At 48.2% G+C, this 286,851-nt stretch overlaps 1 protein-coding gene across 7 annotated transcripts; it reads left to right on the top strand.

The window, feature by feature from the left end:
• Positions 1–133,295: 133,295 nt before the first annotated feature.
• On the top strand, positions 133,296–284,050 carry TOX2 (TOX high mobility group box family member 2). 7 transcript variants are annotated; one of them, XM_056353951.1, is made up of 9 exons: positions 133,296–133,486; positions 194,016–194,081; positions 221,824–222,069; positions 257,373–257,612; positions 262,145–262,372; positions 272,496–272,576; positions 274,474–274,881; positions 276,959–277,089; positions 282,901–284,050. In XM_056353951.1, exons 1-9 carry the CDS (start codon positions 133,385–133,387, stop codon positions 282,935–282,937), a joined length of 1,539 nt encoding a protein of 512 aa, XP_056209926.1. In that variant the 5' UTR covers positions 133,296–133,384; the 3' UTR covers positions 282,938–284,050. The 7 variants fall into 7 exon arrangements, with proteins under 7 accessions (XP_056209926.1, XP_056209925.1, XP_056209932.1 ...); XM_056353950.1 differs by lacking the exon at positions 133,296–133,486 and adding an exon at positions 134,319–135,332; XM_056353957.1 differs by lacking the exon at positions 133,296–133,486 and adding an exon at positions 138,742–139,552.
• The last annotated feature ends 2,801 nt before the right edge of the window (positions 284,051–286,851 follow it).

The raw sequence follows: 286,851 nt of genomic DNA, 5'->3' as shown, positions 1-286,851 counted from the left end.
AGAAGCGGTGAAACCATGGCAGCGCACAAGTCAGCACGTGCTCGGTGAAAGTATTTCCCTGTTTTCAGCTCACCCCTTCTGTTTACCTCTTTGAGCTGCCATGACCCCAAAATTGTAGTATAGGCTAACACTGAGTCTGGGGAAAAGAGTAAGCTTGAATATTCATGCTGTGGTTGCAAGGAAAGCTGTGCAGAGAATAACTGACATGAATGACACAACACACCCAACATCTTGTCTGAAGCACTCAGAAATGAAGCTTGAGCATGCAAGGCATTTTGAAACCTAAATGTGAATGTTTGTGTAAGCTCAGGTGACAGTCAAAGGAGACGTGATGCATCTTTGGGGTTAGTTTGATGCAAATGGGCACTTGAAAAGAAATGTGATGGTTGGTTAGCCAAAGGCAAGGGGTAATGTGTGCTAAAAAAGCTATTGTATTGATTGAAATGCATCTAGAAAACATCAGTCTGATGTAAAACATGAGTAATCAGCAGAAGCTAAAGGCTATTTCATAGAGCTCATGAACATGTGTTTTTGAACACCCTTCATTAATAAATCAATGAAATGTTCATGTTGGTGGAGGGTTCAAAGCAGCCTTCAGTGAGCTGCTGGAGGAGGCGGTTGTACCTCAGGCTGCTGGGGGAGGTGGCTGTGCCTCCAAAGGCGTGATGCCTGCTGGGGGGCTCAAGGACACTGGGGTCTCCACTGGCAAGTGACCAGCAGTCACGGAAGACGGTGGTCTGGGCATCTGTCAGGGACAAGATGCCACAGAGCACTAATTGCGGAGGAGGGAGGGATGTGGCTGCAGCGCCGGGGCTTGCTCAGGATCAGCAGCCAGTTCCTGCTGCGATGTCGACCCCTGGGCTGTGAAATCCCTCCACCCCATCAGCACGAAGGAAGTCTGATTTCAAAGAATAAATCCATCACTCTCATTCTGTATCCATTGCAAAGGAGATCTCCAGTGGCCTCTTAGAGACGCCTCTGATCCTGACAGCTTGCAGAGAGTTGGAGAGATGCTGTGGGTTGCGTGAGGCAGGTGTTTAGAAGATACAGGCAAACTTGTGTGCCAGAGAGACCTGTGATGTGGCCCTTAAAAAGAGTATGTTTTCTGATAAAAACTGACCTTTCACTGCCTCCCGCTGGTGCCTCCAGCCACCGGCCCCTCAGTGCTTCTGCTGCTGGCTACCCACCAGACTCAGAGTCTTTCTGTCTACGGGATATTCTGTGCATCCTGGGGACCAAGTGGGCTCCCTATGTCCTGAAGGACAGGCAGGACCTCTTCCTCTCTCCCACGCTGGGACCACACAAAACCCTTGGGAGGTTTCCCTACAGAACTGATGAGCTGGATCTGCCCCAAGTCATGGGTGAGGTGCAGACCCCCTGCCCTGGTGCAGACCCTCTGTGAAAATTTTTCCATAGGGAGTGATCCTGCTGCAGCTGTTCTGCATCTTTCATGGCCTCGGAGCTTGACTTTTGCTCTCCCCCAGCCCAACGAGGTGCCCTCAGTGCTGGGCTGGAGATCTGATTTCCCTCCACGGTTTCTTTCTTACTGATTTGTGTAAGACCAGCATCTCTAGAGCTGGTTTGGGAGGGAGAGGCCACAAGTGAGTGATGGGACTGACTTCTTTTCCAGGGCACGGGGTACTGATTCATGGATCTTTGCCTGCGTGAGCTGGAAGCAGGACCAACTAAGGTCAGAAATAAAGGTGTTTTCTGGCTGCCTTCCCCTCCACAGCACCCACTGCTTGCGGAACAAAGCACCTTCTAAGCGCTTCTCCATGCTGCTGAAGAGCTCCTGTCCTGGCAGCATTTTTAGCTACTGCATCCTTCCACTCCTGGGATTTTCAGACTGTAAATGTGAATTAAAATATTCACTGGTGTGAACTGCAGCTCCCTGTTCCTGCGCCTGCCTGCCTGCATCTCCTGGATGCTCCAGTCCAAGGGGGAGCAAGGCTGGGAGCAAGCTGTGCTGGCAGCTCGAGAGAGGTGCAACAGCAAGGCAAATGGCTTCGAGATCTTGGGAAATACTGCTTTCTTCATGCTGTTGGGTCATGTAGCATGAGCTGCACTCAAGCTTTCCCCCTCCTGATGGTAATGCAGGCTGATGGACCTGTCATGGCAAAAGGCTGTGACTCCGGCTGACTCTGATGTGGCCCTGGGGTGTAACTGTGCAGTGGGTGTGCACTGTGGCAGGGGTGTCACTGCATCATGACAGCGATGCTGTAGGATGCTAGGTCATTGCAGCAAGACAGTGGTGGCCTGCGACAGCTCCTTCACAGGGACTGGCAGCAGTGACTGGAGAGCTCTGCACCATGACACTGATGTGGGAGGAGCATGATGGCACCGCGGTGTCAGGTGGTGTCCATCATCTGTGGTGGGTGAAGAAATGGATGTAACAGGTGTATTGGGTTGTGAAGACCAATCTCCTCCATCAGTGACCTCCCTGTGCAGCTGTGGGCATGGCTCCAGTGGTCAGTAATTGGTGGGGCCAGAGGACCACATCCATGCTGAGCTTGCCTGAAGGAGCCTGAGCCATCCTCCAACACCAGGTCTCAGCACAGAGCACAGGATGCATGCCCTGCAGAGCTCTTACGGCTGTGACCTCCCTGAGTTTGGAGTCTAAAGCTTAACTTTCCTAGTGATTCTAGAAATTATTGTATAAATTAAAATTCACTTTGGTGCTCATGGCTTCATGCCTTTGTGGTGAGCAAACCACATGCTGAGGACTCGTGCATCTGAGCAGCGGATCCCGGTGTCTGTGGTGTCAGTCAGGTACAAGCAACACTGTCCGACAGAAAAGCCATTGCAAGCTGAATTGCTCTTGGCTCGGCGCCACAGCCAACCTTGGTTTCCTTGGGGGCTTCCATCAAGAAGAAATGCCCACATCCCCGTTCATGGCAAAGACCCAACCCCCCCCCCTGCTCCACCCGCCCCGAGCACGTGCTGTAGAGGTAACGCTGAGCCACCTGGGCATGCCAAGGCCGGAGGCAAAGTCATCCTGAACATCCCATGGCTGCTGGTCAGCTCATGGCCCGTGCACTCCTCACCCAGGGGGGAACAGGGAGCTGGTGGGAGCCCTGGGGGTGAGGTCTTGCCCATGTGTAAAGCTCTGTTTTTCTGACCTTTTAGACATAGAAAAATTTGGGAGGGTAGTTTTTTGGGGAAGAGTTGCAGTTCAGTTGCACACGTGATGCCCCTTGCAGAGACCACCAAAAGCAAGATACTAAAAAATGCAGCAAACTGACTATTCTTGTCCCTCTCCCTCCTTCTACTACCAATTTGTACAGTAAAATAGAGGTTTTACTTCAAGAACTATGCATTTTTAATAGATTTTATTTACATAATTTTTCTGTTTAATAAGATGGGTTTTAAATGCATTAACTGCAGCATAGTTCTCTCAGACCTTTGGAGAAAAGAAACTACAATAAAGATTCTTGTCTCCTAATGTTCTGGGTTTCAGGCAAAAATTATACTGTGATAGGAATGCTTAAAAAAAACATAGTTCCACTGAACAAGAAAATCCAGTTAGAAAAAACTGTATTGGAAAACATCTATTTGCCCACAAAATAATGTAAAAATAATGAGTCCATATTCCTCTTTGATGTGTGTGGCACATGCTCCTTTAAGGAGAAATTCTGTATTTCAGAGATAGTGTGCATATCGTGGAATGAAACGGTTGTTATGGCAACAACTCTCAAAAGCAAGTACTTAACTGAGAAATGTGTTCCACATAGCCATAGAAAAATGAAAACATGAAAACAGAGACAGGAAGAATGGACAAACAGAAGCAGTATGAGATGGCAAAGCCATTTCTGATTTTCAAGCGCACAGAGAAGCAGCACCGAACTAGCTTTTGGGATTTTTTTTTTCTTTTTTTTTAATTTAAAGCCAAAGTTTAAAGCTGCATCTGTTCCTGGAAGGTTTAATATGTCTTCTATTTGATGTTGATGATCTAACAATTAAAAAGTGCCATGTTATATCAGTCCACCCTTATTGTTGTGGACCAAAGGATGGGATGCAGTCGGGCTGGTGTTTGTTGTCGCTGTATTCAGCCGGCATCCCAGGGCAGCTGCATCTCCAGGATCACTGGGGTGGCCATATCGAGTGTCCTACAGCTTGGAGCCTGTAGCCCTGGGATCCCTGCCTGACAGGTCACTGGAGGGTGTTGTCACCATCTGCTCTTAACCAGCTCCCCGCAGGCTCGTTGCAAGGCTGAACCCCAAAGCCTGGGGCCAAGCCTGGTCCATGCAGCCCCTGCCCATCACCTAAAAGCACTATGGAAGAGAGACGGAGAAGCCCGAAGCATTGACTGCCCTTGGCATTGCTGGTGTCTTCTCCCATCACATTCACATAGTCTGGAGAGCAGAGCATCTCCCATGCTACAGAGAAAACCCCTCTGGTCTGTCTCTTGCTGGGAAAAATGTCATTGCTGAGCCCAAATCTTGTCATGGGTTTAGCCCAGGACAAGAAAGAGAAGCAGAATATACTGTGGCCAGACTCTCTTTTATTTTGGTATCTGTTTCAGCATTTGCAGTATGGAAATCTGGACTCCCTCAGCACTGGCAATACCTTCTAACTTCATCATATCCCCCATCCCATAAGTACACACCTAACTTTTGCATGAAGACCCCCAGGCTGGTCCCTGAGCAGCATGGTTCAGTGCTGCTCTCCAGGCTGATCATTTGGTTCTGTGCAGCCTTCCCTTTAACTGGATCCACATCCACTTTGTAACTCCTGCAACTCCTTCAGTGGAGATTCTTCCCAGAATCTCTGTTGAAAGACTAATTTCCCATCAGGCTCTGTATGCAATATTTTGTTTAAACCTAGATAGATTAGCTCCTCTGCTCCTCTCTGTTTTCCTATTAAAATTATATTAAATTAGTCTAATGTGATCTACTTTTGATAAAACCTTCCCGATTTTTTTCCTTTCATTTTGTATTTGTCTCCGTGTCCTCAGAGGTCCATGTCTCAGTAAAATTTTCTACAATGAATGGAAGGGCCTGAAACCAGAAAGTGAAGCAGCATAGAAAAAAAAAAAAAGAGGTAAAATCCTCTAGTATTTGAGGTAACCCAAAGTGATGATCCTGATTTCTTTAACTACCCTGTTACATACTGCTTATCAAAGCACCTATAGAAATGACAGAGCCATAGGAACGGGCTCAGCTGCAAAGGGAGGCGGGTGGGTGTGTTTGGCTGAAGGATTTTACCTTGCAGCCAGGGTGGATTAAACCCACGAGCAGGAGCCATGCTCGCTGCTGCAGCGCAGCTGCTTTCCCTGCATGTCCATACCCGTCCTTACCTTACCTGCAGGACTGCCTCTTCCCAGCAAAAGATAAACCCTGCTGGAAGCCTGACTTTCTTTGGGAAAACCTGGGTTTGTGGTCTGGGTGACTTTGCCCAGCCTTACTCTGGCTTTGCCCGGCCTCGGCTGGATTTGGGAAGGGGCTAGGATGGGATCTTGCTCGTGCGGTGTGGGCTGTGGGTGGCTGCTGCTGCACACGCTGCCGTGGCTTGGTGCACTGAGGCACTCGGGGGGTGTGTGTGTGTGTGAAAGGGCATCGCTAGTAGGTGGCATCTTCTGTTTAGCGATGCCAGATGTACCCACAGCCAGTGGAGCCCCTCTAGAGCCATGTGCAGGAGGAAGAGCAGCAAAAAGACGGGGAGAAGTGAGAGTGGCACCACCTGGCTTCATGACTCTTACCCTCAGACCTCCTCAGACCAGATTTCTGAAGGTGTTGGTGATGCTGAGGTTCACATTAGGGCAGGGTGCATCTCACCCAAGCTCTCTCACTACGAAGCCTTTCCTCTGAGCTATGTGTCCTGCTCCCTCTGCGCTCGGTGGGGAGAGGAGGATCTCCAGAGCACAGGCTTCCTGAGATGGAGTCTAAACGGTGAGGCTGACACCCCCGCGCCGCCCCCCCCCTCCCCGCCCCCGGAGCATCCATTCCCCTCCATTGAGTTTTCTGGAGCTCATTACTAACCCCAGAGTTCGTTTGGGAGACAGATACAGGCTGGCTGGCTGAGGATTTATCCTGTATTGTGTGTGATGAGTGAAGGGAAGGATTTCTCAATCTAACCCAGGTCTGCCGAATCTTCCTTTGCAAATAAGTCACTTACATGTCCCAAAGGCAAAGCAAGAATTTGTAAATGAAAACTTTTTCAGATAAATCTTTTGTAGGATTTACAAACCTTCTGATCGGATTTGTAACTCCAGACACAGATTTGTATACTTGCTGTGAGATTTGAAGGATTTAAAAATCCCTCTCTTGACTTGTGAAACAATCTAACGTTTTAGAAACCAGGTAGCTAAACCTAAGACTAAAAGCACACAGCACTTGGGCCTGAAGGTTTAGTGACAGGATTTATACATTAGAACAGGGAGATAATGTAACTCAGGTGTATTAAATCCTGATTTATTAACAAACTCAGAAGTAATAGCTTTACAAATAACTCCCAAGACATTTAAAAGAGCTTAACCCTTAGAGTACTAGCATTTGTCAGGCTTCCACCTCTCTGAATGCCAAGCAATATGTTTAAATATACCAGGGAAAACGCGACGGCACCGCAGGCAAGCCCTGCAGCCCCCTCCCCGGGGAGCCGGGAGCGACTCCCGAGGGGCTGGGAAGGGGCTGCCCCCGGTGCTGCAGGCACCCCGGCATGTTCCTGGGGTGCTTTTCGGTCCCACTGTGCTTGGACACTCATCGCAGCTGATGTCCCTGCCCGCTTGGTGGGATGGGGCTTTGTCACATCCCTCTCCTGACATGTCCCAGTGCCTCCGTGGTCCCGCTGCCTTGAGGGGGGTGGCTGGGCTCAGAAACCCCTGCAGGGAGGGTGCTTTGGTGGGCTGAGAGGTGCGGGGAGAGGGTCGGGAGCACGTGGGGACCAGGGCAATCTGTCTACATTATCAAGGGCTCTGTGAAAAAAGGCTCTTTCTGGGGATGCTCTCCTTGCATCATCTCTTTCTCCTCTCCAGCAGTCTCAGTGTTTTTCCAGTTACCTCCTATCTAGGCTACCCAGCTTTGAGCTCCACAGGGAGTGGAGGTGGGGGATCTCCACTCTGGGGTGATGAGGAAGGATTTCATCCAGCTGTTCAAGAGGTCTGCATGCTCTCGTATATTTAAATCTCTTGGGTTCGGCAATAACCAGAAGCTGATTTCTTCCTGGTCACAATCAATTCTGCAGTAATTTTACCTTGGACAATCCTGTTCGAAGAGAAAGGTTTTAACTGCAGAAACAACTCCTCTTTTCATGTTTATGCCAAATGCACCAGCATAATAAAACGGCATTTCCAGAACAGTTGTAATTTTTAGATAGAAAAACCATAATTACCTGAAGGATTCTGACAGGGCTGCTAATTCCCCTTTCCTCTTTCCTCTGGTGCCCTATTAGCTTTTGTTTAGCGTAATTGAGTTCTCACAGCAGTGGCATGCCCCAGTGAGCAGCGTGGTTTGGGATTGCCCTGGGCACTTGACAAGCTCCACGGGTATCCAAACCCTCGTACAGGGAGAGAAGCCCAGGGTGTTTTCAGCTGATAAAAGAACTTGATGCTGTTTGTGTCCAAACTTGCTTGGAAACAAAATGACCATTCACAACAGCTTGTTCCATTAATGGCATAAAGTGCACTAGAAAATGATTGTGAAAATAATAGCTACTTCTTAATGAGAGAGCCAAGAGCAGCAGGCAAAGGCCGGAGCGCTGAGTGCATGGGGGAACTGGAATGGAAAAGGCACTTGACACCTCTTGTGGGTTCAGCTTACATGAGCAATTAAACATTTTTAAAACTTAACTCTAATTCCTTTTGGTGAGCTTTTCTCTCTTCCTTCTATTTGTCTCTTCCACAAACAACTGCTCATTATTTTTGGAGCATTTTTCTATCCTACTTTGATCAGGACTGATTATACGTAGCATGGGAGCACCCAGAAACCAGCCACTGAGTAAATGTGGCCACAGCCTTCCCTCCGCGGAGGGTACGTGACGCTGCTCCACTGGGAACCTCTCCTTGACCTCCCTTTGCTTTTACAAATATGTTTAAGATGTGAAGTACATTAGGGGTGAAGTATCTGCTGTGCTTCCCTTTATATGTTTAGCTTTTGTGTTTTTCACTTTAGACACTGAAAAGCATCGGGGAATGTTTTCATTTTCTCTCCTGAGTTGGGTTGGGTTTGTGGTGGACCAGAGACCTGATTCAATAAAGCATTCAGTACCTGCTGAACTTTAACCACATCCTTAAGCTCAATTTTATTCAGGAAAGCTCTTAAGCATGAGATAAAGTCCCAAGAGTTTTCAATAATTTGGTAAATCTCGAGTGAGGGGTTGGGTGGCTCCTTTGTCCTCCCAAAACACTCAGTGAAGCTCTCGCTGAAGGCAGGGCTGGAGTTGGGTCTCTGAGCACATTTTCTGTGGTGCTGGGCCAGGGTGCAGCTCCCAGTGGCACCGTGATGCCTGATGGCCTCACAGTGAGAAAGCGAAGAGCCTGTCCCTCCCTCCAACCATCCATCCTGGGCCACTCCACGTCGAGTTGTGCCCTACACAGGCTGGGACACCACGGCTGCACATGGCAAGCAGAAGTGCAGTTCCTCCAAACATGGCAGCAGATAGGGAAGAAGAAGAGGTGGTGATGGCACTTATCGATTTAGCCTGGAACAGCTGAAGAGCCCTTGGGTTGCCCATGCACACCCAGCTCCATCGGGACCATCTCCCAGCAGGGATGGTGCAAACACTTGGGTGGACACAGTAGCTTTGCTGGGCGCTGCCTCCACTTCCATCATCCTCACGATTTAGGTGACCAGAAGAAAGGAAGGGGTTAAAACCAGAGTAATTAATATAAGAAGACTGTTCATTACTATAAGACGTCTGTGTATCATTAAATTTCATTTGAGCTTTAATTAGACAATTTTTTTTTCATATTAAAGTCTTTGTTGTGTCAATTAGTTGATTGACTATCATCTGGTTTCTGGGTTAGTGAAACCTGATCCGTTGTGAATGAATTTGTTTATCAGGGAAAAGGGACCAGGGGATGGAAAAAAAATTCAATTAAATGTCAATGTGTGGAGTGACAAGCAGCATTCGATAGGCCTTTTAGTTTAATTGCTTGTATTTCATTAAGAGATATTTTTATCAAGAGAATTCTTCAATTTCAAAAGAACTTGGATGTCTACTTATTCACTTCTGGCTTTTTAGGTACTCTTGTAGTATTCGAAAAAACCCATAGAGAACTCTTGTTTTAATTAGAAAAAGTACTTTATTGCGACATGTCCCGAGACTGCTGCATCACTGATGTGTGGTGACAGCCTTTCGATGACACCCCCATGCAAACTGCAGGGGACAGGGTGTACCCCTGCCTCATTGGAAGGGCGATCACCAAGGACCTGCCGCTCCCTCCGCTGTTCCGCGGTCTGTGACCGCGCTGCAAATGGTGTGTTAATCCTGAAAGTTTTTGTGTGGAGGAAACCATTCAGCTCCCAGCCCTGGGAACATTTTGGAAGGTCTGTTTTAAATCTTTTAAAGGCTGTAAATCCCTTTGGGAGGCATGGTTTTCATTTGTGTTTTATTTGGATTTGAGCTCATCACTTCTGGTTGACAAATAAAAATGAAACAGCCTTTGGTAGGGGGCTGGCAGGCACCCTCATAGTACAGCATGCTTGGCCCGAGCTGGTGTAGTTACACACAGGCATCGCCTGGAGCAGAGGCACGCTGGAATGACGTGCTGAGAGCACTGAAGCTTAGTTTGATAACTTTCTGTTTCTAATCCAGCCTAAAAACTGTGAGTAGATAAACACGCAGCTGGGTTTGTTTGAGAGGTGGCAACAGAATTCCAACAAAGCTTCCCAAATGTTAAATGAATGGTTATTTTCCCGTATGTCCAGGGAAAGGGCAGGAGCAGGGAAGCCCTGCACGCCAGGTGTGGTGATGGGGGCTCGCCCGCAGCGCGGATGCTGCGCTGGAGGAGCAGTGGGAGGTGGATGCAATGGCACGTGCCCTGTTAGCACAGGACCTCCAGCAACACTGCACCGAGGCCAAGACATCAGAGCCCAGCTTTACTCTCTTAGGGTACTGGGGGCTGGATGCATCGGCCAGCAGCTTTTGTGAAAAGGAGGGTCTTTTGGCCTGGATGTAGGGCGATGCCTGGCCAAGCGATCAATCTATTGGGTATGGAGGAGAACTGGAGCAAAGGAGCTGCTCTGGCACCAAGTCCTGCCCTCCACTCCTGCAGCAAACCCTGCTGGGTATCACTTCGGTGAGGTGATCAAGCTCCACCTCAAAATGCATTTAATACCTTGCCCTTAGGAGATTTGCTTTCCCGGTATTGAGGCTTGGGAGCAGGCAGTCTCCACGGATTTGCTCAGTGCCCAGCAGAAAGCCTGGCAGGGCCTCTGGGAGTGTCTGTATAATAAGTAGCTCTAATGAGTAGTAATTACACCCAGTACATGGGTGATCAAGCTCTTTTCTAAAACGCATCAGTACAGTTCAGTGTTTTCTGCCATGTCTGTATTCTGTGCCCTCAATTGCTTGGGAAGTACAGCCAGCACACGGTCTGTTCTCAGAAACTCATTGTTTCTCTTATTCTGTAATGAGAATTCACTTTGAAAGATTTCAGGTAAGGTGTTGGGAGGCAATGCATGAAGTAACTGGTTACTAGATCTTCCCTAAACATTTTGTCTGCAATGCCACACGAGCATCAAGACAGCAAGCGGGAAGCTGGGGCTTTTAGGTAAACAAATCAGAGTGGCACAGCATGGAGAAGTGCTCCAGGTTGTTCTCTCTGGGGCAAGCTATCACTTTACAAAGGTACTTGGAGACACCCAACGTTTGGGCAGGGCAGATGAGTGCTGACATGGTTGAAGAGTATGTATTTTACCCAAACCTACTGAAGAAGGAAAAATAAAAACCAGATCAGCCTTTCCAAGAAGGCTTCGTAGCAGCAGCAGCAGCAGCAGGAGGAGGAGAAGAAGAAGAAGAAGAAGAAGAAAAAGAAGAAACTGTACAGAGCAAGGCAATACTGTATGATGTTTAGGAATAATTATGAAGAATCCTGCTTTTCCAACACTGGACAAGAGCTCTAGAGGAGCAACGGGAGCATGCTGTGAACATCATACACCTGCATCACATACTCCTCCGTGCTTCCAGCTGGGGTGGGATAGGCAAACTTGTCTTCATTTTGAAGGCTGAAGGAGGCAGCTCGGGGTCTTTAGGTCTGGCCCTGCTTAACATCTCCTCCCCTGTGCAGTGGGAGGAGGCACGCAGCGCTCATCTTCCCCACCTGCCCGTGAGTGGCAATGGTTGCACAGCCATGCAGCCCAGGAGAACCTCCAAGGAGTTCTTCTGCTGACTTTTAGGAGGTCCTGCAAGGTGCCTCCCTGTGCCCATCAGGAGCTGGATGTTCAGAGTCAGAGACCACAGGTGTTGATCCCTGGCTGGGAAAGCCATGGTCCTTTGAGATATGTGTGTCTTCATGAATGTCCAGACATGGACAGACTGTTCAAGCTGGGCCAGGGGAAGCAGAGGGACTTGTTCTCATTTGTTTGTTGCTGCAAACTGAGTTTTCATCCAAAAAAAAAAAAAAAAAAAAAAAAAAAAGAAGTCCTGTGAAAAATGTCCTAATGTCCTAACTGAGAAACGAGTACACACCTCCTCACCTCCCCTGGAGGAAGACCTGCTGGACATGCCCATACCATGTCCCTAGGAGAGGTCCCTAATCCAGGCAGGTGTCTCTATGATGTCACCCCCAGGCACCAGAACAGCCTCTTTCCTCTTTCTTTGGCAGCATTAGTGAAGCTTGTGGGGTTAATGCCTAAGGGTTTTAGCTATTACTTTTTCCTGATAACTAAAAATATTCTGTTGAGAGAGGGGAAGTTTTCCAGCCATGCCCTCTCAGTGTCCCCAGTGAGCTGCAGGCTGTGTGCAGAAATCGGGGCATTAATATTGGTCTGGAAATCCTATGCCTGGTGGAGAGCCCCACGGCGACCCTGCAGGCTGACAGCCCCATGGCTTTGAACCAGGACCTCTGGCTCATTAGACAGACATCATTACCCTGGGGACTGTCTGCGCTTACCAGCCCTTGTGGCTACTCTATCCATGTTGGCTCCTGTGACAGATCAGAGGTGTGTAAGGTTCCCCGTAAGCCATGAGACATGCCTCACCCCATCAGTCTGGGGTTTCCCTGGACAGAGGAAGGAGGGACCATGTCCCACGGGTCACCTACTAGGCATCCTCATCCCATCCCTTGCTCCACAGAAGCCCCCCTGCTGCCCCCGGAGCCGGCTGAGCTGTCTCCTGTGGTCCTGGCGGTGAGCTGCAGTGGAGGGGACCACTCTGCTGGGAGGTGCTGCGGGAAGCTTGGTGCGCTGAGCCTCTCCAGCCCCTCAGCCAAAAACGTTTTGTTTTCATCTCTAAGTAGCTGAAGAAGTGTGTGTGTATCAGTAAATCTCCATCATCCTGACTGCAGCGTGTTTCCTCAGATAAGGGTGCTGTGTAATGGCAATTATGTTTTCATTTGTTGTGAGAAAACTTAATACGCAGAGTGGCAGAAATGTTATTCATCCTCTGTTAATTATGAGCTACTTACTGTAGGGAATCATGCAAAAACAAAAAAGTGTAATCAAATGAAATAAAGGGGAAGCAGCTTGTGCACTTGTCTTCATGCTGGGTGGAATTATCTCCTGCAATGCTCTGCCACAAATTATCGTTAATAATGCTGCGTGGCCCCATGCGTGACCTTGCCTTCAGCTCCGCAGCAGCACAGCTCCCTGGGGAGGTGGGTGCCAGGGTCCCACATGTGGGCAGGCGCCCGGGGCTGCGATCCAGGGGTGCTTCATGCAGCGATGCTCTGGTGAACTCTGCCTGTGCCACCGTGGGCTCTGAAACGGGGCTGCAGGACAATCCCAGCTGGATCCAAGAGCTCAGGCCGTTGCCTTTTTTAGGTTGCCGTGTTTTCCCGCTCCAGGCTGTGGGATGCCAGGAAAGAGAAGGATGGGGTTGTGCTGGGGGTGGCTGCTGGTCCATGAGCCCCGGAGCAGATCAGGTCTCCCTGAAGGTCCAGAGCCAGGCAGGTGGATTGACATGGTCTAGCGGTCAGGATTCCTGGTTTTCACCCAGGCAGCCCAGATTCGACCCCTGTGTGGGAAAACAGTTGTAATTCATGTTGTGCTTGTTTTGGGGCTCCCCAGGACAGGGAAGATGCTGGCCTGCTGGAGCAGCTGCAGTGGGCTGCCCAGGTGGCTGTGGCTGGAGCATGGGACATACAAGGGGAGGCTGAGGGACAGAGCTGGGTCTGTCCAACCTGGCGAGAATGTGAGGGAAAGATTTTGCTGCTGCCTGGTGCGAAGGTGCACGGAAGATGGGACCAGGCTCTTCCTGGAAGCACGCAATGGGAGGATGAGAGGCATCAGCTGGAGCAAGAGAAGTTCTCCTTAGTTATGAGGGATAATTTGATCACCACATGGTGGTGAGACACTGGACCTGGGGCTCAGGGAGCTGTGGGGTCTCTGTTCCAGGAGATACTCAGAACTTGATGGAGCAAGGCCCTGAAGAACTTGCTGCAGCTGGACCTGCTGGACCATATAGGCTGGGCTAGAGACCTCCAGAACACACTTCTAACCCACAAGTTTCATTCTTGGCAGGTGTTAGGATGGTTCTAATTTCCCAAGGGACAGGAGAGTTGGTGGTTCCTCATCCCAGTTGAGCTCCCTGAACTCCCTTCACCTCTCTGGTGACCTAGGGGATGGCTCTGTTGTAAGCTGGGTTACATTAGAAGTCAGTGAGACACAAAATCTGCCTTGGAAGGAGTGAGAATTACACAAAACCATTTATTTGAGATGGCAAGGAACAGACTGTCAAGGAGGCAAGGCTGGGGCACTGCTTTCCTGATGGAGCTGCTGCTTCAACAATGCGCAGCCTGCTCCTGCAGCTAGCACATCAGTTACACCAGGCCTGTGAAATACTCATGCATGGCTATAAATTTGTCCTGTGGGTAAGAAAAGAATGAAATAACCAGGGTGTGATCTGTACAACAGCTCGGCAACTGATGAGGACTGCCAGTAATGCATTTTTTGAGCACTGTAAGCTTAACAGCCTGACATAATGTAGCAAGCGCTGTAATTCCCAAAGAAATATTTTTTTTCCCCCCAGAAAGTAATAAATAGCAACCGTAACTTCTTTAAGGGAAGTTCACCGCAGATTTATGCCATATCTAATGAGAAACTTCCTTCTGAGCTCGTACCATTAAGTATATATGAGGAGGGATGTTACCTATGTTTTGCATCCCTTAAAAGTACCTCTGCATAAAGGGAGAGACATTGACCGAGGAGTCCACCTAGTATGTGCACATGGTGTTACAAGACTTGAATTTTTCAGGGTTCAGTGCTACCACTGAATAACTTCGCCTTTGTCACCCAAGTATTCTGCCTGAGTTTCTCAGACGATAGCAGGGGTCTCACCAGACGTAAAACCCCATGAGCATGCACAAGCCTTAACATGGACACAGGCTGCAAACAATGCTGTTTGAGCCATTTTTGAATAATGACTAAATTCTTGATTACTTGGATCTTTCTGGGAATGACCAGGAACAAAAAAAGAAGTGAGATTCATCATCTCAGCCCTCAGCTGTGAATTTTCTGCTCAGCTCTGCTGCTGATACCAAGAGAGCAGATGCTTCCTTACGTTGCAGAAAAGCAGTGTGTGAAACAGTATTTTAACAGCTTTATCTGGTATTTTATATCTCACTGTCAAACATAGCAATGATTCCACTTCTATTTGGGTAAGTAATCTGAAAAGAAGGCAGCAATAATCTCTCAGGAGAGCCAGGCACGGGACTAATTACTCCAGCTAGAGATTTGTAAAGACACATTTTCAGTGCTGGGATTTTATCATTCCACAGGGTAATTAAAAGACAACCCTGTCAAAGGAAGTTTTGCAGTCTTAAATATTCTTTTTCCTCTATGAATAATAACCCTTTCCAAGCTCGGCGGTGGGATGGTTTGCTTTCCCAGTCTACCAGCCAGCTCAGCGCCGTGCTGGGGCGCTTGGGGTGGCTGGTTCTGTGTCAGTCCAGATGCCAGGCGCTGGGAAGGAGGGATGCTTCTGCAGAGAGCTACGCCCAGGGAGAAGTTACCTGCCCACTGAAGGGTTTGACGAGACACTTCTCTCGGGCACGTTGATCAGGTTGTCAAATGTTCTAAGTTGGAGCTGTGCATCAGCGGGCGACCAGAGGCAGAATTTCTGCTTGAAATTTGTTTCTTCTGGTGAAGCACTTGCTAAAATCAGAGGAAGGAAACCTGCTCGTTGCAATGGGTTATGGCTCAGGCACCTCTTGATTTGGGGTCCGCAGCCTTGGGACCAGAACTGACACCCTCAGCTGCTGCAGAAAAAGGATCGGGGTGTGCTGTTGTGGACAGATGTTGCACTTAGGTCATTCCCCTAACCCCTGGGTGGGAAACAGCCCTTGCACGGGGGGAGCAAGGTGTCGCTGCTTTGGTTCCCTTCTGGAAGTTTATACAGCACCGCACTTCTGCGCCAGACTGACGCAGTGCAACCAGCAGTGATCACAATGGGAATAGAAAGCGGAGTTCAAGGGATGACTGATTGGCAGAGGGGATTTAGACACAGGTGTGAAAAAGTCACGGAAGGACAATTTACATTCAGGGCAAACTATTTAGTTATCTGAGGTAGTTCAGATTTCTAGTCAAAGAGTCAAGCTGCTTAATATCTACGGTGTCCTCCAAGGCTGCACGGCGTTTTCCAAAACGTATCACTGAGCCATTTACTCTTTTGGATAACTTGATAATTTGGATAACTTGGATCATCTGAAAATCCGGTCCCTGTGACTCCTCTACGGAAGCAGGGCTGCTTGTGCCCAGTATGGCAGTGGTACAGGATGGTCCATGCCGATGGTCCATGTGATGCCAGGTCAGCCTGAAACCTCTGCTTCATGCCTGTGTCCTGTGCAGCCCCTTTCTGCATCTTCCTGCTTAAACCTCCCGTTTTTTTTGAGATGGGTTTTATGTCCAGTAACGAATTTGAAAGTTACTTAGAGAAGCAAAAACTTTGGAGCTGACTTCAGTGTCCTTGAGTAGAAAGGGAAACCACTGGCCATAGTTTGAGACCAAGGCACTGTGCCTGCACCTTGCCTCGTTGTCAGTTCTTCCTTCTCCTCTCTGTTAGTGCCTTTTGATGCATACGGAGACTGGGGATATGACAGGCCAGTAAGACTGATATGACATGTGTAATGGGAAAGAAATAGTATAAAATGCAGTGTATCACAAAATTAACATCACCCAACTGCTTGTTCCTTGGCATCCTGCCGGTTTCCATCTTTATCTGGGCATTGTTTAATTGCCTAATTGTTATACTTAATTAATTTAACTTGCTGTGAGCATGTAGAAATGTAAATTTAGCATTAGAAGATCACTTAACAAAAGATTCCTTTTCAGAGAGGTTGACTTCTTATATTTTTTCCCTGGGATGTGAAAATCTTGGGCTCCAGCTGTGCCAGTTCCAGCCACCCCCTGGCAGACGGCAGCTAAAGCCACATGGCAAAGGCTGGTGGTTGCATGGCGGGTCCGGCGCATGGGGGTGCGCGTTGCCCCTTCCACCAGCAGCATGCTTTGCTCGGGGTCCTCTCCCTCCTGCGTGGATCATTTCTCAGCTTGCAGCTTCTTGCAGAAACATCAGCAGGAGACCCTGAGCATCAGAGAGCTGCTCAGGCTGAGGAGGGGGATGCTGGGGCGTGAGTTTGTTTAATTGGTATAAACCGTAAAAAAGAATCCTCGAGGAGCACAGCGGTCTCTTGAGTTGAGTTCAACTCCCGTGAAATATCAGTCTCCGACCAGAGAAACACACGTTGCTGTCAGCCCTGGGGAGGGCATGTCAGTGCTGTTCGTGTGCCAGCAGTCTCCAGATTTCCAGTCTGATTTTGGGACTGGTGGAAGTGGAGGGCCTCCCTATGCCCATGGGCAAGCCAGAGCCTCTGGAGGAAGAGTGAAATAGCCAGTTGAGATGAGAATTTCCCATTTACTCCATCCCAGTCAGGCCACACAGCCTTAGTGCAAATGACATTAATCTATGCAGCCATTTACCAGTTGCTTTTTTTTCCCCCAAATCACTACTTAGAAACTTTCTTATATTTCTATGAAGATGATTCTTTATGACCGTCTTTATCTGCTAGGGAGCGCTCTGATCAACAGGAATCGACAGTAGAAATGGCCTAATTAAGCAAAATTAACATTTTATCATATAATACTAACATTTAATCCTATATTCATGCAGTCTGCTTTAAATATACTCCCTGCACATCCTTTCCTGTAAGTCTTTCATGCTATGCCAGCTCCACTCTGTTTTTATCTATAAGGAATTGAGCTCGTACCTGTGACAGGTACAGAGTATGTTAAATCTTTTGATCATCACACAAACCACTCATCCTGATGTCCTTTAATCTAAGCAATGCAAAGAAAATTCTATGCACTAGCTTTATGCTTCTTCCATCTCCCCGAGTTTAAACAGGAGGCTCCGCAGCTACAGATCAATGGACCTAAATTGTTTGTCTTTAACTTAGGTGGGTTTAAAGGAAAGCTGCTCAGCCCAGCTGTCTGGAAGTTCACGAGATGGGAAGGGCTGTGTGTGCCGTCTACTGATGGGGGAATTTGAATTACCTTTGAAACTTGGTTTAGTTTTTACAGCACTCAAGTAATTAAACAGGAGGGGAAAAAAAATCACCGCAAATCACTTACTGCTGTATTTTCCATGTTTTTCTTGTTACACTGAAGTTAATAGTGAACTTCTGTAATTTATCAATTATTATGAATTTCAGTAATTCACAAATGCGTTTAGGATTTTTTTTTTCTTCCCCCTCTGGGAATTTTTCCTGAATAACTTGTGTGGAATAGCTGGTATTCCAGTATTGCTATTGGTTCACATGGGTGGCGTGAGCCATCTGTGCGTTCCTGCCTCAAGACTGGCTGGTTCTGGTATGCAGCCAACGAGGCGTGAAGAGTGGGATGGAGGATCCCACTTAGCACGATAAAACACATCTCTGCTTTTGGTGAAGTGTCCGTTCACACATTTTCTCTCCGTTAAGTGACTGAGTGTTGCAGGAAAAGAAGAAGAAAGGGTCAGTGGAGGATCTGGGGCTGGTCGTGATGCTCATGTGCCTTGGATGCAATCTCTGTGAACCAGATATGTTTCACAAGGAAGGGAGACACTGGTTACACCCCAACCATTATTTTTTTGCTTTTTGATGCTTTCCTACAGCCTCAAGCCCATGGGCACCAAAGCACTGTCAGAAAAGCTTGAAAGGATCCCAAAAGAGAGGCATACCTTCAGGTGCCTCCATGCAATCACCTCATTTCACCGGTCCAAACAGGTGTGTGTGGAGAGCAGGCGCCCAGGAGACCCTCTAGGCTGCTGACAATGCAACCCACTGTCGCATGATAATGTTCAATATTCAAAGTACATTTCAAATAGAAATATTCTTCCATGGGTGGGGAGAAAAGTTTCTCACTCTGAGACCAAAAATTCCTTATCTGGAAAGAATAGGTTCTACTCCCTTTAATACTGTCATCAGGATGTTACAACAAAAAACCCCCAAACACAAACCCAAACAAAAACCAACCAACCCCCCCCCCCCCAAACCAAACAAAACCCAAACACAAAAAGCCCTCCATGCTATGCAAAATATCATTGAAACCTTTTTTCTATTACAGTGGTCACAGGCCATTTTGCTCTTCAGTGGTGACAGGGGACCATTAGAATACAATCCCTGATACCTGCGTATCATAATGAAAATCATATTTCTTCCTGAACTGGTACATCAATTGTCTTTTTAGTACCCTGGGAAGTACAGCTGTATGCAAACCAGTGAACGGTCCTTCACTCTTAATCTGTTCTCCTGCAAGATAAGTGATAACTTCTTAATGTAACTTTCCAGTCTGGTAAATAAGAAGTAGCTACAACATGATCCTGTGGTTTAAATAGAATCGTCTTCCTGAGACTGAGTAGCTGCTTTCCATCCTCCCCTGGGCAGGAAAACTGATTTTTATGAAATCAGAGCATTCCTCTCTGTCTCCTTCTCATTCCCTGGCACCTGTCTAAAAATCTGCAGGCAAATCCATTTGCATTTCTAAAATCATGTGCGGTGGGAACTAGTCCTAAAAGAAAAATAATAAAATAAAATAATAATTCAGTGGCAAGACTCTGTCCCAGCGCCTTGCTGGAGCACTACATGTCAGGGGGATGGATGAAGTGAGGAGCTGGGGGCTGGCACGGGAGGGGAGGCGCGGGGGCTGGCTGACACAGCGGCGGGGGCTGAAGGAGGCACAAGCCGTCCTGGCAGCTCCCTGCGGGTCCCCCACTGCCGTCCCTGCCACCAAGCGCCAGTCCACCCACATCAGGCAGCACTGATTTCTTTACCTGCGACCTGTTTGCCTGCTGAACTCTGTGTGATTCCCTGTGGCCACCAACCCACTGGCCAAAGCTGCTCCAGGGGCACCTGGCGCATCCAGACTGGGAGCGGCTGTGGGGTCGGGGCAGGCTGCAGGCACACCCTGCCTGTGCCAGGGATTGCCCACCGCCAGCCCAGGGCTGTTGGTGGGTGTCTAGTGCTCTGCATGGACTGCAGGCTCCAGCGCTGCGTTTTACTCCTGTGGTACAAATGATTCAATCAATCGGAGTGAACTTGAAAGGGAATTTCTGGCAATGGTGGGTATTTGGATGCCTTGCATGAAGGTGGTCCCCAGTCCGATCCCTGCAGCATCTCCTGTGGGACTGGGACACCTGCCCAGCTGAGGGACAAAACCCACTCATACATGAGCCTCACCTCACCCCAGAGGCAAAACTGAGGATCCAGGGGAAGAAATCTGAATCAAAAAACTGGGAACATTTTATTGAGAGCAGTATTGTAGGTGGCTCTGGAAAGGTTTCCCTCCTGGAGGCTTTATTTTTTGTGTTTCTACTTTTTTACTGTCTCAAGCTTCATTTTTTTTAAAGAGAAACTGCAAGACTTCTTTTTGCAACAACTTGCCTGGCTCCATGCAGCGAACTCTTGAGACACGTGGACCTGTCCCAGGAGAATGAGCCGGCTGAGGAGCAGTGCCAGCACCACGCGCCTGCCTGGCCGCCCTCGCCCTCGCCACTGCCGGCAGCTCCCCCAGAGCCCCCATTCCTTCACATCCCGTTTGCAGGCATCCCATCCCGCTTGGCACCCGGCTGGGAGAGGGGAGCACAGATCCTGCCTCCGGCTTTGCTGGGGTGGAGGCACTGTGCTCCACAGCACCCGAGCAGGTCGTGGCTTTTTCTCTCTTCCCCTTTCCCCTCTCATTCACGGGCACAGGGAACCTTGAGGAAGAAATAATTCAATTGGTTGCTGGATTGCCGAAGACTTTAATGAAAGTGCTATTTATTTGGCATCGTCTGATACCACATCTACAGTGACAAGGCGGGGGACTGACTAATAACAGGTCTGGAAGCAAAGCGCAGAGCAGAGCATGCCACCAGCATAGGAGTGTTCCAAAAATATATGATTTCAGTTTCTGGTTTAATTAGAATTTATTTTAAGTGGGTTTGCATCAACTAATGAAACAACTGTCATTGATGAACTGCTGCTGGGCAGGCTCGAGTAGATTTTAATCTCTAACCAACAGCTCAGGCAGCTAGTGTGAGAGGAGCCGGAGGAAAGTCTATTAGAGACAGACATCAATTTAAAATTACTCATCTTAAGGGAGTATCGATGCAGAGGGGAAGCCATTACAGAACAGAGAATTATGTCATTAGATAACTGATCCAAGTTCAGGGCTCACCTTAAAAACAAAATGATATTGTAGACAGCTTGTTGCATTAACTGCTGAAAATTGGGTGTCTTCTACCACATCATTGTGCCTCGAAAATTCATGCTGTGTATGGGGAAGAGTTTTGGAGATTGATGGCAAATGGCCATTGGCAGGCCAGATGTGCACCCCCAGGTTCCCCACAGCTGGTTTTGCAGACAGTCCAGGGAAGTGGTACCCAAGGGAGGACTGAAAATGCCACCCTGCCAGTGGGGAAACCGAGGCACAACAAACCCGTGCAAATCCATTGACTTTAACCTATCTATGGGAGACCACAGGGATAAACCCTGCTGCCCTGAGGAGTGTTCCTGCAGTTTGACACCTGTATTATCCTCCACCCTTCAAGAGCCTTAGATCCTTAATCCAGGTTATTTAGAAATAGCTGGATACTCCCATGCTTTGGAAAAAGCCCCAGTGTTTATTTGTCAGACCTGAAACTAGCAGTGCCCTGGGTGGGTGCTGGCAATGGCTGATGCAAGGACATTCCCCAGGCCAGTGGCCCCAGCAGCTACCAGGGGCAACGGGCAATTCAGCGAAGGTGTGACATCACACAGGACCACTGTCAAAATCACTGTTGGTGAGAATGATGCTGTTTCCCGTCACCTTTCACCCAGGCTTAGGATGAAACTGTCCATCAGACATCTGGAGTCAGTTCTCAAAGGTGGTGAGGGCTGCCCTGGGCTGGTCCTTGTTCCCCTCAGAAGGTGCTGGTGCCAGATGTGGCTTCTGGAGGCATCTGCCCAGTGGTGGGTACAAGCAGGAGGCCTGACCTGCAGGACTGGGGCATGGGACAGGAGCGCCCAGCTTCCCTGGGGACCTGCACAGAGCCAGCGTTCTGGGGGAGAAGCACACAAGAGACCCCAGTTGTCCCTGAAGCATTTCCCGAAGAGGAAAGTGAGAGACAACCCTAGTCACTGGGGTATGCATGGAGAGAAAAGATGAGTATATTATTATAAGGAGAGATAATTATCTATTTATGGTTATTATAAGGATGTTGTAATTGTTATAAGGACAAAAAGGCAAACAAGGACAGCCCTTCACCACACAGCCTGTCTTCTAGCCAGGGTGTGAGTGTTCAGCACAGCCTCAAAACCACCTGGCAGGTGCTGCGGTGCCACCAGCCTCCTTCCACAGCACACAGCTGAGGTGCTGCTCCGCTCGCCCTCGTGCCCACAGCCCACCCCCCCCCACACACACCCCCCGCCCGGCCCCAAGCAACCTCCACCCTGAACAGGCATGCAACACAACGGTGGCAGGGCAGGAGCATTTCCCACCCGCTCTTGAAGCGCTGTGCATGGTACTCGCAGGCACCAGGCGATGGAGACATGGGCTTGGTCCTGGGGAAGACCCAGGACCTCTACACAGCAGCTTCTGCAGCAGATCCAGACAGAATCAGGGCAGGAAGGGAAATCATCCAAAGGATGTTTGACACAGTAGAATTCGGTTTTACCTCTTTCCTTTAAAAAGCAAAGCAAAGCAAAGCAAAACAAGCTAGGAAATTACATGCATTCTTTCGGAATGAGACAGTAGCTCAGGGTCATCTGTGTTTATTTCCAACATTTTATCTTATTTCCTTGTGCACTTTTTCAAAACAAGGCTTTGGGATTTTTCCTTTTCCCTTCCATTTAGTCTGCAAGCCCAGCAGCCTGAGCTTTGAAAGGTAAGCTTAGCACTGAGCTGTCATAAACAACTCCAAATCACACAGCAAACACATTCCTCCTTCCCTACCGCTGTCACTCTGCTCTCCTGTCCACTTGCACAATGACTTTCTCTTTCACCATTTATGGTCCCGGAGAAAAACAAGGATGCAAACACAACCTGCGTTATTTGGGAGCACCCTGATGGCCCACAAATTTAGATGTCACTGTCTCTTCTTGTGATCAAAACAAGCGTCGACATGGGCATTGCTGAAATGGGCTGGAGCGCTGCAGCCAGGGACAGCAGCAGCACAGCTGGGGCGCCAGCGCAGTGCTGGGGAGCAGGGCTGGCATCCTCCCCGCACCCCAACGCCCTGCTGGGGAGCAGGGCTGGTACCCTCCTCCCTGCACCAGCCTCTGAGTCTGATGGAGGTGCTTTCTCTAAGCCCCCACGCTGGGAGTCACCAGCCCAGCCCATACCTCCTTCAAACCAAGTAGCACATCTTGGGTGGGATCTGTAGCATCAGAGCTTTGGAAAGCTTCGTTTTCCATCTGAGCTACTGCCTGGCCTGACAGCTGCTGGAGGTTTCTCCCACGGTCCCCACTCTCCTGGGTCCCTCCCCGAGAAGGCGGTTTAGAGGGGGAAAGAGTTGTGTGGGTTTGTGGGGTTGGTTTTTTTTTTTCCAGCAGAAAGACGGGAAAATTTATGTTATATATGGGGGGTTTTGTATTATTTTTTTTCTGGAATGAAATGTAGTTTTTTGATATATTGAACATATTTAATATTCAAATGCTGAGAATTTGCAGGACGAAGCAGACAGAGACTGCCTCTTGCGATAAGAGACATTATTACTGTTGTGAAGAATTCCTTTAAGATTCCATCTTAATCGGTCTGCTATTGAAATGGAAGAATAAAGTAATAAAATTAGATGTTTTGAAAAGACTTGATTAAAAAAGTAATTATCCTGCCAGCTCATGGGTTCCCACATCCTGTCAGGTTCCTCCAGCTCAGGCCCTCTCCTCACCGAGCCCCATCTCGGCTCCCCACAGGGAGATCAACCCCTTCGTGGCTGGGCATCTCCAAGCCGCAGCCCCTTCTTCCCTTCTTCCTCTGGACATGCTTTGGAGCTGTTCTGGGGTGCAACTTGCCTGCTGGTCCTGTCCCCCATCCTGGGCACCCCAGGTGCCCTTCTCCTCTCTCCCCAGCTGAGTTCTCCCACCCCAGGCAGCTGCTCCTGGCCAGCACCCCGGGGTGTCCTGCGCCGAGGCCAGGCAGCCCCCCACAGCCCACCCTCCTCTGTCAGCTGGAGGCTCGGCAGCAGGCTGGGGGTCTGGATGCCCACCAGGGACCATGCATGGGAATGCTGAGCCCACGGGCCAGGGGCACGGCTGCTTCAGGGTGCCCCACAGACCCTCCTTGTACAGGGCTGCTGCTGGGCACCGTGGTGGTGCTGCGGTCTGGCTCTGGACTTGGGCCATCAGACTGGAGGGAAAGGCACAGCTTCCTCTGGGCAGCCTCAATTCCTGCTTTGCGGCTTCACCAGCCTGTGCAAGCATGCATAGGGACCCTCTGAGGTCTGGGGCACCGTGGGGAGCACCCCCCGCACCCCCTTTGAAAGTGCCTCATGCCAACATGCATCACTTCTGCCAGCACCTTTGTGAGGTGCCAGCCTGGGGCTGGGGTCCCCCCACGCCCCAAGATGGGGCTCCCCACAGCCTGCAGGAGGTCCTGGCCCTGCACACCTCTGACCAGAACAGACAGGGGTTGCAGGATGATGCCCTATGCCTGGGAGCACCCTCCTGGTGCATGGGACGGGTGCGGGCTCTACCCAAGCACTGGCCCCAGGAACAAGTGGCCATGCTGGAGAACAGGCTTTCCCAGGGAGGAGAGGAGGCACGGCTGCACGCAGAGCTGTGCCAGACCTCCCAGACCCTCACAGCTGTAATTGTGGAGCTTGTTCATTCTGCATTTCTAATGGGGAAACACAGATGGTGACAGCTGAGTGCAAAATGCATCTATTAAAATCTGCTGCTGATTGTTCCTCATAATGGGCTTTGGGTTTTTTGAAATATGCTGCAGAGAATACACATCCTCATTTGGGGATGTAGCAGGTTACGGGAGACTGGTGCCGGTGTCTATCTTTGTCTCTTGCCCACCGCTAGCCATTTTCTGGCCATTACTTCCTATTTTCGTAGTGGGGTAACTGGAGATTCATCTCTGCTGGGACCAAATGGGAGTCCTGGCTGAATAAGCTCTCCAACGGGAGACATGAGGCCACTCAGGGAGGATGCCTTTCCCAGGAGAAGAGCTAGTGTACGCCGAGGCTGCCCTTTGAAGGACTGGAGCTCCAGCAGCAAGGCAGCAGGGTAACGCAGAAGGAAGTCACAGAAGATTCAGCAACAGAAAGTTGTTCTTTGAGAGCTGCAGGTGCTGGGAAGCCAGGTTTCCCTTTGGAAAGCCTAGTGGAAAAGACAAGTAGCATCGGGAGCTGCAATCTCCTGCCACGTGCAAGGGACAGGGTTGAGCAGGTCCCCCTGGGCTGGCTGGGGAGCACAAGGGACTTGCACTGTCCCTCCACACCACACGGGCCGGGGTGTCGTGCACCAGACAGTCATCCCACTGAGGTCCTCAAATACCTCCAGGAAGAAAAGTGAGGTGTAAGTGCTCACTGGGCCTGAAAAATCAGGGTGAGGTCTTCTGCTGGACATCCTGAATGTGAGGACATTTAGTTTAGCGGATACTCTTGGGACGAGCAGATTTGCCTGTCTCCGTGCGTGAGCTCCCCATTGGCGGTGGGTTCGTTTTCATGTGTGAACCTGCCTTCAGCTACAAGGAGCTGATCTCTTAATCACTTCAGGACAGAAGTGGAAAGGTGTTTGGTCACAGAGAGATTTGTGGAAGCCAGGAGTGTCCATAAGACCAGCCTTACGTTAACCAAGCCAGGCTTCTTCTGCTGGGGAGGAATAGACCGTCGTGCTAACATTTACTGCCTTCTGCCTGGGGAGCTCGGGTGGGTGGGTGGGAGAGGAGGGACAGTGCCACCAGGGCTGTGCTCCTGCTGAGTGCAACAGGCTGCTGAAGGCATGAGGTGCCATCTAACCCAAGCCTGGGAAGCCAGCTCAGCGCTATTAACCAGCAATGCCCTTTCATCATCCACCACCTGCAGGTCACAGGACCTGTGAGACCAGCAGAGCCGTAGAGGGACCACAAGAAAGCCTCACAGATGTGGAGAAAATTTGACACCAAGTCTAGACACCTCCACTTGTGCCCAGCGCAGGGAGCGTACCGGGCTCCCGCTGCCGGGCTGGGGTGACTCCACATCCCAGACACACTGCTTGCTCCAGCAGCCCTGCCCGGCACTGACAGCCATGCAATCCCATCCCAGGGCTTTGCTGACGCAGCCAGCTCTGCCTGCAGCCCTGCGCCGCACCGCTGCTCAGGACCTGTCTGCACTGCTCACACTGCTCTCTTGCCATGAAAACCCAGTGATTTGCTGGAGGAAATTTCCGAGCTGGCAAGATTTCTCCCAAGTCAGAGACTCAGCAAAGCTCCCACTGCTCTAGCAGTGACCTTATAATTAAGCAGTGTAGAGGACACTGCTCCCATCTGCTCCCTGAGTGCTTATATTTCAGTTTGGGCTACATCCAGCTCTAGTAAATCCATTAATTACACTTCATACAGTGGCATTTACTGACAAATGAAAGATTTCATTAAGTCTGCCTGCTTCCTAAAGCGCAGTAAGACCTCGGACAAGCTCCCCTGAGCCCTGGCCCTGGTTATTTAAGTAGCAGAGCTGTGCCTTCTTGTTACACACACGCCTCACCTGTGGGGAGGATTTAGCCAAAGATATTTTCTCTTATCTCCACTGTGCTGCTCAGTTCCAGGCAGAGAGAAGTGGGGCTGCAGAAGACAGGACTGGCTTCATCCTCCCCGGCCATGCAGCCGTGCTTTTTTACTGTGCAGGGACACAGGAGCCAGCTCACTTCCAGGGAGCGAGAGGAGATGCATTAAACTTTCATGAAAACAAGGCAGTGACAAAGGCAGAACATGAGCTCTGCCTGCTGCAGCAGCTCAGGACTCTCCAGGCACCATCCTTGCAGCACAGGAACCAGGCACTGATGCAAGGTAGAGCAGCCCCTTAAAGAGGCTCTGATCTGTGCTGCAGAGGATGTCCATGGCACCTCCATATTTCCTCCCTGAAATCTTCCTTTGTCCCATCAGCATGGGATTTTGACCATCAGAATATATTGAGGCAGTCCAGAGACGAGAAAGCTGAAAGGATGGGCTCTCAGCTCCAGGACAAGTCTGAGTGCAGACTCCTTGGCTCTTTTGGAGTTTCACTGGAGGATGTGACCTCCGTGGTTAGGGATGCTGGTGCTCCTTCCGTTGGAGGATTCATGTGGATCCTTTCCTGCATCATCTCCGGCAGCCCTCGGCCAGCACGAGCCGTGAGCAGGGCTGTTCCCGCCTGCTCTCATCCTTCACTTCTTACCGTGCTGTGCCCTGGGAGCCAAGCAGGCACGGAGGGTAGGAGGGGGGAGTCAGATTTAGTGGCTAACACAGCCACCACACAGCTGTCTTCTGCAAGCACCATCAGTCTTCTGTATTTCTTCTGTGTCAGGACTGGGGTTATCTCGCAAAGCAGGGCTGCTGCACTGCCTGGCCAAGTCCCATGTGCTCTGGAGCACAGTGGCTTTGAGAGACATGGTGTGAGCCACAATTATGCACTGTCACCACCCCACTGACCATCACCAGTTTCAGGCTCAGACACTGGTGGGTGGGAGAGTGCATAGCAAAAGTTTATCTGTGAGTTCTTCTTGCAGGGCCTTGGTATCACCAGGAGGTGCATTTCAAGCTTTTCTCCCCAAGCAGAAGGACCATTCTCAGAGCCACCAAGCTGGGACTAAAGCCCAGAAATCTTGGAAACTTGCTGGCATCGCTCGTTGCTCTAGCAGGCTCAAGGACTGGGAATCCTGTCATCCCTTCCCCTGCAGATCACGTGTTGAGAGCAGAGGAGCTACATCGTCTCCTCCACCCAAACTCACGGTCAGGCTGGGAGTGGATATCTTTCCCATCTCAAGCTCTGGGCACGCTTTTCTATGGGTATATTTGGCATGTATGCAGCAGCTGCTCACACAGAAGACATCACAGGTGAGACTTTCATTAATTTTACACTAGCGCTTGGCTTGAAAAACAAATACTATTTCTTCTGCTCCACCTGCAAAGCAGTGGCCAGTTCCAGGTAGTTTAAAGCCTCCCAAGGATGTTTCCTTGGCATGGGAACAGCTGGAAGCGAGAGTTAGAGCAAGGTAGGTACGGTTTGTCTGTTGTGTGCTAAGCTTCAGGAGAGATGCCCTGTGGGGTTATCACCATCTTGCATCTACCTTGTGGGAGTATTACAGACAGAAATGTTTTGACCTAACCAAGTTGCCTACGTAACAGCCTCCAGGCTGAGAGAGGCTTTGTGTGGTGCAGTGATAGTTAGGTAAAATTTTCTTCTCTCCAGGCTTTACTTGAGTTGCCTCTAAACCTGGACATGGAGTGTAGGTTTTCCCATATTCACATCTTCCCCGATAGGATGTCAGCGAGCAGATTGTGAGGCTGAAGAGAAGCATGAAGTCTACATGAGCAGGTTGCAATCAAATGGAGCCTGACTCAATGTGGAGGTGGTGTAAAGCCTGTCCTTCTCTCCGCTGCTTCGCCCCAGAGGCTGTGCTGCCCTTGGCTGTAATCAGCCAGCTGAAGACACTATGGTGGGAGAGGAGAAGTAGTGGGATGTAGAGCACAAACACATCTTGGGCATTATGTCTGAGCAGCCTGTGTTAGAAGCAGCTTCCACAGCAGCTTTGAACAGCCAGCTAGCTAACCACCTCCCGACACTGTATTGCAGAGCAAGTTTCTGCCTTCAGGCATTGCCCAGCAGGGCTTCTCCTGCCAGCCCTGCTCACGTCCCCTTCCCAGGGCTCCTACAATGCTCATCTTCACCTGACCCCATGACAACCCCTCCAAGCAGAACTCATCCCACATCTTCTTGGGTTCACTTCTTACCCTTCCCCAGGAGGGCTGCAGGGGCTCTGGACCATTTCCATCAGAGTGTGAGGACGTGCTGATTGCCTGTGTCCTGCAAAGGTCCACAGTGGGGACCTGCCACAAACCATACTTGGGACAACCAGGGACCACTCCCTGCAACCAAAAGCCATGAGCCTCTGACCCTCGATAGCTGCTGTATCAAGTATTATTTCTGGCAGATCGCTAGCGCTTAAATGACAGATACATTAGCTGAGTCAATGCTGAGGATGTAAATGTGCAGCTGGCAGAGCTGGTGTTTAAGCAACAAGACATGACAGCAGTTGGGTTTTGAAGTGATTAGTGCCTGTCTCAGGCACACAGAGAGGCAGGAGACTGAAGGTCAAGTGACTCGAAGCGCTTGTGGAGCACGGTAATCATCGTGGTGGGCACTTGAGAGCCCCATGCTGTCAGGAGCGTGGCCACGGTGCCTGGCCAGACCCGAGTGCTCTGAGCATCCTTCACTTTAAGGGGACCTTGCCCAATGCCAGGCACACTGAAGCTATAGATGTGACCAGAGCACGCTTGTATGGAGTGTCATTTGTTCTGTGAGAGCTCAGTTGGGCTGTACAGTCGTCTGCGCCACTGCTGTCCCCTTGCTGCCCCAGTGGCAGGCATTCACGGGTCCCGTGGGCTGGGCCCCCTCCGTCCCATCTGCTGCTGCAGTATGGAGACTGGCTGGAGGCAGGTAGTGTACAAATTGTCCCATGCTGGGATACAGCCTAACTAGTCTCCCCCTCTTCTCTCGTAGTTAGAAATCCTGGCTTAAATCCTGACTTTTCAGGCTGAACAACCCTGCCACAGCCTTGACACTGAGATGGCAGCGAGCTTCCTCATCGCCTGACCCACGCCACAGGGCAGCTGAGCTTCAGGCAGCCCTCCTGCTCCTGCTGCAGGGGACCGCAGAGGGGACGTGCCAGCCCCTCGCTGTAGCCCCTGCAATCCCGTCCTGCTTTGTCACTTTCCTCCTTTCTTCTTTCTCCACGCAGCACATGAGAGTTTTTCCACCTGCTTGACACCCTTGCTGTCCTGCTTCTGAGCCTGAAGGTGGTCCGGTGCCCTGCCCAGGGGCAGAGCTTGCTTGGACCCAGGGCAGGACAAGAGGCAGCAGCTGAGCAGCCAGGTCACAGCAGGGCTTGAGCTCAGGGGGCTGCAGGCTGCTCTTTTGCTGATGGGTGTTTCTGACCCGTTGCTGACTCGTTTAGAGAGGGCAGAGTTGCACAAGAGGGATTTTAATCCCTCCTTTAAAGAGACACTAAATCAATATAAGCCCAAGAGTCGGGTAGGTGTTCCCCAGGAGTGGGGGCTACCCAATTTATCAAACAGAGTGCAGCATCTCTAGTGACCTCCCTCTCTCCTGCGCTTGTTTTCTCCTGCCATGAGAGAGGCTCCATGGGTGGCTCAGGGGAGCGGCAGCTCCTACACGAGGTCTGCCAGGCTGTCACCGCAGTCCTGCCTCCACTGGGGCAGCCCCTGTGCTGCTGAGGAAGGTGTAAGTCCCAGAGAAGGAGGGAATCTGCTTGCAAGGGGGGGATGTCAGGTAGCTGGGAGTTGCCCTCCAGAGTCTTCTTACATCAAGAATGGTCCCACAACACAGAGGATCCCATAAGACAAGGAGACCCAGGTGGTGGTGTTAGGAAAAACAATTATTAGACACCCACAGCTGGTCTTTGGTATCGGACGGGACTCTCATGAGCATTTGTCTGCTGGGTACACAGCAGCAGAACTCAGGAGAGATCCAGATCAATTACTGGCATGGTCCTGGGGGCAGCTGGTCGTTGTGGTCCATATTGGTAGCAGTGATGTAAGCAAGAAAAGGAGGCTCTGCTGGAGGTTAAATGCAGGCTGCTTGGCAGGGGCTGATTTCCAGGACTGTCACAGCAACACTGTGCCACTGCCACTGAGGTCGAAGGGACTGGCAGGAACCAGGAGGCTTGATGTGAAGGTGAGATGGTGGTGCACAGAGGAGAGACTTGGCAGAGGTAGGAGTTTAGGATCCAGGACAGGAGGGATGGTCTGCACCTTAATCATGGAACAGCCAGGGTGGTAGCATGGTCCAAGGGGGGGTCCTAGGGATTTATTTAGGCTGGGGGATGGGGACAGCTGGCAGGTAAGGAAGAGCACCAGGTTCAGGTGACCTGTTCAGCTTGGTGGGTGTAGCTTAATGCACTTCCAAAAGGACCAGTGGGACATGAGCACAGCAGTTACCATAAATGAAGGTGGCAAACAAGGCTACCTGTGATCCAGCTGACCAACAGCCTCAGCATGAAGCAGCAGAGCTGTAGCCAAACTTCCACAAGCTCCTAGGCCAACATCAGAGGTCTGCAGTTAAAACAAAGACCTAGGCTGCTGGGCATCAACACCTTCAACACAGTAGGCAGCAAGGAGCCATGGTGGAGTGTAGGGGAATGAGGGCAGTGGGTTGATTGATGTTGATAATACACAGCTGTGGCCTTGATGTTGATGATGTGCAGCTGTAGTTCGTCCTTGCAAAGTGGAAACCCCTGGATGAAGCAAACCTGGATGAAGCAGAGACAGGGAGGAGTGTGGTCTGGCCTCTGGAGGATGGAGAAACAACGTAGACAGTAGAGTTTAACCAACAGTAAAGCTTTTAGCTGCTTGCTAGTTTTGTCTGTGCTGAGACAATTGGTGCCCTGTGTGAGGCAAACTGATTTGGATTCAAATTGCAACAGTGAGGGGAGGGTAATCCATGAAATGTAGTGTTGCTGCGTTGCTGGCATTACAGGAACAACAGGGCAGGATAGTGGGAGGGTGGCAGGGCATGTGGTAATATAAAGAAGAACAGCGTTAAAACACTGGGTGGAAAGAGGAGCCCTAGGGAATCCCTGTGGGTGGAAAACATGAGGTCTAATAAGAAAAATGTGCTACAGAATGGTACTACCCTGACAACAGTGGCAAGGAAACGTTAAGTGGGATGAGCAAAGCTGTAAATTTAGGCCAGGTAGTGACGGTGGGAAATGTCAACTACCCACGCACAGACCAGGTTGGTACCTCATTGGGCCCAGATGAAGTGATTGCACTTTTGGACGTGACAGAAGCTGCATCCTAGAGTGATCAGCCTTACAACCTGTGAGGAATGATGCTGGTCTGATTTAGTCTTGATTCAGAAGGTAGCAGCAGGGCATCCCCTCTCCTCAGACTTGGCATGGCAGCATGGGAAGCAAGCCGAATTGCCCCGCTGCATGGATGCTTGGCTGCAAGGAGGGAGCTACATAAAAATGAGGCACAAGGACAAAGGAGGAGCGCAGAGAGCAAGAAGCTGCAGAGCAGCTCAAGGGGTGTTCAATATAGCTGGTGGGAGACTGGTTTGAAAACAAGCCAGAGGAAGCACCGCTTTTCACGGCAGACTTTTGGAGTGACTGCCCCAAGGAGAGGTGGAGGCAGATGGTATCAGCAGGGTTGGAAAAGGTTGGCACGCATCCATGAACAGCAAGTCGCTGAATGGATGAACAAGACGGGGCGATGTTGCTAACATCCCTGTGACATCCCTAATCCAACAGCTGCAGGGCACCTGCCAGGGCCCACATGGATGCTACAGCCATGGGCTGCTCCTGAAGCAGAACAGGCAGCTTTCAGTGGCCCCTCACCCTGTTTCCCAGCTTTTTGCACAGCTGTTTTATTTGCAGGAAGTATTTAGGAGTGTAAGCAAAAAGTGGCTTTTTAAAATGTGTGCTCAAAACCTTGTTGTTTGTTGTTGCTGATTTTCTCTCTGCAACTTAAAAATATCTTCAGTGAAAGCAAATAAGCCTGAGCAGGTTTGTCAAATCCTTCATGAAAAAAACCACCAAAAGTAGTTATATACCAGGTTTATGGTAAGTGGTAAACAGAGCCAAATAATGGGCAAATGCTCTCCCGGTAGGAGTGGGGGTGGCGGTGCGGAGCTGTGCACAGTGCCCCAAGTACAAAATTTGCAACGTGATCTGTGCTGCCAAAACCCAAACCAAAACAGCCAAGGAAAAGCAAAGCCCTCCCCTCCTCTCCCTTGGACACCCTCCGCTATCACCTACGTCACGGAGAGCCTCATTAGCCTCGCAGACTTCCAAGGTGCTCATTAAAACCTCCACCACTGCTGCGGGAAGCAGAGGTCCATCCACCAGCGCTGTGACATGGGTGGCTGTGGGCGCCCCATGCCGCCAAGGAAGGTCTCCCCGTGGGTCCTGTTCATCCCACGCATGGGCGTAAATCAGGAGTAATCCACTCGCCTATTTATCTAACGAGGAAAAATTTCCCTTGTGCTACAGCTCCTGCCTTGGCAGTTCTGCCCTGGCACTTCATCCCTCCTTGCTGCTGTTCCTCCTCTTCCTCTCTGCATGACAGTGAAAGCTGCAGCGAGAGTGAAGCCTCCATGTGCAAGCTTATGTGGCTCTGACAGTAAAAAATGGCCTTTTATGTGCTGCAGAAGTTCATAATGTTCCAGTGTTGATAGGGATAGAGTGCAAAAGAAATAAAATCAATAAAATATTCAAAGCTTTCACATTATAAGCTCGAGCAAAACTTTTTACCAAATGTTTACTGTATAATAAATTCTATTAAAAAGCCTGAGCTTGCATGGTGAAGAGGGGTGGAACATTGTCACTTTAATTGCAATGGCATAAATATTTGATATTCAGTAAATTAGATCTGTAGCTCTGAAAACATTCTTGCAAATGGATTTTTACCTGTAGCACAGTGCCATTAGCAGGAGAAAGTCAACACAGCCCCAGGGCCTGTAATTAACTCAACCCAAGCAGAACTAAACATTTTTGACAGTTTTCCTGGTCTGGAATTAACTGTCATAGCAGAGAATGAAAGGAAGTGCATTGTCACATTATGTTTACGTAAAGTCTGTAAAATGCTGTGTTTTGTATTTTTGTTTTGTTAAGTCTGGGTTTCATGCCCCATTATTTTTTTCATCATTAGAGACAAGCTTAAAAACAACTAATGATGTATTTTATATCCTCAGACTAGTATCGAAGCCATCTGAAAAAAAGGGGGAAGACATTAGCTCTGTAATTCAATTTTTTTTTTTTTATTTTTTCTCTATAATGAAGCATGGTACACTGTGTACTGGTATAAATCATAATACTGTGACATTTGAAGACATTAGAAACTCTGGTTTTCCTATCTGATTCAAGGTTCTCAGATAATAAGCAGTTGTCTAGCCCATGTCTGTCTATTTTATTGGGACTGAGGGAAGGCGTTATGTATGTTTTTTCCTTCTTTTCTTTCCTTTTTTTTCCCCTTTTTTTGTATTTACAAAAATAACTGTCACTCTACTGAAATGCAAACCCTTGAGGGCAAATCTACTTAATGCTTCCCTGAAAGCTACTTATTGTCCAGTAGCTCAGAGAAAATCTGTACAGCAGTAATTGAAGGGATGTGTTGAGCTTTCTGACATTCCGTCCTAGAAATTACCTTACCTGAAAAAGAAAGGGGTGTTTAGCAAGAGAGCTCCTGTGCAATTTGGAAATGTAAGGATACTCATAAACAGGCTGATTAAAATAGATGTGGCTTGCTACAGCTATAGTAATAACTTGGGCAAATGTGATAGCTTACATTAAGAGCTGAAAAAACAGCCTGTTTGGATGGCAAATATATAGGGCTTTTGCTGAAAGCAGGGCTTGTGTTATAATCTTGTCTCTTTCTTGACATATTGGGAAGACAAACAAATAAGGAAACAGAAATGTCAAGATATTTTTTTTCCTAAAGATTGCCAGATAGGGAGGAAAAAATCAAGGCAAAATTAACACCGCTTTCAGATTCTGCTCTGCCTTGATGCTCACCTAAATTAAAAGCTTTTATTTTGAATTTCTGAGTATCTCAGGGAAAGAAGAGAAACCCCTCTTTTCCCAAGATACATCATGCAAGAAATGACCTCAGCTAGATGTAATTTTTATTTTGCATTCCATTTCAGCATAGAAGTCCCTCTTGTTTTGCTACACCGGTGCCAGTTGCAGAAGGGTTTTTAATGGTTTCTAATCAGTGTGCGGTTGCCTGTTAACTTCAGCCTCCTATTATGGCAGTTCCCACGTCTTTAGCTGTATCCAGAAACACTTCTTTGATGAGCACACAACATTTTCATTAAGAGGGAGAGAAAAAAGCAAGAAAGGCAGGAGAGCAGCCTCTGGAAGAGGGGGATCTGAGCAAACCCCCTTATGCTGGGAGCTTTCTAATCACGACAGGAAAGGGACTCTAACGCTGGGAGAATAAACAAGCAAGAGCAGGCGAGGGTTTAACTGCTCTTGACAATCAGAGGCTCGGTTTCAAGTGACTTCATTGAGGTTAGAAATCGCAGTGATGAGGAACGTTTATTATTTTTTGATCTGTAGCTCCGCAGGGGCTGGCCACGGCGCGGTGCTGAGCACTGGTGCGCCTGATGGGACCTGCAAGGACTTTACAGCTGCCGAAGGGTGCTCAGCCCCTGGCAGGACCAGCCCTGCTGGAAGATGATCCTTGCTAGCAGGACTTGCTGCTGCTGCGTATCTTCTTACTGAATTAGGCAAATTACAGTGCACTGTATCTTTGCTAAATTAATTAGCTCAATTAGGCTGGGAGGGATGGAAGGCATGTGTGTGTGCTGCTTCTCGCTTTCCCTCTTTGATCACTTACCTGCTCCTGGAGGCCCTGAGGTTTACGAGCAGCAGACACCAGCTTGTCCTCACCCCCCACGGGGTGACAGCCTGCGAGGCACAGCCTCCGGCCATCGCCGGCAGCACCTGAGGCTTTCCCCAGCTCCGGTGTGTTTCGGGGAGCCTGCAGCGCTCAGCACCTTCAAGCCCGAGCTTCCAGCCTCCTGGGCACAGCGTGCCTGCCTGCTCCCAGCTTAGCTTTGGGCTGGGGGCTGAGCTTTTTGGCAGCGGGGAGATTTGCCACCAGGACCACGAACTCCCATGGGGTCCTGTGCCCCGAGCGCTGCCGCTGGCATCTCGGCACAAAGCATTGCTGGTGGCAGCACATGTGGGGGAGTCTGTGCTGCCGGGGCTGGAGGGACCTTGTCCCTGTCCTCTGGGATGGGACACATTATACCTTCCTCTCCTCGCAAACTGCCCTGCCTCTGGCTTCCCTTCGGCTGTGGGTTTGTCGTGGGAAATCAGGATCTCGGAGCACATCATCTCCCAAATACAAGAAACATTGCGGCTGCTTCTGAAGCTTTTCTGTTGCCTCCTGCTCAAAGTGCTGCAGGTGAGGCAGCTAAAACTTCAGCCTCAGCAGATGAAGAGGTGCTGAGATCTCCCTTTTGGGAGCAGACTACACCTCTGCCAAGCCCTTTACCTCCCACTCAGCCGCTGTGTGAAATACCAGCAGAAAAGCTTGGCATCCTGTGAGTGAACAAGGGGCCTTGGAAATGCTGAATGTGGCCACCCAGGTCCCCTGGCCACCATGGATGGTCACAGCCTGCTTCCACCACCAGGAAGGCATTCAGGACCCCCTCCTCGAGCCCCATGTTGGGGCAGCGTTGATGTCTCCACTTGCCCATCTAACTCCTCGGGGCAGGCCACTGCCAGGAAAACACCCGCGGCAAGCTGCAACATCCAAAGCTCTCTTTTTCTCATTATTTGTACATGATAAAGGATTCAGCACATGGAGAAGAAACCAAGTTCTGATTTATTAGTAGCTGCTAAGCAGTAAAAGGCAGCACAAGGTCTATCAATACTGCTTAGCAGTAAAACCCAGTGTAATCCACTGCATGGCTAAATAATCAAGAATGTCACTTTTCATAGGATTCATCAGAAACAATAAGACATTTCACAAACAATTGTCTCCCAGCATTAATGATCAGATGTAAAGAGACCTGAGTGCAATTACTAAAGAAAACAATTATATGTCAGCAAATACATTCATCTTCATTTGATTTAAGCACCCACCTTCTATGGCTATAAAAGGTATCTGAATGTTAACTCAATTTGCGGGGTGGTAAATTGAGCCAGCACGAATCTGATTTCAGCAAGGTGGTGCAAAGGGAGGTGAGGGATGGAGCAGACGCACGGAAGAAATTAAGCTGCAGGACTCTACATGGGAACCCTTCAAAACACCTGGTGGCTTCCCTTGTGCTAGATGCACACTGTGGGATTGACCGAGTGGAGGGCTGACTGCAGCTTCTCTGTTTTCAGATGCTTAATTCTTTTTACCTCCCCTAAATCACATTTTTCTGCTGAAAAAGGACATGTTTGGCCAAAAATAATATAAATGGGAAACTGGTTTTAGATCAAAAACAATCTTCATGAAAAAAATTCTCTTAATGCAAAGGACAGTATTTTTTTCTGTAAGGAAGAATAAGTATGTTTACTTGTGCTTGAAGACAGCATCACTTTCTGCGGCTCTTTATTCTAGCCACAGCCTGGGGGCTGAGAGACATGGAAGAACCAGGGGCTTTCTGGCCTCCTCTGTGGAAACTAGTTCCTGGGCTCCAAACTTCAAATACAAGTGTGTTTTGGGGTGTTCTCCAAATCTTGAGTTTCTGCTACCCCTCCAACATGCCGGCCGTTACTTTCTCATGCCAGCTGATAGCATCAGCCCCAGTTGTGCTGCTGCGCTGCCACAAGCCACAGCGCTGTGGCTCTGCGTCTCAGTGACCTGCTGGGCAAACAGCCCCCCCTGACCCACTTACCCGCGTGGGCAGAGGACACTTCCCATCAGGCTGATCTCAGGACAAGAAGAGAAACAGTGGCAATTTGTCTACCTTTTTTAATTCTGAACTTAAACAGTTTTGATCAGGTTGAAAGAAAAGGAAAGTAATATCAGGAGGGGAGAAAAGGCCTTTTTTGTGTGTGTGTGTGTGACTGTCGCATTGAGTCCCACACAGCCAGTCTGATTTTTTTTGCTAGTTTTGAATACTTACCCTTTCCTAGTGATTAGCTCTACCTCACCCTGGCATGATGCTCAGGTTTTTTCCAAAGCCCTGCAATCAATTGCATGCTAATACATTTTCCTGCTGCCTCTGCCTGTTCCCTGCCCCATCCCCCCGGCGCGTACCAGCACAATATTACCTTTCTGAATGCAGAGAGAAATGGAGAGAGACTCACAGAACATGTGAATCACAAGGAAGTGGTTTCCCTAGTGACAGTAACCACATGAAAGCTCTCACCATTTACTCTCACGGGACCTTTTAGCACTTTGGATTATGGGGAGAGCAAGAAAGCCGGTAAAACATACTGTGGTTGGTAAAGGAACAAGCTAACCCTGAAATGCTAAATGGTGTTGGCAACCCATGAGAAGACATCATCAGCTCCTGGGGATTTTCATGAGGTTTGCCCATACCACATTGAGTTGCTCAATGGCTCTTCGGTCCCTTCTCTGGGGCAATGGACCAGAGGCCTCAGAAACCCACAGCACAGCTTGCTCAGACCCCCACCCCGACAAGCGGTCCCTGCCAGAATGACAGACAGCTCCCCAGCGTGCACTTCATTTTATGTCATCTTCCCGTGTTGGCATTTCCCCTTCGCAGCTCCATGTGGGGAGGCTGTGGGGAAGCTGGACGTGATGGTGAGTGGGACAGCGGTGGTGTGGCACCAGTGCTTGGGACACTGTCTGGGTTTCTGTGTGCTGGAGGCCAGTACAAACCCCGGTGTGGAAGTTTCAGTGTGCTTGGAAAGAGTACAGCAGTACACAGAGAGACAGATGGAAAGGGTGAACAGACAGTTATCAGTGTCTTTGGCTCCCACTCAAGAGTTTTTCCTCCTCTCTCTGAAATGTCTTCAATTTTTTGAAACATCTCTGAAAGCAAATGAGAGCAATGCCCAGAGCAGTCATACTGAGGGACCCCAGACAAGTGGTGTGCCCATGGGAAACAAAGAAGAAAGCATCCTTTACTGAAGCAGGACTGTCTTTCTCTTCTGTGTTGCCACCCTGGGCACATTAGCTTAATAACGAGCTTTTTAGCAGATTTCAGTGAACAAGAAGCAATTTATTTGTCGTCATGGCGACAAAGAAGACCTTCTGGAAAAGAGCGTTGAATGAAGAGAAGAAGGTTTGTTGTGCAGAGTTGTGCAGAGCAATGAGGCATTCACTTGGAACATTAGCATTGCACAAAGCAGACCATACAAGAGGTCTTGCTAACTTCTGGATGCATGGTTGGATGCGTTTTGGGTCCTTGCTTTCCCTGGAAAGGCCAAGAGAAGACTGGCTTTTGGTGTTTTATACATGATATTCGATGTCCAGCCCTGTTTCTAGATGACTCTGGGGGAAAGACAGAGTATTCCTTGTTGGTAGGTGGCTGAACCTCACTGGTTGCATTTCTGGTGGGTATTTCCAGGGACTGAATTTTGAGATTCAACTGCCAGCTGAACAAACCCCAAATAAGCCAAAAGCATGCATCTCAAAGTGTACTTTGTTCATTTATTTTGACAACTCTAGTGTTTCTTTAATTATTTATAACACTTCATACTTTACTGGAGTAGATTTTTGTAAAAATAATGAAGCCTTAGTAGTATAGCATCTATGATCAGATCTGCAGGGGAAGGGGTAAACAGGCAGTCACTCTGACGTGAGAGGAAAGTAAAATCTAGGTTGGAAGCAAATTCATTGCTAACAGTTTTCAAGCACCAAAGCCCAGGACAGACCTGTGAAAGCCAGCACTTCAAGAGTTAAAAGGAGACTTTTTGGGGGGTGCAAATGAATTCCAGAAGAACAGCTTCCTTCAGGAAATGGTGATTCAATGAACTCTGGATTTTTCCCCATTGTGTATTCATCTTTGGAATGCTGCCAGTGGGGAATTAAGGTAGAGAAGGAAGCTATACTGGGCAGAATGGGGTACACTTCAGTCCGGTGCACATGGGACTGGAGTTGGGCGAGGATGTTTTACTTGAAGCATCACCCTACATAAATTCCAGGACACCAGTAAGAAACACCTTGGAACACTTGATTTTGCAAAGTAGTCTGAATTTCCTCCTAAGTCAGGCCTCAATAAAATGTTGCAACCTCAGGACTCCCAGCAGAAAGGGAACACCTTCCCCAGGCCCTCCCAGTAGCAGGGCTGAGGTCACATCTCGCGTTATGTCTGCAGAGGGTGCACAGGTGAGCATCCCGAGGGATACCCAGCCAGCTGTTTGCAGCTGCTACAGCTTGCCAACACTGGCAAGGGGGTCCTGGCTGATGGGAAACCTGTCCTTTTTGCCCCAGTTCCTGGGGGTTCTTCCCCCAAGGGAGACGGGAGCATCATGAGACTTTCCTCCTTGCAACATAACCCACCACTGGGCATCTGGACACACTGCGGTTGCCCCAAAGAGGCGGAGAAGGAGGGGAAGAGCCCAAAGGTGGTGCTGCATCTCACAGGGGGCAGAGCAGACTTCTAGCAGAAATCTGGCCCCAAAGCAGGGTAGGAAAATATCAGCAGTGCCTGGCGTCAGGTGAGGGGCTGCTGTTGGCCACAAGCCCTCCCTCTGCCCAGATCAGAGCATGTCGGAGGCTACTGAAGACCCAAACCTCATTGCCAAGAGGGCTCCCTCCTTCCCACATGCAAGGCATGTGCTTATTGAAAAGAAAAGCTCATTCTAATGGGAAAATGCTGGAAGAATGCACAGCTACGAAGAGTTTATATATTTAACCCACCCAAGGAATATAATTATTCTTTTTAATCAAGTCTATTCAACCATTTATTACTTTATTCTTCCATTTCAATAGCAGAATGATTAAGATGCAATCTTAAAGGAATTCTTCACAACAATAATAATGTCTCTTATCGCAAGAGGCAGTCTCTGCTCTGTCCTGCAAATTCAAGGCATTTAAATATTAAATATATCCAATATATCAAAAACCTCCATTTCACTCCTATAAAACAATTCAGAGGATATGAGGAAGAACCAGAAAGGGTCCCATTACAGTCTGCAAACAAATTCAAAAAAAGGAGAAGGGAAAAACTCCAGCATACATGATGAGCTGCAAATGTAACTCCTGCTCCAAAAGTCCAGCTTCACAGCAGAGCAGGCCTGGGGGATAAGGACATTATCATTTTGAAGACTCATTTATTTCAGCACACGCCGTACATTATATGATCCAGACTTCTTTTAGCTCTTGATTTATTGTCATCTTGTTTTTCAATGCACCATACATTGGTAAGAACAAAACTTCATTTGTACTCTGTCCGGGACACTTTTTTCAAGCTTTTCAGAGCATATAGCAGAATAATAAAAAGGTAGAAAGTAGTGAGCTGTGAATAAAATCTGTGTCTTCTCCATCACAATGGATATCTCAGCAGTAGAGACACAGATGTTGCAGTAAACCGCAAGGCACAGCTGGGCAAGTGGAGAGGTGGCCCTGGCACGTCTGGCTGAGCCACCCCCTGGGCATCGGGGTATCCTGGCCCTTTTGGGGTGGCTCTCAGGACATGTGTCATGTTCCCACTGTATTTTCAGGCTCTTAGTCTGCTTAGCTTGCAAGATACAGTCCTTCTGGCTGAGGTGGAGGTATGGTGTATTTTCTAGGATAGTTTTTCCTTCTGCTTTTGAGTAGTCTGAAAAGATTTTGGATGGTATGAGCTGTATCTTACATAATTCTAGAAGAGGTCTTTTTGAGGCTTCAGTTACCAACATTTTATATCAGATTACTTCACGTATGGTTGATAAAGGTCTGAGTAAACAATAAATAATACAGGAATGAGCAGGGATTTCTAAGTCTGCAAATTTAATTTATTAAATAGCCCCTGGGACCAGCCTCCATCCATAACTCAATGGCCTGGCAAAGAGATTTCAAAGCTGCCACAAGTTTCAAGAGCCTGAAAGTGTTTCAGTTCATCTGTGATATGACGGGGGTCCCAAACAGGCAACAGACATGGGAGGTCATCCCGTGGAGTGGGCAAGACCAGGCAGGGACCTGCCCTGCTGTCAGCGAGCACCACTAGCCACATGAGCCCACAGCTCTTTTTGATTTATGGGGTAGCACAGCACTCCGGGGATCTCATCCAGAACATTGGGACATCAAAGCCTTTGCACTGATCTCAATGGCCTTCTGGATATGGCCTCTGTAATCCCAGTACAGGATAATGTCCGTTATTTCCCATGCATTTTTAACCCTTCATTGGCAGCTGTATCAAATATCACCAAAATCAGTGCTGCAGGGCAGTCCACTGTCTGCAGAAGTTTAAGCTGGCTGGCTTTCTGATGGCTTTCACAAGGAAGGGCATGGAGGAGGCTGAGCGTGGTCACTGGCGCAGGAGCTGAGCCAGGACACAAGGTCTCCTGTGGCAGAATCCACCATCAGCAAAAAGAGCCCAAAGGTTGGGTTGGCATCTTAATCCCTGCCCAGGGTGACATCTGAGGGTGAACTACTACAGGTCTAAGCCCTTCACCATCACATAGGTCTGCCTGAGCATCTCCTGAGCAAGTTCCTCCTGCTCCAGCTCAATTCCTCTTAACACATGGGAGTAGAGAGACCCTGAGACCACGGTCACTGCAGCATCTCCTAAATATTATCACCAATGGCCCAGAGATGGAAATGTTACAGTTTGGGCATTTATACCATTATTCATGGTTGCCCTACATCTATTTATTTTTATCTGGAAGCAAGAGGAAGAGGCTGGCCTGCCCATGCAGAGAAGGAGGAAGCCCTTGGGGAGCAGTCGGTAGAGTTCTGGCTGGGCTGGGGGCTGTGCTGGCCTCTGGGCAGGGTGACAGAGACCTCCTGGGTGTGGGGTGCACCTCAGCTTCAGGAAAAAAAATTGCGTGCAAGCTTACAATGTCCCCATCAAATTTTTCTCTTGGCAGCTCCAGCCACCCACATTTCCTTGGGGTGGGGGCTTCCTGCATGAGAGGGGTAATGGCTGAGAGCAGAGGGGGGCCCTGGAACCAGAATGCCTTTCTGTGGTTCAGGTGTTATGAACAATAGCAAAACAAATCTGACATAGCTACGGTAACCCACCTGGTGTGCAGCCCGAATTGTGTGGACAATGCACCAGCCATAGCCTAGGAGGTAAGAGCAGTACCCAGGGTGACCCTCAACCCCTCGAAGCACCCATGAATTAATCAATAAGGGTCGGGTTAATAGGCAAATGGTGAGACCATGTATTCCACCTGGGTGAGCAGGACTTTGAGTGAAATGAGAAATCAAACATTTCTTCAGCAATCTTTGCCAGGCTCATTCCCTGTCTGTTATCATTACCGGCATTGATTTTTTACCTAGTATTCAAGGTTAAGCAAACTGTCTCTACTGTTCAGCCTTGCTGGGTTGGGTATGAAGGAGGCAGGCCTAGCGGTTTCATTTGATTTTTAGGTTATAGTATTTAAAAGAGAGGCAACAGATAGGAAAAAATGGATTGAGAGTGGAGAAAACTAAAAGTACCAAGGAGAAGGGAAATGCACAGGGATGGGGATAGGAGTAGATCTACAAGGAAAAAAAGCAGGATTGGCATAGGGGGACACAGTCTGTGGGTTGATTGAGATTGATAATATGCAGCTGTGGCCTTGCTTTGACGATGGGCAGCTGTGATCCTACAGCAAAGTGGTTAAATAACTCTGAGGAGTATAGGAAAAAACCTGGATGAAGCAGAGTGAAGGAGTGTAGTCTGGCCTCTGGAGGATGGAGAAACAGCGTGGACAGTAGAGTCTGACCAATGGTAAAGCTTTTTGCTGCTTACTATTTTATTTGTGTTGTGTTATTTCATGACAGCTGTAACTCAAATTGCAACAGATTGGGAAGGACTGAGGACCTAAACCCTGCTCCTTACTGTGTGAGAAATGTGGACCACAGTCATGGGTGATGTATGGGAGTAGCATCAGTCCCTTTGTTCTGTACCTATATCTGGAGATATTTTCCAGCAAGCTTTGTCCCGGAATGGTAGAAATTAAATGCAAATTTTTGCTCTTCCTCTCAGGAAAGAGCAGGGATATGTCTGTGTAGGAGGGAGCTTTGAGAGGTATGTGAGAAGGAGCAGGGGGCTCACAGGCTTGGTGCGCCCACACTTTGAATGGGGCTGCTTCTCCCTGGTGGGAGGGGCAGAGCAGCTAATGAAGAATTAAATTAGGCTGTGAAAAGGGCTGAAACCCTTTTTGCTTGTGCCAGCATCAGTGGGAGATCTGGGTCTCTGAAGACTCTGAAAGCCAAAATAAATGGTCCCAAAGTGCTTTCTGGGAGTCAGGCTCCAGCCTGAAGCTTTTCCTGGTAAAATGCCCAGACTTGGGCTCCACAGCCAGTTGTCACTGGGTTGTTGGCCTGGGTGGGGAAGGAGGCTTTCGCTGCTGTGATGTGGTCAGCTGGGGGCTGAAGGACATTGGCCTCTTCCAGTTGATTGTCCACGGGATCAATGGAAATGGCAGAAATGAGCCCACAGGGCTGGGATGGAGCAAACTCCTCTTACCCATGCCCACCACAGGGGCTCCAAATGAGCTTAGGAGACAGGGGAGGTGGTGCTGGGCATCTGTGTGCCCTTCCCTAGCCTCCTGCAGCCCCCTGCACTGCTGCTTGCACCAGCCAACTCGCAGACCCCCAAAGGGGTGGGAACCCAGATGCATCCCAAGTGCCTGCCTGTCTGTACATCCAATGCTCTATTATTATTAATGATCATAATGAGAATTCAGCCTATTCCTATCGTGTGTTCCTGTGAAAAAGACACACACACACCCCCCAAAACCTGGATATAGTAATGAAATTTTCTTTTGGCCTCCATAAAATATTTCCAAGTCATTATACAAAGAGCAGAGTTGAAAAGGAGCTGCGTACAATTGTCATAAAATGTAATTAATTTTGAGTAATTCACAATGGAGAAAAAGTGCTGTAGAGAGTAAATTGGACAGGAGACTTCTGTGCCAGGGAGATGAGGTTTTGAAAGGCTGCTGACTAATACAGCACTGACCTGAAAGCAAATCCTTACATTCATGCTGGACCGGCTGTTTCCATGACAACAGTTGTTATTAGTAACTGAAAATGTATTGCTGTTACGAGTGGCAGCATATTTTTTTCAGTTGAATTCAAGAGCAGCTGGGTACTTTACTCATGAAGATAAAGTGCTCAGATTGCTACAACACTAATGTTATGTGCTGCACCTCTCATAACACGAACCTTATACTTACACATGATACAAAGAGATGTGTGGATTGCTTTAGGGAGAAAACCTCTGAAGTCATTGCGTAAATGGCAACTTGTATCAAAGAAATCAAAAGAAAATAACCATGGTCATCACTGTGCTTTAAATTAACTCTTTAGTGAAATTCCCTGGGGATTCAGGCTGACTGGAGTGTTCAAGTAACAGGTAAATCCTGTTAGGAGCTAGGCGAGCTAGCCTGACATCCCGGGACGTAATGCCTGCCTCCTGAGAGCCACTGAGGACATCCTACCCTTTAAATTAAGCTGCTTCTCATGCAACATCCACCCCCCCCCCCCCACCCCCCCCCCTTGTTCCTGTCCTGAGAGCAGAAAATTTTATGATCTTTGAGGGGAAAAAAAACTTGCAGAGAAAAACTCTCCCCTGGTACAGACCTGTGCGATGCCACTGATAGCATCCCCCTGATGATGAACAAGACCAGATTCCAAAGGGCTTGGGGCTGAGCTGGGGCCACCATCCTCCAGATGAGCTGGTCCTGCCAGTCGCCGTGGCCTCTCTCCAGCTCGCCACCCCTGGACGGTAACCAGAAGGCTCTGGTTGGACACCAGTGGCAGCTAAACCCATTTAAGCTCCATGAAGTTTGACTGTGGCTGTTGCACCAGTGTATGTTTCAGATGTTCCACTGTGGGTCCAGCAAAGGGGGTAAGTGAGAGAGGAGTATAGCCCAGGAAAGCATCAGTTGTTCAAAGTTGCTCATGTAGGCAAGATTGTGTGTTATATTGTATGAATGAGTCTGCAAATAGCAATAACATATTCAGGAAGCAAATAAGTTACAATCCATAATCAAAAAATGTTGCAAATTACATCCTTAATAGATTACATTTATAATCTACTTGAAAGAGATCTTTAGGCACTTAATTGACATATTCCAAGATAGCTATAACATATTGGCTAGTTAGATACCAATTGACATGCTTATTAAATATCAATTAGCGCATTCCATAATTTGGTACCTAATTAGCTCGCTATAGCTATTCTATCAAATGCCAATTAAATGCTTGAAATTTCTTACAAGTTGGCTGTACTAAGATAATAATTAAGAATGCATTGCTTAAGTCATTTTTAGTTAATTACATGGCAAACTAATTTTGGCTACACACATTAGACCTTTCAATAAAACCCTCTTTATCAATCAATTGGTATCTAATGAAGTCATTATTCTTCTGCTACATCTGAATGAAAGGCTGCTTTGCCATTCTCCTGGTGGCTGTATTTAGGTGGATCTCGGCATGGATGTGGGGCTCTGTGTGCCCCCCAGCCCAGGGTCTCCGGTAGGGGTGCAAAATGCCCCATTGCCAGCCCGGGGAGCAGTCCCTGTCCCCCCATCTGTGGAGGCAGGAGCCCTGTGGCGTCTGGGGGGAGGGTGGGTGTGCAGGAGTCGCTGTGGTGGCCCCTCGGTGCTGCCACGGCTCCAGCCATCTGCAGCGTGGAGGGCTCAGCACCAACCCACCCTGCAGCAGCTGCATGCAGGCTGGTGTGCAAGAGCCACGGTGCCCGAGAAGGGCTGGAGAGGTGTGAGCTTGTGCTGGGAGTGAGGGGCCAGTTGTCTGGAGCTGCTCTGGGGCATGGGAAGTGAGAGGGTGGAGGAGGCTGGAGCTGTTGGAGCTGCTTCAGCGAGATGGAAGAACATGTAAGCATGAACTTGTGCTGATCCAGTACAGGAACATGTCTCCCTGAGCTCTTTATGTCCCCTGCGGCAACAGAGCGCCACTCAAAAATTAAAAATAGCACACTGTATCGATGTCTTCTCCCTTTTCCTCAACAGTTATGAGTCAGCTGCCTGATTAGTCTATTGCTGTATGTAGAACATCTTTTATGTCGGAGGAATTTATTGCATTAAGGTAGGAGTTTTGTGTATACTTGTGGATGTGATGACCCCCTGGATGAACAGTTCTTTGTTGGAGGGAACTGTACAGTGCCTGCCCTGTTCCTCTGACTCACAGTGCTTAGCTGGGCAGCTGCGGGTCCTGGAACAGCCAAACTGTCATCGTGGCCCTGGGAGACCTCTGGGGGCTTCTGGCTGTGAATGGCAGGTTGGAAGTTTGGCTACAGACCGCAGTGAGTACAAAGACTTACGTGGTAAACTGTAACGCACATCACTTCAGGATGGTGCATGGGGGTGGCGGCACATCATCCAAGAACATACACAAGAGATACTGCTCTGAACCCTCTCTTTGTCTCTCATTTTGACTGTAGATTAATGGACTTCTAGTGCCCAGTATTTTGCCCACAGGTTCTAGTCTTCTTTTTAGTTACTTCTAATAATTATAATGAAAGACATGCCAAAAATACCCATATTTCCCATTTTCCAGTTTTTCTCACATGCGTGTTTGATGTGTATGTGCATAATTTAGCAAAGTGATTTCGATGGAGAGGGATTTTTCAAAATGGTATGGGATGTCTGAATTTCCTTTGGGCACTCAGAAGGTGTTGCATCCTCCTGCAGAACATGTCTCAGGATGCTGGCAGAGGTGGCCTGGGGCACAGGGAAGGGGCACACACCAGTCCAGGAGGGCTGGAATGGGTTTTCCTCAGCACTGGATGCAATCAGACTGGGTATGCTGCTTACCCTTCCCCATGGACCATCCGCTGTTGGTTCTCCGCACCAGAGCCTCATCCAAGCAGGGTCTCTGTGGAGTGACAACTCATGTCCCTTCATCCTTGTGCAGAAGTGAGGGGTTGTGTGCCCATACTAGGAGTGGGGAAGAGCAATTCACTGTGTGGGGCTTGACAACTACATTTTTTACATCAAGCAAAGCCAGAAGCTTGAACAAATGCCTTTGTGGTGACAGAATGAAAGGGCTGCACAATTTTTTCTTCGTTTTGACATAATGAAAAAAGGCTTTTGACAAAATCCATTCTGCCCTTTGAATGAAGTTATTTGTTTGACTAAATGCACTGACTCCATCCAAATTATTTATTAGACTTGCTTGACATTGCAGGCAACCTGGATTCCCACAGAGCTGGGGGCAAAAGGTGGGTGCTGGATTAATCTCATCAACAGATAACAAGGCAAACTTAGTAAAGAGCTGCTTTTTGCTTAAGGAAGAAGGGAATGGGGGGATCCAAGAATTGCACATCTTGCAGGCTTGGTCTGGGACACTCAGGTTGGGCTATTTTCTTTTGACAGGTCCATGACAGTGTCAATAAAGTCATCACTGGGTACCTGTGCTACTACTGTTGTCACTGTCAGTTTTTCAGAGGTTTCACTAGATCATGATTCGGGGGGGGGGGGGGGGGAACCAACCCTGATGCACTGGAAGAAGGATTCCAGCCCCTCTCCCTGTGGGCTTAGAAGTAAAGAAGGGAAGAGAAATCTTTGCTGAAGACAGAGGAAAAGAAGGAGGAAATAAATCATCTGAACACAGTGGAACAGAAGGGAAATGAGAAAATCAGGAGAAAAGGGCTGTATGAAAGAAAAGAGCACAGCTAGACAAAAGGATGCCACAATTACAGAAGGAGTTGGGAAAGGCCTTACAAAAAGCAGTTAAGTCATGTACTTTAGAAGGTATGAAGAAGAGAGGGAAACAGCAGTAGGGGTGGGAGCCATGCTGAACGTTATTGAGAAGTCCTTGTGTTCCCATGTTATGTTTGCGGAGGTGATGTGGCCTGGGAGCAAGAATAGAAGCCAAGTCAGCTGGTGTTCATGCTGGTTCCCCAAGCACCAGCATCATTTTCCCTCTCCTACACTCCCTGCTGTCCCCTTGATGTCAGCATTGAGGCAGCTCTGCAGAGTGCCCTGGGTGCAGGGACACGTGAGCCTGGAGACAGAGCTGAGGGGCATCTTTTAGGGACTTACTGCCCAGGTGACGGCATGCAAGAACCAGGACAACCTGAAGAGATGCAGGAGATGAGGGCACCAAGAGTGTGTACAGCCAGAGCTCAGCAGCAACCTGTGAATCCAGGGGAACCAGGTCCTCCGACAAGCCCTCACTCCTGTATACCCACTGGAGAACCCTGGGGTGCCCTTGTCCTGGAACGCCTCACCATGTGTGGGGTCACTGACTGCATGACTCATGGTACTGAGGAAATACTGCCTGTGTATGAGAAACTCTACAGAGGGGAGACCCATCCCCTGTGGCTGTCAGGGAGATAGCTGGGCCTTTAGCTAGGACACAAAGCCCTAGGCAAGGGAGGGGAAGTACAGAAACTTTTTTTCAGGATCCTCCACTATAGACATCCTTGATTATTCGCTGTTTTCACATTTGTGTTTCCCCTTTCCCCATGAAGCTACCTCCTCTCTTCCTCCCTCCCTTGGATGGTGGTACCTCACAGGTTTGTGAGGGTGGCCAGGCATGCTTAAATTGAACACAGCTTCCAATTGCCTGACATCTCCTGGTAGAAGGGATACATGGGACTCTAAAAGATGTGATTTCTCCTGGGAATGAGATGATGACATGTCACTCACACATGCACAATGTCGAGTGAACCACTGTGTTGATGGCACCTCTTGCTTACTGTGTAAGACCTTGTTGGGTTCCTTATAAGCAGACAAAATTAATCCAGGTTTTAATAATGAATAAGACAATGAGGAGGACTAGCCAGCCCCAAGAAGAAGATGTCTCACTGGGACTCTGTTGATGATCCCACCACAGCTTGTGGTGCTCCCTGTAACAGGGTTCTGAGCTGAAAGCCCTCCCCACAGCATTTCCCCTCCTCTTTAACCTGAGGATCAGTTAGTTTGCAGCCCTGTAGCTTAGGGATTTGTTAATTTAAAGCCCCTTTACAGATCAAATGCAGCCACTCTAGAGCTGTGCAAGGCTCTCCCGTATGGCCCTCACTGGGAGGGAGGGAGGCACATACCTGCCTCTGACGCTTTGAACGCAGCTGCCAAACTGGGTCACTTTGTCAGAGCTCAGCATCAGAGAGGCAGATCTTTCCTGGCAAATTGCCTTGAGCTTGCTGAGCAGAACAGTGCCCAGAAGGAGGTGGGTGATCGGAGGGTGCAAGAGCCCAGCCCCAAACACAGGGCTTGCCTGAGCAACAAGGCGTTTTGCCACGGTTTAAACACCTAAGCCCAAACCTCAAGGCTGTAGTTCTCCCCCCTGATCTTCCATGACTGCTGCTGGAGCTGCCTGTACTCTGCCACTTACTTATCTGAAATTATGCCCATACCTGCCTGACTTGGGACAGGGTTGAAAAAGTCACAGTGATGCAGGAACAAGGTGTTCCTCCGCCGCTGCAGAGTGCCCCAGCAGCAGCCCCTGCTGGCTCTGCCCCAGGCATCCCCAGCTCTGCAATGCCTCTGCTGAGCCTGGCTGTTTGTGTTTCAATCTTGGTGGCCATTGCAACAGCCAAATGTAAGTCAGTCATCTGCCTTTTCTTGGGCAAGACCTGTTCTGGCAGCCTATGTGAGGAAAGTGGGCTGGGTGGGGTGATCGTTCATCTGGGTCACCCTTTTGTTCAATTTTCCATTGACCAAACGTAAATTTTTACCCCTTTTTATCTGCATCCCTCACTGGCTTGGCCTGAGCTCAGTCACTGTCAGTGGAAATTACTGACATCTGAAATGCTGACTCTGAGGTTACTGAAACTAAACTAATACAACCAGCCACTCGTGTACTGCGCGGAGGCAAACAGCCCTCTCCCCTTCCCACCCTTCCTCTGCTGGGTGCTTTTGTGGTGCTTCTCAGGTGGGGTTTCACACCTCTGTGCTAACGGCCCCTGAGCTCCTGCCTGGTGGCGGTGGGTGGCCAGGGCAGGCTGAGATGGGCTCAATGACTCGCAGGTGACCTTGGAGTTACTTATTCTTGAAAGCCAGAATCGTGCGTCACAGGGAGCGGGACCTTCCATTTACGTAAGGGGAAAAATGAAATCAGCCTGTTTTGCGGCTCTGCGGCTATGGGAATGGGACAGCTCCTCTCCCCCCACCAAAAAACCCAGCCATGCCGTGGCCTAGTGTCACGTTGACTAAACCTGAGAGCAAAAAAATGCAGAAAATCTGTGGAAATTACCAGGCAGAATGAAACTACCGGAGGAAAATTGCACAACTTTTCATATTTGACTTTGGTGCGAGGATCCGGCGTTACGGGAAATATTTGCCACGGTGCTATTAATAAAACCTGCTGAACAAATATGGAGCTCCTAAACAGTTATCCTGCACATTAATAATCAGATACCGCATAATATTTAATCTAGCCATTTAGTCTGTGACGGGACTAGCTGTTCCTTTGCTTTTAATTACAGCTTTCATTTTAAGCTAACTGTACAAATTGGTGAGATTTATGAAGCATCACTGAACACCATAGCTCTGCCTGCCTTGTGGCTCTACAATTAAAATGCTCATTTTTGAACACTAGATTTGGTTAATCTGCTAAAGAACCCTTGAAGTCATTTAGACAAATATTTTAGCCTTCATGCCTTTCTGAATGAACACGGGGCATGGGAAATCAAAACCAGTTCAAAGTCGGTGCACAGCAACGACCATGGAGCTTTGTCCAACTCTGAAAAGGCAGCAAAGAGACCTTCGGTATCTGGCATGTGTTTGGGATGAGATGGGCATTTCCACTTGCTTTTCATTAATGCATTCTGGTTTTGTCCCCTTGCTTCTCCTGAACAAGTCTATTGCTTCTGTAAGCGAGTTATCTCAAATCTCTGGGTGAGTAGCTGCACCATGAATAAGAAAAGGACGACGTTATGTTGGTGAGCAGGATGCAGGACTCCTGTCCAGGCTGTCTGAAGACTCGATGTTTCTGTGTGTTGGTGCAGTACTCATCTGGTTTTGTGTTTTGAAGGCTCTGTCGCTGGAGCACTGCAGAAACACAGAATACAGACATCACCTTTGCCTTACAAAAGAATTTATCCTTGATGACGAGAAACACTGCTGGTTCTTCCTTGGGAGATTTAGTGCTACAGACTGAGCTCTTCACCACCCCATCAGGAAACAGCTCCATCCAAATCTCCACAATGGGCAGTGAGTTATCCAGCTAAACCTGACTGTCTTCGCCCTCTCCCTTTACATAGAAGGTCAGAGCTGGAAGTCTGCTTTCCTTTTCTGCATTGTCCCAGTAATCCCACTGTGGAAATCAGGCAGCCTCATGTAAGGGCAGTGTGGGTTTGCTGAACTCTTACCCAGCTTGGTTCTGGCTCACATACAGTCTCCACACAGCTCTGACCATGTGAGGAAGACAGCTGTTGGTGCACAGGAGTTCCTTATGGAAAAGGAGTATTGCAGGGTGATTTTTGTCAGGGCTAAAGACAGAACAATATTGCCTTGGAACAAAGCAGAGCAAGAAGCTGCATCCCCTCGTAGGGGCAATAGGAGATGATGTGTCAGCCCCGCTGTGACACAAGCAAAGCAGGCAGTTGCCCAGGCCAGCAGCCTGAAGTACGGGCACACATGGGATGCTCCAAGGCTTCTAAAAGCTGCTGCACACGCGTAACAGCTCCAAAGTGAAAACAGACTCATTCCCTCTGGCAATCCTTTCTGCAAAGACAGGTGGAGGGGAAGCCCTTTCCCTTCTAGCATCACCACTCCACCCTTCCTAGACCCCTCCTCTGCACTTGCAAACATCTTCCCCACATTTACCCTCTCCTTCAGAGCTAGGTGGGAGCTCAGCTGGTCCCACATGTTCCACAGGGCTGTGTCCGCGTTGTGCATGCCTGCCAGCAGCCACCCTGTCCCTGCATCCTATGACCCGGCATTATGGCTCCTTGCACCTCACGCAGCACCAGCTTGTCTCTCTCTAAGTTTCGTTTCTGAGCAGGGCAGCCTGTGTCTACGAGGAAATGAAAACTCGAAAGAGTGATTGCCAGTCCCAGCAGCCCCCTCACATGGCTCCTTTCTCACCCAGCCCACCTCCCGCTCATCCTGGGAGGTGGGAGGCTGACTCAGCCTCTGGCAGGCTCCTGCCGCCCGCAGGGTCCCTCTAACCTCACGCTGGGGACTTGCAGGAAAAACCTCCTGGGGCAAGTGAAGAAGTCTTGCTGTGGCCACCAGCCATGCATGCTGGTGCTGGCACTTCATGCTGAGTGATACCACTGTCACCAGCAGACAGCATCAGTACTGTGGTGCCCGCTCTCCCTCCCGCCCTGCCTTGCTCCGCTTCCCTTCAGTCCTTGCTCTTTTCTGTCACTCCTGTTTTCAGTACTTTTACCCCCTTCTCTTGGTTTTTTTGTTCTTGTTCTGCTCCAGTTCCTCCTGAGGAAGGCAGAAATGTGTTGGCCCTTAAAATGCCTCTTTCCCTGCTGATGGGGCGGTGTATGTCCTGGGGGTGAGGGTCTGGATCAAGGATCCCACTGGTTTTTGCACACAATCTGAATCTCTCTGCCATCAGCTGCCATGGGCAACCTGGAAGGCACAAAGCACGGGGAGAGCAGCCCCCATGCCATCTCCCCAAGCTGGAAGCCTTTCCAAGCCACGCTGCTACGGGTGGCAGTGGTTATCTTCATGGCAGAGGGCTGAGCTGTTCCAGTCCAGCTAAATCTGGACCACTGAGGTGGATTCCTGTGTGTCTTCTATAAAGGAGCCCAGGCCCCACCTGAAGACAGAGCGAGTTGAAGGAACCCTTCTTCCTTCGGGAATTTGTCCCAGTGCTTTTAATTGCCATATCTTCTGAAAATATGTGCCTTGTTCCCAAGTGGAATATGTCCACCTTCAGCTTCCAGCCTCTTCATCTTGTTCTGCCTTTCCCTGGCAGACGTATAAGCTCTGTAGTACCAGACATTTATATTTTAAGTTATTTTTTATTCTTTATTTTGTTAACATAAACAATGAGTTCTACAAACCTCTCATTTCAAAACATGTTCTGTTGCTGTGTTCTGATTTACTTGGCTGTTTTCTGAATATTTTGACATCTGATTTAAAGCACGGATGCCAGAGCTATGCAGTTTGGCCACACTGGTCCGGCAGCACCGGGAAGCCGGTAAGAGCACCACCCCTGTGCCCCGCGCACCCTGCTCCCCACCAGATGCACCCCGTGTGCTGCGGCAGGAACTCCTGTTCACACGTTCCACCATCCTCCAAAGAGACTTGGCTTTGGGAAGATCCTGCTTGGAGCTTCTGTTTTCCAGGCTGGCTCCGTGCTCTTTGCTCCCCATGCAACTCGCAACCGTACTAAATTCCTTTCATTGTGATCAGGCGCGGTCTATGGGGTGCCCCACACTGCTCCGTGTGCCTGTGTGGGGCTGGGTCTCCACTGCGCACCAGCTCGCTGGCCTTTGTGCGATCTGCAGGTATGAGAGACCAGTGGTACTCTCATAGTTACCTCCAGCTCTTTGATGGGAGAACTGGAACTGGACAGCCTTCTGACTACTGGTGGTCCCTGCACGTAGCCACCAAGCTCCCTCCCTTCTCGCCCTCCCCACAGTGACCCCTCCCCGGCAGCGGCTCAGCCCCTCGCTCTGCTGCTCTCCACGGCAGTCACAGGGGCACGTAGGGCACGGAGAGCTCCGGTCCTGCAGCGCCTGGCACCTCCCCAGGCAGGGCAGCTACATCCACACGTGGGAGAAGACCCACTCTGGGCACAGAATGGGGGTTATTCTTCAGTTATTATTAGAAATCATCCTGGAGTCACTCAGTAACTGCAGACTTATACATGGCGTGAGACTGGGAGCCTCCAGCCGCTGAAGGCAGCGGTGTATCAGCTCATATCACACAGCACTGCCGGAGACGAGGGGTGTGAAATTAGCTACTGAGTGCAAAACAAGAAAGGAGGGGGTTTATGCAGGTCATGACCTGGAGCAGAAAATCCTGGGTTTTTTTCAGTTCTTTCCATAGATTTTGTTATGCTCATGAAAACTATCCTTCCACTCTGTCCTGGAATAAGGACACTGACAGTGGCTGGCAAACAGCCTGAGTTCACATCCATTCTGGGATCACCCAGCTTTTCCTAGGTCCTGCACATGAAATTATAGCTATCTTCAGAGCACACGGGAGAACCTGGGGGTTGCATGAGATGCAGAAAGCTCAGCCTGCTTCATGGTCAGCCTTGGGCTGAACACAGCACGGTGGCACAGATTATGTTGTTCTTCGTGTCCGTTGGCTTAGTCCAAGACAGTAAAATGCTGGTCATCCCATTCATCTTTGAACAGAGAACCATCCCCGAAGCACAGTATGAGCAGGATGTCTCATGTGCTCACTGAGCTCCCCCATCAGCTCTGCCTGTCTACTGGGGTTCCCTCTAGGTACTGAAGCCCTGTCTCAATGGCTGTCCACTTTCACCCTTTAAACAAAAATACATTGGTTGTAGATGCCCATGCTGATTTAACTAAAAGAGGATCTGTCCGGCACTCAGACCTACTAGAGGGGGCAGAGAAAGGTAAAGTGCATGCATGTATATCAATTTCAGTAATAATACCTCTCAGTGAAGGTCAGGAAAGAAGAATATGAGGCAAGATGCAATACCTAACTGGTCTGTATAAGTAGCTAGAAGTATTCTGGAAGACAGCAGGTTAATAAAGGATTTACAGCATGATAATAAGAATAAAATGTAGTCATAGGAGTAGTCAAGCCCTGGAGATGAAAGGTCTTTCAAGTGAATTAAAGTCTAACAATGTCCATCTAAATCATGACTGGGGTACAAGCAAAAACAGAAAAAGCAGCTCCAGTTCTCCAGTGCTGGAAGACACTGAGACAGTCCTCTGGTGTTGATACAATGTGCACTGCCCTCCCAAAGCACTGGTTACCAGTTAAGGTTTTTGGAGAGCATCTCAGTATTTTGACGTAAGTTGTGACAGGACTGAAAAGAAACAATGAGGAAAAGGTTGAAATATTGGCATGCCATGTTGCACCTTTAAGGAGGTGATTACCACAAGTAGTTGGGCTAGATTCTGTGAACAAAACATCAGTATCGATACATCCCTGTTCATTATATTTGCATTCTTGTACCTTCAGGACATAGCAATGAGATGGAAGCTCTCCAAAGAGGACTCTCTTGCCCTGAGGGCGGGCAGGTGGATGGTGAAGCAGCAGCATGTATATACAGTTTCACTTTGTCACCGAACCCAAAATGATGAAGAAAGCAGTGAAAAGTCATTATGAGTCTGTGGAAGACAGACCTTGTGGAAGAGTCTCAGGGGACACTCCCGTACGTATAGGCTGATGCAGATCAGAGAAGGTAATTACATATGTAAGTCTGTGTTATTTCCCTAAAGGAATGATATGGTCAACTGAAATGTTGGAAGGACAATTATACCCCCACACACTTTTGTAAACAAGTAAGTCTCTGAAAGGATATGATTAGGGCCACAAAAAGGAAGTAGTAGACTGGAGGGAGAAGTAAGATTAAATTAAATTTCAGAACAATTTGAACATCTCATAACACTGTGTGCAATTATTACGACACTGGGAGTGGTCTTGGAAGGTGTTGGTTTCCCTCCCTTCACTGCAAAAACGTGCTGTGTGACTTACAGGAGAAGTAAGTCACGCTACTCCCTTCTGCTTTCTTACGACTTTTTAATTTGGAAGGACCAGTGTTTTCTGCCTGCCTCCACTAAGCCCCTTGAAGGGCGGAAAGATTATTTTTTAAAAAAATAAATTATTTAAAGGTAAAAATTTGTCTTTGTGGAAACTAAGGGTCAATTTTGATGTATCTTGTGCATAAACTCTTCTTTTGGAGAAAATACAAGACAGTCTTCATGTAGAAGTTTTGCTTTCAAATTTTAGAAGTACTCTGATCATAAAGGTTTTTATTAAGAATTCTAAAACAGAGTCACAAAATACTTATAAAGTTATAGCTAATCCAAACTGAACTTTTCAGATTCACAGTATATGAGATTTTGGCTTTTCAGTCAGTTCTGTAATCTGCATGCCAAGGAATCCTGGCTCAGCAGAGAGCCCTGACATTGTGTAGGAATTTGAAAGCTCAAGGGCAAGCGATGGGACCTGCTCTACAGTCATCCATCCCCAACTTTCCTCCAAAGCCTGTAAAAAGGAAAATCTACAGAGCCTTGGAAGGAAGTAGATAAGGAGGTCAGAGAAAGGACGAACAAAGACCAGATGAGCATGTTGAGAAGCAGAGTGTTTTGAAGGCTCACATTAGAATTAAAAACTCCATCAAGGCAGAACCAAATCAGGGAAAGGGGTGAAAGCAGCCTCCTTTGCATTGCGCTGTGCCTGTCTGACTGTACAATGGAGCACATGGAAGGAAAAGGTGCGTGCCTTTCCCTGCAGCTCGGCAAGGTGCCCAGAAAAGATGGAGAGATGTGGGATTAACTCCCTTCACCACGACTTGCCTCTAGAAAATGTTCCTATGTCGAAGGCATTTTTTTCCTCAAACTAGTGGGAAATACAAGAAAAAGCCCCCCAAAAGGCACCTTTAAAGACAATAGGCGTTTGAATCTTTGTTGGTTTCTTTCTTTCAAGGCTCTGAGACATTTGCGTGGGATTCTATTCTCAAACACATAAAGGGGAGTAAAAACTTAACATGTGAGTGAGAGCAAAGACAGTGGAAAATAATAGTATAGGCCAGTAGCCCACACAGACTCAATAAGGTGTCACTGGTGCCTGCTACAAAGAAGTCACTGATAAGCCATGCACAGATCCTGCCATGGGGCTAGAAAGTCTGTGTTTTCATCAAACTTTGCTGTTGCTTCTTTCAGAAAGACCAGGCTTCTCCATCCCTGTGCTCCTCATGTCTACTCACATGGCCACCCCACCTCTGCTGCAGGGCTGGCTCCAGCAAACCCACACCCCACAGGCACATGAGCAGCGTCTGGAACCTGTGCCACAAAGTGTGGAGATGAATTGCTTGTGCTTCAGCTTCTGGGTGGAAAATGCACATAGAAGACAGCCCATAAAATTGGCGTACTCTTTCCATTTCGTCTCTCACTTAAGCTCATTATCCCTGCATGCCTCTCCCTGAAAACTGTAAATTAGCAGATTGCCAAGGTGAAAAAAACTGCCCAAACCCTGAGAATGGATGTGCTCCAGACAGCCCTGCTGTTCCCATCTTGGGACTTGCACAGGACTCAGTTGCACTGAGATTTGATCTTTAAGAAGGCTGATCCCATGGCGTTCGCAGGTCAGTGCTGGGGTGTCTTCTGAAGCGCCTGTGCAGGTTTCCAGAGTGCCTAGGGAAGAAAAGTTTCTTTAGGTGAACATTAAAGCTTGTAAATTTATCGTGTCTGAGTTAGAAGAACTTGGAAGTCCACCATTAAAGGAAGCTGAAGTCTAACTCTACCGCAGAAAGAGTGAGCTGGAGGCTATAAAGGAGGTGGCAGAGGCTACGGCCAAGAAGAAGTGTCGGAGGGAGCTGGACACACGTGGTGAATTCCCTCCCCTACACACACACGAGCTGCCAGGGATGTGATAGGAAACATCCTTGCCTGTGCAGCACCTGAGCTGAGCCCCTAAACTCTCAGAGGTAACAAAAGCATCTTAAGAGCATTTTATCACCAATTTAATCCAGGAAGCAAATTTGGTTTTGTTTTGATACCATCCCTCCACCATCAATCACCGTTTTCTTCACAGCGGCTCTGAAAGAAGGCATTCTGTTGTTTAAAAAACAAGATAAAAAGAGAGAAAATAGTTTTGAAGGGTAAGTAGTATGTATTTACTGAGTGACTAGATCAAGTACTTCAAAAGAAAATGGATTAAAAATTGTGCTGGGTTCGGGTGGGGCTTAAGTGGGGGAGAAACCCAACAATAACAGAAACACTGTAATGAAAAACAAGGTGTGCTGGACAACCCCGAGAGCTCTCTTACTACAACCCCTTCCATTTCCAGACCGGTGGGAAGAAAGAAGGATACACAAGAACCTGACCACGTTATAGGTACATGTAGCTCAATACAGGGACCTGCCTGCTGGCACGTGGCACAGCACAGTTGCAGACGGGTCAGTCAATGCTATCTTCGTAGCTGTTATCTTTGAAGGATGGACTTAGGATGTCTTAGATCCAGTTGAACAAAGTGATTTGCAATTAGCTCAGGTACATCAGCCCTTGCTTTGAATTTTCTGCTGCAGATGTATTTGTTGTCCCAGCTTCCTCAGCTGCTACCGTACAGTTCTCCAGCACAGAGGCCAGCAGAACTCGCAGGCGTGGTGCCCCATCCTGCTAAGCTTGATGCGGAGGCTGATACAAATGTCATTGCTAACCCAAAGTGCTTTTCACCCTTCCTGGGGGTAGTTCTAATTTAAGCTCCCATTGCAAAGATGTGCACAAATGCTGCTGGTTTCCAGTGACTGTCTCTGAAGGGAGAACGTGCTGCAGCACCAGACCCCCAGTAACAAAGGGGAAATAAAGCGTGAGCCAGTGCTGAGCCCCAACTGCTGGTGTTTATCATGAGCTGAACCTTGTGCTTTTGAAAAGCTCTATCCTCTAAGACTCTGGGGGACTCACTCCAGTCCAGGTTACCCTTTGATGATCTTAGCAAGCTGGGATTCAAGGCTTAGTAAAGAAACGCTTTTTCTTCCATCATCCCTGTAACATGTCTGTGTGGAGTGTATTCCCTGCTGCTAGGTGAGAAACTGCAGCTCTCAGCCCCTGCTTGCCACAGGGAAACGCTGGCCCAAAGGCCCCCCTAGGGTCTTCACTGCTGTTGTTGGAGCCACCACCAGAAGAGGCAGGTGAGTTGCCATGGGTGAGACAAACCCTCATGGTCTGACTGCCAGACCAAAACCAGCCCCAGCCCATGCAGGACAGCCCGTCCTCCCGCATCCCTGCCAGCAGATCTTGAAGCACTGTTCAACAGCACCGAGACACTGAGCTGAGCCAAGCGGCACAGGCATGAAGTGAAAAGATAATTTGGTAATATAGTGCTCACTTTCCACACTGATTTTCACTTGACTAGAAACTCTTAATAACTTACACCCTGGCTAGCACCAGCCCCAAACAATGCATATAGACATCATTAATTACTAGAGTTTTTCAGTACTGGTTTAAGATGCCCCATGATGGCAGCACTGGGAGCGTGAAAGAAAGAGATGGAGGGGATTCTCCATCCAGTGGCAGTTCCCATTCTGGGCAGGGATGTCCTACATGGCACGGGCTCCTTCCTGCAGTGCCAGATTTTGCAGAGTGTACTTGAGGTGACTAGCGGAACAAAGGCATGGCAGAGGCAGTGCGGTGGCTGGGATGGGGTGGGAAAAGTGACAGCCCTGCCAGAGGTGCACAACAAGCTCTGTGCACAAGAGCAGTGGCTGCACAGCTCAGCAGCCTGTCACTTTGGGGGACTGGTCCAGTAATAGCTTACACTGGTAGGTGATCATAAACTCATAGAATAGTTTGGGTTGGAAGTGATCTTAAAGATCACCTAGTTCCAATCCCCTGCCATGGGCAGGGATGCCTGCCACTAGACCAGTTTGCTCAAAGCCACATCCAGCCTGGCCTTGAACACTGCCAGGGATGGGGCACCCATGTCTGGGCAACCTGTTCCAGTGCCTCACCACCCTCTCAGTAAGAATTTCTTCTTAATACCCAATCTAAATCTACCCTCTTTAGTTTAAAACCATTCCTCCTTGTCCTGTTGCAACAGGCTGATGACAATCTTGCTCTAGTTTTCAGATGCTGCTGTCTCACCAAGTTAACCTTTCGTCTTTTATTGTTGTTTTGGCCCCTTGGGTTTATGCTGGTGAGTCAGGAGAAGATGCTGATCATGATCACTAAAAAATGAGTTCTCAGCTGTAAGTCAGCCAAGCATTATGTTGGCAAGCTAGGGGCACCTTACCGAAACCGAAGCATGCCCTTGAATGGATGAAGCAGTTCCTGGCAGAAGGTTTTGTGGTGGATGGCCAGGTTTTGGTTCACAGATGATATTTCTCCCTCACCAAATCCTACCAGCAGGATTTCCAGCCACAGTTATGATGCTGTTGGCCTGCTCACAGTAATTTTTCCAATTCAAAACCCAAACCAAAGATAAGGAAAAAATTAATTCATAATGACCTTAGACATCGGAGTTCTGGCTCTTAGAGCATCTTCAGAAACTTTACTTGGGATCACATAGTATGCAGTTTTGATCCAAACTAGACGTAATATGTTTTTTATTATTGTTGCTATTAGCTTTGTTGTTTACTAAGAGCAGTCTCCTGATACGCCTGTCTTCCAGTCCTCTTTGTGCACCTCCAATTCCCTTTGGGTATAAACGCTCAGCTTCATACTGCCTCTTTTTTTGCTAATGATCATGCCAAGTTAGCTGTTCTTCAGGCAGGCTTCACAGACAGATCTGGGAATCTCAGTTAAAAATTAAAGCCACAGGAGTTCCAGCACCAAGTGCATAAATCTCTCCTTCAAGAAAGTTTTCCAGATCATGCCAAGGTGATTGTACTGCACCTCTTAAAATTCTAACTACTGGTGACTAAATATCATCCTTTTTGGTAATTGCAGTAAACCAAATGTTCTTATGTTTTTTTCTGTACCTCCACTTTGGGATTAGAGCTAAAAGGATAGCTGATGGGGCCAAAATATTTCCAGTCTTGACAAAAACCTCAATCAGAACATTCAATTTCAACAAGTATCTTCGTGACAGATGGGACTTCCCATTACAGGCCACTTCCTCTGCGAGAAGGAATCCACTAATATCGGAAGCACAATTCACGGCCTGTACAGCCTCTCCATGCTCATCTGGTCCCCTTAATATGTCTTCCATCTGGTAACCATGTGCATTCAAAACACATTTATGTGGAGACAAATTACATAGCTGTAGGAGGCATTTCAGAAGCTCCATTCACAATGCCATCAAAGTCTGCGGGAAACGCGGACAGAAAAGCCTCGCCTTTGAAATAATACCAGTTGCATCCTCTCGCGTGGTTGGCAAATGGGGACTTGATGGGACTGGGAGAGATGGTGGTGGTGAAGGACTAAGGTTTTGGTTGCTTGTTCCTTTATTCAGTCTGATTATGTCCTGCCCTATTTGCAAGAAGTTCTGACGGGCAGCAAAAGAGCAGCTGCCTTGCAGGCTCCTGTCTGTACTTTTCAGCACTGTAGTGGACGAGTGCTGAAAAACCTGGAGGGACTGTACTGGTACACGACGCTCAGCTTTGAGAATTTGTCTCTGATCTAGTGTACTAAATATGATCCTTTTGATTCAGCTACCGTGCTTTGATTACAGGCTAAAAGCTGCATGGGTACTTAAATGCGTGAGCAAATATAGTGAACTGTTTCTTGGAAAGCAAGCTCTCACAGTTTAATTTATCTCACTTATCCCTCCAGTCTGGCAGCTTATAAGTAACTGCTATGATCAGAGACAAGTTGTTTCCCATTCTATCTGGAGGCAAATAATAGTTTCACAGAAAGGGATCTGACACTCTCTGTACCTAAGTGTTTCTCACATACAGAACATTTGAAAATCATGATTCAAGTGCTGGGTGTCAGGCAAGGAGACAGCCTTTGCTTTTTGCGATGAATCTGTGAGCTGGACCTGGGCCAGCACTGTGTACCATGGATCAGGTACATACTGCGGTTAATGAGGCAGCGACAACACAACTACCATTGTGTTCTTCGTAATAGGAACTAATGGGGCATTGCTGGAGAGTGAATGATGCCATGTATGTAATTGTTAGATGGATGTGTGAATTTAATAGGGCACAGATTAGAAAGTAATCAATAAGTCTGGACCGTAGCCTTAATGGAGCTGATACAGTGGAGAAATACTGGCTAGCAGAGCTGTCTTTGCAAAACAGCTACAGTTCCCAAATAGGGTTTCCAGGTTGCCTTCAAGAGGGGATGAGGGGATCCTCACAGTGACTTTGTGACCTACCTGGTCCAGTGTGACTTGGCTTAGGAGCCAGCACCCAAGCAAGGAGCGTGCATTGCATGGGATGAAAGTACAAGTTGTGTTCTTCCAGACTGGTCTATTGGCTACAAAAATACATGGGTTTTGAGTGAAAGCCCAAGCCGAAGAGCTTTGAACAGCTGTCTGTTGAACATGCGTGCATGGGACCTGTCTCCAGTGATACCCCTGGGCTGGGGGAGAGTTTCACCATGGTAGGGCATCTCCACCTTCTCCGGACAGCAAGTGAGAGTGGATCTGTCCTGCTGAGCACAGAACTCTTTGTAAAACAATGTGGAAAAAAGCACATTACATCCTTTTAACTGAATGACACTAGCTTAGGTAACAGTATTTTACTCCCTGTGGTGCTAAGCAAGGCATAAATCCTTTGAGAATTGAAGTAATAGACATAAACCCTCCCCTCTCTTCTTCCCCCTGTGACTCCACTCTTCTTCACTCCTGTATTAATGGATATTTTAAATCTGGAAGGGATTCAAGAGTCTGTAGTAGGTAGTTAAACATCCAGATGTATCAGTAATAATTATGCTCAGCTTGGGGAGGCGAGGCACTTGAATAACAGGCATGGTTTCCATGGATGGCTACAAGATTATAAACATAAAATTTATAAGTGGAATGGGAACATTTGGTTTATTTTCTCTTCTCTTTACAATCACTGCAGTTTAAATTGAAAACAGTGAAGGGTAGCAGAGCCAGGCAACAACCTGAAGACTGTAAACAAAATAATTCATGTCTTACTGATGGGATATGGTCATATAATCAGTAAATTAATTTAGCCTACTCTAGTTTCACCATTAACTTTCTATTTTCTCATTTCACTGGCATTTCCCTGCCCAGTTTATGTCTCTCCTCAATACATATTGTGCTATAAACCAGAAGCAAATATCTTGAAGGGTAAATAAAGAGGTAACGAGTCTACAAAAAAGATGTTATTGAGGTACATTAACTCCTACTTACTATCTTTTAAACTTTTCTTGATCCAAGATTCATTTTTACTATTTGATCAGTTTCCAATATAAAAATAAAATGCCAAGACATTAGGTTTTTACACTGCGTCCTTAGTACCTAACAGCACCAAGTGTTTCCCTGAGACAAGACAAGTATTTATGACCCGGAAAGGAAGGGAAAGCTTGCAAGCCTGAGGGTATGAAATCAGGGTGACTCAAAACAGAAGCTGGAAAATCACTTTGAAAGGCCTTCCTACCCATGTCTTGGGCAGCTGTTGGTCTGAGCCATGGTCTGGCAAGAGAAGAACCAACAATTCATATTGATTTAAAGCCATCTTCACTACAAAACAAAGCAGACACCTGATATCCATGTGCAAAACCTGTTTGTGCAATAGCACATCTGTGAACATGTGCAATTAGTGCAATTAGATAGCAATTTATATGTAAATGCCCATCCAGTCAAATGTGCCTTTACTTAATTTGTGTATGCACTGGAATATAATTTCAGAGGTTTTTTCTGCGTTTTCAAGATCTGCCCCTTAATAATTGAATGCAAGTATACACACAAGGCAAACCACATTTTAATCATCAGCTTGCAGTGCCCTGACACGGGAGGGGGCAGGAGCCAGCGAGGGGCCACACGAGGAGCTTGTCCCCAGGCACAGCAGGGTGCAGTGCCGCTGCCATGGGTCTGTGCTGGGGGGAGCAGGATTCGGCTCACGAGAGCTGGCTTGCCTCTGGCCAGGCTGCTCTCTTCCACTGACTCTCCAAGCAGCGAGATCTGTGGGATGAGGCAGCCCAACGCCACGCCCAGACCCTACCAACGATGCAAACGCCTGCGCCTCCTGACCCAGCACGGGGGATCTGTCCCCCACTCCCAAACCCCGACAGGCTGCCCCAGCACCGAGGGACACCTGAGCACCTCCAGCTGCTGCCCCATGTGTTCCCCCTGCCTCTGGCCGTCACTGCTGTGGATACGTGTATCCAGGCTGTTTCAGGATCCCTGGTGATGTGGGTACTGCCTGTCCCAAGTGTGATCTCCCATGAGCCAAACCCCAGATCAGAGTCGGGCTCTGGTCTTCTGCAAGAATCATGTTTGGATGGGAGCTTGTGTAGAGAGAAGTGGCTCACAGGCCATTAAAAGAAAGACATTAAGACATTAAGAGAAAGGCTAGGCACTTACTCAGGATTCAAGCCTTTGCTCTCACCCATTGTCCTCAGGTGACTGCCAGTTACTCATCAGCAAAAAATTACACAGTGATACTCCTTTGTGCCTTTGACGCGCACCCAAGGACAAGAGGACCTCACTCCCCAGGTGCAAGAAAAATACAACGTCTTCACCCATCTCTGCCTTTACCAGCTGAGGGGTCTGGACTAGTAAAACACAGAGGTCTGTGGTCACTGGTAACACGTATCAAGAGCAGGTTAGATGAGGTAAGACATGACTGATTCTCCCAGCAGAGGTTAGACCAGGCTGCTGAAGTCTGTGTGCACAGAGAGGATAAGCAGCGGTTGTGTGAGTACAATATGCAACTTGTACACACAGGTTTACCAAGAAGAGGGTAAATTTTAATAGCAGGAATATTTTAACTGTTCAACATGTAAACAGCATGCTGGGCTGATCTGATCAATGCTGCTTTGCAGACCACATTTGGTATGGTGCTATATATAGTGTTCCTGGAGTTTTATTTAATAGGACGGTACATTTGATCCTAATGTGCCATCTTAGAAGTAATGAAGCAGAAAAGATCTTTATCTTCTGTGAAAGTTGCAGTTATTGGCAACCATTCAGAAAAAAAAATAAAAGTAATTGCACAATCTTTGGAGATATTGTATTGCTAACTGATTTTAGCGCGAAGCTTGGGTGGTTTTCATTCTGAGTTAATCAGGCAATGGACCATATATGTTGCAAATACATCATTTTCAGACACTCTCCACATATTGACAAATACAACTGCCGGGGCTGCTGCCTGAATGAAAGCTTTCTGTATCTTTGGATCCCTCTTTTGGAGCAAAATAAATTAAAAAATGAGCAGAAGAAGGAAGACTCTTAACAATGTGCTAAAAGCACCCCTCTTCCTAGAATACAGCATGGCTTGCCGTTCAGTTGCATTATTTTTGAGCAAGTGATGCAGATGGCACAGGAACTCGTATGTTTGTGATTGCTCAACATGCTAAATATAGAGCTGGGAGTGAAGACAGGGGCCTAAATTCAGAAGGACTCAGTGCCGCATTGATCACATTTCAGTGCTGCTACCTGTAACACAGGAGCTGGACACCTTATGTATGGCATGAGGAGACCTCAGTGCCTGCTGTCCCTGAAGCGTGCATGGGTCAACTTGCTGCTCAATAGTAGTGTTTGTAAAAGAGCAAACCAGAAGCTGCTGAAACGACAGAAGGTGCTGGGATGAGGTCTGCAGGGTTAGCTCTGCCCCCCTGAAGATGTGTCTACATGACTCCAGGGTGGTGGAATCTTCTTTTTTCAATCAGGACACACGGAGTGTTCACGTCCACCCTCCAAGGAGAGCATGTAAGCCATGGGGCTGCACCCAGGCCGAGAGGACTTGCAGCTAGGCAGTGAGTTTCCAATGCACCCTCATTCTCAAGCTAAGTGAGCATAAGGAGGAAACTGCAGGGAATTTTAGGATTTTGAGAAGCTACATTTTGAGTTTATGCCCCAAAATGCTACTGCAGTTGCTTACATCCCTCTTGTGAATCCAGTTCCATAAACTCTTTGAACAGTAGGCTCTCCTGAGGACTGGATAAACTCACCCTTCCCTCCCTCTGAGGACTTCTAAATTTTTGTTTACTGAACAGCAGAAGCCCAGGATTACATGCCCAAATATATATGTAATTACATACTACGCACACAAGAATATGTGACAGATGTGTGCACAGGAAAGCAATACCAAAGCATCCTCCTTTGCTTCTCAGCCCTGGAGTCACAAAGGCAGCTATGGGGACAGTTGCATTTGGGTCACCTCAATAGGTCTAAAAAATAACATAGTCTGGAAAGGCCCTCTGAAAGTCTTCTGTCCCACTTCCAACCTAGAGCAGGGCCCACCTCAAAGTTAGGTGAGGTTCCTCAGGGCCATGTCTACTCAGGTTCTGAAAAATTTCTAAGGATGGTGTTTCTTGGTGTCTGGCTTCCAGCTTACACACCACACATGGAATGTGAGATGCCCCCTTGCACAGCACAGAATTGCGTGCAGAATTTGGTAAATCGACCTAGTTAGAAGCTTTGCTGCTGTTGCAAAAGCAGTGGAAGTAACTTTTCTCACAGAAACTACCAAAAACTTACTGCAGAGACTACTCCTTGCCCAAATGCAAGAAGCCAAACGAAAGCATGTTGTTGGCAAAGTTCAACTAATGGTTGAACTCAGAATGGAGGCACAGCCAACACTAGGACCATGGGCAAGGGCCAGCTTGGAAAATGAGACCACAGGTGTTGAGGAATTATAGAGGACTGAAGGCAGGTTAATGAACATTGATAATATACAGCTGTGGGCTGGCTTCAGGGGCAGTGGGTTGGCTGATGGATGATGTGCAGCTGTGGATGGTTCCTGCTGAGTAGTTAAATAGCTCTAAGGGGCATGGAAGAGGAGCACTGGGTGAAGAAAGACCTGGAAGAAGCAGAGGGAGGTGAGAGTGTTCCTTGGATGTAAGAAAGCTGGAGAGGCCCTGGAAGAAGAAGGGGGCCTGGATAAGGAGAGGCTGGCTGGGAGCGAAGCCTAGAGGAAGAAGAGGCTGGACACAGCAGAGGCAAGAAGCAGAGTGGACTGACCTGAAGAGGACTGAGAAACAGCACAAACAGTAAGTGAACTTGTGAAACCTTGTGGGGGATCAGTGGCTGTGCTGGGACAAGGTGTGATAACTACTTATTGAAGTTAACCTGGTATGTGATGGTAAAAGCCTTGTTGCAGCTGGCTAGTTTTGATAGTGCTGTGACACATGGGCTTTACAGCAGGAATGGGCAGTGCCTTGTTTCTCCCCAGGCTCTACCACAACTTGGAAACATGGGGTTTGTGCCTCTGTTTCCTGAGTGATGCTCTGCTGAGGCATGTGAGCAGTGGTGGGGATGGAAAAAAAAAATATTTTACAATGGAAACTTTACATAAAGAGGATAGTAAAGAATGGGCTATTCCCTAGCAGCACCAAATCTCCAGGTTTCCAACCATGAGTTAACCTCCTTGCCTCTCTGTCTTGAAGATACCTCTGTCCAACAGCATTACCACCTGCCTCCACATAGACACCTAAAATCTGAAGTAAAAAAAATCCTAAAAGGTAAAGTGATATCCCACATGCTAAATCTCCTTGTATGGTGTTTCACACCTCATTAACTCCTTGGTTGCGGGGGTGCTCATGGTCATGGAGACTTGGTACCCACACTAAGCATCCCTCACTGAAGAGCACTCAGAATGAGGGTGAAACTCTTACTCAGTGGTGCTGGGAGGGGATGCAGCTCTCTACAGCCTGCTCAAGGTCTTCTGGCTTTTTGAGGGCCTTTTCTGGGAGTTTTGGGGGCTCTGCTGATTCAAATCATGTTACTGTGAAGCTCTCCACAGGTGCTGAGGCATGTTCAGCAGCCTTCACCATCCCCCACCCCGCTCTGTTTTGTCATATAAATGTCAACATGAATCATCAGGACAGAAGCAAGAGTATCAAAATGGTTGGGTTTCCTGCCCCAGCAGTGACATTTAGAGCATTATTCAAGCTAGCAATCTTGATAGCTGGGACTTTCAGTATTTTAAAAATGCATAGATGCAGTCCTTGGCAACTAAACTAAATGGTTTAGTGGTGGACTTGGTGGTCCTGGGTTAATGGTTGGACCTGACTATCTCAAAGGTCTTTTCCATCCTGAATGATTCTATGACTTGCAGGACCTTGTCAGATGGGCCACATCACTTATGAGGAGCCTCACAGAAGACATACTGTAAAGGCCATTCGATAAACAAAACCGTGCCTAAATATGAGGGTGTTTCATCCTGACTTACAGCACATGCATCTTCCCTGGGGTGTTTCCAGACATATCTCGCTATTTCCCTACCCTGGGCTGCTGCAGCACATTGGGGCAGCTTGGCTGCAGCTCTGGCCGCTTTGGGTTGCTCATGTAGCACTTCACGAATGCTTGCAGAGGGCAGATATAAACCACCTGCTCCATTGTACCCTCACCTCACAGGCTCCAGACACCACCCCTGGCACAGACCAGCCTCAGCCCATGTTATCAAGCACCAGGGTCAGAGGGTGGGGTGGAAGGGGCAGGGGTATGACTGTCTTCCACCCCTCTGCCACTTCCTTGCTCTTAAATCATGGTGGTAACTCTTTGATTTTTTCCTTGAGAGAGTGGCTGTCCCAGTTAATCCATGTATTTAGCAGGAAGGATGCTGCTGAACTGGGAGAGTTGTTTCCCCACTGTCTTTGAGTGAATTATGTGAAAGAGCTTCTGTGCTCCTGCTCCCCAAATCCAGTGCTTGAGCTCTGGTTGCCATCCCAGTGGTCACAGCAAACCCCATGCTTTTCAGGGGTATACTATAAAGAATTATAAAACTCCCTTTGGGGCAGTAGCTCAGCAAAGACTTAATCAACACAAGGAAGGGAACTAAATCTTAAATGATCCACTTTCAATCATCTACTCCCTCAGATACACTCCTACTTCCAAGATTTAAATGAAAAAAGAATTTTTGGGGAGACTGAATTAAAAATAAAAAATCCTCCCTCCAGTCTCCATACTGGCAATTATTTCTTCCATCCTAAAAAACCTGGTACAGCCACTCACTGAAGTGAACTGAGCTGAGCAACACAGTCTAAAATCAGTAAAAGCCCCCTTAGGCAACATCTTTTACGTTCGCTATTTTCTTCTCTGAAACTTCTCTCTGTGATTTGTAGTGAAGGAATCTTTCTCTATTTTTAATCACTTTTATCATCATCTCTGCCCTATCCTTCTCCTCTTGGCTCCAAGGCTCCTTCTCAGGAGCTTCTGTCTGTCGGTCACGGCAAGCTGGTGTGTTCTGAGGAGAGACAGATTGCCAGTTGGAAGGCAGGCACAGTCTGGGACTGCAGTCTTTAGCTGATAATAACTATTTCATCAACATCATTTCTTCTGTTTTACAAAGCGTAATTCATAAAAAGAAAAACCCTTTTGGAGATTCTCACAATACATAAAAGCATATAAATAAAATATAAATGAAGAAAACAAGACACGTTAATTACATACAGCAGAACAGGCTCATCTAAAAAGCTTGCTTGTCAGTTTTGATCTCAAGTTTTCTGGTGATACACTGCTTTTTATGGCTGGTGAAAGCAAGTTGGAGAATAATCCTATCCAGAGAGGAAAGGCCAGTGTGGTTTGAGCCTGGACAATAGGGTTACCCAAAGGTCTGGGTTAGGTGGACAAGAGAGCCAAGGGGAGCAGAGCTTGAGGACACAGGACTGTAGAGAAAGAAAGATGATTGATCCAATTCAAGGTAGGATGGAGACTTTTTAAATTCATGGGATCTGAGCATAGAGGTAGCAAAAGAGGCAAGAAGCAGGGGAGGTGGGATGAGCACATTTGCAGCTAACTGAAAGCTGGACAGCTGCTTTTGTGCACATAAAGAAAAAGAATGAAAGGAAGGGACCACGAGCATAATTAAGCCTGGAAACACTTCTGTGTGTGTGACTCGGTGTCTCTATGAGCCATAGGGGCTAGCAATAATTCATAAATGGTGCAAAACAAAGCCGGCATTGCAACTGATACAGAGACAGAGCACACGTTTACTCCAGGAGAACATGAAGCCAGTGGTATGGAAAGCAGAGATACAAACCACCATCCTAACCCCTGCAGCCCCAGACATGTACAGCTAATGACCAAAAAGGGCATCTCCACTGTGCACACCCTGCGAGTCCAACGCCCACCCCCCATTGCTGGGGGGCCCTTCCCCGGCTCCAGCACTGCTGGCAGGGTGGTGGGCTGAGCTGTGTTTGCAAAGGGATGTGCATGGGGCAGGTGGTTAAGGAGAAGCAGGAGGGGGAAAGGTAGAGCAATGAGCTGGACCAGTGTTCGGTGGAGCAGAGGACTGACTGTGGCACATGCCACTGCTCTTGAGGTGATGTGGGAAGTCCTCCTGAAGCTGGAAGGTGGCTGCTGTCTTGTGTTCATGCCATGGGGCTGCTGAGCAATGAGAGTGCTCAGCCACGAGGGCTTGGGAAACTGGAACGGCAGCACTAAAAGCCAACGTGAAGGCAGTGTCTGGGGAGAGAAATGGCCACTCAGGGAGAAATGCTGTGGAGCAGATCTGGGCTTGGTAATCACAAAGTGCTGACTTGATATGACTTCTTCACAAAATCTGACCTATATTCTCTATGTCTTTGGCCCCAACAACATTTGGAAGGTTCCTACACCATATAGAGAGGCCTTTGAAAAATGGTGTGCCATCATTCATAAACCTTGTGTGCAGGCACAGAAATTCAGATGCTCATCATTTGTGAGGGTAGACCCTGAGGCTATCGCTGTGACTATCAGTATGTGCAGGACATGTGGATAAACATATGATCAAATGAGTGTCACAGCTCCCTGGTGTCATGCCAGAAAGCATCTGTGTCAGCTGCTGGCAGTGACTTTTGCAAACTTGCGGCTCTCTGCATCCCTGAGTTTATCAAAGATCACACAGCAGCCAACAGCCTATTGCAGCTTAAAGACCAAATAAATCCGTGGCTTGTCTCCCAAGGTCTTTCCTCTGGTGCTCTTATCTCTGCCAAGAGGAGCAGAGATATGGGAGGGCAGTGGGTGCGCACGCTGTTGCCTTGGATGCGCCGTCTGAACCCCAGGCTGTCTGAGCCATGGGTGTGAGGATGGTATAAATGCCTGGCGAGGGCTGAGGAGTTAGCACGAGGCTCTGCTCCTCTTTAACCGCCACAGGAGTCTTGGGGAGGGAGTTTTAAGTGTTTGCAAAACAAGTCAGAGGAGACTGCTGGGGTAGAGGGACTTGGAACAAACATCGCCCTACACAGATCCTTGCTGCCTTGAGCACCTGCTAGATGTAGGTTCGGTACTGCTTTTTCTTCATTCTTCTGGGTGTTCTGGATGTAACTACCCTGTTTGTGTAGCTGGCAGGGGCATTTTGTGTGTTTTCTTTCAACGTTAATACTACTGTGTCAGCAGCACCACTGGGGAGTGGTTTCAGAAAAAGCCTTATTTGGGTGAAAAAATTGCAGGCATCTAAAAACACAAAATGCATTCAGACTCATCATGGTTTTGAAGCTTTTTCAGCTTTTGAAAAATATGAAACATATCCCTTTCATGATTTGAAGTTAATGCAGTTTTATTGAGAACATTGTAAAGAAAAAGAGAAAAAAAAAATCAACATGAACAACTTTATTTTGGTTCAAATGAAGCATTCGGTTTTCTTTCTATATTTGCTGGTTGAACCACCACTAGGTGACTTAGGTCATGGATCCCAGCTGCTGTGTAGTAAGGTCTGTTGGCATGTAGCCTTTCTGGCTGTTTAGGATGTTGGGGGGTGGGGGTAGGGGGTGGATCTGCATGGTGGGTCCTAATGCAGCTGCAGAAAGACAAAGCCCGTGTACCCATGGCTGTGGTATCTGGGGCACCAGTACCCAAAGCTGGGCATCGCCTGCTGTATGTCAACAGCTGCACATAAAATCCTGCCCTGTGCTGTGCAGGGTTTCTTCGTTGCACTATACAAAGTGTATGAAGGCAGCAAAGAGTTTACATCCCCAACAGTTTCCATGTACATTTCCACTTCTAATAACAATCCCAAGTGGTGCGAAAGCTGGTAAAATGAACATTCACACTACAGGTTTCTGCAAAACCCGCTAGGACAGGTCTTGCTATAAAATCCTGCAGATTTTATATGCACAAGGATTTGATAATTATACCTGTTACTGAAAAATGATCAGGCTGAACAGGGAAAATTTCAGACACAACCAAGTTTCAGAGACTTAGTATTTAAAATGCAGAAAATTACACAGAAATTTCAAGCAGAGACGTGAAAAATTTAATCTGCAGAAAGACAAAACAGACATTCCTGCCCATTCACAACCCACTTTGGAATGAAACCCTGAATATCTCTTTGCTGGCAGCAGAAATGCCATTGCGTCAGTCCTGAACTCCACAAATCCAGAAGTCTAGGGTGGGAAGGGGCAGATCTCTCCTCCAAACTGGAGAAATATCAGCAGATGCTAGATATGACGTGGCCAGTATCAGACAACTTTAGAGGAGTGAAAAGGAAGCGGCTATATTTCATCAGCTGCTTTTTTTCCTGTGTCCCAAACACTCTGATCTAAAGGACAAGCCTGAGCTGGGAAGCGCAGCTGAGCTGTGGATGCCACAAGCATGCCTGGACCAGCAGCAGCCCCAGCTGGGCTGTGTGTGGCAAAAGCCTGTTTAAATGCTGTTAAACTACTGCTAGTTTGAGAGACCCCTGCGGGTCTCAGGTTGTGAAGTGCAAAGACTCCCTCAGCACTAACTGCTGTCAAATATTAATGCTGTTCCCCTTCCAGCTCTTATTCACAACACATTTTCATTGCAGCAGGAAATGTTGCTACCCACCAGCTAGTCTGAATAGCAAAAATGTGGGATTAATTGACAGCTGTAAGACTAAACAAGGAGGCTTCTAACTGAGAAGATACCATTCCCTGCCACAGAAGATGCTATCAGTCCAAATGCAAAGAGCAGTGAGGGACAGGGAACGTGTCTTCAAGGAGAGAGACCTCAGTACGATGGGAAGGAGGTTTCTGGTCAGAAATCCCACAGCCTCCTGACATCACTTAGCCTCTCCTGCCTGTACGAGGGGTGACAACACACATGCCCCACCAGCACGCCATGTTCCCCTGCCTCCAGCAGCCAAACTCCACCGGCCCAGGCAGGCTGGAGCAGATGTTCTCCAGTGTGGTCCTTCCCCGTGCTGCCTGTCCTCTGCCGTGGCTAGCCCTGGGACACTTGCAGAGCTGTGGGCATGGAAGAAACCCCTGACCCGCGCCAGCCCCACAGACAGCAGCAGTTTGTCCTGGAAAATGCAGAAATTTCCATGCTGCAGCATCTTCTCCCCTCCAACGTGTCCCCTGTGCTCCTCTCGCCTCCCTGCAAGGCTGCCTGGTGGGGGCAGAGCCCTTTGCTCTGTTGCAGGGCTGCAGAGAGCCTGAGGTGCTGAGCAGGCCAAATCCCAGGGTTCCTCTTGTTCCTGGACACTCCCAGCCTTGCCCTGCACTGGTCTGTGCTCCCTCCAGCTGGGCAGTCTGGTCTTGTCCTCAAGCCCAAGACCTGAGCCAAGCATGGTTGTTGGGGAAGTAAAACCTCACCAGGGGCCAAATCCAGGCCTGATGGCAACCCTTTGGATCTGGATCCGATCTCACTTACCTGAGTGCACATCTGAGGTCTGCATTGCTAAAAGTCTAGCGCTCTCTGGAGTGGAGGAGCAGTGGGAATTTTTTCTCCAGCATTTCTCTGCTCCTGAGGATTCACATTCTTTCACCTGCCCTCTGCATGCGTTCTGCCTCTGCTTGGCAGCAGCAATGCCCTTCTTCCAGCCCTCATGGAGGGATGGGGATGTGAAAAGGGTGCTAGTTTGCTGAAGGGAGAACAAATCGTGCTGAAGTCCTAGCTACACCAAAGACCTCTCCCTCCTGAAAAGCAGCTGCAGTTATCGAGCTGCAAGCATGCTGTAGGACATGGGCCAAGGCTGAGCAGATTGCGATGCTGCATAGGCAGACCTTTTCTGCAACCAAGCAAGCCCAAAATAACAGGGTGCATGAGTCCATCCTCGCTCTTTACAGCAGCCTTCATTTCCTTGTGACTCATTCAGTCTGGGTAATGAATTTTCTTTATTAGTCAGAAATCAATTCCTCCTACTCCTGACCAGTAGACGATGCACTGTGCCATATTCTGTTATCGGTACTTCTGTCTGGCCTGCCAGAGAATGCGGCAGTGACTGGAAATTTCAAGCTGAAGATGCTTGGGAGGCAGTGAGAGTAGAATGGCCTGTGCTCTCTCCTCCACAGAAGTACCCGTTTCATTATATGACTGACTGTAAATTTCAGATTTAATCCCACCTGCTTTCTTCAGGGTGAAGCACCATTAGAAATCCCTGATTGAGCAGAGAGAGGGCTGGGTGGAGCCATGCATGCTGGCTTTATGTACTGTGGAAGATGCATGGAAAGCCTTCATGTTTTCAGTGGGAGTGACAGCATACAACTGGTGTCTTTGCCCGCATAGCACTTCACTCCTCTTGCAACACTGCAAAAAAAGTCTAGTGTTACAGATTCTCCTTATAATGCTCATTTGCACTTTTCCATGTGTCTGCATCTGAATGTTACAGATAGTCACAGTTACACTGTACGTGTAAATGCTGCAATAAAAAAAAAAAAAAAAACTGTTATAAAATCCCAAGGAGAACCACATTGGTCTGTTGAATATACACAACTGCAGTTTCCCAGGGACTTGTGTAACGCTTCCAGCCAAGCCCTGGTGAGCCATCCACCCCCACCACGCCACCAGCCCAGCCCCAGGACTGATGCCTTCTGCTCTCCCCTGCTTGCTTTGGTACCTACAAAATGCTTCTGGCTCTCACCGCTGAGTGTCAGGAAAGTTAACAGCTACAATCACAGAGGGCAAAACCGGTCAAATTCTGCAAGAATTGGGTCTGCAAGATCAGTGTGGGTCTGCAGGGCAAGCAGGTCCCTGATGTTAAAAAACTAGTCCAAGGGTTTCCTTTGATCGCAGTGATACAGGGCTCAGGAAACAAATTATAAACTCAGAGAGAGAACTGATAAACTCAACCAGTCCTACTCATTGCTGTGTGCTCCCTCACAGTAAGGATTACTGTAAGGTTTCCACATTCATATTCAAGGCACCCAAAATTCTTGTAGAAGCCAAGAAATTAAAGGATGGGTCTTAAATACATATTGGCTGCTCGTTAGAGGATCATGTGCTGGGGACTTAAATGCTGCAGTAGCTCTGCTGGGAAATGACAGTGATCTGGGCTATTGCAGTCTGCTTTGCAAAGTCAGTCCCAAGCACCAGGAACAGGTTCAGCCTGGGAACAGGTGAGTAGAGGAGGTGTCGGCAGGGATGCAAAAGGTGGCTATTTGTACTACATTTTTGGTACTTTTGAAGGAATGCACATGGACAGTCTGATGAAGGGTGAATATAGACAGCCCTGTGGAACAGAGCAAACGAAAGCTCTCTTCTGCAAAAGGACGGGGATGAACACACGCACATGCGCGCACGAAGGTCTGAATAGCTGGATCAGAATGAGAAAGTGGTATATTTTTAAAAGGAGATTGTGAGGGGTCTGTAAGCCTGTACTTTGCAGTAAGGAAGAAAGAAATAATACTGCTCTACAAACAGCAGCAAGGGTTTTCCAGAAAGCCCTGAAGAGCTCATAATCCTGGGTGGCAGGCTGTTCCAGCTCTGTCCTGCTGTGTCGGGATAACCAGGTGCCATTAAGGCATTAGCAGAGCCGCAGATTATAAGGTCGGAGGGAACACTCTGATCAGAACGAGATACTCAAGAAAATATTCCTTGTTCAAGGTGAATCACTCTCAAAAGAGAATTAATATAAGGAAGCACTGGAGACCTTTGGCAGCAATAATCTCCAGAAGCCTGCTGTAGTAAGCTGGAGAGCTGCAAGGAAGCTGTTTATTTATAGAGTTCAGCAACTTTGCCCGATGATTTACAATATCGCTAGTGCTCGTCTTCGTGTATCACCCCATGTCTGAATCTGTGTGAAGAATCTAGTCCTGTTTCTGGGTTTAGCAGGAGACTCGCAGAGCCTAGCTGGAGGCGGTGAGATCCAGGGAAAAGGGGCCGTTTATCTCACACACCTTCCTGCTGCCTGTGCTGGCACACGCCAGGGCCCTGTTCTCCCATGTCCCAGCTTGTGATATGTCCTGCTCGCCAGTCCTTTGCCCTGCGCATGTTCCGGGACCAGCTCTCTGGCATTGCAGGAATGCTGGAGACCAGCAGCTGCCCAAGAAGCAGCTACCACCACACCACGTGCATCTTAGCACTTGAAGCATGCCATGCCCTGTGACTTCCCCATCATCCTAGAAGTGGCAGTTCAGCTCATTGCCAAGTCCCAAGCCTGGAGGAACAGCTTCCAGCATTTTGTAGACTCAATGTGTTGTAGACCTGGGGATCTGCCAACGAGGACCCAGCCAGCTAAGCATGACAAAGCCATTCAGTATGGGGAAAAGCACTGCCAGGATATTTGGCAGCTGGCAGCCCTGAGCTCTGCTGTAGATGCTCACCTGTTCAGATGGCCCCAGGCACAGGCAAGAATTTAAAACATGACCCTGTGTAGGGTCTCACAGGTTGGGAGAGATGAAGGTGGATTCATCTGCATGCACAATGCAGTGGAGTTCATACTGCATGTGTATTCATACAGGGAGCAGGAGATTGAAAACCACATTGCTAAAGATTTTCAGTACTCACTTCCATCTCTGTGGCATTATTTTATTCCACCTAATCAGAGCAGATGTATTTTTGCTGCTGCAATAAATTGCCCTGTCTCTGATACATGTCTGAGAGATACACATAGATGTCTGACTGAATTCAGTTTTGAGTCTGTGTTAAGAATTACAGGCCTAAGGGACTCCAGTCTAGAAAATCATTCTTTCTCTAAGACGGTTTTCTTCTGTTCAATAACAGTCCAGGAAAGGTGAGACATGGACACACACTGGAGTTCTCGCCAAGGGCAGGATGTATCGGCATTTGGGCCACATACTGCCTTCAAAACCAAGGAATGGCTGATGGCTTCTGAAAAAGACCACTTTAGGAATGGTCCGAAAAAAAAACCCCATAACACACCCATTTAATTTTATTCACACCTTGACTACAGGGTAGAGCTTGCGTTTCCAGATCAGATGTGGGTCAAGGTTAGATTGCGGGGCCTCAGCCTTTCTTTCATTTGGCTTCACGGGGTTCTCGATTCAATGGGCACCTATTTGCAAGATTTTTCAGAAGCCATCAGAGGTGAAAACAGTGCTGACAGTTGAAAAGCATCGCTCAGGATGGCTGTAGTTTCTACCTAGCTTCTGTTGCAGGGATGCCAACCTCTCAGCGGAGGCTGAACCCTGGGATCAGGCTGGCATTGATGGTTAACAGCCCTGGAGAAATTTGTGGCAATGCTGGAAACCACTAAGAAGCCAGGCGGCTTTATATTTACATCTCTGAGCTGGCCAGGGCTTGCTCCTGAGTCCCCATTCCCTGGCAGAAAACTGAAACTGTTTTTTTTGCTTTGGCCAGGGCCAGGTGTGCAGAGCCAGCATCCCAGGGAGTGCAGCTACAGGCAGGGGATTGCTCATGAAAACATTTTGTTTTTCTTTCACAAACCAGTTCCTGGTGCAGGTATTTAGGGAACAAACAGTCCTTTTGTAGACCAAATATAAGCGGTTTGTCATTATCTTGAGAACAAACTGTTTGTTTCTACAGTTGTAAACACACTGAGGACAGCTATTTAGTCCTGCCACTACAATTAATAGTAATTTAGGTCACTTTTGCAAGAGGTTAATGTCTTCTCAATATATCCTGGCTGTAGATCTAATCTCCCAGACTTGGTTGCTCTCCTGGTAGCTAAAAGATAGAAGAAAAAAGATAATGTACTACTACTCCAAAACACACAAGTTATACAACAAAATGCAGAGAAAATGCTGCAAACAAGCAGCTCCTTCATGTCCATGTGTACATATGTGTCTGTGTTAGAGGCAGAAAATATATCCGTGGTTTCCTGACAGACCATTTCTTGTCAGGCACCAAAAAGGCCAGGAGTTTATTTAACTGAACATATTAAGAGAAATTTGCAAAGCGTGTGTTTTTACCCCCTCCACACACAGCAGTCTCACAAATGTAAACTCTTCTTTCTCCCAATCCCTTCCCTCTCTGAAATCAGACACTGTCATACATTGTGTGCTAATTTTTCTCCTCTCAAAATATTTTCCAGCACAAGACATATATTTGCAGGAGAGACAAAGCTCTCTTCTAAGTGGTAGCAATTGTACTGTCTCTTGCTATGTTTCTGGGTCATCAAGGATCTGACTTAAGTACTCAAAAAAGGAAAATAAGTCAGCTTCTCCAGTTAAGGACTGGAATTGCACTTGGCTTTCTTGGCTGGCCCAGCCATTGCCCCGAGTGTCCCAGCATGGCTGGCCAGCCCACGGAGCTGGGACAGTCAGAAAACATCTCCCATGTACAAGCCGGTTGCTTGTTTCATATCAGCCCCAAAATGTTCCTGCCCTGTATGGAAAGGCCACCTCGAGGTCTGCAGGTGGGGGGGGTGTGCACCAGGGAAGGAAAAAAACAGGATTTAAACAACCTAAGGCTGCAACGTGGGCCCTGGCCCTCGCTGTTCATGGTAACACAGGCTCAGCACTGCTGTTCACCCGCCTGTCAATGTTCGGAGGCTGTTTCTCTTCCCAGTCAATCAGTTCTGAAAGACCAGTGACAATACCAGCTGACATACCGGCCTTTTAGGGTGGAGGAGAGGCAAAAAGTCCCTGCAGCAGGCTGTCAAAAGCATGCTTTTGCTTTCCCAGTGCCCCTTAGCCACCTATTTTATACCAAATGAGAAGCAACTGGAAAGACCTCAAGCAACAGCGGATTGCAAGGGAGGTGAGGTCTGGTGCCGGTGCAAAGGAGGGGAACGTAGCAGGCAGATGCCACACTGGGATCAACAGCAGAAGTGTACCTGGGAAGCAGCAAGAGCAATTCCTCAGCTTGACTCAGCACTGGTGGATCTCCAGGTGTCCTTTGCTGTCCAGAAAAGTCCAGGAAAGAAGGGACCTGAGAGAGAGCACAAATGAGAGAATCTGAAATGGGCAGAGGAGAAAAAAATGCTCCGGAAAAGATGTAACAACGGAGATTATTTACTCTGCACCTGTATCTCTTAGCCTGCTGCTAGCAGAGGATTCACCCAAGCTTTCTGAGAGAAATCCAAGGGGTGTGCTTGTACTTGACTAATATTTGGCAGCCCGAGAATAATAAATACTTAGCTTTCAGTTATTGTTTTATAAAATCATAATTCAAGTGTTGTAATTAAAAGCACTTTAATTAGGCATTGCCAATTACGCCTACAAGTCCTGTCAGCTGCATGGGAATGTATTGCAAAGAAGGAAAAGGACTCTGCAAGGGCTTTTTTCCCTATTATTATTTTTTAGATCGTTTTCTACAGTTCTCTGGACTGTTGGTGAGCCACAAACCTGCAGTAAAGCTATCTGCGGGGAGAAAAAACAGGGGAAATGCCCTCAAAGAAGAAAAGAGTTGTAAAGAGGAACATAACCATGTATTCCCCACATCTCTGGTGGAGAGGATAGAAGTCAATGGACTTCTCTTATGCTGGTAAGGCTCAGTGAAGCAGACAAGGTATAAGGAAAAATGGCTTTTGACGGAGAGAAGTGAAGTGGGACTCAGGGGTGAGGGAGCAGATGTAGCTGGGAGCGTCTATTACCGAAATTTAAAATAGGTTCGCTAGGCTCCTAGAAATGTAGGCTCCTAGAAAGGCTACTGTCAGAAAGAACAGACATGAAGGTGATTCTGTTTGGGATCAACTTTGTGAGGTTCCTTTAGCCCTGATCTTTAGGCTTTTTGTCATACATCATACTTTATGCTAATGGCAAACTTTTAAGGTGCCAAACTAACTTGTGTGACCATGTCTCAGGTGCTTCATTCAGGGTAAGCTCATAGAGGTGACTGCTCATCTCATACCTTCAACTCACTCCTTTGGCAAGATCTCGATTCCAGGGCAATTAAATCTGCTGAATCCTTTAGCTTTCCAATGCACAGGAGATTCCACAACCTACGAAGTCCAGTCCTTCATCTTCAAAATGCAAGGGAATTGCATCTGGCAAGTCTGGCATCTCCCTTGCAGGTTTGGGAGTGCGCCGGCAAGCGTGCAGCAAAGGCAGCGAGCAGCAAGCAGCCGTACACTGCATACAGAAGGGAGAAATCCCTGAGGGCTGGCTCAGTGTCATGCAGTGCTCAGAGAAACACTTGCCATTTGGGTCTAATTTATGATTATCCCACTCACTTCAGAAAATCCAGTTTATTTTTCCAAGACATTATTTTTTTTGGCCCCAGAGTAACTTTTAACCTGGTCAGATTAGAATGATACTGGTGCCCATGGAGCATGCTGCCCCTGGGAACAGTTTGCATGTGTGTGAGGTGGGGGCACGAGGACACAAGGACAAGCTCCCACTAGATCATCTTTGTCCCAAGCCACCTGCTCACCTCTGTTCTGCCTGATTAATTCCTTACTGCCATCCCCTCAGGGTCTCCATTCCAAGCATCTCCTATGCTTTTAGAGGAAAAAAAAATCCATAATAGGAAGAAATTTCTATTAACCTCTGGTGCCTGATAGAAGAGAGAGAGAGAAGAGAGGTCACTGTACTGGTCACTGTCACTTGGCCCCACACACAGAAGCTCTGGTGGTACCACTCTGGGCTTTCTGACCATCCTGTCCAGCTCTCACGTAAAGCCGCTGAGGACTTTGCCTTTCAGCACAGTGGAAGCGGAGCATTTCCATAATGACGCTCCATAGGCACTGTCTTGTTCTCCTGTTCATCCTGTGCCAAGAACGAGGCCACCTGGAGAAAGCCTGGATTCACCACAAGCTTTACAAGCCAACCTGAGGAAGATTTTCAGTTTCCTGGGATAATACATATTACAGGAATTTTATTTCCTATGAAGACATTAATATTAGCCTAGGCTGTTCCCCACTCTGTGGGTGAGATCACCGTTATAACCTTGTTATAGTCCGTGTATCCATACCAGGAGGAGCTGCGTGGAAGAGGTCACTTTCAGGTAACATTCCCACCAGCACCGCTGCCACGCTGGCACTGCAGCCTGTGGGGCTGGGTCCAGCTCAGCACTGGAAAGCAATTGCTAACCACCCCAGGTGTTCCCTGTTAATCAAGTAAGCCTCCTTTAATTAAAGCAGAAGAAGACCAGTCATCTAGCACCCATAACTTGCTTGGGAAGCATATTTAAAAAATCCCTTCTGTTCACTTTTTTGGCAATAGATGTGCTGATGTACTTACAGCTTTTAAACTGGGAAGATCATATTCCACAGTTACATGCTACCTATGGAGTCGGGTTAGGGTTCTGATAAAAGCTGGTTCAAATGCTCTCAGTATGGCATGATTGCTGTGTCGCTTTGCATTGCTGGGGAAACTGAAGGGAATGGCATTTTGAGAAACATTTTTTTGCAGCTAAATATTTCCTTTCCAAAAGTAAATCATTTGACAAAGCCACCGTTGCTGATACTAGTTTTTTATTAGCTGGGGAGAGAGGGCTTATTTTTCCATATTTAATACGCCAAGGGAAATGAAGCAATAGCCTTTGGGTGCAGTTTCAGAAATCCTTGACATTCACCCTCACCCTTTGCTGGCTCCTGCAGATGGGCGACCTACAAAGCAGATCATCCTGATACATCATCTTCAGAGCATTTTATTAGGCTGGAAAATACCCAACATGGGACCCTACAGGGAGCTGCCTGGAAGCCAGAACGGCTCTACACTAGGCTAAGGAGCTAAGGATGACCTAGGACACCGGCTTAATCCATGGATTGTAATCCAATCCTTCTGAGCTGATTTGAGGACAGGTCTCCTCCTCCACTGGGGTGGGGGAGAGAGATACTGCTGGCTTCCCCTCCTGGGGCAGCAGATCTGGACACAGGGCACAGAGCTGCCCGGCATTTCTTTCACTGCCAGGAAAGAGAAAATCTCCTCATTCCAGAGAGAGATAATTATCCCTGATTGACCAAGTCCTCAGTCTCTAATCTGCAAACAGCTGCCAGTGCGTAATCACCCTCCTCATTAAAAGGGACAATGCTGCTGCTCTTAGCTTCACCCACACCCCCTCTTCCTGTGCTTCCTTGACTTGCCCTCTCATCTCCTCCTCTTTCTGACTGAGCCACCTGATCCCTTTCCAGCAGATCATCCTGAGCACCACGGACAAAAAGAGGTGGTGGTGGCTCTCCCTTCTGCGTACCCTTTCTGGTGAATTAAGGCAGAGCTGAATCCATGAACCTCAGATCAGTGCTGGCTGCCTTTTGGTGCTGCTTGAACCCATGATCCTAATTCAGACCCTATTGCTCTCTGTATAAGAACATTCCTCATTTCATCTCAGTGCCAGAGATGTTATCAAGGCCATCATGGTAAAGAGGACTGGATGTTTCAGTGGATAACGAGAAAAGTCGCTACAGGGGAATGAAGTTCTCCTGGTGTTCAGGCTGGAGCACCAGCAGTGCTCAGAGCAGAATCTCCTTACCAGGGCCAGGAGGATGCTGGCTGCCTCCGGTGTGCTGGGATGCTTGCAGCAGCCTCTCCCTTTGAGCCTGCTCCTGCCAGACAGTACTCAGAGACACGGTATGTGGCCACCTCTCCTCTTCTGCTTTTACTTAGCAGTATCTAAAAAAGTTGCTCATCTGGGATGTCTCCCAGCTTCTTATATCAGCATGGTTCCTGTCTAGCACAGGCTTAAATAACAGCTATCACTGATGTCTCCCAATGAGTATTTTGCCTGTCTAAATTGCCCTGCCGTAGTTGGCAAATGTTCTCATGTTATTCTGAATTAAATGAGCCACCCTTACCAATTTTCTCTTTGGAGCAAGCCCATGTCTCACACTGCCTGCTCCTTTTGGAGAAGAAACTAGAAACCACACTTGCTGAGTGACAAAAGTCTTCACTCTGTCCATGTCTTGTCTTTCACACCCACACGAAAGTCTGGCTGCATGCGTGCCTGGGCGCGCGTGTGTGTGTGAAGCTGTTTGCACCCTGCTTGCCAAGGTGGAAATAATGACAGAAAGTGAGAGAACAGGTCTCGTTGGGTGTACAGCATCAGGCACCTGCAGTATTCTCATGTGTATTCCTGTGCGAACTGGGGTTTGAAGTCTCTGGGGTCAGTTTTAAAGTCTCGTTTAGAAGCAGTTCCAGCCGTGTGTGGGAAAGGCTGCTAGAAACCAGCTAATGGAGCTGTTTGCTGACTGCTCCCCCTCGTCCCTTCTGGGCCAGCGTTGGGCCCGGCATCCTAATAGCTACGAGATCCAGCTAATCCCATCGCACAAGTGAAATAGCCCTAAATCATCCCTGTCTGATTCTTGACTCCAAAGAGACATTTCATGGGTGGTTGTGAGTGATACACTGTGTGGTAATGGATGTATTTAAATGGGATTTATGGGTGACACCTGTCACATAGACCCTTCCATCAGTGACAGGCTGAAGAGATTTACACAGTGACACTGAGATGTGAGCTTGCTGTAATAGCTCCCTTGGTCACTGGCAGAGCCTTTGAGCCTTACAGCATTTGTCAGAAGCACAAACTGGGCTGCTTTGGCCACTGGATGTTACGGTACTACACAAGATTAGTGGCAAAAAGTTGAGCGGATCTTGACATCCATCCATAGCGGATTTCTTTAAACCCCGAAGTTCTGCTTGCCTTTTTGTCAAACCTTGTAGGAGGTGTTTGGATGAGCCATTGGTCACAAGATCTTCACGGGAGCAAGAAGCTATCAGTAAGGTCACTGCCACATGATTTCTCCTCTCTCCTGTGCACTTCCCCCCTTTTCTTGTCCCTATTTCCAGGTGACTCCGGCTAAGGCGGTCACTCCAAGGGTCCTGGCTTGCCTGTACCCACAGCTCTGCCATCAGGTTGTCACCTCCATTCCTGCTTAGAGCTCTCAGGTCACGTTCCTGTTCTCCCTTTCTCCAGGCAGCCAGTCTCCGTCCTGCATCTCCAAGCTGCAGATTGGAAAGCCCTCCCCCACCTCCTCGTTTACCTCACCTGCAGGCTCCACAGCAGCCATTTCTCCCAGCCCCATCCAGAAAAACCTTCCTGCCCCTTCCCACTAGAGGATTAGTGAGGATATCTGCAATGAGATTATTTCTAGGAGACCACTTACGCCATCCTGATGCTAACTTGCAATGTCAGCTCCGCTCAGGCACAGCCAGGCTGCGGGAAGGTTCCAGGCATGATTTCTATTGTTTAAGACTTTATTTGGGGGAGGGGTCTGGTAGATTGATTTATTTTTTCCTCATTGCTCTTTCCCCAAAGATCTGCCTTTTGCTATTTATGTGAAGCAGTTCGTATCACAGCACATGCAGAGAGATGCACACACGTATCAAACAACCGAAGTCACCGGTCAGTCTAAACACGCACAACGTACACAATGTTTTGCTCCCTGAGCTATCAAAGGCGGCTGGGTGCTACCTTCAACTGACCTGTGGGAGCTGACTCTGTGAGAACATTTTCTCAGCAGTAACATGATACATTTTTTGGTTCTTCGGCTTTCTTTTTTTTTTTTTTTTTTTTTTTTAATATATATCTTTATGATTCTGCCATAAGGCAGCCATGGATTTGTAAAATTAGCCTGTCATAACAAATTCATGTCCTCATCAAAGGCTGCTGTTGTGCTTCCTCCCAGACTGGAGCATTCACAGACTAAAGCTGTGTTATCACAGTAATTTCAAAGTTCAATAGTTTATTTTCAAAAGCAATTGCTTTTAAATGCAGTTTGTTACATAACAGCAAATTTAGACTTACACTTACCTCAAAATGAAAATTAAATTATTTAAATAAGTCAGCTCCTGTTCACTCCTGTCTTTGCTTTTTTTTGTTCTAAAATGATCCAGTTGCACTTGGTGCCCCTGAAAGAGCAAGGTTAGAAAGACTATATAAAGTCTTTTTATTACAAGAAGGGAGATTTTCAAACCTAGAGAAAAGTAGATTCTACATCTTTAATCTCTCAAAAATTACTGTTTCACGTGACTCTGGGGTCTGAATGACAACCTCTTCTGCAGAGAGGTCTAGGGCAGAGTGGGACTGAGGGTTACTGATGGCTGTGCCAGAAGCTAGGGTTTGAAAAGAAGGGGAAGCTGTAGGTTAGGAATGATAAAGATATTGCTGGAAACCTTTCTGGTCAGTAAAACCTCTGTCACTACCCCGAAAACCTCCTCCCTCTGACGCTGGACACCATCTTTTTGCTTCTGGATGAATCCAGCCCCCTGGCTGACAGGGTGGAACAAGCTCTCCTCCTTGAAATCTTATCTCCTTGCATTTCCTTGTTTCCTTTTTCTCCTGATTTTTCTCTTGGCTCCAGAATTGCTCTTTCATGATGATGTTGGTCAGAAAACTGGCCTTCTCACCCAGGATTTCCATGGGGATGTCCCTTGCCCACAGCGAGCAGTACAGCCTTCCCCTCTTTTCACACTCCGCACATCCACCTCTCTACCCAGATGATCTCGCCTGATATTTGTCTCGTTTGGGGGGGGATGTGCAGCTTGGACATGGACAAGCAGCAAGCCGCTGTTAGCATCCTTGGCTGGCAAGAGAAAGGAAGATATTGCTGAGCCAAATTAACCTGACCTGTCTGCTTTAGGTAGTTGTCTTCATAAATAACCCCAAAACCACCTCAATATCATTCTGCAAATCCACTCTGAAGACTTTCCTTTCCCCTGGCAGCAACCCGCAGGTCCTGGGTGCATTAAACCCACCAAAAATAAAGTCAGGCTGTTTGCTTTGCTCCCTCCTCTGCCTGTACTCCCTGTTTTATTTTCCACTGTTCTATGGTTACACTGTAAGTTTCGGAGGTGCTGTCTTCTAATCAAATTCCTAGATGTAATCAAAATAATAATAATAACAATGATGTTGATGATACACATTTCCAATTAGTTGTGACAGGTTTTGGATTGGTGAATGTACACAGGAGAATGCTGGCTAATAAGTGGTTAGATTACTTACTACTGGAATCACTAGGAGATTTTCCTTTGTTTTTCACGGGTGCTGGCTTGTCTTGTAACATAATTTGGGGACACAAGTGCAAGCCCTGTTATGGGTGAATAACACTGACATGCCTATTGGCTTTTGTGGGAACTATGGTCAATAGGGTCAGGTTTGTGAGCCTGAAGGCACTTTAACTCAAGATCCTGATCATCTTAAACTGCCATCTATGTGCAAAGATGTATAACAATTTATACGAATGTGAGATGAAAAGCTGCAGGAATTTGAGCCTGTAAGCCCAGCACTTACTCTGCAGTTAATTAAAGTTATCTCTTTATTTGTCTTTTCCCTTGTGGGGTCTCAGACAGCAACAATCCAAGTGAATATTTAACCTTTCTTTTCTTGGCAGTTTGGGAAATTATAGCTTATTGATTGCAAATAAATTCCGTACCAACTGGTGCTCTGAGTTACAACGTGGAGAGGAACAAATGGTAACAGATACAGAGCTCTCAATTCCTCTTGCATGCTGGGTGTAGATTGTTTATACAGGCCCTTCTCATAAAATATGCTCAATAACCAGCAGAGATAACATTAGGAGTAGTATGTGGACTTTACCAGTGAGTAGACAGTGTGACTGATGTTAGGAAGGGTGGGTGTTGAGCATCATGGAAATGTGTAGAATGAGATACTGACTTTTGAATGGTCACTCCTGCATTTTGGCCCCAGGGTTTGAACGCTCAGAGGTGTCAAGGTGCTCCTGGTTCTACCCAGGCTGTGGGAAGTAGCAATAGTGTAAAGAAGTGGGGGCAAAAATGGGAAAATTTGTTCCAAAGATCACCAGCACCACTGGCCTCTTGCATAATGGTCAATCTCACTCAGGAATGTGCTTTACACAGTGCTTGCAAGTAAGAGAAAGTTGCCCAAAAGGCTTCCAGGCTCCAGAGAGAACATAGATGCTGTGGTTTGGAAATAGGAAAGGCTTTTTCTGTGCTGGGCTGAAAGCACCCACAGATTTGCCACTGGAGTCACTGGGGTGGCTTTTCATGACAAGCAGACAGCTATTGGTAATTCAGAGAAAAGCTCACAGGCTTCTCAAGTTTTATGTCTTTGCTAAAGGCTGGTTTAGTCACAGAAGAAACAAAATACTGGCTGCCAGTCGCTCCTTTACTTAATCGTTTCATCATCCAGTTATGTAGGAGGAGCTGTGCTATAGCATAGAGGTGAACCAAGATAATTAGTGAGCAATATTAGGCAAACAGTGGAAGCAAAATGCTGAATGTCTTAGCATAAAGTTCACAGGATGAATTAATGAATGATTTTCATAGAGAAATAAGAACTATATTCTCAAAGGAGATTACTCACAATGAACAATTCCATCAGATCCAGCCTGAAGAAAGGAAAAGGGTAAGAATAAATAGTCCTTCTCCAAAAGGAAAGGCTATTAATACTGCAATGTCTTAATGGTTCACACGAGGACCATTGTTATCAAGTGTATTTATTAATAGCCCGGATGCCTGAGCATTCATTTCAATGCATGAGCAGTGAAAAGAAAATCTGTGGATAAATATGAAATGACATGTAATGGTCAAGTCTTGAAAGCTCAGTTAGGAAATTCCACAAGTTCCATGATGGGGCAGTACGGCGGCTGAACAAATTTGGTGCATAAAAGGCAAAGTAATGGGAATTGGAAGGGACAATCTGAACTATTTATGTCCATTAATGGGTTCTAAATTGACTGTAACTGCTCAATAAAAGCTCGTCGTCAATGTGGAAATGCAATGAGAGCATCTGCTTGGTGTGTAGAAGCTGTCAAAATGTAAACAAAAATTGTGAGCTGAGAAAGGGAGCAAGAAAGAAATAAAACCCAACGTGGTCTTGAAGGGTCACACTGCCAGAGACCTCAGGGCTTGGGGGCCATGCCCAGCTCTCACAGCACTGTGCTGCAAAACCACTGTTGCCGCCTCCCCTGGCTCGTGACATCGGGGGTGTGGAGAACAGATTAGCCCCAAGAGAAGGCTTTCCAGACCTCAGCCCACCAACGGCTGGGAGAAGTCCTTGTTTTCCAGCCTTGACGCCAGTACTTGTATCTCTGCCATAAGGTCAGATGTCCTCGTGTGCAGGGAAGGTGATTCAGCCCCACCCCTGGTCTTTCTCACCTTGATCCCCCATCAGATCAACTCAAAGGGGCAGGCACCAGCCCCGTGCACTGCTGCAGCCCAAATAACAGCCAAGGTACAGGGAGCTCTTCCAGGGGTGGCAGCTCCTCCCTCACCCTTGCTGTTGGCCTTGGGACCTAGCAATGTCCTTCAACAAGCCAGGTGCTTTGTCATCCTTTAATAGTACTAATTACCTAATTATCTGCTCGGGTGCTGTGGAGGAGCATTTTAATGTTTGAATCTCCACTTCCCCAGGTTCCTTCCTTTGCAAAGCAAATACCCGTTGCAGGGAGGTGAGTCTCTAGTTCTTGCACGACCCCCCCTCGCCATGTGGCAGCAAATCCCAAGCAGCAGCACCAGTCTCGCCTCTCCCCCCTTTCCACATGGATTCCTCCATCACCCTTTCTGCTTGTCATCTCTGCCTGCGTTGCCTGCAGAGCTGTCTGGGCTGGGACTTCAGTGGTTTTCACAAGTCTCTTTCCCCCCCAGCTCAGCCAACAATAAACTTCACCTTTTCCTTACAAAAAGATGCTCTTACCTCACCTGCCCTGAACCCTGAATGCCCTAGAGTTGCCTTCACACCTGTACGATCCGTCTGAATTAGGTGTCTGCAGCTATTTAGGTGATTCAGATTACAAAATTTTTTGTGTGATTTCATCAGATGCTGCACTTTGGTGCTGGTTTTCCACACCGGCTGTTAGAGCACCTGTCAGCAGACACTTGCAAGTTCTTCAAGTTTCCTGCTCCAAAACCTTCCCTTATCCTAAGCCTACCTCTGTGGACATGGATGTTTGGCAGAATATTTTCCTTTGGACTACAGCTTGTCTTCAGTCACCTTCCATGTGGTGCAGCACTTAATACAAGTCACGTAGCTCTCTTCCCTTTCAGATGATACACATAGTAAGTTAAAATGCAATCTTATGCCAATTCCATAAAAAAGCTTCCAGAGAGCATTCTCTCCCTAATGTCCTCTACTCTCTGCTTGGGTACTTAAAATCTTCCATTACTCTGCTCTTTCTACATACTTTATTGTTTGTTCAAATCACCTTCCAGTCCAGTCTTTTTCTCCCATATAGAAAAGGGGAAAAGCTTTTCCCATCTTCCCTTTTACTGCATACTTAGCTCATAAAGTATGTTGCTAAGCAGGTACTCGCGGTATAGTCTTTCAAATAAAACTGATGCATGTGAAATATCGTAGAGGTAGCAGAGAATACTGCAGTAAGGAAGGTCCCAGTTCTGCATAATTCCACTGGCTTCGCTGGAGCAACCCTTCGTACAAACCGGGGTAGATGAAAAGTGTTTCCAGCACTGGCCGCATTAGAAATTGTTATTTTCAGATATGTCTAACAGGCTTGCAGAATGTTGTCCTTTGGGCTGAAATTGCCTATAATCAGCACCTATCCCACAGCGATTTCTCCCTTGTTTTGAAAGTTTGAGCAGAATTAGGAGAGCTGCTTTTGAATACAGTAAAGAGGAGAAAATTATTTTTTTAAAATCTTTCTGACCTTTTTTTCTTGGCAGCTCTACAGCTGAATTGGCTGTGGTTTGAAAGATGCAATTTGGCAGGAAAATAGCCTTCATTGGGGAGCAGTGCAGGGCTTTGTACTGCAGGAAATTGGGTTTGATTTGCCCATGCTAGAAGTATTCAAAAATTGCAATCTGACCATATGCAGTGGAGGGCTTTTGCTAAGCTGATTAGAGGACATGGAGACCAGGGAATAAGACTCTGCATGTCTGCCGAGCCGGAGCAGAACTGAGCTCCTGAGGGATGGGTGAGGGGAGCCCAGTGTGGCTGAGCAGGGTGCTCCTCACCTTCCACCCTCAGCACCACTTTCTGCAGAAGGCAGGAAGGGCTCCTCCGGGTGAGGCTCAGCTGGAGATGGACATGAAGCAAGAGCCACCCACAACCTGCTTTTCAGTCCCGAATATCATCTTCCCCTGGCTTGTACCTATGGTTTGAATCTGCGTGTCGAACAGTCTGGTGTCTGCACCCCAGTGCATGTAAACCCATGCTTGTTGCCACGCATGTGCACTATCCCATTATCGTCAATGGCTTCTTTTGGGTTATTTAAGATCTTGCAGGATCAGATCCATGCCGCATAATGAAATGAGGCTTCTTCCTAGGCTGTCACCAAGTCTGACTACCGGGAAAACTGAGTCCACAGCAATAAACAGGATCCATATTTCTGATCCATTTTAAGCCAGAAAAGAGTTTTTTCACAAACTTCCTCAGCTATAAGGATTCTTCAAATCCTCTTCACTCCTTTTAAATATTAAATCATTCTCATGCAGACACCAGGCATAGCTCATTTCAAAAAGCAGCGCATAGAGCTGCGGGAATACTGGCAAATCATATTCACATGCACATTCTTTGGAGTAGTTGTTAAACTTTGTGGGTGAGCTGACTGAATTAGTGGAACAGAATATTTGACTAAAATAAAAATATCTTTGGACCTGGCAACTGGAAATCAGTTTGCAACAGTGATTTCTGATAGACAGTTGTACTGCATGAGCAAATTCAATGCTTAGGGAAAAAGGATCAAGAGACAGGATGAATACAAGATATAGTTCATAATATCTAAGCATTGAAAAACATGGTCCTTCTGAAACATGGTACTGCCACCCTGGACTGATCTGCTATGGCATTGTTCCCCTTGTTACTAAACTGCATTTTCCTAACAGAAGTAATTTTTTTTTTTTTTTAATTCAGAGCCAGTTTCAAGAACACAGTTTCATACTGGTTTGTAGCTTACTCTGAAAATATCCCTGCTGAAACCAAAGTGGAGGGATAAACTAACTAGTGACCACATAGATATATACACAGAGAGAGGGAGAGAGCTGATTAAATTGAGCTCTTTGCCTTACAAACACTTTCCCTTGTGATTTGCTAGGGAGAGAAGGATGAGATGTTGCACACAGTTTATCTGATCCATACCCTATCTATGGCCTCCGTCATTCACGTCCACTCAGTAAGATGTGCAATTCATATGCTTTTCTCATTCCCCTTTGATAATACTTTCCTCATTATTTGCAGCATGAGAGTACATAAAGCATAAAAAGTGAGGCAGCGCTATTTCTGCCCTGCGCTGCAGTAGAAAACCCATTAATTGCATTTTTGGCAATGAGGCACAATGAGGTACATGCATATAGGACTTAAAGCTCTTTAAATATGCAGGAAATGTTCTTCTAACGAAGAGCCTTCAGTACTTTGGAGCTGCACTGAGAAGTGCCAGTGACACAGGAGTGGCTTCAGCAGGCTTAGTGTGACCTGGGGCCAGAGCGTGCTCAGGGCAGAGGCAGCAGCTGGCCAAGGCGTGTGAGAGCTGGGGCTGCTGTTCAGTCCCGTTCTCAGGAACTTCTCTACCTCCACGAGTACCGAAGATAGTGGAAAAGAGGATAATATTATGTAGCTTGATGTAAGTTATAACTCAATGAAAAACCTACACTGGGGACCCTGGAGATTATGCAGAGGGTCATCCAGCCCCTTATGTTAATGCTCTGTGATTGCTGTGGTTTTGTGTGGCTGCGCACTGTTTCTCCCATGAGACAGTAAATCGTAACGGGTTTTTTCTTCATTTGCAGCCTGCTCTCCCATGACGGTGGACAATAAAGACAAAGGTACAGTATGATGACTCCCTGCATCTCCATATGTGTCCTCTAATTTGGACCTAACATTATCTTTTGTTACCTGCCCTCAGTTCTCCCGAAGGCGCAGACGAAGAGCTGCAGGCTGGGTTTCAGGGCGCAGGGGGGTGCCTGATGCAAGATGGGTGTCTGGTGATGGGAGCAGTGGGAGCTCGAGGTCACCAGCTTCCCACCGCCACGCTGTGGTGCTTTGGGATCCAAGTGTGCTATCACTGAAGATAGGTTTAGGACGGAAACAGCAGCCAGTAGGACCAGCTAATCCTGGCCACTGTCAGTTCAGAAATGGCTGCTAACCTAGAGGAACTGGGAAGAAGGGTCCTTAAGAGAGTGAATTTATATTCTGAGCTTTTACTTCTCACTCACAGCTGTCTGAAAAACATTGCTCCCCCACCCAGCTACTCAGTGAGGAGAAAAGCATGAGGAGAAGGAACAGCTCAGATCTGGATGGGCTGTTTGTCAGGTATGAATTCTCTCATCCAGCCACTCTCACTTCTATTCAGCACATGTAATGAATGTCTGAAAAATCTGGAAATTTATGTTCAGATCAATGGGAGCTGATTAATTACCTAAGATGTATTCAGATAACAGAGTTGAGAGGAAAAGCAAAGGCAATGCTTTCAAAAATGCTCAATGAAGTAAACCAAGTACATTGAGAATATGTTTAAAGGATAAGTGCAAAGACAACCCAGGCAAGCAGGGTATCAAAGAAAGGAGACATCCAAAAGCCAGTCTTACAATCAACAACATAGACATGAAGGAGAAAAGAAATCTCTAAAGCTATTAAAAATCTGGAAGCCTATTAAAATTGGATTTAAAAGGTACAAGGAAATAAAATCAAGAGACATGGAGTGGCACTTGCAAAAGAAACCTTTAACAGAGTGGAAAAATTACTCTGTTATCCAAGAGAATTTGAATAGTGGCTCCAGTAATGATGAAGAGCGGCACTTTAATTTCACAGACCCGCTCCTCACAGGTGAAATGTTGATGTGCCTTCAGTCTATGGGAGTACCCAGGGTGTCCACCCCGTGTGTCCAGCCATGGTGTCCCCACCTCAGCTGAGCAGCGACACAACTGCTACTTAAAAACCGAGGCTCCGCTCTGCCTCCTTCAGCAGCAGGATCAGCGAATCTTGCTCATGTCTCGCCTACGGATTTTGAACGAGGAGGACTGCTGTGAAAGCCAGAAAGGGTAAGGCTAGTGCAAGTGAAAGCTGAATCTGTTTCTCAGCTCCTTCCTGCACTAGCAACCCTCTCAACACCACCATCCGCCAAGGGCCCTGCAGAGACGTGCCCAGCCCGTGATGCTGCCAGTCTTGTCCCTTCCAGGTGAGTATCACTCAGGTCTGGCTTTCTCTCCCTCAAACCTCATCTCTCCTGGGTGAAAATCTACTGGCAGTTCTACCTCCCACCCCCCACCCCCCCCACTCACCCCCCTTTTCTTACTTTTACCTTTATTTGGTCTGCAGAAGCACCAACACTAACACCCAGAACACGACTCCAGTGGCAAAGAAATTAAGTTACCCCAAACCAGGAGATTTTAATAACAGAATCACGGGGGGGGGTTGTGTGAAAGGTTGAACATGCAGGGACACCAGAGGCACTTGGGTGGTTGACCATTGTTGCTGCACCTTCAGGTGAAGCAGCCAGGCAACTCTGGTGGTGCTGCCGGAGCTGTGACCCCCACCTTCCACCTTCTGCCCAGCCGCTGGTTTCACATTCTTCCCCCTAGCTGTAAGAGCAGAGGATGAGACAAGACCTCCAGCATCCACACCACGTAACCCACCAGGAGTGTCTCCTGCTCCTCAAGCCTAGGTTTCTTTTCCTCCTTCCCCTAATCTTCAGGGGACTGTTCCAGATCATTACAACTCTTCTATTAAGAATTGTCTTCTAACTTCCTAAATGCTTTCATGGCCAGTATGTTGCATTTATTCTTGTTCCAAATGGTTCTTTAGCTTAAACAGCTTTCTTCCTCCTTGCTGTTTATTCCTCCTTCTCTCATCGCAGTCATGTCTCCCTTGGGCATCACTTTTTCCTATTACATCAGCCGAGCCCTTCCCCTCCCCGGGCAGACGAGGTCCCAGCCTGGGCAGCCCCTCCTGCAGCCTTTCTCTGCTCCTTCCCACTCCCTGTCCTTCAGCAGGGGTGATGAGAAATGAGCTGCGGTCCTGGACGCCACCGTACCTGGGCAGAGACGCAATACGTGTATTCACTCATTCCTAATGGGAAAACATTGCCTGGGATAAGCACATTTGCCTTATTCAGATCTGCGCCATGCTGGCAGCTCACGGACCCCTGTGACAGATGACTGGAAACAACTTTCTCTCCTGTTCTGTCATTTCCAAGTGATGAGGCCCAAGCTTCAAGCTTCACGTTATTAGTCCCAGCGTGCACAGCTCTGCACTTTGTACTATTACATTTCATTCTGTTTCTATTACTTCCCTTGTCAGGATCATCCAAGTGTTTTATTTGTTATATTTGATCCGATTTTCCATTTACCTTCAGGTCTTTAATTATTCTTTCCTTGCAAATTTATTCTAAGCTTTGCATACTGTTGATGTCTCTAGTTGCCTGGATCCTTTATTTCTTTTTTTAAAAAAGGAGAACTAGGCTTGCCATTTTCTTCTGCTCGACTCATGTATTAAAAATCCTTAAGAGTGGACTTGTGATTTCATGTGCCAGTTCTTTTAGGAGTCTGGGTTGGATTATTTGTTCCCCCTGGCTTCAGTGCATTAAAGCTCTTTCAGTCTGCTTTCACCTTGGATGCCGCAATTTCCATTTTTATAAATCTTATGCCCATTAGCTATCATCCCTGTGCCCTTGTGTCCTGAAGCATCATCTTCATTGAAAACTGAAGCAAAGTACTCATTTAGGTTTTTTGCTGTAACTACATTTATTTTTTATTTTATCCGTCTCACTTTCTTTTTTGTCTAAGTGACCTAAGGTTTTTTGTGTTTAAAAAAAATAATAAAAATCTGCAAGTTGTAACTCAGCTTAAGTTTTGGTGAATCTCGTTTTAAGACTTGCAGGTTCTGCACTCTGGCAGAGTTTGTTGATCAATCTTGTCTGTCCCTTTCAGGCTCTCTGCTTTCTTGCAATCTCTCTTCTAAGAGACCAGCTGTATATTTACCCCCTTTGCCTGGAATGTGCCTTCCAGATCAGTTTGGCACTTTTGACTTCCCAAGGTCCCCCCAGCACCCAGGCCCCAGTGCTCTCCTGTAGAGAGCACGAGTAGGGCCGGCTGCATGGGTTTGCTCTGTTTCTCAGTCTGCCCTTCCCAAATCAAGATCAGGTTTGGTCCATCCTGCTGTTTAAGTTGAACCAATCTGTGATCATCCCATCCCAGCTCTTCTCTGCATCCAGCTTTTCTGTAATATCCCTGCTGGTCTTCCAAAGTCACCTGTGAAAGGGCTTCCCCTGCAGACCTACCCACCCTTCGGAGCTCGGCTGGAGGCTGGAGAGCTGTGGCTCCAGCTGAGGGGTCAGGGGTCTTGGCCTGGAGCTTGCAGCTTGGCCAGCATCAGGAGCATCTGCCATAAAGCTGATGGGACAGTCCAGGTTCCTTGTCAGCTCGTGGTCCCACCTGAGGACCATGCGTGGCCAGGACAGGAGGTGGGAATCCGAGCTGCAGAAGCCACTGTTCGTAGTGTCTGCAGGTCAGCCTGTTCCCTCTCCCTCTGGGAATACTCTGAGCATCCCTACTTTTGACATCACTGGGTATTTGAACAAAAAGAAGCCAGATGCTTTTCTTCTGTTCTTATTTTGTAACAACAAGAACAACCTCATTGGTCTGCTCAGCATACAGCAAAGTCTTAAGGCAACAATAAAATCAAAAAGGAAACAAGAAACTTTTCTAAGAAATCTGCAACCTTTCCCCTGCACACAGGGTTCCTGCGGTTTGGTTAATGTTTAAAAGGGCTCATGTTACTGATATTGCAATTTGGATCGGATTAAAGCAAGGCTCCTCTGCAGAGAGCTGAGGTTTCTCATCTGCATTTCTTCTACTTGAAGATTTCTCATGCATCTGCAAGTGCAAGTGTCTCTAGATGGATTTCAAATGACCAAAACCAACCAAACAAAGTAAAAGCAGTTTTAAGGTAGGACAGTGTTTGAGAAGAGACCCTGGAGAGTCTTGTTCCACACTGATGTATTCTGCAGTAAAATAGGGCATCCTTCATCAGCATCCTCATCTTCTGTAAACGGGTACATGGTGGAGTTGGAACATTGCATTTTTTCATGTGTTTTTAGGGGGGGTTGTTAATGAGGTTCATCATTTCACTGAAATCTTACGACTAGGGAGAGACAACAAGCTCCACTGTTTGTTAGAGTCCAGCAGGAAGCATTTCCCGTCTCACTGGAAAATGTCGAGATGTTAAAGACTTTCCGGGTTTATTCTGAGATGAAACCAAGAGCTTCTTTTAAAAAGAACAAGGCAACACCTCCCTGTGTTTAGGGGGGATGTCCTGTGAGACACCAAACCTGGACCCAGCCCTGGCTTCAGCCTGAGCTAACCCTGCAGCTCGTGCCCAAGCCAAGCCCCGTTTGCCGGGGGGCGCAGGGCTTGCTCACGCCTCGCTGCCCCCAGCATTTACACAACGTGCTGAGAAGGGATGGGGTCTCCTCATCTTTCAGAGAGCCAGGGGAGCGGAGGTGGGGGTTGAGTGAACACCAGTGAGGGTGGGACTGGGAGGATGGGAGCAGGCACCTCAGGGGAAAGGGGACGCCATCAGGAATTTGGTCCCTGCAAATGGGCTGCTGAAAAGCAGGGGAGCACGGTATAGGTAAGGAAATTCTCTGGTGCCCAGAATTTCCAGCTATTGATATTGTATTTGGGGTTCCTTACTGATGAACCATTCGGGGCGGGGGGGGGTGTGTGTGTGTGTGGCAGTCCAGCCACAGCAATCCTGATGTCAATCAGGGCTGTAGAAGAGGGATCTCCTCCTGTTTTTTCCTGCTAGTGTATGTGCTGCGGATCTCATTTACGGCATTACCAAATGCTGAATCCAACCCATGACATAAAGCAAGATGCTGTTACAGTAACAACATAAATCTTTTTCCTCAGAATGACAAGTCAGCTCTAATGCAAAAGGGAAGGATGAGAAAGGCAATTTTTAAAAATGCATTTGGTCAAGTAAAGGGTTCTATTTTTTGTTCAGACTGTTGACTTTTTTCATAGTAAAATACCTTTACTAATGAGATCCAGCCCAACTTAGGAAAAGAAAGTGAGTTCATTCAGCAGATGTGTCTCTGTTACTCCTCTGATTAAATAAAATCATGATTTCTAGGCAGTGGGAGTTTTCTACCTGATCTCTCAGATCTAAATATTTAGCATGCAAAAAAGCTTTTTCTAATGAAATCCAATGTGAATTAATAAAGACCAGCCTGATATTGGCAATGACACCTTTTGTTCAGATTCATGCAAACAGCAGCAGAGAACCACCTTCACAGTGCAGGGAAGTTTCGGTGAGTGCTGTCAATAGAGCCTGCGAAGTCACTTCTGTGCAGCAGGATTTTCCATAGGCTGCATTAGCAGGACTGAGCCAACACAAAGGCTCAATCTGAGAGCTCATCAGATACTAATTTACTGCTAGTCTTGCTATAAATAATGCATGCCAATGGGGAGCTGCAATGGCCCTTAGTGGAGTAATGCACTCAGGCTCTCTTCCTCCCACAGAGGCCAAACCTCACATCTGTGCTGGTACCGCAGGAGAACTTTTTCAAAACCACCTTGGTGACTTAGGATCATTATAGGAAAGTCACTGGAATTTAGGCATCTCTTATCTCAGTCAAGATATTTATATCTCCACCAGGCTATTTCTTCCCTTATTGGCAGGAAACGCTGGCTAAAAAGCAGAAAGCAGGCAAAAGATCTAATGGGCTTTTCCATGGGGATGAGACGTGGATTCCCTGCAGGGTTTTCCAGTCACTCCAGTGATGGCCAGCAGGTCCTGGCAGTGGAGGGGGAGACGAGAACGGCCTCAGCTGCACCGTCCCTAGTGCTGCTGGAGAGGGTGGTCTGAGAGACCCCCAGAAGCAGCAACAGGCTGCTCCTGGCAGGGATGGGGAGGAGGACTCATCCTGACCTGTGCCTGAGCCCTGGAAGAGGAGAAAGTCATTAGGCAAAATTGATTTTGAGAAATGCAGTCAAAAAGATTTTCTGAAAATAAATTTGAAGGTGTTTTTCCTCATCTAAGAGGAGTATCCAGGCCATCCCGACCGCCTGGTATTGCACTGCCTGTGTAGTCCGGGCAAAACCTAGAGCTTCTCCCGCGGAGCTGTGCAGCTGGTGACTCTCCAGGTTTGCAGTACAGGGGGCGGTTTTAGTGACAGACTGGATATTTTTGGTTTCTGTTCCACCTCTTCTTTCTGAAGGATCTTAAGAGATCTTGGCTGACACCTTCCCTGCCTTGTGTGGGTTTTTTTTTTTTTGCTCCTTATTTCTTCAGTTAACTCCCTCTTGTGTCCATTTACAAAACCCTGATGGAGCTTTGGCCCTTCTGCCCACGAACAGGCCACGGCTGTGTGGGGCTCATACTGTTCACGAGGAATAATGTAGCTTCCCCGCAGTTTTCTTCTCTTCCCTTTACTGGCATTTCAATGGTGCTGCAAATTTTCTTGCAGCCTTCCAGTGTCTGACATAATAAGATCTCTTGCTGCCTGTTTTTTGTGGGTATCTGTTTTGGCCTCAAGCCCCGCTTCCCTCTTAACCTGAGTTTCAAACATACCTGTTGCCTGCCATCCTCCGTGCTCCCTTTTATAGGATTAATTAAAGTTGGATTTCCATTTCCAGCAGAATGGATGTGGTTTAATAACTTTGTGAATTATCTCACTAAGCCAAATGGGGCTTGGTGTTTGCTTCCTCCCCTGTTTCTTTCCTGCTTTTTTCCATGAGAAGTTTAAGGATTTACGTACTTTGAAATTCTTTGTTGTTGTTGTCATGCTGCTTTTCCTGAAAATGGCCCTGGGCCACATGATGCACCCCCCACTTTGCATTCATCCTGGAGAGGATGGTGCAGGGATGTGCTGCTGCAGCTGAAGGGATGAGGCTCCCAGGGATGGTGTCGGTGGGCTTTCTTGGGCAGAGATCCTCAAACCAGTGTCACCCTGATGTCCTGCTTTGCCTGGGCAGTGCCTGAGCCCCTCGTCACACCCTGGTGGCCAGGGGAACAAGCTGGATTACCCAGACTCGAGCTGGGAGCGGTCCAGCACATACAGTGAGGGCCAGCAAGGCTGAGCCTGGGGCAGCAGGGGGTGCAGGGGGTACAGTGGGGCCCTGGCCCCAGCTAGGGAGACAGTGTCTGAAGATCACTCAAACATTCAGAAGCTGGTTTTCCTCCTGCAAAGCTAGTTGCTTTGAAGAAAACCCTTCAAGCTGTTGTAAAATCTACCATACATTTGATATAGCTTCTTGAGACCTTTGAGATGTGTCTCTTTGTGTGACAACACTGTTAAATAAAAACACATCCAAAGGCCCTGAGAAATGGCTTTTGCAAAGTTTCCCTTGGGGTTTAGTTTGAGATGCAGATGTATCAGGGCACCCCCGGCCCCTGCAGCCCTGGACAGCTGCCCTGGACCTCCCCCTGCACCCCCAGGCTCCATGCCCACTCCAGCCTGCCCCATGGTTCATCCTACCCCACCAGCTCCCCACCCCCAAGGCTGAGTGCCTCAGCAAGTCCTTGGGCCACAGGGCCAGGAGGAACATGAGTCCCACACCAGGCAGCGGCCACCACCAAATAGTAGCAAAATTCACCTGTCAAGAACTTGGGTTGGAGTCAAAACCCCAGTTGCACCATGAGAGTCCCCAGCTTATTAACCACCGGAGCAGCAGCCCAGCTTTGTTTGAGAGAGGATTTAGGAAATCTAGCAAGCTGTTTTGCTGTTAGATGCTGAAAGGGGAAGAACGGAGCTGTAGTATTTTTTTTTTCTGAGTCCCTTTTTATCTTTTGGCAGCCCTTTCTACAATTAAATAGCTCCGCGGGGATGCCATATGTTGCCAATAGTTTTACACTTCTCAGTAGTGGGAGGCTGGAACACTTTCCAAATTGACATGATAGGAACCCATTACAAAATTCTTCTCTAAGAGGAATGGCTAAATGTTCTGTCAAGGAACTGAATTAAAAATAGACCAACTGGTATTGTTATCTCCCCAAAAGAATGCACTTGGCATCATACATTACACGGTACATCTGGTGGTACATCTCTGAATCTCGGGACCCCAAGCACTAGCCTGGTGTGGCTGTAAGTAGTCAGGTCAGGAGCTGAGTCCAGACCCCAGGGGCAAGGTGGTGGGTTTTGGACCTGTCTTCTGTTCCCCGTTGCAGCTGAACAACACCAGCTTCATCCTGCCAAGTCCATTGCTCTGGGCTCTGTGCTCTCCCAGAGATGGTCCCCGCCTGGCCAGCCTGCTGGTGTGAAGGACAGCACAGGAGGACCTCATGGGGCTGTCGCACTCGCCTAAGCTCTAGCAGCTCTCAGATAAGCTTCTTCCTGGTGTGCTGGAGCACAAATCCACCCGAGTGCTTGCCAGGTCAAAGCTGGAAAGTGCCAAATCCAACTGAACTTCAGTGCAGCCTACCTGTACACACAAAGCACACTCCAGATGAAGTTGTTTTCCTTCCATTTGGTGTTTTCATGAAAATACAACTTTTTTCCCTCCCTCATCTCCACCTTATCTTTGATTGCCTTGTTCTTGTTTGCTCAGTGACTCCTCTGTGAGGCGGGTTTCTTGTTCTGCTGTGGGACCGGTGGGGACACATCCAGCACACAGCTGTGGGTGGTGGAAGGGAGATCTCATAATAGCTTGATAACTGCTATTAAGTAAATACCACATACTGGGAAAAAAATGCTTCACTTCAACCTCAAGCAGGGTGGGGTTAACTATCAGAACAAAGTTGTTTACCTTGGGCTGAAACACATGAATAGGGGGACTTTGAAAATTTGCTGCCATGAATTACTGGTTTCCACAAAGGCTTCTGTTATATGGTAGTGACAGCTTAAATAAGCAGAAATTTCTTGGAAAGATTTTCTTTTTGTCTCAGTGATGCCTTCACTACAATCCCGGAGCATCATTCACACAATCAAAAACTGCCATTGTGCCAGGTACTGCAATTGCCAGTTAGAGCTGCCCCTTCATTTACTGTGATGCTGTGTTGATACTGAGTCGGTTTAAAAAAAACCCCACAACACAAAAACATGTCTGATATGTCTGATTGCTACTTGAGTTTGAACTGTGAAACACAGTAAACCAGCAGAAAATAAGGAGTCTGCCTGGTGGCAATCTTTGGTTTGATCAGGAGTAGGTCCGGGTAAGGCTCCTGGTCGCGTGCTGTACAGAGTCTCCCCGGCCCGCCAGGATGGACCTGCTCTGGGGGGATGTTTGCTGAGTGCATGCTGGGCACAGGGAAGGTATATTAACTTAAGCTGCATGACATGTTAATACGTTTTGGACATCTTTGTGAGCCAAGGGAACCTGTGCTTATATACCCCTGCAGGTCTCTCTGAAGCCTGTGTGCACCGGCCAGATACAATAGGGGATCAGGAGCATGAAAGACAGAATGCAGCCTCTGCATAATTCAGACAACTGGACTGTTATGGGATCTTCTCCTTCCTAGGCTGTGCAAGCCGTGAGCTGGCCCCATGCAGAAGGAACAAGCCACCTCTGCAGAAGGGAGATCCTTTGTGCCCTTCCCAGGATGTGCAGAGCTGCTTGGCTCGTGGAGGGGGCTGGGGGTGATATCTGAGCTATTGCTATGCAGGAGCTCAGGCTGGATCATCGAGTCCTGTCTACTCTGAAGCTCAATGAATCTAGAAAACCATCTCCCCTTGTCATCTGTGCTAAGAGATTCACAGCACCTGCACAAAAGTGCTTTCATGTCTGCTTCATGCATATTGAGAGTTGACATTAAAAGAGAGAGAAAGAAAGAACAATCCATTAGACTCTGTGCACTAAATCCTAGATTTCAAACTGACACATCTGAAAATACGTATGATATGAAAGCAGATACAGTGTGATAATTATATACTGAAGGTCTATTGTATTATTGTACTCTGTATGGGAGTCCTGCTCCAGCACCTACCACAACCATTATAAAAGCCAGGAGTAAACCATCCTGGCTAAAAAGAAGAACCATGCTGTTGGATGGGTTAGCATCATCGGCATCCCAAAACGCTCTGGACCCTGGGGTCCAGGGGCCTTCAGTGTGGAGTGCTGGATTTGGTACTAGGTAGCTCTTCCTTGCCCAGGTCTGACATATTTCTTTAAAGAGTCCTTTAGTGGCTGACCTGAAACCCGTTTCTTGTGTGAAGTGGTTAGCATCTATGCTTTCCCACTTTCTGGAGGGATTTCTCGTGTCCTTGGATGTGGTAGAAAGCATGCATCACAGACCTCCGGACCTCAAGCTGTGATGGGGGGAGCCACCCAGGCTCTGAATCATTTAACTGTGTAAAATGATGAACTTTGTGTGTTTCTGGCAATTTCCTGTAGTTATAAACTCTGGTGAAAATTAAGATTAAATTGTAGTCTAATTAGTTAATGATCTAATAGTATATAAATAAGTCCAATAAATCATGTTCATTATTATACGAAGCTTGCATCTAACATGAGCTCCGTATCATGCAGCATCCATATCTGTGTGCACGGACCGTCCCTCAGCTTTCACACTCCGACTCAGTGACTGTGAAAGCATGGGACAGACTTGTCCAAAAATCAAGTCTGCTGCCAGAAGCCTGCTGCCTGCCTGTGAAAACATACAATATCCTTAGTCCCAGCAAAACGTCAATGGGCCGGTTTGGAAACAGCTGTTTCAGTGAGGACCACAGGGAGCAGGAAGGAAGGGGGACCCATGCCGCTAAGTCCCTGCATGTCACCCCAGTGTCTCTGCCTCCCATATCTGTGTTGCTTTTTCCACCTTTTGCAACAATTCTGAAAGCAAGGCTTGGTCGGTGTGGGCAGTGAGGGTCCCATCAGTCTTTGCAGTCTGGGAGCCGCTGGCCGGAGGGGCAGCAGGCGGCGATGCTCTGCCAGCCTCGCCTCACCTCGCACTTTCAAGCGGCCAGGGCAGACGGGCTGCTGTGATAAGCTGCCGATATTTCTGGGTTTAGCTGGTGAGGGAGGCTGGGATCCTGCACATGAAAGACTCTGTGAAAAGGCAAGTTATTCCCTCTAATTTGAGAGTACCGCCAACCCCAAATGCTAAAATTTTCTGAGGTTCCCAAACCACAGAACCAGCCAAACTGTCACAAGATTTTCATTTTTAATTGGAGTTCTTTCTTATTTTCCTTCTGGTTTTGAGCCATTGGGTCATGTCCTTATTCACAGAGAAAAGTCACGATGAAGCACAAACTGTCTGGTTTTCACAAGCGAAACCTGAACTTTCTCACAATCACGTGTCTCTAGGAGATGGGGCTTCTGTAAAATGTCAAAGAGAGGGGAGCGTCATGACAATGGCACCAGAGTTGAGCAGGTGCCTTTTTCCTACCATCTGACCATGGTGGCGTGCGCCCGTGCGTGCCTCACGCTGCTTCTGGCCCTTCTGCCCCCGCTGCCGGCTGCTCCCCGCAGGGAGCGTGGCCCCCGAAACTCAGCTTTGTCCTTTCCCAGGGAGAGCCGGGGCAGTGAGCTCTGTGGGAGGAAATCCTCCTCCTGCTCTTTGAGAAAACCACCTGCATTTAAATGGGTCAAAGCAAGCTGTGAAGTTCACACGTCCCTGCGGTGAGAGCAAAGGACACGCTGCAGGGAGGGTGGGGCTGTCACCTTTGGTGCTGAGCCTCACTGGCAGCCGCAGGGACCAGGGCAGCGGTGGCTGGGACAGGGTACATGATTGCTGCTGGTGCTCACTGCCAGAATTGCTAGAAAGAACAGCAGGAAGAGCCCCAGAGGAAGGAGACTAGTTTTTAGAATTGTTTGTTACTTAGCAGTGATGGTCCCTCACGTGTGCACCCCACTCCTGGCAGTGACTACCCTGTTTTAGGGGTACTAAAAGCAAACACCATCCAACCACTGCCTTTCTAGACCGGGTTTGAGCCTGTGTTTCTTCCTGTGCTGATGTACGGCGCTCAACCCACAGCTCTCGGGCTCTCAGCTGAGCTGGAGGCACTGCAGCATGGTCAGAGGTTTGTGTATCCACAGACCCACCAGCTGGGGCACAGGAGCAAGTGTTACAGCCCCCTACCAGGGAAACAAGCCCTGACTCATGTCCCTTTTCTCAAGAAATGTGGGAAACAGGTCCCAGGTCTTCCAAATCCTACGCTGGTGCTGAACATCTCTAGAAGTAACTTCTGCATGAGGCATGGCCACGTCTGGGACACTGAATACCTGGTGGAGGCATGAATTGGAAATGAAACCTTCAGGGCCTGAGACAGGCAGTGCCACACTCACAGTGATGAGGGTGATGGAATGGATGCCCCACTCTGCTGTGGAAGAAGCTGGACCTCTGTGCCTCAGTTTCCCCATCTGTAAAACAGAGATGCGGGTGCCACTTCTGTAGGCAGAGTGTTTTGACATGCATTACTGCTAAATGCTGGGTGAAAGGCAGGAGCAGCAAACCAGAGAGGGACAGAGCAAGCCCAAAGTTGCTCAGCGCCAGGATCTGCAGACAGCTCTCAGATGTGGACAGGGACGGCCCTGGGGACAGGATGCTTTGGCCTCAGGACCCGCTTTACCATTACAACTCTTTCTGTCAGGCTGCTTCAGCATCTGTCTGGAGCAGCAAGGTCTTTTTCCCCAGTGGAGACACCTTTTATCACTAAGCAAGACACAGGCCTCAAAGGAGGAGCCAGGGAGCAAAAGGCTACAAGGTGGGTCAAGGCGAAACAGTTTCAGTGTCTGTGTAATCTTGGCTATCTCTGTATGTGCTTTTTCTTACTCTTCCTCCCAGCTTTCTAGAATCTGCCGCAACAGTTTTCCACTGAAGTACCTATCCTGGCAGAAACCTTACTTTGGACACCATTACTTGCACAATTTCCTAAGGAAATACAGTACTGTAAGGACTTTCCTACTTGCATAAGGTCACCCACCCTGCAGAGGTTGTGCATCTCTGTCAGTACCAGCAGGTGTAACGCAGACAGAAATTCTCAGAAACAGAGTCTCTGAAATCAGCCGTACCAGGAAATCAGGAAAAAGGGAGATGATACACCTTCCCTTTTTTCAGAGCAAGAAAAAAAGTTGCAAAACAGGAAGAGAAAGGGTGTTGAGTGAGTAGTTGAAAGAAGAAGGAAAAATAATAGCTGGAAAGATAAAAGAAAATGTGGAAGGAGATAGATGACGTGCAAGGAGAAGGAAAAAAAGTGATAAAGGTGTGTGTGGGAAAGCCAAAGCCACCTGGCACTGTGGGCAGGGATCTGCGCTCCCTTCCCGACGGTGCAGCCAGGTGTTGCTGGTCCCCGCATCCTGCCCTGCTCTGCAGATAACCGCCCACGGGACCTTTGCCAAGAAAACCGGCCTCATCCCCCTGGGTTTATTGTTTCTTCCCGTCTCTGGAGGATCTTTGGGTGCGCAGCCCCAGGGACACGTTGCTTGCAAACCACCTGTGATGAGAGAGGTTGTGCATTGCGCTCCTCTGCTGGGGCTGGCTTCACCGCTTTGTCTTAGCTAAATCCTGCCCTGTCCCCTTTGAAGAGGGGAGGGGAATTTGGGAGAGGGGTTTCTGCGCCCACCCTCAATGCTGAAATAAAAATGCCCCACAAGTAAACTCCAGAAATCCTGTGTAACTTGGCTCGCTTTTTATAGGATTAGCTATTCCTCTGCATCGTCACGTAGGGATAGATGTGTCAAACAACCAGAGATTACTGCCGCTATTGAGGGCACCTGCCGGAGCTATTCCGGATTCTCTCTGATAGCACAAAACCCTAGCCCATTCAAGTAACATAAAATAAGACAGGCTGTGACAAATTTCTAAGCTACTTCCCCACTGCTCATCCTGCCATAGCCACGGATTCCCGTTGTCAGTGCATCGAGCACGCAGAGCAAGGGCTGGCAGCGCAGGCACAGGTTCGCTGGCCAACATACGGGAAAACCAGGCGTCTCCAGTATTTGCCGTCGTGAATTGAAATGATATTTGTTTTCTGATAAAAGGCTGGTACTTTGCTCTTTCACAAGTTACTTTCAAAGGCACTTACTCTGGGGAGTAATTTAACTCCTTCCAATAACCTCTGTCCCTGCTTCTGCCAATGTGCGCGTAGGAGCTGACATAAAACTTCATGAAGCTCCTGAATACTCAAAGATATCCAGATCCCCTTGCGGAGGGAGAAAAGATACTTCCCAAATGAAAATGATTATTGTTGAAGCTTTTAGGAGTCCAGCAATTATTGTGTAATACAAAGCATCTCATCCCCGACAGAAGTGTCATCAGGTCTGGTGGCCTTCTCCGCTCTCGCAGCTCGCTGGTGGGCGAGGGGACCTGGAAGGACCACCCGGGATGCGGAGCCCAGCCCCATGCATGGCAGTGCCAGTGGGACTGGCTCCCTTGGGATTCACATCCTACCCAAGGAGCAGCAGTGCCACAGCAGCTCTTTGGGAGAAGGCACTAACTAGTTAATCTGAGAAAGTCAAATAGGAGAAAATTATATCGGTGAACACTATTTGCCAAGTGACAGAAAAAAAATTGTGATTCATTTTTGGGGGTAACTGTAGTTCAAACATCCTCAGAGAAGGTTAATGACTTGTGACAATATGCCCAGAAATAATTTATTTGGCAGTGGATGAGAAAAGGAAAAAAAAAAAAAAAAGAAGTTGAATAAACTATTTTTGGAAAGTGCTAGCGAGCCAGGACGAAGGAGCAGAACGTATTGAGACGGGTCCGCACAGCCAAGCCCCGAGCAGGCACCGGGTCCCACATGCACCTGCACCTACAAGTGACCTGGGGCCAAGCCGTGTGCTGGCCCCCTCAGCTCCTGTCCCAGGTCCGGGGACATCTGGCCAGCATGGGGGCACCCGGCTCTGCCCCCCCTCCCTGCCCCTCAGCCCCCCTCAGCTTCAGCACTATATGATGGGCACAGGGCCAGTTTGCTGGAGGAGCCTTGCAGAAAGAAACCCTTGGTCAAAGGGTAGAATTACTTGGAAAATGAAAGCCGTCATGCCAGGCAGCAGCAGAGCCAGAGGAAGAAAACCCTGATTAGTATTCCTAGAGCTCTGCACTTTTTCAGAAGAAAAGCACCTACATTTAGCAGCCAGAGTAAATATCATGCCTTAATATTGTGTGTTAATAGACTCGCTTTTTCAGCTACTGATGACTGTAGTTTTGGAAAATTTATTGTTGCTATAAAACGAGTCTCTCTCTCCCTCTCTCTCTCTCTCTCTCTCCCCCCCCCCCCCTTCTGCTAATTGACAAAGAGGCCCAGTAATTACAGGACAATAAAAGTTTTCCAGTAATTAGTTTCTGTTGTTTGGTTACAGGCCATCAATTGTTCTTTAATAATACCAATCGCTAGCATGCAGTAGTCAGTGGGCTCTCAAAGGCTTCTGGGGCACAACCACTTACCAACACTACACATTCCATTCCCATGAGGGCATCCTGCATCCAGAGGGAGATTAACCCTCTCCTAGGATGAAGTACTCCTACCCTGTTTTTGTTTTTTTGGGTAAACATCTCACATAACTAATGACCAGGAAATGGCAATTAGGATAAGGTAATTATCCGTACCTGAGGAGCAGGGAAGCGAGTAGCTCAGGTGTATGTATGGTTCAGGGCACTGGCAGCCCTGGGGGTTATAAGGCTGTGCTCCAGCATGGCGCGCCTTGCTAGAACACTTGATTGCAAAATACTCTTTCAAGGTCTAACTTTGCAGAGGAGCATTCGCAGTGATTTCAGCAGGATTAAGTGAACATATAGGCAAGTGAGCATATGCCAGTTGATTGAACGACTTCACATCTGCCTGCCTGAGGCTCAGGGCGTTTGCAAGATTTGGCACCCATATAGTGATGGCTGGAGATAGTGTTCCCTGTTGGCCTCTTTTCTTTTGCTGGACCCAGCTGAAGCTGCAATGAGAGCAGATCTGGCGAGCCTGCCTCCAGGAGATATCTCAGTAATGCAAAGATCTAAGGCTTTGATCATTCTACATAAAACTTTAACCATAAGATTAGATTCTAACTTAAAATAGGTGCCTCGGATTCCCTTATGGTGGAAGATACCACACCCCAGAGATGTTGCCCCTTACAGCTCCTCCTCTCTACTGACTGCTGGGATGGTGCAAGTCCCTCACTTGGCCCAAGCATCCCACCTGGACCGAGGTCCCAGCCCATTCAAGCCCCCACTGCCCAGCTGCCTGATGTCAGAGAAGCTGAATTTGAGGAAAGTATCTAACAGGCAAAAGAGAAATTCAGTCCTTTCCCTCCACAAGTTTTTTCACAGACACCTTATTTATACACCTGACTTGGAATACGTCTGGAGGCTCCACCTCAAGTGAAATCCCACGGTGGTTATGTGATTGCTAATGATCTCCAATGGCACTGCTGGGACCCTCGTTACAGGTGTCCCTTGGAAGCCGTGGCTCCTGGAGCTGGGAACTGCCCAGCAGTCTCAGCCACCCCCACCACCAACAAAAAGAAATAAAACCCTACCTCAGTATGGCCTTACACTTAAAAACATGTCCCCATCCCTTAATCACCCAGCCATATACATAAATACACGTAGATGGTTTCTGTGAGGCAGAGACCCAGTCTGGGATGTATGACTCACAGGTTTTGACTCCTTAGGGCTGCAATGGAGGGCTGTCTTCGCTAACATTCTCAGTGCATCTGAATTTAATATTTCATTTTCGTATTTCATTTTCTCCACCTAGCCTTCTCCAGCAGCTCTGATGTGAGGGGGGAGCAGCTGTCCAAGGACATGATCCTCAAACACACCTCTCTGACGGAGGTTTTATGGCAAACTTTTCTCAGGGCTGGGGTTAAACATCAATGGAAACCAGTGGAGGCTGTCCCCAGGGAGGAAAAAGCCCACTGCTCCAAAGCTGGGGTGCTCCCTGGCCTGGAAGAGCTTCTCTCCTGCAGGCAGCTGCCAGCCCTGCCACTACCTGGCTCTGCTTTCGATCAGGAATTCCTTACATGCCGCTGCTGAACAGCCTGGTATGCCCCACCAAAAATTTTGATTTTGTCTAATCAGAATTTTCTGACATTTCCTGGAAGATTCCCAAAGGGCACTTAAACACTTTAGTAGCCTGGATTCTGGATATGATTTCTGTCCATAAATAGCCAGGCTGAAGTTCCATTAAATGATCATGGCATCTGACCGTGTGGCCCCTGCCAGAAACATGGCATGTGCTTGTCACCTTGGGACAAGTGCAGCATGGTTGTGCTGGGGTATCTGCAGCTTTCCCTCGGTCCCTCTGGCCACCTTGGCCCCCCAGTACCTCTTCTTTGTGGTGCCCTTTGCACAGGCTCAGCCTGGGTGTGCACTTGCCCCAGAAGGTGCTTTGGGAGACCTGCCTGGACCTCCTGCAGCACTCCAATACAAATGTGATTGGGTAGGAGAGGAGATGTGGAGCTGCAGATCCCAAGTTACCAGAGAGACTGCATTTCAACATGCATTGAAACCAGAGGCCGTTATCCCTCAGCTCAGTTATCCTGACTGAGGCTGTGGTGCACCAGGGTCTCCAGGGAGGTGATGAAATGCAGGCAAGTGTCATGAAAGGACCCCAAGGTTGAGTTGCCGTGCTTCAGGGCAGGAGGAAGAGGCTGCTCGGCACACACAGGAGGATATTACCTTGAAGATGAGTGCACTGGCAGGCACTTGCCAAGGGCTCGGTCCATGGGGCTCTGCAGGCACTTTGTTACCTCTTCTCTAGTGGCTCAGCAAAGGCCATCTCCCACGCAGATGCCAAAACCTTTTTTCCATAAGGTCCTTTGCAATGAATTCGTCTGCAGTGGGCCCAGGTAGAAATGCACAGCGAGACCTTGCCCATAAGAGCCCTTTTCCAATGCAGTTACAACTTCCCTCCTCCCGGGCTGCCTCAGTCCCAGCCCCAGCACACATTGCACTGGCTTCCAAGGGACCTGCTAGTGCCCCCAGGACTGGTGGGGCTCTGGGGCACTTTGCGATGCCACCTCCATGTCCCAGTGTGGAGGCCACTGGCAGGTGGCCACCAGGCACCCTCAGGAAGGATCACTCAGAAACAAGCCCAGGGCCACTGCAGGGGACTCTTCATCCTTCCCTCGTTTTTCGGCCCAAACAATGTCAAGTTCTACTGAAAACCCTCAAGCAACTGAGTTGCTCTACCTCAGCCATGATCTTCACCTCTTCCAGGTCCTCTTTGACCATCTGCTTTCCCTCCTGTTTTCTACATGTTCTAGATTAGACAGTAGCAGAGAAGAAAATTAATGCTATTTTGGAGCCCATAGCGTCATTTCTCCTCTTTCTCAGCCTTCAATAACTGATTTTCTCAAGGGATTGATCTAGCTCCATCACTGCCGGTGCTAAGGCACAGAGTACTCCCAGCATGAGGGGTAAATCTGGAGTGTGCCCTTCCTCATGCTGAGTGGTCCATTGACAATAAGACTTTTTCTCTGTATGCCACTGGTTTGCTTTGTGAAAGGAGATTTTGGGGCTCTGCCAGCAGTTCACTAGTGGAGAAGAAATAAGTGCGAGGGAACATGAGTACTTTGCTAATGTCTCTGCTTTCACCTACCTCTCTAAACCCCTCCTGGGAGGGACGTCGTCAGAAATGGGAGGTGCAGCTTCTTTTTCAGGCATCTTAACAGCAACATCCTCTTCTTCTGTAATGACAGGGGTGTCTGCTGTTGCGAAATGCCAAGAAGCCCCAATTCCTCCTGCAACCAGGCAGGATGGAGATCTGCTTCTGCTGCTTGAGATAGGGCCCTGCATGAAGTCAGATGCACGTCATCACCTTGTCTCCATTTTTTTTCAACAAGAGAGCCGAGTGTTATCAAACAAGTTTTGCACAAGCAGTTTGCCCAGTTCCACCTGTGTCTGGTAGAGGTGGGGAGACCTTAGAGACACATGTTGAATTCTACTCTCCATCCTCCTACATGCAGCCCTGCTCAAATCTATACCCCATCCTTGGCTTCAGGGATCGCAGAGTGAAGGAGCTGCCTGCATGTATAGACAAATTATTCTCCATGACCCATGATTTACATGCATCTCCCTCTTAATGATGTGACCTTTTCTGGCAGGCAGGGTTGGGTCCATGCACCTCTCCCTACATCTCTACCCAGCTATTATTATTAACCTCTATTTAATCTGGCGGTAGTGGGTTGAGGTACGAAGGAGAAAACCCCACTGCATGCACAATGCAGTTACCGTTTATCAAAATACGGGGTGAAAAGCTGACAGTGCAGATGATGAGTGAGACGCTGCTGGCTCTGTCCTGGCTCAGCGGGGACAGGGTTTCTGGGGGGACAGGCAGGGCTTCAAAGGCTCAGGGTTTCAACAGAGACCAACTCTCCCAATTCTCCCTATTCCCCACGATGAAGGTTACAAGGAGCTTTTGAATCGCTGGGACTGGCCCTGCTGCTGCAGTCACATAAAAAAGCCTGGGTGCATCTTCAGACTGCACAGATGTGGTGTATAGCCAAGGGAGGGATGTTTTTGGCAAAACCTGAGGCGTATCAGACAATCCATTTCTGAGACATGGGTCTTAGGGAAAATAAGTGTAATTCAGAGTGTTTGAAGCATCTCCTAATGCTTTTTCATGTCATATCTCGAAAATGGCTTGGCCTAGAAACTTCAGATTTGTTTAATTCAAGAGCCCTTGACGTAATCTAGCACAGATGAGGGCTTCTGAGAGGCTGCAGTGCTTATTTGGAGTTATTCTCTTCCGAATTACGAATATATTAGTGTTCCATTGGCAGCTGTGACAGTGAAAAGTTAAGACAGGCTTTCCAGACTTTGTCAAAGCATCCTTGGAGTCCTTTTCTAGGATTCTTGTGTCAGACTTGTTTCTCCCACAACAACCCTGCAGCAAGGACTGCTAAGATACACTGGAAAACAAAATCAGATCTGATCAGGCAGACCTCCTCAAACCTGCTTTCTTCCTCAAATAGCAGGGATTTCCTTTCTTCTGGATTCAGTGCCCCACTCTGGCATCACTGCTTCCCTGCCAGGTGGATTCCTCAGCAGGAGGGATGTGCGGGCTGGGTGAAATGGGCTCAGTCACATTCGGAGCACAGGCTGGTGGATGTGTGTGGCAGAGCACATTTGGGGAGGGGTGTCCCAGATTCTGTCCCCCGAGAGGCTGAGACGTGCCTGCTGTGCTCCCCCCAGGGCTCCCCTGGGCACAAGCGCAGCCTCGCAGAGCAGGTAGCAGGGGCACAAGCTCAGCTCCTGGTGGTCCTTCCAAAAAAACCACCAAAAAATGCAGATCTAGGAGGGAGGCTATGAAAACAACTCCCCGGAGGACTTCACCAGGGAAATGCTATAACCGACAGGATGGATACCCGCGTGCAGCCCTGCATCCCACTTCCCACACGCCAGCAGCTGCCCTCCAGGAGCTGCCCCCGGCAGTGCCCACCAGGACCTGCCTGGCCCCTGCCACCCTGCTGCTCGCAGCTGAAGGGTACACAGAGTCTCCAGTCCTCATCCACCTCCCATTTCATCCAAACTGAAATAAAAGTAAAAAGTGTCAGACAACTCCTGGCAACCATTCAGCTTAGAGAAGGAGTAGTGAGCCAGCATGCATGAAGTTTAGGCAGAGCTCTATTTGCAGTAATAGAGACAAAAACTACCAAAATTCATCTACTCTCTAATGGCCAGGGTGACTGCGAGTGTGTGGATTTTTTTTCATCAGAGCTAAGGAGAGATGTTGTGGATGGGGTGTTAATTAGGGCTGATATACTTGGGTATATTGCATTTCATTAAAAGAGTAAATAACCCCAGCAGCTTTTAATCCTGCTGGCAACTTGCCAAGTGCTGCAGAGAGATTATCTTTGAGGGTTAAAACTAGGCCAAAGAGCTAAAAGCAGCCTTTCATGAAAGAAGAAGGCCAAGGATCTAGGCTAGAAGTGGTTGGCCAAAGCTCTGGGATAATCAGATTGAAATCCTCGGCAGAAAGTACATTAAAAATGAGATAAATCACAATTGCCTGATTTCTGTGGGCATGCAGAAGGGAGCTGAATCCAGGCACTTCCTCCAGCTGGAAGAAAAATGTAGCCTGATGTCATTTGCTTTATCAATCCCATTGAACCACAAGGTCTGACAGAGCTGTTTTGGCTGTTGAGGCCGAGGAGGGTGACCCAGCACGGATGCTACGGGGTCTCGAGGCAGCAGGGATCCCCTGCGCTCAGCCACAGCAGAGGGGACGATGTTTTCAGGGTGCCAGAACACCTCCCCATGGTGGGGTCATCCAAAAAGGCCTTCTGGTACCTGCCCAGGGTGACAATCATTCACTGGTAAGGAAACACTCAGGGAAGAGGAGTAGAGTGACCCTGGTTTGCTTTGGGTGAGATTTTAGGGCAGTGCCGTTCACGGGGCGGTGTTTGGTGCACAGGGATTTCGTTACTTCTGGAATGAGCTTCTCTCATAAAAGCACACGTGGAAATGAAACCCAGAGGTGCGGTTTTAATTTGATAGGAAACAGGATTTGCACATAAACTTAACAGCTCCCAGTCCTACCTGACACCCGCCATGCAATTGCTCAGAACCTGGGGGAGCTGGCCCTGTGTCCCCCCCGGATTCAGCGCAGCTCCTGCTCAGCCCTCTCAGCCTTTTGCCAGGCGAGTGCAGGGAACAACACGCTCGGGGTTCAGGTAGCATTGGGAAAAAGGGAGACACTGAGAAGTCAGGTCAGAAGCATCCTGGCCCCTCTCCTGCTCCGTGACCCTGCTTACCAAGAGGAGCTGGCTGCCAGATTACAGCACCAGTGCTGTGCCCTGAAGGAGCGCATCTCGGAGAGCACCGCGCGCAGCGGGTCAGGGGAGTTAATTGTAAGGGGCACAAATCTGCATCCTTCAGAAGGGAAGGGAGATGTGCCGCGCCAGAGGATCCAGCAGATGCTTTGAAAGCAATCAAAAGAGACACCGAGCAAACAAGGACACTTCATCTGCCTTGGTTTTCCCTCAGCTGCCAGACAAATTAGCGCCGGCCATGTGGCCTTTAGGCGAAATGATCTGCATTTGCAGGAGCACAGCAAAGCATCACTCTGCGATCGCAGGCACAAGGAAAATTAAGAAGATCAATGTAAAAGGTGCAAATGAAAGGAAAAAATAAGCTTGAGCTGTGACCTTCTCAAAGCATCAGGAAGCAAGAAGTGTTGAAGGCGGTTAAGAGGGTCTGTGATCAGTGCAAATTTCCATGTCCCACTCTTCACCTGACTCTTCACTGTCAGCCGTTTATGAATGCGGCAAATTTTGAATCTGAAAAATTCAAGTATCAAAATTTCTCAGGCTGTAAATGAAGGAGAAATTAATTTCTGTCCTTTCTACTTGGGAGCATGAGCTGTAAATCACTCCATGAGCTATTTCAGGGCAGGACTGGAGTGTGATTATGTGATGGCTGCATTACTTTGATATAGCTTAATTCAATTAAAATGCAGTTGTTGTATCCTGAGAAGGGACCCAGATTCCTCGCCAGTGACTGCACAGAGACTTGCACTGAAGTGACCACAGCAGGGAATTACACCATTTTATGATCTCAGCTCCGAGTAAAGATGGTCTAACCCTCCAGCACCCACAAGTCATGACATCAGTGCTGGTCCCACAAGGGCACCTTGCAATCAGCGGATATCTTTGGTTGGAAGGACCATGGGAAAACCAGAGTTTGCTAAACAAATCAAAGAACCAGGGAAGAGCGCAAACACAGTCACATAAATATCTCCACCCACCCCACTGCGGTGGATACAAAGAGGCTCAGAACTCAGTGGAACATGAGGCTCAGCACCACCGCTGGTGTCTGTGGTTACTGCTGTCATTAACTTTGCTGGAAATCCCGCTCATTTCTCCTAGACTTGGATTTGAAATGAGTACTTCTAGTGTGGATCTTCAGTTACATCTTTGATGTAGTGATCCTTTGGAAATGAGAGGGGAATGAAGCCAGCCCAAAGGGAGGAGCAGATATCAGGGATGATTTTTGCATTTATTGAGAGATCAAGCCTAGGAAATTGTTTCCTTCCCACATGGCTGCTTGTAAGTCCCCTTCAGAGACGATAGTCATTAATGCCTAAGAGGCTTCAGTGCCGTAGGTGGATATGAAATAACAGCAGAGCATCTGTTAGTAGTTCTCAAAATACCTAATGCTTTGACATAATAATTACTTCTAAAGCTGAATAGGGATTTGGTATGTTAAAATTCAGGAAAATAAATTAAAACTAGCTTAGCTATGGGAAAGGCCGAACAGCAATGGGAAAGGACTCCTACACCATGCCTAAGACCATAGCCAGATCAACTCAAGAGGTATCTGGTATTTAGATGCGGGTGATGTTCATTCTTAGAATATTGCTAGAAACAAAGGATCAGCTTCTCCCGTATCTTACCTATTAGACCTCATATTCAAGATAACAGTCCTAGATGGAAACTAATTTTCATGATAGCTTCTCGAAATCAGCACAATTTAAACACAGCCTTAAAATTAAATGTGCCCAAGTGCTTTCCTATGCCTACTAACTTTGCTGTTGCCCAGTACTACTCCCTCCAGCAAAAGGGAGCAACTGCAGGTGCCAAGTGGGGATAAAAAGGAGAAAGCAATACAGCTGAAATGACAAAGTTTTTTTAATTAGGTGCAAGGGACTAAACTGTCACTCACATAGAGTAGTTCCTAAAAGCACCAAACTGAAGTGAAAAGGTAATGGATGATTAAGCACAGGAAAGAATAGGATGCAAACAGCAAGAATGGCTTTTTAGTAGCTTTTATTACTGTATTACCCAAAACTTTCACCTGTGAGCCCTGGCTCACCTGCTGCTGGGGATCACCAGGCTGCTATTTAACAGCCCTGGGCAGGCAGCCCTGGGTAGTGTTGTGAGCACCAAAGAGATCCTGTAAATGATGGTTACAGTGTTGAGCCCATGTGGCAGGGTAAGGTGTTTTATTGAACAGTGTTTTGAAAGTGCTCCACCACCTACAAGAAAGGGGTTGGAGGGGAGTATGCAATGTTAAAGGGGCTCGTTCTCTAGCTTTGTCAGATGTGTATGATTTCTCTCGGATACCAGGTAGGTGCAAGCTGTTGACTTTCTGTAGTCCTGGGGCTTTACAACTGCTGAGTTCAAGATCAGATGATGATGCCTAGTGGAGAGAAGGGAAAAGTCAGATGAGCGTATTTAGTTTCAAAAAAAAAAAATGAAGGAAGGGGGCTGGAACAGTAAGTTCAGGAATGGAGAACTGAGGGGAGGTTTTAGTATGCCAGACCTCATGGAAGGGAAGAGGTCTCTGAAGAATACTAGGAATATTTATTCCCTAAGTGTCTGGATTGGAAGAATTTCCTCAGCCAGTATGCAAAGCTCTCTGTTACTACTATGAGTCATGCAATGGACTAATACTAAAAAATTAGGACTGTCTGCAGGTAATTTAAGAAGGGACAAAGTTTTCCTCATCAAGGCATTTTGGCCATCTAATTAAAGACTAAAACAAATTCCATGTGATTGAGCTGTCCAGTCATAAGGATTTAAAAAATATTCTGACATGCACTCCCTCCTGAGGCTGGCCGGCCATCCGTGGGTCGTGGACCTGACAGCCTGGCTGGCCAGACGGTTCCTGGGCTGGGTCCTGCCACATTAACGGGGATGACCCCAGCCCCATGCAGTCATGGTGCCCACCTGATGCCACCCAGGTTTGAAGCACTGCTCAGTGGTGGAAAACTCTTCATCCCATGGCCTGTCTTTGATTGATACTCAGGACATCCTGTGGCAATTGGACTAAAATCAGTTTTTTCCACAGTAACTGCTTTGAGAAGTGTGCTTGGGAGAAGCTGCAGCTGGCTGCTAGAGAGGGGACAGTGGCGGGATGGGACAGGAGCACAGGTACTAGATCATTTAGTGCCTGGCTTTGCTCGGTACAAAGCAATTCTGTTTTGCCTCCATTCATTTCAGGATGTAAATTAAGAAAAATGAACCCAGCTTCCAGGTTACTGAGGACAGCTAAATGCCAGGCTGAATGACTGTCTTCTATTTCTGTTGTTTACATTGATGGCTTTTATAAATACACTTTTTCTGATTAAGAAGAAGTCTTTTTCTAAAGGTTTGCTTAATTTTTCACTTCAAAGTCAATCTTTAAAAACCTCTCTGCCATTATCAAGCCTGCAATGGTTTCATCCTAATCCCTCTTACACTCTCCATTCTTATCCTTTGCTGGGGGAAATGATAAAAATTTTTCCGACACAGAACTTGGATCCCATGCTGAAAGATAAGCTGTTTCAAAATAAAATGATGAATTTCAATTTCAAGCATTGGTTAATATTGCAATTTTTATAGATATTTTCCTACTGCAGATTGAATAAAGCATATTAGCTAAAAGGCCTTCTCCTGAAACAGCAGCTCATACTTTTCCAAGGCTCCTTCATTCTAAGTTTCTAGTTTTCAGTATTGTCTTTCTATAGTAGCTAACATCCAGAGATCAAAATTATCTTTATAATTAAAGTTCAGTCAAAATGAGGTCTCGGAAACTTCTAGTAGGTGTGAAAGCTGTAGGTGAGCTTAGGTTTAAGATTGATTTCTGGTTTAATTGTAAGACTGTTTTAAGATGCCTAAAGTTTCCCTGGTTTAACAACTCACGTTCGGAGGCTGTCAGGCACGCTTACAGGAAGACTGAGTGAGGATGCACGAGTGGCCTTGGACACTTGCCTTTGTGAATTCAGCAGCAGACTTCAGTGCCATTTGCATTGGAGTAATGGGATCTGTATGTTTACAGTTACGATCTGAATAGATCTGTCCAAGGGTTTGGAAGAAACGGTCTTGTGTAATGGAATGAATTGGCCCAGTGTAATTTTCTGGTGGGTATGAACTGGAATAGTTTCCCTAGAGTCAATAGCTGGGTCAGCATCACCAGCTGGAGATTCCTGAATCAAAATAGTAGGAAACTATGTGCATAACACAGATTCAGTAAAATACGTGTGTTTTGAAGGGGGCCAGAGGGAGGAAGGTCTGCTCTGTTCATGCACTGGCTGCTTTAGCTCCTTTCTGGGGTGAAACAAAGCATCCGTGATGGTGTGCACACACACACACCCATGAGCTGTGCATGCAGAGAAGGATATATTGATTAATACAAAATACTGAATTCACTGCATCTTTCATATCACCAGGGGAGTGTTAACCCAAGGACAGAGTGATGGTTCAGGGGGTGTTCTGGGGGTTCAGCTTTCCGTCACCCTGTTCCTCCATTCCCTGCTGGACACTAATCTGGGATTAGTGTCTGCAAGTAGCCAGTGGACAAACCCACTGCTTTTGGCCTGCTTGTTTCTTGCTCAATAGAGAAATAGCTGTGGTAGCAGCTGGAGTCCTCCTTGTCCCTATTCAGATGGCAGCAGGACTGTGCCAAACCTCTGCCTGCCCATCAGTGCCACTGTGGGTCACTGCTGTGGGATCCTGCCCGCTTGCTGTGCCCTTCGTGGCTACAGCCATGAAAACATTTCCATCAACCAGTCTCCAGCTGCAAATCGCAGCATGTTAGCAACACTGTGTTGCAGATACAAGCAGTAAATAGTCCTGGAAGCTAACACCCAGAATGAAGCCTCTTTTTAAATCAAAGTACAGCTGCGACAAATGCCAGGTGTATAGGAAGCCTGCGATGTCCTGTGTTGCTAAAAGCTGCTCTGGTGAATACTGGGCAGTAAGAATATTGTGCAGCTCAGTGAGGAACGTCCCTGTCCCACAAAGCCTTCCCGCTTCCCCAAAATGTTCTTGCAATGAGACAAGTAATAGAGCTTTACTAACACTATTGGGTTTAGTATTTGTAACGCTGAAGAAGGTAGAGACTATCCCTCAGAAAGCATGTATTTGCTTATAAGCTATGTGACACCTTAGGTCAACTATGTTTCCGACCAGCTGGCCAGGAACTTGGACCCAAGTGATGCACAGAGCAGCTCTGTGATGGGTGTGATGGACCGAGGGCTGCTGGCTGTCTCTGCTGGTGTGGTGTTTCCCGTGAAGCTTAATATTCAGTAGAGGTGCATTGGTGGGGCTTGAATGTCAGGAGTCGGGTCAGGCTGACTGTCTAGCCACCAAGTCAAGGAAGGCTTTATATTTACCATGTGGAGATGCTTTACCAGGAGATATGGGGAGAACCGTACATCAGGAGCTCCTATGTCCCAAGTCTCTTCATTCAGGATAGTTTGTGCTGTATTTTCCCAGCTTTGATCTGAAATTTCATTGCTGACCAGAGACATTTTTCTCAAGCAAATGTTGTCAGAATCAATACATTCCCAACATTTGGATAAATCCTAAGTGTCTGTGGTTTTTTTTAGAAAGTGTCATCAAACAAACCAAAACCAATCGCAGCCTGATATTAATGAGATCCGAATCGCTGTTCTCAAAGCACGAAATTGGCAGTGATATGTTAAGCCTGAAAATTATACACATGCAGCAAAAGGAAGTGGGACCTATTTAGTTTGTGAGAGGGCATGTTTCACAGCACTAACGTGTCTTATCTTGTTTTACACCTAAAACCTCTCCACTCATTAATGGCACAAGGAGGTGCATGTCCACATTGGAGACTTTTTTTTTTTTTTTTTTTTGTTATTGTTCTTAGCGGCTATAACCACAGGTTCTCCATTTCTGCAGCACTCTACATTTTCTAGTAACCTCTGGAAATTGTTCACTTCAATTTTATTCACCAGAGACAAAATGCTAATACCCTGGCACTTCAAATGGTGAGGGGAGAAGGAGGGGAAGGAAGGAGGACCTGTGTGATCTGTTCATTCATTATTCCACTGCGCATGGGAAGTCATCTCTTTACATGATTGACCTGCCTGGATTTGATTACAACACACGGCTAACCTTTTCCAAATCTGGTTGTGTCATACAAGAAAAGGGTTGAAGGCTGTTGCCATGGTATTAAGGTATCTCTTGAGAAAGCAGGGGAGAGAGAGCGAAAGGAAATGATGCTTCTTTACTTCCTAGCCAAGTATAAACAAAAAACACACGCACATGTTTTTGTTTTGGAAGAGCTTTCGGCTTCTTATCGAGTCTCTCATCTATCAATGCATTTCCCTGGGAAGAGAAGGAGGAATTGTCTGCTTTGCAGATCAGTGTCTCTTCAGCGGGTGGGGTGGGGGGTGACAATTGGAGGGAGGGGAGAAAAAAAGAAGGAATAAATCAATCTTGCCACCATTCATGTTTTATTCATGAGACACGTGAGTTTTGCATTTAAATGTGACATTCTCATGATCTCAATATTGTATATGCAAATCTAAAGATTTCTGCATCCCTCCACATGCCCAGCTTAAGTCTCATCTCAGATCTGCAGCTCTGCAAAGGCAAACCTGGCGAGGTTCGCGCGGCTCCTGCTTGACTCCTTGTTTATTCTGTGACTCAAAGACCATAAGCAATGCTGAACTGCTCTTAATACCAGAGGTGTAATTTAGATGTGTGGGGTTTTTGTTTTTGGGTTTTTCCTGTGATGGTGAACTCTCTCAGTCAGGAAATTACCTGTAGATTTATTAATGGTTTAACTTTCTGAGGTCTTGCCTTGCCTGCGCTTTCCAAGCACTTCTCTGCTATGGCAAGCAGCTATCGCTCAGGATGGCACGTCGGGATTAACACAGAGTAAATGCTGCACAGATCTGAACAAAGAATTTACACAGTGAGCCATGCCTGCTTCCACACTTTCAACACAAACGTTTAAGTTGTCACTCAATAAATAAGGGGGAATGATCTTGTCTATAGGTTTTAATTAAGACATTTTTTATATATTAGAACAACAGATGTACCAAGTACGTTGATGTAGGGGAAAGAGGTTTCCTGCAGCAGTGGTGCTTAGCTCAGGACATCACCTGAACTTTGGTAAAACCTGTTGGTCTTTGTCCCTGGCCAAGACCCTCTGTTGGGGACGCTCGGCAGGAGAGGCGTGGAGGCATGGCTTTGCAAAGCATTGCAGCTGCTCCCAGCTAACCGGGATATACAAACTCCTGTGCAGGAGAGACCTTTGGCCCAGTCTTTGCAGAAGTGGTTTGTGCAGGGAAAGTGCCATTCCTAGGGCTTTGCCCGAGCCCAGTGGCTGGAAGGTTGCTTCATGGTCTTCTTGCTGCTTAGTGAATACATCGGAGCATAAGTAATTATTGTATGTTCCTGGGTCAGCTCTGTCACTAGGCTAATGCAAACATTCCTCCAGTGTTGACAAACCACCACCACACTCACCAATAACAACAGTATTTGTAGTTTTTGCAGTACTTCCCATATTCAATGCTCGCCTCCTGTTTTCTTGTCAGATTGGAGCCAGAACTTGCTGAAGTTGATTGCCTCATGTTCATTTTCTGAGGTCAGGGCCCATATGAGCAAAATTGTTCCTATTGGTTCCATGATTTTAAAGCCATAAAAGTTTCCTAAATATTCATATAGCCTAATATCCTATCTCCAACAGTGACTGCTTAAGGGAAGTGTAAAAGAGACAAAGCTTGTATTGAATGATGCTTCCCTAGGGTATTATCTCAGATTTAGGAATACGTGAATGTAAGGAGTTCCTGATGTTACATATTGAGGTCACCACAACTAATTACTTTCAAGGACTTATAAAGGGATAAACCCACCTGTGCATTTGGTCCCACAGCACCCTATGGCAAAGAGTTCCACAATTTCATTTCCAGTGGGATGGACAACTGCTTACTCTTGGATAACTTAATACAGGTCCTACTGTTTTGTGAAGGAAATTATTCTCTCTTATAATGGAAAAAGAGATAATAAATGGTTGTCCCATCTTTCTCTTTCCTGCTCATGACTTTAGGAGCCTGTATCGGAACTCTCTGTGTTCTCTTCTCCAAGCTACAGTTCTTATGTATTTACCTATCCTGTAAGTAGCTGCTCTTACAGAAACGTCTCACAATTCTGTTGCTTTAAACTTGTCTTTATAGATTTTTCCAGTTCTCCAACATCCTTTCTGAAAGAGGAATATTAGGGCTACTTGCAGTATTTAAGAAGATGGTACAGCAAGAATTTATGCACTGGCAAAGTGACTTTTTCTGTTCGGTGTCTCATCTGACGGTCGCTGGCATCCTTGTTACGTTTTTGACCGTCCCTGATTGCTGAGCTGATGATGTTTTTGAAGAACTGCCTATATGGCTCTGAGATCTTTACTGAGCAGCATACGCAATGTACACAGCCACAGCTCTAACACAAGGCTGGTGTTGCTGCTCCAGCTTGCAGTAGCTGGCATTTCTTGCTGCTGAATTCCCCCTGCATTGCATCTTGCCCAGTTGTTTGGGTGGCTGTTCCACACTACCTTCCCCCCAGCAGCAAAGCTGGCCTCGTGCAGTCCGAGAGCACCCTGCACTGTCTGCAGACGTCTTCATTGTGTTGATTGCTGAGGAGCATGCTGAACAGCCCATGCCCCTGAGGTAGCTCCACTAGCAACCCCCCTGCCCAGGTGAGGCCATCCCTTTGTTCCTGTGCTTGGTTTCCCATCTCGGAACTATCCAGCTCTGCAAGGCAACCTTCTTTCAGCCCAGGGCACTGGCTAGCAGCCCGCAGTGCCAGTGTGTGTTTGCCTCTCCCAGGGATCTCAGAAACAGAATTAAATATTTAAACAATTATAGATGTTTTTTTCTGTTATTCTCACATCATCTTTTGCCATGTCTTCAGTATGCTGAAAGGCTGGTACTGATCCAAGCACCTGAAATAGCACACTTAATAGTTGGTCAGACTGGGAGCCCTGTCTTGCCAGCCAGGGAAAAGAAACTCACACAGGGATTACATTGTTATTTAAAGATATGCTATCAGCTCATTTTACTCCCCCCCTCGCCCCCCCCCCCCCCCCCCCCCCATTTAAAATCTGAGAGGGATAAACATTTCCTTGAACAAAAAAACCAACACCAAAACCCAACTGTATGTGTGCTAAAGTCAAAGACGCATGACTGAGTTTGCTGGATTTTCTTGGTTTACTTGTTTTTAGTATGGGTTTGGTGGCCGGTGTTTGCAGCCACGCTCAGCAGCGTTGAAACAAAGCAGATTACACCTACGAATGCCAGAGTGATGCGCTGGCTCTTGCACAGAGCTGTTCGCTCCCTGCCTTTGAGGAATGCAAGGACCTTTATGCTGAAGGGTGCTGCTTGCAGAAATTCTGAAATACATGTTATTAACCAGACTGAGAGAAGCCCAGAGCTGGATGAAGTGGGTGCTCTGGAAACCCAGGCTGTGAATGATTTCACTACTGTAATCTCATTCTCCAGCAGTGGATGGAGCAGGTTTCTCCACACTTTCCAGCTCCCACAGACCTCAGGCGTTGCTGCCCTGCCTTGAAACCAAGCACCCTTGAACATCATTTGGGGCTGTGCTTGTGAGCAAAGGGGTAACGGGACTAAAGAGAGCTGTGGCACACACTCAGATGTGATTTAACTGTGCTGTGGAAGTGGGTTTCACCAGGTTAAGGTCTGCTCGTGCCTGCGTTCGCATGGAGCAGGGCGGTATTCTTAACACAGGCGAAGAATGCACTCCCTTGCAGACTTTGGTTTCTGCAAACGTGACCCCTGTGAATGTAATCAATGTTGTGCAGAGCTGCTGAAATCGAAAACAAAGCCAGAATGATCATTGTGCTAAGTTTGGGTTCCTCATTGTTCATTGAATTACATCAGTGTTTTCTTTAGTTGCACAGTCAGCTGGCAAAGGTTTGCTTGAAATCTCGAGACTCTCCCCTTTCAGGGGAAAACATGACTTTCCGGGAGGTGTGGGCTCTGTTCTGCATCATGGTGCTGGGGCTGCCGGGGCCTGGGACATGCCATGGCAGGCCAGCCAGCTGGGGGGCTCAGCCAGCCCCTGGCCCACCGGCGAAGGCAGCAATGCATCCACAGGGAAAACATGCTCAGGGTTGGGGTTTTTGATTTCTTTGTATTTAACTTGCAGAAACTAATTTATCTGCTTTAAAAAACATACTTAACCATTAAAACTTCCTTTATAGAGAATCCCTCTCCCCAGCTCATGACGATAATGAAGTGCTGTGTTTCACTGGTATTTTATTAAGGTGGTCCTATGTGGCAAAAATTCTGCTTTTCTCCAAAGACTCCTTGGATGCAGGGAGGGAGCAGTGCCTGGCACAGCCTGTGCCCCCAGGGTACTTCTCCCGGCAGCAAACCCTGGAACCCTGCTCCCCTGCCCCACGGGATGCTGAACGGCAGTCCTGTCAGTGTAACGTGGCCTCCTCTGGAATATCAGGGTGGGGTAAACCTCTCTTTTCCCTTGCTCCATTCAGGTGCAAAGTCCTCCAGCAGCGTGGGACGTGCAGTGGCTGGGTGTTTCAGACCCTCAGTGTGGTTTGAGTTGGGGAGCGTGCCCGTATGCCAACGAGCACACAGGTGCTGCTGAACCGGAACAATTCTCATTTATATTTACCTTCTCTTCCCTCTAGGAGTCTGAATTTTTCATCATCCACAGTCTAAATTCCTCCAGATATCTCTCTGGACATTTCCCATGCCATGTCTCAGAGCAGGTTTTTCTGTAGCTGCCATGGCCAGAACATGAGCTGTGTAGTGGTGGGTTTGGTTTTTTGAAAGTTGTTTTTTTGTTTGATCCCAAGCGTGTGCTGAGTGGCGCAGCCCGTGTAGCCCACACTGATTTCATGTTCTTTGCCTTGCTCAGGGACCGAGTTTCTGCAGGTTTTAACTGTAGAGGAAAATAGTGGTAAAATGGCAGAATCTGGGATGAAGCTTATTAAGAGTCAAAGCAAAAAGTCAGCATGGAAGAAGCTGTATGAAATCCATGTTGTACAAGCCCACAGAACTTAGGAAATTACCAAAAAAAACCCCTTTGCCAAGTCTTGTGATACTTGCTGCTTTTATCTGGGGGGGCAGAGGTCGTGTATAGCCGTGGAAGGCAGCTGGCCAAGGTGAAACTCAAGCCTGAAGACCAAAGAGAGGAGGCAGGAGCAAAAGGCACGATGGACAGAAGGGCACTGGGGTGCTACCGCGGTGGTGACAGGGGGTACGGGTGGAAGAACAGGGGCAGAGACTAAAAGGAGGCAGAGTGTGGTTTGGGGTATTTACCAGGTGCCCAGAGCTGAGAGCCAAGGTCTCTCTGCATCTGGGCCTGAAGCAGACAGGGCTTGTCACTGGGCATTGGTGGCAGGAGGTACCTTTTTGGTGAAAACTGAAATTATCAGCGTTAAACAGTTTGTGATTTGCATTAATTTTGCAACTTCTTTCTGCAAGAGAAAGAGAGGAGGGGGGAACTGGTTGAAAATATTCAAAATATCTCATTACAATGTTTTCAAAAATGAGACATTTTCAGTTTTCATTTGGAAAGAAGGTTTCTGTTTCCCAACTAACATAATTATCTTAAAATACAGAGGACAGGAAGTAACCTGAGACTTAGCTGGAAGTTTTGTTTCAGACAGAGGACATGTTGGGGGTTAAGCCGTGATAATTCCCCGCACCCACCCTGGCATTGCTGGAGTCTTTAGTTCTGCCATTGAAATGAAAATCCATTATTTGTCCCGCTCAGCTAATAACACTGACCGGCATTTCCATGGGCAGCAGAAACCCTGGAGGAAGGCTGCCAAAAGCCCGGGGAGTCAGAGTTCCTCTTCATGTTCAAAGCTTCAGACTCTCAGATGCTTTAGCAATGCCATTACATTTGCCTAATGTTAGGCTTGTGTCAAACCTCGCTTCTCCCTCACTCCATTAGCCCTGCAAGGACGATGATGAACCATCTGAAGAAGCAGGAGTCATCCCAGGTCAGGCTGAAAGAGCTAGGAACCACTGATAATCTCCAGGTTTGTTAACAGTTTTGTTTTTAAAAAGGTAACTTTCTGTCACTAGGAAAGTATAATAGGTATGCCAAGAGGAAGCTGGGATCTAATTTTAACCTTGATTCTCTAAGGTGATAATATTTTGGGTTGTCAAGTAGGGGTGCAGCATGTCTTCATGTGTGGGAATACATGCAAAAAACATTTCTTAAGTGTAGTACCTGTACCTAACTTCAGACCAGAGGCTACCCTGGGGAATTCCCACCCGGCCACAGAATGCCCAGCAATAGTATGTTGGGTAAAAGCAAAAGGAGAGGCTTAGAAACATTAGGAAAAACTGCAGCACTAAAGCTGAGCTAAAATGAATTTTGACATTTAATCCTAGATCAATTGGCAAATCTCACAATAGATATTTTTTTCTTGACACCCTGGCAAAGCAGAGCCATAAGAAACTGGTTGGTTTGGGTTTTTTTAAATATAATTAGTTTCTAAGATCAGCCACCAATCTTCTCAGTGGGCTGAAGGTGAGCCGGGAGACCCCTCACACCACCAAAATATTGCCTAAGTTTAGAGAAAGAAGACAACTATTGTAAGCTCAGGAGATCATTTATAAAACAAAAATCACTCTCCTCAGCACTGAAGAGCCCGAAAGCTGCTCTCAGAAAGATTAATTTTCTGGGTAGACGAGGGGAGCGTTGGCTTCACCCCTCAAAATGAACCGGTGAGATGATTCAATTGCATCACTTTCAGAGCGTGAGCCTGAGACATTCATTCAAAGCTTAGTTATAAGAAATGACTCCTTTACTTTAGGAGGAAGAACACTGAAGAAACTGTTAAACTTGGTCACAGTATGTGACATCCTTGAAATCAAAAGCAATACTTCTTCTCAGCGACTGCACAGTAAAATTAAAGATACGAAGCCAAATTCATCTCTGGTGTAATACTCCTGCCAGTGGCCGGGAAGGCGCTTGGGATTAATTTCCTCTATTATACAAGTGGCACAAGACCCTGACAAATTGTTTTAAATGTTTTTTGTAACACTTAGTTACAGAAACCTTATTCACCATGTCCCACACGTGCAAAATTGAGTGGCTCCACCTCGCCGAGGAGGGATGCTGGGCTCATCGCAGCCCACGGGGTGACTCCCGCCCTGTTCACGTGGATGAAAGGTGGCAAGTCACTAAAATTTGCTGATTTTTCATGTAGAAAAAATACCTCCACCAGGTGATGGGTGATCACGGAAGGAACATGGACCTTGGCGTGGCTGCCTTGGTGAAGGGACAGGTCTTGTATGTAACATAAGCATGTAACAACTCTCCTCTTTTTTTTTAATAGATTTTCACACAATGTGTAAACTTCGCTGTCTATGAATTTGTGGGCTGGGTTATAGGCTGGTTGCCCTTGATCAGTGTGTCACTGTCAGGGTTGTGTCATCTCCTCAAGCTCTTGGGTCATCCTTTGAACAATCAGGAATGAATTTGGGTATGGGTTTAAGGAGGTGAGGTGAAGGACAAGGTTCTCTCTGCCTTTATTAGTGAAAGGATTTCACCTCGTGTGTTGAAACTTCTGGCCTGCAGAAACAATACATATAATCTTTGAGAGGACAGGTCTGCTAATAAACCATAAAATATCCTCCTTCTGCTCCATCACGTATTTCCTAAACTAAGAACAACTTGCCTTGGCACTCCGACGCCATCAACGCAGTCCTGAGCTGGCTCTGCAAACCATCAGCTGTCATTTTCAAGCCAATGTGTTGATGTTGCCCCAAAGAACAGCTTTAGGGGAAAGCTCAGAGAGAGGGGTCCCGTGCAAACGCTCGTGCCTCCGCACGCTGCTGCCGCCTCCCCGCGATGCTGCGTGGGCACCTGGCCCTGCTGCCCCCGCGGATTGCCTTCGCCTGGCGGGAGCCCGGGCTGCTCCTCCGAGGGTTTTGTCACCTTCGCCTGGTGGGGACCTGGGCAGCTCCTCCGAGGGTTTTGTCACCTTCGCCTGGTGGAGACCTGAGCAGCTACTCCCAAGGTTGTTCACGTGCGCTGCCAAATCTCTTCATAGAGTTAAACGACTGGGTAACTGGGGCAGCTCCGTTTGCTACGTCTAGCCTCTGTGGAATGTGCTAAACTTGAGATTTCTTATCATTCAATTTAGTAAAAAGGAAGCCAGATGAGGATTTTATGGGTTCCACCTACCCGCGACTTTGGCTAACACCCTAAAGGTTAGGAGGAAGCACAGAGCCTGGGTTTGATACATCAAGGTGTCCAAGCATCACCTCGAACATGAGAAGAAACTAATATATTTTACAGTATTGGCACATTTGCTCTTCAACATATTCATATTTATGGAGATTTTGAGGGGGAAATGATTTGCTTACAAGCATCAGCTGGTTTGATATTTGATGAAAAAGGAGCAGATATTTTCACTTGGGCAGAAGAACAGTGTAAGTTGATGTGTGAGCATCCTTAATGCTTCCCTGTGATGTTTAAGCTTGTTTTGTTTTGTTATATTTGGGCTTCTGGAATGTTTTATCCTATCAGTGACATTAATTATGGAGTAATTGCCTTAGTAGCATGTAACAACTCTCCTCTTTTTTTAAATAGATTTTCACACAATGTGTAAACTTTGCTGTATATGTGCTACGTTTCTTGTGTCAGGAAATAATGTGTAGACAAAATAATGTTTTTCCTGTCAGAAATTCAATGGGCATCTAAAGCAAAGTGACAGGTGGCTAAATAGCTGCATTTAAAGGATGTCAAGAAGATTTTTTGGACAGGTACCAAAACCCAATGCCAAAAAGAAGGCCTAATACCATCTGTTTTGTTAGGAGAGGTACATTTTTACATTAGATTTTAAATTACATGAAACACCAAATTCATAACCTTGATTTGTGGGTCAAATCTAGCTTATCTAGATTGTGGATGGTTTTATTTACTAGCACAGTTCCTGACCCAGAGCCCACACAGGTAAACGAACATGCTTTCAAAATTTTAAAGTAATAGGAAGCTCTCGTGCTGCATTTAATTTTGTTTTGTATTACATGTAAATCCAGATGCAATGTGGATTTAATTAATCCAATTTCATTGCATTTTAATGTACACATTTTCATTGTGTTTATTGGCAATTGGTTTTATCCATTTGCTCATCTTTTTTATGACCAATGAAACTACTGAATATTTAGAGATCTATATACTTCCTAGCAGGAATGAGGAGTGTAACTCTGAATTAAATAGTTTTGAGCCATAAACTGGGAATAAGGCTAAAATGTCAAAATATAGCTGCATAATACAGTGGAAGAATGATACCAGTATTTTAAGGTAATAAAATGCATTGTGCTAAATTATTCTAAAAATCATTTCAGCAGGCATTTTAGATGGTATGCTGAGAGGAGGAAGACCACTTTGAAACAAATAATGAAACTGACAGATTCAGTCACTTTTTTCTGCTTCTGAAAGATGCCTTTGAAATTATGACTGTTCAGGTTTAGTCTAATATTTAGAAATACTCACTGTGGAGTTTTCTTTTCTTTGTGAGGAGTCCGTGTGGCTTGAATGGGATTGCTGAGATAATCACACTCTGCTGTTTCTGTTCCAGGGCTAATGTTAGGCATGAAATGTGAGTTGTCATGTTTGGAGCAACTCTTTCAGTGACGCGGCCAAAGCAACTACAAACAGTCTGGGGTCTGTGAGGAGTCAGTTGTGAAAAGACCAAAACAACCAGCATCTTTTCATTGCTGCGTTTACCTGCTCTGCTGTGAACGCTGCAGCTTGGGTGGCATTCCTGGCTTTGCTGCCCCTTCGGCTGTCCTGGACCACTCCTTTCACTCTTTGATGCTTGGCCGAAACACAAGGTCTTGACTCATTTTTTTCTGGGTTCTTTACTTGTGGACCCAGGGGGTGTTTTGCTGATGGATGGCTAACCCATTGAGCCAAGTGGAAGCTGCTCCTCTGCCGAGGGCCTTCACCACCTCTCCCTGTCCCTTTTGGCACCTGGCTCTCCCTCATGGAGGACACTGCCCAGCTCTGCTGGAGCTGCACTAGCCCCAGAGGAAGGGCCACGGCATGTCATGGATGGGAAAAGCCTCTGCCCCAGCCCCACGGGCAGAGCTGTGCCTGCAGCAGGCATATGCACTGTTGCGGGGTGAGTTCATTCTGCCTGCCTGGAGGTTTGGCCCTTGCAGTGAGCAATTCCCCAAGGGTGGTCCTTTGAGGTCCAACTGACCTGAGTTATTTCTGCAGGTTACGTTGGTGCTGATAAGGGCTGCGTGGGCTGGGGCTGCTCCCTGCAATCCTTTGCACTGTTGGGGTGCTCCTTGCCCAGCTGGTGATATCTAATGAAAAGTGAGCTGAGTCTCCACAGCGGGCAGGTAAGGGCTGTCTGACGTGGACATCACTAAGGGAGAAGAAGCTTGTTATCATCATCATGTGGCTCAGCATCCGTCTGCTGAAACAGCTCCCACGGAGCTGGTCTTTTCCGGCCTTCTTTCTGAGATCACCAGCTATGAAAAAAAGGAGAGGCTGCTTTCTGACCTGCTGGGAAAGGCTCAGAAACAGGATACCAAAAAACGGGATCTGGGTGTGATTTAGATACCTGCATTCAAACCCATGCATGGGACATTCCCCTACTTGGGAAAAACCTAGTGGGTGCCTGAATTCATTCAGTTCCTTCCATGTGGACAACAGAGATCCCAAAGAGAGACCTTCCAGGGCCATGAGGGCACCTTGCTCCTTCCTAAGCTCTGCTGCAGTCCAGATGCGGGTGACACGGCAGGAGGACACCTGCAGCCTGCGCACGCTGTGGGGCTCAGGAGCTGCAGCCACCCCCATCGCAGCCTTGGCCAGCTCTGGCTGCACCTTCGTGGTCCCCTCAGGGCAGCTGGGCAAGTCCCTTGCTGCTCGGGTGGGATGCACCGTGAGCCCTGCGCCTGCCGGGGGAGAAGCTTTGCCCCAGTGGTGCCGCTGCCTGGGCAGGGCTGTAAAATGTTGGTCCTATGCAGGGAGGGACACCAAAGTGCTGGAGGAAAGCAGGAGTCCAGCCAAAACTGCATCTCCTGGTACAGACACCCGCTATTGCTCCGCAGGGTGGACACCAGACCACCACGAGGGACAGGGTGCCTTGAAACACGAGGAAAAACAGGCTGAGGAAGGATGTAACAGCAGGTACAAGCTGGAGGGTTCCTGAAGAGTTGGCGAGCGTGGGCAGGTCCCCCAGGCAGCAGGGGCAGAGCCGCAGAGGCTGGAGGCACCTTGTGACATGGCAGCCCCCAGGCCCCGTCGGGATGGTGCCGGGAAGCTGACCGACGTTCGGCTCCCCCGGGTTGTCTTCTTCTGACAGACTAGTGAGTAGAAACACTGAAGGCACGAGGTGAGCCGCGAGAACATTTGTTTGATGAAGAGCGTTTCCTCTGCTAGCTTCCCTTGGCATATACAAGGAAAAAAAAAAAAAAGAAAAGCATTTATGGATATTAATAGCAATAACACTTTGTGACGACGGGTTTTTCAGATCAGTCTCTGTTTGAGGTCTAACAAAGGCAGATGAATGTGCAAAGTTTGACGGGGCTGATTGTTGTAAATCTCGTGCTCTGGGGATCTGAGGCGGCATTAAGAAAGCGGTGCTTCGTTTGGGAAAGATGAGCTTTTAAAATGGTTTGAATGGGACCGTTGTGGCGTCTCAGGCACTGAAAAGAAATTGGGTTGTATCTGCCGGGGAGACGCTGCACGTTCAGTGACAAAATGTGTTAATTTTTGTAGGAAACAACAGAATTAAATCCTGTTTTAAGTGAAAAAGCCCATTCAGCCTTAACTGTAAAGCTGCTAGCAATGACTGCACAATATATGAAATATAATTATTATGATAATTAATAAAGATAATAATACAGTAAAACCTTGCTAATTCATACTAATGACTCAGAGGCTGCTTACTAATTACTGAATTTTGTGGATAAACAAGCCAGAATAATGCATCATAAAATACACTTTGTTCCATTATTTTGACAATTCTCGTTTAGTTTTAATTATTTATACTTAATAATATACTAGTCACTCTACTTGGGAGGGTTTTACAAAAATAATGAAGCTCTAATAATTTGACGGGCCAGTTCTGTATTTGCTGAAACAAGGAAGGAAGAAAACCAGCCCTTTCTGGATGTCTGCAAATCAGGAAGAGCAGAGATCAATTGAACGCAGATCTTCAAAGTTGTGATGCAAAACATTATAAGTCTCCATAATGCCTTTGACCGGGAGCCCTCGGAGCACTCCTGCAAGCCAGTCTGCTTCGCTGCCGAACACAGAAGGATTGATGCCAATTCTCCAGAAAAATTGTATGGTTTGAAAAATAATAATAAATGTGAAGTAGTTTTTGTGCCCAAATCAATTTTTATCCTCAAATAAATTTTTTCTACTATCACGAGGGCTAAAAGATTGTTTTTAATTTAAATGAGAGCTACGATTTTTACATAATCGCTTGATTCCCAGAGCTGGCATTGCCTCGAAACCCCAGCCTGCCTCCCCCCTCCTGAATTTGGCAGGAGTTGGCCACACTCTTGCAATGAAAGATGCTTGTGGAAGAACTCAGCATTTATTTAGCTCAGTTTTCCAGCTACAGAGAGTCCTGTAGGGTGCATGTTGCGAATGTGTCTTCGTAGTCATGATGGTTTATATTAAAAAAAACAAAGGCCGTTTCCATCACAGGTTTGCCAGCAAACTGACTCTATCAGCCCTGTCCTAGTTGTCTGCAAGCATATGGACCGGTTGTGGTAACTCACTGGATCTGGGAATGGAATAACATACTGCAAAAACGCTCCATATATAATCTTATCCTTCCCCGGGCTGGTTTCCTAAGGGGCCTGTTGGAGGTGCGCAGAGGGGAGCAGGACAGCTCGGAGCCCGTGGTGGCGTGGCAGAAAGGGGGTAAACCTGTGCACCCCAGAGCCACCTCAGGGCATCCTCCCTCCCACGGCTGGATTTGGGCTTTCTGTGCCTGCTCGGCCCTGCAAACCCCGGCCGTGGGGAGTCAGAGGGGGACAGCAGCAGAGGGGCTGCTGGCTGGCCATGAGTGGGTGCTGCCTCCCCGATGGGAGGGTCTGTAAGGGTGGAGAGGTACAGAGAGCCGGGCAGCCTGGGGTGGTGGTGGGCTGTAGGGCCCCATGCCTTGGGGAGTGGGGGCCAACACCAGAGACCGGCTTTTCTCTCCTGGGTGGAAGAGTGCGTGGGGATGTGCAGGCCTTGCAGCAGCGGGGTCTCTGTGCCAGGGTTGGATTTAGGGTGGATCAGGGTGATGGAGACCATCCTTCTTCAGAGGTGGGAGGGTCAGGGCGATGGAGAGCATCCTTCTTCAGGGGTGGGAGGGTCAGGGTGATGGAGAGCATCCTTCTTCAGGGGTGGGGGGGTCAGGGCGATGGAGAACATCCTTTTTCGGGGTGGGGGGATCAGGGCGACAGAGAGCATCTTTCTTCAGGGGTGGGGACCAGGCACTGTGTGGGGGCAAAAGGCGGCTGCCTGGCACCGTCCTGTGTCCAGAGGAGGGCAAAACCGGGCACGGTGTTTCGGTGTAGGCGGCAAAGATGTAACAGGGTCCCCAGCGGGACCCGCCGTCACACCCGAGCTGCCGGTCCCCCGGCGGCTGCTGATGCTTTCCCCTCCGGGCCGGCTGGGGACGGAGGACAGGGGGGCGTCCCGCTCTCCCCCCTCCCCAGCCGCCCCCGGGGGGGGGCTCCCCCAGCGCCCACCGGTCCCGGCGACGGGGCAGCGGGACGGGGGGACGGCCCGGCCACCGGGGGGAGCCGCCCGGCCCCGCCGCAAACAATAGCGGCCCCGGCGCGGGGCGGTGCGGAGCGGGGCGGGCCGGGGGCCGCCGCCCGCCCCCCCGCCGCCGCCGCCCGCCCTCTCCCCGCCCCCCGCGCCAGAGGCACCGCCGCCGCCGCAGCCGGGTCCATGCCCGCTGGAGCCCCCGCCTGCCGCCGCCCGCAGCCCCGGCATGGACGTTAGGTTTTACCCCTCCGCCCCCACCGCCGTGGGGTCCCTGCCCGGCGCCGACCCCACTTGCCTCGGGCCGCTGGATTATTATCACTGCAACAAGGTACGGGGGGGGGCGGCGGTGCCTGGGGCTGGGGGGGGGCTGCCCGGGGGGGTTCTGCTCGGCGCGTCCCGCAACTTCGCGGTGTTGGGGTGGGGGGCGGCAGCGCTGGCAGCGCCGGGCTTCTGCGGGAGGGAATTTTGAAAGTGGCCTGGAAGCGGAGCGGGGAGAGCCGTCGGGGCGCCGGGCCGGCCGGCCGGCTGCGCTGGCCGGGGAGGGGGGGGGCGCTGCCCGGCGGGGCGGGCTGTAGCGGCAGCGGGGCTCGGGGGGGAACGCGGCTCGGAGGGGTCGCGGCTCGGGGGGGCCTGGCTGTTCCTGTGCTCCCTTTCGAGCCCTGGGTTTATTTCATGTTTTCCCTACGGGAGCGTTTGGGCCGGAGCGCTGTTCGGGGGGGTGGGGGGTGCTGCTGTGGCTGGTGTCGCGCACTTTGCTGGGGCTGTTTGCGGTTGTTTTGCACCGTGTTCGCAAAGCTGCGGCGCCGCCGGCACGTCCCGGGCGGGGGGCTGCGGCTCCGGCCCCGGCGCTGGTGCTCCCGCGCGGCCGCCAGCCACGCTCGCGGGGCGCCCGCCCCCAGCCCCCGGCGCGGCGGGAGAGCCCCCTAACCCACATTTCCCCCGCTCGCCGCAGCTGCAAGGCGGAGCACCCCGTTCTTGTAACGGGAGAGGGATCGCAGCGGGATATCTGAGAGCGCCCGAAGTGCTGTAGACAATTTCCTTCACCCTGGAGAAGGAGCGAAGGGGCGGGGTGCGGGGTGCCGGGTGCGGGGTGCTGTGCTCCGGGGTGAGGAGCTCTCTGCGGGGCTCGCCTGCCTGGCCAGCGGGTAAATACCCCCGATCCCCCAGCACAAAGCCGTAGGAAGCAGACCCGCTTGCAGGGAGGGAGCATCGCCACGATAAGCTCCGAGACATAACCCTGGCTGCGTCCTCCCGGGCCAAATTCGGGTAATTGCGTTGAAAAAAGTTAATAAAGGGAAGAACCACTCCCCTGCGTTGGGACTGCAGCTCGGGGTGCCCCCGGCTCATCTTGCTGTTGTGGTACTTCGGTATCAAACTCTTTAGAAACAAGCAGCGGGAAACCGGTGTGGCTTCCCAGGTGCAGCAAATTAATCGTTACATATCAGTGTATGAATCTAACTGTTCTCTGCCATTTGGGTTATTTATCTCTTTTTATTAAGTTGTAGCAAACCAAATGGTTCTCATTTGTTTGGAGATGCCTGATCGTGCCGAAAGGAAGCAACTTGAATTGATTTCTTCTGTATCCACCTACTGCTAGTTTCAAATTGTTTTATTATTGTTGCCGTTGCTCTTCAAATGCTAAATATGCTCTTAAAATACTAACAAGAGCCGGGTCACCTGGGAGCAGGTCATCCGTGCTGCCGAAACGTCAGCCGATGAAGTGTGCAAAAGCTGGAAGTCTGGGACTGTGTGAGCGTGTGCTGCTGGGAACTGCAGCAACCCCCAGATCCTGCGGGCTTTAGGAACTCGATGTTACCAAGAAGTTGTTAGATGCGAACACCATTTAGTTTGCCTTCCAGTTTTCCAGGCAGGCGGTGGTGCTGCCATGCCGCAGGCCCTTGCTGTGGGGTGCCCGGACCCCGCGTCCCCCCAGCAGCGCCCACCCAGCGTTGGGGCGCGTGGGGCCCCACGTCGTCAGCTCATCCGTGGCCTGAATCCCTGAGATTAGTCCCGGATTAGGCAGTCGCAACTGATCCGCGGGTCCTTGCTGTCGCACGGCACTGCGGATGGGGAGGCTGGAGGAGATCGCTGCTTCTGCGGCCCCAGTGAGCCCGGCCCGGGAGAAGGCGCTGGTGCTGGCCGGGCTGGATGGGACACTGGAGAGGAGCACCCAGGTACTGACCACTGCCACCAGATGCTGCTGTTGTCGCTGCTACGGGGGAGCGGGAAGAAGAAAGGAAGTGACTTACCCTATTCTGATATTCAGGGCTCTTTCTTTTTTCTTTCTTTTTTTTTCTTTCTTCTTTTCTTTTCCGATTTATCGAATGCCATTTGCTTATGCACAGCAGTGCATGTTTGTCTGTGGGATGAGGCCGCTGGAAGGAAGCCAGAGATGAAATGGGTTGACTTTGTTTTCCCAGCCGAACACTGGTATAACGGTTGTAACTTCAGCATCAAACCGTGGCCCAGTGTCGCCTGTTGCCTTTGCTGCGCTGAGCCTCCCTGGACGTGTGGGGTGGCTGCGGGTCGCCACCAGTGCTGGTATCCTGCACTTCTCAGAGCCACACGGGACCCTCTGGGAAACTCCAAAACCTGACACCAGTCCCAGACCTATCGCTCCTGCCTGGTGCTGGCGGCTCAGCCCAGAGTCAGGCTAGGGCAGCGTCTGCCTCAAAACATGGCCAGTTTAAAAAGCTGCAGAGGAGGGTAGGGTGGACTGGAAAAATCAGCAGTTCTCTCTCTATGGTATGCAGGTATCCCAGGTGAAGTCAGTCTCTAGGAAGGACCTGGGCAAGGTGCGCTTACAGGCTCTTTGCTTTTCTGCTTTGCCAAGTTTATGGAGGGGCTTTAAAGCCCTTTGATTTAAAGGGTTTATTTTCTTCAGTTCTGCTTCCCCCCCCCCCCCCCCCCAAAGGGCTGCTTAATTTTATTTATTGGGGGGGGGGGGGGGCGCGCAGAGAAGCCGGGGAAAGGGTGTGCGGTGTCACTGGATAAAACTAACTTGCCGAGAGCACAGCACAGCTCTCTGCCTGCACACCCATCACCAGCGAGCTTGCCAGGTAGATGTGCTCTAGCCCAAAGCATGCTGAAATGTCAGTGTAATAGTTTGTGTGCTTACCAAACATGGTATCATTACCTTGAGGTCTCCGATCTCGTCTGCATGCTGCTGTAAGCCACATTTTCTCTTTGCAGCTAAAGAGGTGCCTATTGCCTATCAGCATTTCCATTTTTAAATGGACAAGGGATGTTTAGAGGGGTAATGAAACAGGAGTGTATGTTCAGCCGAGGCCTCCCCAGAAGGGGGGCATTTGCACCATTCCTTTAACTTCTTTCAGAGCATTCCTGTTCCTCCTCTAAGGGCTGGCCACCAAGAGGGGACGGGGACGGGGGGGGGGGGGAGTGAGGAGCTGGACACCCATGGGTGGAGAACAGGGTCTCTCGTGCCCCAGCAGACAGGGTGAGGATGAATCTTCCCTTCTGCTGACTGTGTTTGACAGAGTCTTTATGCACTGGGCACGCTGGTGACACCGGAGAGGGGAAAAAGGGCTCCCCAGATAAACCAGCCCCCATCACGGGTGGTCCCGTGTGGAGCAGCTTGCTGTGGCAGCTGGAAGCAGAGCAAACCCCAAACTTCCCAGTGCCCAGGGAGCTGCTGCTCACACCTTGGAGGACTGATGTTCCTTGGCAGGGTTTTTGGGGTTGCAGTGGGCTTGGCCCAATGTGTAGGGGCGATAAGAAGCACCGCCTTCCCGGAGCCACCCCAAAGCCTCCCTAGGGCAAGCTGCCACAAGCATTTCCCATGTGCTGGCCCCTCGTCTCCTTCCTGTGGGCTGGATCCAGGACCTGCTCCATCCTTGGGACTGCACAGAGCTGCTTGTGCATTAGGTTGTGTCTGCACAGCACCCACAGGGGACTGGCAAGGTTCAGCTGGAAGGGTTCCATCTCTGCAAGGAGCCCTTGTCCAAACTGTGACACTCGTCTCTGTCATCGGCCACCTGAGCCCTGCTGAAGGGAGCACCTACCTCCATTTCGGATTCCTCTTTTAAACCTGGGTCTAAAGCCCCTTCTTCTGTCCCCTCTGGCCTTTTCCCTGCGGCATTGGTACCTGCTGTAGACCCCCCCTCCTGCTCCCTTGCTGGGGCAGCTGAGCTTTCATGGCGTCTCGCTGTTGTGATGGTGTCTGGGGGAGAGGCAGCATGCTCCTGCACTGCGGGAGGGGTGTGCTGCTCAGTGGGTATGTTCACATCCCTCCAGTTGCTCTGTGGAAAATTTGGGGGATTTTTCCTTCTTAAACTCCGGGGGAACTCTTTGCATATGTATTTCACAATAAGTAAACCATGGAAAAAAACACAGGTTAGTAACGCAGGGGCTCGTTCTGCTCTTAGCAGAGCTTTAGCAACAGGGTCTGGTACATTAGCTGATTCACCAGCATGGAAGGATTTTTCTGGATCTTGAATTGTGTGGGTCCACAGAGTATGGGAGGCAGTTTTTCTTCTTAGCCCAGGCAACATTGTTTTTGCAAGGGAGGCGTATGGCAGGAATCCTGCCCGAGCACGGTACTGTGTGCTCTTCCATGCAGCGTATGCAGCGATGCTGTGCTGTGCGAGGAGTGATCCTGCTCTCTGCACTCCAGGGGCATCTTTAGGGAGTGAATTAACATCTCTCTATTCTTCCTGCAGAAATAAATTTAAATATAAATTCTTCTTAGTTGCTTCTGGTGTTAAGATGATCAGGCTTGGTTAGTACGATGCCTGATTTCCAGTTAGGGCAATGACTGACGGGGAGGAGGAGGAGGACCCAGCCTGGGAATACCTAACCCTTGCAGAGCAAGCGCGCTGCTGTGACACTGGGAGTGCCTGTGGTCCTTGGGGACCTCCAGCAGTTACTGGGAGATACGTGCTGGGGAGCTCTGCTAACCCTGTAGCACTTTGGTAGGATTCAACAGCACCATCAAACCTTGTCCTGGATCTTTCTAACAGGGCTCCGTGGCTTTGCATCCCCGAACATGCCCTGTGCCTTGCCTTTTAGGCTGATAAATTGACAAAAACTACCTTGCCAATACACCACCATAAATTATGGATAATTAAAATCTACTAGTCATGAGATAAGTATTAATCTGCAACCAATGCTCTCTTCTTCTTTTAAGAACCCTTCAGAAATGGGATCTGAGCTGCTGATATGAGCCCAGGTCGATGTAGCGAATGCATTTCTGTGGAACATTCTGTTTTGTTTTGACTTTTACCATAAATTGTACATTGCAGCGATAAACACAATCCCTTTTTCATCGTTCCAGAACTGCTTTGCCATTCTGGAAGATAAAATGTATTCTTTTCCTTTCTGCTTTCTAAGCCAACTCTGTTTTGAAGTAGCATAAATCTTTCTTTGGAGATGGAGGATTTTGGATGGAGAACAAAGTCCAGCAAATTTTTAATTTGGGGCCTATTTTATTCTCGTTTGGCAGGCAGCTCCTGTTGATTTTCAAAGATGGATATTTTTTATTTATTTATTTGTTTGTTTATTTATTTATTTATTTAGGCCCTGAATATGGGCAAGGGCTTCCACGGAAAAGTGTTTGAGCTACTCCATGGGACAACCCTGCATTCTCCAGAGCGATCTTTGGTGGGTTGCATGGCAGAAAGCATTTGAAGCTCCATTTTGCCTTGGGCTTTAAGACAGGGATTGGGAGCTAAATAATGAATGTCTATCCATTCATAGAAATTGTTGTGTTCTCTGTATGCACAGAGGGGAGGCTTTAATCTGGTTTGTTTTGGAACAATGGGAGATATTTTGAAGACCAGTCTGACTTGTACAAAGCAGTGTGTTTGTTGGGGCTGGTTCTGAACAACCTTGTCAAGGACCTGATCCGTGGAAGTTCCTGTAGCAGAGGAGGCATCAAGAGACCAGAAATTTAGGATCAAAATCTCACAAGTTTCTCTGATTTATTTATGATGCATCATATCAATTCTAAGTGTCGTCCCTGCAGTCAGTGGTCTGAAGCCTATTGCATGTCACACGCCGTAACCACAGGGTAAATCCATGTACATCTCTGGACTTAGACCTCTGAGCTTGCAACAAGCACCGGGATCAGTCTGTGCATCTGTAATGGAGGAAACATTCTGGTGATAAATTGTATCTTGCTTGTAGCAGCCAGAGCATCCTATAGCTTGCGCAACATGTGGCTGCTGCTCACCCGGGGTGGTGAGGAGAGCACCTGTAACCCTTGCAGGGCTTTGTCTGGGCTCTGCTTTTGTTGCTTGTAAGAATGGGCATTGCTGGCTCCTTTCCTGGTGATTGATGTCACTGTCGTCGCATTTCTGCTGCATTTGAAGAAAAAGCTCTATTGCATTCTGCCTTCACTTTGCATCTCTCTGCTGCTGGATGCAAGGAGCAGGAGGTGAGGACCACTTGGTGCTGCGGCAGGCTGGCTGAGCAGGGGTGTGCTATGGCAGGGAGCCTTATCCCCCCAGATGCACAATTTCTCCTTATTACCTTCGTGCTCATCTCTCCTTTTCTTTAGTTTTGTTTTGGTGGTTGGTTTGGTGGGGGGTTTTTTTGGTGTTTTTTTGGGGGGTTTTTTGTTTGGGGTTTTTTTTTTTATGAAATAAGCTCTAAATGCTTTTACCGTAAGTTGGATTATATCTTTCAGTATAAATGAAGCATATAATTGTGTTTTCCTAACAGCTCTACATTAAAAATAAGTTATTGTGTTGCTAATGTGTTTTCCTTGACAATTTTCCATCCAGTGAGTGCGAGGCTTCTGTCTGAAGCTGTTGTGTACCATCTTCGCTGCAACTTCTTTATATTCTATTCTGTATTTGTAAAGTCGGGGTAAAGTGTTAGCGTGATTCCAGCTTTGATACCATTAATTCCAAATTGGAGGTTTGAGCTTTAATGTTCCACTTCTGTGATTTTTACACACACATTTTCATGTAATTAAAGCTTATACTTGGAGATGTGCAGTTCAGCTGCAGGGGGGAGAAATTTCACAACAAAACTTACTGAAACAAGCACGAATCAAACCACTATAGAAAAAAAAGTGATTGAAAGCAGTGTTAAATTGTCTGGTTTTGCACTTATATGACCAGATTTAAATATTTTAATCATCTGCATCTCCCCCCTCTTTCTATTGTTTCCGTCTGGTGGTTTTGTTCGGATGGATGCCATTTCTTCTTTGAAAAATGGCATTGGCTGCTGCGTCGCCTGCAGGCGAAATCTTTGCATTGTGCCACAGAATCTCTCTCCTCCGCTGTAATCTTTTGCATAGATTGGTTGACCTCTGCAGATAGAATTAAATCTTTTCCTGACAACTGTGATTTTAGTTCAGCTCTGTGGCGAATGTAACTGCGAGGCAAGTGTTAAATTAGGGCCCTGGACTAGTAGCTGTTATTATGGAAAGATTACTTGAGCGTTGGTTTGTGCTGGTTGCCACGTGCGGCTCCTGAGGAGCCTTATCTGCAGAAATCTTGGTCTAAGGAAATTTCTTGACCTCTAGTTATAGCCTGGACACAGGAGGCTGGGTTGCACGAGTGTTTAAAATGTAGATATTTTCATTGTTTTTCTGTTGGTTTGAGGACCCAGCCTCTTGCTCTAATGGTGGGGGGGGGGGGGGGGGGGGATTTCCCGTGTGTTTCTAAAAAAACTCATAATTTAGCAAGAGCTAGAAAAGGGAGGTGGCAGGATGGTGGCCTATTCCCAAGCGGAGTGGGTAGTAAGTCTCGCTGCAGCTCTGCCCTGAGCCTCTCCTGCCCACTCCTGATGTGCATCTTGGTCTCTGTGCAGCTGGAACTGCCAGCCCGGCTCCAGAACGGGCAGCCCTGGCACCGGGATGCTTGGGAGATGGAGGGGCGAGCACCAGGCGTGCTGGCACGTGCCACCCTCGCCTCTGGTGATGTACCACCATCCTCTCTGTCACCCAGGTTGTATTTTACCCTGAGACTGGGCTGCCCATGCCTCGCTGATCCTGTTCCACCCTGGCAGTGGTGTGGAGCTCTCTTTTTATCAGATTAGCTGGATCACATTAGCGGGTTTTTCTTCCCACAAAACCTACCGATGACTCAGAGTTTCCATTCCCGTCTGGACTCATCAGGGAGGCTCCATCCCCTTTCTCCCTGGCTGTCTGCCTGTGCGCCATGCTCCTCCTCTCAGCTTTAGAGAAAACCGTTGTCTTCCTCTTCATCTTCCCCTTAATCTCCTCCTGTTCTGCTTGCAGGGTGGAGCCTGTGCTTGCCTGTGGTCAGGGTTGGGAGATAAGGGCTGTGTTGTGGCTCTGCCATTCATCCTCTGCGTGAACTGCCCTAGGTCTCTGTCTCCAGCAGCAGCAGGTCATTTTGGGGTACCCCAGGCACTTGGGAATTATTTGTATGAATAATTTGAGCCAGCCTGAGTGCTGAGCATCCATTGCAGGAGACCTGGGTCTGTGGAGAGGTGCAAGCAACCTGAGGCACCCCAAAAGACACCTCTCTTATAACAATGTGGATCTCCACGTTTATACCTATGAAAGTTTCACCCTTCCAGCCTGATGCGATTTACTCTCTGAGCATCTCCTCCCTCTCCCTGGGGAGGTGGTAGAGCTGTCTGGCTCTTAGGAGTTGTTAAGCCATTTGAAAACCCTCAGATGCCACTGTTTTAATGTGACTGATGGGAGGAGACAGGGCAGGTGGTGTAAGGGAGAGCTTGGCCTGGCGTGGTGCTGGTCTCACAGCAGCTTGCTGTCCACGTGGGGGGCTGGTGGGGGCCTTGGTCCCGCTCCTAGCAGTGTGCAGGATGAGCTCCTTCCTCCCCCAGAAGCTGATCCCTGGGTCAGTGATGAGCTGTTCCATTCCTCCTCTGCCATTACCTTTCCTTTGTGGTACAGGGAGGAGGGTGCTGCCAGCACCCTGGGGACCCTACAGCTGCAGGACAGCGTGGGGCTGCTGCACCCGCCACCGTGTTCCTGGGCTCCGGCTCTCTCTGGCGGGAGCTCTCTGGCTCTCTCTTACTAGCTCCGGATTCAAAGACATTTTGTTTCATCGCTTAAGAGTTACTGAATCCTAAAATAAAGGCATTTTATTTTTTTTCCCCCTCTGTCAAAAAAGAACAGTTTAGATCCATTCCATGATCCTGATTCTTCATGGGTGCTGCTTTGAGCAGTGGGTTTTTAGACCATGAGCATCTCAGCACAGCGTGCCTGCTGTGGAAGAATGATGTGTTTTTAAGGAATTAGAGTGCTAGTCCCTAGTGTAGAAAGAGGGGCAGTGTGCCCTGGACTCCTTAGCAAAAAGGAAAGAAACTTTGACAGTGAGGAAATAAAATTTATGAAAACTTTAGAGAAAGTTTTATATGGAAACACTTAATTGAATCATCTTGGTTTGTCCCAGCTTAGGCAATGGGCGCAAAAAAAGCATTTGGGTGCCATCTGAAAAAGAAAAAGTAGAAATATTGTGGGGGAAACATGAACCACAGAAGCTGGGGCTTGTAGCACTGGGAAATACATGTTCCCCCGATAGGATCCTGCTCTGTTTGTCCGTGTTAAACCCAGGAAGGCAACTTTCCCCCTGATGTGTTATCTTGTCTCTAAATAGCATTCAAAGGAGAAGGATGTTCTGTTAAAAATATCAAACTTTTGGGAATGGCTGGCAGACTTTACCACTGATAAGCATTGTTGATTGAAGATCAAACAGCCCTTGAAGAAAAACCTTCCAACAAACGCCATGGATCTAACCCTGCAGCCAGACAGTGAGGTCACGCGGGCTTCAATCTGTGTATATTTAGGAACCTGCACTGGAGTTATGGTCTGGTCTCCTCTACCCCAGACGGATGTTGGCGACATGGTAGTTTTAAACCTGATAAATCTGTTAGAGCTGAGAACAACATTTATTAGATGCCAAGAAAACCAGTCATGTTTTCGTTATTCAGTGGTAGTTGTGGTTTGGGTGTTTGGTATTTTTCCACCCCCCCTTAAGATAAAGAGTCTGCCTAGGAGGAAAGGCTGCAGGTCATAAAGTGAACTGAAGACTAGTGGCGTGTGCTTTTTAATGAATTGCCAACCTGCGTCTCTGTGTCGAGGTGGCAAATTAATTGTGGGTGGCCATCTGTTTGCAAACCAGATAGTTCTGTCATGGCTGTGCCAAGCGGTACATGTGGAGTATTTAACTATTTGATTTAAATCAGATCGGAGTGTAGGTTTTTTGCAAGCTATATTGAATCAGTATTTCCACTTAAGAGTTGGGCTTTGAAAAGGAGAAAAACTTTGCTGAAATGGTCTTTCAAGCTTTGTAAACTTGCGGCACTGTAAGTGACGTGGTCGGCACGTAGTGGCCTTTGTCTGGGGGAGACCAAACCCCGGTGGGAATAGCAACGCGTAACTTCAGCCGTCTGTGGCAGCAGGGTACCAAATTTGAGTGAGAATGCAAAAGAAACAAATACGTGTTTAAAATCATAAAATAGCTTAGGCTGGAAGGGACTTCTGGAAGTGTGTTTCAGATAATTCCAATAGCACCCTCTGGGATTGAGATGGCAGGAGGGAAAAACATCAGTATACAGCCTGCACCAGCTATAGGCTGTGGAGTTTCTGCTCTAATACGATGAGGCTCTCGGTGGTGATGGCTGCAATCAAATGCTAAATAGGAAGTTTGTAGCAAGAAGGGCCTTAGAGTTAATAATACGTGAAATGCCTCATTCCTTGGAAAACAGGCGCTATTGACTGAGATTTAGAAACACATCCTGTAGGAGCAGGGATCCAGATTGCAGGCTCCAGAGCTGGCTCTGGCATCCTTTCCCTGCATGTGTTACTATTCCTGTTAGACTGCAAGGTTTCACTTGTTTTATTTTTTGCCTGGAAAGGTCACAGTGTGTAAGTTTGAGAGGAAAATAGTGAAGAGCTGGGAACAAGGGCAGCCTCGTACAAAATTATCATCCACTTCTCCCACCCTTGCACTTTCCCGTGCCTAGCGTGGCAGTGGGATGCCACCCCACGATGCAGCTTCCCTGCTCCGAGGCTGCGGGCTCTGCTGGAGCCACATTAAGTCCCTTTCTATGTCCAGCTGTGCTGACAACCTGTTCTCGTTTTGATGTTGATAATGTCTAAGGGCAAACTTCCTGAATGTGAGGTGCTGCACACCAAACCTGTGTGACTGAGAAGAGCGTACCCCATTTCAAGTATAACTGCTGGCTCCTCTGCAAGCTCCCAGAGCAGAGACTGAGTGCTGAACTTCAGGGGATACAGGCAGGATCTAAATATAAAGATGAGGTAGTTGTTAACAAAGCAGGATCCTTGTATCACAGGCAAATCCAAGTTTGTCATGGAAACTTTTTAGAATTGAGTTTGATTAACTTTGTCTTGCTATCCAGAGCTGTCCTCCACAAGCTGTGTGTGAAGCTGTAGATGTGGTTCCCTTTTGCTGGAAAGCGCTGCTCTGTGTCGGGGAAATGTGGATTTCAACATCCTGTCGCCTCGTGCAGTTGTCTTACGATGTTCCGAAGCTTGACTGGGGCTTTTCATTTGCCGCCAGAGCTGGAAATCTTGAGTAGCTGAGAGGCAGGAAGAACATGCTGTTGGATCTGGAGCTTTAGCTTGTGTCACTGTCATCGTGCCATGAGCACAAGGATGGTGCCAGCTTGGAAGGGATCCTCTGCTTGGCAAAAAAAGGTCTCGAGGCTGCCTCCTTGCTTAGCACCGTTACAGCGGGAAGGCTGTGGGACCCGGAGGTTTCTGAAGAGCTGGTGTGCCTTTTCCCATCACTAGGTCACCAGGCTGGAGCGCCGAGGGACCAGATGTTCTCAGATGCTGTGACATAGGGCCGGTGGTTGTTGTCCTGCTCTGGGAGTGTCAGCATACGCATCGCAGCTGCTCCCGGTGGCAGTGTGGCATGTACAGCAGGACGGGGGCTACCTGGGCCACATGGAACTGGTGGCCCCATCCCTTTGGCCAGAGCTGGAGCCACTTAGAGAGACCAAGGGGCAGATCCAGCCACCTTTGGGGTTTCAGATGTATTTCTTAGGGGATAAACGAAACCTCCGATACTGCTAACCCAGCAGCATCCAGACTGAATTGACTTAGAAGTTACAACGTGAAGTTTGTGTGATTGAGCGTTTCTGAGCACGACGCCTGTCGGTGCTTTGCCTGGCGCAGCAGCAGAGCCAGGCTCGGCGGGGCTGGGTAGCCAACACATCAGTGCCTTGGGTCCCTGCCCAGGCATCGCTGAGCTCTGCAATTAGCGTCCACAGGGCCAGAGGCGGCTCGGCAGGAGCTGCTCAGACCTCACAGCTTGGAGCCCTGTGTGAGACGGCTTTCGCTTCGCCCTGTTGGAGTGTTGCAGGCTTGACTGGAGTGTCTTAATAAAGCAGAAAGCTTAGTCCGATGGGGTTGGGAAGGGGGTGAAAGAGGAAAGCTTAATTCCCTGCTCATCTCAGCCATGATTCAAGTCTCATTTCCCCTTGCGAAGGTTTCCCCTCTTCTTCCCTGCTGTCCAAGTGTTGCTTCTGTTGCATTTGTTATTTATTTTCTTTTTAGCCTGGGGGCTGCTGCGAGAGGTGTCTCTTTGCTCTGCCGGCTGTTCCTGATGCTTCATTTTCCTTGCTAATACCAATTGTTTCTGCCAAAATCATTTGGTGGTGTTATGTAAACCTAGAATCGCGCACTAACGCTCTGATCCGGGTGCTCCTAAACACACTGGATTGGATTCGCCCCCGCGCTGACTCTGGTGCCATCAGGCGCGTTGCAATGGGGCTCCCCTTGGCTCAGCAGCCACCGGGGGTGGGATGCCACCGGCCACGACACCCACAGCCATCTGAGCCTGCATTGCCATTGTCGCTGGTAGTTTTAGTGGGAGGCATGAAAACACCTTGTGAGTCACTCGGGGCTGGGATTTAAGCTGTTTCTAGAGCCTGGTACCTGCAGAGCAAAGCTTGGTTTTTGGCACTGGGGTCTGTGTTTCTGCTGTTGGGTTTGCAGCAGCGTTGGTGGATGCTACGTGTGTGGTTCCATGCTGTCACCAAGAAGTGGCTTGCTGCATCTCCGCCCCATCGCTGCCCACGGCGCCGGGAAAGCCTGCCTGTGCGGTCTCTGCGCTCGCCGCCAGCCAGCCAATGGGATCTGAGCTCCTGGAGCATCTTCACGGAGATGCTGTGTTCCTGCAGAGGCTGCTGGATGGGCATCTCTTCCGCTGTGCCAAATAGCGTGGGCCCTCCTCTGGTGTACGTGCTCTCTTGGTGGCAACCGGTTGTTTACCAGAAAGTGATATTAGTGAAGATCTTAATGAATTTTCAACGTGATTTGGCAGCCAGAATTATTTTTAAAGAAACAAAAACCAAGAGAGATCTTCCACTGCTGTGTGCCCAACCTCTTCTCCATATATTCCACTGTTTTTGAGAGATTAAAAAGGGATTAAGTCCTGCTGAGCTGGTAGTTGATGCTGATGAATGTTTGGAAGGGATTAGGGTAAATCCATTCCTCCTTCTGATTTAGTTCAAGATTTGAATTCATTGATAAAACTTGTCCAGATCACGTCTTGGAAACCTCCTCTGAGCTGGTGAATCTGCAGAGGTGCAAATGAAGGCAGAACTTGTTTCTGGAGCAGAAAGGCTAACAAGTTAACCTTTATAAGGTTGATGAATACTTAAGGTAACTGCACATCTATTACTGTGGCAGGTTCCGATTAATCCGTGCTGCCACAGAATTAAAGGGTGCCCAGAGTGGCTCCTTGGCTGGGGAAAACTGCAGCATGGCTGTGAGATGCCCCGCAACAACCGACCTGCATGTGCGAGATGCTGTGTTTATGTGTTACTTGAGATTCAGCTAAAAAATGCCACCTGCCAACCTCAGGATGAAGCGCAGTGGGTGCAGCTATGCATTGGGGTTTAGGGGCTAGATCCAGCCCAAGCTGTGCTGGTGTCCTGGCTGCTGTTTTCTGTGGTGCGTTGCAGAGGGACTGGAGGTTGAAGAGGGTGTGCTTGGCAGCCTCCAGCAGCGGTTGGACTTTCTGGTGTATCTGCGTGCATCCTACAGCAGAAGCATGGGGACAGCGGGACTCCAGAGCGTGCTCCTACAAGGTACCCCAGCACCAAACAGGTTGCCTTCAGAGGGGCATTTCTGAATTACTGAAAAAAACCCTGCGATGTTGCCGTTTGGGCTGAGGAGCGGTGCTGTGACTCACAGCAGCAATATGTAGTGCCCTGTGCTGGGCATCCTGCTGGGGCTGCAGGAGGGAGCACAGCTCGGCAGCAATTCCAAGGACGTATCAGCACAAGGCTCAGCAACAGCACCGAGCAACTGTCCTGGTAGTGGGAGAAACTATAATAGCCTTCACTACTTCTTTGTGGTGCGTATAGTCAAATTAAATTCTTGAGGACCAAAAAGACCTGCTGGGAGCACAGGGGGTGCGTCAGTGGAGCCTCCACCCCAGAAGAACTTTATAAGCTAGGGCAGCACACAGCAGGGTATTTGCTGCTGGAGATCTGTCCTGCCTGTGGCATCCATGGGACACAATGAGGCAGAGAGAGGAACAAGCTTTGTGCAAAGCAGATTTGTCGGGTTTGGCTTTTGGAGAAGAGCTCACGCCTCCCACTCTGTTCAGAGCCCTTACCCTGGGACTGCCCGTGCCGGCGGGCTGCAGAGTGGCTCAGCTGTCTCCGGATTTCGTGCCGCCTGCAAACCTGGGCCCACCTCGGCTCTGAGTTTCCCTGCAAAGAAATAACTACCAGAGTAGGAACAGTGGCAGCTTTGGGGTGCTTCAGGCGTGGTGAGCCTGTAAAGTGGCAGGTATCTTCATGCTGCTTAGCAAAGATGACATTTAGAAATCACATGGGTGCATGTAAAGATGCATATAGACCTTTTTGCCCAAAGGGATCAAATATGCTTCTGCAAAGCCTGTTGCGGAAGCCTGGGGAACCTCAGAGCATGGTGGACCCAACTTACAAATTCACAGTGATCGCAGAGTAAATTGGTGGTAACTCTGGAGGTGCAAGAGACAGCTGGTGTGTGTCTGATACGTCTACTCACTTCAAAGCCCGTTAGGCTGCAGCTGCTGAGGGAATCCAGTGAAAGTTGGCTGCTGCTGCAGAGCTCTTTGCTCTCTGTAATTTGATGACTTGTATGTCTCATGAAAGAGGCGCTGTTAATGCCACACCAGCCAGGTGCACTTATCCCGAGTGTGATCTGAAGTTCCAGGCTCTGTAAAATAGGACTGAAGTCAGAGATGGTCTTAACAAGTAGGATCGTGGCATGGCAGATACAAGGATCAGGCTTGCTCCCCGTGGAGCAAATCTGCTGCTCCTGAGTTGCTTTGGACTTCCACAGCTAGGACAGAAAACACAGACCCCTCCCGATCATTATAGGTGCTGGTGGGATGGGTATGAAAACCGAAGCCCAGTGGTAAGTCACAGACAATGAGGAATACTTTCAAAATTATTTGTGTAGGAATAATTCAGAAATAACTTTTTTTTTTTTAAGTGTGTCATTGGAATATACACTCTTCTAGAAAGCAGAGGGAAAGAGAACTTAAAATTGAATATATTAACAGAGCTTTCTTAACTGTCATTAAGCAAAAGGATTTTGAGGGAAGTGTTTTCCAGTCTCTATCATCTTGCTGCACAAGCTGGTGTTTGCCAATGAGTTTGTCTCCTCCAAGAAGAGCAAATAATACAGTTAAATTCACCATATGGTGGAGGAGAATATTTGGTATCCATTTTTTGTGATGATGGTAGTTTGTTTAAAATGAAGTTACCTTTGTATTTGCTTAGCTTAACTCTAAACAGGGAAATAACGGCTTTTGTAACGCCTCTGTCAGAGGAATATTGTTTTAAAGCACTTCGGGGTTACATTAGTTGAGTGCAAAATGAATTTCTCCTCTGGAGCAAATAAACCCCAGTGGGGCTGAATGCTGGGAGCTGACAGCTTGATGTGGGGATGTGCATCACAGACAGGTCTCCGGGGGCTGGTTCTTGATGTAATTCTTCATGTGCCTTCTCTTCCCTCCTCCCTTCACTCACCTCAATGAAGCAGCATCTCACCCCAGCAAACTGGTTAAAGCACGTACATCTGAAACTGGAAGGCAGTGGAGGGGGCGGGGCAGCAGTGCTAACCAGAGGTGGAGGGAGCTGAAAAAAGTTTAAAATGTTTTCAACATAGCATCCCCATGTGTCAGTAGATGAGTACTGGTGAAATATCTTTTATTTTCTGATCTGAACACCAACTTATATTTGCAGTTTGGGAGTTTTCTCGGGTTTCTTTTTTTTTTTTTTTTCCCTAAATATATCAAAGTCTGACAGCATAGCATGGGATGCAGTAGGGAAGCGCTCCCTGTGGATGCTGTGCATGTGTCAGTAATTGGATAAACAGCTCTTGGGTGTGCGAGGCGGCTTGCACAAACAGCAGCCCCTCTGCACACACAGCCTGGGTGCAAAAGGCTTCTGTGCACCCACATCCGAGCTGCGTCCAGGAACCGGCTCACCAGAACTGCAGATGCATGCGTAGAAAGTGAGCTGAGGCCTCTGAAAACTTGGCACAGGTTGGTTTTCAAGCAGTATCCAATGATGTAATATAGTAAGTATTAGAAGAACAACATCTGGTAGCTCTGCTGTCTGTGTGCCCACTGCAAACAATTTTTCAGACCTGTGTAAATGTTCAGGTTAGTCACATAACAGTGTGGTAAGAGACTCATGCAGTTAAGGCCACCTGTTTGCCTCTTTTGCGTAAATAATGAGGATGGTTTTTGGTTTTTTTTGGTTGGTTTTGTTCCCGATGCAATAAGCGACACTTTAAAAGCAGCTAAATGAATTAGAAAGAGAAGTCAAGATCTCTTTGTGCAAAGGTGTCAATGTTTTTATTTTAAGCTTAGTGTTGCAGTTAGTTCATTATCTACAAATTGTAAAATGCAGGTGGGGATGACTTGGATATCCTGCTGGAAGATTAATTCTCGACTGTGGATGGGAGGTGTTTTCTGTGAAGGGTTGCATGTGACGTGCTGCTCATGCAGGTCGGGGCTCTGGAGCTCCTGGTTTGCAGCCCCCCTGGACACAGGTTTCCAGTGGCAATGTGGCAATGCCCCTTCTCTGTCCAAAAGTGAAACAAAGCTCATAGCTGGTGTGAAACCACAAAGCTATGCGTGGTAAAAGTGCTGTGCAAGATCCAGTCCTTGCATATGTGGCAAGGCTGTGCCCATAGGATGCAAACCTCCCTATCTGCTTTACGGGCAAGTGCATAGTGGTGCTAATGGAGACCCCCAGCCCTGTGTGAGCTCTGCTGGCTTCCTTTGTGGCTGATGTGGGTATGAGGCTTTGATTAAACTTAGGAGACTGCAAAAATTAGGGTAGGGTATTATTACAATGACATGTGGTCCAGCAGAGTTTCAAGGCCCCAGCTGAAATGGGTTCTACAGAGCACCGAGCAAACACCTGGTAAAGGATGAGCCCCCCAAAAAATGATACTGCTACCAAAGAATTTCTTTCCAGGTTTATTTTTTAAAAGAATCTCAGTGATGCAAGTTCTGTGTTACCAGCATGTCTGGTATATGGTACCCAAGACCGGAGCATGGCCCTGCGCTGTGTGCTGAGGGGCCAGTGTCCGACACCGGACTGGTCCTCCCTGGCCGGCTGCTGGGAAATTGCCGTTCTTGCAAGTCATACGCTTGGTGAGACTGCTGCTGGGCTGTGATGTCTTCCTTCACTTTGATGGGGTGTTTGCACACTGGGAAATCTTTAGATGATTGTAAGAAAGTACAGGTGTGATGCAAGAGAGAAAGTGTGGTTTAAGCTCATCTTTAGCTCCAGGCCATCTCTGGAGACACAGATGCCATCCGCGTCCTGCAACTATGTGATGCAGCCACCAGTGGTTTGCATCAGACTGCTGGGCTTCAAGAGCACTGACTTCAGAAGAGGCTCTAAAACAAATGGGACTGGTTAGACATCCCTGGTGAGTTGCAAAAATGGAATCTTAGAAATCAAAGAATCAATTCCACCTCTGAATTCCCTGGGCAGTATGGTTAATTAATTTGTGATGTAGTCTCCTGAAGCATGAGGCACATGGCTTATGGTTTTACCAAACTCACCAAAGTTGAAAAATGAATCAATCCTATTCCTTCCTCCCAGTGACCACACACTTGAAGAAATTTTCACATTCTTCCTTCCTCTTTCTCTCTGTATGAAATGTCCCACGTTCTTATACAAAACGCTGCAGAGAGCAGGTGGCTGCCTGTGGTGCAGGCGCCCCGGGCACTGCCCTGAGCCGCACCAGATGTAGCTGCAGTTCTCCAGGCCTGCAAGATTTAGCATGTTTAGCATGTCAACTTGTTTCTTTTCCTTTTGGAAAACTGGGAGAAAAAAGAGATGGAAGAGGAGCTCATCCACTTTCATGCTCATCGCCTTGCTACAGTGATGAGAGGGTTTCTAGGGAGGGAGACCATTAACTGGTAACTGTGTCTGCAAGGGTTTTGCTGAGTTCTGAAGCAACAAACTTAGCACTGGAGCAAGATCCGTGTTGTTGGCGAATATCATGAATTGCATGTCTGTGCTGTGTAAGTGAAAGCTGTGGTTTATGTGGGAAGGACGGTGCCGCTGGAGGCAATTTCCACAATCCAGTGAATAGCCAAACACTTGCTGAGTAGTGGCATCAGAGGAGAGTCCCCTGGTTCCCAGCACGTTGGCTTGGGTTGGGGTCTCAGCATCTGCCTGGGGATGAAGGAGCTGTGGAGGAGAGAAGGGGGTTAAAATGAATACAGACTGTCCAACAGCCATAGGCATGTAGGTGTGAAGACACTTTTCTGTTGCATCATGCTGTTTTCATAGAAAAGATTGCAAAGATCAGCTCTGGACCATCGCGGAGACCTTACTCCTTTGCCCTGTCCCCATCTGATGGGGAATTCCTCCCCAACACAGAGGGTACCCAGTCTCCATCCTGGAGCTGTCTTGGGTGTCCCTCAGTGACATGAAGCTTTCTCTGGTACGTGGGGACTTCCAGTTTGCATTACTGTCTTCATTGATCTTAGGCATCAATGGCATCTGTGAATGGGAAAAGGCGGCAGCTCCAGTTTGCCCACGTTTGTTAAATTTGATATGAGCAGACTTCATTAAAAAAAGAAATAATCTGAAAACTTGAAGCCCAAGAGCTGGGTGAATTGAAGCACTATTCAGAGATTATTGGTAATGCCCAGCTGTGTATGTGGATCAGCTGAGAGGCAGCAGCAGCTCAGCAGCCTTGTGTCACTTCCACTGCAGGTGCAGCTCATCCCTGGGCTGTGGAGCACTGTCCCCTCGTAGCGAGGGGCATCTGGCTTCTCCCGTCTCCTCCACCCTTCCCTCTTTGCCTGTCCCACCTTTGCTCCATGCACGCTGCCAGCCGCATCCATGGCGATGGGAGGGAAGGTGGTTTTGGTCACGATGCTGCCGGCTGTTGGGCATAGCCGGGGCCCTGCAGCCCCCAAGCTCCGGGTGCTGGGGGTGACGCAGGTCCTGGCATTGCTCCTGCAGGTACTGCCAGCCCGAAGCCAGGGTGAGGGGCATCGCCTCCAGGGTATTTGTGTACGGGTGTCAGTTTGACCCCTCTGCAGCTCTTGCCATGGAGCCTTGATGACTGGGAGTGTTTCTCTCCACCAAGTCACTTCTGGTGATGAATCATTACACAGTCATTAAATCACTACTTTGGGGTTTTTTTTGCCTCCGGTATTCAGTGCGCTGAGCTAAATTAGAATAGAAACCTATTCAAACTGTTCCTTTAATAAAGTATTTAGTTAATAGATGATGCATAGCTCACAAAGCTTGCAAGAATCTGACACGGGGTATCATAATATTATGATATTTAACAGCAAAACCTACTGCATTATCAACTTACCTCTATAGCATGGAGGAGGCAACAGCTGAGGCATAAAAACTAATGCTTCAGTATGACAGAGCTAAAATTGAACTTGGCAATTACTGCGTGCATGATTCGCAGTATTGTGAAGTGAAGCTACTATATAAATCAGCTCCAGTAATCATAGGGTTTAAAATTAGTCAGTTATATTAACTCTGCCAGTGTTAGCATATGTTGAAGAATTATAAAAGTGAAAGGTATGGAATATCTAAAGTACAGGTTTAAAGTAAACCACTTGAACAAGCTCCCAGTGGGAGGATTTTAAGTTCATGCAGAAGTAAGGTTTTGGGTACTCTGACAAAGGTTTGTGGAACACATTTAATTGCACATTGCAGTCTAATCTTTTGAATGCTTAACATCCTTTAGAAAGCACCTTTTCATGTTCCCAAGACTTTCACAGTTCACAGAGGGTAGAGTGATGATTGAATTTAATTTTTTCTCCCTTACAAATTTTTTTTTTTTTTTTCAGAGCAGCGCTATTCAAATAGTTTGCAGAGCTCTTCAATGCCAGGCATAGAAAAAAGGAAACAGCAGGATAATGTTTTAAAATCATTATGGGGAAGTGAAAGGCTGCTCTGAGCACAGCACAGAAATTAGCAACTGCTATGATTGCTAAATTTTTATTCGATGTAAAATTCATGGAATTTGCTGCTATGAAAAATACAGGAGTCAAGTTATTTAATAGGATTCTAAATTATGTAGGATGCGCAAATATTTTATATGGGGCACAGAGCTGTGTGTGTTTCTGTAGGAAGGCAGGGGCTGGAAGCAGTTCTGCTGGGGTCAGATGGCTGCTTTATCGTCCAGTCCTGTTCCCTCACTCCTCTGGTTGTTAACGTTTTCAACTTAATTTTTGAAATAACACTATTTCGGTCTCGGTGACGCATGACTGTGATGAATGTGCCTGAGTTTGTAACCCCTGAAAGCTTTCGAGGAAGGGTGAGGACAGGTGGCTGACTTGCTGCGGGGTCCATGCCCCTTGGTCTGGACTTGCTGTGCCAGGAGGACGTGTCACCATACGGAACCTTGTGTGCTTGCAGGGGCCTCGTGCCTGCAGCTTTTGTTGTCAGGGTTTGCCTGGCCATGGGTATTTCTGAACGAGTCGCATCCACTGTTAGTGATGGAGGAGATGGCACAGTCCTCAGGTCCATCAGCCTGGCCCGGGCTGCTGAGCAGCTCCTGAAGGATGCTTCTGGCACTTATCTCACTTGGAGTGCCTCAGTCCCTGGTTTCTCCCTCCCCACGTCCCCTGAGGGGAAGGCGGGCTGCACACTGATGGAGTTTCCTTAGCTGGATACTTTTTGTGCTGGTGAATCTGATAACACGTTTCCTTAACTTCACCGTAATTCAACTTGCACCAATCCCCCCGCAGCAGTCCTGCCTTTCCCAGGCAGCATCCCCTGCACTCCTGCAAGGTGCTTCCCATCCCTCTCTCTTTCCATGTCTGACGTTTGGATTCTAATGTAAGTCATGGTGATTTTTGTGGGTTCTCTCTTTTTTCCCCACTTGCCTCGTGTCCGTACCGTTCTGTTCAGTTACAGCCGCATCTGGTTCCTGAACAGGCAACTTGTGCCTTGTTTCTAACTCCAGCGAAGTGGAAACGTTGCAGCAAATCTGCGCTTTCATCTTGCTTTCCTTTTAGTCCCCCCATGTGTCCTGATTATTTAGTGCAACTCGTTTAGTCAATGGTTTTGAAGATGCTTGTGCTCTGGCAGGGAGAAGGGGAGAAGGATAGGATGAGACTGGGTTTTATCTCTTCCTCCCCACCCCACCCCTCCGCTTCTTTCTCTGTCTTGCTTTTTTTAATAGAGAAATAAGAGGAGTGCCATACAGCAGGACCATGCTGTGCTCCCCGTTAATGTGCAAGCAGCACGCAGAAAAATGCTTGGTTAATCAAAGTGCAGCCCGACGAGATGGAAGGATGGAAAAGTTAACGCCAAGGGCTGTTTGGGTGCTGCTGCGGGGCCGCGGCTGCACGTGATGACGGAGTTAGCCGCCATACCCTGCGATAAAGGCTGAGACTGTGAAGGTCACTGTGCACAGATGAGCCTATTTGCTATCATATTGGGGACTTTGTATTTTGGAAATGGGCTCTGTTATTTGTCAGCAGCAAGGCGTTACCTTATCAGTCAGAGATAAACCTTGCTGCCTTCCGTTAAAGGATCCTGAAATATATAATTTTCAACTGGCTGGTACAGGGTAAATTGCCCCCATTCTCTCTGCCAATAACTTTTAAGTTTCGCAAAGAATTTATCAGTACATTTAACACTTCCACTGAAACTATATTTCTGAGGTTATGGAAATGAGTTACAAATGAAAGTCACAACTCAAAAAGCAGGAAACATGCCTGTAAGCGAGGAAAAAGCTGTCACTGGCATTGTGAAGAAAGAGAGGTATAAATAGGGCATTGGGTTAGAAAGCAGGAAATCTGCGTGCTGTGGGTTTTACTTGGAATTTCTTCTGGTGACCCCAGATAAGACTGTTAACCCTTGTCTCTGCAGACGGTTGTACGTGCTCATTTATGGGCTGTTTCTGGCTTTTGGGATTGCCTGCCTGAGCTAACTGTTAGAAAGTGCAGCCGCTCCATCAATCATGGGTGTGTGGTTTTCACGCTTAGGAAGGATCACTTTACCAAAGAGTCTGGATTTCTCAATATTTCCTGTAGAGGATAACTCTGTCTTCTCCTCACACTGCACGGGCCAGGGAGAGACGATCTCATGGCGAAGGGTCTGTCCTGACAAGCAGCAAGGGGAGGGTGGGCATCACAGATACAGTGGCCATTCCTGCTGCAGGTGATTGCAGTGCAGTCGATGACCGCAACTTCGTGTTCTGTTTTATCGTTATAGAGAAGGTAAAATAAACAGTGTAAGACAGGAGGGACTTTTTCTTATCTCTATGGTGGACCCAAAAAGACCCTTTTGTGTGAGCCAGTGCTGTGGGTGTCCGTGGTGTCAGTCCTTGCTTGCAGCCTGCACAGAACCGCGAGTGAAATGGCTCCAGCCGTGACACGAGGCTGTGTCCTCAGAGGTGTAAAATTCCAGTTCCCAGAAAGGGGCAGGTTTCTGCCCAAAACACACTATGGTCTTTCAGCCTCCTATCAGCACTGCTGAGTGCGTAGCGTCTCGGCAGAACATGATCTGGTATTACTCACATCCTTCTATATAACTTTGTTCAACGTGGGTATTTTTTTACGCTGTATACCAGCTATGGCAATAGGCTGGGGGGAGATCGTCGAGGTGGATAGTTGCATCATCATGTCCTCTGCAGCTGGAGATGCTTGGAACATTGCGGGGGGTGTATACCAACGTGCTCCAGAGGGGCTGCTGCCTCCCCTCCTGCCCGCCACCATCTGGAGGTGCTCTGGATTTTCTGGTGGTGGTTCTTGGGGATGACCCAGTGTGGCTCTGCCAGGCAGCCGGGGGCACGCGGCCGTGGAGAAGAGCCATCCCACCATGGCATTTAGTGGCTGAACCATACTGAGACCAAACCAATATGGTGAGAAGGGGGCCTGGCCTCTCGGACACCACTGCTTTGGGTTCCCGGGCTGACAGCTCTGGTGCACAGGTAAGTCAGGGGGTTATGTGGGTTTTTAATAAAATGACAAGCAGGTGTCATAGTTCTGACTGTTACAAGGTATAAATTTGGCCTAGGGAGTTATTTCAGGCTTGCACAGTCTAAAATTGTCTCACAGCCTGAAATCACGTCTCAAATAGAAATAATAATCTCCAGTTTCTCTGATCGCTGCATGCTCTGTGATAAACAAATGGTGACTTCCCCAGAGGTGTCATCCCAGCAGCAGCAGAGCCGCTTCCTGGGAGCACAGGCGTCAAGGAGCATGTCTCAATGATGAGATGTCGGAATTGGGATGTTTCGCACAGAGCCTGTTACTCTGCAGAAGTTGGTAGTAGTAGGATTTATTTTGGTCTTGGCTCTGTTCTCTGAAGGTTAAAAAAAAAAAAAGAAGAAAAACCAAAAAAAACCAAAAAAAAATAACCCAAACAAAAAAGGAAGTGATGAATACTTCATGGGGGGGGGGGGGGGAGGGGGAGGCGAGGGATGCTGATTAGCTCTCGCAAGCTGAATCCGAATCTTTCAGAGGAAACAATGAAGGATTCCCCACATTTCTTGCTCTTTGATGTCCCTTGTCCCCATGCACCATCTCACCGTGAATCCAGGTGCTTTCATAGGGGGGTTCCTAGTGCCCAACCTACAAGCTGCACTGAGTGCAGGCGGTGACTTTTCTGCCATGCATCTGCCTGTGACCTAAACCCCCAAAGCTGATCATATTCAGAAAAGCTTTCTGCACCGCTTGCAAGGCCCTTTGCAGAAGCTGTAACCGAAATTGGTGGGGACAGAGCGGTCGCACCCCCTTGTAAGCAAAAGCAGAATTTGCCTTGTCTCCGGAGCACGCAAACATTTGCGCTGTGGGCTGTGCTGCTGTGCAGCTCTTCTCCTCGTGCAGGTTGTTTTGTTTCCTGTGGTGTCTGTGTTGCTGTTCAGGCAGTTCCACGAACCTCTTGTTTCTCCCAGGGCTGTTTGCATGGCAGGTGTTTGCTGTGATAAAACATTGACGGGGAGGAGGAAGGAAGGCTTCGTTTTCTGTCCCTATCTCTCCTTGTTTTTCAGGTGGAAGGTACAGAAAGAGCCACATCTTGATTCTAAAATTGACCAAGGCTGAAGTAGAGGCTCTGCAGAATTTCTAGAATTAGAATGTAACTGGGTTTGGTACAGCTTGAAATAACTCTGGTAAGACCCTGCCTTTGGTAGAAGTTGGAGCTGGGTGCTGGCAGGTCTGTTTGGGCATGGATGGTAGAGCAGGGCAGATGTGTGCTGGGCGAACAGCAGCATGCGCTGGCCTGTGCCTCTGTGCTGGGTGTCCCAGCAGCAGAGGGAACCACACCTGACCTGTGCTGCCCCACCAACGCTGCTGGTCTTCGGTGCCCCAAAATGCAGTGTGGTCCTGCTCCTGTTGTCTTTGTTGGTGCCATCAAACTGTAAGAAAAACTGAAAAAGCATCATAAAACCCTATGGACTCCTTGATGGGCAGAGCTGCCCTCTGGGCTGCCTGGATCCTTCCAGCACAGGATGAGACCCCAGGGCGATCCCTGCACACAGCATGCAGCGGCTGCAGGCTGAGCCCCAATCCTTACCTGGGAGAAGAGGGCTGGCAGATGTGTGGGGTGTCGGAGCATCACTCGTTTGGCAGCTGGGCTCGGCAAGTGAGCTGGTTCGCACCCCTGTAGGACAGGCTCTGGGAAAGCCCAGCATGCAGGAGTGAGCTGAGCAGGCAGCACTGAGGAGGAACGATGGTAAAGGGAGATGCGAGGGGCTGGGACAGCAAGCTGCATTTACCTTTGTGTTAGACTCATTGCACGGCTGCCTTTGTGCTCTTGCTCAACCTGCTTCTGCCTTTTCTTCCTGCCTGGTCTTTCTGCCAGTTCCAATTTTCTGCCCTGGCAGGCTGAGGCTTTCCCAGGTGTAACTAAAGATGGAGCACAGTGCATATGAGGTGATTCTGCAGTCAACAGAGATGCTGAGTATTTAATACCAATCTGTAACCTGCCAGCAAGGGAGCTTCTCCCTGGTGATGTAGGTGGCAGGCTGGGGAGCCAGGACCTCGCCCCATCACAGTTCTCTTTTTTTTTTTTTTTTTTTTTTTTTTTTTTTTTTTTACCTGAAAAGAAGTATGTTGGATGCTCCTTCCCCCTTCCAAAAAAAGGATACACCCTGATGCCTCTGGACCAGCCACTTTGTGGGGTATTAAGCAACATCCATGTGACCGTCGTGAAATTGGGGAACGAAGGGGAGAAAACCAGATGGAAGGAAGGTGGCAGTGGAGGCTCTGCTCTGGCAGGGAGGGAGGAACTTTGCTGCAGCAAACGCAGGACTGAACGGGCTGTGAGGAGAGCCGTGCAAGGGGGCTGCTGGGTTGTACACATCGGGGTAGCCTCCAGTAAGACCAGTAAAGCACAGGGTGGCTGTGCCCGCTCATGCGAGCCATGTGCTGCAGTCTGCTCGGCCAGGGCCCTAGGTTGACCTTTGGTAATTTCTTTTTATTTTTATACAGAAACTGAAAACCCCTCTGCTTTTGTCTTAATTGAAACAAAAACAGGAGGTGAGTGCCCCAGAAGCTTCACCGTGCACGAGCTTTCAGTGGCTGTGGTTTTTTGTCTCTAGCTAGCTATAACTATCTGATGAACCGTTTCTGTTGATTTGTTCTTTTCTATTTTTTTTCTATTTGCCCTGCATGAAAGAAGACAGAAATTTTTCTGGCCAGTTTGTAACTGCTGTTCCCAGCTTGTGCTGTTAGTGGCCGCGTTCTTGCTTGGCGTAAGCGAGTGTGCTCCGAACCCATGTGCACGTGCCAGGTCTGAATGTGACCTCCAGCAAGGATATTAAATGACTTTTAAAAGCCTTTCTGCAGTAGTGCGTGTGTAACACACCACGGGTTTGGCATTAGTATTGACTGATGGCTATAACATGAGCTGCAGGATGAGGCTGGCAGGTTGCTGTGCTCGGTCAGCTGGGCTGGGATTTCCAAGTGCCTGTGGGAGTCTGGTACCTCCTGTATGGGCACAAAGTGCTGTCCGGTCTTCTGCTGGGAGGTAAATAAACGTTTGGTCACTCTTAATACTGGAGAGACACTATGCTCAACTCAGAGGGACAAACCAGTAACTGACACATGGGTTTGGGTTTTATTTTTGGTCATTACAAGGAACGTTTCTGCTTCATACTATTTTTCCTCGTTGGTACGTGACTTTGGACACACTGTTGGTGTTCCTGTTGCTCGTGCACTGTGACTGGGGGTGTCAGCCCAGGGACTGCTGACACCCAGCGAGAGGGTCTGTCAGAGCTGCTCCCCTGGTGCTGTTTCAGCCGTTTGCACTTCCAGGCAGTATGTGTTTTTAATTTGTGTCATTATCCAGACATCTTGCCTTCTGCTGTGGGGTGTTCTGAGCTGTTTTTGAAGCGTCACAACACAGTGGTTATTTCCAAAGGAAAGGTGTTGAGCTAATTGGTCCGACCAGCTGCAGCAAATCCTACAGCACAGGATTACTTGAAACTAGAATGATGTGACTGCTTGACTAAGTTGGCATGTGGGTATTGACAGTAAATCTGAGAGCAGAGAGGAAGATGAAATTCAAGGTCTGCTGTAGTTGAAAAATGGGAGGTATGTGGCCTCTCCAATATTCTGCTATTAAATGATGGTAACAAGGTGACGCTCTTACTGGAAAAAAAGGGAATGCAACAAGCACTTACGTTGTTGCAAGCATAGATCTTGTTGAGAAAGAGGTTTAGCAGCTTTTGCTGATTCAGGGAAATGATAGTCTAGCTGGTGTTGTCCTTACAAGACGACTTTGTTCTCTGCAGCCTTGCACTGTCTTCAAGTGACACTACCAAACTACCAGTATAATAAAAAATGGATTAAAAATGCGTAAGTCCCGTCTAAACCTTTGGCTCCCGTTTTGCCAGCAACCGATGGAGCGTTGACTCTTAGTTTAATACTTCTGACGCTTGGTTGTGGTTTTTGCATTGGCCTTTTTCTGGTGGGGGTACGCTCGGTGTTAGTCACTGCTCATGCCTGGCGTTGAGCACGCTGGGAGAGATGCTGCTCGTTGGTTTGTTGGTCGTGCCGCTCGTGCCATGCTTCTGCTCAGCCTTGGAGCTTTTGCCAGCATGGCTGGCTGGAGCAGGGCAGGCAGCCCACCTTGGCGGCGGAGCAGGGCACGGGGAGGTCCCTGTCCTGCCCCCAGTGAGGCCAGGTCTGCCCGGGGGCAGCTGGCCCTGCTGGCCGGGTCTGCGCTCGCCTGCTGAGGTGCCAGCTCCTGCTGGCCGTGGCATCTCATTACAAGAAATGTATCTGCGCCTTATCAGATAAACGGGAGGATGTTTCTGGTAAAGATATAAAGACAAAGTCCCTAGATAAGATTCTCTTGAATTATGAGGCCTCTCTGAAAATAGCTTATTCTACCGTTCTCGCGTGGTGCAAGGCAGCAGGTCCCTGTACGGCGGGCCAGCGGCAGATGCCAACTGAAGGGCATGCCGAATTGCCGTCAGTTCGTCTGCCAGCAGGACAGGCTGAGCTTGTAATTGTGAACGAGGTTCCTGCGCGACTGTGATTCTTCTGCCTGTTCACAAATGGGGTGTCAACACTGTTCTGTTTTACTGAATGTGTGTGCCTGGAGGTATTGTTTGAGGAGCCGTTTTGTGTGACTGAATTCCAACCTGTTGGGTGTTTGCAAGCGGTTCAGTGTGGTTATTTATTGGGTTTTGCGTGACTGGTGTACAGCTGAATAAACGAACGCTCATTCCTTCAAGTGTCTGCAAGAAGCAGCTTGGAGCCAGCTTGAATGAGCAGCCTCAAGCGTTGCTCTGCATCCTGACAGCTGTCCTGAGCTGCATCAGGAGAGGTGAAAGCAAAGGCTTTTCCTGGAAAGGGGAAAGAAAAAAACAGGTATCATTAAATAGTCTTGTTTGCAATTTCATACCTTTTTTTTTTTTTTTTTTTTTTTTTTTTTTTTTTTTTTTTTTTTACTTTAAGGTGCCTGATGCAGCTTACTGCTTCTGTAGCCCTTGCCAGCCCCTCCTGGGGTGCCTGCTGTGGGCAAAGGTGTGTTGCTGCCGGGTGCCCTGAGCTGCATCGTGGCTGTCGCCCCCCGACCCCAGGATGTTGGGGGCAGCACTAACAGCCGCAGCAGGTCCAATGGTGCATGACAGCAGTTGTGTACCACTCCTGGGAGCAGTGGCTACGTGTGCTGGCCCTGTGAAGCTTCTCCTAATGGAAATACTATTTATTACAGAAAAAAACACATGTTAAAGAAATTTAGCAGTATTGAGGCCATCACATCATGTGTATGCCCATCCTTGACTTGCTTACCAAATATTTGAGCATCCTCCCTCTGGTAGGGTCCTATCTTCCTTGCAGTCACCAGGATCTGCACCTGGCTGACACAGCTCTGATCCCTTTACTCTCAAATGACTTGTCCTCCTGGCCACGGGAGCTGGGTCTTGTTAAAAGGCACCTCTGCCAGCCCTTCCCCTGGGTCAGGGGCACATCTCAATTCTCTGTAGTCAGCTGGGGTGTTCGGGCATTAGCCCTGATAGGAGCTCTGTGCCCCTTCAGCTCGTGATGCAGCAGCACATCCTTGCCTTGCAGTTACTTTGTGTTCTCTCTTGAAGCTGGAAGGATGCACCCGGCAAGAGGGACCGGGGCAGCAGCACCCTCATTGTTTTGGCCACCACACACACAAAACACTTGAAGTAATCATGTGCAGATTGTTATCCTGCAGTTCTATCGCATCCCATAACTGCTGCCTTCCTCTTCTGATAGCATTTGCGAGAGAACACGAAAAATGCAAGTTCTGATGGTGAAGGGCTGTCAATTCCCAAACAGAGAGGATTTGAGGGTTTAAAGACAATTAGCTTTTATGCTTCTGTGTACGGCACATGGCTCTGGACCAGCACTGGACTCGGAGGGCTGCAGCCTCCCCAGCTAGGCAGCATTTCGGTGTTGATTTAAGCCATTGATTAAGGCATGAGGTGTTTGCAATGATACTGTTAATTTAGCAAACCTTTAGAGTGACTGCTACCCTGTGATCCCTATTAGTATAACTTCATACCCTCGGGCAGGCAGAGCAGCATCCGCACCAGGGAGTTGCAGTGGAAGTCGGGCATCCGTGTCTAAGCAGAGGCGACTGAAACGATGCAAAAACCCACGTGGGGGGAAGCCAAACACTGGCCAGGGCAGTGGGCTCCTCCGTGGGCTGGGGTTCAGGTGAGCTCTTGGCACAGCCCCCCAGCGTGAGACGAGATGAGCGGGGCTCTGTCTTGGTTAGCAGAGACTACAAAGAGCAGCTGTATTACTTATTTAGGTAGCCCGGATCCCGGTGTGACGGAGTGCGGCACAAAAGCTAAAATGACAGTAATTAGAACAGATCCGCACTCAGTGACCCAGAGAAAAGTGAAAACCCAGGAAGATAATCATGAGCGAAAGAGGCAACACAAAACAGAAAATGGTGACGGTTACAATTTGAATAAGAAAATGAGCTCCTAAAGCAAACTAGCTCCTGGAAATCCCATTAACACTGACAAATATCCAGCTCCAGGATTCAGGAAGTATCACAGTGAACATCTGTTCAGGTAAATAATGAGGATGAGTCCAGATGCTGTTTGAAAATGCTGCCTGCTCCTCTGCTTAAGGTGAGTCTGTTAATACAGGCCGCCTGTTAAAATCGCTCGCTATCATTACAGTGCTAACAATTATAATATTCTCTGTGGTCGGGGATTATTGAACACCTGGCTCCCAGCATTAACTGCTCTGTGGCACCACAACTGCTCCCGCAACAGCAGCTCTGAGGATAACCCACATTCTTGGCTTTAAGGATGATGGATTACCGAAGAGTTGTTGTGTTTATGAGCCCTCTAAAATGGGCAAGATTCCAGTAAATTCAAGTCTGGATTCTGTTCTAATTTGCTCGCTGCCCCATCCGGCTATTTCTGGTCAGGCTTGAAATCTGAACAGATTTTGGTTCTCTGATGTTTCTTGAAGCTGTTTTGGGTTGGCTGGTTGGTTTGTAATGAAGAGACCCAGCTCACAAGCTGAAGAGGCTCTAAAAGACCCTATCCGGTAATGGCTTTGGTTGCACTCAGTTGAGTGGAGGGACTGATTCAACATCTCCGTTTTGTAGGCATCCAGCACAATGTATAGCCAGGAGAATAACCCTGAGAGGGAGCCCTGCTCTACAGGAGTGCTGGGAGGGTCGGGCTGGTTGGACTTGGCAGTCCTGTTGACCTCTGAGGTCCTCTGCTTGGCTTTGTCTTTTGTGAATATAACTGGAGGTGGATCAGGCTCCTGACTCTTCCAGGGACACGTGGGATCTTGTATGGCTTTGGAGGACAGGCTTGCAGCTCTGCCTCTTGCATCCCTGCTGATACACCAAGTGGCACTGTCTCAGCTGCTCAGGTATAGGAATGATGGTTTGGTCCAAGTTGCCTCTCGGGCAGAGAACCAAGCTGTGTCACGAGTGCCTGGTGGCTAGGACGGGGCTGACCCATGTGCTCAGGGGCTGGCAGTTATTCAGGGCTGGTCAGATGCGTTCCCAGTGCTTTGTTCACGTGCGAGGCCCGTTCATGTGTAAAGGAAAACAGCGTTGCACTGGAAGAGCCGTGCATGAGGTGAACACCCCAACGCAGCTGTCCCTTTGCTTCTGCTCACTGGAACAGTCTTCTGAGCCATAGCTGGGGTGGGCCAGCTCTCACTGGCACCCTGAAAAGCTGCAGCTTTTGTCCTCAAAATGTTTTTGATTCCTGCAGGGGTGGGGGTATGCCTCCACCTGGGAAGCGAGAGGAAGGTTCCAAGCTGTGGTGGACACTTCTCCCAGCAGTTGGCATGGGTTGGACATGGCCACAGTGAGATGAAGCACATGGACTTGGGATAGGCGCCAAAAGCAACATCATCTGTTTGAAAAGGACCACAGTGGAAAGAAATCTAAGCAGCTCTGGCGTGCTCTGGAAAGTCATGAGTGTTCCTGGGGATTTCTTGGGGATTTGAGGACAAGTTTTAGTTCAGGGGTTAGTTTGGTGGTCTTTTGGTAGCAGGAGATGAATTGAGTGGTGCAGCTCTGTCACCCCTAATGAATGGGGGTAGCAGCAGCTCCGTGGTGAATCTTGGTTCACGCTGGATGTGAGCCCCTCAGTGCCAGGATTAATGATGGAGAAAATTAAGCAGGGACTCCCCTGCTGGAGATGTCATGCATCTTGTACAGCATCTCTGGACCTGCTGATAGCCAGAGCTCTGCAGGCTACCATAGCCTGGGGCTGAGGGATACCCCCACCCCTGTGAGAATCGCAGACATTCCGGGGACAAAAGCTGCTGCTTTTCAGAGTGCTGGTGAGAGCAAGACCACCTGAGCGGTCACTCAGAAGTTGGCTCCTGCTTAATTTTCTCCACCATTAGTCCTGGCACCGAGGGGCTTATATGGCCATACTCGGTGGCCCCAGCATCCCTGGTATGGTGACACACCATGGGACCCCTTGGAGAGCTCTGGTGCCTTGGCCATCTTGGCAGTGATGAGCAACTCAACAACGATGGTCACAGAGCTGAACCAGCCAGGATGAGAGACAGCATTAGGAAAACTGGAACATGGGGGTTTGTAACCTTTTATCCACAGACCCACAGCATGTGTGCATGTGTTAGGAGAGAGGTGGTGGGCAGAAGGTGGTACAAGCTGCCAGTGAAGGCTCTTGCCTGGGATGGCGTGTCTTGGCTGGAGCGTGGTGTGCAGAAACCAGCTCAAAGCGAGCAAGGTATAAGCACTTTGATCCCCAGAGCAGCGTGGGCTCCGTTTTCAGGACCCAATGCCATCCCCGTGCAGGCTGAGCATGCCTGCCGTCCTCCGTGGGGATTTTTGCCTGCAACAAGACTCCAGGATTTCTGTCCTGGCTCTAGTTGCTCACCAAAGACAGTGGGTGCAGCAGGATAAACTTGCAGGAAGGGAGAACTGGAAGACCTCCTAATTCTTTTCTATTGTTTTATGCTAGTAGTAGGAATATTTGTTTATTTATTTGTTTGTTTTAATGTGAAGTGTGTAAAATGTTTCAGAAGTGCCAGGGCTGGGATGGGACCCAGCACAGGCAGAAAGCAAAGCGTGTTAGTGAGTCCCTTGCCTCCAGGCTGGCTGACAACCCTCTGTTCTGGCTAATTTTTGGTGTCATCAATCACAAGTATCAAGACAGCAGCCTCGCGCTGCCCTGTGCACCGCGGAGCTCATTGAGTGACCTTATTAGTGCTTTCAGTTAATTCTGGTGACATATTTATAGCAGGGAGATCTACAGCACTGGTTTCCTACAGGACACATCATGATTTGACATCAGATTAAGTTATAGAGTACCTTTTCCTGGCTGGATCAATGGGTAGAGTCAAGCAGAGCCTCATCTGCATGCAGATGAGGAGGATTAGATTTAAATCAGCAAATGTCAGTAATGGCTGTTTTTCCCACCAAGGGAAGAATAGGCGGGGAAAAATTTCCATCATTAATAATTGAAGTTTATAGAGGGTAAAAAAAAATAATGAATGTATCATATACCACTCCTGCAGATAACAGGGCCCCACTTTTACTGATAATTCTGTCTGGCAGACAAGTGCTAAAAAATTATTATGATTATCACTGGGTTTCTGAATCTGTTATGAATCTTCTGTAGTCATGGAATATTTTAATAAATGCCCTTTTGTAGCAAAGCTGAAAATACTATTGGTAGCACAAAAGTGTTCATAGAAAAATGCGGACAAAATAGTTGGAAATGGGAGTTGGTATAATTTCCAGAATGAGGAGAATAACAAATTCTGGTGTGGATTTTGTAAAGCGGGGTGAGTGGAGTGGGTGGCAGTTCCTTCACCAGCACCCGGCAGAGTGGGTGCTGGAGGATGCAGAAGGGCACTGGCGAACTCTCCCTCACTGATGCTGTGGGAGAGCGCTTTGGGCTCGCCGAGTGTCATGGTGGTGGTGCTGTGAGAGGCTGAGGCTGCCCAGGGGTTAGCAAAAGACCTCCAGGAGCAACTAGGAATGAGCTTTTTAAAGCTATTTGCAATGCAACGTGTGAAAATGCAAAAGCTGTGTTTCTACAGGCTTGAGAAAGAGTCTCTTTTATACTTTCAGGGAAGGCTCCCGGTGGTAGCACTGGCTTTACGTGTGCAAGCCATACCTGCTGGGCTTGCTGGCCGGGAGCCACTTTCTCATGGCGTGTCCGTAAAACATTTTGGTCGCTCTTCATTGCTGCTATTCTCTGCGCTGCCAGTAATTTCTCCAGATTGCAAAGCACTAGAGGTCGTGGTGCTCTGCAGCGAAGTTCTGTGCTTCGTGCTCGCTCAGCATCTGAGTGCCTTAATCCCAGGAAGCATTCAAAGAACAACAGCTCATGTAAATCAAGCGGGAAATAATACATGAAAAGAAGTGAGTATGAATTTCTAATTAACTAAATTTGCAACTGGTACATGCAAGTTAAAGGGCATGTGATTTATCACCTGTCAGTAAAAATATCAGTTATAGCTTGTGCTTTCAGTACTGTGGGGTGTGCGTCGCTCAGCTGTGGAGTTAAAGGGCACCTGATTTATCACCTGACAGCAGCCATACTGGTTAGAGCCATCACGGCTGGCATGGCAGAGACACCATGTACACCAAATAGCTATTTGCTTGGTTATTCCTCCAGCAGGGAGATGTGTGAAGGACTTTATTTATGTATTTATTGACACAGTTATAGGAAGAGCTGCTTTTCCCCTGTTGGAAGGAAGATCTGGAGCGTGGGGAGCCACCAGTTTGGCCAGTGCAAGGTGAGGCACAATGAGCCTGGTGGTTCCTCAGGTATGTCAGCGGGCAAGGGCCCTTCTCTGTGTGTTACAAGGCTTCATGTCTGATGTTGGTCAAAAGTGCCACCCTGGCCTCCCTTTTCATGTTTGCAGTTCACAGCCTTTGCCTGAGCATTTGATTTGCGATAGTGTTGAGGTCCTAATAGGGCTCAGTGATAGTTAATTAGATCCACAAACGGCAGTGGATGCACAGACTTAACTCTTCTTTGTGCCTGGGGGCCTAAGTGGGTACACTGAGACCAGAATTTAGGAAACCCCTTTAATTGCAAGCTCTTTCCTAGATGTTAGGAACTTTGGCTGTGCGTGTTGGCCTCAGTGGAGCTTGAGCTTTTAGTACTTATGAAAACTAGATCCTTCTTATTGCTAGCAAAAAGATGAGCAGCCTCGCACAAGGTGTCCATCACAGTGTAGATAAAACTGGCCCGTCCGTGTTGGATGGCGATGCCGTTGGTTTTGATGCAGAAAGTTCAGTGCAGTTTAATCATGACCAAATCAGCCCAGTTATCTCCACGTGCCAGGTGCTGGTTTCCAGTGGGGCATGTAGGAGTTTGTGGGAGCCGAATGTTTGTACATGGAAAGACTGGCCAAACTGAATTGCACCCTTTGGTATCCGTAGGTACTTGCAATTGTCACCCTGTATCTTTGTGTCTGTGTTCTTCTCTTTTTGTGACCTAGTAGACTCGAGGACAGTTTCAGAGTTCTGTGTGCTTTTCTCAAGTCTTAGATGCTCTCTGAGAAAAAGCAGCTGTGGCTAAAAGGGGAATAGGAGACTTTCTGCTCTTGTGAGCCCGTGGTGACCCTGCCCTGCCGTGAGCTGTGCTGCTGGAGAGGGCGATCATGAAATGCTTCTCCCTCACTCCTCGTGACCTTAAACAGGCACAGGACCCTTTGGGTAACCATCACCTTCCTGGGTTCCGTGTGATCTCCCACAACTCCTCCGTCAGGTTTAGTGCCATAAAACGCAGTTTGAGGGGTGTAAGAAACAAGGCTGAGGCAGTTCCTGCAGTTTGGGGCCACCAGAATGTAAACTGGTTGTGTCTGGACCATTTTAACCTTGGCTTGCCATGAAATGTTAAGATAGCTTGGGGTGGGTTTTGTGCCTGTGCGTATGACGTGACAATTTTTGGAGTATCTGGTGTAAAATATTGAAAACTTTCCTAGAAATGTTTGCGCATGTAGTTATTGGCTGCACCAGCAAGAGGATGAGTAAGAAAGCTCTATGGACCACAAAAACCTCATTACATAATGTCTGGAAATACAAGACATATGTGAGTTCAAGTAAGAGATACAGTAAATCATGAGGCTCTTGAGGATGGAGGAAACTCTTTTAAGTGGGCTTTAATTACCAAGCTCAAAATTTCTCTTAACCCAGTGCTGAGTAGAAATTGGTGCTGACTGGAAGAGTTGGGTGCTGAAGCTGATGTTTTCAGCTGAATCAGTTCCTGAATGAGGCTTCCAAAAAGCACTCAGATGATGATAATGATAAGCTCAGGGTGGAGGGAGGCTGTGTTCCTCACCTTGCTTCTCCCCTCCTGCAGCCACAGGTTGAGTTAGAGCAGTACTGAAAGGTCCGGCGAAAGGCAGGGGGTGAAGCCCTGCCTCCCTGCATCCAGCTCATCGTCCTGCTCTTCTCCTGAGCTCTCTGGTGCAGTCTGCCCCTGCTAATTCCACTTTTTTCAAATATGTGCCTCTGATTATTAGGTTTGGTCCTTGTGCTCCCCAGGACCCATATGTCAAGGTTTAGTTACTATGGATCTTTTTATTTTTTAAAGTTTTTATTTTTCCTCTTTCTTTGTGCTCCTTTCCCAAGTGTTTTGCAAGTCTGGGCAATTATCAGGACAACTAAAGTCCCCTACTAGCAAGGGACTTTGACTACCTCAGCTTTGTGTCTTCTACATAAAAAATAAGTCTGGTGGGGCCTTTCATGTAGCCAAGGGTCTTGGAGGTGGTGAAGGAATGAAAAATGGGCAGTGTGATAGCGTTTTGCTACTACCTCAGCTGAAGGATGGAAGGAATCAAGGTAACACATTTGTTTGACAGGGAATACTTTGTGTACTTGTGTAATCTGTTGATCTGAAAATTAAATCACTTTCTTCTTCATCTGCTGTGCCATTGATCTTGGAGTCATTAGTGAAAGTACAAGCCATCACAGTGACATGTCCCCCTGCCTTGTACAACCCTCACAGAGGAGAACATGCATCAACAGACGCTTTTATTTGTGTGAGTCAAATATGGGTCGTGCTCCTCCACAGATGATGTTAACTGTAAGGAAAAAAAGGAGATGAGCTGGAATTGGGGTTTTTCCCCTTATAGTTAATTTCCCTTGGTTTTTGCAGCTGGATCAATGCAGTGGGGTCTGCTCTGCTGCCCACGAGCCAGCTTTGCTTTGTTGCTCTGGGCAGGGGCAGCTGTGCTGAGGGGGGCCGGTGGGAGCAGGGGGCTGCCTGGCCCTGTGCTCCTGCTCCCCCCGCAGTGGGGAGTGGAGGGAACGGGGGGCTCGATGTTTGCATGCATACATATACAGGTGTGTATGTGGGGGTATGGTGTTACGTATATATGGACACAAATATGTAAGTGTATAACACTGAATGTGTGTGTGAATTTGCATGCACGTGTGTATGTGTATGCATGTGTAACTTTCACAATATTTTTTTCGTTCTGGCTGGCCTCACTTACTGTGTTTTCTAATTGTAGAAACACAATACATTTGTGCTTTGGAGACACAGAGAAAAATGACAATTTGAGAAAGTCTGCTGAAAAACTTAAGCAAATGATCTATTTGAACATTTGCTCTCTAAACAGAATTCAAGGCAACCTTATATTTTTAGGAAGAAGCAATACTTTTTTCCCCTCCATCTGTCATCTACCTGTGTATTTGCTGACATCCCTGTGAACACATGTGGGGACGCCGCCCTGGTGCGTACGCCTGCAGGGATGGTGCTACCGAAACACCCTGTGGGCAGCCCTGTGCGCAGGAGTTGTGCCTGGACCCCACTGCACTTCTCTCCACGAACATCCCTCCATCGCCTCAGGGAAAGCACGAGCTGTAGGAAAGTGAGATGTAATACTGGCTGATAAGGTACCAGTTGAGAAGGACAGGGTTTTCTGAGAGAGCATCCCAGCCATGCCATGGATTGTGGCAGGAGTGGCCGTGGGTGCCGTGCCACCACCTGCTCCTGGGGCTGGCACCCTCTCCCAGCATGTCCACACTCAGCTTTCCAGAGAGGAGCTTTTGTGCTGCTAAAGCTGTTATTTAAAACCCTCTTCTGCTGGTTTATTCCAGCGGTGAGTGGTCCCTTAGAAACCCAGTTTACTCTTTGCCTGTGAGTCCTTGTGGGATGAAGGCAGTGTGAAGAAGACCTGAGCATGGCCAGGGGGTGATGCCCCATAGAGGGGATCAGGTAAAAGGAACCTGGGTATTGAAAACATTGGGCAAAATAACACAGCACATGGTATTTAGGGTTGAATCTTCCAACTGCCATTTACTTGTTTTATCACATTTAATTGCTATGCCGCAGGGATGGACGCAGTACCAAAAAGCACGGGCTCTTTCCCTGCTGTGCCTGCAATGCTGCTTCCCCTACACAATCACCCTCCTCCTGAACTCCCCGCTGGTTTTCCTCTGTCACGCAGGTTGCCAGATAACCAGGGGCAGGTGCCAAAAACTCAGCCCCACGTTCCCACAAGCACAGAGCGTTGTGCTGGGAAGCAGGGCAGGCAGCGAGTGTACCCCGTGCTGCAGGCGCCCAGCGTGCACAGGGCTCGGTGTCTCCCACCACCAGGAGGAATAAAGAGAAGGAAGATGAAAGAAACAATAATATTTTTACACTTACTGTAACTCGAATTCAGTTTCATCTTTCATTAATTATTGTTTTGTCATGTTAGGAGCCTGGGGAGGAAAATATTAATCACAGGTTTTGCTGAGTGCTGTTTCAGTAAGTAAATTAATTTCGGACGGGAAACTTGTTTGTGTGGATATTTGGCTTCTTCCCACTGTTGGCGGGCAAGCTCGCCGTGCTTCCCGGCACCCCCCGAGCCCCGGGCCACCCCCCCACCCCCGCCAGTCTTTTTGGCACATTTTGGTTGCAGTGTTCGCCTTTCCCGCAGAAAGCAGAGCTTGCAGGTCCTGTTGAGTTTTCTTTTGCTTGTTTTTGTTTTGGTTTTGTTCTTTAATAATTTCTGGCAAAAGCCACGGCAAAGTGATGCCTTTCGTGGCTGGGGTGGGAGCAGCCATGGGATGCTGCAAAGGTCTAAACTGGCCTATGCAAAACTCTTCTGGCCTGTGCCACAGCTGTGCGAGAGGAATGTCATCCCAGACCTGATGCTCCTATGCCCTCACCATCCTCTCAATCCCAAATCACTGCCCTCCCATCACCCGGCTGTATCCCACAGCCCTCCCCAGGCACAGGTCTGCACCAGGGCCACTTTATTCTGTTCACCATCATCTTCATTTGCCAGCTCTTGGTGCTGGGGAAATTCCAATGACACCTTTGCATCTATTTTTGTTTTAATAAATGGAAGCCAGTGCTTCTCTGTCAAGGAAGAGAGCCCTGAGGTAGATCTAATTAATGGCATGCAGCATGCTCCCCCTCACCAGGGACTATTCCCTCCCTGTCTTAAAAGCAAGTGAGGAGCTGTGTTGGTTGTGCATGGATCAGAGCCGTTACATCTCAGCTACTCGGAGCAAACCTCCCAGGTGCTTATTTTGGGAGAGGGCTTTGCATCCTTTCTCACTTCTGGGGTCTGTGACCCCAGACAAAAATAAACACCATCTAACTGCTCCTGCTCGGGGTTATTTCTGGCAGCATCCCCAAGTAACTGAATTTCAGAGGGCTGTGAGTGTGTGTGTATATAAAACAGTAGATCTCAGTAAGATAATCAATTATATGCAAGAGGAAACCAGAACTTTTTCCATTGGTTTTATCAGATATTGTGGTCAGTCGAGGCAATTCAAAGCAGCTCAGAACCCTATTACATTCATTCTTGCTATAATCACTCCATCTCTGTTTACCATATTCAGTTAAAGTGGCTTGTTTGCTACATCCGCTCTGCTGCCAAAATAACCTCATTTACTCTTGCAAACGGCTTCTGTTGCTGCTGCTGTAGTGTTCGTGCATTGCAAATATATTCTTGGCCGCAGCACTGAGGTTTGGATATATTGTTCTTTGAATCCTGCCGTGGAGTTGATTGGTTGGCATTCTCATTCACTTTCAAATACCATTTGAATGACAGGAGGTTTGGTTTTTTGTTGTTGGGTGGTTGTTTTTGGAAACATGGGCTTTGCTTTCACCTGTTGTGGAGCTGAACAGTCTCTGAGCTTGGGGCTGCTTCATTGGGGTGTTCGTGCTTTGTTGCCTTTTTTTTTTTTTCTCCTGGTTGCCGTTGTTTTTGCAAATTTAATTTTCTAACAGAAATTTCTGTTAAAATACTGACGTCATGGCTTAATGGAAAGTTGGACCCAAAGTTGCCAGGATTCTGCTACGGCTGCAGCAGCATACGCAGAGGAAGGGTTTGCCTGCATAGCGTGCAACCATTAATAGCCAGCAGCCACGAGCAGCCTCGGTCCTGTGGAGCTGTCTTGTTCAGCTCGTCTCCTCCTGCCCCTTGTTTTTGCTGTTGTCATGTGCACGAAGCCCTGCTGTGACAGCTTGGTTTGGTGCAGGGTGTTGGGGTGATGCTGGAAGAGCTGTCCTGTTCAGGGAAATGGGGAGAGGGGAAGGAAACCTGGCCAAAATGGCCAAACCCTGGGGTTTTGTCTTGCTTTCTCTCTCTTTGTGATGCTCAGCCCTTGCTCCTTGCCCTGGTGGATTGCACGAGCCTGGCCAGGTGTTGCCCAGCCCTGCAGCCACCAGTGCTGATGCTGGATGCGTCCAGGGAGGGAGCAGCAGTTAACGACTCTCTCCTTTGGTCCCTTGTTAAAGCAAAGTCCCTTGTTAACACAGTGGTGTTAGCAGTGTGCAGGGGTCTGTCCTGTCCTGCAGCAGAACTGGTGTTTTGGGAAACAGCTTGGCAGTGCTGTGGCCTGCGCCATCCCTTTTGAAGGACTGCATTCCTGCTGCTGATTACCTTGTTGATGATGGATAACGCCAAGACAAAGAATGATGCAATACACCCAGCTTTTCTGCTCATCTTCTGGTGTTGTTGGTGCAACCACAGTTGCCTTGTCCTGACTATAAAAACCACACTGATGCACAGCAGGTCCCTGGTCTCCAAGGTCCATGTGCTGCTCCGTTGGCCATCACTGGACCTGGGACAGGGGGAGCAGCTGGTGCTGAGCATCAGGAGGCTGGACCTCATGGTGGGATTTCATGTGTCCTTGCTGGGCACCTGGATTTGCTCCCCTCCCTCCCAGCCAGGTTTTTTTGCCCCCCTGGTTGAAGCAGTTGAGGTGCACTATCACCTTGTGGAAAGGAAGAGCTGTGTCTCCTTGAAGTACAGAAAACAGCTGTGGAAACAAAGCCCCCAAAACCACCCGAAGCAGGCATGGGTTTATAGGGCTTACAAGTTTCTCGTGCTTCTTGGCTCAGAATGTGATTTTAGTGCCCTGAAATGAACAGTCTTGAAAACACTGTGGGGTTTTTTTGGTTGTTTAGATAAGGGGAGTGAAACTTCTCATAGGTATAAATCTAAAGCCAGAGGTGAGTTTGTCCCCTTTTGTTTTCCTATAAGTATTGTCTTCTGCTTTGAGATCTATAAGTATTTTTTTAGCCTGGCATGCTGTGAAATTCTGCTTTCAGTGATCAAAGCCTTGATTTGTTTCACTATGAATCGTGCCTCTGACCCAGCCCTGAGTGCATCTGCATTACAAAACTTGTTATTTGGAGATATGAAACTGAAATGGCAGGACATAGTTTTGTTTGCAGAGGGTTTCTCCTTCCAGCAGGCGCGCGTGCTTTGCTCCTTGCAGGAGCATAGTGAAACATATTGTTGCTGTGCCAGGGATGAGCACAATTATCCATGTTTTACACGTGGGGAAACAGTCTTTAAATAAGCCCATTACAGGTGGGATTAGAGCAATTTTTCCTTGCGTGCTGGGGGCCCTGGCCAGTGCCCACTGCTGTGCTTTCCCAAGGGAGCACGGGAACTGCCCCTGTGCTGGGCAGACATATCCCTGCATCGAGCAGTTTGCCAAAATTAATGACTTCCTACGTCATCATTTGGTCTCTTCCACCTCCTCTTTTGATTAAATGGGGTCTTTTCCATTTTTCTTCTATGAAAAATCTCCATGTTTCAAATGTCCTTTCTTGCCCCAGGGCCTTGGTTTCCCATCTTTCTGCCCTTGTTTTCCCATCTCTCTCCTTGGAGAAGAGGGTGAGTGGAGCTGAATTCAGCACCTGAAGAAAGTGCGGGCTGACAGTTTGGAGAACAACATTACAGTATTTTCTCTATTATTTTCTGACCTGTTATTTTTGCACTCTATCATTTTGATATTGCTGTGCTTTCAGCAGAGGTGTGCATGGGGCGGTAGATGTGATAGTTGGGCTTATCACTTAATGTTCAGTTAATGTAAACCCTGCTAAAGTCTAGAAGGATTTCAAATCGCTCCTGCCTCCGTGGACTGTTCTGCATTTGTCGGCACAGGGTTTCTCCTGCTCTGATGTGTCCTTCTGCTTGGTTAGGTGGCTCTGAAATTCCCAAGACTTCCTCATTTGTAATTAACCTAAATAACGTTCTTTTCATCTGCAAACTTTGTTTCACTGTGCAGCCTAGTTTCCAGGTCATTAATAAAGATATTAAGCAACAGGAGACCTGGTTAAATACTTCTCTTGGTACGTTGTTAATTATTTCAGTCTTGAAAAACAAGTTGTGTGCTTAGTCTGGCCATGGCCCTCAGCAGTGTTGGGTTTGCGTGGACAGTCACCTACGTCTAAACCCCAGTTTGGTTAAACTGAAAATTGGCTGAGGATGGAAACTCTTCAGGCATTGGAGATCAGTCTTGTATTAATTTAAGCTTAAGTTACTTCCTCGCAGAACAACTCTATTTAAATGCAGTTTCAGCTGAGAGCATCCATGGCAGTGGCAGCTGGTGCAAGGAATTTACTGAGTTGGGTTGAACCTCAAGTTGAGGTAGGTTCAAAGCTTTACACCTTTCTTTGTAGAGGGCTCTGAGAAGGAACCTTGGAAAGCATCAACACACCTGAGCAGCTGGTTCTCCCGTGGCCCTCGGTCATGGAGGGTGAGCTGCAGAAGTGCCGTTCCCCTCTCAGAAGCACCGTGCTGCAGTGTGGGACTGTCATGATCTCCTACGCGTCCTCTGGGTTTGTTTTGTGGTCACCAGTCTTCCTCACCCTAGCACAAGGCTTAAGTTTTCCCAATTTGCAGGTTTGCTTCCCAAGCCTCTCTTAGGGACAGATGCGGTGTTTGCCAACCCAGAGCTCTTCTGCAGAGCAGCTGCTTTTGCTGATGATTTCATGTCTGTGACGTTTTATAGGTTCCTTTGGGACCGTTGGGCAATAACATTCATGGGTTTCCACTTCCAGCAACTAGGCACTGCTTTACCTTTGGCAGGCGTAGGAGTTGATGTCTTAACCCTCATCTACCTGCAGACTGAACAACTCGGCGCTCGCCTTCTCTGGGGGAAGGCAGACCGACCTCCTCAACAGCATTGCCGCCTGCTTCTTCAGGTGTTGTTTGACATCACCCATGGGTTGTGCATACAGGAACCTCACTCGGTGCCTGTTGCTGGGCCTGATACTGAGGTAATGCCCACTAGAAATTTTTTCTTCATTTTTCACTGGCTCAAGCCCTCCTCGGTTGTTGAGGCTGGGCATCACGCAAAGAACAGATCAGCTGCTGTGGCCCCAGCAGCACGTGGAAACATATATCCTTGGGAATTACCCAGTCCATCCCCTCTTCTGCTGTCTTATTGCTGACCATCTCTTTAGTACTTAAAAAGGAGTTAATACAGGTATCTCCTCTGTGCTTTGCAAGGCAGCAGGGCGGGGAGAAGGCTGCTGCAAACAAACCCATTCAGCCTTTTTCTGTTTCCTGTGTCTCCTGTGGTCCCAGCAAGGTCTTCTGCGAAAGCTGCTTCCTCCCGCCATGCCTCCTGCTTGCCCGGGTTGTGCTTTGTCACTTGGTTCTCAGTCCTCTGGCTTTCCTGCTCACAGGGGATGTGTTACAGCACGTGCTCTTTTCTCCAGGCTGAAGGTTCCCGCATTTAACAGCAGGGCTTGGCTCTGGTGTTGCCTTGGGCTGGAGATGCTTCATTGGTGTTTCCCTGTTGCTTTGACCCAGTAGCTCGAAGGCTGGGCTTGGAGAGGAAAAGCTAAAAATGATCTCACTGTGGCGTAAGCTGGAGTTTAAGCTGTTGATAAAATGCTTCAGTACATCTTGCCCTGATGGGGATGTTTGGGGCGGGTGGTCTGAATTCGAAGATCCTGTGCCCTGGTGCTGTGTGGGGACTGCCCTGGTCCTTCTCCCCCAACATCATTGGAGACCCTGGCTGGGAAGCCTTGGAGAAAAGCAGAGTGATGGGACTGATGCCATCCCCTTCACTGGCTGATCAGACCATGGCTCAGCGGCGGTGGGAGGCCAGAAACTCCCCAGGAGGGAGTTAGCCTAATTTCTGAATTCAGAGGAAAATAATTAAATACACTCAGGTGTCGTGGTGGGTTGTGGGCTGTCAGGTGCAGGCAGGGGTTGGTGGGCAGCATGTCCCCAGGCTGCTCTCAAACCCCAGATGGATGGTTGGAAGTGATGTAGCCAAGTGATGGTTTCTGTGCTGCCTGCAGTAAATATCTCCACACAGACCGAAACTACAGCCCTGGCCAGCAGCAATTTGCACATAAAGCGTTTGCTTGGGAGTTGTCTGCGTCAGCACTTGCAGTGTTCTTCAGATCCAACCACATTGCATGTTGTTTCTGCTATGACTTGCAAAGATTTATACATATTTTTTTACTCCTAAATATATTAATACACTGTTTTTCAAGGAATACAAACTATGAGCCTTCTGCTCTTTGGGAGATTCATTATGTTTTGTTGAAAGGAACCAAACTTGTTTTCCTTCCCAATGAGCACACAAGTGTCCCATCCCGCTTACTGACTAGAGAAAGTGATTAATTCTGTTTTTGTAGCCAACAGCAAAATGCGGTCTGGTGATACATAACTGCCCTGCAGCCTCACTGGGGCTGAATTATCTGGCACAATGGAGCCTATAATTAGCAGGTGGAGAAGGTGCTGCACGTGTAGCATTAGAGGATTGCAGAGGGACAGGCAGCAGGGCAACCAAGGGAAACAAGAGATTATGGCCAAGCAGTAAAAAATTTAAGTGTTTTCATCTCTCCAGGATGCTTAAATCTTTATAATACAAACTCAAACAAAGGAAACCTTCATTGATGTGATGGAGTTTAACCAAAGCAGAGTCAGTGGCTGTTGTACCACGTGGCACTGGTATAATTTTTGCTGCTCCCTGTGGGTTCAGAAAGAGGATTCTTTCTCTTAACAGTTGTGAAAAATTTGAAAGTGGAAAAAAATATTTGTGTCTTTTATAGAGGTGTAGCTGAAATATAAATGAAACTTATCCACTGGAGGGCCTGAAATCTTGGTGTGACTTTCAGAATTGAGATGCAGACTGTTTGGTGGAAATCACTTTCCCCCACTAAATGCTTGTGGACAAAGCATGAGAGAATAATCTTGTTAGCTAGTAAATGTGATTTTTTTAGGTGTCTGACTTAAACACTGTGAGTACCTGAGCAGAGGGTCCCAGACTCCGGAAACATGAGCTTCAAAAAGATCTCGTGAGACATAAAAGCTGAACATGAGCACCATCTCGTTAAAACCCTGGGTCTGCAGGTGTAATGTCTTGATATATTTTAACAGCGCATCCTTCCCTGCTGCAGAAGGACGATGAAACCCTTCACAAGGCTTCAAGCAGCCCAGCTGGGCTGGGGAAGCCTGTGAGGTGGTACCCATCCCTTGTGTGCCCTTGATGAGTATTGCAGCTACCACCACTGAGGTGCATCTTGGCTCAGTAGGCTGAGCAAAAGCTTTTCCCCCTCTTGCGAAGTCCATGGTGGACTCTTCAGGGCCATTCTGGTGGCAGCTCCAGTGTCACGGCCGTGCCCGTGGCTTCGCAGGAGGGATGCAGGGTGCCAGAGCACGAGAATCTCCATAGCAGCTGATGTTTCCCTTTGCTTCGTTAGTGCAGCTAATGTTAGTGCTGATTAGTGGGCTGCACCCCTACGAATGAGGATGGCCAGGCCGTGGAGGTTCCCAGCCCATGGAAAAGCTGGCAACGGGCCAGTTTGGGGCATTTCAAGAGCAGGGGAAGGGGTAGCGCAGCCATAAATCCTGTGTGATTTGAGGGTAAGAGCTGTGTGAGAAGGATGGGAGCTCAGCTTGTCAAGGGAGCTTTCACATTTTCCCTTTGTCAGCATGACTTAATGTTGAACAGGGCAAATACTTCTCCGCCAGAAGAAGCCTAGCGAGACCTTATTTGTGAATATATGAATAGCGGTTTTGTAAATAGTGCATCTGAATTTATGAATGATCTGACACCGACAGGTTGAAACAAACCCTGTAATTTTATTGTGTTAGATTTAGTAGGTCAGACATACATGCCAAATCAAAATGACCTAGAAAACCTTTCTAGGTCAAACTATTGCTTGAAAAGTTGTCTTTTTCAAAGGCAAGGCCATAAGATTTCATGCTTACTCTGACACATTTTCCTCCTAATGGTGCAACATGACTCTTTGGGACATGACAGAGAATTTGTCATCTCCTACACTGAGAGGAGAGAAAGAACGTGAAGAAGAGGGACACTAACTTCTTAATGTAACAAGGCCTTTTCTGGCCAGCTCTCTCTTGTCCTGAGATAGTCTGTTGGATACCTGCCTGGCAGGACTTTAGGCTGGAAGTTGCAACACCGACTGTATTAGCACCTTGCTGTTTCCAGCAGTGCTAAAACCTGCCAGGTTCCTGGGTCTGGCAGCAGCTAGCTCCTCCAGCCTACCTTTGGAGCCCTAACCCTTAATTAGGTGGGGAATTACTTATTAGAAGGACCTTTTTCTCCCTTAAAGATGCTTGGGGGAGGCTGGTGAGGTTTGCATGCAGTGACTGTCTTCACCAGAGAGGTGGGATGGGGCAGAGCCATGCTCTGCTAACCCGGTGTCCTGGTTTCAGCTGGGGTAGGTAATTTTCTACTCAGTAGCCGGTGCAGTGCTGTGTTCTGGATTTGGGATGAGAACAATGTCGATGACATGCTGATGTTTTAGTTGTTGCCAGGTCCTGATTACTCTAAATGATGGAGTTTTCAGTTTCCCACACTCTGCCCGCGAGCAGGGGCACATGGAGCAGGAGGGAGCAGAGCCAGGACAGCTGCCCCGGCCTGGCCAGAGGCATGTCCCGTTGCACAGAGCATCGTGCTCAGGATGGAAACGGGGGGAGCTGGCTGGGACGGGCCGGTCACTGCTCGGGGACTGGCTGGGCATCGGCCAGCGGCGGGGAGCAGCTGCACGGTGCATCACTTGGGGTTATTCCCTTGGGTTTTATGCCTCTCTCCCTCTCTCTCCTTTTTATTACATTTGTTATTATTATTATCATCATCGTATTTTACTTATTTCAGTTATTAAATTGTTCTTATCTCAACCCACAAGTTTTTCCTTTTTCCCCAGTTCTCCTCCCCATCCCACCAGGGGAGCGGGGCAGAGCACGCGGCTGCCTGGTACGTAGTTGCTGGCTGGGGTTAAACTACAAGACCTGGGCACCGTGGCCTGCGAGTTACGAGGGTGGGTGAAGTTGGAAGGACCCAGGACCTTGATGTTGTTGTCCTGCAGCTTATGCCTGCTCTGTTAACACTGCTGCAGTCTGAGCAGATGCAGTTTTTCTGCTGTTAGAAGGAAGCCTGAACCTCTAATAAAAGCTTGGCTGTTCGCGTGGGTTACTACTTATATCAGAGTGCAAACGTAACCGCAGCTCCAACACGAAGTGAAAAGGGCTCCCCTACACCCTCATATAGTTTTGGATGGACTGAAACTTTTTATGTCCTGTGGTACTTGTGGCAGTGCTGGGTGGCGTGGCTGGGTGAGGACCAAGGCTTGGTGTGGGCCAGGAGACCAGCTGTCATGCAGAACATGCACGGATGCCGGGCTGAGGCAGCGGTACCCGAGCAGGACTCCCGGTTCCTGACTGTAGCTGAAGCCAAGCATCACTCCCCGTGCTGCTGGCACCTGATGCCTGCTGGCCTTGCTCCCCAGGAAGGGTGGCCATGCCCCATCCCCCACTGGGTGCCCTCCCCGCCGCCTGCCCAAGCCAGGCACAGCTAACCCCACGAGCAGGGCTCGGCGGGCAGGTACGGGCGTGGGGAGCATCCTGGCTGCCGCCCCTGTGTCCGGCGATGCTGCCCCGCTGGTGTTCCCGCCGCAGTGGCACATCCCAGACTCCACAGGTTGCAAATCGTTTGTTCAGCCAAGCCGTGACCTACTTGAAAGTAGCTTTTGCCATCCCAGGGAAGTGGGTAAGCGGAGGCTGCAGTGCCTTCCGAACAATTACAGCTCACAGCAGTCCAAATGAAAATGTTTGTTGAAAACAACATGTGCATAATTAAGGCTTAATGAGCCCTTGTCTGTTTGGAATCTGCAATTAGATTTATAATAGAAAATACTAGCAAATGCCAAATAGCTTTAAAAGAAGCTGAGATAAAAGATAATTTTGCTGCAAATCTATAGTAATACTGTAATTTAATGAGCTGGAAGTGGTGCAGAGAAAGACTGTTAAAGCTTTGGACAAGTTTGTATTGTGCGTGTTTATCTTATCTGCCCATTCCCCTATCTATAAAGCTGTCAGTCTTGCTTTTAACTGCTTGGAAAAAGGCAGGACTTTGCTAAAATCAGGAAGACTCCCTTTGTTTATTTTTATTTAAGTCATTAATTAGTTGGGCAAAGCTGCTTTTTCTCTTTCTCATCAACATGCTTTAAACTTCTTGTTAAGGTTAATAATAGTAATAATAATATCTCTATTCAATTATTTACAGTGAAGCAGGGGCATAATAATAATCAGAGGTACTTCTTTCTGATTAGTTTCATTAATTTTAATGAGTTTTCAACTGTCTTTTTAAGATGTTGAGAATTCTCAATGCTAAGGTGTGTATTTTAACAAGTAAACCTGAGGCCAGCTGGGCTGCGGTAAGCATGGACTGCCTTCTCGCCCTAATGAAAAAAAGTTATCTGGCAGTAAAATTTCCTGGAAAGATTAATAAAAAGAACAGAGAGTGGTCTCAGGGGGAGGCGGAGAAGAAAGAAAAAGAAAAAAAAAAAAAGCTGAAATTAGAAGTGCTTTGGAGGGATGGTTTGTTGGTTGTTTTTAATAACCAGAAGTTGAGGTTGGGAGCAAAGTGGTGCAGGCTTTGGGTGCGCTGCGGGACCTGGCAGGGAATAGAGGCCAGCGCAGCGGCAGGGCTGTTACATGCACCACCCCCTGGAAATGCCGCCCGACAGCTTTGCTTGACGAACCTAACTCATCACTTCAGGCCGTACAAGGATGTGGTGTGCTGCCTGCAGAGGTACCTTTCCGATGCGAGTTTTGCAGCCCGTGTGAAATGTCACTGAACTTCAGCTTCTGTACAACCATGGCTTTGCGTGTCTTGAGTCTCCGGCATGGGAAGCTGCAGCACCGGTGCTGTGTTCGTGGCTCTGTAGGTGCCACATCTGCAGAGCTCGGCGTTGTCTCCCTGCGACCTTTCAGCCAACACCTTTTGGCTCCAGCCTCTCGCTTCGCAGGGGTGATGAGTGCCCGTGCCCCAAGCACGTCTGCACCCTCCCGCTCCCGACACGCTGCCATGCCCCTTTGCGGGGCTTTGCTGTTCTCCCAGGCGCGGGACCACGTGGCCGGGGCAGCCCTTGGAGCTGGGTCATTTAATCCGACCACGCAGCGCACTGCTGGGGCCACCACTGCGGGCAGAGCTGCCCCTTCCAGCCCTGCAGCTGCCCGGCGCTGCTTGCGGGGTGTATATCAACTACTCCTTGCACCAAGCTTCCCGTTACATTGCTTTTTCTGCAGAGACTGGGATTTTAAGGCTCTTGGGGTATTTTCCCCAGATGGTTTGCTCAGCTTGCAGCCTCAGAGGCAGTGCCTGCCTGCGTGGCCCCCGTTTGCTTGGCCCCACAATGATGCCTCAATGGCAAATCCTCCAGTGGTAAAAATCCTGTGGTGCTCCTTTGCTTCTGCTGCTGGAGGGGCTGGGGTGATGGATGGGGGCTTGGGTGGCAGTGGGTCCTCTGGATGCAGTGCAGGCTACTGGAATGGCCTAGGGGGCTCATTGCTCTTTGTTTAAGGGAATAATTACAATTTTTGTTAAAAGGCAGCAGCAGCGTAGTCAAAAGGAGGCCCACGTGCTGGGGACGATGCTCTTTCTGCCAGAGCAGGGATGGGAAATCTGGCCGCCTTCAAGGCTACGAAAGGGTTTCGTCTGAAGGAGGTTTGCATAAACCCCCTTGGCTCCCTGAGGGTCTTGCCGTGGGGGGTTGGGTTCCCCTTGCACATCCGCCCTGCAGCACGGTGACCAAGTGTGCCGGGATGAGCTCACCGTTGCCCTGTGCGCATCAAGACACACGCTGAGGTTGTGAGCAGTCCTGACAGTTCGGTTGTGTGGGTTTAGAAAGGATAGCAGGGTTGTTGACAGCAAGGTTGCTGGTGGGATAAAAGCTGGTTCTCTGGTGGGGGAAGCTGTGCGCTGCATTATTCTTTATTATTTGTTTACGTTGGACATTCCTGATTCTCACTAGGATTAGGATCTAGTTGGGTGGTATAAAAACACTTACAGAAAATACACGTGGAGTCTATGGTTTAAATAAGATGGGGCAAATAAAAGGAAAAAGATGCCAAGTGCTGTACAGCTGTAAGAAAAATGGGCAGTGAAGATGCTTCCAGACTTCCAGGGTGTAATTTTAGAAATTACCTTCCTGTTGTTCCTGGGTTTTGGTTGGTTTGTTTTTTGCATGGTTTTTTTTTTTGTTTGGTTTTGTTTTGGTGTTTTGTTTTGTTTTATTTAAAGATGATGTCACTTTTCATCAGTGTTTTTTGAGTCATGAATATGTCCAAATGTCTAAGGTAAAATTGTTAAATGGGTGGTACTTTGTCATCCTGTGTTTTTTTGCAAGTCATGCTATGTACCGCTGCGGAGTTATTTGCATACACAGTTCAGTGCAGAACCACAGAAGGCAGGTTTTCACCCGTGGCAAATATTTGTGTGTTGGAAAACTGTTCACTAAATGACTAGAGTGGAAGCTCTCTGATTTTTATTTCCCTCCCCCCCCCGCCCCCCCCCCCCCAACTGTTTTTGCATAATGCTCCTCATTCTCACCAAAATTGCCTTGAAAATCAGTTGTTCTTCTCCCTTACGCTTTGCAACAGAGTAAAAAACAATGTGATCTTGAATTCGGGGGGGGGGGGGGGGGGGGCAGAGCTGTACCCTTGCTTTCACTAGTGGGGCAAACGTTCAGATGATGAAAACCTTCAGTGAAGTAGCCAGCTGGGCTTGCAGGTGGCCAGTGTGTGCGCTCTGGCCTGTGCTTCAGAGTGGCTTTGCTGAAGGAACAGTGGCTGTAGGGAGAATTAAAGTTACTATTTTTTTTTTTTTTCTTGAATGGCAGCTGAGTAGCACCTGTCACTTTGTGAATTATTGGAGTGAGTTAGCAGATATTTGGGAGCCAGGTTGTTAACCTGTACAGCTGTCAACAAGGCAGCGGGATCGGAAGCATAATACATGGTCTTAAAAAGTTATTAGCTTTAAGAATCTCTGCATTGCTCCTCTGACAGGTCTCTTCCTCTCTGCGATGTGCGCTTGTGTGCTTATTTATTTATTTACTTTTCAGTTGAGAAAAGATAGAGATTTCCAAAATTATGCCTGCGCTGTGCGTGTACGTCAAACTCAGCGTAACCACAGCGACTGCTCGCGCGGGGCTGCTGTGGCAACAGCTGCTTCCCCTGCTCACTCCCACCGCGCTTCTTGCCCGTCAATTGCTTTTATTCAATCCAGGCGTTCGCCTTCAGCCCTGGGCTTGGGCGTGCGTCCAAACATCTCTGCCCACGCAGGGTCCCTGCTCGCTCCCTGGGCCAGGGGGCTAAAATTCTAGGGTAGGACAACTTGCTTGTGGAAGGTTTCTTTCCTTCCTGCTGCTCCTGTGCGTCCTCAGCTGTTTGGTGCCAGTGGCCGCCATGTAGCCCCTCTTCGGTGGTACCTCTGGTTGCAGCGAGGGCTGTTGTTCTGGTGTTGTAATCAGCATCTCCATGAAAGATCTCCAGAGCAGCGCCACGCTGGTAACTGCTTCCAAAGCAGACAGGTATAAGTTCTATTTTTATCTCAGCCCTGAGGTTTTATCTTGCAAAAGACAATGTTTCTAGGTGCCTTTGACTCTGGCACAGTTCTTGCACAGAGCGTCCACGGCTTCTTTTAGATCTTTATACATTTGCTGCCTCTCTCAGTTTCCTGTGAATTACAATCGTTACGGCGAAGCAGGCAGCACAGTTAAGTCACATCATCACTTACTGTATTTGTTTCAGACTCTTTGCATACCAGCCCGGTGCCAGGAAACGTGCTGCAGTCGTTTCCCTCCTTCCCTCCCCAGCAATGCACAGGGTGCCAGGCACTTACAGCGCGAGCTGCTGCCTTCAGCCCTCCCGGTTATTCAGCTGCTGATGGGAGAAGGACCACCTTAGCAGGGGCCTGGTCTCTATTTTATTTTATTTTTTTTATTTATTTATTTATTTTCAGATACGCTTACGCAGGTGCTCAAGGAGTTTGATAAACAACGCAGGATGTGCTTGTTGTTTGGTTTCAGAAAGGAAATGTTGTACATGCCCGAGCCTTGCAGCTACATCTGTGTGATTGTATCTCACAAAATAAACAGCATTGAGCATGGTCAGCGAGGGGCTAGAGACGTCCTGGGTGAAAGCAGGGTTGTGCTGGGAGGGATTTCTTTATCTATGCCCCAGCTCTAAGAGAAATTGGGAAGGGTTTGGGCTGGCCAGAGCTGCAGCTCTGGTGAGCTCTGTGCCGTGGGAGAGGAGGAGGAGGAAGAGGATGGAGATCTCCCGTGCACCCAGAGCACTGGGGCTGCTTGAAGCACCGCGCCACACCTCTCCCTGCCAGTGTTACACCAAGGGCTCGGCAGACTGAAAGCTAAAACCCAACCGTAATCATTTGAACACGGTCAGTGTGCTAGATCAAGATCTGCCCTCAGGGGCAAAACCTGATAAGCTGAAATAACCCAGCCCCTTCTCCATGCACAGCAGGGGTGTGAGCGTGAGTAACTTTGGCCTTTAAATTAATAGTGCATTTAAATTAATAGAGAGTTTCTCTTCTCCCTTGCTTCAGCTAGGAGGAGAGGAGGCTGGATGGGAGGATTAGCTGGTCTGTGCTGGTTTTGCCTCTTTACGGAGCCACACGTGAAAGGGTTAAGCAGAATTTTGATCTCGGCAATATTTTCATGCTTATACATTCTGTTTCTCATTTCCATGACAAAGATGGTAGGAAGAGCAGAATAAGGTACAGAATCTGCAGAGCAATTTTAAGACTGTAATGAGAACAGAAAATAGTAGGGGTAGAAGAATTGTAATTAGAATATGAAATGGGAAAAAAAATTAATCTATTTCCATGTCAGTCTTAAGACTAAATTCTGCTGCTCCCTGTAGCTTTTCGTGGATGGATTATTTTTTTTGTGTGTGTGTGTATGTGAAGAGCTTGAACTCCTTTGCAGGCTCTGAAAGGTCCAGGTAAATGAGTTTAAGTCCTCATTCCTCCCCAATAATGTAATAACAATAATTTTGTGTGCAGCGTTCACAGAAAACCAGCCAGTTTCTTAGATAAATGAATGCTGTCACTTGAATAGTGGCGGCATTCAAGATCTCTCGAGCCTCGAGTACAGGCGAATAAAAGGGGATGCTGGAGATGCTCTTGGGGAGGAGGTCCATGTGGCTGCAGGGGTAAGCGCTGCATGATCACGTACCATAGAAGCACTCAGACACCAAATACTGCTGGGCGGGTGGGACGTCTGCGTGTCCCAAGTCCCTGAGCAAAGCTGTGCCAGCCAGATGAGGTGGTGCAGCACCTGGTCCAGCTAAGCTCTGAGTATCTCCAGGGATGGAGACCACCCAAATGGTGGAAAATGTTTTTCCTAATATCTAATGAGATTACATCTACTCGCAGAACTTCCAACAGCCCACAGGTCAGGGCCATCTTGAGCTCAGCGGTTTGTATTTACTACTCCCCTCTAATTTTATCCAGTTGCTATTCTGGATCCTCCTAGGCCACAGCATCCTGCAGCAAGAGGATTGCTGCGTAAAAAACTTCTCTGTAAGGTGTTTAATTCCACTAGATCATGATTTCAGTGGCTGCCTCCTTGGTTTTAAGCTATGAGAATGAGAGAAGAGCCATTCCCTGTTCTAATCACATGAGTTCATGTGCATCTCCGTTTGTCCCTGTGTGTCTATCAGCTCTTTTCCTCGGCCGCATGTACTGTTCCACACCTGGAGCCTCCCAGAAATTCCCCTCTTGCCTTCTCCTGACTGTACAGATGATAAAATAATGTTTGATCTATAGCTCTTTGTTCTTTTCCTAATTGCTTCTAAAACCTGAACGGCATTTTTGGCATTTGCTGAGGGCTGAGCAGAATTTGGAAGTGAACTCTCCAGAACGAACGCACGGGTTCGGTTCTGGACACTAACAGCTATTTTAAGGCCCATTGTCATGTCTGTATTGTTAGGATTGCTTTTCTCCAGTGCATTACTTTACATTTATTGACATTAAATTTAATCTTCCATTTCCTCACTGCCACTTAGTACTGCGAGAGTCTTAATGCAAAGCCATTCAAAGTAGCTTTTAGTTTTGGCTAGCCTGAATAATTTTTGTCTCATTAATAAACTTCAATCATTCTAGATCACTTATATTATGAACTAGATAGATTTTATTGCAGATGGACTGTGGACCATGATTCTCCTCTTGCTAAAACCTAATGAGTATCTTTTCCCTGGATGTGAGCAAGAGGACCTTCCCTTTTGCCTCATGACAAGATGGGTTTGGGTTTTAGAGGTTTGTTTTTTTTTGGGGGTGGGGTGGGGGAGGAACCTTATGAGAAGTCCAGGTGGGGAGATCATTTCACCTTTTCTAGGTACTTGTTGACCCTTCAGCAAACACTCAAGGGCTGCGGGACATGACGCCCTGGTGTCGGGTCTGTGCTGCAGCTCCAGGTGGTTTCACTGAGCAGGTCAGACCTGCTGCACCTTCCCCTCGCTGCTCCTGTTCGCTGTGGAGCAGAGGCAGCAGGCTGTGCACCCCATTTGTCACCTTGTGAGGCTTTAGAGCAGATGGCTGAATGCCTCTTGGCCATGGGGGCTCCTTGGGATTTTGTTGGGTTTGTTTTGTTTTGTTTTTTTTCCTACTGGCCATCCCAGTGTGAGGGCTGCTTGGATGGGCTGTTCCAAGGGAGATGCTCCAGTTTGGGAACACTGAATACTCCCATCAGTGTCTAAGCCGGTACAGATCATTCCTGCCTTTCCCACCTGATTTTAGGTTCTTGACAGTCTGTAGCAGCCCTTGGCACCACCAACTCTGCAGTAGTTTTCCTGCTTCTGGTATGTTTGAGAAATAACTGATATTAGGCTTTTATCCTTTTTGTAAATTGTTCTTACAACAAAGCCACCAACCAAACTACATTTGCTATAAGGTTTTAAGCTTTAAGACTTCTTCTGTATCAATCTGATTTTACGCTGGGATAATACACGAGCGTGCATAAAGCCCAGCCCCCATGAAGCCCAGGTGACTCTGGCAGATGCTCAGCTGTGCAGCCGGTCGCAGGATGTGCTGCCACTGACACCTGCTGTGGTGGCCTCTCCCTCACAAGGCCATTTGTCCTGGAGCAAATTGCAGCTTGTGGCCAGCCCCTGGGAGTGCCTTGCAGGAGGATCCAGAGCCGGGGGGTGTCATAAATCTATAGCTGAACCCTTGACCTTCTTTGACAGGATCAACTGAAGGGCTATCCAAGCATTTCAGTGGACAAATAAATAATACTAAGTAGATCACTTTGGGCCAGAGGTTGTGTAAAGACCTTAATGGGGAAACCGCAGTTAAAGAGATTAAGCTAACCTCAGCGATGTATTCCCCGAAGAAGCGATGCTAAATTACTCCTATAGGAAATCACAGCGGCAGCTCTGCAGGCAGCAGCGCTGACAGAGGCAGGGATGAAGTGAGTATTTCACATCCCAGGGATGTGGCAGAGATGTGTGCTGGCAAAGGCAATCCATGCCAGCATCAGGGGCCGTAGGTTTGGTGACGATGCCCAGTGTGCCCATAGTGCTGAGCCTGGTGTGCCGGGCTGCCTCACACCATGCAGGAGCAGTATCATGGGGAGGGAGGGCTGGAAGTACCGTGGCCAAAATGCAGCTACAGCAGAATGTGGTTGTGCCACTCAAATAATGCTTCCTTAATAAAAAATATTTGTGGAAAAAACTACTTCTGTAAGGCTTTCTTAAGAAGAGTTATATTTCCACATGGTGGGTAGGGTGCCATCAGAGGCAGATAATAAACCCCAGCAACACGTGGACTGCAATAATTTTTATTTATTCTTTTTTAATGGGGAGTACTAAATATGGCATAGACTGTGTGTGTGCAAGTTTTCTTGTCTCCTAACTTTCATTCACTGAAAACTTTAAGGCACAGCATTACTGTGGGTCGCTCTATGTCTTGATGCTGGTGGTGGCTGAGGTGTAGCTTGTTGGACCCTCAAACTAGCTACACCCCAAGCACCTTCAGTGAAAGGTGATATCCCCAGTGCAACCAGTTTGGGAATGGTGTCCTCAGAAGGGTCCTGCTGCCCATCTCCTGTGTCCTGGCACAAGGAGGCAAAATGGAGAGGCAAGTGCCTAAAGCTCTGAGCAGTAGGAATCACTGGAAGCACCTGGTTTGTTCTTCACTGGGCATTTTGTAGTTCCTTGATGATGATGGCTTTTGATTACCTCTGGATTTGCATTAACAGGCTCCAGGTCCTCAGTGGACTTGCAGTTAAGGTGCTCTGGTATAGTACCACAAGCAATGAGTGTTAAAATTTAAGTAAGACTCCTAAAAAAACCAACAAAAACACAAACCCCAAACCCACCACACTTAAAGTAAAATTAAACAAGAAGTTTGGAAGATTTTTGAGATCTTGCAGGTGTCATTGAAGCCATCGCTGGTATGAGTGCTGCTGACATATTTCTTACAGAGTTGAGGTTTACATCTTAGCTCATGACTCTCAGGAAATAAAAGAATGTGATGAGATTTGTAATAAAATTGTACAAGCTGGTAGCGCCATCCCTGAGAAAGTAGCACCTTCTCTGAATCTTGGCAGGAGGTTGTGTTTCTTTCCACTGGGTCCTTCCCAGTTAACAAACATTTATTCTCCATGTTTGCACAGAGCTGGAGATCACACAGCCGCTTTGCTCTGGGGTCTGTCCCAGCCTGCAGCATGAATTTATTTTTCTTATTCATTTTCATCTTACTAACATGGGACCTATATGACCTCTGGGCACATTTACAGGTTTGAAAATAATGTCTGATCCCAAAAATAAGAAACCAAAGTAAGTCTAGAAAAGCAATAAAAATAAATAAAAAGCACTTTGTAGAACATCATCTGAATCCAGCCTGCGCTCAGCTCCCTGTATGGGCTGGTATGTGCAGCCTCCACAGCTGCTGTGCCAGCTCCAGCTCCCCTGGAAAGGCCATAGTAAAAGAATTGTATTTTTAAAGCAAAGCACTTTTTACGCAAGGCTAGACTTCAAAAGGTGTTTTCTCATAGAGTAGAACTGTCCTTATATCTCTTGCTTGGACCCAAAAGACATGGTAGCATATCCCATGGAGAGGCGCCCGTCGTGGAGGCACAGCTCTGCGTCCGTCACCCAGATGTCCCCGGTCTGAACAGTGGGGACAGCACCCGTGTGCTGATCCATCGGTGCCAGCGAAGGCACCTCCTGTGGCACGAGAGCGGGTCACACCTGTGCTCTCCTTCCTTCGGGCTGGAGTTCATGTCACCTGCAGATGGAGGCAGTTTGCTGGCGTTCATGTGACAGCATGCCTTTACCGCATGGGAGGAAACTGGGCAGTTTGCTCTGAAGGTTTTGTTTGGGTTTTGTGGTTTTTTAATTAATCTGGTGAGTAGAGTTGTTACTGTCCCGCGCATGTTACAGCAGACAAGTCTGAGTTGGGATTTGGCAAAGTGAGGCTTTCTGGGTTCTTTTTGAAGTAGAGATCCTGCATTCTAGTTACGCTTGTGGGCAGCCGTCACTGATGTACGTCACTGCAAGTTAGATAAAAGTGGGTCCAAGTCTCAGATGAAGGAAGAGCAATTAATCACATCTTCCTACCTCTCCTGATTTACCAACTTGGCTGCGCAGGGGTTTCATTTCCCAGGTTTTCCAGTGAACATCACGTCGTGGATGCAAAGCACTACAGGCTGAGAGTGGTCTCTGCTCACCTGAGCTTTGTACTCATTTCATGCAGGACAGGCTGAGAATTAGCCACAGCCACTGATTTGTTTAATAGGCTGCTCCTATTAGCCAAAAATAACAAAAATTAAATCATTACAAAAGAGCAAAAGGATGATTAAGAGAACTGCATCCTTTTGAATTAGGCCTTGAAAATGATACCTGCCACTCTGCCTGCACACATCATTCAGTACCGGTTTGATCAATTTGGGGGGCACAGAGGGTGATGAATGGGTGCACCCAGGTCTGGAAGTGCCTGGGAGGCTTGATGGGCAAAAGCAAAAGGGAGGAAGCGTTTGTAGCCAAAGGGAAATACTAAAATGTTTGTTTCTGCCGTGAATCTACCTGGAACGATGGGGCTGATTGTTTTGAAGTGTATTCTGTAGCGAAACAGTAATGAGAAGAGGGAGAGCACATTACTTATCTGCTCTACCTGGCTGGTGTATAAGTGGCAAATGTCTAATTGAAAAAATATCCTGATGGGAGAATTTCTAATAAATTTGTTTGCACCTTCATAGCCTGGAGGAGAGGGGAAAAAAATCCAATCAGCAGTGGGGAAGTTCCAAAGTTTCCATTGCATTTTGAGTCTTGATTTTCAGGCTCGCTGCTCAGCCTGGCAATCAGAAGCACAGTAATTTTGAAGGCAGGATTCATTACAGTTATTATGAAGGATCGAGGGCAGAAGGAAGTGTGGAGCGGAGGTAGGGGAATAGTAGAAAGCCATAAAAAAAAATACATTCTGACGAACAGAATGATACAGAGAAAGCAGAGTGTCCTGCCCTGGACCTCCCTAGTGAAAGATACTTTTTGTTTTCCAAATGTACATTTCCAGGTGACTTGTTTTCTGGAGAAGAGCTGTTTCAAACCCGTCATAGTCTAGATCTGCAAAATACAGGGATGGAGGAGGTCAAAAGTGAGGTGTGTGTTGCAAGGAAGGGAGATGGATGGATGTGCATCATCTGTGTACTTAAATCTCTCAGAGGGGCAAAGCTTTTACTTAGGAAAGAGATGCTCTTTTCCTGACGTGGAAGTAAATGTTTCTGCAGCACAGATTCTTGACTGGTTCCAGGGATGGACAGAACCATCCCCCCACTGGAATATTTTGTTTGTCTTCAGGGCTCCTTGCTGGAAAGCTCTCGTGCAGCTCCCCTGAAGCATCTCAGTGTGCAGCCGCCAGATGCAAGAGCTTTAAGCGTCCCCGTAGTGCCGCACAGCATGTCTGTGCCGCTGCCCTGGCACAAGGCTCTGGCACTGCAGGTCGGACTGTCAGAAAGGGTCCCACGTCCATGCGGCACCCAGCCTCGGCGTGTCTGCTCAGGCTGCAGGATCCACCTGATGTTTTTTTGGTGGAATGGTCCCCAAAAGAGCTTGGGAGTGGGACCTGGGGACCATCATTTTTCCTGTTCCAAAAAGATGGGCTCCCCAAACCCACGCTACCCACGCTACCGCCCATGTCAAGCCAGAGACCGACTTCTGCCGCAGAGCTTGGGTCCCACTGCCGCAGGGCTGAGCATCTCCCCCAAACTGTGCCGCCTCTCCTGCAAATTCAGCCTTTTCTGCTGAGAACTGGGGGTGGGCAGAGGGTGCTTGGGCTGTAGAGCTGACCGAGTCTCCATGCCTGGAAGCACGGCAGCTCCAGCTGGAAGCGTGTTAGCAGGAGCTGGCTCTGCCGGCGATCGTTTTACAGGTGGAGGGAAATTCAGTTTAAAGCAAAGAGCGCCTGGCTGGCTTCTGGGAGAGCTGCTTGTCCCAGCGAGCTCCTCGGGCTGCTGGTGCTCCCTGCATCCCGCCAGCTCCTGCCTCACTGATGGCTTTAACGAACTCCTGCATTTGCGCAGGGATCTCCTCCCACCCTGCTGCGGCTGCTATTGCTATTAGTTAATAAGTGTCACAATACCTGCTCTAATTTTACTGCTTTTAATTGGTTTGCTCTTCTACCCCAGAGGATAGTTTGGCAATTAGAGGGTGTCTGACACGGAGCAGAGCTGTTACCCCCCCTTGGCTTTACTAACTCTGCTGACTTTTTAATAGCTAATCCTGTATCACTTTGAGAAATGGAAGTGTAATTAATAGTCTACACTGAAAATCTTCACCTGGTTTTCTTTAGATTTCTCTTTTATTTTTCTTAATACAACCCCTTTCTGTTAAGACCTAACTGGTATCAGCTTCGTATCAGAAAACGAGAGGACGTGCACGGGGTGAACAACCTCCAATTCATCATCCGGCTTGTAAGGGCAAGAGGGTTGCCTCTTCGCCTTGTTAAGTACATGGTGTCATTCACAGCTGGTACCTTCATCCTTGCCTCAGGAGTGTTTTATGGCATAGCCCATTTTATTGCCGTAATTAATTTGTGAACTTAGCCTTGAGAACTGCCCCAGCCATACTTAGAGCCAGTGACTATCCTGGAGGGCTTTTTTCCTTCGTTTGGAATTGGAGCAAGTGAAAAGCTCCCGTTGTAGCTAATTAATGAGAAGAGTTTTGCAGTACCCCATGGGGATTTTGTAGCCTAATAAGTGGATTAGCAGCATGGAACCGGGTGAAGGGGGCAGGCGTGTTTGCAGGAGCCGTGGGGGCGCAGGGAAGGCGCTGCGCTCAGGCTGCCTGCCCCTCGCCCAGCCGTGGGGCAGAGCCCTGGCAGAGCCGGCAGGGGACCGGGAGATGGGGCAGATGTGCCTTCTTGCAGCCAGGGTTTGCAAACGGCAGCAAACTGTCAGGGTGGGGAATCAGGCTTTTCATAGAGACCCCCTCATGTATGGTCCAGAGTGGCTTTCTGCATCGCTGCTGTAGGTTTGTTTCGATGGTTAAGGAACATATTGGTGTCTGGAAGAGCACTGAATGGGAACTGCCTGTCTGGAAATTTCCATCAATGGAAGTTGGCTTTTTAAAGCCAATTGATGCTCTAGTAGGAATTTTAGCAAGAACTTCATCTGGGTGATCTTTCTGCTGGGTATATCTGTGGTTTTGCACGTTTGGCTTATTTGTTTGGAGTGATTCATTCATTATTTTGTGGGAAAAATAACATAAACATGCTATGTTACCGAGTTCTGTTGCAATAACCGTGACGTACGTGTGCTCATACATGCTCAAAAGCTTTAAAGGAACAGTTCAGGATTTTTTGGGGGGAATTTTGGCTCTTTACGTGAAGAACCAGGAAAATATTTGAGATGTGCATGACCCTGGTGTGCAGATGGCATTTCACTAACTTTCTTTTTGTCTTTCTAGTTTGATGGCGAGAACATGTACATGGGAATGAATGACAACGCCCAGGAGTTTCTATCGGCAAATCAGGTAGGTGTTGATTTGCTTGGGTGGCCAGCATGGTGAGATTTTCTAGGGGACTTAGGCTATGTCCGAGCACAAATTCTAGGTGTTCTCTGTGAATCAGCACTTCTGACCACGGAGGAGGTCAGAGCTGTAACCCAGCTGCTGCCGAGGAGCAGCAGCCGATGCAGTTGGTACGCAGAGAGGGATGCGCTTGCATATGGGGGCTCAGCTTAGCTGTAGCTTTCCAACAAGACTGAAAAGCTTTGCCTCAGCATCCTTCACTCAAAATGAAGATGCAGTTGCTGTTTCTGGACACGGTGAAGTTTCCAAGTATTGTGTGTAGTTCAGGTGTCTCCTTCCCTCGTGTAGAGTATTTCCTGTAGCTAAATAGATTAACAGTTAGCTGGCTCGGGGAGAAAAAGGAATCAAAGGTTTCCTGTTTTGGAGTTAGAAAGCCACACGTGGAGGACCAGAATAGAAGTGCTCATGTCTTGCAGGTGCCAGAGCCTTCAGGGCTCTCTCTGGGCTTGGATACACATGAAACAGGCATGTGCATTCAGTGCAGCCCTAAACATGCATAAAATTAAGCCCGTGCTTAGGTCCTGCTGGGAGGTGAGGACTTCAGCACATGCTTACCTGTCCTCCTGACCAGGAGATGAGAGCTTGTCCCACCTGCATCCCCCTGCAGTGGCCCGGCATCATTAGAGCACACTGGGGACTTGGTGCATCTTTGAAGTGCCTGATGCCGCACCCTCAGGGAGATGCATCTCATCACATCCAGCTGCCTTGCGAGGGAAACTGCAAGGTCATTGCTAATATTTATCAGTGTTCCATTTTTGGGTTGTGTTAGGCCATTTCGTTGTGGGGCCCCACTGACCACAGACCCATGCATTGTGAGCTCTGCAGGACTATGGTGCATGAAGGTGATGCGTTGCAAAGTTTGAAAGGCAGGTGTGTGTGATGATTTCCATCCAACCCACGATGCTGCCGGCTTCCTATTGCCCTGGACCTGGTGTGTGTGGCCCGGGGCAAGGTTATGGTGTGCTTCTGGGGTTTGGTACTTACCGCAGCATCACTATGAATTACAAGTCTAGTGAGTCATCCATGGTGTATCTAACTCATATACCAGTGGTGATTAAAATATATGCATATTAAACTGAAAACAGGCTGAAAACCTGTTGTTTGCCTTCTTAGAGTGCAGCAGTGTGTTGACTCGTTGCTCGGGAGAATTATTCCTCCTCTGGCTTTCTAAGGCAGCGTGCAAAGCCAGCACCACCGAGGCGTGGGGAGAGGGCAGCTCTCATTCGAGAAGGACTTACAGAAGGTGGGGAAGGAACTGCAAACTGTGTGCTATGGAGTGATTCAGCAGAAACAAACATGTAGTCAATCAGCAACAGTGTGTCGTTGATCATTAGTTCCAGAAGTTGCCAGAGGTTGAGTAAATACAGAAAAGAACGGGGTGACCCCAAGCTGGGGCAGGGGGTCAGCCCTGTCCCCAGCCCCACGTTCCCCAGGGCTGTGCAGAGCCTACAAGCAAGTGGTGGAAGCTGACGGGGGCAGCTGTCTTGGGTACTCTGCCTTCAAAAGTTGCCCAAGGGACAGCTATTTCACAGCCTCATCAGGAAGGGCTGGCAGCACTGCCTCAGTGACCAGCCACGTTCCCTGGCCATGATGTGCCTGTGGAATCGGACTCAGCTGGGGCTGAACCGTGGCCAACGTGAACCATTTGTGTTTCCTCCTCTACATCGATAGAACTCACCTCACAGCCCCTGTCGCATCCCGCTTCCCCCAGGGGTGGGCAGCTGGAGGGAAATGAGGAGTGATGCTGTGGGGTGGGGAATGGGTACTGCACCACGATGAAGGAGGAGGAGGGCTGACTTCCCAGTAAAACCAGAGGCTACCGTGTGGTGGAGAATTCATGTACTGTTTGAACCTGGGAGAAGGATAAACCAAACCGGCTTAGGTCGCTGTAACCAGGGAAATAGAGTTTACTCTTTGTTTGTTCTCTGTTTATTTGTTGACCTTTATTTCCTATTTTGAAATAGCAGTTAAGGGTGAAAAGGGAGGAAGTATCTGTCTCTTGGCAGAGGGTGGGCAGGGGGCAGGCACCCCCCGATATAGGGATGGGTTTGTGCATGGGAGCTGTGCTGCTGCTTTATCTCCTGGAGCAAAACCTCTGTGGGAGGTGGGGACTGACATGGAAAACGGATGGGGGAGTCTCATCTCGTCTTGCACCTCCAGTTCCCCTCTTGTGCTGCTATGCTTGGGACAGTCAGAGGAGCTGGCAGTGGGACCAAGGGGTGCAAGGGCACGGGGTGGCACCCAGGGCTCTGCCAGGGTGGGTGCCCCCTTGGGATGCTGCAGTGGCTCTCCATAACCTTGCCTGGGGGGCAGGAGGGGAGCAGGGAGGGAGGGTGAAGATCCCAATTCATGCTCTGCAAGGATGTTAGTGGTGGTTCACACCCAGCGTGAGCTTTGGCCGAGGAGGACAGGGAGCAGCCTTCCTCCCTCACGCTCATTAGTTCATCGTCTCCCTTTATTTACCTACACATCAGCACTTGTTTACCAGAGAGGGCTTTATAGCACCAGTCATGACATTATTACTAATAACACAACTCCTCTATTTAAATGGGGGTTCCAGATGTTTTTTTATTGTTTGCTAAACCTGTGGTAACCTGAACGAGTACGTTAAACAGCGGGACCATGGTTTCACGATCTTGCTTGTGAGGCCACTAAATCACCTGCCTCTAGATGCCTGTGCGGCACATGTGGGATATCGCTCAGCCCTTGGGATCACTGGGGACGAACACAAATCATACACACTAATTACTGAAGCCATCGCACTGCAATAGATGGGTCTGGTGGGTTGGGTTTTTTTCCCCTATTTTTGTCTTAAACTGGTTGCACTGGGCACCATTCGGTACCTGCAGCTCTCAGTACAGACACAGCTTCACGCTGAGCCCAGCTCCGGCGCAGGGGCTGGGATGTGCAGCATGGATGGTGGGAAATCTCAGCTTCATGTCGCCTGTTTTAGGGCATGCTTGTGTATTTACCTCAGCTTTGTGCTACATGGTGAGCTCCCCTGGTACCAGCACGCTTGTGATGGCCTGGGGTGGACCATCACGATGAAATCCCCCAGACCTGCGGGAGGGCTTCCAGCCCCTCCATGCTCGAGGTGGGTGGGAAGGGCTGGGAGAGCAAGAAATACATCTCTGTGTGTGGCCTTATTTGAGCTGGAAAATTTTAGGGGTCCACAAATAGAAGTTGTTCAATAGTCTTTGTTACAGGAAATTCTGTATTGCCTTGCGATTTTTCTTTCAAAATACCTAGGAGGAGTTAGGTAGAAAGCAGAATTCAGTTTATCACCTCTCCCCCCCACCACAGGGTTTAAATGGCTCCTGGCTGTCAGTGCAATGCTTTACACTCTCTGCCCAGAGATCTAGCAACTGCTTAAGCTCTTGAATCATCCTTTCCCATCACACAGACAAGATTATTCTCATTTTACAACTGGAGTAACAGAGACAGTGCAGTTAGGGCAGCTCCTGTGCTGAGCAGTCCTTGGACAGCACCACAGCGCTGCAGCACCCTGACATCTGCCTTATCTCAGCCCCTTGTACGGTTTTTGATCCTAAAGATCTTCTGCAGTATTTCATGGCAAAGTGTGGTAAAGCCAAGACCGAGGTCGCCTTGCCTGTCCTTCATCGTTCCCTATGCTGCAGAGCTGCTAACCTGGGGAGGAGAAGAAAAAAAACCCACCCAAACCCCTCAAAAAAAACCCCAAACACAGTCTGAAACAGCTGAAAGATGGCTGATCCGCTCTTTCCCCTCATCTTACTCAATGGAATTGCTTATGTGCTCTTGGCTGCATTTCTTGCCATCCCAAAAGGGGTTGGTCTCAGCTGAGAGCAAGATGCAGAAATATAGGAGCCTAAAACATAATGAGAGCACTGACAGATCCAGACTCCCAGCAGCACAGCCTGCTTGGGGAAAATAATTCCTCTTGTTCCATCAAATAGGAGGGACATCTGACCCCAGAAGTGAGTCAAATGTGAAATGTAATTCAACCCCCAACAGGGGCCAGAGTATAAATGCAACTTGACATCTGATCAAACCATTGCGGACATTTGACCCGCGAGATGAGTGAGGTATCTGTTGTGCCTCATGAAGTCAGCAGAGCATCATTCCTCACCCCTGTCAGTTTTCTTTCTTTTTTTCCATCCCTCCCCAAAGATGAGGAATTAAGTAATGCAGAAATCCCAAGGAATGGACAGATTACCAACCATATGATGTACTCCAGAAAATGAGTGAAAACGCAGTGGTGCTGTTAAAAGAAATAAAAACACCTGCAAAATCAGTAAGAAAAGGCATTTATTAAGATCTTTGTGATAGGGAGAGTAACCCCAGGAAAGGCGAAGGTTGGGAAATTCCTCACGTAGCTGGACAGGAATGAGGTTGGTTTTGTTTGGCATCGAGACTTCTGCACTTGCAGGAAGAGTCCGCAGGTGCTTTATAAACATGAATTAACTACGCCTGGGAATACCCTGCGAGAAGGTATCGTTATCCCATGTTACGGGTGAATAAACGCAGGAAATCCCTTGCTGGGGATGATGCAGGGTGTGGGGACAGCTGGGCCCTGGCATGGGTGTGGGGAGAGCTGTCCCTCATCTTGTTGGGAGCTGGGATGTGACTGTGCCCAGTCTGTGGGAGAGACCTTGTGGAAAGCCTCAGGGGAGCGTTTGCCACGTTCCTCCCTCCAGGGCACGTCTCTGTGCGCACCTTCGAAGGAGGAAAGAGCTGATTGCTGATGGCTCTGCCTGATCCCAGGGGCTTTCAGTGCACAGCCTATTCCAGCTGAGCAACGTGCCTGTTGCTGTACCAACAAGTTAATTTGTGTGACTCCTCGTGCAAATGCTGTTATACATCAGTGCAGTTTATTCTGGCCAGGGAGATGCACCAGCCTAAGCAACTCTCTGCTTTTGTAACTGAGAGCACAAATAGGAGTACACTGCTTTAACTGTGAGCGTTGAAAATGTGACAGTTAAATTGACAAAAAGTTATTTGCACACCATTTCCTCCTCCTAATGCTAGTCCTATACGATGCTCTCGCCGGCACACTCGTGCTGCCCATCTGTGTATCGAAAATGTCAGGTCTTGGCTGCAAGGAACCACATCTGTCCTGTAGTCATGTGGGGGGGCTGCGGGTTTGCACGGCAGCAGTGCAAAAGCGTAGTCTCACCCAGCCCTGGGGAGACACCTGATGTCAGCGACCTGCAGAGCAGCAAAGAGGGCTTTAGTTTGGGCTGCGTGCGTTGGGTTAACTCATGGATGGAGCTGCTCACATTTATGCTGCTGAGAAAGTAGATCCATGGGCGTAGACGTGTTTGTACTGGCAACACATGCATAAAATAGAAGGTGAGTTTTTCTCTGGCTGTGTGCAAACCAGCAGGAGCTCAGCTGAGTGTGGAGGTTATACCGATGCACCAAGGGAAATGGAGTTAAGAGAGATTGTATTTGTCACGTGCGCATGCACATATACAGCATCTGTCTTCAAATGTGTGCCTGTATAAATATTAACGTAGGGTTGTACATACCTTCCCCTTTCTGCATGCATGAAATCCATCTGCGTATGTATCCATGTGCTTGGATGTGTATAAATCAACATTTGTCCACTGTATCTATTGCCCTTTATCTGTTTATCTCCATACATCTTCAAGCTCGGGTCTGTATTAGCCATAATAGATACAGTAAGTCGCTGATCTGGTGGGTCAAATGGTCAGGGCTCTTTGATCAGCCGTCAGGATACATTACCACCAGGGCCTCCGGTGGGGCTTGAATTACAACTTACATTTGACTCATTTCTGGGGTCAAAACGTCCCTCTTATTTGATCGAATGACAGAAATTGTATAATTTGTATATATCCCTGAGCCATATGTGCTCTGAGTGCCACTCTAATGTGTTTTATAAAGGCACAGCTGTCTTGGTGACTTATTTTAAATGGGATTTTGAAGTAGTGTTCTTGCCATTTAATGTCCTCATTCAGGGTTACACAAGGTTTATCAAATAATAAATAACATTTAGAACATTCATTTTAGCATAACAATGGGTTTGCTAGTTATAAGGAACTGGACAGTACAATAAAGCTGTGTTTGGTAAATAAGCAATAATGTAGAAAGCAAGCAATAGCATAATTAGAAATTAATTATGGTGCAGGAAGCTGTGGATACCTTGCTCCCATTCTGCTAACGCTCCAGACAAGACAGAGCTCATCTTGGCAGCTTCTGCTATAAAATGTGCCATTAAACCTTGTCAAAATACTGGCAGACGTGTTGTCCTCCCACCTCCTGGGCCTCCCACTAATCTCAACTGAATTGCATCAGAACATCAGCAGCTGATAAAATAAACCAGGGGCTGGGGCAGCTCCGTGCAGTGCCAGTGCAGGGGTCCCCTTTCCCGCGGGGGACCACGGAACCCAGATGCCACCACTGCAGTCCTGAAGTGGCCGTGGAGCCCCAGGCAGTGTGAGGGCAGTCCGGCGCTGTGAACGAAGACGTGGCTTATCCTCCCCTTCTCCTTGCTCCTTCCTTATTAGTAGGAAGCTGTAAACCAGGGCCGACAGCGACGTGGTGGTGGTAGAGATGCTCTGTTGCTGGCAGTGAAGCTGGCAGTGCGATTGCTTGGGCGTAACGTTCTCATGTTGGTTGGTCCCTGACCTACCAGGACGTGTGAATTTGGAGGAGTTTCCAGCAGTTTGTTTGTCCCCGAAACTCATAAGGTGCAGCAGGTTGCTCACGGTCACCGCAGCCGCTGCCTCAGACCTGGCTTTGCTCCAGAAGAAAGACTGGAAGCGAATCAGGAGACCATATATGTGGCTGAGTGATACCTTAGGATGACCCTTCTCTCAAGTCTTGTCATAGTAAAGGCTGCACAGCAGACTGGGGGAGGAAAAATTAGAGCCCACCGTGAGGTTGTTATTCATGCCATTCCCACTCAAGCCCCCGATGAACTTTTGTGCCTCTAAGGAGTTTGATTGGTCTTTGCATATGAAGAAACATGTTTGTTTTAACTTTGAGGAGACATGTCTTGGGGTCTTCATAATCTTTTGATTTTGGCTATTGATGGACTTGATCTATTGATCACAGGAACAGATGATAGTCAGAGGTTGGTCAGCATTAGAGAAAATCACTGATATAAGTAGGTTTAAAAAGGGGAGAACGTGTCCCCCAGGCATGGAGGGCTCTGATGCTCCTGAATTTCCAGTGGTCTTGTGCTCCTTGGGCTTCACTCTCTTGCCTCTGTACAGCACCCTGGTCTGTTCCAGTCTGCGAACAGGCTGTATTTTTGGAGTCTAAAGTCAACCACAAGAGGGGCAGAGTGCCTTAAAGTAAAAAACTGATGACCCCCCAATCATTTTACAATGAGGCAAATATCGCTAGAGCAGATGTATAGATGGATGTATACAGAAAGCCCCTTGTGAATGGAAGTGAGAGCTTTATACCGACTCGGAGCTGAAAGGGGGTTAATCAGAGTTTGGCAGTACAGTGGAAGCCAGGAGTGCACGCTGCAGCAGGCACCCATGCTAAGATAGAGATTTTGCTCTCTCCGTGCTGTTCTTTGAGTAGTACTATATAATTTCATATGTTGTGCTAGAGAATAAAAAATAGAGGGGAGACATTGATAGATATTAAATGCCTTTCTCAGCTTACAATTCAGGAAGAATCTCATGTACTATTTTAGAATGAACAATAGTGTGTTACATGTCATTTATTATAATCAGGAGCTAATGGAAACCCTTCCAGGCGGGGTTTTGGAGGCAAGCACAACTACAGCTGATGATCCAGGCTTGTGAATTTTGCATGAACTCCCATGTGACCGTGAAATTTTTGAAAGGTGCAGTCAGGAAGTGATTCCTATAACTTAGTCATAGCAAGAGAAGCTTCTGTTGCTGGTGGAGGGTCGGCTGTAGTGCTTAAATAAAATAATAACAAAATCCTTTGGTATTACAAGCAGAACGAACATCATCTTCAGCACCTGGTTACAAAGGACTCCTAAGTTTTTAACAAGGGTGTTTGAAAACGGTCACCAAGCATCACAGAGTGAAAAGCTAATGTAAGTGAGCAGTTCCTAGACCAGAATGGATAGTCTCTGTTTGTATTGCATTTACTCTGAGGCAAAACCAAACAGTCTCATGCAGCTGAAGCTGTCTGTCAGGTGGCACAGGGCACCTTGTAGGGACAGAAAACTGAAATTGTCGCTGTGGCTGAATTTCACATGTAGGCATTTCATCAAGGAACTAAGGTTCCTGAACAGATTCAGGTTTAGGGGCAAAGGCAGGAGGGAGAAGATGCTTCTTGGGTGCATCAGAGCAGAGGTCGGAAAAGCAGAGAAATAAATAGCAGACACTGTGGCTGGCAGCCTGGGCTAGGCACAGCATCCACTGCTCCTCCAGGGTCTTCCAGGTGACCGCAGCCAGCTGTGCCCTAGGGTCAGTCCAAGCAGCAATCTTTCCTTCTCTTTCCCATCTTTCCCAGGTTTTTTGGGATCTTGATCAGCTCAGAGATTGTTTTTGATGCAATGGTGAAGAGCATCTGTATTAAGCAGCACTCCTGACTGTAGCCCTCAGCCTGCAAGGTGTGTGATCAAACTGTGCCCGAGGACCTTCAAACAGAACTCTGGTTTCTTTTCTGGTGAAGAAGTCTGTAAGCAGTGAAACACTTAAAAATAATAAAAAAACCCCAGTCATTGCAGGAGAGGCAGCACAGCTCTAGGCCATTGTCCATCTGCCCAAGGGCTGGGGAGGTGGTGGGTACCCAGGGGCTGGCAGAGAGAGGGCAGCAGCAGGACGATGTGTATCCCGCTGAGAAACAGCATCTGCTGCATCTTGATCCAAAGTCTTACATACAGAAAATACTGATAACCAAAATGAGTTGTGATAGAGGGTTGGACATGGGTGTTTCTTGGTGCCAAAATGCCATGATGCCCACCACTGGGGCTGAAGAAAATGTGGACCCGAGATTCCAGAAATGCTCCCTGTGTGCTGGAGGCTGACAGAGATGGAGTAACTGGGACTGCTTCAGAGCACTGTGGGGCACAGCTGAGATCCAGTCAGACTAAATATGGGATCTACTGGTGCGCGTGGTGACTCCTCTGTCGTGAGGGTGCATGGGCTGACTGTCCAGCAATGCTGATGAGCTTGTAAAGCCAATGCCTCAAAATAGCAACAAAATAGAGGAAGGTGGTGTGCCCTATCCTTTAGCCAACAAAGTGTCGCTTTATCAAAGGTTTTCCACTGTGCTCAACAGTGCTGTAAAGGGACTGCACGTGGTGCATGCAGAGCTGCTGCCTCTGATGGCCAGCATGGCCCAGGGCAAGGTGGAGACCTACGGGAGGGGACCTGGGGCAGCTCTGGAGGGGAGCGGGTCACCTTCGCAGCATAGGTATCACGTTAATGTGGTGCTTATGTGTGCTGGTCGTGCCCCTGTGGTCAGCTGCCATTGCTCCTGGGAAGGTGCTGGGTTGTCCTTGAGTGGTGGCTGTCACTTCAGACAAAGGCAATCCCAGAGCTTTTACACACAAGCTGTTTCTGCCTTCAGATCCTCCAGCTCCTCGCACTGTGCTAATTCCTCACCACTTGTCTCCTGAATTACCTGCTGTGACACACTGTGACTGGGAGCCAGGTCTTTATGTGCTAACGATTGATGCTGAGCTCTGATAACGCGATAACATCGCTATCGGTTTGCTGTGATGAGTGGGATTTTCTACTGCATCCTGTTGGGGGTTTGGGTTTGGCTCCTGCAGAGGTTGGTTTGCTTCTGTGATGGACCTCTGGGGAGTGGCTTTGGCAAACTGTGTCTGTGGAAATGTAGCACTGTGGGCCACAGGAATATGGAAAAAAAACCCACCAAAACCAACAACCAAAACCACAAAAAAAACCCAGCCTGTTGCTCCTGGGATTTCCTTTCCTAACTGATTGATTACTTCTCATCGGAGTCCCAGCCCGAGCTGGTGTTTGGGTCTGCTGTCACAGCAGAGTGATTAACTGGGGAGCCACTTACTTCCAGCAAGAAAGCGCCGTATTCCACTATAGAGTTTGGATGAAGGCCTGTGCAGAAGGGGAGACCCCTCCGCAGCCTCGGCTGGCTGCAGAACACACCCTTGGCTCCATGTCGGCTCTGGGGCTGCCCTGGGTGCGTGCAGGGCTGGGCTTCGCTCCAGCCCCACAGTGGCCTGACCCACTCAGCAGAGCATCCTGGGGCTCTGCAGGTGCTGGAGGATGATGAGGGTTATGTATCCTTAGTGTGCTGAGTGTGGCCATCGAGCTCCTTACCCTCGGAGTCAGGCATTGACTTCCAACCTCTACTCACTCGTGCGGTTGGTCAGAGCGCTGGACCCAAACTGGTGTCCAGCAGTGCTGTGGCAGCTTGCCTGCAAGCGGGAGGTGGTACCCATCCCTCATGGTCCGAACAGATTGGTGGGACCTCACGGGGAGCCCTTGAGAATGGGATGGCTTGATGCCTGCATGCAACAGGATGCTTGCATTAGCTCTTCTGCTTTTGCTCCAGGATTTGTACAGCAGAGCCCTGGGCATACCCCTTCTTCAAGCCTGAGCGGCTCAGTGTGGGTGAGGCTGGCAGGTACCCAGGCGGGGGAGTGTGGGTGCTGTGGGTACCCAGGAGGGGAACACAGGACGCGGGAGAGGGAGTGTGCTGATGCAGGTAACCAGGGAGAAGGCGGTGTGGGTACTGCAGGCGGGGAGCTGCACTGCAGTTACTCAGGGAGGGGAGCATGCATGCCACCAGTCCTCTGTGGTGCTGCTTCTTTGGGAAAGTCTTGGATCTTTCCCTGTCAGGTGGTACACCAGGGCAGGCTGGTCGGAGCAATGATGGGAACCAAAAATCACAGGCAGTTAGGGATGCACTGGTCTTTCACAGGGAGGTGTGCTCTGGCCCTGGACCCAGCTGAAGGATCGCTATCACAGCAGTCTTAGCTCCTTCCAGCAGTGCGAAAGGTGGCAGAGCTGTCCCAGAGCTCTACATTTGCCCCATGCACCCATCACCCCTGTCGTGGTTCTGTCGAGGACTGTGCTGGGTCTCGCTCATCTGCTTTCATTACCAGCAGCCTCTGAGCAAGCCTGAAATAAATTTATCTCGAACTAGGAAATCCATCAGCAGCCATCAAAAGTGTCTGGGCTGATGCTGTATAGCCCAGGTCTATACATCTGTGTACATGTAAAGGGCAAAATATGAGTTGGCTTTTATTACTTTAATTAAAACATGAGTGAAGAGTATGAGATTCATATTAAATTGTATTTTCCTGGCTGCTGTGAGAAGGAGCTAACTGATCTGATTACCATGAAGATTACAAACTATCAAAGTGAAAAAGAGCTTTTTGCTAGTATTTCATATTAAACCTTCAAACATAACACTTTAAGAATAATTATAGTTGTATTACTGGAAAATGATTCATGAATTCTGAATAAATATAAGACCCTTAAAGGGAAATGTTCCAAGACCACAGTTTTCATTCCAATCTGATGAAATTTAGTATCATTTTGCAGCTGTAGAATAAAATGAAAAAAAATATGTACATAGACTGTATTGAGTATATGTCAGACTAAACTAATGAGATTTTTTTCATCAACTCTGAGCACGCACACAGACAAATGGAATAGCCATTCTCATTTTCTGTAATAGAAAGCACTGAAAGAGAAGGCAGAAAGGATCTTACTGCTCACAAGTCTTTATTCTACCCTTCATTGTTAAATAATATATTTTAAGTTCTCATATCTCGACTCCAGAATGTTTGAACTGACGTTAATGGGTATATAAGAGAAAAGAGTGAGCTTAAAAAAAAAAAGTGAGGAAGGGCTAGGATTGGGACCTTTATTAGTATTCCCAGTGGGCTGTAATAAAGATACTTTTCACACAATACAGTGAATGTTTACAGCAGACAATTTAGTTTCCTTCCAACAATTATGAGAGAAATTGAATCTCAGGAAATGTTAGTTTTCTCTAAAATTAGACATAACAATAAAGATAGCCCTGAAAGTTTATTAAGGAGGGAAGAAAAAAAAAAATTAAGCCATCAGTCTCTGGAAGACAATTTAGCAAATTTATTTTAAGAATTCCAGATGACTTCTAAACAAAACCAGATACCTATGTGGCGCTGAGGGCTCATGCTCCCCACACCAGGCTTGGAGCTGGTGGCTGCTTTTCTCGTGAGGAGTAGGTTTTTTCCCAGGCTTCAGCAATTCCTAGTGCATTTTGCACAAATACACAAAAGATGCTTGTTTTCACCCCAGACCTGGCTGGAGGAGGATGCCGTCACTTCTGCAAGCAAATGGGGCACAAGATAGTAGCAGGTCTTGCTCTTCTGCTCACAGGTCAGGATGCTGCAAGCTGGGGAGCCCATACCGGTATCCAAAAGAAGTGTGTGGTCCTCACCTGCCCACCCCTCCCGAGGCAGGTTTCCCTGCACTGTAGGGGAAACATGATTTACATCAAAAGTAGCAAAGCTGTAGGAGCCCCATTTCATAAAACCAGCAGGATGTTCGCTCACCCGAGTGTTAGAAAGTGGAAAGCTGTGTATTTTTGCATGAATATTTGCATGCCTTCTCACAGGTGCAGTTAACACTGATGCTTGTGCAAATGCAATGTTTCATCCACCCCCCCATGCAGGCACAGAGCTCTGTGTGCAGTCACATATGGCTTTGCATGCACAAAGGACTAGTCAGCAAAACAACCAGTTAGCTCAGGCCTTTAAGTTTTTGCTGAGGAAAGTGGTCGTGAAATGTCCACAGGGGAGCTGCAGGGAAAGGGTGGGAGTTACTGGGCACTGGAATGCAACTGCAGGAATGAATTTATCGTGTTCACACCGAGATGCTGGGGATCAAAAAAGGAAAGCCCCTCTGTAAAACGCAGGAAACTCTGAAGCTCTATGAGCAGCTCATGCTGTGGTAGTTTATTTCGAAACAATGCAATTTGAACACAAAGTGTAGTTTTTCTACTTGCCTTGGTCTCCAGATTTCTGCATTGAGGATTGCTGCAACATCCAAATTAGATACTAGAGACACCTACTCTTTTCTACTTGTGTGTTTTTTCTTTTGCCCATGCAATCCTTGATTGCTGACTTTTGCTTCACTCTGCCCCAGTCTGGAAAGGGATTCCTGTTATTTGATATCAAGAATAGGGATGGGAAGAGAAATGGTGAAAGCCAATGCAGCTTAGCTTGCAGCCAAACTTCTCAAGTAATCTTCCTCAAAAGTATCTGCCCCATTCTGATCATATTTGGGGATAGACCAGGATGATGCTTTTTGGTAACACCAAGTAGGGCTCTTGAGGCACCGAGTTTGGTACCACTGTTATAATTAGAAGTGCTCGGTTCTGAGTCGTGACAGGTTTGTGGAAATGTCTAGACTTTGTGTGGGCTTGGATTCGAAAGATGGCAGCTGAAGCCCTTGAGTATGCTGAGCAAATGTAAATTTTTACCATGGAATTGATGTTTTGGCTTTGTTACCTGCAGCCGTGTTGTGCTGAGAACCTCCCCTGCCTCTTCATTAGCATCTCTTTCTCATTTTGGCTCTTCCACTTCTGCCCATTTTCCTCGGAACCATTAAAGTTCTACCTGGCATGTTGTAAACTAGTAAAAATAATAGAAAAACCTGTCTAGCTGCTTAATGAATAAAGCGTTTCTGTTGATTTGGCCACTGGGTAGCTGGGACTGGTTTTCTTTGGATGCAGCTACTAATGGAGTGCCTCCCGCTTCATGCCTTGTGTGTTGGGTTTGGTCCCTCATGGTCACACGATGAAGGTCATGCCGGTGTTGGTATGAGCCCTCTTGCACCTCCATCTCCTCTGCAAAGCTCTTTCCTGTGTCAGCAAAGGCTCTCCATTGCCTCTAGAGCTGCCAGTGCCTACAACAGTCCCTTCTCACTGCCAGCATTGAAGGTGATCCCTGCTTCTGGCTGTGACCAGCAGATTGGTGTCCTGGCTGTCCTTCCTGATGGAGGGTTGTCATTACTTTAGGCAAACATTGCTATTTCGATTGTTAATCTGATGGTTTTCCTTTTTGCCTTCCTCCTGAAAGGATGGTACCTACTCAAGCTATTCATTTTGTCCAGGTTGCTTAATGCTTTAGAAGGTATTTGGTGAGTCTCTGTGATTCAGGCCATGGATGAGCCCCTCACAGCAATGGGTGTGTTCCTGCCTTTTTTTAGATACCATACGTAAGCTTGTTTTAATTAAAGAAAAAAAAAAATGTTAAAATTGTTAAAGATAAAATCTGTTTGTTTCCCAAAATTCACATATTGGAGGCCTAAGGCTGAGATTTTCACGCCTCCGCTGGGGATTTGGATACTTGGCTGTGCACCATGTTACAGTTCTCACAATTTTGTCATGAGTCTCTTGGTGCTTCGTGGTTTCCCTAACAGCCCGGCACCTTTGTGCTCTTGTGACGTGACAGCTTTTGCTTTGGAGAAGCGAGTAAAAGAATAAAATCCTTGCACTCATGGTTATGAGGGAAGCATGCATGTAATTGTGGCAGTCAGCAGCTCAGTAAATGCAAAGTGGGTAGGAGAGGTCCCGGCTGATTATCTTGACATCTCATGGACTGGGAGGGTTGGCACCTTGATGATTTTTGCATATGTAGGGTCTGCAAGAAGTGAGGCGTCCTGATCCCGTAGGTAATCTGTAATATCTCCTTCGACCAACGGAAACCAGGTCACGCTGAGCCGCAGGCAGACCTTGCCTGCCCTGGCTGTGGAGGCAGCGCTGCCCAAACCCAGCCACTGAGGCTGCAACCGGGTCGATGCTTTTGCCGTCTCTTCTCAGGGTTTACTTTGGCAAAGCTGACTCAGAGCTATCTGGTTTTGGCATTTCTCCTGCATGCTGGAGCCAGATTCTGGGGCTGAGGGTCTTAGGGATAATGTGGGAGGCTGATTTATCATGCTGGTGACTTCAGTTAATTTCCTTTTCCCATTTTGGCAACTTCCTGGCAGTCTGAAATGTTTTGCAGTGTATGGGCAGGTAAAGGATTTTGAGCTCCTCTTGAGGGTAAAGAGGAGAGAGGGGAGGGAAGAAGGTGGCATTTTACGAAGCATTGATATGTACTTAATTTTAATAAAATTAAAAAAAAAAAGGGGGTAAGCAGCACCTTAGCTGCTAAGGCGACAGGCGCTTAAGAAGCACTGAATAAATACATAAAACATATTTGCTGAAGGCATTTGTTGTTGGAAGTTTAAACATTAAAGATGCCTGGTTCGTCTGATACCATAATAAAACCGGGATGTTCAAAGAGCCATTAGTGGTGCTCAGACTACAGCTTTACATCTTCACTGTATGTACCAAGGAAGCCACATTAGATCAGCAATGCTTCAGTGAGTTTTGGCCCCAGAAGGGAAAGTAAGTGAATTCTGGGAGGGATTTCAACGTGGGCTTGGGCTTTTCTGTAGTGCATTTCCACTTTCATATTGATCAACGTGCATGTTTTTGTATTGTTCCCTTGTAAAGTGCTGGGGCAGGTCCGTGGGAGCTCTGCCTTTGTCCCGGTATCCCCAGGCTTAATAAAAGCTGGCTCAGGGCCTGATGAGACAAATAAACAGGTTTGCGTATTTATTTTTTTAAATTACAGGATAAGGAGGAACACAGATACTCAATCCATTAAGAAATAACTAGGTGGGTGATTCACTACCATTTGTGTAAATGGCACTAACTCTGGTCTGCCTGCACAATTTATTAATACTTCACGGGAGGAAAAAAAATTATTTTAATCTCATAATGGATGATGAGCTGTGAAATTGCTTCTGCAGCAGCTGGGCACCCTGGGGGAGGTGCTAGGTTGCACCACATTATGCAAGCTCTCCCCACATCTCTGCCTTCCTCGTGCTAATCAGGCACGTCAGATCTGGGCAGTGGGGAGGGGGGATGCCACTGCTCCTGTTGGATTTTATTTCTTTTTTTTTTTTTTTAAATAAAGGTAGTTTTCTTGTCAATTTCCTTTGGAGTCCCAAGTATGACTTGGGAAGTGTGCCAGGTTTGGGCTGGGACTGTGAGCGGTACCAGCGCTCCAGCTGCGGTGAAGTTTCGTTTGGGCACTACAAGGGCGGCCCAGGGGGAAATGATGCACCTGGGAGGACGGTGCATGTGTGTAGTGCTGAGAGCAAACCAGGTGTAGCGTAGGGCCACTTAGGAAAAGAATTGCAGGTTGCCCCCTCAGCTCCAGCAAGGGATTTGCAGCGTCTGCTTCTGCAGGCGTGACGATGGTCAACTCTTAGTTATACATGCATGTCTCTTACGCCTTGCAAACACCAGTCCTGGTGGCTGCAGGTGTGCCCTGGTGTGCGATGACTGCACAGGCTTCATGTGGAAATTTGTCTTTGATGATGAGAGAAAAAACAAAAAAACTCAGGGCACATCAGGGAGAAAAAAGGCTTGATTCAGGATGGGTTGTGTTGCCCTTATGGCTTTGCCGGAGGAGCTTGCTGCAGACCTGTAGGTAAAGCAATGTTTGCCACGGTGCCTGTGGCACAGAGTATGGCTGCGCTGGCCATGTGCAGTGGGCTAGGACATTCTTTGAGATAAAGCTCTGAAAAACTGCTACAAAGCATCCAGGCAACGTGTGGCACAAAGCCTTTTTTTAATCCCTTAACCCCACACCTTCAGTTTTGAGCATAAGAGAAATACTCTCTAACCGAAAAGGGACAAACACGGTACAGAACATAGTTTCTGCTCCGGGTCCTTCTGGCTCGACTGAAGCTAGGTTGAATTAATTTCTTAGAGTGCTTTTTACTAATTCTTCCTTGCATGCACTCCATTACTGTTTTCAGGCCGCCTTATCTCTTGACCTGCTTACAGTGCATTGTACATCATTATATAATGTACCCTTGGCTCAACACAAAATACCAAATCCGTACAGTCCAACAATGAATTTCTGTGAAGTGCGCTGATCTTATTATGCGAGTTCAATATGCCATGAGACAAAAAAGGCAATTATGTAAAATCTGTACTCCTCAAATAATTCCCAGAAATGCATGATATTCTTGAGTGGAATATTATCATATTCCTTGTATTTGCTTCCAGGCGAGTTATTAGGAAAGAAAAGAAAAGGGTTTATAGTTGTCTGGCCCAGTCGGTCTAATTTTAGATCCCCATTGGATCCTATCTCACTGGGTGCACAATCCCTTCAATATATTTTAAAAAGGGGCAAAAATCATTATAAACAATTTTAAGGGGGCTGATTGTGAGACAGATGACAGACTTTGCCGACGTGGAGCAGAGCTTGCACATCTGCTAGCTTTCCCTGGAGCACTGCCACGTTTGCTTTGAAAGACGGGGGGGAAATAGCCACCAAAACACGCAGTGAAATGAAGCACTTCTCTTGCCATTGTGGGTAGGTAACTAAAACCTCGGTGAAGCTAGATTTTACTACAGGTGATCCAGGGACAAAAACGTGCCTTACGGTCCTGGCCCTGCTTATGAAGATACAACAAAGGGTTTTCAGGAGCCCTGGTAATTGCTGATGTTTGCATGAGCCAGTATAGAATGCTTCTAAAATTGCCGTCAGCAGACTTCGAGCCATGGTATCCCCTCTGCTTGTTTGGAAGTTGAAGGCCTTTGTGACAGGGACACGGTGCTGCCACACAGAGTTCAGCCCCCGGAGCTGGAGGTGGGGCGTGCGGAGGGAGCACCTCCACGCGTGCCATGGTGCGAATGCCCCAGCATGGACCAGGACAGTGTGGGGCAGAGGCAGGGGGTGCCTGGACATGCTCTGCCTCATGGAAATGGCATTTCAGAGAAGTAACAGCAGCACATCTGCAAAGCTGGGGTTGTGGATGTGTCTTGTAGGGAACCCAGGGAACTCCCTGCAGCTAGATGTTGATGTCAGGGGCTTGGTAGAGATGCAAGGAGAGGGAAGGACAATAAAACCAGAGGAGGCAGTTGAAAGGGAGGGATGAATTCTTCAGTTCTCTGAGGAGCTTCTGTAATTGTTGATTAGAGATTTTTATGCCTCCCCCAAAATGCTGGCTAGTACTGACCAGATCTGAAGTCAGCATGTTGACAAACTGCTGGTCTGATTGTGTAAGCGGGGCTTGAGTTCTTGGGAGGACGGTGTGTGGTTGTGGGTCTCCATTCCCCCCTGCAAGTGGCCCTGAGAGCTTTCCTCTCCAGGACGTACCTGGTGGCACGAGAGGCTGGGTCTGGAGGGACAGCTGTCCCAGCAGGTCCGAGCGGAGCTCTCCTTCGGGACGCGCTGCGGTGCCGTCAGGGTCCTTCCCTGCGCTCTCCCACAGGGAATTGCTGCCTTGCAGTGAAAGGAGGAAAGGCTGAGGTATCCGAGGTGGATTACATTTATTTTCCTCGCTATTCCTGGGGGTAACTACATCCAAACCTCATTTTTGCCTGTGTCACTGGGGAATTAGAGGTCTGTCTCTCCCTCTTCCCTCAGAAGTCTATAAACGCAGCATTACTAATCCTTTATATACCATTGCATGCTGCACTGCTGCTTCCATGCATGTATATCTGCCTTTATGGTAACTGTAACCTTTTCTTGAACCAGAGATTTTCCTGAACAAAAGCCCTTTGGGATCTGTGTGGGTTTTCCTGGATACATTTTTAATAAACACAATAATTTGACTGCAAGCCCATTACCAATCCCCTGTTTGTTCTATGGGATAGTAATTTCCATGCCTGCAAAACCCACTAACTCATAGGGCAATCAAAGGAAGAATGACAACCAGGACAAAATTGGTATGTGTTGTGATAAACCAGTCCATCTTCAGCATCATGCACTGTAGCTTTATATATTGCCTGTAAATAATGTCTTCAAAAAGATATTAAATCTTTAGAAAAAATCAAGCCTAATTGTAACTATATTTTTGTTTTCCATTTTGGTTTATGTACAGTATATGACTTTTGCAGAGACATTTTTATTCCAGGAAAATGACAGGCCAACAAGAAGCCATAATTGCACTGATTTTTAGAAGTGCCTGCATTACTACAGATCTGATGTACTGCAAGACATGAATCAGAAAAATTCTATTAAAAAATCTCTTGAATGGCTGACACAGGAGTATTATCCACGATGATTAATTTGACTTGGTCATTATGAACACAGACAAGTCTGACAAAATTGCATTTCATTCCCCACTGAATTCATAAAATCACTATACACATAATAAGAAGTTATAGTTCTCTGCTATCCACTATTCTTGACAGGATTCCAGTTCTGGATAAGATACTGATTAAGAAAAAAAAAAAAAAAAAGTGGAGGGAGAGGGGGAGTTGGGAGCCTTTTTAAAAGCCTACAATAGGGCTGATTTCTTTTGCTATAAATTGTTCATAGAGCTCCATTATTTTTAGCTTTTTTTGGTGAAGTGGTGATGCAGGTCAGCCACAGCTTGGACAATACAAAAACATAAAATAAGCTTTTATTTACATCGGTGGGGATGCAGGAGAATCGCACGCGTGTGTTTCACATCATCACTGCCAGGAAGCCCTGCTGGGCTGTACCTGAGGGCACGGGTACATCGCTGCTGAGCCAGAGCCACGAGCACATCCTCACCCAGGCTGAATCTCGGGGATTGTCCATCCAACAGATGATTAATAATATCTGGTAGCCTGTTCTTCATTTCCCACCCACATAAACAAGGTACCAGTGGACAGGTTGAGGCCAGAGACTCCAAAGAATGTTGTTTCTGGCTTTGGTAGATGTAAAATAACAAAAATAAAACTTCTCTGGTGAGTAGCAGAATTGGGTGCATGCCTCCCAAAACTTTATCTTTCTGAGTGAACTGAGATCTTCTGTTCCCTCTGGATATTGCTGGTTGGTTCCTCTCACAGTCCCCATCCTGCTGAGCACCATGGCACCGCATCACAGCCATCCCTTCGCTGCTGTAGCGGCTAGCCACGGAGATCAGTGACCATTAGGCGAACAAGAATGTTCAGGTCCTCGGTGTTGCCCTTCCGTGCGCATGTGGTTTTATGAAACTTGAGAAAAGAGACTTTTTTTGCACTGTTGAATCTGACTGAAGCCATCTGACAGGCTCAGCTTTTGGAAAACCCATGGCTCTGTGGCTGCATGGGGTTTGTGTCTGTAGGAGGTGGGACAATGTCAACTCATGTCAAGTTAGAAGGTAAACGTGCCGCTCTGTCCAGAGGCGAAGCCACCCCGTAGCGCCGCTGTTGGCGGGCGGCTGGCTTTCTGCCGCAGGTTGTCGCAGCGCGGAGCCTGCCCCAGAGCAGTGCCCGCACCGTGGGGGGAGACGGGGAGCAGCGGGGAGCATGGAGGTGTGTGCTTGCTCTCTAGGGCAACCAACGCTTGTTCAGGATTTAAAACCCCACTACTACAGGTATGGAGCAGTAGCACAGAGGCAGGCAGGTATTTTCTGCCCGTCGCTGGCTGCTCTGCTGTGCTCCCAGCCTCCCCGGTGTGGCTGCCTGTTACTGAACATTGTGCAGACGCTTCCAATGCACATCTATGTTCATGCAAGAACTCCTTTTCCCCTTTTCAACCACATTCCCATAGTCAAAGACCTGAGCATGTGAAAATTAATGTAGAAGGGACTGGGAACACTTCAAAGACAATTTGTAGATTGTATGTGACTGACTGTTAATAAATACTTCTTTACAGTATTTATCCAACTCTACCCAAGTAATTCATTGGCCCTGCTATTCACACGCTGGATCTCTCTGTGTGAAGATGAGGCAAATCAATTTCCATTCCTAAGACCCAGAGCTGCTGACGCGGAAAATCAGCGCTACTTCACTTCTTGGCACAGGGCCTTGGGAATCACAGGTGCAAGCACAGCCCTCCGGCACCCCCCGCCCCCAGGAGAGGTGGTGCTGAAGGGGTCTGCAGCCCTGCCTGCAGCCCCCTGGGTCACCCCTTGCTGGCCCCAGAGCATTTCTCTGGAGTTTGCAGCATCCAGGTGACCTCCACCTTCTCCTGCCACCTGAAGTAACGTTTCTGTCCCTGTGGCTTCAGCGCTTTGCAACAAACAAAATACCTCTGTGGGTCATGTGCCAGAGACACGTATCAAAATCCCCTTCTTGCAAATGTGGTCGTGCCTGTGCTGGGTAACGTGTGTGGTGGGACAGCAGTTTGGGGGCTTTTAAGGAAATACGGGGTAGCTTGCCTTCAATAAGCTTGGATTTTCACTTTTTCGTGGATCTTCTCTCAGCCTGGGGTTCCCTGCAGCTTGTGTGAATGCTGGCACATCCTTTTGTATATGTGTAAGAGAAATAAGGAAAGTCCCTGTAGGACAAGGCAGTGTCCAGCTTCCGTACAATCGATATACCCCACACGGCACCTGGCTGGTTTTTGCAGCCCCTTCCCCAAGCCGTGCTGGTAGAGCTTGCGGTGCCGGTGGGAGAGGAGTGCTCTCCCTGGGGACACAGCCCTCAGGACCCAGGTCCTGCTGCCGTCCCTGTGTCCAGCTGGGCTCAGGTTGCGGGGGGTGGCGTGGGGATTGCTATTGCTGTTCGTGGGACGGTGTGGACACCCCTTCGCCTCTGTGTCCTCCCTTCTCCTTATGCGCACCAGGAGCTCAAGGTGCAGCCCTTGGTCGTACCAAGTAGGAATGTTTTCTTCACTTTGCAGACTTGCCAGGTTGGATTTGGTCTGGTTAGACCCATCTAATCTCTGAAGTATCTTAGAGGGTCGCATTCCTACGGCAGTAAGCTCTTGTGTTAGCTGCAGGGAAAACCTTGTTAGTAGATGAGGGATGGTACAGAGTCCATGGTGGATTGTGTCATCTGGACGATTAGGGTGGGATGGATCACGCCAGCCTACGTATTTCCTTGTACCTTACCAAGAATAAATGTTCTCTCTTAGGCTCATATTTACTGTTGAATGTTATTTGACAGGGCAAATATTTACCTGCAATAATACTGCAAATCTCTATCCTTCTCCCTGTGAATAATATTTCTCTGAATCAATGCTTGGCTGCAACTCCTGGATCCTTGTGGATAATCACACTGAACATGACTCAGTGGAGAATTGGGGTCGCTGAACGTTTGCCTTGCTGCCAAGGAGAATGGTTTCCCAGGTCCTTGGTCAAGTCACATCTTCTATGATCAATACCAACACACAGTGGAGAGACGGTGCCGGCTGGGTGTGGAGTGTTTTGTAAAGAAGGATTGTGTTTTCCCCCCCTTCCATGAGGGGAAAGGTAGGAGAAAACTAAAGGCTTAATTTGTAGACATGCTCAACACTTGTAGCTCCCTCCTGAATCACCTGCACGGCAAATTCATAGTGTCTTTTAAAACATGGCTGTGGTTATGGCTTTGGCTGAACCACAGCTGGTCCCTTGAGCGGCACTGCATTGCCATGTCTGGATGTCCCTGAGTCTCAGGTTAGGTGGACATGTGAAGCCACCCAGCCACCATGCAGTGGTGGGTGGGTGCATCCAAAACAGCCTCTTGGCTGTGGTTGTGGGGATGCTCCCCTGGGCTCAGGCCCATGGTTAGGTGTGGGGGGGGTGTTACTGGCTGGCTGGTGGGACCTTGCCAGGGCCTGACTTTGTTTGCGGTTCAAGAGGAGGTACAGCAGAGAAGCAAAAGGTAAAGCAGCAGCAACATTGAGTGTGGTTTTGAGTCCGATGGCAGAGGGTGTGAAGGGTCACCATGCCCATCAGGCCACCCCACAGTGCAGAGGTGTGGGACACCCAGGGCATGTTGATAACCCACAGATGTGCTCCATGTCTGCAGCAGAGATGAGCCATTTGCCATTGACAGACCCGTGCTCAGAGCCACCTCCCACCCGAGAGCCTCCTCCTGGGCTGGGCTCTGTGTGCAAGGCAGAGAAATGTCTGGGCTCAGCTTACATCAGCTAGGAGAAATGGAAATCTGGCCCAATGCCTTGGATAGATCCGAGAGCTGGGAATGGGCATCTCCATTCCCATCCCTGCACGCCCCATCAGTCTCAGGTGCGCTGGGGATCAGGCGCAAACACATCCAGGGGTGTTGTAAAATCCTGGGTGGTGTGGCCTGGCTCTCTCAAAGCAGACAAGAAGGCTTCGTGGCTGAAGCTCTCACTCCCTGCTCTGCTGCCTGCTCCCAGGGCAGCCCCCTGAGCCAGCGCACGGCCAGCCTGCATGGCTGTAAGGCAGCTCTGGCTCCAGCGCCGTTTGCCTGACCTTCCCCCAGCGCTGCCTGGTGCAGCCAGCTGATAAGAGGAGAAAAAAAGTGGGATTGTTTCTCTCCCACCCTGGAGCAGCAGCAGCAGCCTGTTCCTTTGTTGCGGGCATTTGCACTGTGTTACAGCGGTGGGGGATGCTTGCTGTGAACATGCTCAGCACCATTGCTTGCTCATTGCTGGATGCTGACAGTCTGGAGTGAGAGCTCCTTGCTTCTCTCCTTGAACCGCAGTATCTTTCAGATGCAGCTTAAGAGCATGTAGAGAAGATGTCCACAATTTGATAAGCTTGTAATTCAGGTGCTTATGCAGCCATATAAAAGAAGATCCAGTTTTGCTGTTGTGACTCGGGTTTCCCATGCCTGGGCTGCTGGGAGACCCGCAGAGGGACCAGCTCATTCCCCTGTAAAGCTCTTGTTCTCCACCCGCTGTCTTGATTTAGCTCCATGTGCATATGGGGGCACCCTTTAACTGCAGCTCCTGCTTCTGCACCCACAAACATGCACTGCAGAACCACTTGGGCCACGGCTGGTACAGCTTTACTCAGTGTGCACAGTGCTGTTGCTTAAGCATGCATACAAGAGGCAGGGACTTGTGTGTCCTCCCTCCTCGCCCTCAAATAGCCCTGCTCCCCCTGGTTGGCCAGGACCATCCTGCAGGTCTCTGCAGTGTCACTCGAGGTTCTCCCTCATCCTTTCCCCAGGGACTTGCTCCTGCCTCCTCCTTAACCCCTTTCCAGCCCCACTGCTTCCCTGTCCACCCTCTCAGCCTCCTCCTGCTGCACAAGCTGTTGTGTCCTTCTCCACTATCCTCATGTGGGTCACCCGCAGCTCCTGGGCGTTTTGGGTGCCTCTTATCCATCTCTGTCTCCCTCTCTTGAAGAGCATAAGGGAGTAGTACGGGAAGCCTGGGAGATCTCGGCACATCGTTCCCATGGCAGGGAGCAGTGTTTCATGCTGGGGCGTCTCCAAGACCTGCTGGTGCTTTTGGGTTGTGCTTGTCGGGGCCACTGCAGCTCTGACAAAGGGACCTTGCTGTGCAAGTCCCCCCATGCTCTTGCAAGGGCATCAGCAGTCCTGACTTTCCTCTCAAGTGAATGCAAGTAGCATGTCCCCAGCCCTGTGCTCGTGAGCTAGGAGGGAGCAGCCGGTAATGTGGTCACCTGTTGTGACTCCTCTTGGGCCTGGATGTGGCCCAACTGTCACCTTGCTGGGAACCAGAGCCTTTCTCCCCATTACAGACCCTTCCGTGTTTCCCCATGCTGAGGGCGCAGATCTTGGGAGCTGTGGCCCAGCAAGGCATGATGAAAGGGTGGCGGGGAAGCTGTGTGGCATGAGCAGAGCAAGATGGATGCATTCCTTCATGTCCCCGCAGCACCTCCCCTCCACCCTCTGTCATCTGACTCTGAATCTGCTGGTGGACGGAGACAGTCCAGAGACCCCTGTTCAAACTTGGATTTCAAGAAGGAAAAATTGTTTTTAAATACGATTTTGCTGCTGTTAGTTGTCCCTTCTGCAATGCCATCCTGTGGCACTGCTGTGCGAGCATGGGGCATAGCCCCGGTGCTGTGCTCAGGGCAGTTTGGTCCATGCCTGGTGCCTGGTCTTGCAGCACAGCCCCTGTAACTGGAGCACAGAGAGATACACGGGGGTCTGAGGGCAAGGAGGGAGTCAGAGAAGAGGCACAGTCCCCTCTCTGGGGGTGCTTGGCTCCATCCTGCTGCTCCATCCGGCTGCAGGCAGAAGCAGAGCTTTGCCACTCCAGGCAGCACCCATCTGCCCTGCAGCACGAGCCGAGAGTGGCTTTGCAAGAAGAGGCTTGTTGTTTCAGCTGATTTCAGTGGTTTAATTTGAAGAGGAATAATGTGTAATCACAACAACTGTCATCTGTTTGACAGTGGAAAATCCTAGATCTTCCGTGCTTTTTTGTGTACTGTAATGGGCAGCCTTTTAGCAGAGCGAGCTTCTGTGCAATTGCGTTTGGAGTCCTGGCGGGATGAATGGGTTCAAACCAGCTCACTAATCTAATTTGTAATGTATCCTTATAACATATAATTGGCTGTTTAATTTAATTCAAATTAACATAAGAATAGGAAATATAATCTGCAGCGTAGCCCACATGGTGGTAGAAAGGAGTGTTGGGTGTTACTGGCAAAGGGGTTGAGATGACAGCTTTTGTGCACGCGGCGTGAGACCACCCTTCGTGGGGACGGAGGCGTCACCTCAGACATGTCAGTAGGCACCGTGTGTGACAATAAATCACCCCCCTTTCCCGCCTTGCGAGTGTCTATCTGTCTCATCTCCCTTCCTTATCTTTCTAGCAATCTATTTAAAACATATATAGAATAAACACGGCTTGCTTTGGAAAATTGTTCGTAGCGATAGGGTGTAAAAGCTGGCAGGCACCAAGTCTGATTCTGTTGATTGGATATTGTCTAATCTGATTTTGATTGTGTACAGCTTTGATTGTAATTTTGATATGTCTGCACAATACTGTAGCTGTTCAGAAAGCTTTGTGATTTAAACAGGTCTTTTTTTCTCTTTCCCTCCCCTGGGCTGAATAGAGGAGGCAGAAATGTGCGGGGCGCTGGGCTTTCGTGCTCCTCACAAAACCACCTCAAAGGCCTTCGGTGAGCTGCTCGGCAGCAACACAGGGAACTTGTAGTTTTGAAGAGAGCTTTAGGAAACTTTGAGTGGGTTTTACATAATTTAGTTAAGTACAGTAAAGCCACTTGCTTATATACCTGATACCAAAATAAACCAGTTGGAGGAACAAGTTTGCTGTGCAATGATTTATTTAAATCCCTTTTTGTAAAGCATGGAGTGAAATCCTCTTAAATAACTGGGAAAGAATCGGTGTACCTCAAAAAGCGTAGCCCAAATGGAAACCTAACTACTCGTCGTCTTAAAGGGGATCGCTCTGTCTGCTGTTGTGTACATCCTCTCAGCCCCCTGCCTGCCCCGTGTAATGCCACTGCTAGACAGCGGCTGCCTGGAAAAGCAGCTGGGCTTGGGTTTGCCCCGAACAGTAACGGCTGGTACAGGGCTACCTCAGCCCGGGCTCTGTCTTGTATTTCTCACGCACTCCTATTTACCCCCAGCCGGTGGGAATCTCAGGCGAACGTGAAGGCTGGGGTGGGATGTGCGCTGCCTGCTCTTCTCTCTGTCTCCCTTTGCAGCAGGATGAGGCGGGGTGAGAGGCAGGGGTTCAGCTCAGCAGAGGATGGGCTGCTTCCAGCCCCGGCTTTGGGGTGAGGCAGGAGTGACCCCCTGCTCCGACAGCCCCTGCTCCGACACCCGTCTCTCCCAGGCAGTGCTCCTGCTGCAAGCCCTTCCACTATCCAGATACCTCCTTGCTCCCCGTTGCCTCTCCCACTGGCTTCTGTATTCCACTTAAATATGGGGTTTATTTTATTTTATTAAGGGTTTTCTACCTGCAGTCTGGGGCAATGAAGAGCATGAATCCAAATGTGAGCTCTGGGGCAATGGATTAATAAAGCCTACAGTGCTTAACTGGTTTTGCACACATCTGGGGTTTTGCTCTTAAATCAAGTATTAAGTCAAAATCCAACCATGAAACTAGGTGATCGGGGAAATTTAGCTTAAAATCCATGTGTATAATACTATGGCTAATCAGAATTTCATATGCTGTAATAATATGTGAAACAGTAGATGTTTAGAATAAGCCTCCTCTGCCAGAGACTCATTATGTTCTGTGTTGATAATTAATAATTTTAGATAAATTCACACTTACATTATGAAGCAAATATGTTTTTGTCTGAAGTGAAAACGATAGCACAGGTGCAATAACATATTCTTTCTCTATATAAATTGGACACTTAGAAGTAAACAAGCCACCAGAAAACATGGGAAGCACGAGGAGTACAACATCTCTGTGTTTGTGGTCACCTCACGAGACCGTTGGTAGGGAGGTGAGGGAACACTTGTCCGAAGGAAATTTGGATAAGGATATAAGGAAGGACAAATCTCCATATGTGGTAGATCATGCAGGCTTTCTTTAAAGGATTTTTTAAAAAGCGATGGCTGTCTTTCCAACTCTCCCTCCCTGGTTGCAGCTTCTGTGCTGGAGTTTGTGAGGAATCAACAGGAATTTTGTTCCCACATACTAGTTATTTCTGCGGAGCTAATTCTCATAAAAACTCTTGAAAATACAAACTGTAGATACCATAAGAGCTAAGCTGGGTGCCCAGAGAAAGACTTTTGACTTAAAAATGCTGCAGCAGGTTGGGAAATGGCTGTGCTCTTTCACGGCTGTGGGCTCCGCGAGCATAGCTTGCCTGGCTGTGGTCCAGGCAGGGAGGATTCTGCTGAGGCTTTGGTGCACTAGAGATGCACTGGTGGGATGCAGCGTGGGAGAGGGGAGCACTGGGGGTGCCCAGGGCGGATCCAAGTTGTGCAAGGACCCATGGTGTCCCTGACAGATGGTGTGTTGCTACCACACTCACTACCTGGCTCCCATCTAGTTACAGCCTGCTGGTGTCCAGGACTAGAGATGTCTTATTAAAGCAAAACCATTTTCCCTGGGATGTGCTTTTGTATTTCTTACACAAATAATTGTTTTTCTTTGCTGAAGCAACAAGGCAGTGATACATTGCAAAATGTCTTTTTCATGTTTTAGACGTATAACGGTCAGAATGAGAACAACGAAGACTATGAGATCCCTCCCATAACGCCTCCAAATCTCCCTGACCCTTCCCTCCTGCACTTGGTGGACCACGAAACTGGATATCACTCCCTGTGCCACAGCCTCCCTCCAAACAGCCTGATACCAGCGTACCCCTACCAGAACATGGACCTGCCGGCCATCATGGTCTCCAACATGTTGAGTCAGGATGGGCATCTTCTCTCCAGCCAGCTACCCACGGTCAGTGATTTTTTCCCCCTTACTACCTTTCATTCAAGCTGCTCTGTATTTCGAGTTCTGAGTCAATTGAATGTCAAAGGATGTTGCAACAAGTTGTTTGCGCTGGGGGTCGGGAAGATCTGGTGACAGCCCAGCCTCACTGCCCTGCTGCCTGCCAAGGTCAGGGTGCAGTGGCAGATGCCGCATGGCTGTGGTCGTGGTGGCAATTTTGTATTTCCAGTTTGGTGTCTTCCTGAGCTTTATTAACTACTCAAGAGTCGAGGGGAAAGTTGCTTTCCTCCGTGTACGTAATGTCATCACTGAACTGAGCAAAGTGCACGTGCTCCATCCCCCACGTGAAGGTGACCAGCTGAAGCCCCTGGTTCATAACCCCTACGCCCTGCATCCTTTATCCTGCTGGGAAAAACTCCCAGCCCATCACTGCTGTGTCCTGCTGCCAGGGTGGCCCCAGCGGCATCAGCAGGAGCATCAGCGTGAAGGGAAAGCGTGTCCTGTTGATTTTGAGGGGAACAAGATCCCTCCTTGCACTTGCACACTCAAATTGCCTCTTGGCTCACGCCGTGGCAAGGAGATACCTTGTGAAGTTTCAAATGACTCTTCTGTAAGAATAAATAAGGCAGGGATAATGAAGTAAAGTGCAGCTCTGGGAAGAAACCTCAGGGCCAATTAGACCTTACGATGCTTCTGTATCAGCAGCACCGAGGAAAGGTTGCGACTTGATTTTGACAGTGGTATTGAATTAATACTGTTGTTGTTTAATAATGTTTTCCTCTTTAGCAGATTTAGCCCTATGGTTAGTTTTCTGCATTGTTTCTCTCAAAGATCATTGATTTTCATGGGTACTGTTGGATGGCATCAATATCAAACAGTTAATTTTACTTAAATAGCATGCCTGCGAGTCTGCACTCCGCTAGCTGGAGAACATTTGGTGTTGATTGCTTGAATAGATAACGGTATGAAAGGTAGTGATATTTAAATATTTGAATGGGATATTATCTCTTAGTCTAGGAAAATCCCAAGGCTTTCTAAAGTCTTCATGCGTCTCCAAGTTTAATTGTTAGTGTGTTTAAGAAAAATATCATGTTCTGCCCATCAATATTGAACACAGGCATATTTCTGTGGAATTAAATATTACTTAGGCCTCTGTGTTAGCTTTTAGGTTCTTAGGTGATTAAAACATTCATTTCGGTGACAAAAAGAGTTAATTTCAGATGAAATATTTTCCCTTGGCTTAATTCAAAGCACAGCCCCTTTGCCTGACCCCTATTTTCATAACACGGTAATTTTATCCTGTGTTGATTGTCTCATCTTTGAGAGGTGATATTGCACTTATAAATCACTTTCTAAAATACCTAAAGAAACAAGAATAGTGGGATTTATTAAGCAGCTTCTGTACGTCTGAAATAATTTATTTTGGAGTAGTCCTTGGGAAATGTTCTCTTTCTTACTTCATGGTACTGTTTTACAAATGCAGCATGGTGACAATAAATCAGGACTGAGCCAGAGAAGATAAGAAGGGGGCTTAGTGGGCTGTAAACGTAGAATAGAGAGATTAAGATTTGTTTGCCCCTTACCACAAAAATAAAAAATCCAGTGAACCCTGAATTTTCCAGCCGATAGCGGATTGAAACTGTTTCGTTTCCAGCGGAAACCCGTGGAGCTGTAATACATCTTCAGAGGTCCCAGCAGCAGAGGAAGCAGATCAGGGAGCGAACCGCCTTGCAATTTTAGCTCCAAATTGTATCCTGCCTTACCCCCCGTTAAAGCCTTTTTTCCATGCCATCAGACTTCTCCCACTGAAAGGTAACACCTTCTAGCCCCTCCCCACCCCCTTTTTTTTTTCTGGATACCCAAATTGAGTCTCCCCTTACTCCACCTCCAGCCCATGACAGCCTCATTCATCCCATAGGAACTCCCGTTAGTGGTAATGGGAGCAGCACATGCAGGTAACACAATAAAATCCCGGAGTCAGAGCAGATTTTTAAACTCGGATGGTTAATACCTCGTGCCCAGCACGCTGCAGCCCACTCGGCGCTGGCCCCGTGATGCCAGCCTGCTCCAGGCATCGCTGCACCCCTGCACCCAGCCACCTTCGGGTGGGAGTCTGCAGCAAGGAGCCTCCAGATCAGCAAAGGGGCTTGTTTGCTAACGCTTCCAAACAGAGAGGCCGTATCGCCGCACGGGTAGTGACGGGAAGCCAGTCTGGGAGCGAGCCTCGCCTGAGCGCCGCGGAGGCGTGTGGCGGTTTTGTCTTTGTTCCAGGACCGACATCGCTCATGCAAATGCTGGAGCCGGGAGCCTGGCTCCTTGCTGCTGCTCTTCGCTGTAGTTCGGACCCGGTTTTGCATAGGCAGCTATTTCCTGCGTTGGCTGCCGTGTCTCTTGGTTTGAATACAGTGACAAATGACAAGCAATTCAAGGTAAAGTGTTTAGACATTGGTCAGACTTTTCCCTAAAAAAGTCTTTTTTTAAGACTTGGCATTTTTTTAAGGCATCATCGTGACAAAATCTTGAGCTGCTGAAAAGACGTGAGCTAGGAGTAGCACTGGGGATTCATTCGTATTTTCCTCTGCAGTTCAGAAGTGAATAAGGAAAATACAGGTGCGGGTTGCTGTCCCCTTTGGCCTGTCTCTTGTCCTGGGATGTCCCAACATCATCCTTAGATTGAATTAAGCCTCCCAGTGCCTCTGCAAGGGAGGAGGCTGCTGCTCCCATTGTGCAGATGAATATCAAGTCAAAGTGAGTTTAAATCAGCGCAGAAATTCCCATGGCAGGGTGAGAGCTGGAGAGGGAAGGTGGATTTTGGTGCAAGCTAGACCCTGTACCTGGCTCCAGCCCGTCCATGGGGTGTCAGGAGCTGGAGCCCCTTGTTCTAGCAAAGCAGCTGTACCCTGCTGGGGAAGAACCAAGGCCACCATCACCTCTGCCTTTCCTTATACCTTCAGCAGCAACAGCCAGAGCATCCTCCACGCCACCAACCTCCGCACACTTCACTCTGCCCCATGGACCAGTCTACATTTATGTAACACAGTTCTTCACTGCTGTTTCTGTCACTTTATCTCCTTTTTTTGTTTTACCACCACCAGTTTTTAGAAGTTAGGGAGTTTTCAGACACTGAAGGTAGGATGCAGGAACCTGATGGGGAGAGGAGCAGGGATGGATGGGCAAGAGTAGGCAAAGAGATGGCAGAGGAGGTGATGTTAGGGGGAGCAGGGAGGCTGGGGTGGAGGCAGGACTGGCTCGTTTGGGGAAGGTATGATATTTTTTGTGTTGGTGGCAAGAAACAAACAGGAAATTCTTAATACAGCGGATATTGTTTTTCTACTGTCCTCTCTTTTGCTATGGGAAAAGAGGAGGGAAAGAGGAGGAATGGCAAGAGGGAAAGAAAATGAGAGAGATGTGATTGTCATTGAGAAATGAGAATGTTTAAGAGAAATTAATCAGAGAAGAAAAAGGATGTTTTCCTTGGAAAGAGTATGACTTTGCTCACTGTGAACATCCCAGCAGTGTTACAGCGTGGATAAGTAGCTGCTGAACCCTCTGGGGATCCGCAGGGAGACCTGCTGGGCTGGGACCGCACCAGGGCTGGGACCAGGGGGCTGCGGGGATGTGAGGGAAAACAGGGGAGGGGGCAGGGAGACGTTGGGAATCGGGGCAGCAATTGCTGGCGAGGTGGGGTGCCCACTGGGTTAAGGAGCTGCTGTGAATAAATGAGATCTCAGAAGGGATTTGGCAGAACGTATTTGACAGAGACAAAGGGCGATCAAGGTCAGAGCCCAAGAATTTCTATGCAGTGCAAACATATTTCCATAAATATTAGATAGGAGCTGAGTAGGCTGGGGGTATCTCTGCTTATTGGGTAGGACAGAGCCTGGTGCTGGGGTGGTGGGAGCTGGGAGCCCCTGGCCGGGGGGACAGCACTGCCCCGAGCCCACCAGCACTGCCGGGAGCCCCGACACCATGTGCTGCTCCCAGCCTGGCCAAAGGACGTCGCCACGCTGGGGCACGCTGAAAAACCAGCCTGTTCTCCCATGGCGAGTGCTGTGGGGCTGCAGCCGCCCCGCTCCACTCCTGCTCCGCCGTGCCCGGGTGAAATCAGGGCAGAGCTGCACCTGTTCCGTGGGGGAAGCATCAGTTCGGATGTGTGGCAGCTGTTACGAGCAAACATTGGTTTTATAGCAGGTATATCGAGTTTGATTGGAAAGGCTGGCAACTATCTCGGTGTCTGCATCTTCCTGGTGCTTCTGACGGTGAGAGACCTTTGTGACTGTTTTAGAGGCACTAACATTTCCTTGAGCCCAGTGCGGTAACTTGTTTCTTCTCGCAGCAAGCTGGTGCAAGTGAAAAAAGGCTGTGGTCGCAGCCTGGAAATTCTTCGTTTCAGTTTGTTGGGTGGAAGCAGATGATCTGAAAAATGTTAAAACCCTTCAGTGGAAAAAAGCACATTCATGGTGTACAAATACCAAATTCCAAGTTACTTGTGGAAGCCGTTCACATAGAGGGTAATGGGTAAATGGGGGTGAGCTGTGGCAGCAAGGATGAGAACAACCCTGAAATTCCTGGAAAGTCAGTTGGTTGACTTTGCAGCCTGAATAGCTGTTTCCCGATGCTTTGCTGTGGAACAGAGAGCAAACAGCTTAGCAGCATCCCACCTGCTTCCCGCGTGGGAGGTGGAACGGAAAGGTAGCCCTTTCCCAGAGCTGGGGCTCACATGCCTGGCTGTGGGGGGACGTGATCCCGGTAGGCAACGCAGCTTGTGTGTTGTTGGTAAATATTTCCGATACGTCAATATTCCAATCATCCTGAAGCACTGCCTGTTAAAAGAAGTTACTTGGGATAATCTATATCCCAATGCAATGTCCGTGCAGCAGCGCCCTTCAGAGCAAGTTCATGGTCCTTGGAAGAGCCTTAACAAATAAATAAATGAACAAGCAAGCAGGCAGGAGCCACGGCCGGGCACAGCTCAGCCAGCTCCGTCGGACCACAGGCTGCTGTGTGTCACCAGCAGCAGCAGCTCAGCAGGGTCCCCTGTGTTCCAGCCCTGGATAAGATTGCTCTGGCAATTTTGTGTTGCGTGCTTTAGATTTTGACTAATTTGGCTTTCTGCTTATTAATGGTTCAGTATTTAAAAACTAAACTCCTGAACATGAGCCCTCAGTGGAAAATAGTAATAATACAACCATACATGAAGGGTTCTTTGTATTAAACAGAGCCCTGTTTGCAATTCCCTGCTAGTGTTTTTCTCAGAGGCAATAAATGAAAGAAATATGTCTTTTTAAATTTTATAAAACTCAGAAAAATGGTTTTAAACAGCTTTTCTTCACCTCCTATAATTATTTATTTTCAAACAGTCCTTCAGGGTAATGTTCCGTTTTCTTATTTCACACTCCTTTTTCTCATAAATGAACCATCACTTCAATAAATCATTATGAAAACAGAGACTAACACAAACCCTGAAAGGTTGAAAGATTTATGTAACACATTTATGTTTTCCATTTTCTCATTCTGGTACTCCACTGCTAAAGCTAAGCTAATAAAAGCTGCTATTAATATTTCTTGTTGCCTAGCAACCGCAGAGAGGGAGTAATAGCTTTAGCTAGAAAAATAGATGACCGATAAGGAAAAATTCAATTCTTTTATTATCTCAAGGGAAAATGGGCTTTTACTGGAACATTATGATGTACGAGTGTGAAGTTGAATACAAAGGATATTTTTTCAGTTGTTTTTCTATTTTTAATGAACGTTATTTTACCTTCACAAACTCGTTTAAGGCATTTGCCCCACCTACTTGCGAGCTTAATTTAGCAACACCCACACATGCTTCTGGCTTTAAGTATCTGTTGGCATTTTCATTTGAAAGCCCCCTTCCCTCCCTGCCTCCCCCCGAGCTTTATCGCTTCGTCATAAGATTTCACTCCAGGTTGGAACCTGGGAGACAAGATTCCCAATCAAAGAGAAAATTGTTCTTGTATGTGTTTAAAAACATGCTCTCTGGGAGGAAGGGGCACGTATGGATAGTTACTTTCTGAAGTTTTCACTGTCATGTTTGGGGAGAGCGGGGATGCTGCTGCTCCTGCCCGTGCTCTCAAAGCGACTGCTGAGGCTGGTGATGCAGGTGCAGAGCTGGTGCCTGCAGGCATGTGGGTGCCCATGGGAATATGGGTCCTCTTCTGTGGGAGAGGTTCTCCCGGAGCTTCCCGGTCATCCTGAGCACCGGTACAAGCTCCCTGCAGAGCAGCAGCCTCTCTGCTCACAGAGCTGATGCTGATGTGTCTGAGCGGTCCCTGCCAGGCGTCGCTGGGAGAGAACTGAGGTGCTGGGAGTCACACTCGGGTCCCCGCTTGGCCAGTGCTCAAGCAGCAGCAGAGCTTACAGGGGCTGTGCATTGGAAGAAGGAACCTGAGGGACCGAGCTCCTACCGGTACGCTTGTGTGGTCGGTCCTTGAGTTCACCCATGGGTATCCCAGTTCTGAGATACGAGAAAGTCAGGTGTCACGATACACTTTTCACACGAGTGAGCTCTTGTGATAGCTGAGAAGCAAAGCGGATGTGGATTTTGCTTGGTAATGCAAGATTTACTCACCAAACGAGGGAAAGGAGGACAAGGTGTCACCTCGACCTGCCGGGTCTGGGATGGGGTGACTTTCACCTGCCAGGGTGGGGATCTTGCATGGAAACCTGCCTTTTTTCCCAAAAACCCCTCAGAGCTGCTGTCCTGCAGAACTGCTCCTCAGCAGCTCAGCTGGGCACGAGGGGATGCTGCCAGGTCTCAGGTGACCCCCAGCGAGGTGACACCCCAGCCTTCATCCAGAGCAGCCTCTCCAGGGGCAGAGGCAGTCCCAGCTCCCCTTTCCCACTGTCCATCCTCTATGGCTAATTAACAAATGAATTAACAAAGTAATTTGCTTTGCAATAACCCAAGTTGCTTTTTCCAGTGGTGTAAAACCCTGGTTTTGTGTCGTGCTGGGACGTCCCCTCCAGCATTCCCCCTGCCTGTGGCAGGCCGGTGCTGTGCAGGGAGGAGGTGAGGAGATGGGGAGCCGCGCTGCTGATGCCGGAGCTTGTTGCACTCATAGGGCAATGGCCGACAGGTTGTTGAGAAGTGCCTTTCCAAAAGGCAGGTAGATACCCAACCTGGGAAGGGGGACGCTGCTCCTGTTCATGTCTTTGTGCATCTCCTCCTTGGTGCTTTCTAAAGTGGGGTTTCCCTTTGCAAACAGTCTCCTCCTAGCAGCCCAGATCCTCTGAGAAAAGAGGCTTGATTGCAGCCTTCAAACTTTGTGGAAGGATCTGGCTGGTGATCAGCACCTCTCAGGCCCAGTTTCCCTTTGGCATATCTCTACGGACATGGGCTCCGAGACCTGCGATACACACAAAGCGCTTGGTCTTTCCTGGGACATAGCAAAGGTCTTCCCAAGCTTTGCAGGCTTCTGCCAGCTGGTGCCGGGTTCTTGCCTGAGGGGATCCTGCCTCAATGTGACAAATCCCACCTGGGACCTCTCAAAGGATGAGTCACGTGGGATTACTGCATCCTTTAGGAGGTCTCACCCTTGGGAGATTTTCTGTGATATCCACCTATAAGTTACTTTTGCTCTATATTATTGCATGACTATAGTCATTATTATTGTTGTTGTTACTCTATATTATTGCATTGCTATTATTGTTGTTATTATCATTATTATTATGGTTACACACTGTTACAATTGTGATGTCATGTATATTATATATATCTGGGCAAGAGCCACACCTGCTTGACATGGTGCAAAACCTACAGGGAGGAGATACCCCTACTTTGGAGAGCTTACTACCTACAGAGGTGGCAGAAAAATAATATAGAGGTGCAAAGCAATTGCCAGAGGTGCACAGGCGATCTGCTGCCTGTAAAACACAGTGCCCTCATGCCGCGTGCCCTGTTCATCACACCACAGTCTAGATTTCTTCTTCCCCTTCCATCCTCCTACTTGCTGCAGCCACTGCTACATGCTCGCGTCCACCCTTTTCTTTCTGCCCCATAACAGGAGGATGTAGGAAAGCGCTAAAACGTGCTCATAGCTACGGCACCATCCCATGCCTGGCTGTAGAAGTGTCTCTCTTGTCTGTATCTCTTTTGGTTTTGTGCTGCAAACTGGCTCCTTATCTCCCCCTACTCATCGCTTGGCCAGAAAGACAGCAGGTCCCATCCCAAGGTGGTGGGGGTTCCGTTAAGCAGCATCTCTGTGCCACATGGTCGTCCGGTTGTGTTGCACCTTTTAACTATTCCATAGAAATCCGTCCTCCTAATCTTTCCTCTCCTTGAGCTGGTCACTATCTTTCTGATAAGCTGGTGCCTCCAGGGTAGTCGCACTAGTTAGAGTCGCCTTATCAGCAATAAAATAACCGTGCCATAATGGTGGGGAGGGTGCACGCGTTATCCCCAGAACATATGTCAAGTGAGACGGTCCCTCTTGTTTGCACTGTGCTGCGCGTTGCTGCCATTAAGCATTTGCGAAACAATTTGGTTTGCTTTTGTAGCAATTTAAAATACTACCAATTGCATTTAAGTCTGCATTTAAGCAAACTTCTTTGGAACAGTAATCAACACTATAAATACATGGTTTATGTAATGCCAATGAGGAGGCTCGTTGTGAACAGCATGTATGTATTAGTAGTGTAATTAAAATATCAATTACACCGTGTTGACGGTTTGCCAAATAAATGGGTTTTGTGCACAGTAAACTTAATCACTCCAAAGTCTACTCACAAGACCTGATGCAATCTCAATGCCAAACTAGTACAACATAAAAACAGCATTTGCTAAAGCACGGCTCCAGTATTACTTTGCGTAATGGGGCTGCACTCCATAGCTGGTATCATGTTCTGAAAATTATCTTTTAATGTACAATTTGTATTGCTGAGAAATGTCACTTACTTTGCAGAATGTCTCACCAGCATAAAACCTAAGATTTATTCCTGTCATTTTTTGTCTCCTATGCCATGTTGATAATAAGAAGTCTACTTTATGTGTGTAATGCTTATGTCAGTTTTGAAATTTGGGGTTTCATAAAAGACAGTAGTATAAATAAAACATGATATAAATTAAAAATATAGTGGAAAATAAAATCTGTGAATTATAGTAGCGGATAAGATGAATATGAAATGAAGGACGTTTTCAGAACAATATCAAACAACTGGAGTAAATATGTTGGAAGTACGGGGTGGATCTTTTTAAAGAACTGATTCTGATCTTAACATGCGTGTGTCTGTCGGATGCAGCCATGGGATGGATGCCTGTTACTCAGCTTAGGTTTAACCCTTTCGGTTTAGGTTGTGTACTTCTGCAGGATGACATTTTTTCTCCTTAGCAAACCCACCTGAACAGTTCTTCTGGCTGAGGCTAAAAGTGCATTTTGCCCACATCAAAAAAAAACCCTGCAAATGAGAATGTGCTTTGAAAAAGTGAACTAGAGATTTGGAGAAGAATTTGTTTGGAGTCTGGTATGTGGCTCTGGGGAAAGAGTGCCCCAGCATGCCCCCCATCTCCTTGTCGGGGATTTGTCACCTTGGCCCCAGGAGCAGGGGGGGTGCATCTATATGGGCTTTCTCCAGCTGCTTGGCCTCTGGCGTTCTTGTGGGACCATCTCTGCCACCTTCTTACCTCTTGTCACAGTCTGTAAAAATGTAGGACATTATGCCAAAAGGTTGCAATTGAAAGGATAAAAAGATGGAACAGTCAGATAACAGCCAGAAAATGTTGAAATTACCCTTGCCCATGCAAATTTGTTTGGGGCATTGGAAAACATCTTGCCTTTAATTGCAGCATGAGATAAACTACATCACAGACTGTCTTTGCTTAAAGGTTGGTTGTCTTTGGCATGATGGTTTTAGGTCTGGTTTGGACGTCAGAGACCCCAGCCCCTTTGGGAACAGTAAGAAAAGGTAATGCTACTGTGTTGCCAGGGTCTCTGCTAACCAAGACCTGTGCTTGACCAGCAGCCTGGGCTCTGGTATCAGGACTGCAAAAAAGTTCATGCGAGAGCTGCAGTATCTTGCTGCTTCCATCACCTCCTACTGAATGCGCTCAGCTCTCTTGCAGCTCATCACCCAGATGAGCTTCCACCCTCCCCAAAATGCTGTCTTTGTGCCTTATTTTGTGCACATGAGTCAGTGGTGCAGGTTATCTGAGGTCTTACTTCTGTTTGGGTCACACACAGGAAAATACAATCATTTCCAGGCAGCAATAATCCCCAAGGCGCGTGTCTGCATCTTCTCTTTCATCCTGCTCACTGCCTGTCACTTCTGCCGGCACAGGGCTGTGAAACAAAGCTGAGCTTTCATTGACACCTGCCTGGACTGGCAGTAATGGTCTGATGTGGGGAAGGCGGTTTTGCCAAATAGATGGAGCTCCTTCCATCCCACTGGGCGCTTGCACCCTATATTCACCTCGTTTGCTGCCTTTTCTCTCTTGTGCTACCCTCCCCTCTTTGCAGTGTGTGCTTGTTTCCTTGGGAATAACGAGGAGATGTGGCTGTGGGTCTGTGCCATGTGGAAGAGCCTCTGGAAGACAAATGAAGGTTTCTAATTTGTGTCATAACCTCCGCCACACCGTCAAGTCTTCATGCTCCCATGTGTTTACACCCCACGTTGTAATACAACAGAAAGTCTTCTTTGAAGTGCTTCAAGCAGCTGTAAATAGAATAATTTTTTGCCAGTTTTAACCAGCAGCGCCTCTGATGGAGGAAAAACTGTGTGCTGTCAATTATCCCACTAAAGTAGCATATCTGGCAAGTCTTTGCCATCCATCTTGCACGTTTTGATCAATGTTGCAGCCCATCTTTAATTGCCCTTATCCCTTAGATCAATCATATTTATCTCTTCGCTGTCATTTGCCTCCTCTTTGCATGTTACCAGGTTGCATTAACCTGCTCCAGCAATTACTCATCGCCCCACATTTTCCTTGCCGACAAGGAGAGTCTGTGCAACTTTGAGGCTTGTTTCCAATCAACACACACGCTGCGTTCCATGGCTTGCTTTCGGTTGCCTTTCCAGAAGTTTCCTGCCCAAATGGCCCGGTGGTGGCTGGTTTTGGAGGCAGAGGCAGTCGGACCCCGCAGCTCGGTTGCAGCCAGCACACGCCCGGGGCGGGAGAGCACAAAAGGATGGAAATTTCCATGGCTTTTGTTTCAGCTGTAGAAGTTATGATGACTATTCGCTGCTGTAGGTGTGTGCACGTTGAGTAAGTCTTTTTTTATTATTTAAATGGGAGCCATTTTTGGAGGCAAATAACAGAAAGCGCTTACAATAAAAATAATAGGCTGTAAGAGGCTTTGTTATGCAATGAGGAGATCAAAGAGCTACGTCAGCCATTCGGCTGATCACTCAGAGCGAAGGGAGAAACCGCTTCTAATTGGTAGGTAAGATTTCCTGGGCTGGTAAATATAAATGGTAATCCTGGTCTTTTTAGGGGAGATTTCTCCTGCCCGTGGACTCAGTGGGGTTTGCTGTTAGTGTGAATGACAGCGGAGAGCAGGAGAGAATATAAACATGGATCTGGAGTCAGATTGCCCTTTCTTCACCAAATACCCCAGATCTCTTCCTGCATTTCTCTGGTGGGGTAGGTGTGGGTCTGGTAGGTCCAGCTGCCAAATTCAGACCCCCGCAGAAGAGCAGAAGTGTTGACCCTGTGAAGCACACCCTGCAACACGCAGCTCCCAGCAGCCCTCCCTTCTGCCCTGGTGGCACAGGCTGCCACGCGTTACATCCCCAGAGCCCAGGAAAACCAAAGTTACCATTTAAATGAAGAATGCTGCTTGAGTCCTGCCTCTGTGAAGAGGTGTGGGATGCAATGTCAGGAGAAATTATAATGATTGCTACAGATGCAGCTTGTCACAGAAAGAGAAAAATGTTTCTGTATCTGATGCATGGCAGCGAGCCAGTTGGTAATGCTATATGTCCAAGTGTTTCACTTCGCCTCTGCTGGCTGGAAAGCATTCCTTAATGCTCCGCATGGCTGTTATATTTGTCTCCCAGCTCTGCAGAATCCCATTAGGAACCTTCCGTTTACACCATAGAAATTGTTTGGTCTCTCTGAACTGCCACGCAAGGCAGGGAGAAGTGTATTGCTGCAATTCTTCAACATCCGTAGAAATTGCCAGCGTTATACTTCTCACTTACCTCTCTTGCAGTGGGCATTTCTCATTACAGATCAAGATGTCCTGTAACTGCAGGAGGCAGCTGTGAGACACCGTGGTGCTGTTGGGGGGAGCAGGATCTGCTCCCTTCCCCTCCAGGCACCAGCAGCGCAGCACCTGGGGCAAGCAGGCAAGACCCATGCCCGTGATGATTTGTGGGGATCTCTCAAGGGTTTTTTTGGTTGCCCTGGATGCTGTGTTGTTTATGCTTTGTTATTAACAATGCTGGATGTAGGCAGTGAGGAGTAAAATTTGAGGGTGACACAAAGAAATTGGATGTATTTGGGACAGGAAAAAGAGAATTCAGGAAGATTTAAACATAAGAGGGAAATGGACTGCAGGATCAATATGGCAGTTTGTTCAGCGTGGATACATGTTGAATTAATGCACGTGGAGGAGAAAAATATTCACAATTCATAAAGCTTGCAGTGCTCTGAATTAACTGCCAGAAAGCACATGGCTTGCTCCCCAAAAAACCCTGTGCAGGGACAAGGGCAGGAGAAATTCGTGGCAGAGGTTTGGAGATTTGTGTCCTGTGTACTGTACTGGTCAGCCTGTCTCAGGCAAGGAGAAGGGAAAAAAAAGAGGCTCAAAGAACAGAAACAGAAATTATCATGGGCCTGAAAAGCTCTTTACAGTGGCAGATACTACGTTTAAGAAGGAGGTGAATAAAATAATTGAAATTATAACAGTGCATAGAACAAATGAGAGAACAGCTAGATCAGGAGTGTTCCTTAACAGGAACACTTCATGGGAACTGAGATTTGGAAGTTCAGGGCGATAAAAGGGAATACTTTTTTCCACACAGGCCAAGATAAACTCTGTGACTCACTGAGAGTGAGGGTGAAAGTAAAAACACCAAAAAGATATTTTTAAAATGTTTATGGATGCACCAAAAACATGGGGAGTTGCTGCAGTAGATGTTAAAATGGATGATGGTGGAGAGGAGGAGGCAGTTCTTGCATGTAATAAATCCAAAGCTGATTTCTAACTGGCGTTAATCTGAAGCTGGGGAGCACCAGGTCCCATCTCATCTGTGTCGTGTCTCATTCAGGGGAAGGCAGAATTGGGCCGTGTCTGCTTTGGGCTCCTGGTGTTTACACCCACTGATGTCACCATAGACCTTTGCTAAAAAACAGTGGCTGAAGCAATCCTGACCCTGCTGCCCTTGCTACATGGCATCGCGAGCCGGACCTGGGTAGTTTCCCTCTGCATCCAAAGCCTGGATCCTCCTTACCTTGTCAGGGTAAGGATGGAGATCTGGGCACGTTCCCAAATTCAACCTCATGGCATTAATAACTCCTTATTACTTGAAACATTTGTGATTTATGTCATCAACATAATTTTCTCTAAGGCAAAGAGAACGTCCCATTGCTCTTTTCCAGATCGTACCGATGCCAGCCCGCTGGGATAGAGCAGCCTTTGCAAGCCATGTCTTTGAAAGTGCATTTTTTGTGTTCACCTGGTTTGCATGTGCAGAAATGGTCTCTGAAAGAGCAGAGCTCCAGTTGCTAATGCAGCGATGGTTTCATATTCTTAGTGCCAAACACCCATCTGCTGTTGCCAATCCACCTGCTTTATCGCAGAAGGTTTCTGCCCACTGCTGGAGACAACCCTGCACACAGCTCCAACTTTCTCGCTGGTTGTGCTTTTTCATGGTCCATTTCCAGTTCTATATCAGTTTTCTCTGTCTGTCCTAGAGACTCTCTGATTATTTCAGCCTGTGTTTTTTAGCAACAATCTACAGACAGTTGGCCATCTGGTTAGCTTTAATCTGAAGGAGGAGGCGGCATGCTTACCTGCAGGAAAATCACTTCCCTTTCAAGACGAGTCCTGTTCACTTTCATGTTCATGTTGAGCCGAACTGAGAACATCCAGTTCTGGCAAGAGAGGAAAAGACGTGAAAATGGGATAGCTAGGACACATGCTTTTCCCAGCTGTCCCCCACAAAACCCAAAGCTGATATCAGCAACTGAAGTTGAATTTTTGCTTCGATTTCCATGTCTTGGCAGGCGTGATGAGGTGGAAAGTACCTGCCTTCTCGCACAGCATGATGAGGCAGGCCACTGCTCAGCCTCCACAGCCAGCTGGCTTCGGTTTGGTTGGAAGTATTGGCTAAGTTCTCTCTTTTGGGAAATCTAATTAAAAAATTCCTTTTTAAGCTTAGATTTCATGATAGGATTTGTGGGTACCACAGCCTAGCTCCCCTTGCAACTGTCCCATAAGAACACAATTTTCTAATAACAAATCTGAGGCTACAATCAGGCCTCTCTGAGGAACGTAGGTCTGAAGGTCTGTGGGAAATGCCCAGAAGTAAAGCCCACCGTGGAGCTCAGAGATGATCTGGTCACTGAGCAGGTATTTGCTGGAGACAAAATTGTCTTCGTGGCCCTGGAAGTGGCTGCAGGGCTCTCGCTGGGGGGTCTTACCACCAGGCAGCTCTAACTGAAGAAGCAGTTTTATTTTAATGCATCCATGCTGCAGATGGAAGGCCAGAAGGATCTGCACTTATGGGTCCTTTTATTGCCTCCATCCTCACTGAGAGCACCCAGCACTTTTTGCTCTGCTTTGTCCTCCTGGGGGGGTCATTGCTTCTTCAGCGGCTGCCCATTGCTGGCAGAACTTCAGCCCTGCTGTGGTGGCCGGTAGATGCGCCCTACAGCATCTATGGAGCGTCTAAGCAAGAGTTGCCCAAAGATTTAAATCCAAACAGTCAATGCCAAGACAGAAAGAAAAAGGGTTTTTAATCCTTCCATAAAAGCAAATACTGAACTAGGGGAGTCCTGGTAGTGCTAGGGACCCATACAAAATGTGTCAGGGCATTTGCAAGGCAGATTAGAGATCCCTGTCTCGCCCAGGGTACGGCTGATTTTGAACATTCTTCTTTTATAATTCAGCATCCGTGGCTCTGCCATGCTGTTTTACAAGGCAGAAATACAATTCCTGAAGGGATGGAAGCCGAGGTTCAGCACCAAGTAGTATGCCCTGATGAAGGTATTGTACTAATGCCAAGTGGAAGAGCAATACCGCTGCTGATTTATGGGATGTGAGCATGTGTGGCTAAGCAGCGTGGGTCTGTAAACGTTTCCTCTGCTAGCCCAGCGGATATTCGTTTTGCTGTAAAGATTTGTTAACAGTAAGCTGGTTGTGGAAGGGACTCTCCTGTGCAATAGCACAGCGCCCAGCAAGCAGGACTTCTAAAAGTAGTTTTTCTCTGGCTTCTCACAGCCACAGAGCATTGATGAAATGTGACCTGACAGAGCTTCCCTGATGTACATTTTCAAAGAATTTGTGGGGAAAACCCCTGAATCTGCTAGGATCACACAGAGCTGCATTTGCAAGCTCCTTGCATGAGTGTGTATGTGCATGTCTGTACACATGACTGGTGTGCAATAACTTCAGGTCTGCACAGGAAAACTTTTGTCTGTGGCAGTCCTGCCTTTTTATTTTATGCTTTGGGTCTTACGCCTCAAAAATCCAGGACTCAATTGAGGGCCTGCTGAAAATTTTGATTTCCTGATCCATAATGGTTGATTGGAGCTGGAATTCTCCTGAGTGACAGTTTGCTTCATTCCCTTTTGCTTTGCTTTCTCACTGAAGTAGAAAAGTCATATACAGCACAATGAATTTAGTGCAGTCAGCAGCAATTCAGCCATGCTGATTTATTTGAGCCATTCACCGAGAAGTACCGCACTTCTCTGGAAGTGCTAGTGGCCGTGAATTTCATGTTGATTTTTACTGTTGCCCATGAATGGTCAAAGGTTTTGGTTATTACAAGCAGACTTTTTGCTGTCGTGTCCCCTGGGTGATGCTGAACTCTGTTATTCAGCTGTCCTTGGAGGTCGCGTGCGTGGAAGTGGAGCTGGCTCTCCAGCCAGGAGGAGCTGGCAGGAGCTGGGAGTGGGGTTCTTGCAATAATTTTAAACCATGTTCCATTGTATTTACATTTTTGCAGTGTTTGTGGTGTGTGTGGGAAGTTGGCCATATGATTACAATAAATAGGTGTGAGGAAGCGGCCAGTAACAATTTTAACACCCAATCAATCACTTGGCACACTCTTGATGCCGTGTACATCATGAATAATAACTGGACTTCAGTTATAGCTGACATTGAGGGTTCGCTGGGGAAAAATTAGATGAATGACTACAATTATGGCTGTAGCAAGATGGCTCCTTTGTAGTACATAATCTACAGTAATTTAAAAACCATGGATCATTAAAATCAATACATATTACAACCAGACCTCAGGAGCTTGATTCTCCCTTACACAAAGACGTGTCAGTCTTGTCAAGAGCTGAGAGCCAAAGTTATGGAAAACATCATTAGCTCAAGGAATGCTGGGTTTACTGTTTCCTCCAAGGAACCTTTTCCTAGGTCATTTCTTCCCTGTATGTATCACTGCAACATCTGAACAGCCTAACATGGGCCAGACTGAAGGCACCTGATCATAGTACAAAGGTGACTTCTTCAAAACGCGAAAGACTAAGAACGTGGAGACAGGAAAAGAAGGAGAAGTCCCCTGCCCCGAGGGAGATTGGGCCAGAGGCACTGGGTACAGACAGTGCCCTTCTTGCTGGAGGGTCTGACGGTTTTGAAAAGTCTTTAAGAGACAGCAGCTTACAGAGTCCTTAGAAAAAAAAGTTTTGCAGCCAAAGCCAAGAATGAGAGTGCCAAGTCCAGGGCACTGGCAGGGTTGAGTCAGGAGTATAAAAAATAATAGGCTTTGAGCCTGGCCATTTTGTTAAAAGCATTGCAAAGGTTGAAAATGCCTACATTAACAAACCAGCTTTGTGGAGTGATACCCAGAGTGGGAGTCACTTATCAGGCCTCAATTGGTGACACGGGTTTCTTTGAGAGTGAAGAAGCTCTTCTGGAGTGTGATTCATTGGACCTGCCTCAGATACCTGCCCTGGGATGAGGCGCATGTCTCTGCAGGGATTCAAGGAGGGCTGGACACCCAGCTCGGACGCATCAGTTCACATTCCGGTGCCTGTGTTTGCACAGATGTTAATTTTTCCAGCTATTCAGCAGAAAGGAGCAGTTGCATGTTGAAAGTGAAGGTTAATGAAAAAATTCACATTCTGTCTTTGTAACACACTGAAGAGACATGAATAGACATGAAGATGACAAGGAGCAGCTAAAGTTAGGAGTGAGATGCTGTTGTGGGTAACCAGTCTTGGTCCCAGGTGGGCAGGCACTGACGGCGCGGGATGAGCAGAGGCGGAGATGCAGGAGGGAAGGGGCTGGGGGAGCAGGGGGTAGCTGTGGTTGGCAGCCTCTGCACCTGGTATGTGAGAAAGGAAAGGGCAGCATTCCTGCTGGTGTCGCAGGACGGGGTTCAGGCTGAACAGTGTAAAGTGGCAGTTTCCAGTTTGTGTGACTGCAGACTGGGGGGCTGGGTGAGCCATGGCACAGTTGGTAGGAACTCAGCCAACTCCCCCCCTTCCCAGAGAGGCAGAATGGGCCCTGGATCTGGGAGCATAAAGGAAAGCGTGTCTGAATCATGCATTGACATCACCAGGAGCGCTGCAGCTCTCCGACTCACGTCAGAGCGGAATTGATATGGTTACAGGAGACTGTGTGGCTTTTAGTATTCTGGGAGAGCTGCTACAGTGGCAGAGAAAATTATTCATGCATCAGAAAAAAGAAAGGCATTAGCAGTACAAAGTGTCATGATTGTCTCTGTTCTACCGCAAGGTTGAAACGAAATGCCAGCTGTGGTACATGAGAAACAGCTTGAAGAAACACCAACAAAAATGCACTGATTATTCTTGAAAGACCCTTGCAATTCAAGCCAAGGTATCACTTACTAATTTATGGAGAAGTACAACAGGTGCACAGCCCTCGGCTGACTCACAGGTGGCTCAGCTGGAACAAGAGGCATCGCAGCAGCAGCACGTCCCAGTCATATGCTGTATGTCAGTGGAAATAAAGGTTGAGGTGAACGGAGGAGCTGACAATGACAAAGCCATAATTAAGAGATGACAAACCAGCTTTTTGTGCTAGGGAGGGGGGAGTGGGAAAAAGGAATACAAAGTTCACAGAGGAGGCAGTGGTTCCTGCCGTGCGCACAGGGGGATGGAGGAGGGAATAATCTTCCCTGTGAGGAATCAAATTCAGGTAACAACAAGCAAATGCTACGCTGAATGTTGAGTCCTGTGGTGGAAGCATATCATTAAAAAAGAAGCAGATAGAAAATTACCCTAATGCCTAAAATCATTTACCGGAATCTTTTCAGTGTTGAGTGTTAGGTTTGACAAGGTGAGTGCTGCCAGTGAAACCATGGGTGGTTGGCAGTAGTCCACCATCTCCACTGGTAGAAAAAAGTACAAATGTATATAAGATACTTGTAGATGCCTGCTGGAGGTACTGTGAATGCCTTCCAGGGTTATGAAAATCTAAATAGATTGCTATAGAAGCAGATACCGAAGTTACTTTCCTTGAAACTGGGTCTAAAATCCTTCGAATGACCCCAAGCCAACTGAAATGTGTGGAAACAGTAATAGCTTTATAATAAAGTTGTTTCATTAGACTTCTGCATTTTTGAAGTTGTTCACTTAGCTGATCCATTTGTAATTAGTGTTTAAACACTTTGTGAATATTCATTAACTTCACCACTCCTCCTCACTGAGGAACATCCCTCTTGGTACCCAGGAGGAGACGAGGGGTCAAGGCACTTACCGGGGACATCTCAGAAGTGAGCTGCAAGCCGATGGGGGACCTCAGCCCAGCTCTCCCCACTGTGTTACACTCACCTCGGGGCATGAGAGCCTCAGGGCAGCTCGTGGTCACACCAGCAATCAGCAAAATCTCCTGCTGGGATAAACTGCTTGGCCTTTGGTCTTTTCGTTCATCCACTTGCTAATAAGATTACCCCATGCAACAGAGGGACAGTGATATTATCCCCTGAGTGAGCAAGGGGGCTGTCGTGTACATGAGAATGTGCTGGCCGGGTGTTTGCTCAAAAAAAAAAAAAAAAAAAAAAAAAAAATCCTTATTTCTCTGGAAACAAAGCGATGATTGCAGAAGCTGATATCTTTCACCCAGCAACGCCGATCTGTGCAGGTGGAAGTCAGCGCACACAGGGTGCATTTGGGTACTGGGGATTTCCCTGAGTCTTACCGCATTGCTGGGAATACTTGGCAGCTCTGCATGATGCTGAATCTCTGATACCTTCGGTCTCACATCACCAACCCTGTTTGCAAGGATGGCAGTTGCGGGGAAAATACTTTTAATTTCTAAACTAAACCAATTATGTGGTGCTGCTGAAAAGCCGCAGATGCAGAGTCCTACAATGTTGTTTTTACAGTCTCTTGTCAGCGCAGGACCTTGCTTTTAAGCGAAAAAGTTCAGTCTTAAAATAGAAAACCACACTGAATTATACAGCCACTTGATAATTATTTTTTAGTACTGCTGCTAAAAATGCCCCATTAAAAGGCTATAAGTCACTGCAGAGTGCCGTCAGGCTACCACACACGGGGATTTTATGTCCAGCTGCATTTTATTTCCCAATTCTGGCAGGCCAGTCTTCAGACCAGAGGGTGAATATTTACATCTCTCTCTATGTTTCCATCTTCTGCGTGGTGGGAGCAGAGCACGGCACGGGGGCGGCTGGGCTGGCAGCTCCGCCGTGCTGCCTGGGGGCTGCGGGGTACCAGGTGGAGCATTGCGGGGGCACCCCGTGGGGGCACCCCGCAATTTGCCTGGGGCAGTTTGGAAAGCTGCAGTGCCAAAGCCACAACATGGGTAGATGTGCCAGGCTTTGAAAGCGTGCCAGTCCGTGTGTTCAGAGGCAAACAGGAGGGAAAGGATATCCGCCTGATATTAATTATGACTTTTGAAGCTTTGCCTAATTACGTTGTCTCTCTTAAGACGACGACACAAATATTTATGAGTGGGACTTTTTATTCTCATTGTAATCAGTGACATAAATAGGTAACACCTTTATAAAGAGTTAATAAAAATGTGTCAACACAAGCTTGAGCACAAACTATCGAGCAGTGTGCAGTAAAACATTCCAGTGTTTATTGTATTAATTGAATATTCATGAGATGCCAATTTAAATTACAGTTCACAACTGTTGCTGTGTCTAATGAATAATTTAAACAAGTGTGGCCAAAGAGATTTCAACGCTGCATTAGCAAACTGCAAGGGATTAAGCAACAGAGAATTTATAATTAGCTTTGTATATCCTATAATAAATTCATTGGAAAGATGGTTTTAATTATCCCACATGTTAATTCAGTATTCAGTGCATTAATTTTCGATTGAAAAGTAACCCTTTCTTCCCAGATAATATATTTGTCTCTTCTTCGTCTTCGTCATCTCAGGAAGAGGAAGTTGAAGTGTGGAATAGCCTGATCTTTGCTAACCTTGTCCCTCATGACATCATTTGTATCTGCCCATCTTGGGTCTGCAGTAATTGCTTTTTTGTGTTTCCAGCTGGGGAAGCTGAGACAAGTGAGATCAAATCCCTTCCTACAAGTCGAGATCCCAGGATCCTGCTGTAGCTTCTCCCAAGACTATCTGCTATAGCGCATCCTCTTTGATACACGTATGGCTACTTGGGAAATATTGTCTATTCCTGGAAAATCAGTCTGCCAAAGTGATAAAAGTTTTTGGCAGTAATCTTCTGTAAGCAGCATTAAGTTTTTGTTTAAAAAATGAAGATGCATGTAAATAACAGCCTAGACCCCAAAGTTCAAGCTGAGATGGCTGCATTTTTTTCTAGCAGAACAGGAATAGTTTTTCTCTGGTTGGGATGTTTATGTAGTGCTTTTATGTAGTGGGAGATGGGCCCTTTTGCTTACAGCGATGGAGGCTGCCCAGACCCCACCACTTGCCCCTCTGTGGGATGAGGAGGGCAGCAGCCCTGTGCCACGGCAAGCACAGGGGCAGGGGGCTGCGCTGTCAGCACAGCTTTATCCTCTGCGGCTGCCAGGGATAGAAAGGGGGTGCCCTCAGCACCCGGGAGAGCTGAGGTCCTCATCGGCTGTGAGCCCCCTGTGGAGATGCTCAGCCCTTGAGAGGGGTGAATTTTGTTTGTGATTTCCCCGCCACCCACTCCCCCTAACCTACTGCTGGTGCCGTGCCGTGTGGCTTTTAAGACCATTTGTGTGTACAGATGCAGCCATAGCTCTTGAAGAACCTGACTGCTTGTGCAGAAACTCACGGGACAGAAAAAAACCTGGGAAGTATTCCAGGGAACGCAAATCCTTACACCTACGTGAAGCCGCCCATGCTCAGAGCTTGACTGGGAAACTCAGAAGGTGTCTTTCGGTGCGCATCGGGGAGGAAAGCGCTTCCTTTCCAGGTGGTTTTGTTTAATTCCAGGTCAGCAGGTTAATGAGATCTCTGGGAAATGTGATTTGATCTGGAATGTAAATATTCGCTTGGCATGTGTCCTTGATGTCTGATCAGATGGAAATGCAAATGCGGCGCCAAGCATGGCACACCATCCCAAATGTTTTGGTGACACAATGTGTAAGACAAAATAGTGATCACTTTTTTAAGGAGCCTAATTGAAATGTTTTCTGTTGCTTTTGAGTCCTGCCATATCTATCAAATCAACAGCTCGGCACTGAGGGTAGTGTGCCTGATACTGAGGTGGAAGCTCCTTTGGTCCCTTCGGAGCACCAAAAACCCAGGGCTGTCCCAGGAGCCGCGGCTCAGCAGAGGCACCGTCCAGGCTTCCCCTAAGACCTTAATTGCTGGTTTAGTGTCTCTGTCTTTTGGGTGACTGGATTATTTAGGTTGATAAATGGATAGCATCGCTGTAATGCAGTATGTTGTCGTTGACACTTATTGATTGAACCTCAAGACTCAATTGATCAAGCTCCCCAGTGCCAGCATGTAATCCCAGTGGAGGAGATCAAACCTTTAATGGGGTTATGCGTTACTTTTGGTTTTCCACTTGAGGTTATATGTTTTGGGAGGGAAGGAAGTGGTTTTGATGGCCTGAATCCCTGCTGTTACCTGGATTAAATAAAGACTGGCAGTGGGAACACTTGTTATTGTGGCAGTCCAGTCTTGGGCAGACCCAAGCCTCATTTAATATGGCATATTTCACCTTCAGGAACCGATATTAGAAGGAAATAAATGAATCTCTGAGGTGTCTGTTATCCATCATGAGGAAATCCAAGAGGACAGAGGTGCTGCTGGACTGAATACTCTTTCACCAGCCCTCCTTAATACTGCTGCTAATCTAATAAACTGTATTGCACAATGCAGGCAGCGCAGCAGCTCAGGTTAATGTTGCTGCTGGAACCTAAGTAAGCACTTCCTAAAGTTGTATGGCTTTCATTCTGCATTTATGTAGGTTTTTGCATGTCTGTAATTTCTGTCAGAATAGCATCTGCGGTTATATTAGCTAGTTAAGAAATGGGAAGAATTTGTCGTTGTCGGGAGTCAGAACAGAAGTTAAGGCATCTGGCTTCTGTGGCAGGAGCTGGTGCTCCAGTTCCTCTTCTCTGTTCCCTCCTGCAATTAGTTTTGTACATACAGAGTCATTTGGGCTTTTTGCACCTATTTTACAAGTGTTCAGCATTTGCTATAATTAAAGACAAGGAGATAATAGACTGCGCCTTCTGTTAACAGTTTACCGATGCAGCAAGGTCATTGCATACCTTGCAGCTCTCAGAAGTTCCCCTCTGCAGAGGAGGTAAATGCCATGATCATCATTTTGCTGGCAGGGAACTGGTGTGTGGGAGATTCGTTCCCCTTCTCAGATTGCTCTGGCAGAGCTGGGTCTTGAAACTCCAACAGTTTCCCATCAAATATTCGGCCACGGAACCATCCTTCTTCCCTGGATGCTTGTGTTCCTGGTAACAGGAGACTCTTATGAAACACTTATTACAAACTAACACAATAATCCCAGCAATATCTGGCCGCAGGAGGATACCAGGGGTGGGGTGGGGGGTGGGGGGTGTGTGTCTGTGTGGCAAAAAGGGGGCAGCGCATTGCAGATATGTGAAAGAAGTGATGTGGTTTGTGTGCAGATGCGGTATCAGCGCTGGGGAACCCAGAATTCCAGAACTGTAATGCTGCAGGAGTTTCTCATGGTGGTTGCAAAGTGGGTTGTTAAACTTTGCAATCAAAAGAAAGCTTTTAAAATTAATTCACAGTTTCATCCCACAGGGACAATTTTTCTATGTAGTCTTCTCATTTTCCTGTTGTGTTCTAAAATTGCTTCTCTTTTCCTTCTTCTTCTTCTTTAATGCTCCATGCAATAAAACTTGGAGGTCTGTCATTACTTTTGAGTCTATTGCTTTATGTGAATGCAATATCTAAAATGTCTGAGAAGAGCCAGGAGAGACATAAACCAAAGTGAACCGGACTGTGCAGAAAGGCTCAATAAGCTGCAGAAGAGCTCTCGGGGAGGGGCTGATAAATCCTGTGGGAGCTGACAGGGCCAGCGTGCCTGCAGGTCCAGCCCGTGGGTGGGAGGGGGGCTGGATGGTGGAGTGTGTGCAGCAGCAGGTGAGCTGGTGTGGGCAGTTCAGCAGGAGATGGGGGGGCTCTCGCCAGTGTTAATCTTTATCCCCCAACTACCCTGAGAACCAAAAACCAGAATTTATACAATCATCACGTAGTCTAGCATCTTCTCCACCAAAAGTGAAGCCTCTTGCGCCTCTGCCAGGCTGGGGACAGGCTGGGTTCCACATGCTCCGCGGCTGTCACCAAGCGATGCTGAGCCATGTAGCCAGGGGGTCCCCCAGGATGCTCTCAGCTCCGAGCAGGATTGGGGGGTGATCCTGCCTTGGCCCTCAGCTATCCTGAGCCCTATCAGGGGTTGCAAAGCAGCAGAGCTTGCAAGGGACAGCAGGTTCCGTACGGCCTCGGCTGAGCCAGATGCAGTGCAGGAGCTCCCATCCTTCCTGCACGTGGGGCAGGGCTGAGCCAGCATCCCTCCAGCCTCCACCGGTGCCTCCACCGCGGTGCTGGCTGCTGGCTGCAGAAGGGCTTTCTCCATCCCTCATTTTTCTCCTCTTTTTCCATTTTTCTCATTTTTTCATTTCTGGGTTTTGGCATTGTCCCTTGTTGTGTAGGGAATGGAAGTGGAAGTCAAATCCATTGCACTTTGTGAGAAACTGAATTCTTGTTTTCTGGCTGGCCCTACTGCCCTGCTGGGCGTGCAGGAGTGCCAAAGCACTTCTGGGAGCAGAGCCTGTGGAGGAGGACTTCTGTCCATCCCAGCAGTTCAAAATATTGTAAAAAGGAGGCTGAGCTGTAACTCAAGACGTTAAACATATAATAATGTCAAGGATCTGGCAAAGCCACCAGGAAAAGCAAAGTCCCCCAAGGAGTCTTTGTAGAGCTGGAGATGTGAAGTGAAAAACTTTTTGTCTCTAGCATTTTCCTGCTTTCCCTTTTATTTATCCCTAAAGTTATTTGCATGAAACCAGATCTCTGCTTCTCAAGAATCTATTTGTGTGTCTCAAATCCTGTCTTTGCCCTGTGGGACAGCTTTGCTGGGAGGTGCTGGTCAGCTGGAGTGCACGGCTTCGGAGCTGATCCACGCTCAGAGGGGACCTCAGAAGTGTGGCCAGGGACCACCTGTAGCACCACATAACATGGTCTCATCGCAGCCCTGGGAAGCCACAGCGAGTCCCACTATAGAGATACTTATTTCCATCAAAGGTTTTAACACTGGCTTCCGAATCCATCTCCCCACCAATATCTTTGAGATTAAAAAGTGAAAGCAAAGATGAAAGAAAACCTGATCTACAAACAGGTCTGATGCTGAAGAAATTGATTTTCCCCTTGCTTGCCATGGGGATTGCTTTCCCTCACCCATAGACCCATATAATGCAACAGAAATACTCCCTGAGGCAGTCTGTCTGCTCCTGCATCCGCCTCAAGTGCCAAGATGAAAATCTGGAGTAGGGAATCGTTCTGGGTGGGCTTCAAGGCCAGTGCAGACCCTTCCCTGCTCCCAGGACCATCTCAGACCCCTCAATCTCTACATCTACAGGTATTTCTCATCTGCCCCCTTTGCTTCTTTTCACCTGCATAGCTGGTTCTCGCTGGCTTTCCTCCTCTTGCCACCACACATGAAGGGGATGTGACAATTTTATTAAGTTTTTTACCCCCCATGGGTTGACGGAGGGCTCAGGGTCTGGTGCTATTTAATTACCTCCTAGTGTCCATTACAGGGGAATTCTGGCCCCAGCTTTTGGGACGTGATGGTGTTATGCCTGGATGAGCAGCAGTTGCCTTCATCCAACAAATGGTTTTTACAAAACCACTGAATAATGTATTCAGAAAACATGCTGGAAATTAATGGAATAGATTATTTGCAAACATGTTCACTGAATTATCAGGCTTGTTCTTTATCCATAAAATAATGTACTTTAAAAAAAATGGGGTTTATTGAATACGTTATTTAGAGATTGTTCTCCAGCTGAGAGCTGTGGAACACCGACGGAGCACACACGCAGCCCGGCTGCTTCCCAGTGGCTTCATCTGCTGCAGGCAGATGCACAGTCCAGGACTTTGCTTGCATTTTGCTAGACCTTTTCTCATCCCTGACCTTGGGAGAGGGAGTTTGGAGAGGGTCACATGCTGGTCCTCCCCTGCTCCCCATGGGAATAGTCACAATGGTTGCTTGGCTTTGTGCATCGCCTTCTAAGACTTAATACTGCTCCCGGTAAAGAGGACAAATACCTGCAAAAGAATCAGTGGAGGGGAATTAAGCTGTTTTGTGTAGCATTGTTGCATCGCAGTGCCCGGCTCTGGCAAGCAGTGAGGGATGGATGGTTTGGACTGGCTGCCTGGCATGTCCCCACAGCAGCACGTGGCCCTGCAGTGAAGGGAGCGGGATGGGTGGGAACTCACCGTGGAGGAGCCGTGTCTCACAGGAGGGGAGACATCCGAGCTCCTCGTGCCCGGGAGCAGTCCTGCCACCCATCTTGTGCAGTCTGTGTAGTAACTCAAGTAGCCCAAGAGAGAGTGCAGCACCCCCTGAAGCAGGACTTGCAGCTGGCTGGCACTGCCCGGGTGTGGGACTTACTGGATTTGGACCCTCGTGGACATCCCCGTATATGAGTCCACAATAATGCTTCTATTGGCAGATGACCATGGCGGGGGGTTGTATCAGGAAAATAACAAGCTTCAGTTCATGCCGTACCTAGTTGGTCTGTTCCTTTTGGCCGTGCCCTTTCAGCACCGGGAGCGATGAAAATATTAATGAGAAATATTTCCCGCTTGCCCAGCGCAGCCTGTATCCTGTTGTACACCGCTGTTTTCACCCAGGAGTTACAGTGCTTTATCTTTGTGATGAAGTGTTAATTGTGTTTGGAGGATTCTTTCCCCGGTAATAGCAGGATATCGTAGCACAAGATCACAGCCTGTCCCGGTGCAGAACTCGGCCTGTCAGGCAGGTGCTTTCCAAAACCAGCCTTCGGTCCTGCCTTCCCTGCCCACCAGGCGCCAGCGGCTGCAAGCTGCCGGGAACTTCTCTTTGGAAAACAGGCAGAGGTGGTCGAGGCTGGAAAAGACATGGAGCAATTTATGTACTAACAAAAGTAGATTTTTTTTTTTAAAAAAAAAGCAACAAAAAACCACGGGCGAGGAGACAGATGAACACAACTGAGCTGGGAGAAGCCCTGGGAGCCTTGTCTGGGGTCAGCTGTATGGCTTTACTGTTTCATGTTCAAAAACATTGCATTCAAAACTGCCAATATTAATTAGAAAGGTCAGGATTTCAGATTATGTAGCATTTAAAGCAGACCGTAAAACTTTCTTTTCTCATATATGTCTGCTCAAATCCTCTTTAAGTCATCAGGCTGAGCTAGCTTGTCTGCACATGGCTAGAAATAACTGACTGAGGAGCTCTCGCTGCTGCTAATGCTGGTATTTAGTAATTCTTGGAATATTGGGGAAGCTCTGGAGGACTAGAAAAGAGCTAACGTGCAAATATTTAAAAAGGGAAACAGAACAGCCCAGGTAATTACAGACCTGTCAGTCTGTCATCAATCCTCAGCAAAATAATGGAGTGGCAGATCCAGCCCTCAATTAATAAAGAATTAAGGGAAGGTAATATAATTAATGCCAATCAACATGGGCTGATGGAAAACAAATCTTGTCAAACTAACTTGATATCTTTTTTGATGAGATTACAGGTTTGGGTGATAAAGGTAACAGTGTTAACATAATATACTTAGACATCTGCGAGACATTTGACTCGGAAGCACAAAGTGTATTGAGAAAGTTGAACAATACAAAATCAATGTTACAAAGTTTGGTGGATAGGTTGTCACTCTCTTTTCCCAGAGTTTGTCGTATTTTTGCCAAAGAAGGCATGAAGTAATTGCCAGTGACGTTTGTAGATGATGCAGTGAGCAGGCAAGCGGCGGAAGATAGAGATGCAGAAGTTTTAGCATGGACTGGTAAACTGGTCACCAATAATGAGTGTGTGTTTGGAGAACCAATATTGTCCCACCAGGAGCAAAAACAGTCTTTCAAGGTGAGGACTCTTCTCCTCAGAGATGGTGGCTCTGGAAAAGAGATGTGAGATGTGGGCAACAGCTGTGCTTCGGGGTGGGTGCTGGCTGATGGAGGAGTCCAAGAAGCATCCATAGCAATGAGCGAGGTGGGAAACCTGGGGAGAGTGCAGAGGACCGCTCTGCATCTTTGGCCACAGGTGGGAGGGGTTTGGTTATAATCTGCAAGCGCTTTGGTGAAGGACAGCCTGGTGAGAGCCCTCCAGCCTGGCAAGCAATGGGATGCGGAGCCCAGCAGCTGGCAGCACAGGCTGGCCGTGCGGCTGCACGTCAGGCTTGCTCCGGGGGTCACCCGCTGGGCCATTTAGCATTGAGTTGGTCCTTGTGGGCAGCTTTTGAACCGCACCTGGCAGGGAGGGTTTGGGGCAGCAGGCAGCACCTGCCCTCCGCTGCCTCCTCCTTGCAGCCCCCCCTTCCCTGTCGCCTCCAGCTGTGGATCCGTGTCATGCCTCACGCCTCGCAGGGATGCATTAGATCCCCTGGGCCACATCCACTGGGAAAAAAGCAAGAAGGGTCGCAAAACTGAGAACTTGGGAAAGCTGTGCCTTCAAATCTGCCCTAGGGCATGTCTGTGTCTCAGAAATACTCTTTTTAAATCATGAATGTGGATTCTTTCTCTTTGCTGCCTGGCTCTGAATTCAGAGATGCTCCTTCGGATCATTTTTGCAAACCTGAGTCTGTAAAAGTTTTTTTTCACTGTGTCAGATGAAGAAAAACTGCAATTTCAATGTAATTCCAAAAAACTGCCATGTGCCCAAGCCCCCAAAGCCATCACCACCAGTCCCCCTGGGCTCCGGTGCTCCAGCTGCTGGGCCAGCAGAGCCCCCCCCTGGCAGCTCGGTGGGGGTTACACAGCCCCGGGAGCTGGCAGGGGGTGCCTGGCCCCTCTGGGGATGGAGGGCCGGGAGGGAGGCTTGTCCCGGGGAGTTACAACCATGGCCGGGAACCCCACTGCATATAGAAAGCCTCTGCCATATGATAAATGCCGCCTGCCCCTACAAAAATGAATGGCTTCCTTTTTAAATCCTTTCCTACTGTTCCCCTCGTATTTGTAATAGGATGATCGGTGGAACCAAAGATGTGGCTGTTACTTTAAAGGATAAATTAGTTTGACTCTTAACTCAATAATTAAAACTGTTATGGCTATGAGCCTGCAGGGATAATGTACTATTATTATAGTCATTTGTTTCAATTAAATGCTTACTGATTTTACAATAGCAGCTGGGCACCTGTGTGAGATAGCTATTACTCTGAACAAGACATCTCAAATTCCAGCAGAAATTTGTCACTGCACTAAAGCATTTTACATAGACCATGAAAGTTTATTAGGAGCAGTTACAAATCGGGAGGAGGAGGGGTGGTAATTGGGGATATATTTTCTTATCAGCTTCTCTCTCTCCTGCTCTCTCTCTCTTTTTTGAGTAAATCATCTTTAAGCATTTCAGCTATGGTGATGCGTTTACATTTAAACTTCAATACAGAAAAAGCCTGCTGGGAAAACTTTGCTTCAAAGCTGTTCAGCAGATAATTTCTCTCCCTGGATGATTGTGATTGTAATGGCTTGTTCTCAGGAACAAACCTAAGGAGAGGTAAGCTGTGCCACCGCTGAGCCTTGTGGCCATCCCTGGGATAGCTGCTCCTTTCACCTGGGGAGGAACACCCCGGCTGGGGAAGGCTCCAGCAGCTCTGCTCAGCCCACCGGTGTGATCTCACCCTGGGAAGAGTGATATTCATAGGATCTTAGAATGGTTTGGGTTGGAAGGGACCTGTAAAGGTCATCTAGTCCAACACCTTGCCACGGGCAGTGACATCTTCAAGGTTGCTCAGAGCCCTGTCCAATCTGCCCTTGAAAGTTTCCAGCGATGGGACACTGACCACCTCCATGGGCAGCCTGTGCCGGTGTTTCACCACCCTCGTTGTAAAAAAAATTCTTCTTTATATCTAGTCTAAATCTACCCTCTTTTAGTTTAAAACCATTACCCCTCGTCCTGTCCTGACAAACCCTATCAAAAAGTCTGTCCCCATCTTAAGTATTGAAAGGCTGCAATAAGGTGTCCCCAGAGCCTTCTCTTCTCCAGGCTGAACAACCTCAATTCCTCCAGCCTGTCTTCATAGCAGGCTCTGATGAACTCTGATGAATTTTGTGGCCTCCTCTGGACCCACTCCAACAGCTCCATGTCTTTCCTGTGCTGAGGACCTCATGGTCCTGGACAGCAGTGCTTCAGGGAGGGGTCTCACAGGAGCAGAGTGGGAGCACCCCCTCCCTCGACCTGCTGGCCACGCTGCTTTGGATGCAGCCCCAGGTATGGTTGGCTTTCTGGGCTCAGAGTGCATGCTGCCAGGTCGTGTCCACCTTTTCATCCACCAGTACCCCAAGTCCTTCTCTGCAAGGAAGCCCGTTGGGAAGCCTGCCGGTCCCCACATACTGGTCTCCCCAGGAAACAGGGCGATGCCCTTGGGCCAGGGCTGTGCCATCGGCCTGCTTCCGCTGGTCTTGGCCATCATCTTTTGCCCATCCCGCTCTACAGGGCTCTGCTTTAGCTCGGGGGGCTGCGGTGTAGCTGGGGTCAGCCAACACCGTACAGCAGGCTCCTACCAAATTCCTTCCTTTCCTGCTGGGTAACATCTGCAAGGTGCTTCGGCACAGATCCCACCTGGGATCGCAGCCCAGCCAGTGGCCAGCGGGGCTGGAGCAGCTTGGAGCATCACTGCTCCATGTTTGCAGCGAGGGCAAAGCACGCCATGGGGGAATAACGCAGAACCTCAGAATTTGTGCTCTGCCACCAAAACATGGCAATATCTTCAAGGTGTGGCTGAGACCAAGGAAAGTGGGAGGAGGAGGAGAAAAATCCCATGCAAAGTGGAGGCAGAAGGTGATTACAGGGGTGGGACCTGCCCCAAGGCTTCAGTTAGGGACTAGGATTTTACAGGAGAGGACATCGGGCAACAGCAACCATCCCTCCCTGAGCCTGGAACCTGAGCCCTGGGTCTGCTGGCTAGTGCTGGAGCCCTTATTGCTGGAAAGAGCTGCCTTTTACATAGGAATTTCAGGGGCAGTTAAGTTGAAGCTCAGCTTGACACGTTTCAAACATTATCTTTGCTAGCAGAGCACCCAGGTCCCAACCAGGCTCTTCCTGGTGGCATTTTGTCACTTGTGCTGGATTACCCTTCTCCCCAGAAACAAGGAGAGCAGAGCATGTGCTGTTTGTCAGCCTATTTTTCTCTCCTTCTTAGGATTAGCTGGAGCGTTTATAGGCCTGATATGCATATTCATTAAAGAAATTGAAATATTGTGGAAAAAGTGAAGCTGTCTTTGAGTTAGCACAGCCTTTGGGAATCTGCTAAGTAAGATGCACTTAATTACTTTAGCTATGACTACATCACATTTCACTCGTGTTTCCTCTGAGATGCAAAACATCTTTTCAGTAGAGGCTGCAAACACATCCCGAGCCTTTTGCAGCACCTCGCGATGAACTTGTTGCACTGAATGCCGGGGATGGAGACAGGATTTGGCCCGGCTCTCATAGCTGCTCCTGGTGACAGAGCTAATCACATTTGCAGGGTGGTTATTTAATTACACGTGTGCTTCCGTCAGGCTCTGCGAGGATGCTGAATTCTTTGTGGAGGGGAAAAGCAGGGGTGCAGCCCCAGGGAGCCCCTGGCTGGGGTTGCATCCCACGGGACCAGTGTGCCATGGGAGAAGAGGTTGTTTGCTTTTGCAGGGGCAACGTCGCATTCGTTACCTTCTTTCACTTTGGTTTGCCATCATCGCAATTTCATTCATCATTTACTTGCCTAATTAAACCATTTGCTGCAAGGGAGCATCTCTGAATCCTGCTCCTGGGTATCTCTTTCCTTCAGTCTTTCTTGGGGGGGAGATTATCTGCTTCAAGTGCACGACTCAGGCCCCTGAAATAGCTCAGTGCCTGCTGGGTCTCACGGTGGACAGCAGGACTAGCCCTTTCCCCAGCCTGAGCGAAGGCCATCATCACCCGAAAGCCCACAGAGACGCCCTGGGGCTGCACACAAGCCGCTCGCCTCTGTTTTCACCCCAAACATTTGACATCTGGAGAACACAAATGGCTTTTCCACCACTCACCCTCTCCGGTCCTGAGGGCATCGGGAGCTGTGGGCAGGGGCTGTGAGGAGGTGGCAGCCTGGTGTGTTGCTTCCAAAACTGCCTATTTAAAAAAAAAAAAAAAGAAAAGTGGAGAGAAATGTAGTGAGTGGCACATGGCAGGTCCAGGTCCTGCCCCCCGGACAGCAGTCAGCAGGGTTGCATGTGAGGAGCGTGGTAGTTCACGTCCTTCTGCAAAACCTCCTGGCTGGGGGGAGAAGGGATGGAGATGTAGGAAAGGGGGTGGTGGGGGTGGTGGGGGTGTCAGGACCAGCAATATTCAGTAAAGCTCTTCAGTGAAACCACCAGCTTTTAATGATGTAAAGAAACAGGCAGCTGCCTGGGAGGAGGCCTCTGGGCTGAGATATCCTGGGTGGGGGGAATGTCCCAGGAAAAATGCAGTGTCTCAACTTTTTAAGAGAGGGCTGTGGTTGGGTTGTTGTCAGCAGGAGGCTTCTGCATGGATGCTCTGAGCCAGGGCTCAAGTTTCTGTTTTTTCCTACAAATTTTCATAAGCATTTGCAGCATGTGTCCCATATCCATAATTGCACTCTGGACTTGTTCTGCTCTGATGCATAAGTAACATGCACTGTAAAGAAAAAGTGTGTGATTACATATTTAATGGATAAACGGAGCCGTTGTGGTCTATTGGCCACATAATAAAAGTTTCAAAAAAATTGTCTTAATACAGTATTTACCCAAGAAACTGCTATGGCTGCAAATGTGAACGAGCTATTTTAAATTTTAAAAAATTTTAAGACACGTTTCATAGCCTTCCCCATTTCTAAAACACCCATCTTCTAAACTTTTTCTTCATTTAAATTTAAAATCAGGACAATAAATTATTCTTTTCCTTAGCAGCTGGCAGATCTTCTCCAGCATGAAAGGTCTGGATTAAAACTGACAAAATCCAAGACAAATGTACCTTTTTCAGCGTAATTCAGGAAGGAGCCTGCCGCTCGTGTGGCAGATGGGTGCTGGCCAGTCTCCCTGCCTCGCGGGCTCCCGTTGCTGCCTGTCTCACCCCTGGCTATTCCCGTGACATTTGCAAATTCAATTGCAAATGCAAAAATTGCCTCCCTGATGCCTCCTGGGCTGCTGCAGCCTGCCCGCTGGCCATCCCCACACCCTCCTGGCTGCAGCGTGCCTGTCCTCGATGCCTGCCTGGGCAGGGTTTCCCACGGCAAGGAGCAGCCAGACCCCTGCAATAAGGAGGCTTTAAGGGCACATAAAACTTGCCATAGTTCAAGCACAGTGAGATTCCCCAGCTCCGCAACGGAGGAAAGCCAGCCCTGCTGCCTCTGTAAGCTGGTGTTCCCCTGCAAGCACCAACGCTGAGGAGAGCAATTCAGCACGGCCCCTAAGTCAGCCCCCCCGTGCTGTTGAAACACAAGACATTATTTTCTTCCTGCTCGTTAAATCCCTGCACTTCATAATTAACAAGAAAAAGGACAGATCTAGGAAAATCTGTTCCCCTGGCACACACTCCTGTACCGATGGAGAATCCGAAAGAGAGCAGAACGTGCTGTCAGGTGCTGGGTAAAGCTGCTGGTTCCTGACCTGCAGCAGTAAATCTGGTTTTGCGTTTGGATTTATTTCCTCCGAATCCTACCGAGCCCTTGCAGGTCTTCCCTGGGTTTCTTTCCATATGTGCTAATGGGGTTGGCAAGGCTCCCCTGGTAATGAGAGACTGCACCTCAGCGGGCTTATCGGAAATGAAGATTGTTAATAAATAAAGCCAGGGTCTTTAAACTCGTGTTAACATTAATCAGATTAATATAAAAGGGGAAAAGTCTAGAAAACGTTTCAGGCAGGGTTTGCTCTCCCTCCCACTGGCTTGCTCCGCGGCGGGATGAGGCTGTGCGGCAGCTTGGCTCTGCCCGCGGGGCTGCGCTGGGGCTGAGCATGCTGCTGGAGGTGGCCGGGCAGGGGTGGATCCTGCGGTGAAGATGGGGTTTTCAGGGAAAATGGGACAAACCGGAAATGGGGTCTTGGCGCAGCAGGCAGCAGGGCAGCCGCAAAGCCTTCGATGCACCCGCAGCATGGCTGGGTTTGTCCCCATCTCATCCCACCTTCCCTCCTTGGCCAGGACGGGGGCTTGTTGCTGCTCCCACCTGACCCAACCACCTGAACTTTGGTTTATGCCATGCCATGAGGGGATATGTGCTCCACGAGATATTTTTTTTTATTTTGTCTAATGTAGCATTTGACATTTCTTATTAGCCATATATATGTATGTGTGTGTTCCATTTTCCTTTCAAATCTTTCAAAAGCATTGGGCTGAGCAGCCTCAGGAGGCAGTGCCTGTGCCGTGTCCGTGCGTCCCTGCAGCCACCTGTGATTAGTGGCCTCTCGGTCCCCTCAGATGTCCCCTCGCTCTCGTGTTATGAGAACAGATAAATAGGTATTAGGAAACTTCATTTCTGGGGACACCTCTATCACGCAGCCTTCTTCCCCATCTCTTACCTACACACATGCACACACATACATCGCTTCTGGTTCCTTCTCTCACTGGGAAATCTTAACAGACAGCCCCATAGTTTACTTTGCCCTTGTCTGGATTTTTTTTCCCCCCTGCTACATTCATTTCGAGTGGGATGGGAACTGATCGCAATATTTCATATTGGAAGAGTCATCTCCAGGAGGAGCTGTAACGAGGTGGTGGCCACCTGCAGAGCTTTCCCCCATGTGCTGGAGTCTGTCTCGGGGCTTCTGGGGCTTGGGGGCGTGCAAACCTCTGCCTTGATGATAGTGTCACAGGTTTGGGCAGACCATCGTGGTGGGAGCGGGGACCTGGGGCTTCCACTGACTGATTTTGTGCTTACTGCTTCTAGGTTTAACGCTGTAGCACTAGTGACCCGACAGCCATACCGAGGATGAGTAGGGTTGGTTGTGGTACCTTGAAAAGCTCAGACAAGCAGATATTTTTTCATTATGCAGTTAGTAAATGTCAACACCAAGTATTGCTCAGAAAGAGCATGTTTGGGATCTGTGGCTTCTAATGCTGCATCACTGATGTACCAGGGCTGGCCTGTCACCCATGGACCCCAAATACCCTGGCACAACATGTGCCAGTGCTGAGTGATGTCCTCATGGGTGCAGCAGCAGCGCTTGGCCCCAGAAATGCCCAGGACATTGCACGCCCTCCTTTCTCCCAGTGATTTGGCCAAGAATTGTTCATTCCTGAACTTTTCTTTCAGACCCCTGGTAGGTGCCAGACACCTAAGGCAGGCAGGGGCAGCTCCTGGGCACACAGAGCCATGTACAAAGACAATTTAGCACCTCTCTAGTCCGTGTGGGCAGGGCGATGGCAGGAGCAGCCCTGGGTGCACAGTGCTCAGTTCTTGCTCGTGGCTTGTTTAGAAGGGGGGACAAAGAAGACTTTACCAGCTAACACAGAATAATTTTGAAGCAGTCAGTAAGTGTTCATCTTAAATTGATTAGACAACATAATAAATAGATAAATAAATAAATATTTTTTTTAAAAAATTACCAAGCGTTATTCTCCTAACTCAGATCCAGGAGATGGTCCACTCGGATGCCACGTCCTATGAGTCCAACCGCCAAGTGCCACTGATCAATCGCCCCGGGATGTTAGCCGGCCCCATGAGTGCCCTCAGCCAGTCACAGCTCATTTCTCAGATGGGGATGAGGAGCGGTGTGACCCATGGATCCCCATCACCCCCGGGAAGTAAGTCTGCTACACCATCTCCCTCCAGTTCTACTCAGGAAGAGGAGACAGAGTCACATTATAAGGTACGTGCAGTCATGCCTGTTTTAACAGACAGTGAGAAAACAGCAGATGATGTTTTTCAGTAAGGGATAAATTGCGCTAAATAAGAGTACAGACTTTTGGTCTTTTTTAAAAAAAATATGTATATATAGTGGGAGAGTCTCCCAAGGCTGGGGAGGTTGTTCCCTGCCTAGGGTGAGGTGCAGCATGGAAGGCTAGCACACATGCCTGGGTTGTGCATGCAGCAAGTCTGGCAACGAGCTGGGCTTGCCTCCCGCGGTTTACCAGGTCCGTCAAGCTGCAGTTTCCTCCGATGAGGGTTTTGATGAGCAAAGCAGGATCCGGGCTACGGTTCTGCAAAGGCTTGGGTGCACAATTAGATTTCTGATGGCAGGTAGAGGAGACTAAATCAGGGAAGGAAAATAACACAGGGTGGGATTTAACTGAGCTCACTCAACATGACTTGCTAAGGGGAAAAAAAACACCCAGAAATTAAAAGAGTCTTCTGCCTTTTAGTTCACCCAGGCAGAGTTCAAGTAGCCAGCAGTGTCTTAGTGGCACAGGGTCTGCCTCTACAGCCAACACAACTGCTGCTGAGCATGCCATCAAGAAACCCAAGGATTTCCCAGGGTTTTGGGGACATCGTGGTTGTTGCCCATCTTTCTCAAAATGCACCCGCAAAGCAGACAACACATGCTGTGTTCTGTGAGTGTTCCGTCTGTTATTTACTGACAGCAAATTGCAGCAATTGCATGGTTGCTGTATCAACGCCCGGTGGGTCTCTGTGCCGGTAGGTCAATCACTGTGCTCCCTAGGGGACTTTGATTAAAGCCTTTCATGGAAAACCTTCTCCCTGAGGTGCCGATCCAAGGATTCAGAAGCTGGTCCAAGGATCAGAAGCACTGATATTGTAACCTTGTCCCACAAAAATAGGCAGTTGTGACAGGATTTGAATATATAACCAGAGCAGCAAACTGCAGAGACTGGAAAACTAGGAAAGCACTAGGACTGAGCAAAAACCTTCCCCTTTCCATAGAAATCCAGGCAAATGCATTCCCACCAATCCTGTAGTTTTTAATCCATTGGCAGCTTTTGCTTCAGATCAGGACGTGTCAAAGCAGAGTGCACATGTGGGTGCAATAAACACTTCAATGTAATAAAACTGTAAAAAGAAGGGATACATGTCGTTGGAAATAGGTGGAGGTTCTTGAACTCTGCGATTCCATGTTTGGGGGACACAGTGGGATGGGTTGTGCTGCTGGACCCCACGGTCTGCCATCTCCCAGAGCCTGTGTCACACGGCTCCAGGCAGTTACCTGGGAGCTGAACCTTTTGCATCAGCAGAAAATGAGTTTCAGCTCAGTCACACACTGAGTTCTCTCCCTGCACCTTTCAGCAGCACCCAGCTTTCCTCCCGCCCAGGGCTGCAGGACAGGGCTTTGGGCTTGGATCTTCTGTTCTCACTCAGCCACTGGTGCCTGTGGGGGTAGGAACAATTTGGAGATGTCCAAATTGTGACAACTTGCAGAGATTTGAATTTTTCCTAATCCCAAAGGCATGCCCCCTCATTTTTCTGCCCTGTAAACTACCCAGCCAGACAGGTGGAACAGGAGTGATGTGTTTGATGGAGGAAGGAGACTGGAAGTGTGAAAAAAGCAGCAGAACCGCATGGTAGCCTGCAGGTTTGTTTGCTTTCTCTATCTACACAGCTGCTGTATTCACCCATCAGTCATTTTTCATATGGCCATTAAGGGCCTTTCTGCTACAAGTCATCAAAGCAACATCTAACAAGCAGAAATTAATCTTGCAACCAAGAAGGTCACACGTTAAAGAAATGGGTCTGATGCCAGCAGGTAGTTCAGGTCCAGCAGGTCCTCTGAGCCAGGGAACTTGTGATTTTAGGAGGTCTCCCAGCTTCACGGATGCGTTTACCTGCTACATTGCTCCGGAGGGGTGTACACATGCATGGGAGGGAGAGGTAGTTACAGCCCAGATTCCAGTTGGATTAGCGATCTCTCCATAGTTATTATAATCATGGTGTCCACAAGGTTCCTGCTTCTCATGGGTTCAGCATCTAAGGTGACACAAAGCCACCAGCTTAGGGGATCACATCTGTCACCAGTGAATTGCCCCAGTCCACATCAGGTGTTAAACATCCCTTCTGCTGCCTCTCCAGAGGAGGTCTGTGCAGGGGCTTGTGGCCACACACTTCATCCCACCGCAGGAGCCCTCACGGTTGCTTTGCGTGGCTCATCCCCCGGGGGATGCAGTTGCTCTAGGGCAGCAAGGTGCTGGCTCACTGGGGCTTGCCTTTAGCCGTGAACGTGGCTTAGGTTGTTCAAGCATCTTCTGCCACTCAGGGCTGGGCTGTTGTCTCATCCTGTGCTGCATCACACCTGGTAAACCCCAGGAAAACCAGGCAAAGCCCTGACCTGCTCCGCTTTCTCCTAGGAACAGATGGCTCCAGGCAGCCTTGCAGGCAGTGTCTGTTTTCCATAAATACCGTTTGCTTTGTGGTGCTGCCGCAGCGGACCAACTCTGAAACCATCCCCATGGCTGTGGTTGCGTTGTGCCTGTTCCCAGCTCCTTCGCTCGGCTGACGGCTGGGAGGAGAGCAGGTCCCCCCGCGGCACTTAAGTGAATCAGACAGGATTAGAGTTAGTTAAAATACCATCTCACTTGCTAATGGGCTGAAGCCCTGTCATGCATTTTTTTTCTCCTAATAAGCTGGCCTTTCACCTCCAGGCCTCCCATTCAAGCCCAATTGGGCAATTTTAAATTAAAGGCAATTTTTTTGGTCTCTCTGCTCATTCACTAATGGTCACTGTCTGTTTGACAAATGTCGCTGCGCCGATACTGAACTTAATGACCAGTCAAGAGCAGCTGAGTGGAGCACGGGAGCACCGCTGCCCTTTCCTCCCCGTGCCTGGCCTGTGCCAACTGAAGTGAAGCCTCTTAAATCCCGGCGCTTCCAAGCACACAATCAAATCGGCAAATCCATCAGCAGAAAAGGCCTTTTGCTCCCAGCCCTCACCAGGAGGCACGTTTTTTGCAGCGGCTTGGTGTTTGGACCTGTGTCAATTGATTTTTTCTGATTTTTTTTTTTTTTTTTAGACCTGTAAGTGACAGGCTGGGCAACTTTCTAAGTGATGTAATTAGCCTGTGCACCTGGTAGAGCAGGGACTGCCAAAGTCAGGTGGTGGCGGAGCACTTGGTGCTTGAGCTCAGTGGATCTGCAGGCAGAGGTGCCAAGTGCTTGAGCTCAGTGGATCTGCAGGCAGAGGTACCAAGTGCTTGAGCTCAGTGGATCTGCAGGCAGAGGTGCTGGCATCCTGTTTGCCGTCGAGGATGCACAGATCCCGACTGCAGCAGCCAGCTGGCAGCAAACGGCTTTATTCTCTGCCGTGTTTAACCTTTGGTGTATTTAGTTTTCCCTCCACTATAAAATAAGGATAATGGTGCTTCCCTGTAGTGTGAGCTTTCACTGACCACAGTTAATGCATTAAGAGCTTTGATGTATGTCTAAGTGCTTTCCAGGGGTCTTCTCCTTTGCACACCATCACACAGAGGCTTCTGCAGTTCCAAATATTCAACTTGCTGCCCAGGGCATCCTGGTGGAGGCTGAGCCATAGGATCTTCCTTCTCTGCTACCTTTGCTGGGAGCATCCCTGTTTCCAGCCTTGCTGTTTGACTTGCAGCCCAGTGGCAGTGTGGCTGAGCAGCCACAAAGTCCAACTTCTGTTGCCTGGGTCCTGCTCCCCTTGATTCAGCCCCCCACAGGGCACTGAGTGGATACAGCCAGCCTAGTCATCTGGCTGCGCCCGGACCAGTTACAAAGAGTGAGCGGTGCATGCAAAGTGTTTAATACCTAAGATTAAAATAATTTAATTCCTGGATATTTCCCTGGATAGGGGTTAGCAGAGTGAAACAAATTTTGGATGACCCCAGCATATTGGCTAATGTGATGCTGGTGCTGCTGGATCAGTGCTCGCAACCCTCCTGCACAGGGAGTGAGGAGGCTGAGCCAGCAGCACACGCGTGGGGGCAAGAAAAGTCAGAAGCAGCTTGCAAAGGGGGATTATTGGGTTGGAAATTGGAAACCTTATGGAAGCTGAGGCTGGAAAAATTCATGGACTGCTAAATGGATCTGGCTAGGAAGCAAGGCATTTGGAGAGGTCCCAGAAGAGGGTCAAGGAGTAAGTGAGCTTGTGATGCCAGGGAGGAGGAGGGGGAAGGGGGGGTGACTGAGGATGAGTGTCTGGCAACCCCCAGCCTTGAAGCAGGGACCACTTAAGCAGCAAGGGGCAAACCCAGGCTGTGAACTGGGTTGTGAGGAGGCACCCAAGCCAGGCTCAGGCACCCACCAACAGTTTGTGTAACGATCCTAGAGGCTCCTGGGGACCAAAGAGACCCCCAGAGCTGCTGCCCTCCTTGCCACACAGGGAGCCCTCCTCTGCCCATGCCTGCTCTCATCCCCTTTGCTATCAAGTTGTAGCAGGGACTTGTATCCAACTACTCCCAGCTGACTGCTAAGGTCTGTTTCTTGGTTTTGCAGGTTACTGGAGAGAAAAGACCATCAACAGACCTGGGCAAAAAGCCTAAAAGCCAAAAGAAGAAGAAAAAGAAGGATCCCAATGAGCCCCAGAAGCCCGTGTCGGCCTACGCCCTGTTTTTCAGAGACACGCAAGCAGCCATCAAAGGGCAAAACCCCAACGCTACCTTCGGGGATGTATCGAAAATTGTTGCGTCAATGTGGGACAGCTTGGGAGAAGAACAAAAACAAGTGAGTTACTGATATCTTTTTTTTTTTTTTTTCTTTCAACTGTTGAAATGTGCTTTTCTATGGTAGAAAGCATCAGAGTCTCCCCAAGCACTTCAGGAGCAGTGCTGAAGTGCCCACTGCCACTGGAAGGGATGCTCGAGTGGTTTGCATGCCATGCTCCCAGCCCCAAGCCGGTGTGGCAGCAACGTGATCTGGCCCTTGGACACCTCCCTGGGGTGGGAGGGCCTGACCCATGTCCTGGGCAGGGCAGGGATGGGGCTGCAGAAGGATGCACCAAGTTTGCTCTGCCTCTGCCCATCTTTTAGAAAAATCTCTGTGTAGCATGGGAAAGAGCAAATTTTTATGACAACTAATTATTCTTAATAAGATCATTCTTTGCAAAAACATCAGTGGCCTTTCCTGGGCATGGGGGTTTTATAGCCTTAGATGGGTGATGGGTTTGTATTTGCTTAATACTTAAAGGGAGTGATGGCAAACTGGCTAAAAACTATTAACTCTCTACATCTCTGGCCTCACATCTAATGTTAAGGCTTTAAAAGCTTAGGAAGGAGATATCTGAAGTGGCCTTGCAGAGGAAACCTTCCTGCCCCAAAGCTGTCAACCACTTTCAGTCTCCCTCACATGGAGACTTCTAGGTCCTGCTTTAACTGTTTTGTTGATGCTGGGTCAGTTACAAAAGCCCATAATTGCTTGTTGCCTATTGAGAAAACCCCAGGGAACACTTTCCCTAGCAAGTATGTCTTTTTATCAGGCAGAGTGAGATCTGACACTGTGTGATGTGTCTGAACCTAACATGCTTTAACTGACAGTCCCTCCATGAGTGGTGAGCCCTTCTCCTAGAGCCTGGCTGCCAACTTCACACCGGCTCCATCTCCCATTGCGTGTCCATGGCCAGCATTTGAAGCAGCTACATTTGGGGAGGAGCAGCAAGCAGGAAAAAAAAGTCATTTAAATGGAAGTCATGCTAGGAAATAGCCTTGCTTTCCACCCTGCACAAAGTGGGGAATAAGAGCAAGGCATCTTCTGGCATGAAAGCCCTTCTGCTGATCCATTTGGAGTCTCCATACTGTGCAAAGTGTTGCTTTGATGTTTGCATGATCCTCCCTTTTCTCCTCTTTGGACAGATCGCTGGGGGATCATGTAGGAATTTCTCGTGGTGAAGAAGGCAGGTCCCCTCCTTGTGCAGCTTGCTGACCCCAGCCCTGCTGCCTGGGAAGCTGCAGGGCAGGGGCTGGCTTTGGGCTGTTGGTGCAAGGTGTGGGAGGTTCAGGAGTGTGAAAAAGCTTTTACGTCCCCTCTTCCTTCTGCATTCATCCCTCCCAACATCTCAGTCTGCCTTTCCCTTACTCCATCCAGTCACAACTATCTCTGTAGCTTGGGCTCGGAGCTCAGCTGCAAATGTGGTTTATGGGATGGAAGTGCTGGTGTGACCCTGACTCAGCGCAGCGCAAATGCTCAGCTCTTAATTAACAGCAGGGATTAAACCAGTCCGTTTATCTTCCCTGCTAACTCTTCCTTCTCTTTTATGAGATAGTAGCAGCCTTGCCGTCTCTTTACACACACTTTCTAAGTGGCTCCATTTCTCCCTCTGTAATTGATTTAATTAAGTCATTTGTTCCTTGTCTGAATGCTTAAATATTAACTTCCTGGCTTTGTCTCCAGCTGTATAGTTTTCTCCCACGACAGCTACCTCCCTGCCTGGGACTCCGGCTGGAGGGACACTATTTATCTTTGGCACTGGGACCATATTGCTGGTTTGTGCGATGTGGCACGTTCACTTTTGAAGTGCTTGGCTGGAAGGGAGTTTATTTAGTCCCTGTTTGCTTTCCTCTGCCAGCATCCCCAGTCAAGTTTGTTTGGATTCATAAAAGCAATGCAATGGAAAGGAAAAAAAGGAAAAGGAAAAAAAAAAAAGGAATTAACAAAATGTCTTTAATATGTGAAAACAAGTCTCCAGGCTGTCCTGCAGATCCTTCCTCCTGAGGACTGCAGGACATGGTGCATGCATTCACGATGAAGACAAGCAGCCCGTGCCCAGCACTCTCTTGGCACATCTCGGAGGGGACTCCCGGTGACCACAGGACGGCTACGCATCACTGGCCAAAATTCTGCTGGGACCTAAGAGCCCAGACTGCCACGTGGCTGCACTGCGCCGTGGTTTGGCTCATCGCCAGGCAGGAGCATCATGCTCTGGGGAGGGGGGAAAGGTGGAAAAGGGAAGTGTTTCCCCCGCTGCGCTACTCCTAGCTCTATTGACAACAGTCATTTTTAATATCTTCATATCCTCACAGCAGAATGCAGTGCAGAAGGCAACCCAGGGAAAAACCAATGCAGCAGTAGGCAAGCAAGAGCCAAATCTGGACGTTCTTGCTCAACTATGAGCAAGGTTTTTAAAGAAAGCTTCCCTTCTTCCTGGCATGAGAAAAGAGAGTGGGTTTGAGGCTGTAGGACCTGATTTGGGGCTGAGCTGTGGTCCCAGACTTGGATCTCTCGCAGCCCCCAAGATGTTCAGCGTGGGGCTGGGGCATCACGTCTCTGGAGGGCTGATCTGCAGACCCCAGACCCACCATGCAATTATTAAGTAGCCATTTACCTCACTGTAGTTTCTGCTTCAGACAAGGTTTACAATCCGTATTTCCCACCTTCTGCTGGGCACGGTGTTTCCCCAGCCCAGGTGTGGTTTGGCTCCTACCTTGTGGGAGAGCTGCAGGTAGGGAGCAACCAGGGAGGGGGTTCAAAGCAAGCTGGCGGATAAACACAACCTCAGCCCAGGCATTTTGAACTTGTGATCCCCCACCATGAGTCAGCAGCCCCCGGCACGTGCCCCACTGTGTCTGCAGACGTGCTCATCCATCCCTGCCAGCTCCATTGTGCACAGAGGAGTTATGCAGAGCGTGGGGTGGCTGCCATGCCAGTGCCAAAGGGATGAGGAAAGCCCGTGCTGGTGGCTTGTAGCCATGCTGCCAGTGCAACCCAGCTAGGAGGGTGGTCCTGTGCCCCCACCCCATGGCAGGCAGAGCCTCAGCCCCACTCCAGCTGCACTTGCCCCACAGACGTTACGTGGAGCATTTCTGCAGGCAGAAACAAGATGCCATCTCTTTGCCAGGTAGCTCAGGCCAGCACGCAGAGGGTTAATCCTCTGGCATTTGTGCTGCTAATGATTATATGCACTGTAATATCAAAGCTGTAGCTATTTATTTGCCATTGAGCAGGTGCTGCTGCTCCCACAAAGCAAATTTGCTTTCTCCTCCTGGTGAAACAAGCAAAATAAAGGTTGCTCACGTCCCATTTCAGATATGGTTTTTTCCCTGTGCACTAACTGAAAGACAAACACTGAGCAGGAACCAGAATGCATATTATGCAAGAAACCATATAATCTAGGAGCATCTTTGATTTGGCTGCTGCTGTCACAGACATGTATTTCACAGAGAGGCTTCCCCCCCCTGCCCCCCCCCCCTTCTTTTGTTCTTACTGGTTTATCATTTGTGCCTTTGTCATTTTGTTCCTTCTTCTTCTCTTCTCAGCCTCTTCACAATGAATCTTCATTTTCCCTCTGACACACTTGTATCTAAATTTCCTTATTTCCTGCCTTTTTTTATTTATATCTGTTGCCTGGTGATTTGATCATGCTGTGGAATACAGGATTAGCAATCTCCGTGTCCTTGGGTACTGCTCAAGGACACCTGTTCGGCAAAGCGCCGTTTTCTTCCCCATTTTAACCCCTTCCGGTGTGGCTGTGCGTGCATAACAGTAATAAATAACAATACCTTTAAATATCTCCAGCGCTGCATTAGCAGGATGTTGTAATCTTCATTCTTCAACAGCTGGCGTGGCCCTTTCTAAGAAGCTTACATGGGAATTTGAAGAATGTGACTTGGGGAAAAAAAAATATTAATACATACTCTTTGAACTTTGCAAATAGTTTAGCAGCTGTTCCTGTAGAGATAGCTTAGACTTTGGTGGAGAGTGAAATGCTAATTCAGCTATTATCATCAAATGGGGTACCTGTCGTAGTAATCTGCCTGCAGCTCCAGGTCCCTGCTCGAGGCTCACAGCATCCCGCACCTCGGTGGTTTGTTTTTTTTTTATTAGCCGATGCAGACCAGCCTTCACAGCGTTACCCAGCGAGGTGTAAAAGGGTTGCTTGCTTTGACAGAAATTAGAAGAATTTGAGCACTAGATTGGAGCAAACTCTGCTAATTCGCTAGGAAGAGTTTTTCCCCCAGCGCAGACGTAGCGCTCACAGCCTGGTGCCAGCTCGTGCCACCGGCAGGGCTGCAGCCCCCTCCCCTCCTTCCCCACGGCCCCCAGCCCTGCAGGTGACAGCCCTGGGGGCTGTCCTTCCCAGGGGGATTTCATCTGAGGGATAAGCCTGGAAACTCTCTAGAGCACACTGAGAAGTCACCGGTGGGATTTGCTCTTCTCTGCCATGTTCTCTTATTCCCTCTCTGAGCACCTTCCCGTTGCTCCCTGTGTTTTGGGGGAAAGGACGCTGGTTTGGAGCCTGGTGATGATGAAGCAAGGGGCACACTGCCAAGCTGGCAGTTGCAGGTAACTCTGGAACCTGCTTTTCTCCATTACGATGTCAAGCAACAGAGTCAAAGCATTGGGTCGGTGTTTCCCTTAACCCTGGAAGCTCAGAGCAGAGGCATCAAGAAGCTCCTGAGCAATCTGCTGAGCGAACCTCAGGCTGAACGAGGGCTTCCCATCCTAACTAAGCAGAAGCCGAGTTGGACAAAATCAGCATTTCCAGTTGAGTTTATGGGCCTGGGAACTTGCTGGGGACACATAGGCAGAGATGAGTACTTGCTCGCAATAGCCCTGCTTCACCAGGACCAGTTCAGTAATGGGAAGTGACTCCATGGCCAAATGCAGGTGTGGTTTTCCAATACAGATGCACAGCCTGGAGAATAACACAGCCTTCACACTCCAGGGATAAATTACCCTGCAGAAAAATTACTTGCTCAGCAGAAAATAATAGATCACCCATCTAATCAGATTCGTCCGCTCATTGAACCCGATACATCACCTGGTGACAGGACACTGCATGTATCTGCGGTGGGACAAGGCATCTAGGGGCAGCTGTAAAGCTGTCCTATGTCAGAGCCATCATGGGAAGAGATCCCATGGGAACTGCATGCAGCAGGTGCTGCCTGGCAGCGTGGCCATCGAACTGCCCACGTCCAGTGCTGTACAGAGCTGTCAGCAGTGCAGCCACCACTGGTTCCAGTTTTCTGCTGCTGCCCCAAAGCCCTGGCAGCGAGGGGCTGGAGGGGTCCAACCAGTGGCCCTGGCCTGGAAGGAGGTTTCAGCATCTTTGCAGTGTCAAGGAAAGCCAGGTACCGGAGAAGGATGAAAGCACTGATCCCAAACAAGCTTTCAAGAGAGGTCTGGTGGAGACCAGGATAACGATAGGGCAGATGTGAAGAGTCAGAACTGCTCTTAAAAGCAGCTCCAGGAGTGTGACCTCTCATCCTGGAGAGCAAGATCAGAAGTGTGGAAGATGAATGTTGTGTGCTTTTCATGGGAGGTTAGGGGTTGAATTTGTCACTCTCCTCTGTTTCACTTGGAGTATTCTATGGGCTGTCCCAAGAACACACTTTGTGCCCTGACATGGAGTGATAGATGACTTACACCCAGGTGGCACCATGGAGTCAGGGCAGAGGAAAGCAGGAATCTTTACAATCAATCAAAAGGTAATTGCTACTTGGTCATGGGTTTACCCATTCCTTCTCCACAGGACTGCTTCACAACACTCTAGCTCCACCAGGGGAAAGGAGGAGCTCTCCTGAAACCCTGCGAATAGTTCCCATTGCCAGGGCCTTTTATGCAGGGGTCCTCAGGGACGTTAGATGCTCAGCAGCTCCCATGCCATAGCTGGGAGAGCCTGGGGGAGCTGGAGCACTGCGTAACCAACAGCCTCACGATGGGCATCATTGGCAGGTGTCTCCCATGGTCAAGCTAGCTGACCTCAGGACTTGGCAATCCAGGCTGTGGCTGTTAGTCTGAAGGAGACGTGCACAGGAGATGTACACAGTAAATGGAGCTTGGGATAGTTGGTTTTAGTGGAAGAATAAGACTTCCCCAAGAAGGGAGCAGCAGGGATACAGAGGAGGATGCAAGGTGAGGAAGAGCTGGGAAGGAGTAAGGATGACGTGGCGTGTTTGCTTTATGCGTTTCTGATTGCTGCATGGAGGCCGTATGCAAAGAGAAGGGTGCTGTGGCAACACCGCTGTGCAGCGAGAGGGAGGGCTTTCGAGTCATCTTATGAGTAAGCCATAAATTGCGATGATCCCAAGAGATATCTTGCAGGAAAGTGTATAATAGTTACAAGAAAAACCCTCCAGATTTACAAGCAGAATAAAATCCAAATTTATACATTTGGGGGGAAAAAAAAAAACAGTCATGGAATCATAGAAAGGAGGGCAAGGAGAGACTTAAGAGGTCAGCCAGACCATACTGCTGCCTGAAGTCAGGATCATCTCTACTTAAGCCATTCTTGATGGATGTGTGCCTAATCTGTTCTTAAACCCTCAGTGGTGGAGATTACACATCTCTCCAGGCAATCTCTTCCCGTGCTTAATTATCCTTACTGTTAGGAACACTTTCCTCTTGCTTAGCCAACATTTCCCCTGTTACAGTGTAAGCCTATTGCCTCTTCTCCGATCTGCAGTAGATGCAGGGGATCGTTAGTGCCTCCCTTGCTGCATCGCATTTGGAGGCTGTGGCTCCCCTTGGTCTCTTCTCTCCCAGCAAAGCACACAGAGCCCTTCAGCTCTCCTCATGGAGACCTTTGCTGCACTTTTCATCTCTTCTCTCCTGATGGTCTATGTCTTTTCTGAAGCAAAATGCCCCAAACTCCGTCTCGGATTGCAGCAGAGACCTTTTGGCTTGGGGTCAGCACACCCCCTGCTTTTTTGGGGGGGAGAGTTTGAGCAGTTTCCATCGTTCCGCAGGCTCGGGAAGCAGCGTTTCTGCTGAGGCAGGCGGGCCGGGATGCAGAGGTTACCGGTAACAGCTCCGGCTGTCACTCAGGGCCTGCACGACACGGAGCCGTTCGTGGGTGTCGGCAGGGTTTGGAATAATTGTCTTCTCTAATTAACTGGTTATCAAACAAGAACATTTCATTACGGTACAATTACTAGCTGCTTTGCTGAGACACAGAGGTGTCAGGATTACGATCCCAACATATGCTTCTTACAGCTCTGATTTTTTGTTTTCATAATCACTAACCATTTTTGCTCCCCCCCAACCCACCCACTCACTTAATGACTAATGAATCCTCCTGCTAATGAATAAGGGAAATAAATCAGTGGGCATGGCAGGTTAGAAAGGAAAACATGCAAAATGTTTTGAGGATCCTTAAATCTGATAAATTACTTTGAAATTAAAATCCCTGGGAGAAAATGGGATTTAATTAGAAAGTAACATGGTTTTGTCAATGTTTAAATTAAAATTTTAAAGGTTATAAATACTGCACTAGAGCTGCCTTTACGCAGAGGATTCGTGAGAAGTTTTGTTCAGATCCATTCTTCCCACGCCAGCACGGCATTGCCCCAGCAGCAGGCTGCGGTCCCGTCGGAGCCCGGTGGGGGTGCAGAAAGCCCCCATGCGAGGTGGGACTGCAGAGGTCCAGCAGGAGCCCCTTGGGGATGCTTTTTTACAGGGAAGGTATTGAGATACTGGATCAGTTTGCCCAGAGAAGCTGTGCTTGCCCCATCATTGGAAGTGTTCAAGGCCAGGCTGGATGGGGCTTGGAGCAACCTGAGCTGGTGGAAGGCGTCCAAGCCCATGGCCAGGGGGGTTGGACTGGATGGTCCTTGAAGGTCCCTGCCAACCCAAACCATTCTGTGACCCTACGGTCACAAACCAGATGACCCACCAGGAACCTTCCAGAGCTGGAGGGAGCATCTCAGAGGAAACACCTCCTGGGCTTACCCTCTCACCCTTCTCTGTAGCCTTGCTGGTGGCCAGGGCTGGAGCAGGGGCTGGCCTGGGCAGCATGGAGGCTCCTGCTGGGAGCAATCCTGCTCTCCCCATGGGATGCTGTGCCACTTGGCTGCCCCTGCCCAGCCTTGCTGCACCAGGCATCCCCCGGCAGCGCTTTCCAAACATGAGTGGGGCACAGCGCCCGCTCATTGTCTGAAAAAGACACAGACAGATGAAGAGTGGGAAAAAAAAAAAAGTGTAGCAGAAAACGCAAGTAATGGAGGTGAAGGCAGGCATGGAATTTATTGATTATTCATTTATTTGCATTTAGGTTAAGGAAGTCTCATTTACCTGCCCTCTCACTGTCCATAAATTGCAGGCTTTCTCCAGACGCGTCTTCCTACTAATTAAATTTTTCTCTGCATGGCTGTGAATACTTTGATTTCCCACTGTCCCAGATATAAAAAAATAGGGAAAACACTTTTGGTATTTCGCTGTTACAGAGGGGGGGAAAAATATGTTTTCAATACATCAGCACCCAGCTATGGCCACTCTTCTACTGGCCTGAGACCCAGGAATTCATCGCTCGTAGCTGGGCAGGCATCAGGTACCACATGCAGAGCCGGGGGCACCCCGTGTTTGTGCTTTACAGTAGGTGCCGTGGTGGTGGCACCGGTGTTGCTGTGATGGGTGGCAGAGGGGAGGTGAGGGCTGTAGAGAAAGGTAATAGCTTTTATTAGGGGAACTGATGCAGTTTGAAGAAATAGTTGCTTTTCACAGGGAAACTCTTCTTCAGGCTGACATTTTGAAATGTAATTTTGTTCTGAATGGAGCAAATATAATACTTCCTGAATACCATAAAGCCAAAGACAAACTTAGGAAAACGCTCCATTTCAGAAAATTACCATCTGAGACCTCCAGAGTGTCAAGTCAAAACATTTCATTACGGGAGTCTTTCTGATTTAGCAATGAAAATAGCACTTTCGATCCATTTTTAATAGAATTTATCTGTACTGATTTTAAACTGAAATTCAAGTAACTGGGCAAGTTAACTGCTGGAAGGTTTTTTCCCCTCGGAGGTCAGTGTTAGGGGGGAGGCTGGGTGCTGCCGTGGCTGTGGAAATTTGTAGGGGAAAGGAGCTAAATATCCCCACTGGCCTTCAGCATCTTGATTGTTGAAAGCTGTCATTGTTTTTAAAGCAGAATTAAATGTATGCAAATCTGTTCTAATTGGAATCGACTGTCGGTGTGCCGCTGGAGGAGAGCTTTGAGTTTCCAGCAGAGGAGAGGGCTGGTGGGTAATTTTCTTGGGAGTTTCTGCCATTTTGCTGAAATTTTTATTCTGTTTTAAAATATTCTTCTCACTTGCCCAGTTTAATCTGTTTAACCCCACGAGGACTCACACTGCTTGAGACAGGCTGGAGTACACCATGCATTTCACATATATGGAGGGCAAAACTCTGGGCAGAAAGGGGACCAGCACTGTGAAATGATCGTGAAGCATGTCTCATTACAGGGGAGAGAGAAAAGAATAAACAGTAATTCATATATAAGGCTTTTTTTTTTTTTTTCTTAGAGTACCAAACTCTCCTGATACTTGCTGTTTTCCTGCAAGCCCCAGCTCCCCACGTTGTAAGAACAAGGAGAAATCTTGGATTTGATATGACGAGAAAGCACTTCCCAGCTGTCAGGACTGCAGAGGAGAGCTGGAGTTTTGAGCTCTAAAGGCTTAGTAATGGGAAAGCCAAGAAAATTAATGAGTAGTTTAGGATTTATGAGTGTCTCACCGTTTTTTTTCAGCTAGTCCTATCATTTGGGGATTTTGGGTCTTGTCTTGCTCTTCCAAGAGCCTGGATTGCACACTCTGCTGACTGCTCTCTGGAAGTGATTTCATTGAGTTCACCCTGTAAAATCAGGCTATGTCTCTCACAGCCGATGTGCAAAAATGCCTGCACAGGCAGGCAGTCCACTCTGGCCTGTGATGCCACCAAAAATCCCAGCGTGAGCCAATCTGGAGGCTTTATTAGCTTGATTTGGGGTAGATTCCTCTCCAGCAGAAATGAGTTTTCCACGCACACGTGCGCGCTGGAATGGCCTCAGTGGAGCAGGTGCCATTGAGCAGGCAGGGTGCAGCCAAGCCCAGCAGCACCCTGTTCTACTTTATTAATTATTATCCATTGATTGGTCCTTTCAGGCATACAAGAGGAAAACAGAAGCCGCGAAGAAGGAGTACCTGAAAGCTCTGGCAGCGTACCGGGCCAGCCTCGTCTCCAAGGTACAGCCTGTGCTCGCGCTGCCAGTGGACGTGGCAATGCTGAATTATTTGCAACTCATAGGACTTTACAGGGGGGAGCAAGTTTGTAAGAAGTACAGTGTAAGCATGCTATCAGGACTGATATCAGTGTCAGCCACCTTCCTGAGGAGCGAAAAGCAATGCTCTGCAGCCAGGCAGGCACCAGGCTGACTTCAGCCTTTAGCACCCTGAGACGAGACCCCGGTTTGGGTTGTCTTCATCAGCAGGTGTCACAGCAGGGGAGGGGAGTCCCTGCTCCAGGGAAAGGGGCCCCTGCTGCCTGTCCCCACTGCCAGTGGCTGTTCTTGCTCGCCCAGCTCTCAGGGTGTGAGTGCAGCAAGTGAAGGAGCACCGGCGAGGGGAGGAGGATGTCTCACTGTGGGTGGCACCGGGCCTGGCCCCGGGGAAGGTGACACCCCAGCCCTTGGGCTCACCAGCCAGCCCTGGGCAGCAGCCAGGTGCCAGCATCCCTGCTGCACCCTGCCCTGGGCACCTGGGCCATTCCGGCTGCTCAGGACCCCGGGTCCTGCTTCCCCTGTGCGTGCTCAGCCGAGGGTAGGGTTTTAGGGAGTAAGACCCATAACTGCAGGTTGAGGAGTATGTGAGCACATACAGGCTTAACGCCCTGCTGCCAGGCAAGACCCCGAGAGCCCACTGCAGCGCCTGGCAGTGAACTTCCAGGGGATTTCAGATTTAGATGGGAATTCCCAGTGCTGCAAGTCTGCACCTGGGGCAGCAACGCTGGGCCAAGCCCTCCAGATGTAGATGCCCACCCCAGGGGACCTCACACCTTGTCCTCCTCTGTGTCTTCAGAGAGGGGACACAGGCATTAGCAGCTGGTGAGTTTGGGGTGGCTCCTGCAGAGCTCGTAGGCTTGCTGGCTCAGGGGGATATGCTTCCCTTGGGCTGTATGCTTATCAGGTTGGCTTTTTTCCTTTAAAGCTTCTCCTTGTTACCAGACAACACCCTCGGTACTTAATCATCACATTCAGCTGCCAAGGGAAATAATGTGATGGCCCAAATCAACCATCATCTGGAGCATCTGGGTGATTGTGGTGGTGGGTTGGAAGGGCTTGAAGTTACCTGACTTAACTTGTAAACAGAACGGCAGCAAGGACAGAAGAAGGGAATGGAAAGGACTGCTGGGGCGTTTAAAGCTTTTCTTGGTCCCTCTGGAAACTTCTCAAGGTCTTGCCTTGAATGTGCCAGCAGCAGTGTGGGGCAGGTACCATGGAAGGCATAGAGTCAAGGCATTCTGTGGTTTCATTTTTTCCTGGTTTCTCCAATGACTGATTCTTCACAGAAGAGCAACTTTGTTTTGAGTAAAACAGCACAGTGTGATCCTGGCTGCCAGGTGAGAGAGGATCTGGAGTATCGTTACAGAGCCCATCGCAGGACAAAAACATCATTGTCTGAGCCATAAAATGTCACGTTGTTCTTCTCTTTTCCCTGCAGAAAGGCGGCCACCATTGTCCTGGCATTATAGACCCCACCAGGGCCACAGGAACACACAGGATTAGGAAAGCAGAGTTTTTGCAGTCTCATTTGTTCTCTATTGGAAGCAAAAGTGATTTTGTCACCCACCTATGTGGATCTAAGGAGTGAGCTGCAGGCGAGAGGTTTGCCTCTGCACAGGTTGATGCCCCTCCATGCTGCAGGCTCTGTCGGAGGCACAGCCCAGTTACTGCACTTTAATTTCCCAGATGCGGGTACTGCACCCAGCGAGCCGCAGGGCTGGGGCTGCACGTGCCGGCTGCTGGGAGAGGAGCAGGAGCCGTGGGGAGTCCGGGTAGCTCGGCTGGACAGACAGCTGTCTCAGGACATATAACGATGTTTCCTCCCTTCCTTTCTCATTACCCTCCGTTCTGTTTTCCCACAGAGCTCTGCTGACCAGGGGGAGACGAAAAGTGCCCAGAGCAATCCACCTTCCAAAATGATCCCCCCCAAGCAGCCCATGTACCCGATGCCGCCGCAGGCTTCCTCACCCTACCCTGGCCTGGGCTCGTTCCTGTCCCCGTCAGACCTGCAGAACTACCGTGGCCACCCCCACCCTGGCCTCTCCCGGACCCTCACCTCCAAACCCATGCTGCCCAGCATCAGTGCCTCCCCGCCGCCCTCCTTCCAGATCAGCCCCCCCCTCCACCAGCAGCTCTCCTTGCACCACCCGCAGAGCTCCCTCCTCAGCCAGCCCCTCAGCATGCAGCAGGTCCCCCAGCAGCCCCTCCTGTCCCCCCCCATGGCACTACAGGTACAGCCCCCCATGAACGCCTCGCCTCCCGGGCAGCAGGTAGGTGCTCAGAGAGAGGTTTGCAGCACGAGCCGCACCATTTCCCCTCTTCCCGTTGGGTCTGTTGGGCTCTGGATGGTTTGGGGATGTCGGGTGGCGACGTTGTCCCCCAGGGGATCTTCTGGCTCCATCAGCTTGCAGATCTCATTGTTTGGGGGTGATTTTTTCAAGAGTGTTGAGCTGGGAGCATAAGCACCCCAACAAATGGGGCAGATTTTTGCGACCGGGGCGGTGAAGCCGCTTCCAGTGGGGGAAGCTGCTGGAACTGGGGGTGCCCCTCTTTGTGCACATGGTCCCCCAGCCTGGTCTGATGGGGTTTGCTGATGGTCATCTGAAACAGTGGGTTGGATAGTTGGTGAAAACCCCCTCTTGTGATATTGCTGAGAGAAGGGGGGCTGGAAGGGCATGGAATAAGAGCATGGATCCAGGGGCGTTGCCAGCAGGAGGAGAAAAAGGGTAGAGGCAATGTCACAAATGAAATATAAGATCAGTATTTTTCTAAGAACTGCCTGGCAAGAGGAGAAAATCGCTTTTGTGGCAGAGAGCCGAGAGCACACAAAGTGTGGTTGCATGTATGCTATAATACCAGCACAGCAGCACAGCCAGTCCTGCGGAGCGGTGCTAGGAATGTGTAAAACCTGCTGAAGCAAACCGCCCTCAGCTGTGCCCGGCTCAGCCCGTGCCCGGGGAGCCAGCCTGCAGGGGCAAAGTCTCTCCTCTTTAAAGCTGCTATTAAGAAAATGTATCTGGAGGAAAAATTGGCTATAGCAAAAGCCGTTTCCTGTGCCTCATAGAGAACCTGCCAGTGTCAGGAGACGAGTGGTTTCCCCAGTTCCTCCATCTGAAATATGGACTGGACAAACTATTCACGGTGGGGGACACGTGCTCTGAATTCACAGCTGCTGCCATTTACTTGATGATACTTTTAACTGCAATATTCACCCAGAAGGGTGAATTATTTGTGTTTCACATGTTTACTAGATATATATCACAACATTCGTACAGTACTTTAGCAGCAAACAAAGTTTCCTTTCCCATAATGTGACCTATTCAGTTTGGGGCTAACTCTGAGAAAACACAAATTGTTGCTTTGGGAACAAGTGTTGCAGTAGAAGAAAACCAAAGGAGAGCAGGGATGTGGAAGCAGGGTTATGCCTGAGCATAATAAAAAGACAGCACATGTGGGAAGGTCAGATCCTTAATCAGATTTTAATTTCCAACCTGTTCAGGGTATTCCAAGTAATTTCTTCAGCACAGTGATTGGGCTTTAGCTTTACGTAAGCCCAAGTGGCTTCTGTAATTCAGTGATAGCCTATGTCGAGAAATGAGCATAAAAGGGGATCCTCATAGTAACTTTAATTGGGGTACTTGTTGTTGCTAAGGACACCACATAAATTTGTGAATAAAGAATAAAAAGACAAAAAAAATAACCCACACTGCCCTAATTTGGATATTTTGGAGAAGATCCTGTTCTTGGTCAGGTAAATACCATGACTCTTGTTTGTATACATTGCCTAAAGTGACCTAATTAAGCCAACCCCCCAAAAGTGGGAAAACTAATCAGCTTTCAGATAAAACAGTCCTGCAGTGTCCTTGTTAAATTGCTGGCGGTGACAGCTGATGGAGAGAGCATTGCTTGTGTGGATGCTCCTTACCTTGTTACTGTACCTGACGATGGGCTAACGCATTACTGCAAAGGGAGCTGCACTTGAAATGGAAAAACGGGTTTGATTGCCAGGCTGCTGATGCAAAGGCTTTCACGGCTGCGTGTCTTCTGCAGCCATTCACCAGCCCCCGAGGAGGGACGTCCTGACAAACAAGAGGGGAGAAGAGGGATGTAAAACAGATGTTGCTGCATTGACACCTGCTTGCAATAACTTGCACTCTGCAAGGTCCCACCACTGTGGTTTTGGGTCCTGGGCTTGGACCCGCTGCTGTCCCTGGGGCTCACCCTGTGCTCTGCTCTGCCATGGTTTTGGGGCAATGCATGTGAAGGTGTTTATGTGATATTATTAGATCTGCTGTTTCTCCTGCTGTGTGTACTCCTGTAACCCTTCCTTTCTTTTCCACCCTGCAGGACTTCTCACATATTTCGTCTGAGTTTCAAAACAGTGTTGGACCCCGTTCGCCTGGTGCATCAAACCCCCCAGGAAGCACTGAGTGGGACAACGACTACCCCAGCAGAGAGTGTGGGATTAACCACTGCAGGCCAGTAGACAAAATAGCACAGTGCTAATGCTCTTTCTATTATCTGAACTGTGACAGTGTGCAACAGCTGAGAATCTGCTGTAAAATGTACAGTAGCAAGCTGGTAGGCTAATTATGGTCAATGAGGTTCAAGGTTTCCTCTTCTCTGTAGGCTTACTGAAAGGATGCTGTGGAAGCAGGCAGCTTAAAACTCACAGATAGATTCTTCAGAGGGCATGAAGAGCTTTCCTTTTTCTGTGTTTCCATCCCATTAGCAATGCAGGAGCTGGACACATTTCCTTCTAGAGCAGGCCAGGGAAGCCCAGGCTCCCAGGCAGAGTCCCTGGAGGTCTGAAGGTGGCCATGGCCATAAGCAATGTCCTTCTGTTCCTAAAGTGACTGTTCTTATCCCTGAGGTCACAACCTCCCGTAGTTGTCTCCAGCAATGGGTCCCTTATCGGTCCCGGGGTTTCACCATGGTAGTGCCCAAAGTTTCAGTCTCCCAAGAGCCACACAATGCTGCAGTCTGCTGCACCATGCAGGATAGGGCCATGTACATCTGCACTGATCTTCCCCCTTATGCCCTACAAGCTCTAGCACGAATGTGCCAGCACAAAGGTCCCTTCAGTGCTGCTTGAATTCCCCAATAAATAAAAACATCAGGATAGTCTCAAAGCTGGGGAACAGGGAGGGTGTGAAAGCCCTTTCCAACCTCTGCCTAATCCACTCTTGGCTCAGCAATAATAGTTTGGAGACTGCTATTGTGCTCTGCAGAACAGGCACGTGGTTTGCCGGGAGAGCAAGTAGGGAAGGAGGCTTGGTAGCTTCTGAGTATTGTTTGATTTGCTTGAAGTACTGGAACACAGTGCTTTCACTGGAGATAACAGCAAGCTCCCAGCCTTTTCAGAGCACAGCTCCCGTCTGTGCCAGCAGTGCACTTACAATCGCTGGGCTGGGCACAGACTGTGCAGACGTTTATTTCTTTTAGGGAAATAAATAACTTGCTGAGCCATTAGACTGTCGCTGCTGTCTGCCTGCCCAAGGGGGCTTAGCTGCATGCATTGGTCTGGGCTCTGCCAGCAGCCTTTGCATGGTCGTTCCTGAAGTCTCTTGCAGACAACCTGAAAGAACGAACCTATTTGGGTCTTGATGATAAAAGTCACTTTGGATGCTGTGGGCAAAATGCTAAAGATGCTTGGAGGGCTATAGCACATGGATCCCAGTTTCCAGAGGTGCTGAATCTCAAGAGGCAGCTCCCACAGAAATTAGCCCCCCTAGAAATAAGCATTGCTTCTTAGGTGATCAGCTGGGAAAATCCCTTGATTCTCTCTGCAAATCCCACTGCCCGGGCCCCATGCAGAAAGCTCAGGGCACTCTAGAAACCGGTGAAACACTCCCGCAGTAGTCAGGATTGAGGTCTGTGTTGCTAAAACAAGCTGTGTGACATCTGGCTGCAGTGCCGTATTGTAAGCAGAGGGCCCATGCAATTCATGATCAAAGCTCATGCATTTCATGCCTTTGTCATAGCAGAAATATCGAATTTCATGGATTTATCACAGCTTCCTGGAAAAAAAGTCATTCTAAAACCAGACAGATTATGCAGAGACTTCCAGATAATTATTGGAGTAGATTACAGCAATGAACTCAGGTGGATATAGATCAGTACTGCAGAGAGCACATAGTGCACCAAAAAATGTAGTCTCTTTTAAGGAGGGAGCCCTTGCCCATGACTAGAAGCACACGAGCTGCTGGCAGCCAGCTCCCGAAGCTGGCTTGTTCTCATTTTATTGTAAAGCCTGGTGCGTCAGCACTGCCATCACCTCCTGCTCCTGCTAGCCCCCGGTATTTGCTGCCTGCGTGCATGCTCTGCATTGCTTGTAGCATCCGCGCACATTTGTAGGACTGCAGCCCCAGTGTGTCTCAAGGTTACACTTGTGTTGAGAAAAGAGATGATCCGATTCTCATCATCTTCCTGTCGGGACTGGTTTCTCCAATGTACTGTGCACTGATTTCCAAGTGATGTTCAACGTTACCTTTGTGCTCCCCCCCGGCACCTTGCCATGAGCTGGGTGTGAGGGTGCAGGGTGGGCTCGTGCCGGGTCGGTTCCAGCAGCCAGCAGGACTCAGGCAAAGCAGTGGTAAAGGGAAGGCAGGTCTTGTTGGGTTTGATTCATCAGTGCAGTTTTAGGTATAATTGGGCAGTCTCTGGATCGTGTAATTGCCCATTTCAACCTCAAAACTGCCTTCAGCTTATTTGCAATTAAAGCAGCACTCTGAGGCGCAAAATCAGCAACTGGCTGGAAAGAAAAAGGATTATTTTCTGTTGTGATGTGGCTCAGCTCTAGAGTCCCAGGTTCCTGAAAGAGAGGATCGTAGCAACCTCCTCAGCACACAGGCAGTCCTGTGTTGCTCTCTGTGTTAGGGTTTGTATTTCATGTCTGACCTTGATATTTCTGTAGCTTCCAACACGTTGGTACTGGTTAGCTGGGGCAAACCCTCCCAGTCCTACATTTTCTGTTGTGTTTGCCATCCAGACAACTTCTGAAAAACTAACAAGATGGTCTTTCTCTGCCCTCCATCTAATAAGGGAACTGCTGTAGGGGTTTTCTTCCCCCTAGCCTATCAATGCTAGTTAAAATGCCATTAAATGACACTTCTTCCCTCATGCCCTTCAAATTCTAGGGTCCTGCGAGCAGACGCTCCTTAATTCATAAATCAGCCATGTCAGAGAGCAAGCTTTAAATGTTTCTTAGCTCATGCTCTCCCCATTCTTAATGATTTTGTGCTTACTGACTTCCATCCAATTTTCCTAGCTCTTTCTGGGCTTAAGCCCAAGCCGCCCGAGATTGCTAGTGAAGGCACGGGTATCATTTCTCAGTTCCTGCTTAGTATATGACTATCACTTCCCACAAGCAACTGCAGCGTACAATTTTATTGCTTTTTGCCATCGTATCACAAACTACTTACACAGTGCCTTGTCTCCCTCACCTGACAGCCTTGTTCTCACACTTGCTCTTTCCCAGGTGCTGGCCGTGTGCCTGAGTTTGGCAGGGACTTTCTCCAGGGGAGCTAGCTCACCTGTATCGAGGGTGCAGCAGGGTTTACAGTCACTTGCAAACCTTTCTTAATTCCTTGAGGCGCCTCACTTGTTTTCCCTGCCCTATCTTCTGATTACAGCTCTTTCCACTCCAAAGCAGGGTTTCTTTTACATTTGTCTCCTAGCATTTAGGAATTTTGGTGATAACACTGAACCGGATTCATCTTTTTGTGTCCTTCCCCTCATTTGCAAGGCATGGATTAGATTCATTTTGGATGCCATCATTTAGCAACTTTTCTCCCCTCTTCCCACTCCTCTTCGGGCTAAAGATGAGATGCTCTCAGTTGTGCCTTGTCCAGATGCACAAAGGCATGTACAGCCACTTCACTGGGATGTTTATAACCCCGCTAATTCCTGCTGACAATGAAGTTATTCTCTCCAAATGGGGGAATTTTCCAAATCAGAAACTAAATGAGCAAACACTGTAAAAAGGCAAGAATAAACCATCACAAATGCACTTAGTCTGGATTCAATTATTTATGGTAATACTTTGTAATGAACTTGGAAATGTTCTGTAGCATATTTTGTAAAATTAATGAAGTTTTAGTACTGGAATACCTCACTGCTTCTCAGTGGCATTAAATCTTAGCTGAGTGCAGTAGGGAAGACTCTGCATTTTAAACACAGATTATAAAAATGTGGAGATTAACCAAGTGCGGACTCTTCTGCGCTCTGTCAGAAGACAGCTCTATCAACAGCACTACCTTGCTGTCTGCTGTTTCCCTATTATTCCACCCATAAGCACACCCACACCGGAGTCTGCCAGAGCTCTGTAGTAGTCTTCACCTCCCAAGGCCAAGGTGTCTTGATGGAGCCGATCAAGTTTCCATCACATCTGTGTAGATTATAAAACCCATTTAAAAAACAACAACAACAACAACAACAACAACAAAAAAAGAAACCTAGATTTCAGAGCAAAACCCACGTAGGACACATCAGCCAGGGGAGAGGGACTTCAGCCACCCTTCTCTCTACTATATCCTACAGAAAAGAGCATCTGTGTTCCCCCTGGGACACTGCTGGTGACAAACTGCTGGTGACAAGCTGCCAGTGCCAACCGGCCGGCAGGGAGGGTGGGAGCTGGGTGCTGCAGGCAGGGAGGGGGGGGGGGGGGTGGCACCTCCCCGCACCCCTTGCTGTAAAGGGTCTGCACACAGCGTGGCTGGGTGCTGTAAGCCAGCTTCCCTCTCCAGGACACACCTAGGTCCCTGGAATTCAAAGTCATTGCTTCGTGAATGCAATCATTTCAGGATCTGGTGGGCCAGTGGTTGCAGAGCACACAGCCTGGCTGCTGTCCCACCAGCCCTCCGTAGCCCCCCGTGAGGCAGCACCGCAGTCCTCCTTGCGTTCCTTGTGCCTCCTGCTGTCTTCGTCACACCCACGGGAAAGGCTGGCTAATCCTGCTGCCTCAAGGATTTTTTTTCCTCACTTCCTCATCATTTTTTCTAGTTATACTTATTTTGGGAGAGGAGGAGAGAAGCATCAAGCAGGCGGATTCTCCTGCTCCCGTCCTCTTCATCCATGAAACTTACGTAAATCCTCCTGGACACCCACAAGCATCTTCAGGCATAAGCCCCTCAATCATATTTTTGAGACCCCTGCTCCTTATATAGCGTCAGAATGGCACAGTTTATCCAAAAGCATTTTCTAAACCTCCGTAGCTTAGTGGCATGGTTTAACCCCAGCTGGCAACCAAGTACCAGGCATCAGCTCGTTCACTCGCCCTGCCCTGGTGGGATGGGGAGGAGAATTGGAGAAAAAAGGGTAAAATCTGTGGATTGAGATAAGAACAGTTTAATAATCAAAATAATGTAAAATGTAATACTAATGATTATGATGATAACAACAACAACAATAATAATAACGGAAAGGGAAATAACAAAAAGAGAAAGAGAAATAAAGCTCAAGGGAAAAAACAACCCAAGTGATGCACCGTGCAGCTGCTCCCCCCCGCTGGCCGATGCCCAGCCAGTCCCCGAGCAGTGACCGGCCCGTCCCAGCCAGCTCCCCCCGTTTCCATCCTGAGCACGATGCTCTGTGCAACGGGACATGCCTCTGGCCAGGCCGGGGCAGCTGTCCTGGCTCTGCTCCCTCCCAGTGTCCCGTGCCCCTCCAGCCCTCTGGCTGGCAAAGCCTGAGAAACCACAAAATCCTGACTTAGTATAAACATCACCGAGTAACAGCTAAAACATCGGCATGTTATTGACTTTGTTCTCATCCTAAATCCAGAACACAGCACCGCACTGGCTACTAAGAATGTATTAAGGACATTCTTAAGTATGTATCTTAAAAGCCTAAGGACAGCATGTGTTGGAGATGGGACCGGTGGCCAGGGGCTGACTGCAGGCACAGCACCCCACAGCCGTGGTGGAGCTGGTACCAGCATCAGGCTGGCGTGCTCTGCGGGGAATCCAGAGCTGGCCCTCCCCTGTGCCCCAGCGAGAGCAAAAGTTAAGCCACAGGAAGAAATGTATGCCTTAGCCCTTACTGTTGAAATTTAGGAAGAACTAAAGTTGCACTTACCCTGAAGTGCCCTTTGCTCGGTTACCTCCGCACACCTGTCCCTCAGTGCAGACCACTGTGGTTTGCGTGATGGTTGCCACAAAAAACCCAGCACAGCTGGGAATGGGTGTGCGACCAGGTGTGCAAATGGCAATTGGAGCCCCCCCAGGCGACTTCCCGGCTGCTTCCCTGCCCCTCTCCGTCTCACCCTCTGCCTCTCGTTTCTCTTACAGCATGCTGCCAAGGGACAAGGCACTCTACCTCACCTAAAGCTCACCATCTCTTTCTGAGGGGGCTCAGATGAAGGACACTTGAGAGGGTCAGACAGACTACCTGGGGAGGCACCGAGCAAGTCGTACGGACGGGACAGCTACCACTGCACCTCGTCGCTGGCTTCGTTTCCAGGCTCTAAGAGCAGTTTTCTTTGATTACTCTTGAACTCTAAAAACTACTTTCCGTGGAAGCCCAAAACCTCATAAATCGTGAAGAACAAAAAAAAAAACCCTAAAAAAAAAAAAACACAAAAAAAATTAAAATACATAAACACAAAACCAACAAAAAAAAGTAAACTAAGGACACCGGTTTTCTGCTTGCCATCAGCTTAGCTACAGACTATTTTCCTAGTGAACTGCTTTTAGACACAGCATAGGCCAGGTCTGGTGTCCTCCAGCATTAGGCCAGCTCAGTAGGAGGATGCACTCTTTTGACTTGCTAACAGCACTAAACTTTGTGCAAGAAAATGTGAAGTTTGTGTGAATATTGTACATGCAAAGGCCTTGGATGTCTGGCGAAAAAAAATACAAAAAATAAATAAAAACTATTCCTAGGTAGGTGGGGGGAGAGAGCAGAAGGCAAAATACAAGAGGAGAAATGTGAAAAAAGATCATGAAAATATAATTTGTTGGATAGTTGTAAGTAGTTTACTAAGTGTTTTAGAGCTGTGCTAAAGACATCTTTAAGATTTTTTTGTGAAAAAAATTAGTAGTTTACTTTATAGTAAAAGCATTTTATATTAATTGTAGCACATTTTTTTAGTTATACATAGAAGGGAGATGTGTATAAAAAAAAAACAAACAAAAAAAGCCTGCCAAACTTGTTTCTATTATTTGTACAGCAAGAAATGGACAATTTATATCCATGTTGTATGGCATTATTATATTTTTTCTGCCATATGTCCATCTATTTAAAAATTGCTGACAATGATTTTTGTCTATTTATGAAAAATTAGAGAGCATAATTACAGTTTCTCATAAGGTGCATTTTGGGGTTTTTTTTATTTTTTATTTTGTTTGATGGTGCTGCTTTCGCAGCACCTGGCACATTCAGTTCACAATGCTTATCTTACCTTTCTTTATAATAAAACATATGAAAAGTAGAACTGAACCAGTCTCTCCTTATTCTGGGGGCCGACCCTGGAAATGCCCTGGCCAGCGAGGTCCCTGCCTTTTCCTGGTTCTCCTCGGCACTGCCAGCCCTCGCTCCTCTCCCCATCACTTTCTCACTTGCATTCTCTTTCTCCCCCCTTGCTCTGTGCTGCTGCTACTTCATTAGATACACCTGTGACCACCCCAGCAGTGAAAGCAGGCACAGCGACAGACGCACAAGCATTTGTTTTTCATTTTCTCAGAAAACACCAACGTTACACTCAGCAGAGGGTGCTTCCCTTGCTCAGGCAATGGCTTGTTGCTTACAAAGCCATCCCATGCCCCAGCCGTATCAGCCCCCCTCCCCTGTGCCCCCCCTTCAGCAGCCAGAACGTGTCCTCACAGACAGGGGTCACCAAGCCACTGGCACATGCCCACAAGAGCCCCGTTTCCAACCTGTCCCAGGAGGCATGGATGAGAAGCACACAAAAAAGATGGGAAATTCAAATGGCGTAAGGATGGAAACGGCATCTCCATCCTTTGACAGCAAGGATGGAAAAATGAAATGGCATAAAAAAATAAGACAATATGAAATTTTGCACCCTGGGCCACCTGCCTGAAGGAAACCTGTTAATTAAGGTACCATTTTAAGCCCATGTGTAGATGCAGCTTGGCCGTAGGAGTCTCACCACATTGTGTCACTGGCAGACAAGTTACTGGCATTTAGCTGAGGCCCAGTTTCTTCCAGTGAGCATTTAACAGAAGCATAGGGAGCAGGGCATGGCTGTGTCTCCCAGGCAGGACGGGGCACCAGGTCTCACTGGGGTCCAAATGCAGCAGCAAAGATCCTATTTTTCCTCACTGCTACCCATCTGTGATGAAGCATCCTTAACATTTATGTTCTCCAACAACTTGAAATAACTTTTTTAAGCTTTCAGACCATTTTAATAAACCAGGGAAGAGCTCACCCTTCAGAGTTAAGGGTTTTTCTGGTGAGGTAAATGACCATTTTCATCACCTAATGGTTTTACATATGTTTCAAAAACTCGCTGCCCTGCCCTGTGCCTGTTGCAGTAAGTCCCAAATAGAACACCAAGCCTAAGCTCTTGCTGGCCCACAGGCCACTGGACAGGGCAAGAAACGTGATGGGAGTTGTCCTGCTGTGTTCGTGACACCTGCCGTAGCATCATCCCACACACCCTGCTGGCACATCAAACAAGACCCACCCCAAAATCCCACCCGGCAGCTGCCGGCTTTGGATGGGGCAATAAGGGAGACCTGAGCTGGAGCAGCGGTTTGGGGCATGATGGGTTTGGACCAAGCAGTCCCCAGAAGACCACCCTGGATGCCAGGAGAGGTGGAGATAATGGCACCATGGCAAGAGGTGGCAAGTCCCTGGAGCTGCAGGACACCACAGAGGCTTGCAGAAATCCAGGCGGGTCACAAGCTCCTCCTGCAATCAGCCTGGCATAAAATCTATGTTCTCCTCTGCTTCCCAGGCCATCACAGTGTTACTGCGGGGCGACTGAGTGGCAGTCCCCTCTGCTAAGAACATTTGCTTTCTCGGTATAAGAGAGCTGTGAAATCAAGATGTAACTCCGTGAATCAACTCTCATCAGAGCAGTTACACTTTTAACCCCAAGCTTCCTGCTTTCTGCAAGTATAAACAGAAAAAGTGCCTGGTCCTTGTCCCCTTGACCATGGTGACCCTATATTTTATTCTGGTATAAGCACAGCAAAATCTCGCCAACACAGCACAACGGCTGTGGAGATGGGCAAGGGAGGAGAGCTGATGGGTAAAGCTATAAAGGTGGGACTCTTCCCTGCTGGTGGCCAGCTTAGGGCCATGAAGCTCCCCTTTTATCTCTGTAATCTTGAGCCATTTGAAAATAAAACGCAGAGCATAATAAAACTTCCTAAGGAGCTGTGCAAGCACTAAGAACGCAGCCCAGCTTGGCTGGCTGGTGGTGAGCAGATAATTATTTTGCAATAGCAGAGCCAGGAGATTTCTTCCAAATATGCAATTATTAAAATTGGGGGTGGGGGGTGTGGAAATAGGACATTAAGATGAAAACCTACCTTGTGTTATCACAGGAAAGAGAGGACTTACTCCAGGGAGAGTTTCTGAAACGTTAATTTTTTTCATGAGTGGCAAGTAGGTGGTTTTGAGACTCTGAAATCACAGAGAAGAGGCTTCCAACCCTGGGAAGGGGTCTGGAAGAGGTCATCACTGGAAGCGTTGCATTACGCCAGGTCCCTGTGCTTTGTCTTTTCTGCAGGAAGGTGCCCATCCACGATGCCCAGCAGCCCCATGGACCTGCTCCCCAGCAGGCAGCCCCCAGCTGCATCAGTGGTTTTGAAGCCATGTGAAAGCCTCCAGTGAAGTCTCCTCTCCTCTCAGGACCGCAGCGCAGGGAGCCATTGAAAGGTGACCTTGCCAATTCAGGATTATCTGTGCAAAACAACAACCGCAGTTTTAACAACTTTGTAGTCATCCTACCTACATTCCTGCAGGGCTGCCCTGCTGCCTCTGCTTACCTGCAGGCAGGTGATGGCCAAAGGCTGGTGGCAGCCATGGGGGACACAGCGACCCGTCTCCACTGCAGTGATGCAGGAGTCATCTCAGGGATGCAGGGCAGTTGGCTATTACAGAGCTTGGGGCATTAATAAGAAATTGTGAGATGTTCCAGACCACTCTAATCCCTACTAATCTCTAAATTTGCATGATGGCAGCAGTGCTTAAATGGTATTCGAGCTGTTGGCTAATTGTCGTGGACCTGGAATTGCTCCAAGGAAGCAACTGGGAGCCGAGTCTCCCAT

This window comes from Falco biarmicus, chromosome 10, assembly GCF_023638135.1.
Source record: "Falco biarmicus isolate bFalBia1 chromosome 10, bFalBia1.pri, whole genome shotgun sequence".
Lineage (NCBI taxonomy): Eukaryota > Metazoa > Chordata > Aves > Falconiformes > Falconidae > Falco > Falco biarmicus.
This window is presented reverse-complemented; position numbering and strand designations above follow the sequence as displayed.

Bases quoted from the DNA above. Each gene is read 5' to 3' on its own strand.
- TOX2 (XM_056353949.1), top strand. From the start codon at position 146,983: ATGCATTGGGGTTTAGGGGCTAGATCCAGCCCAAGCTGTGCTGGTGTC. The intron at 222,070-257,372 runs GTCAGTGATTTT...CTCCTAACTCAG, and splicing joins TCTCCAGCCAGCTACCCACG to ATCCAGGAGATGGTCCACTC. The intron at 277,090-282,900 runs GCCAGTAGACAA...TTTCTCTTACAG, and splicing joins TGTGGGATTAACCACTGCAG to CATGCTGCCAAGGGACAAGG.